Below are 243,793 nucleotides of genomic sequence, written 5' to 3' on the forward strand. Positions count from 1 at the left end.
GTTTGAAAAGCAGACCTGGACATATAGCAGAGGATGGAACCCAGGGGAGCAAGTGTCAGAGATGGTTTGAAGGCAAATGATTTGTCAGGAGGTTGGCATCCACAGAGGGCTGCACAAATTTCCCTTAATCTACTGCCTCCCTGCTTTGGTTTGTGGTGATATGTGTTTGCAGACAGGATATTTTGATAAAGAGAATTTGGGGGTGGAAAATTTAAAGACTAAAGTAGAGTGCAGACTGATCTTGGGGAAATGCAAGGTAAAAAGATGTGTTAAGTGCTGCTGAGAGCAGGGTCTGGGCATCTGCAGTGGCCAATACCGCCTTTTTGTGGCACATGCTCAGTGGTCTCTGCTCCTGGTGCATCTGCAGCCCACCCACAAGCCAGGGGGACACGAGACCCAATCGAAACTGAGATCCTGTCCAGTCCCTTGGCAGTCTGGGGAGCTGCCTACCCATCCCACAGCGCTGTCTACCTTTGCTAATTCCCCTCCTGAGTTACCACCGGCACTCCAGGGATATGTGGGAGGCTGGAGAAGCCCACCTTGGCAAGGAGTATTTATCTTAGGGAAAATTGCACCACCTCTGCCTGTGTTTTGACTCACCCTCTGTGACTGCATGGGCCAGAATATCTTCCATGAATGGGGCCAACCAGCTGATCCTCCTGCTTTGGTGCTAAGCTGCTGCACTGTCTTTTCTCAGTATTTTCCATGCTGATTTCCTCAGGTGCGACGAGGCAGGCTGGGCTGGGCTGGGTCAGTCATTGTTTGGTTGGAGCCCTGTAGGGGACAGTTTTGTCAAGACGTGGCCTTTCACTAGATGGTGCTCTTTGCTGAGCCATCGCTGTGTCTGACCCCTCTATCTTGGAGCTGGGAACTTCCAAGTGATCTGCCCCATAAGCCCTCCTTGTAGAGATGGCAAAGGAAGATATTTTTCCAGAGTCCCTGCTCTCATGTGCCTTATTTTATTGGAGCCATATTAAAAAAAAAAAAAAAAAAAAACCCCCAAAAAACCTACTGCTTTATATCTGATTGTTAAGGGTGTATAATGCTGGTACATTCCAGTCTCCAAAACGACCAAAATGCACAAGCATTGGGGCCATTTTTATTGTTTCAGTTGCTTTCAGCTGAATCAACAGTGCATGTTTTGGAAGCCAATGCCAAGTTCACGTGCAGGGTTTTCAGGAGAAAATCTTCTGCACCATACACAGTGTTGGCTTTTCTGTCCTACTTAGAGAGAACATGATGCACAGGAATTATCTGCAGCCTTCGCCCAGTGCTCTGATCAGCAGCAAAATCTCTGGAAAGTGTTTTGAAGTGCTTTTGGGCTGGTTCTCATGAAGTGAGACATGTTAAGCTCAGTGCTGATACTGCCTTTGTGCACATCATCCAGCCACTGCCAGGGCTAGCGGGACACTGTAGAAAAAGCCAAGTGGAAATGCTGGGCCACCACATGTACACATTTCCAAGGAGCTTCCAACAAAAACAGTAACTGAAGGCAAATCACCAGCAGCTCCACTGTGCAGGGCCTCTTCCAGCCCAGCCGCACACGGACCACAGACCACATGAGCTCATTTGCTAAAGGTGGGGTGCCCTTTCCACTGCTTTTCTGGGGAAAGGCGTGGGAACGGTACGGGAGATGTTCCTCCATCAAACCTACACAACCATAGAACCAGGAAAGAGGGTGAGGAGGAGGATGAGGCCGCGGACTGGGCTGGTGGGACTCAAGTGGAGCTGCTGGGTTTGTGACAGGTACAGATGTGCAGTAGATTCTGGTCACAGAACAGGAGAGGCTTTAGCCGCTGGAAGTGGGGATGCCAGAACTCCAACACCCACCAGAACAGGCCCTACAGACAAAGCTCAGCACGTGGAAAGTCAAGATCCTAAAATCCCGTAATGGTTTGGTTGGAAGGAATCTCCAACATCATCCAGCTCCAACCTCCCCGCCATCGGCAGGGACACCTCCCACTAGCGCAGGTTGTTCAAAGCCCGATCCAGCCTGGCCTTGAACTTTTTCAGGCATGAAGCAATCCCCATGTGCCCCTTCGATAAAAACAACCCCGCAGCCTGAGCAGCTCTTCCACACCCGCACCACCACGTTCCACACACGCCGCCGCCTCTCCCCCAGCAGCCGAGCTACCGGCAAGGGGCACAGGCGAGGGAGAAGCCCCCGGGGCAGGGAGCGGGGCTTTCCCCAGCGCTGCTCAGGGCCGGATCTCAGCCCCAGCGAATGCCGCCGACCCCGCACGGCCCGGCCTCGCACTGCCCGGCCCAGGGCGGCCCCGTCCGGCCCCGCTCGGCCCCGCACGGCCCGGCACGGCCCGGCCCCGCTCGGCCCCACCGGGGCGGCGCATGCGGGGTGGCCGGGCCGGGCGCGGCGGCGGCGGCGGCTCAGGTTGCGAGGCGGCAGCCCCCGGCCCTCCTCCTCTCCTTCCTGCCCGCCTCCCCGGGCGGAGAGCACCGGCCCGGCCGCCTCCTCCGCCCCCTCCCCGTCCCCGTCCCTCTCCCTTCCCTCCCGGCCCCGCTGCCAGGGGCGAAGCCGCCCGCCGGGCCCCGCGGTGAGTTTGCCCCGCCGGAGTTGGGCGAAGGGGTGGGGGAAAGTTTGGGGAGGCCGCCGGCGGGGGCGGAGGGGTGGGCGCTCCCCGGGGCCGGGGGTGTGCGGGAGCCCCCCGCCCCTTCCCGCTCGCTCGCACGCTTCCCCCGCCCTTCCTCGTCCTCGGGGGGGTTTTTCTCCGCGCAACTTCGCGTGGAGCCGCTCCGGGCGGCTCCTCTCCTCCGCATGGCTTTATTCCTTTTCATTTCAGGGCTCTCGGTAGTTTTTCATTTATTTGGAGCGTTTTCTCGCGCGGCTGCTCCCCGCCGCTATTGTCTGCGGGCCGGGGCCGGGGCCGGGCGCGGTTCCCCCGCAGCCGGGCGGGGGTGGCGGCCCCGTTGTGCCCGGGGGTGTGCCGGGGACACGCACCCACCTGGCCCCCAGCCTCCCTCCACGCTGGAATACTGATATCCTGCTCGGAACCCCCCTCCAGGCTCGCAGACACAACTTTGTATCGCAGTTTATTGCGCAGAGAGTCACCGCGGATTCTTATCAAGAGCCCCCCGCAACACGCTGGTGGTGGTGCGTGTCACCTTTGGGTCTCAGTGGCCTTTGGTGTCACTGCCGTGGGGTCTGTTTCATGCGTTCACTCTGTTGCTTGAAAATATAATTGTTTTTGTTCCTTCTCGTGTGCAGACCCTTCTTCTGAAGCAAATGCAGGAGTTTCTGGATGAGGATTGCGAAATAGTTTTTTTCTGAACCTGTAAACTGTTGGGGTTTATTAATCCACCTTCTGTGACTGTGTTGTAACCGCAAGTCATATAGAGGAGTGGGGATTTGCAGAATCTGTTTTTGCTGACCTCTGGAATTGGTTCTGCTCCAGTGTCCTTTACAGGGCTTCATGTTAGCTGGAGATTGGAAGTGAGGGAAAAAAGTGATTTATAAAAAGTTCTTTCTTTTTAAGAGTGTGCTGTACCAATTCTGCTGTGGATGACCAGATAGAGATTCGATAAAGGGATTAGAAATCCTACACTGCTGTAGGACAGTTGGTCACTGTGGCTCTCTGTAATCTCCGTCAGCCGTAAAACTTTAGGTGCTCATGGAGATATGCGATGCAGTAGAAATATGTAAAGCATGTAGCTTCAGAGCTGAGTTTAGACAGTTGGTCTGAGATCTATGGATGTCTCGTGTGCTGGGAGTTTTGGCTAATATAATCTAATCAGTTTTAAAGGGCCCAGCGACATTAGTTCTGTTTGTAGTGACTCTCCTTGAGTCCCTTGTTGGGTGTGTTTCTCATGTTCTGCACGCCCTTGCTGAGCTGTTGTGGAATTGTAAGGGTGAACCAAGTTCCACATGGGTCCTTGAAGGTAAAGATATCATTTATTGTGGTGTTAGAGGAGCTGTATTTTTATACATAGATACCTTAGCAGTGGGAGTAGATTGTTGTTTAACCTCATAACATCCCTGCCTGTGGATAGAAACTGCTGTCTGTAGTAGAGGGGCATTTGCTGTGCTTTGGTGACAGTGACTTGTTTGTACACTTGAAATTGACTTGTTTGGATTTTTTGTTTTGGTTGCTTTTTTTACAAGCCTGGTAGCAGAGTAAGGGTGCAATAGACCAAGGTGAGGATCATCTGGTCGTGTGTTTTCCCTTGGCACGAGTTCAGGTGTGTACCTGTTGTCCATTTCATGGGTTGAGCCTCTCCATTGCCCATCTGTCCTTGCAGTGCTGCCCGGTGCTGGACAGACGGGCTAGCCTGGGGCTGTTGCTAGAAGGGCACGGGTGTTGAGTTCTGCCAGGCAGACAGGTTTTGTAGGTAGCCTGAATGACGAGTCCCCTGCAGGTAGTGTGGATATGAGCTGAGCTGTGTGACAGCGTTCCAGCCTGGATTTCCTGCCCATCTCTGATGACCACGGATGGCCGGCATAGCCCGAGAGGTGAGGACACGACGTGTCCGAAGGGAGAGAGTCCAGCCAGGGACTGCAGCCAGAGAGAAAGGCAGGAGCTCGATGTTCCTGATTTACAGCTTTGCTGCATCAAAGGAGGGAAACACATTTAAGAGCTCAAAGCTTCTCAAAGGAACAGAGCTCTGCCAGGTACTATGCGATGATGGATGTTTTTAAACACAGTCTGCGTAGCGCAGCTTTGAGACTCAGGCATATGCAGAACTCACTAATCTCTCAGCAGGATATACTTGTGAGTAAGCCGTGTTCTGGTCTAGGGTACACTCCTGTGCTAAGAGGAGGATTAAGTACTGTTAAAGGAATCTGGTTATTCTATCCAAAGCATGAATTAAGAACAGCAGTCAATAAATTATCCTTGAGGAAAAAAACGTTGGTAGGTTTATTGGTGGTGTTCACATGCTCCTGTGTTACAAAAGCAGTGGGGTTCTTTCATATAATTTTCTGCTGGAATATTAAGTTTTAATAAATAGCTACTTAACAAAAAAATCGTTAGTAGAAGCTGCAGTGCCTGCTGTACCTATTTCTTTTCCGCTGTTTCCAGGACACCAACGTATCAGTTTTCTCTGCCTGGTATTTGGTGGTGATCCACTCGCCAATAAAACCGACCTTGAAGCAGCTTGGAAGCTTTTCTGCTTATTACTGTAGCTAGTTATCTCTGCAATCTACTTGAGTGCTATTAAATGCTATTTCTATAGGGGTTCCCCACACGGGCAATAAATAGCCTGAAGTCAGCTGAACCACACAGCTGATTGGTAGGGAGGAACTATTTGGTTTTGTCCTGCCTCTTCTGGTGGAAGGCACTGCTAAGAAGTTATAAACTTGAAGAGAAGGCTGGGTAGTCCAGGAGGCCATAAAGGCATGGTACGGCCTCCCTGTGTGATTGTGGCCCCATGTTTCACCAGTCTCCTGCGCAGGCAGTTGGCAGTTGGTGTAGTTTCCAGCTGGAGGGTAACTCCTGTTTGCAGGCACATGAGAGGCTGGATGTGGAAAGCTGGGGAGGAAAACACCTTGCAGCCTGCACCTTGTGATTACTGAGTGCTGTTTGGTGCCAAGTGCTCATGTGCTTGCTTGCATTGATCACCTGTAGGACAGATAAAGGTAATGAGTGACGTTCTGAAGCAGCTGATAGCTCTAATGTAGAGTCCTCTGCCCTGGGGTTTGCCACAGGGGATATAATCCAGCTGGGAGCCTGGTTGGGGCTGGCATGTACCACCTGGTCACCAGGAAGCTCTGCACCTTTTCTAAAACAAAACTGGTTTTTAGGGTGTTGGATATAATGCGATTTTTATGAATAGCTTAGTCATGCTTCATTTTTTTTTTTCCTCTTCTAAAACAGCTGTCAACAATCTCACTGTGAGGAGGGAATGGGCCACTCCTTGTGCTTACTGAATAGTCAGGCACTTCAGCCTGGCATTGCACTTCTTAGTGGCTTTTGGAAACAAAGCCATGGATGTGGCACAATGGCTTCTTTTTATTTATTTATTTATCTAGCCTGCCTTTCCCCCTTTGCAAATGACCTTTATGCAGATCTAGAAGGCAAAGCCCATCACTGGGAGTTAGCTAGTTAGTTACTTCAGTTACTGATAAGAAAATATGATGGCAGTGCTCCAGGAAAAGCAGCTATGCTGGGAACTTGTTGCTGCAGTGAAGCTATACAGATCTTTTTCAGAATGATATACCTCTGTATATTTATAGTGCTTTGTCAGGGAAACAGGGTGACTCCTCTCATAATGTCTGCATGACAAATAAGCTGTGACGCCACAAATCCTGTAAAGAGTTTATTGTCCTTCTCCAGACGGCTGGTGGAGACATGCAGTAGGTAAAAGTTTCAGTATCGTGCTAAACTTGAACCGCAGTTTTGTCATCTCATCTCTTTTGTGTGTTGGCGTAGCATAAGCAGCCTCTTCCAGTTCCCCAGCTGGGCCACACTGGGGTTTTTGGGTCTGTTCAGCAAACCAGACTGGGAAATGGATGACAGATAAGAATATATTATTGTTTTATGTGTATACAATTCATAACTTGTGTCAGTTAAGAGAAAAAGTTCATTCTGTACCTGCATCACTTACCTGACTCATGTTCCTTTGTGTTAACACAAGCAGCTGCTGTGGCAGAGGGTTGGATGCTTCCACCAGGAGAAACCTAAACTGTTGGAAGTGCTTTTCCATTTGCAAAGAAGGCATTTGACTGTGGTGCCCATCCCTTTTTTATAGCATGTGAAGACGACATGGGAGATAGATGTTTCTGAGATAAGCAAGTGTGCTAAAAGTCAAAGTGTTTAATTTTTAAGTTCTCTAAGACAGCAGTTCAAGAGCAAAGAGAAATCTCTGCAAAATAAGTTCTGCCATTTTAATAATTTTTTTTAATTTTCTTTATAACCATTTTAGATAGGTTGCTAGATTGTTGAGGACTAGGGGAAGAAAGTGCAATTGCAAATATTTTTAAGTAGGCAACAGTCCTTAAAAAGTACAAAGTGTGATGCCTTGGAAAAAGTAAGCTTTAGTTCTGTTGTAGCTGTAATGGATCACATGTTGTGACATGGTCAGGCAGTCTAACAAGACTATTTTATATATATTGAGAAGAAACGTAAAAATCTCATCTGCAGATTTTATTGGGTGATTTGTAATATGCATGAGAAAAAGGTGAATTCTTTGTTGGCATAGCAATGAAGTTCTCACAGTCCAAATGCTCGAATATTTAATCTAGGATTGGAGAAAACATAAGGAAAAATTACCCCTGAAGCTAATATCATCACCTTCTACAGCACTTGTGTTGAGGGCTTGAAATACAGTATATTCCAAGCACGTTTTGGGTGTGATGGGTTTGGTGCCTCTGGGCGAGGTCTGCTGGTGGTGTGGGTTCCATGGTTGGTGCAAGACCTTGACTGTGGCCCTGGCTGCAGAATCCAGAGTGGTGCTTCTTCACCAGTGAACTCGTAATTCTGCAGGTTTTCTTGACAAAGTTAATTCTCCTGGACCACCTGGATTTTTCTTGAATCTCTTTCCCCTTATAAAGACTGTGAATTTGCTTTTATATTCAAAACGATCCAATCTCTTCAGGCAAATTTTTCTTTTTTTTTAATTTTTGTGATTCTCATGAAGTTGTTCATAATAAATAATTTTCCTGTTTGGCTGTAAATAATAAATAATTTTCCTGTTTGGCTGCTCTTGTCTTTCCAAAACTGGTCATAGTATTTTGTTCAGTCAATGTGGCAACTGAGCTGTCACACTTTTCTTGCAGGTTTGATCCTTTCATTTGATCACCTTTTGATTTCCTTGAAAATTATGCGATAGAGACTGATTGCTCATTGGATCCTGTGGAGCTGCTCTTCTGAGATAATATTTAAAATGTATGAGCACAGGTAGTAACTGATCATTGTGTCTTTGTTTCAAGCACTTGTGAAATTTTCTAATAGACTATGCAAAATTTGCCACAACTTCTGACTGCTTCTAGTCTCTTTTCGTATTTTTTTGACTACTTTCAGGTGGCTGATCTAACTTTCCCGTTAGTCTTGTTGCTGAACTGTTTTTACTTTAATGTTACATTTGCAAAATACACGGTGAGAGATCTCCCCAAATTGTTTTTTAATGTGAGATGTTATTTACAGTGTGGCAGCACCGCTGAGATTAACCTGATCCACTGTAAAAGGAAGGATTTAAGGATTTTCTTCTGTAGCAGCTCCTTGAGGTTTTATTTCTGAGAGCAAAGGAAAAGGAAATAAGCAACAAATTATTCATTTAAAAATGGGACTGAATTTTGGTGAGCATAATGCTCTGTGAGCATGATTTAAAGTGGTCATCTTAAAGGTCATTTGATGATGATGATCAAAACTTTGTGTGCAGAGAAAGTGCCCCATGTGTCATCTTTGAGTCTTCTGTGCTTTTTATCACCCATGACTAACGCAAACTGGAGCAGCAAGTTACGCTAAAATCTGTGACATATTTGTATCTTCATCTAAACCGTATCTGAGGTTTCTGGCAAAGTTACTTGGGAAAGTCAGTCTTTTTCCCAGTGTGTCCCTGCCCTCAGTGGTGTAACTGTTCTGTAAATCTGAATGCTGCACTTAGTAAAACCATTACAAACAAAGGTTCTGGCACGGAGCAGTTGTTCTAAACCGGACTGTCTTCAGACTCAAACTGGTGACTCACCCATTCTTGTTCCATGGATTAACACACCTGGCATGTGTCACGCATGGATGCTGGCCCAGTCATCCTGTTCTTGCAGGTATCCCTGTTTCCAGTGGAGGGAAGATTAAAGTGGGGGTGGGAGTGTGCACAGCAGTTAAAAACCACCTGGTGGAGGTTGATGCTGAGGATGGGCTTGCCCAAAGGCTCCTTTTGCCATGTGCCTGATGTTGCTCTGCTTCTGCCACTTTTTAGGGATGCACAGAGTGGCTGCTTGTGGGAAGTCTCTTCCTTATCTCTCCCTCTCTCCCTGAAGGGCAACAATACAAAAAGCTGTCCTGGGTCAGGTCATGGGTTGTCTGCCCTTGTTTCCTGCCCCGTGGTGTTGGTTGTGGGTTCTTGGGGAGGTGTGAGAGCAAGGAAAGTCCACACCAGTGACTGTGGGCACAGTGGGGTTCAATACCAGGATGTGTGACACATTCGTCTTCCCAGCATGTATGGATATCGACGCCCTGCCAACTCTTGAAACTTGCTGTCAATAGAAAAAGAGGGAAAATAAGGGATGGTGGGAGTGAGATTGTTGAAGGGAATGAGTCTTGGTCACTTTACACATGCTGTTTTCCCTCCTGAGTTTCCTCTGGGATGCTTAAGCCTTTGGTCCCATAATAGCAGTGGGACAATGAATGCTTGGATGGAGGAAGCAGGTGTTAAAGGAAGGGGGGAAGTGATTTATTTTGGGGGGAAGGGGAGGACAGGATGGCCATATTTGCCTCTTATACAGACTAATTTCTTTTGGCTCATGAGCTTGTGCACAGCTTCCTAATTGCTGAACCTGCAAGTAAGATGGCAGCAAAACTGGGACTTGCTTTTTTTTTTTGAGTTAATATCACTTAGTGAGTCAGCCAAGGAGTGAGGTTTACGTGATGTACCTCTGGTGTTACGTGATGAGTTCTGTTGTTTTGTTCCCTGTTACCATAAATCTTTCACCGCAGCAGCAAGGCTGCAGTGCTGACAACACTGGACATCTTCAGGTCTGCACTTTGTACTTGGGAGTGCTGGCTTTTAATTGTTTAAAACCAAACTGGAGCTGATTGAGTTTATGTGTGGCCTAGATTAAAACAGTTTCTGTAGTGCGATCTGAAGGTCTTTGAGTTGGTGGAGAGGGTGATTCTGAGATAAAGTAAAACAGGCTGCTTCACGTGCTGTGTAGCAGATGTGTTTGCATCCCTAGCCCAAAGATTTCCCATCCTGGCAGTAATGACAGCACTCCATTACATTAGTGGGGTTTTCAGCCTGTGCAGGAACCTCTCTTGAACATGGCAGTCAGTTTTTCCATCACTGAGTGTTTTGCAGCCACTCCACCCATTTTTATGATGAGTGATCATCATCGAAGAGTACACTGGAACACAAGAGGTGGTGAGCAAACCTTTTGTTACATTAAATGTAAATGTTTACAGTTTCTCTTCTCCTAGCAGCTGCAGAGAAAGTAGGTTGTCTCAGCTGGGTATAGAAATAAAGACTAAACCCTTTTTATATGTACTGTCATAAAAGAAGGCCTTGTGTAATAAACATTCATTTCACAAGGTCCAGGTGTCTCTTTACACTTTTGTTTGATTCAAGGCAAAAGGTTGCTGCACATGTTTGTTAACTGCAGGTTTTTCTCTATTGTGGTGCAGATGCCAACAGGAAAATACACATTTGTCCTCAGACCCATTGTGGGAGGATGCTGGGGGTTGTGTTGGTGCCCACTGTGTGCTGGTGGCTCCTGCTGAGTTGGGCACAGGAGTGTGAATCCGTTTGTGCAGTGGGGAGTCTCCAAAACTTGGAGCTGCTTTCCCCCCCTGGCCAGAGCTACTAATGAATTTTGGAGGAGTCTTTTGGTTATGTAGCCTGAAGAAGAGTTTGTATGTAGCATGGAGGCTGAGATCTGAGCACTTAACTAGCATAAAACGCTTTTAACTAGCTTGTAAATGTATTTTCTTGAGTAGGTACCTTTCTTGTCCCGGTGAAAAATGCTGATGGGAATGGGATGATAGGAGCAGGTTTCTTGAGAGCTCTCCCACAGTTAAAACAGGGCTTTGATCCTTGTTTTCATGGGCAGTGTATTAAGCTAGAAAAAGAAGCAGACTGTTGCGTGAAGAGCTTACAAGTTACTACTGTGGATAATAAATATGTTTGCATGGATGTTAAGAGAATTAATTTTTTGTGAAGTGCATTGAAAATGGGAGAATTAAAGAAATACTTAAGTGCTAACTGGCTTTGTGTCTCGTAGGTCTTGTAAATTTCTTTCTCCCTCCTTCCAGTTAGTTTCAAGTTTTTCTTATGGGTAAGTTTCAAGTTGTGTTTGTTATTGATAAGAAATTTACCTGTCAGTCCCATACATTTTTTTTCTGTGTTCTGGGAGTTTTGCAATTTACCTATGGGCAGTAAGGTGGTAAAGTGTTGTATTTTCAGATGGCATTTCAGAAGGAGAGGTGCTCTGCTGAATGTGTTGTCCTTCCTTCTGCAGCTGGAATTGGCTCTGCTTGAACTGTGGGGTTTAGTGCTTAGACCTCCCTGGTTTTCCCTTTATCAGATTAGCTGGGATTTTGGCAGGACTTTGTGCTGCTTTTTCTTAGCCAATCGACTTGCATGTGAGTGTTCAGTAACTTTCTTGCTTTATAATCTCAAAGTTCAGAAGTCATTGGGTTCTTTGAGACTAATAAGAGTTCCTATCCCAGCAACACCTTATGGCAGGCAGAGAAAACACTTGAGTATGTGGAGAGCAAGTTTTGAAATGAAAATTCAAAACTTCTTGAGGAAGATGGAGGACCTGTGGCAAGGAAAGTGCTTGGAAATGTATACATCTTTCTGAAGGTAAAAAACATGAATTTGCTTTTTACCCTTTGTTTCCTGGATGGTCCCATCTTTCCTGGATGGGACCTTTCCTGGAAGGTCCCATCCCCTTTGTCATATCAGTTAGTACTATGAGATGGCAGATAAATGGCAAACAGTTACTGTACAATTGCATTATATAAAAAGGTTAAGCATTGTGATAAAATGTATCAAGTCAGTATAAACTTATCGAGCTTTTTACTACTTTGTTTAGAGGAGTCCTGATTTTCCCACCTCTCTCCCTCCCCAGAACTAATTTGTAAAATCTTTGCCAATTTTTACTAAAAATCTAGTCTGATCAGTGCTACTGGTATTAATTAAGGAAGAATAATAGTGTTTGTTAAATACCTGTGTGTATTAATGCCTTGGGCTTGTCATATCTCTGTGCTAAAGAGAAACCTAGGCCATTTTGAAGGAAATGAGCTCTAAGTCTAAAGTTTTTCTAAGTCTTGTTGAAGTTTTTCTTTGGAAAGGTTCATCACTTGGTGTTTGCAGTGAAGGAAATAAATTGTTTCCTTGCAGGGTTTTTTGATTCTTACATAAGTCTCAGTTGCAGCCACTGGATACCTTGGGGATAGAGACTTGGTTTAACATTTGGTGGAAGTTGACTGAGGAGCAGGAGCTGTTGCAGTGTGGTTGTGTTATTGTGGCTGCGATAGTTGGCAAAGCAGATTTTAAATTCCCACACAAGAGATGTACGACTCAGTCTACTTGAGGCCTTGTTGCTTCTGGCTGGTTGGGGGAAAAAAAATATGCCCACGATGGAGAGGAGAGAAAGAACTGTTGGGATGCTGCTAGATGAAAGCCTAGCAGCAATGAGCAATTTGGGAATACACCCGAGCTGGAATGCAGGGTCAGGCTCAGAGTGTGCCTCCCAGCCAGGGAGAGCTGCAGGGTGGAGATGGCAGGGACCACCCTGCACGTTGGGAACCAGTTGTCACCTCTGCTTCGTGCTCAGCCTCGAGCTGTCCCCTGTTGGAGAGCAGCCTTTTGGGTGTGCGCTGGGCACTCAGCAGCATCCTGTGATGAGACAGGGGGAATCCTGCTTTTTGCCTTCCCTGTGACTTGAGCACATTGAATTCACTGCTTGGTGCAGGATGCTGGACCCCTGGTGCGTGATGTGCCATGTTCTGGGTGTAGCTGCCTTGCTCAGTGTCATTGTCCTGCCATGGAGCAGAGGCAGGATCAGAACACACACTCATTTCTCTTTGCCTCTTTAAATTATCTGTGTTAACTCCCTGATGTCTGTTATTCAGAAAACAAACTTTGTCTCATACATCCAACCCAGGAAAGCGCTTATATTCTATATCCAGCAGCCAGGAAATTGAATGAATCCTGATCTATTCTTAATTTCTTGTGTTTCCTGTGGTTTTATTGTTTGTGTTACCAGCCCTAATATTTACATACTTTTGAATGAGCTTTTCTTTTTTTGGAAGATACTGCTTTGTTTGTATGCCTTGCAAAACAGGTTCTTCCATTTTTTTTTTCGAATAACCAAGCAACTTACTTTCTCAAAGGAGTAGGAGGGGAAAAAAAAGGAAGATTATAGGAATCACCAAAGGGAGATATCTAAGAATAGATTTTTTTTTGGTTGATGATATGCTAAGACTTATTCTAAACTTGCATCTATCCTTCCAAATGTCTTTAGGCTCTTTGAGAACTTTGTAAAACTTGTTGCATATGAAATTAAGTGCTTGTGGGTGTTTTATCTGAATAGCAGATGCATTTACAGTTGACATTTTAAATGCAAAGGTGCTTCCATGAAAAATGCTTGTAAGAACAAAGCTGTAGTTCCCACTGAAACCCCAAAGACATAGGAAGACAAGTCGGTGGAGTCTGCTGTGTTAATGTTTAAAAGTAGTGCTGGTGAGCAGTGTTGTTCATCTGTGTCTCTGGAAACTGATGTAGTGCTTTTTTCTGCAAAGTAAGGAATATTTCACAGTTATATTCCCTGCCTTTCTTCTGGATGTGGAGGGCTGATGGAGCTGATGTTCTTTAGGGAGTCTGTCCCTTGGTACATCAACTGGCTGTCTTTTCCATGTTTGCTTTCCTTTAGTAATCCTTTAGGAGTTAATTTGAAATTGCCAATTTTTTAAAAAACAAAGTGTTCTCCATGGAATCTGTGATCAGCCTTTATTTGCAGGTGTTACTGTTCTGTGTTGAATTTCCAGCTATTCTTCAGATATTTATTTCTTTCAACAAAACAAGACGAAATTTGAGAACTTTTTCTTTCAAATCTCTTCTGCCTGCCATGGATAAAACCTATTTGCACGTTGATGAATAGTGGCTGGGAAGCCTGTCTGGTTCTGCAGCAGGATCCATAAATAGCATTAGTGTCTGGTTTACTTTGGGAAGGAAGGTGTCCCGTTGTGGCAGTGGCAGGGGGGAGCCTTGCACTCACTCCCAGTGAAGTTGCCCTGTCTGGGCAGTGTTCACCAGCACGAAACTCTGAGAAACATGATACAGTGTCTCTGCTGAGATACAGAACCCCTTTGAAAGCTCCAGAAAGTACTGACATTTATAGAAATGGCTAATACTGGCCTTTTTATTTTCTCTGTCCCTCTGCTGTTGGCTCAGGGACTTATAGGAGGATCATAATCCTGTGTGAAAAATACTGATGTTTCCCTCAGCACCCTTCCTATCATTTGCTGCAGGGAGCACCTTGGGCCATGCAGAGCACATTGCTGCATGTGGTCCATGTCTAGCACTCCTGTGTGTTCAGGTGGATGGGCCAGCACTTGGAGGAGCTGTTCTAGTTGCCAGACTGGATCTGGCAGCTCATTATCAAACATGCTGGGTCTCAGGATTGAGGTTTGGATGAAAGCCTTTGAAATGCACCCTTTCCACCAAGGATATTTTCAGGTTTGGTCTTTGGAGCATTTGGTTTGTGGCACAGTTGCTGAAGAAGAAACTGTCCTCTCTGCTAGATCAAAAATCAGCTTTTTTTAAAAAATGGAAAGAAAATGTCCAGGTGATTCAGGAGTAGCACAGTTAACCATCTCTGATACCACGGAAGTAATTGTGTGCAAAAGGGCAATGGCTGGTAATTATCTCAGAGTGGATGAGGCTTGGGATACTTGTGTCCTGTTTCATTGGCAAAATGAATCCAGGTAAAGTTTCAGAAGTGGAATAAAAAAAGTTTAATTTTCACCCTTTTAATGAAGACAGTGATAAAACTCCTTGTCCGCTTGGTTTTTTCCTTTCCTAAACTGCTTGTGGCATGGTTATTGCTGGATGTTGTGAAATGTAAATAACACCAAGGTAGTGAACTCAGCATTCCCTGCTCCTTGGCAGCGTGGGTGAATGGAAACATCTGTCCAGGGCCTCTCTGGTTCCCTTCCCTCACACAGCTCCTGCTTCCAGCACAGTGCTGCAGAACGTGCTGCAAAGTCCTGCAAACCCTCTCCTTAACTCTGCACCACACAAAATGGAGGAAAATCTAGAGGGTAAAGGGAGTGAGGATTTTTTTCCCCCCATAGTGGGTATTTTAATGCAAGTCATTCAGATTTCTGCTGTTCTGATGCCAGCCTGTGACATGGGACAGACCTGAGCTCGTGCTCTTGGCACAGTCCAGCTCCTCTGATGTGTTCATCTCTTGCATTTCACTCTCAAATCACTCACTTGGCAAATGCTTAACTATTCCCTGTCTCTCCTATTCTGATTATACAAGTAGGCTGTGGCAGGGTATAAGCTTCACTAAAAAGGATTTATTGGTTTGCAGGCATGGGGATGGGTGATAGGGATTGAACTACTTTTTAACCTCTTAAAGAGGAGTGGGAGGCAAGGGGACAGCACAAAACTGCAGCAGCAAATGCAGAAGGAGGATGGGAAACCACCCTGGTAATTCACTCGGGGTTTCCTCTGAGCTTGGGTAGGAGATCTTACTAGGTTTTTACTTTGTGGCCATAAAAGAAATGCAAACAAAACCCCAAAACCTAAGCAACCATGCAAATAATGCAGGAAATACGTAGTGAATGTTTTGTGATTGGGAGAGATAGTAACTGGGGCTTCTGAGCTTTGGGTTGGCTACAGGATGTAAATACTGCTTGTGTTGGTATGGGTGGATGATGTGGATCAGGTTCATTGACACTTTGGACTCTAAAACTTACTTAGTAAATTTCAGACACTGCTTTGAATTTGTTTTCATTTCAGCTAGAGAAGTTGTTACTGATTTTGTCCTGTTGGTGAAACGTGAAATTGAGATGTTGTCCTTACAAGGTGTTTTCATGGTGATTTTGAATTTTTTTTTTTTAATTTTGTAATCATAAATTGGGAAGGATGGATAGGAGAAGAAAAGGGATGCTCTTATTCCTTTTAAAATCCACGAATCCCAATTTTTTTTCTCCCCTCTCTCACCCCTTGTGTGAGTGGTGAAAAAGAAGTGTCAGTTTTTAAATAGATCAAACATCTTTCTAGCACATAACATTGGTTTGAGGTGAGGCTGCATGGCCAGGTTTTGATGGTTTAGGGATATATTAGGTGAATTAATACAGCCATCTGTGATGCATGTATGAAAACTGTTTTTTTTGTTTAAAGCTTTCAGTGTTTTTTTCCTTTGCTGTCAATAGGTAAAAAATTATTTCTTTAAGGGAAACCTGAACTGTGCTAGCCCGGGACTAATTCTGCATGCAGTGTATCCCGTTCTGAAAAAAAGTGGGTTATTCTTAACATAAATTACATAGTCAGAATTAAGTAAGATTAAAATTACAGTGAAGACAGGCTAATAAGAGTTTTACTCTGCTGAGGAATTTGACTTAAAGCTTGCGTTGGAGCCTGAAGTTGAATTTCAGCTGCCAATCCAGCTGAAGTGTAAAATGCCTCCCAGTCTCAACTGGAGTAAGCTAATGCAGAGTTTTAACTGAATTAAGTTTTTTTCCTCTCCTTTTCATGGGATAGATTTATAAAGAATTATTTTGATGATTTTATTTTCCCCTCTGAGCACTTCCAAAAGCTAACACAAAGCATCATTGCATAATGGAGGGGTGGGCAGCAGAATGCTTCTGTGATCTCTAGCGTTGCTTCAGGATTTCCAGCTCTGTAAATAATTGCTCAAGGCAAAGGTACACTAATATTATTTGGTGAACAGGAAGTCTGCAAATAGCATGGTATTTTGCCATAATTACATTTGCAGTGGTGCAGGTGTTGAGCCTTACCCATAGCCAGGAAAATCAGTGCCTCAGATAGATGGATTTGTAACAACATGTGGGTGAGGAGATGGGATGAAGGTTTGAAGGAAAGTACATCAGCAGATTTGCATTTAAAGGTTTGAAAAACAAAAAAGTTTCAGGAGACGTGTTGCTGATGGCACTGCTACAATGGCTTGGCTTTGAAACAGCAAAACAAAGTCATCCAAATCCCCCTTTCTTCAGAAACTGCAAGATACTCTTAGATTTTTATTTGTTTTTAATGGATTATGGTTTTCTTAGATTGATGTGCTGCTTTTTCTGCTCAGGGCTCAGAGGTATTTGTTGCTGTGGTGGTTTTGCCTCATGCTTCTCACACCCAAATCATTCCTTAGCTCATTTGATGCCAAAATCCTTTTTTTGGCTCTGTTGGTGACCAGAGCGGCTAAGTGTGAATCTTGAGCAGCTGGTTAGGTGACACCCCATGTCTCCTCCAGACAGTGAGAGCGTTCAAACACTTCATTAATACTTTACTTGAGCTGTCTCAATGAGATGGCTGAAGGAAATTAAATAGACATTAAAATAATGCTGCCAGAAATGCCTGAAACCAACTATATTGGGAGACTGACTCATCTGCCCTTGCTCTGGATGCAGTGGGAGGGTATCCTGCTTTTTTTTCCACGACTTCATGACCTTGTATCACCAGCCCATGCATTCATCTGGGAACAAACTGATGAAGGAGAGAAGATGATATGCTAAAGGGAATGTTTCTGAGGGTGATGCTCATAGTTGAAATGGTCTTGGAGTAGTTATTTTGAGAGGAAATCTTGGCTCATGTTCATGGAGCTGAACTACTAAGAGCAGCCTGCGAGGTGGGAAAAAAGGGATGGGGAGAAAGGAAGCAGGTGGTGAGAGGATGTGTGTACCAGAGAAGTGAAGCAGCACTCCTGTTATCTCTTCCAAGCTCTCTGTTTTTCCTCCCTCTAGAGATGGCCATTATTTCAAGTGGGCCCTGAGGTTTGGAAAAAAAAGGTTTGGTGTGTGTGTGAGCAGCAAATACTGAGAAAATTGCTGTGCTGTGTGTGAACTTAGCATGGAAGTTTGTAACTGAGATGCATGGTGATGTCTTCACTTGATTTTGGCTCTGAAACTTTGAGTGGCATAGCAAATTACTTGGTGCCAGCCCAAATGGACTGGTATAAAAGTAAATAAATACTTGTAAAAGATTGTCTCTGTCTTCCTTAGTACTGTTCCTGAGTGTTTCAGCTTTGGATGTTCTTGAAGAAATTGCTCTTTCTTAGCCTAAAAGGCAGCACTTAAGATATTTAGACAGAAGTGGTGCTGCCTCTCCAGACAGGAATATTTGTATAAATGTTTAAAGTGTCCGGTTAATCTGGCAGGATTGTGACCAGGATAGTGTGCCTGTGTGCATTTACAGTGTAATTGTGAATGGTTTGTGCTGTGAGACAGTGTGATGGCTGCAGTGCTGCCTCTTTGTTATAAATACAGCATCTTCTGGGCTGTTGTTTAAAGACTCCTTTGGAAGCCTGATTTAATAGTTGAGCTGAGTGAATAATTCAAAACCTTTTTATCAAGTTCTTGTTTAAATTCTTAAATGAGCTCACCATAACCTTTTTATGTACCCCTCCTGCATGTGTCATACAAATATTAGAATAATTGAGTTTTACTAGTGCAAATGTTTCTGTGAAGCAAATTTTTAGAGCTTGATGTATGACTGTTTATGGAAAGGGGAATGTTAAAATCTCACACACCAGTGCCTATGCCAGAAACTTGTGCTGGCTTACTTAGGAAGAGGGTGGGAGGCGAGACCCTTGGCTTTGTTGGAGCAATCCTAACTGAGCTGGTTTGTCAGATTGACTTGTCTGCAGTTCAAAAACTGAACACATGTATTTAAAGGAATTTCAGCTATATCTCTTCTTACAGGCCATTCTACAAACAGTAGCAGTACTTAGTTTAAAATATTTGCTTTTTTTCCAGATAAGTACTATTTTGACTCTTTTTTCCTTTTCTCACCCCTTTACATGAGATGAAGCAGCACATTCAAAATGCATCTGCTTAGCATCACTGAGTAGCTTAACAAAGGGATGCAGATGAGAGAAAATCCATAGTTACCTTCCAGGTTTCATCATTCCTTGGCTTGAAGTCCAGTCCAGGCTGGAGGAGAGCCTTGCAGATAAGTAATTTGAGTGGATTTAGCATGCCTACTCACATGTATTAATGTTTGCAGACTTGCTGGTGAAAGCTCATTAGTGTTAAGTCACTTCTGAGTACTGACGGTCTTTAAAAGGCAAATGAAAGCCTTGCAACCAGAATGTCTGCAGAACTGGCATCCGTTTGTCTTCTGCTTCTGATGAAAAATGGAAGACTTAAAACATCTAAAGCCAGCTCAAGAAGCAGGAGTTGAGGATTCGGCAGCGAGCTGGGAGATGCTGTTTTCTCAGTGGAGAATTGTTGCTTAATTGGTTACAAGAATTTAGTCAAGGCTGTTTATTCTGTTTGCAGACAAGCCTCCTCCTGTGCATGCTCTGGCAGTGCTCTAGCCTCCCTGGCACTGCAGTGTGTGCTTGGAGATGAGATGGAAAATCCTTCCTCTTGCAGTGCGTCAGGAGTTTGCAAAGCCTGATTTGCATGTGCAGGGTTTGCTCTCTGAATTTTGGATTTCTTTGCTGATTTTTCTCTCTGAACTCTACTGCAGACACCCTTAACATCCACTGGTAATAGCACATGCCCCTGGAATTGCAGGTTTGTGTGACAGTGAAACTATTATTGAAATTTTCCATTGCCTTCAGTCACAGCTAGTCCAAGTGTAACTACTGACAGTACAGATGCTGGAAACTGGGCATCTATATATTCATACCCAGGCTATGAGAAACACAAGGTGGTCTTTAGAAGTAGGAACTTTTAGGTTTTGGGGTTGTTAAAAAACCCAAACTGACCTCCAAACCCTGGCATCATCACAACAACGAGTTTTGACTTTGCAGAAGGAGCCAAGTAAACCTTTTCTTTTTTTGGCTTTCCTGAAATTGTGTGTGTGTAGAGTCATATTTTCACTCAACAAAATGAATTGTGTCCAGCACTGTACCAGTGGGGCTGGGCCTCTGGTTATGGTGTTCTGTAGTCTGTCAGCTTGAGTGGGAAGAGTGTTCAGACTCAATCTTACTTCTTTGCATCAGCTGTAATATTGCTGCAGTTGGAGCTTTACTAAGCTGAAAAGACCAAGGAAAATCTCCTTCCTGCCTCTTAATTTCCTCGTGATGATGCAGTATCAGCTCCTGTGGGCTCCTTGGACCTGAAAACAAGTGGGGAATTTTGGGTGGACTTCTGCTTGTTTGTAATTAAATATTGGTGTGACAAGAGGTTTTTTTGTGATGAGAAAGGCCCAACAATCTTACCAAACATGCAGAACAAGCAGGCTGTCTTGTCATCCCATTACATTCCCACTGTAGGAAACACCCTTTGTGCTTTGATAAATTTGTCCTTATTCATAGTGTGAAACTGCAAATTAACATGTAAAATTGCTTTTGTGTGTTGGAGATTTATAACAATGTATTGTCCCTTCAGATTTGTGTTGCAAAGTTTCTGTGAAGGTAGGGGAGCAATATTACCTTATTTATTATGGGGGGAATCTGAGACTTGGCAGCTTTTTCTGAGGTACCCATCTGTACAGTTTGTGCTCAAGTTTTGTCTAGTATATATAAAATAACCTAAAGGAGGAGGTGGATCAAAGTAAGCTCTGGATTTTGTTGTAGCTTGATGCTGTTTGATTGCATATGAGTATTCTGCTAGGCAAGAGTTAATTTGTCAGCTTTGTCCCCATTTACATAAGTGCCATTGATACTTCACCCTCCCTGTGGTTACCTGTGAGCCATCTCTGTTGGGTCTTCATGCCATTCTAGATTTGGTTTTTCCTCTTTCTGCCCAACAGAGATTTACACTCCATCCTGGTCTAATTCAAGGTGGTGTCTTTAAGTTTTCCCACTCACATAATAGTGTATTTAAAAAAATATAATTTCTGCTTGTTTTTATCTCATTTAGCATTGTCAGAGGGGAAAACAGTTAAAGACTTGATGTGTATTTGGATTGGATGGAATAATGATGAGGTATAGCTGAGTTATTTTCTTTCTTTTAAAGCTGCTTGTGATTTTCTGTTGTGGATATTTTGATTCTTGTTTATTTTGCTCCTTCATTTGGAGAAGAATAGTCTGGGAGAGGGGAAGGAAGAGGGAGGGTTTACCCCTGTAACCATCATTGTTAGCCCTAACTTCTGGTAGAGCTTTGCTGCTTTGGCTCGACCCCTTTAAACTTGAGAAATGTGTTTTTGTTTGCATTTCCATCTTGTTGCATTTAAAAACTATTCTAACTATACCAGATTGTTTGAACATTAATGGGGGAATGTTTTTCAGAGACTTGATAGAGTTTCCAGGCAGCTTTTCATCCGCCAAGTTCTGTACTGGGCTCTCACTGCTGAGGTTTTGCTTGGTTTGCTCTAAGAATCTGAAAGCAACTGTTCAAAATTGCTGACACATGTTAAGTAATGTGGAAATCACCATCCTGCCCCATTGAAGTCTGAGAGTGCTCATGTCGACAATGAGAACAAGATCTGAACCTGAAAATGATATGTGAACAGTCTCAATCTGGAGACCATTTCTAGTGTCTTCCCTCTGACTCTGGCTAGTTTATCCTTTGCTCTTAGGTATTCTATTTTTTAAGAAATAATTTACTCAGTCTCCTAAAAAATACCACATTCTGCCTCGTCCGTGTATTTTTGAATTTAAATAATTTAATTATTATTTGATGATGCCAAGTTCAGAGTAAAATCTCAATTCTGTAGTGAAGTATCAGGAGAGTAAATGCTACTTCTAACAATAATGGTAGTGGTATAATGCTTATTTAATAAAAAATCCATCATCTTGTACCTCCCTTCTCCAAACCTCTAGTTTTCAGCTTTGGAGCAGCTGTAATCAGCCTGTACAACTTCCCTTCCTCCTCTCATGAATAAGTCCAGCTACCTTATCTTCTCTATCAGAAAGTCTTCCCTGGCTTCAGCAGCCTCTGGAGGAGGGTATGAAAGGGGCTTTCACTGCCTAACAGGAAGCGAAATGAATGGAGGAACTTTTGATAATGCCCCGTCTGTCTGAGCAGGGGATCAGCCTGACTAAATTGCAGCAGATTAGTGAATGATAGTGCTTCAGCTGGGGCCAGAATTATAAGTTTTTAATCTTGGAACAAGCAATGATTTCTTCCTCCTAAACAGTGGTCAACTCCCTCTTTGATTTGGAGGCTTGCAGTCATCCATATTCAGTTAGTTTGGGTGTGTGGTTTCTTTTTTTTTTTCCCCCCAGTCTGCATTCATGAGTCTTAACAAGCTTTTGGGTTTTTTGGTAGCAGTGATTGTGGTTAAACCTGCCATGGCCACATGCCATTTTTGCCAGTAACTTGTACTTTCCTTTGGATTTTTATGCCTATAATGAGGTCTTGTATTTCCCAGCTTTCTTAATATTGGTATGTGTTGTTCTGCCTCAGTTTTTTGCAGTTAGCTTTGGGGTGGCTTGGGTATTTTCTTTATATGCAGCATTTTTCTTTCTGGCCACTTTCAGTCTTACTCTGTGTGTGAACATGGGTGACTCCTTGATTCTCACCCCACAACTTGCTCCAGACTTTCTGATAATCCAGCTCAGTGGGAGGGAGAGATGACTGAAAATCTAAATGGGGCAGTTTAGCTAATTGCCTTAGGCCTGACTGTCTGCTGGATAACGCTGGTTTTATTGCAGCCCAACGTGATTGACATTTGGGGAATTGCACTGGTATAATGCTGGCAGCAGCAGTGAAAAATCTGCCCTATTGTTTCTCATACATTCACTGTCTGAGGAAGAGCTTTTTGTTACAAATAACTATCAGAAAGGCAACTAATGGAGGGAAGTTACTTTTTCTTTAAATCACTGGCTTTTCCAATTCCTAAGGAAAAAAAGATGAGTGAGAGTAATATCCTATGTACTAAAACTTTGCCTTGTCTATGTTTTTTTCAGACTTTTTCTTTCTTGGATTTTATTACTGGAAAACTCTCTAATGACAACTTTGCTTAGGTAAGTGAAGCAAGATTTTTTCCTGTGGATTTTTTTTAGAATCACTTCCCCTATCTTAACTTCTTTTGCATGTTGGGCTGAAATGTTGAGCTGCCAGCCAGCTGTGCTGCGTGTGCTGTGGTTAAAGGCTAGAAAGATGTTGTAAACAAAAGTGGGATAATGCCTCCAGTGTGACATAAGGACTTCATTTATTCATTTCATCAGATGAAGTGGACGTCGTGCAGAATAATGAAATACAGGTTATATCTGCATATTACTGCATAACCTCATCAATTTATAATTTTTTTAAGAAATGCTCTGCTTTTTTTTCCACTGGAAGGTAAACTTGTTGCTATCACGGAATGTCATTTTGTTATGAAATGCAACCTTCCTGCTTACAGGTTTTTAGATACAGTTGCTCTTCCTCCATCCCTTTCTCTTCCCTTTTACTCTTAGGCAGGAACTTCTGATACGGAAAAATCATAAAAAGCTTGAAGAGTTTTATTTTTTTGTTGGCCCAAAATACAGGGAGAACATGAACAAAATTAACACCCCACTTTGATCTTCTGAACCCCATCTATACATCTAAAATGCAGATTCCACATAATTGGTCATTGACAGGATCTGAGTGTTGATTGAAAGCACCTGGTCTTGTCTATTTCCAAATTTTGTCTGTCTGTGGGGCATTCTGAGCACAAATCCAGTGCTGTGATGCCATGGATGATGGGTGGAAGAGCTAAATGTGCTGCTGTACCAAAATGTGCTGTTTTCCTTTGTGGTGGAGAGAAGACTTAATTAACCTCTGATGCAAGACAGGAAGTTAATCCCTAGACATATAGGTAATTTGATGTGTTAGTTGGAGCTGCTTGTTGATCCTGCCTGAGGCCAAAAGCAACTGCAGTGTTCAGGTGGGAATATGGTATCCTAACATCTATCCTGACAAAAGTGCTGCTGCTCTTTGCAAAGTGTCTGTGAAAGGCTTTTCTTTTTTCCGCTGTCTCTGCTTTCTGCAGTATCCACCCTCTCTTCCTTTTGATCTCCTTCCAGTGAATGGTCAGCACAGCAGCTTCTCTCCTTGAGATGAGGGACCTTGGTGAAATAAAATTGTCTTAAACCAGAAGTCTTCTCCAATCAATCTGCTTTTCCCTGGTATTTGTCCTTTTTCAATAGGAGAGTGAAGACAGACCACTGCAGAGAGGCTTTTGAGTTCCCTTTAGTTTTCCTTTTAGGTGGCTCGTTGGGGTTTATCCATGGGCCATTCCTTTGCCAGGGTGCTGAACTCAGGGTATTTTGTGTGGTGTAGCTGTTGTCTTTTCCAGAAACACACAGGGATGGGCTGGTGGACTCCAAACTGTGAGTGAGCCAAAAGATGGAAAAGTCCTTAGCAGAACCCTCTGAGATAGATTGGGATCCAGCACTGCATTGCTCTTGAGACCTGCCATTGCAGTGTGCTTGAGGTTCCCCCATGACTCCCTCGACTGCTTGAGCAGTGACTAATTTGCAGCCTGAGGCTGTATTTGTTGGTGCCACTGCCTGTCCAGAGGATGGAGAAGACTCTGCAAATGGGGGAAGTATTTAGGCATCAGTTTTAAGTCCTTTCAACACTGTATATTAGACACATCTATGAATATATGCAGGCTGAGCTAATAAATAACCAGGGAATGGTAGTTAAGAGGAAAGGGCATAATTAATTCTGTCATGTACTCTGTTTTAAAGTTGGGTCCAGAGCAGTAATGTGTTAGGCTGGGAAGGTAAACAGTGTCATTATTCAGCAACAAAACATGTACAAGGCTGACATTGTTTTCCACCTTTTGATATAATAATTTTTTTGCAATGCTTGGAGTATCTCTGGTGGTCTTTGTGGTAGGAGCCTGATGAAGCCCAACTCTTTCCAAATGGTCAGTGCTCCTTTATTTGAGTTGAGTTTTGTATTAATGCTGCTTTGCTGACACAGAATGTGTGCCGTTCCAGAAAGCTCTTACTGTTTGCTGTGGTTGGGGTGCTTGGCTGGAATTCCTGCAATATAGTTTGGAGGGAGGTGTTTCTGTTTCATCAGGTGATCCCTTTTCAACCCCCCACACTGCAGTGTTAACCCAGGTCAACTGTACATGGCACACAGAAAAAAAATCCTTTTTGTGCAGATGCTGTTAAAAAGCCAGCATGAGTTTACCTTGTATATACATCTTTTTTTTTTCTCCTTCAGCTACACCAGCATGCAGACAAAGGTTTGACTTCAGCAAATGCAGCTTTGCATGGTCTTTCAAGGTTAATGGGTTTGGATCTTTCTTAGTGGGGAGAGGGATTTGGGGACTCCTCTCTTTGCATCTTAAAGCATCTGAAGTTGCTGTGAGAATTATGATATATTTGCTAAAAGGAAGAGTTGTCATGGTAAAAAATTACCTAAAGCAAAGTAGTTAACTTTTCAGCATGTATGATAAATAGTAATAGGAGAAAAAGCTAAAGAGCTTGTAGTTTGAAGTTCCCCCTGCTTGCTGTTACTCATAGCACAGCCTCTCTCCTCTCCTTCATACTTCTCATTTTAGCAAATTTTTTGATATATAGTTACACACACAGAAAAACAAGCGAAGATTTAATATACATATTTCTATCTTGACTGTGCCCCACATTACCCACCCTGGATATCAGCTCACTTGAGTTTGCATAAGTGAAGATAGATTTGGTGTGTATCCAAAGGGGGTTGGTGTTGTTCAACCCCTCAGTGCCTCTTTCTGTTGAGTTTTCTTACGAGCTTTGCAGCTCTGGCTCTTCCAGCAGAAGTCTTGGACAAAAAACACTCATGGAGACACCAGTGGAATAGCTGATGCAGCTCAGCAGCCACCTCCTAAAATAAGTGGTGGAAGGATGCCTGTTTCTCTTAGCAGTATTTTCTTTGGAAGATGAGCATCTCCTCAGCATGTCCTTGGCTTCTGTGTCTCCCTAGCAAGCTGCAGCACTGAATGCTACTTCTTTCACTGTTCCCAGCTCAGTTTAAAATTTCTTCATTCAAAGTATTTCTGTGGTCCTTCAAGATCTGCTCTGTCTGATTGCAAAACTCCCAGGAATTTGGAGAGGGAGTCCTTCCTTTGAGTGGATTGAAAAGAAGTTGCGTGTTGTCAACTTGCACAAGGTCTTTCTTCAAAGTATGAAGTATTTTTTAGGGGGAGAGATCTCTTAAAAAATTATTAGCCCTTGGTGGGTGGCATGAGCAGCGTTGACTGGAGGGGCAATTGTTCTGTGGTTCATGTGCTGTTTATTTTGCAGGCAGTGATGTTTTTATATTGCTGAGGCCGATGGAGGGATTCCCAGCTCCACAATCATGACCCTGGGGGAGAGGAGCTGGTTTTAGGTTTCACCACTTGGAAGATGAGGTTAGCCTGAGACAGAGATGCATCCCTGTGTATGGAAATGGTCTTGGCCCAGATCTTGTCTGGCGATGTAAAGCCTGAGAAAGGACCAAGAGGTCAGCTTCAGCTTTTTAAGGAATGTGATGTATGGTCATTCTGTGGCATGTGTGGACTGCTGCTTTTTTATTTCAAAAAGGGTAAAAAATGTACTTGCAAGCTTATGTGGTTTTTTAAAAAACACACTAATTAGAGCTACAATTAGCTCTAAAGTAGAACCTACTTTACAGCTACATAAATATTTATATCTCTGATACTGAAACACTAATGATAAAGAATCCCAAGAGGTTTTTTCATAGCTACAAAGCAAGGAAGATTTCTCCCATTCTCTGCCTCTTAGAACCTTTCTTCCACTTCACTTACTTCCCTCCTACTGAGCTAAACAACATTCTCAATCTGCACACACTGGGACTTTTTTTTTTTTTTTTGCATCTATAGCAGTCTTAAGTAATTACTCTGCAGTTCCAATACTCGTTACAGAAGTGAGCTCCTCTGCTTGTGTCACTCAATGGTATCTAGAAAACTGAAGCTCTGAAACAAGCTAAAATGAATAGAATCTTGTTTCCTCTTTGCTCACATGGGCACTTATTCACTTCCCCATCTGCTTTGACTTTGAAGGCTGCTGAGGTTCTTCCTCTGTCTGACCCACTTGGCATAAGCTAGAGAGGATTGTCTTTCTTCAGTAGCCAAGTTTATAGGGCTTCAGCTTGTTCGTAAATAATCCTTGGAGTTTTGAGTGCTGCCTTTCTCCTTCTTTGCCCTCCAAAACTGACCTGCTGTCATTTGTGTACAAACTGGGGGAATATTTTTTCAGTCTATAGATGGAGGATAAGATTTGTGCAGTCATTGGACATGAGAGGCTGTAAAGTGTGCTGAGATTTCAGGATCCATGATTTTAAGTATTCATCTCATCCACTTTCAATTTGTGATCCCAGCACAAAAGAGCATCAGCTGTAGAGGAGGGCTTTGCTCTGCTAGTCCTTGTACAAGAAGCACAGAGTGCAAAATACAGGAATTGGGATATGCAGAGGCATCTTTATAGGAATGTGTAAATATTTAGTGTACTTCAGGAAAGGACAAGGAGTTGCTCTGCCTTTGCTTTCACAGTGAAGTACCTGCACCAGGAATTGATTAGCATGTGTGAATGGTTGTTTTAAGGTAGCATTAAAACTCGCTTTCAGCTTTACTGAAGTTCTGCAGGCCAGCCTCTCCTGATTGGAGCTTTGAGGCCTTGTGATCTGCATGTGGTCCTTCTGGCTCTTGGTAGCAGGAGATAGCAACCCTCTGTAGAAAGACAGGCTGTAATTTTGTCCTGCTTTGAACGTGTGGGATTTTTAGTATTTCCTATGAGATGCATTACTAGTATAAACAAACTGTTTTGTTTAGTGTAAGCTCTTTATCCTGGTAGGATTTGGGACATCTTATAAAGCAATCACTGTAAATTTAAAACTAATATTTGGCATTATTCAAATAAACATAAATCAAAGTAGTATACAAACAACACAAGTTCCCAGCCCAGGGACCTGTAAGACAGACCTACTTGGATGTAGCCTGTCCCCTTTTTGTCCATTTCCCTGTTAAATTTAAAGCATTATGCACCTAATTAATACCTTTTTAAATTTATGTCAGTGATAAAATGGATAAATATTGCAATGGACACAGATTTTAGTGCTACAATTACAGAATAGATGTAGAAGCATGTAGGGTAAGTAGATATTTGTGCTGTCTTGTGGTGCAGCATCTTTGCTGCTCTGATTGGTTTGATACAGAGGATTCCAAATTGAAGCCTTTAAACTGGAAAGGGTAAATTACTGTTTAGTGTGTTGTAAAAGGCCTGTGGGAGTAGATGAGTTATTTCAAAAACATAATGCTGGAAAGAAATTGCCATGCCAGACTGTTAAATTTCATTGCTGTGTTAATTAGATAGGAAGAAGCTCCTTATTTTATAAAGTTTTCCAACTCAGTTGAAGCTCTGTCACATTAGATGCGACAACTGAATGATCAACTACTTGTCTGGGTGCCAGGAGCCTTGTACTCCCAAATTAATTGTGTTTTTATGAGCCAGTGTTAACTTTTGGAAAAATAAAGCTTAGGCCTTGGAAAAAAAACAGATGCTGATGAATATGGGAGGGAACGAGGAAAAGAATATAATGTTCCTGGTAATGAGGTGACCTTTGGTGCTCTAATTTCACTTACCAAGTAGCTGTTATTTTTTGTATATAAAATGTAAAATTTTGCCTTTGAGGAGTTTCATTTTAGAGGGTGGAGGAGTTCACAATCCTTTCAAGGCCGGGTAATCCAAGAGGGAATTCAATATCTTCATAGATGGAGATGTGTATGAGTTTTTTTGATTCATCGGGCTTTTCAAAAATGTACAGATTTGCAGATGCGTGAGGGACTGGGGGGAAGCCCTTGCCTCTAAGTGGTGGTAAAATTTAAAACTCTTATGGGTATGGCTCTGATCAACATTCATTTCAATGTTCCCATAAAAAGCTTATGACTTGGCAGGGTTTCAAGGACTGAAAAGAAAAAAGCTCTGTATACAACATGTTTTATTAATGTTGAAGGAGTAATATTGCTGTATTTCAGAGTCTGCCACTGCGTAGAATAAGTTCTTTTTGGCTCTTGTACACTTTGGCTTTTCCCTTGAATAAAACAAGGTGTGACTTCACATCTGCTTCTTTCTAGTAGCCTTGTATTAATCAGGAGTATACATATTTCCAGGTTTTGGCTGGGATTCATCTTTTTTCTTTCTAATTCTCCTGTGTTGTAGATTGAATTCATGATTCTTGACCCTCAGCTGATACTGTTAAAGTGTATTTGCATAAGCCTTGATGTTAAGCATCACATCCCACTTACTTGTGATGACTTTTTGCCCCCTTTTAAGCTATATGTAAAGGTGAATTTGAAATTAGGCAGCTGAGAAAGAAGTCATCTGTTGAAACTTGGCAAATGCGGTTGAACTAATAAAAGCAAATCTAAAAAAAAATATACTTTTAAGGGAAACCAGTACTGTAAAACACGAGCTTTAAGATGAAATTGCTGAAGATAATTCGTGCAGCCAAAGTGCAAGAGGAGGCAGATAACACCAGTCAAGCACAAAATCATAATTTACAGGCACACAGTGGTGTTACTTTGGTAAGATTACCTCTGCGTGGGGCTTGGCCGGTGATCAAGGCATGGCTCAGCATCGGGCACGCTCTGAAACAGGAGTCTGGCTTCAAATCCTCATCAAACAGGAGTCTGGGTTCAAATCCTCAACACCAGCCTCTTTCAGAGAGTGCTGTGCTGCCTGGCAGTGGGACACAGCCCGGGCTCTGCGAGGCAGGAGTTGTTGGGGTATGTGACTGCTTAAAAGCAGATTTTATTCCCTAAGTTACTGCACGGCGTTTGGCTGGAGTAGAGGTAATTTTTTGTATAGTAGCTAATATGGGGTTGTGTTTTTGATTTGCTCTAGAAGCTGTTGATAACTCGGGGATGTTTTGGGTACTGCTGAGCAGAGTTTACACACAGCCAAGGCCTTTTCTGCTTCTCACCCATTCCACCTGTGAGCAGGACTAGGGCACAAGGAGTAGGGAGGGGATGCTGGTGGGACAGATGACCTCAGATGGTCCAAGGGATATTCCAGACCATATGGAGACCTGGGCAGTGTATAGAGCTGAGGGAAGATGAGGAGGATGTTCAGAGAGATGATGTTTGTCTTCCCATATCATCATCATGTGATGGAGCCTGCTTTCCTGGAGATGGCTGAACACCTGCCTGCCCATGGGAACTGGGGAATGAATTCCTTGTATTGCTTTGCTTGTGTGGAGCTTGTGTTTTAATTATGAATCTGTTTTTAAACTCACTGCATGCATTTTCTCACTTTTACCCTTCCAATTCTCTCCCCCGTCACACTGGTGCAGAGTGAACGAGTGGCTGTGTGGGTCTGAGCTGCTGCCTGGGGTTAAACCTGATGATAGCTATCATACTGTTCAAAACTGACATCGTTATGTCTCAATCTTATGCTTCTGATTTGTGAGTACTGTTGCTTAATTAACAATTATGAAGCGCTTGGAGCACTTTAAAAGTGCTGTAGGATTGTAAAATATTGCATTTGCGTGTGCACGCTCTTAAACGTGGAGATTTCCACATTTCCAGGCTCCTGCACAAGTGCTTGGCTGAGTCACACAGGCTCCTCCTGACCCAGTTCTCTCCTTGTTTGCTCACTCCTCCCATTTGACCCAAGCCATCAGCCTTTTACTTGCCCACCTACCTGTCACAGATTGTGAATCTCCCTCAAGAAACAAACAGTTCTGCTCCACAAGTGTTCAAAGTCAAGGTAGAGGGGGCTTGGAACAACCAGATCTAGGGATAGATGTTCCTGCTCATGGCTGGGAATGTGAACTAGGTGTTCTTTAAAGGTCTCTTACAACTCAAACCATTCTATGATCTCTTCCACAGAAGCCCCTTTGAAGGTTATTATCCCCCCATGGCCTGTTCCAGGAATGCTTTTCCCCACACCCATGAGGTTGGGCTCTGGCTCCTGGCAGCAAACGAAATCTTCCTTCTGCTGTTTCCTTCCTTGTCTCTCTCCCAGGCCTTCCACAGAGGTTTGGCAGGTGTCCTTTAGGGAAACCATCTGGACTTTGATTTGCTTCCCCAGAGAGGAGTTGGGTGAGCCTCAGCTGCTGTTCTCCCTGTGGTGATCATGGGGATCCCTGGAGCTGAAGAAGGGTTAAAGGGCTGCAGCCAGGCTTGGACTGGGGCTGCAGATGGATGTGTGTGCAGGGACACAGTGAGAAGGTGCTTTTCCAGGGGGAAGGTTCATTTGGAGCTGATGTGGCTCTTGTGGCCAGGGGCAGTGCTCCTTCTGCACAATCATGCTGCTGCCTTTGTGAGGCACTTGCATTGCCTCTGTCTGGCCCATGAACATTTTGAAACTTTTCTTTGATATTCATCAGTACTGGAGAGCTGAAACCCACCCATGAGAACATGATTTGATTTGTTACTTGAAGAAATTCCCACTTCCCAGATCAGAGCAGGCTGGATTTTGCAAGAGTATGTTATTGGCAGATGAAAACAGCACTGGAGTGTCTAACAAGAGGTGCAAAAATCCCAACTGCTTCACCAAGAGATGAAATCTCTTTGGAACCAAACTGGAGCTCCCTGGGACTTGCTGGTTTTACCTGCAGCGCTGGCACCAGCACTAATGGCTGGCATGCTCTGAAAAAGGGAAAGCTCATGTAACCGGGTCTGCTGAGGCAAGGCTTTAATTCAAGCGTGGATAAAGCAAGGAATTTGATCAGGCCCTTACCGTCGGTCACACTTTGAGCTCAGTGAAAAGGAGTAGAGCTGAGTTGTGGGACACAGGGTTTTTCTTGTTAAATCTGAAGTGTTTGGCAGATCCATGAAAAATATGCATGAATAGTCCCCATCAATTGCCACGTACTCAGGTTCAGCTCCTTGCCGTTACCTCTGTGCAGTGAGCTCGTGGCATGGATGGTATGGAAGAATTTAGTTTTTCTTCTTGCCTTGTCCTGTCAGCCACTTCTCTCAGCATTTCTTAACCTTAGATATTTATGGCTTGAAATAAAGTGTTTATTGAGTTGCATTTAATCCTAAATTAGGTCTATACTCAAACTAGCAAAGGATGAAAAATTCTGTTATGCTGGAGCCCTTCTTGGGGAGTGGAGAGGGATTCTGTGGGTTTTCTTAAAATAAAAATGAGGGGAAGGGAAAGAAGAATAGATGGTGAAGTGGTTTCAGTCACTATTAATGTTTGCCTACTGCAGCAATAACTTGTATTTCACATCTTTTCCCAGGGATGGGAGAGGAAGAAAGGGAATGAGGAAGTTGGTTGTACAGTTTTAGTTAGACTTTGTTAGCACTTGTTCAGCTGATGTATGTGTTACAAACGTAAAAGTTGCTTTTATTTGTGCTCAGTTGTGTCCAACATTCCTGGGAGTTCTGAAGTTGCAGTCCATTGGAAGATCTAGATTTGAATTCCTGTTGTCATTGAGGTGTTCACTGTGCAGCAGCACTTGGAAAGTTGGCTTTTTTTTTTCAAATTTAAAGTATTCCTTGGTCCTGGCATTGCTGTGAGCTGTCATGAACGTTGTCAGCAATAAAATTTTCTTCTGGATGCCTTTTGCACTTGTTGATGTGCTCCTTTCCATCTTCTTTCCAGGCAGTCATTACCACCTTCTTTCTTTCTTACTTCATTTTTTCCAGAATTTTGTTTAGCAAGGAATGACATTTTGCAAACAAATTAAACCTGGGGTAATCTAAAACTTCAGAGCCGACCTTGCCATGAGTGGAGTTTTAGGTGGGGGATGATCTCAGCGAGGAGATCATCTCATGGTCTCCTGTGCTGTGCTCAGGTCCGTGAGTTGTGTGTCTGCCACTCGCTCACCTTGGCTGGCTGCAGCTGAACTTGGCTGTTTGTGCCTGTTTAAGAAGTTAATCTTTCTGAAAGGCTGAAAGCTGCTTGGCCTGGCGTGGTTGCCTCAGCTACAGGAACGTAAACCAGTAATGCTGGGGAAAAACAGAGGGATAAACATTTGCTGCTCTTTATTTCCGTGAGGAATTACGAGAACCTGGGATACATTTAGTGACTTGGAACAATTTTTATTTGAGTGCTGGCTCTGTCATGACCTCTGCACATAATGAAATAAAGTACTCAAGCCTTGCAATGCAATAAGGAAAAATCTGTTAAGATTGTAGTTCCTTTACATCAGCTGACCTTGGTCTGACTAACAAACCAATTTGGCTTAATCCTTGTTTTTTAATTAAACATCAGATACTTGAAGGGATAAGTTACTGGCAATTAATCAAAGCGTCTAGGAAGCCTGGCCATTGGTCTCTATACTGCACAGGTTGAGAAGCTTGTGCACAGGTTGGTACCTTAAATTAAATATATAAAGATGAAAGAAAAAGGGATGAATCTAAAAACCATAAAGCTTGCTTATTTTTGTTCCTGGGAATTAATTGCATCTGTAGTTTTTTCTGAATTTACGTTCAGTTTGCACCATGGAATAGTTGATGTGTCACTCACTTGGAGGCTCAGGAGTGACATTTATCAATGTGGCCTCCAAAGACAGAGTTCATTTATGATGTGACCTGTCCCCTCTCCAGTGAAATCACAAGAGTGTGAGCTCTGCATCTGCTGCTGTTTGTTGTCTCTCCTATCTTCTTTCCAAGCCTTGGAGAAAGAAATAAACAAGATGTTCATCATCTCAAGGTTGGATAGTGTGTTGGGAGGTCGCTGATATTATTTGGTGACTTTTCTGTTTTAATGTACAGTCTTGGAGCCATTTGAGCAACTTTAAAGATCAGGTCCTATAAAGTAGATAAGGAAGATGTGTGCAAATGTGACCCTTGTGTGCATTGTCCCCTTTTTTTGTGTGTGTGATAAGTGATGCCACATGAGAAGTCCTCTTGCAGACATAGAGATGGGGTGTAGTTTTTTTAGTCACTAATACTGATGCAGGATGACGTTTGCAGACTTTTATGGGTAATACTGGAAAAGTTGGTGATCTTTCCTGATTACTGTCAGCATTTATGTTTCTGTGCTGCTGTGACTTTCTAAGATGTGTGGTCTGTATGTTACTAAAAACATACAGCAAATAAACTTGTCCAGGCAAGAACATGACCTTGATGCACAATCATTACCTAGAGCCCTAGGCTGGAAAGAATTATTAGTGTTGGAGATTGTGGTAAGGAGTCATCTTCCAGGTCGGTCCCTAAATATAGTCCTTTAAAGGTTTTAGCAATGCTTTTGGACTATAATTTTTTTAATTGCAAAGGACATAAATCTTGTTGTTACAAGGGAATGCAAAAAAACCCACCCAAACTTCTTTAAATTCACAGTACATTTCTCATTTTACAAAAGAAAAAAGAGCCTGACAGATGCTGAAGAGTGTGCACCTTTTGAAGCTGCGTGGAAATGAATATTCAACCTATGAGCCAGGAGCAAGATGCAGCAGGGATTGTGTGAGAGCTTTGTGTGGGAGGAATTAACTTCCCATGGTTTACATAGTGTAAAAAGAGAAGACCCCTCTTTCCTTGATGGGAGTAGCCCCACTAAAGTCAGAGCTCCTGTTCACATGGAGGAAGATTTGCAGATTCAAGTCTTAATTTATATGTATTTATTTGTGTAAGGCTGGCTTGGTAATACAGATAATACAGTTTATTAGGTCTGTTAAACTTTCAGATTTCCATCCAGTTTAAGAAGAATTTATTGGAATTTACTGCTCTGAAAAATGAGCCTGTCATTTCCTGAGGAGTAGTAAAGAACACTGGCAAAGATTATAATGTCTTTCAAGACACAGCAGTGTTTCTCAGTGGTGTTTGTAGGTTGCCTGAGTGGGCAGTTTTAGGTACTGTGGTGTTATAATATCTAACCAACCCCAGCACGGCTGGTTGAGCATTGGTGGGGGTTCCTGACTTTGTCCATGACTTGGAATGCACAGGAGTAGCAAAGCTCTGTAATGCAATACAGGAGGGTAGTGGAGTTGGAATTAATTTGCTCGAGTTGCCTTTTCATGGGGAATGGGGAGTTTCTGCTCCTGAAAGAGACCTCAGACCCAAATATCCAACATTAGACTTCATACCTTTCTCTAGCAGTACTTTTAAGAGAGTGATGAGCTGGAGAGGGGAATCTCTTCATGTGAAGCAAAGAGTTTGAGGATCCAGAGTTGGGTCATCAAACTGAGCAAAAGTTACCGAACAAACTTAACGACACCTGTACTTTTTTGAGGTACATTCCTTAAGCTGCTGTGATTGTGTCTATGTTGGGTTATACCCATATTTCTTTGCTGTTTTTGAGCAAACTCTTTGAATTCTTTACATGAGTTGAATACCTTGCTCAATCCTACTGCATGTGACTCTTATCTCAACACCAACAACCTGGATGCTCATCATTTCCATTTAAGCCATGATGCATTTGGTGACCTTTGAGAAACTTTCCTCTCTTTGCTCATGTTCCACTCCTTGCCCTCCGAAGGGGCAAGGATGATACTTAGTGTTTTTTTCCTCCTGCCAGTCCAGTTCAGAAAGGGCTGGAAAATTCTCTATCAAAAGTCACTTAAGGATTTTTTGTCTGCCTTAGGGAACTTTCCTTCCTCTGCCTTGCATTGTCTTGTAAAAACAATGTTTCCCTAGGAACACAGTGTGCCTGAGAGGCAAGACATGTGCTTATTTTGCTGGTTAATCATCGTGGGTGCTGATGTTTGTGAGGCCAACAGCAATGATCAAAGCTGGTTTTCAACAGGAGTGATGCTAGTGTGAGAGCTAGGGCACTACTGATGGCACCCAGTTTAAATGGGAAGAAACACAAGCTGCTGGCTTTCAACTATTTTTTTTTTTGAAGAATATAAGACATAAAGGATTGTTTTTCTAAAGTGGTTATATATTAATGCAGCAGCTGGACAGAGGAGAACCAGCATTTTTGGTAGGTGCATGAGCAGCATTGTGCAGTTTTGCCTCTGTGCACCTTTAGTGTTAATTCCTGTCATGTCCCATCGACCCAATACAAAAACCTCTTCAGGGGATGGGAACTTCAGTGGACCTGTGCTGTTTATCCTGACTAAAAGGTTATTCTTGGTGCCTTGTTCTCCCCTTCCATTGCTTTCCTCCAGCCTGGTTTTGTTGAGCTGGCTCGGAGCTGGGCTGCTGCTTGCAGGCAGAGGACATGAAGTAGTGTGGGAACAGTTTCTTGCTGACAGAATCCATGAGCTGGTGATAAAGAGAAGTCCTGGAACATTCTTCTGCAGTCCACAGTCCACATTGCTCTCACGCTCCCTTCTGCCTTGTGTTTGTGATACCCATTCCCAGCAGTCTGGGAAAGGGGGTGCTTTTGGATTGCTTTCATTTGAAAAGAGGAAAAAAGTTGAAACATTTGATCAGGCATGAGAGGTGAGAGTAGTGAACATGGTAAAGTGTAGTTTAGGTACTCAGACACATTTCAGACAAAGTGTTGCATTATAAATTTTATTTGAGGTTCAGCTGGTGGATGAGGGATGTTTTACTACGAGGCAGTGATGTGGAAGAGCTCAGCCTTATGCTTTGGGAATGAGGCTGAGCTTCTTGGGAGAAATTCTACAAAAAGAACCCAGATCCTGAAAAGCCCCTCCATTTCTCTAGACTCGTAGAAAAGCATAGCTCAGAGGCACATCCGGGCACCTGCTCTGTTGTGTGGCTCAGACACTCTGTGGTCAGTGACAATCTGTGCATTCTGTTTCTGTGTCAAGTGGCCTCAGGCAGAGTTAGCCCAATTTACCTGACTAAAGGGACTTCAAAATGATTCCTGGTTTTGTCATTTATGTGCATCATCAGGACTATGCAGTAGAGACACATGCTTACAATGAAAAGAAAACTGAATCTGCATTCTTCTCTTTTGCTTTTTTGTGGGCCTTTTGGTTCATGACTCAAAGGCTCTTGCAGAAGCTTCTGAGCCAAAAATGCAGCTGCATTTTTCAGTCACATGCTTTGCCAGATCCAATAATAGCAACTATTGGGCAAGAGAGAAGAGAATAATACAACCTGCCTTACTGCAATTGTTTGTGGAACCATACTCGTGGGAAGTTGAGGATGATTTTCATAGTGAGCAAACCTTTTTATGAACTTCCTCCATCTCCTCATCCCTATGCACGTGTTGCTTGTTAACACCCTGTGTGCTTGTGGAAATAGCACTGCTAACAAGGACATCTCCTTGGATTGTGATGGAAAACCTGTTACCAGTGACTGAACTGTGAGTATTCCTGGAAGAGCAAGCTCCAGTAGTAGGGGAGAGGGTTTGAATTGCAGCTGGAAAGCATTGAGAAATCTTTTTGGCAAATATATTTAACTGAGAAAACAAAGCAAAACAGAGACCTGATGGATCCTTGAAGTGGACTTTATTCCTTGTGTTATACTTCCCAGGGAGTTCACCAGCATGTTTTGCACATCTTCAGTCTCCAAAGTGGTGCTCTTGTCTTTCATCTAAGGTTTTAATTTTACACTATGCCATGAAAAAGATTTGTTCTGTTGAAAGACAATGTAAAGAAGAAAAGGAGTAATATTGTGAATCCCTTTAAAATACAGTGGTGGGTTGGTAGTGTGGCCCTGTGATACTCATTGTTTGCATCTGATCAGAAGACAGTCTGAAGCCTTTCAGCCATGTGCATTTTTTCCCAATTAAGCAGTTGTGTCCTATGTTGGATCCTTCCCATAGAGTATGTAAAATAAAATACGCTTTTAGTCTTTCCCAAATTTGTAACAGCACTTGATATTTAGCCCATGTTTTGCCTTTTATGTAATATATATGCTTTCTTATTGCCCAAATTTTGAAGTGCTTCTCTTTACAAGCTTATGAAACTTCTTTAATCCATTACTGAAGTGCTGCAAACACAGACTATGGCTGTAAACAGTACGTGCTATTGGTGGAGAAAAATTACCATCTTGGAGGCCTTTATTTTAAAGGTTGCATTTTGTTCTACTTTAGAAAGACATTGGCTTGCCAGAATTTCAGCATTGCTTCTTTTTCCCCTCTGCAGATTGTGATCTTTCTTCTTGGGAATATAAATATCATTCACATTTTATTGTTCTTTGTGCATGCTAGTGGAATACGAGGTTTGTGCTGCTGCAACGCCTTGTGTTGGAGACGTTGGCCAGAGAATGTCCCCATCACCACAAGGAGGGGGCACATCTGGACCTCCAGCCAAGCAGTGCTGCAGCAATTATTTCCAGCAAGGCTCCTGAAGTAAGAAACCAGATGTGCTTGTATTGGGATTTTGGGTGACAAACAAGACATGGATAGGAGGGAATGGCACCTATGTTTAGACCATGGTGTTTTCTGTGTCCTGTTGATCTTGGCATTGGGAGGGAGGAAGGGTCTGAGAACAGAGGAGTAGCTGAACAAAACAAGGTGAATCAAGGGCAGAGCAAGAAGCTTAACTTGCAATTTCCTTGTCTTTGTTGGTTTAAATCTGACCCTCCACATTGTTTAGTGTTTTGTATTTCATTTCCTCAGTTGCTTAAGGAATGGTTAAGGCTGGCATAAATGCTTCAAAACCATGGTCAGGTGGGGCATGCAAGATTTGAATAAAGAACTTGGTTTTTACTTCCAGTGGAGACTCATGTTTTATTTTAAAATAGGTCAGAGAAATTATTTGCTTGTTCCAGCGGTGCAGAGAAACTTTCAGTCCTGGTTGGCTCATAATTTCATTCTGTACCCTTGAGGATGAAAAAAGAAAGTCCAACCTCATGAGTTCTTGCACAGCAGGAACCAAATCAGTGTGTTAGTGCTCAGAGTCTTGCTTGCAGCAGATCTGGATTTGATCTTTTGCTGCATCTCCATGTTGAGCTTTTGTTTCCAACCATAGCACTTTGCTGCTTTCTTCTGCTGGTGCTCTGGCAGTTGAGAGAGGGAATTTGTAAAGGAAAACAGCTGTAGATTGAGCTGTGGAAAAGTTACTGAAGGCAAATCCCTTGGGGTTATTTGGCTTGGTTTCCAACTTTGAATTTCTCCTGTAAGCGTTTTAGAAATGGACCTAATCCTGGAGTCATGGGCTTCAGAGGAATGTTAAGGTGAAATTCTTCAGCCTTTAACAGAAGCAATAGGACTTGAATGATCCTAATGCTTGTTTTTGACCCTAATGTCATCTCAAAAAAAGAAAGAAACAACCTCTCACCCTCAAATAAATAAAATTCAGTAGGTAGATGTTTATCTCCTCTGGAAACACTGGAAAAACTTCGTTTTTCTCTGTTGCTGTGATTGTCCCCACCTTTGCCATTCCTCCCTAATCACATGCATACCCCCAGCTCATGGGAGGTTTGCATGGGAAGATCTCTGTTGCTTAGGAATTAATCGGCTTCTGCTGGCTGTCCTTCCTCCACCTGAAGTTCTCAGGTGATCTCTTCCTCTTGCGTCACCCCTGAGAATTCAGATGTCAGAAAGAGCCTCGCCCTGAGGAATTTGGAGCTCAGTGAAGAGCCCTTCCTGTCGGTCCCTGGGGAAAGCCCCAGCTTGCTCAGCTGGCTGCTCTCCAAGCACACAGGGATGCTGGAAGGAGACAGGCACAGGGCTTGCCTTGGGATGTCCCAGTGCTCAGGCTCCTTCTCCCGCACTGGGGAACCTGCTCCAGCAGAAAAATGATGTGTCAAAAGAAATGTGGGTGTCAACCTGGCTGACCCTTGGTCCAGCAAGTAGCAGATGTGTGGCTGGGGGCAACTCGGGTGAGCAAAACCTCCTAGTGGCAACTGTTTGGAGCTGGCATAAAGCAATTGTTGGAACCTTACTAGAGATGAAATCCCTCTCTGGAGGAGGCTTAGCAGCAACCCATAGATGAGCACCTCTAAAATTTAACTGTGTCTTCCCAGCACTGATCAATGTCAGGTTTCCCAGGATAATCTAAGATCAAAAGGCTGTTTGAGATTTTCTGTGAGGCTGTGACTTTCAGTGAAGGAGCGTTTTTGTTTTTTTTTTTTCACCTGTGTTACCATCCACTTGGGATCTGGTGGGTTGTCTGTGATCTCTAGCAACCTCTAGTGCTAAATGCATGTGCTGTAGGCTTGCACCCCTTGTATTTTTGTTTTGGTGGGGGTGAGAATGATTATTTGAAATTGCTAGGAAGAAAATTGAATGGATCAGGGAATGTGTGGTGAATTTCTGAGAATACTTTTCTTCATCTAAACCCCTTTGTTTAGATTTCTGGGCAGACATTAAATTCTGCTGTCTCTATTTTCCGTTGGTAGAAATGCCAGAACCTATTTGTTTATCTAAACCATATTATTTCTTATTATTTATGCATAGAACACACAAAAGTTAAATTGGTGTCAGCATGTCACTGCTTTCCATGGCTTAACTCTTTCTAATCCTAAACATGCTGTGAAAAAAGTGCATGTGCCCTTAGTTGTAATTAATGAACTGGATATTGGAAAACCTGTCAGGGGTTTTGATTACTTTTCATTAAGTTTTTATTTTTGTTTTGTTACCAGCTAACCCTTTTCAGTGCTCTGCTGAATGACAGTCCTGAAGAAGGCAAGCAATGTCTGGCTGGGAGATTAGCCACAATTGCAGGAGTAGGGGAAAGAGGAGATAGCAACAGTGTGAGGCTGGGTTTGCAAGAGGTGACTCACCACTTGCATAGGTGTAGATAGCTAGATAGGCACTTGAAAACCCTACCTGCACGTGGAACTGCGGGTAGGGCCTTTTCTTGATTGCTGTGTTGGTGCCTGGGTAGTGCCCACAGTCCTGTTGACACTCAGGCGCTGTTGCACAAGTGGTCATTTACAGGTGCACCGGGAGAAGGGTGTGTCCTGACAATTAGTTGGCTTTAACTTCTTATTTTTCCTTCCCTGAGCAAAAAGCTGTACCTGCTTGGGGTGGGTGAGGAGGGGGAGGGTGTTCTGCTGGTTGAAAACTGTTGTCTCTGCTGTAAATAAAGATCCTTTGCTTCAGGGGATGGTTGGGGAAGAAGTCCCTGATGTGCTGGCAGGTACGTCAGCACGGTTGCCCAATGGCCTGGTGTACCTGCAGTAGGGTTTGGTAAGTGACGGTAGCTTCATGTAATTTGTTTTTGTTTTTTTGAGGATGCCTAGCAGCTGGCAGTGAAGTCATCCCAGTGCTAGTTGGGTCACTGGCTGTAACTCTTGATTAACGGGGAGGAGTGTGCTTTGCAGAGAAAATAATGAGTAGGTCTTGCTGTGTGTGAAACACATGGGAGGATGCAGGCACCTCCAGGATTTCACTTTGCTGTATGAATGCAGAGCCACTAACAGGCTCAGGTAATCTCAGGTTGTATTTGATGTCAGACTTTGAGACAGAGGTTTTATGAGCATTTTCTGACTTATTTTAGAATTTTTTTTGCTAGTGGCAAAAGCTTGCTTCCTCCCCTGGCATGCACTTGGAGTTACATGCCCTGGGCTCTTTGGGTACTGGGAAAATTTGTGCCATGTGCCAGTTCTATTTGATAATGTCCCTTGTTTTTCTACTTATAATACACTGCCCTGCTGTGATCTGCCTCTTTAAAGAGGAATTTGTTGCAGGTGTCTGCATTTGTAAAGGGGAAGAAATTCAGCAGCTGAATGAAAACAGTCCTTTTGTTTAGAGGGAGGGAAAAGAGAAGTTGAGCTATATGAAAGCAAATCTGGCAACCTGCTGAAGGGTTTGGAGGGTAAAAGATGCTCTGTGGTTGCATGCTGGTTGTTTCTAGCCATCTGCCTTGCTGTAGTAAATGCAGATCTGTTGCAGCTGCAAATGGCTTGTAAGAGTACCCTGTGCTTTCTTCTGCCTTGGCAAAAGTGAGCTGGAATGCTAACACATGGGGATGAACAGTTATCATTGTGGATTTTAATAGAAATAATAGTGTATTTTACAGGTGACAGAGGAGTACAAGTGTGGCATTTTTCTGTTAAGAATAGCAACATACTAGTGACATTTTAGAGGGTTTCTAGATAAGGCACAGTGTCTCTTCTTGAGGCTTTTGTTTGAACAAGCAAGTGCAAATATTGGCAAGCAGCTTCCCAGCTGATGCTATCACTCTTCCTTCCCCATTGCAGTTTTGGTCCTGTCAATTTTCTTACGAGCCCCTTGATATTGAACATATAGATTGACCATGGCATTTAACTGCTTTTTGAAATCTAAATAATACCTCTCAGCCCTGATGCTGCTATAGTGCTTTTCATGTGACCACTTTACCCAAAAAAAAGCTAAAATAAGCCTGCTAAGCTGCAATTTGGTATTGTGTTTATTGACATGAAAGGTCAATAGATTCTAAAATAATATTTCAAACCAAGTGGTTTCTCCCTTAAGCTATATAAGTGCTATGAATAGAAATCAATACTATCTAGACAAATTTGAGCTTATTTAGTAATAAACTCCATTCAGAAATCTTGAGGGAGGAGCACTCTCTTCCATATGAACAGTTCATGCTGAGTGCTCATCAGATACCTAAATTACCTTATTTGCTGTCAGTTCATGGGTGATATCTCTGTTAAAGCTGTGCTCATAATACTTCCTTAAACGAGGCTGCAGCTGGGTGTTAACTTACATGGCACAATGCAAAAGTCACTCCAGCTGTCAACTGAACAGGTTTCACTGGAGTTATGTCATCTCTGTGCAATGGAGTGTTAATGCTGGGAGGAGCAAGCACTACTTGTGAGATACAAGTGGTTGCTAGGACAGGCTTCAGATAAATCTTTTTGAGTTTGAATGTGAGTTTGGGAAAAGGGGTGACTCTGCTTTGGGCATCTCTTCTCCTGGATGTGGATGACTGTGCTCAAAAACTGGGCTTCACCTTCATGCTTGAGCTTCTGGTGCAAGGGAAGCAGGAGGGGTGTGTTAGAGTGGATCTCACGTGCTTGGAGTCAGATGATGGCTCTGGGAAAATGGGATGTGCACTAGGCAAGTCTGCAGCCTGAACGCTGAATTGCTGGAACTGTTGTGTAACCCACCCTTAATCTGAGTGCTGCGTTGCAGGTTTTTGTTGCATCATTAAACCTTCTCTTTCATTACTGGTTTAGGACCATTATACAGATCTCCTAATTCATATAATTAAGTGCTGGGCAGCTCCAGTGACATGTTGATTCGAGCAGTGAAGTGATTTAATGTCATGGTTGCTTGGCAGAGCCAGGCAGCAGCGGGCGGGGATGGAGACAGCTTTTGAAGAAAGGGGGATCCGTCCCTGCTGCTTGAGTGGAGAGGTGATACCATGCAGATTACAGACTGTGCTGGCAGCCATCTCTAAAGCCTTGGACAAGTCATTTTCTGTCCCTTTGTGTCCCCTCCCAGCATTTCTATGTTTAATATTATGACAGAGGGATTCTTGCTGCATCCATGGGCTTGGCACGGAGGAACCTTGGGATCAGCAGGAGCTGCAGTGGGAGACAAGAATATAGATGTGTTCTCTGTATTTTATACCTCCTTAACATGTAGGAGAAAACCTTGTTTTAGTGCATCAGTGTATGTTATATGCTACTGTTTGGTTTCAGCATGTACATGTTCCCATCCTTGTCACAAGGCTTCTAACTACAGTAAAAATTTATTTATCTGAGTATTTTTGCAAACTGTGTGGAAATGAAGAAGAAAATCAGTTTTGTTCATGGAGAAAGTCAGATTAAACAAGTGAATTGTGTAGGCTTCATTGGCTGGAGTGGGAATGCCTTGCACTGATGGTGAGTTTGATTTTCCTCTGTGGTGATGAGGCTCACTTACCTTATGTAGCTCCATTTTACATACAAGAACTGAGAAACAGGCCACGTTGACTAGGACAGTTTTGAACAATGAAAGCAGGGGGATAATTCCATAACCTTGATATCATGGCCTAGCTTTGGGCAGGGTGATGGACCAGACAAGCCTTCAAACTGAAGTTTCCACATGAATCTTGTTTCCAACCACTCTGCCTTCTCTCAGAGTCCATATCCGGTTCTGGAATATGTCATCTTCCCAGGAAATGTCTGGCATGTCCTGTCACAACCTGCACCCAGTATTTCAAAGAAAATAGGCCCATTCTTTTAAGTGGGGAGCTGTGTTTGTGGTTGAGTGGCATTTTCCTGTGCCTTTGAGGCATTGTGTTGGTAGCTCTTGATGTGGGCCATGCTGAAGTAGTCCTTGCCTTCACTGTTTGTGCTTCCTCTGTTTCCTGCTCTTCTGAAGGGGGTTTGTTTTGGGCTTTGCCCCATTCTAGCAAGAGGCACAACTCATTGAGACTGGCACCTGAATATCGTGGTAAAGGAGAAAGGAAGAATAATCTGTTGCAGAATTAATTTTTTTTAAAAAAATATTGTTTTAGAAGTGTCTGAGGGCTTGAGATGTTATTGTAGCTTGCTGCTCTTTGCTTTGTTTTTTAGCTAATCAGTCTGATACTGGTTCCCAGTAGGAAGGAGAGTAATGGTCTTGCCATGGTGGTTCAGTGAAGTGCTGATCCCTTGCACAGATTTTAAACTGTCCACAAGTTAAATTTTAATATCTCCCACAGACAGTCAGCCATGATGGTCTTTTGGAAACAGTTTGAAGTCCTTATCTCAACCCTGATGTGGCTTAACAAAGCTGTCTGGAAAGAAGCAGTTGCTGTTTAGGATGAGCATGGTGACAGGATGCAGTTTAAACAAATTTCAGGACCAAGTCCAGCTTTTATTAGTAAGAACTAATGGGTAACAAAAGCATTCTTTCCAGTTTTTCTTTTATTCAATTTTGAAGGACGAGACCTTGTGTACCTTTGAAGAGCACTTGTTCAGGACCATGCTCTTAGAGGTGAGGGGGTTTTCACTGCTTGCAGAGTCCTTGTGGCACCTCATCTTCCCCTGGGGAAACAGGTTGGTGTGTGTCATTACCCAAGAGGTGTCTGTGAGCCCAGATTGCTGTCCAGAGGCAAGGGAGAGAGCCATAAATCATTACTGGTCTCTTTGTTTTGCTGCTTTGTTGTGATTGCTGGTGGAATTAAAAAACTTCAAACTTCTTCTTCAAAAATTCAAACTTCTTTCAGTTTTAGGGAGAAAATTTGTGTCTGTCCAGGGCTGGAGTGAGCAGGAAAGTGCTCTTTGTTGCTTCCTTGCTTCCCTCTTAGTCCTTTTAGTCCATGGGGCTATTTCTGTTTACAATTTCAAGGCGACACTGTCGAAAGAGTTTGGGTTTCAAAAGTTAACTTAGTGTATATGAAGGAATATTTGTCTCCCATCTCTTGGTAGTCAGGATTGATGGGACTGCAGTTAACATCTTAATATTATTGCTTGCTCTGCAATGTGTAGAGACATATGAAATATGGATATGTTTTACTTTCTATTGTTTTAAAATTCTTGGCTTTCCTTCATCCAGTATGCCAAGTCAGATGCTGCTGTCTAAACAAAACCCATCATTTACTTCCAATGGAATGTTGTGTGTGTGTGTCAAAATATGATGAGCTGCAGTCTGCCCTCCACTCTCTATGGTACAAATGTAACTTGATGCAATGGCTAGAGGATCATGATGTATTTACATTTGTCCAAAGCAATGCAGATTTTAGGCAAATAATGTTTTTTTCTTCCATTTATATAGGATCGTAGAATTGTATAGCTTAGAAAAGATCATAGAATTATCTAGCTTAGAAAAGACCTTTAAGGTCTTCAAGTGCAACAGTTACCCAGTTCTGCCAAGGCCACCACTGAACCATGTCCCTAAGTGCCACTTCTGCTCATCTTTTAAATGCCTCAAGGGATGGTGACTCCACGAATTCCTTGGGCAGATGTTCCAATGCTTGACCAACCTTTGGTGAAGAAATTTTTCCCCATGCACAATCTAAGCCTCTCCTGGCACAATTGAAGCAGTTTCCTCTTTTCCTGTTGGTTGGTACATTGGAGGAGAGGCTGACCCCCACTCAGCCCCTCGATCCAGCCTTTCCAGATCCCTGTGCAGAGCCTTCCTGCCCTCCAGCAGATCAGCACTCCTGCCCAGCTTGGTGTCATCTGCAAACTGACTGAGAGTGCCCTTGATCCCCTCATCCAGTTAAAGGTGTTAAACAGGACTGGCCCCAGTGCTGAGCCCTGGGGAACACCAATTGTGACTGGCTGCCAGCTGGATTTCCCTCCGTTCACCACCCAGCAATCCAGACAGTTTTTAACCCAGTGAGCAGCAGACTCATACACCAGAATCATACACCTGAGCAGCCAGTTTCTCCAGGAGAATGCTGTGAAACAAGGTGTCAAAGGCTTTCCTGAAGTCTAGGCAGACAACATCTGCACCCTTTCCTTCATCTGCTAAACGGGTCACCTTGTCATAGGAGATCAGGTTAGTCAAGCAGGGCCTGCCTTTCCTAAACCCATGCTGGCAGGGTGTGATCCTCTGGTTGTCCAAGGAGTGTGTCCAGATTCCCTTCCCTAAGGAATTAGGAAATACAGTTCTGACTTCTGGAAAGGTCTTGTGAGCCAGTCTCTCCTGGGAGATGCAGTAGGAGCAGGAAAAGGATGTCCTGTAACAAGAATATCATGGTATGCAAGTGTAGGCTGTGTATTAAGAGCAAAAGGCTGTAGCACACTCAGTTGTACACCCAGCAATCTGGGAGATGAGGATAAAAAGCAATGTTTTCCTTGACAGCCTGTTATATGAAATTGTGAGGAGGTTTTATAGCAGGCAACAGCCAAAACTCATAAAAACCCCAGAGGTTTGCTTGGGTGCTGGGGACTGACTGTGTGTGGGTGTCTTGTCTATGAAAAGGTTCCAGCTGTATCAAATAATCCCAAATAATCAGCTGTCCGTCTCCTAGACCATTAGTTTTCTCGTCTTGGTGCTGCTTTTTGAATTTGCTGAAAGGTTTGCAATGTCAATTACAACCAGATGGTGAGATAACTTGTTCGATGTGTCAAAGTGCTCAGATGGCCGAGCAACAAAACATGGAACACTTCTCAGAAAAATAAAATAGGTTTGGGTGCTGGGAAAAAAAGAGCAAATTTGAGGGTGGTTTCCTTTGTGCTGGACACTGGGGAGTGTTTGGGAAGGGTGGGAGTTTGCTGGGGAAGAATCAGCAAAGTAACTAGAAACCCTGAGGTCCACATGTTGGGAAGATACCAAGCATGTTTAAGAGTCCCTACTGATTCCTCTCAAATAGATAATCAACACAGAATGATTTCTTTTTTTGTCTGTGTTATTCACTGTAGTTCACTTAATTTCGAAATATAACAAGACCACCTTTTGATGCTTTTCTCCTCTGCCTCTTGAGGATGTATCAGGTGAAGATCATCTCTAAGCTATTGGGCTTGTTTGGTAAAACTACTCATCTCTTATGGCAATTGCATATGTAATCCAAAGGGTCAGTTAATGTTGTCTTCTTAAAAATATAAGTAGCTGTAATACTGTCCTTAAACTTTCTTTTCCTCTCTCTTCATAAAGAAGAGTTGTTTTCCTCTCTCTTCATAAAGAATTGTTTCAGTAATTAATCAGTGGCCTGGGTAATTTCTGCTGTAGCTGTCTCAGTGGGAGGGAGCAAGATCATAAACAGTCTGCTATCAAATAATTGTGTCCTGACAAAAAAGATGTGTTTTCCCTATTTTTATTAAACTTAAGCAAAATAGAAAGTGTAAAGGCAGGTGTCAAAAGGACTCTCTTTTACATTCTCATTTACTTTAGTGAGCACTGTGGGATATCATGACTGTAGGCCCTTTTAGGGGAGAAATTATCCAGAGTTACAGATTGTTTAGAATATTTGCAGAGCCATGTAGAAACCAAATTGCTTTTTATAAAGCTACTGTATATCATCATTTTCTTGTGATAATACTGAACAGTTTTTCATTTGTAAAGCAGTATGAACTCACCCATGAAACATAAATTTTAAACCCATCTTTTTAAGATTCAGAAAACAGGAGCTATGTCCATGTTCATCAACACTTGGTAATGATTTCCCAGTAAAGGAGGAGGAGGAGAAGAAATCCCCATGGGGAAATCCTTCTGAAATGGGTGTGCTTAGGCATGCAGGAGTTGTCCCAAAACGATTTCATGGGAAGAAGAAATCAGTTCTTTGGGGGAATTAGTACTTTGATGTGGACAGCCTTACTGATTGTGCAGGCTCTTTATACACAGAACTGAAATATATAAGACTTTCTAATGTTACTTCCTTCTTCTTGTAGCAATCTAAAAACTCCCACTGAATAAAACCAGACGAAAAAGTGTGAGGGAGAATTTTATGATCTCTGTTAGTTTTTCATTGCTGGGCCAGTTTATTTTCTCCAGTTGCTAATACTTTCCAGGTCCTGAGCATCCAAGTGAGCTTTCCATACACACACCCTCATTCCTTAGTGGAGATGAGGAAAAACCTGCAGTGATTCACAGCATGCTCCCTGTCTACCCTGGCAACGCTAGCCATACCCACAGTCCTTGTTGGTTCAAAGGGATAGCAGCAAACCCTGCTTTCTCTGCCAAAATATACAAATAGACTCTTGAAAGCCAAGTTATCAGTGTCTCAGCAATGAGTGAAACCACTGTGTTGTTGTTGTATGTGCCTTGGAAAGAGCTGTTCCTTGGAGATCAACACAGGAGGGCGAATAGTTAATCATTGCTTTATCGAACAGTAACCATCTCCTAAATTAAGGTCCTGAAAATAACACTACAAAAATGCCAGAGGAAAGTTCCAGTCTGCTTGTTTGTGACTGTGAGGGTGGTTTTTACTGGTTAATGAATCCAAAGAGTGTTTGTATTCTCTTAACTGGGATTTAAGAGTTCAGGTAATTCCACTTTCAGCTCCAGTAGTTTGGCATAAGAATGTAATTCAGAAATGTGTGACATGGCAATGAAGGAATTCATGCACAATCCTCATACTTTAAGAGGATGATTTTTTCCTAGTTTTCCCTTTGGTTTATATCCAAATAAACATATTTGTAGTAAAGCACAGTACCCTGTAGTGCCTTGCAAAATACTCTCCCCATTTCTCAGCAGAATGGATAAAAGAGACTTTTAGCTGTTAATCTTAAAAAAAAACCATTGTGTAAAGCTGACATTCAGGTGTTACAGGTCTTGTGTAGATGGAGTGAGATTTGTTGTGCAGTGTCTCACCTTCCAGTCCTGTGCTTTCCCCAGCTAATTCACACAGTACAATTGATTTCCCAGCTGGTAACTAGTTTTGCCATTGTTACTTCTGTGCTTGTAATTGCACTTTGAGGTTGGCAGGTTGGCTCAGGCTGTGAGATTCCCAGAGGATGGATGTTTTCCCAACAGGGAGAGTGCAGAGTGTCTCTGTGTCTCTCTGGTAGAACAGGAGGAGGCAGTTGGTGTGTTGTCTTGTGTTAGGTGGTGTTTGTGTTTAGCCACAACCTTTCCTGGTGTGGTAACCAAATGATGGTCTGAGATACCCTGATAACTTTGACTTAGCTAATAAAATCTCCCACACAGCATTTTATAAACTATAGCCCAACCTTGGCTTTTTCACCTTTTGACATTTGACTCACTTTAACTGCTCTTTCTAGGTATGCTTTGGAGACCATCCCTATGGATGAATCTACTGAGTAGATTTTGCCCCAGAGCAGGGAATCAGCCTGTGGAAAATTGCAGGCAACGCAGAAGGATTTGGCAGAGATGTCCTGGTAGATGTGGTCTTCATCTGCTGGTCACCATCTACCATCATCTACCCTTGTTCTTGTTAAAGCACCTTGGTGTAATGGAGTCCACAAAGAGTTTGATGGAGTGTGTCTGGAGAGGCTGTGTTGATGGATGCAAAGGACTTAAGGCCAGCTTAGTTGTTTGGGATATGGTGATGGACAGCAGATCAACAGCTTTGGGGATAAACGAAATAGCAGGACAGCAGCAAATACAACTCAGCAGTGCAGTTATTCTTAGGTGGTGCCAGATGCCTACATCTCTATAATAGCTCTATCCATAATGTGGCCATTGTCCTGTGTGTGCTCACGGAACCACATGGGACTGCTGCAGGAAGCAACAGATGCCTCCCACATGGCTAGCAGGGGAGAGGATGGTTTCCATCCCCCTTGGTGAAGGTGTTGCAGTTCCAGTTTGGGTGTTGGGACTGCTCTCAGCCATGCTGACCCTTGCACCTGGTGACTCTTTCTGCTTCTTCTTCCCCTTTCTAGGAGCTGAGTGTTGTGACCTGCCCTGCTTCTCCCTGCTCGGCGTGGGAACAACCTGAGGAAGATCTTGGAGCCACCTGTACTGCTTCATGCAGTTAAAGTAAGGTTAAATGCTTTGGCAGCTCTTTTAGGTATACACCAGGATTGAGATGAGGGGTTTGGATGAATGGGTTTGCCCATTGTCAAACTTAGCCTTGACAGGAGGAGGAAATGGTGATACCAAAGCAATTACAATGATATAAACAAATTCAACAAGTTATTTTGCCATAAAATACAGTCTCTTTGTGGTGGGGTTAGAAAAGGCATATGCGGTGTTGCCTCCTGTATCAACCAGATGCCACGGTATTAAATGGCACTTAACACTTAAAACATCAGCTGTTTTTCCCTAATATTTTAAGATGGAGCTTTCATGTCCCTGGGGCAGGCAGGCGTATGGTTACAGCCCCAGGATTTCCACGGGAGCTGGCTGGGATCAGAGCTGAGGTGCCTCCTGGTTGGCACAGCGGCTGTCAGTCTGTCTGCCCCGGAGCAGTCGTGGTGTGGAGGCTTCTGGGTTTGTTGTTCAGCTAACACCAGATTCTTGGTGTGGTGAACCAGATCACGGGATGGATCTGACCTAAAAACGAGTATATGGTTACTGCAATGCTGACAGGAGCTGTTTTGACTCATGGAGTTACACCCTTTCTCTCCAAAAAGACTTGAATGTGCAAAATCTGTTAGCCTGAAGCAAAGAAACTGCCAGAGTCTTGCCTGGAAATGGGTGCTTGCCATGTGTGAGCTCTGTCAAGGCAGGGAGGAAAACCACTGCAAGCTGCCTCTTTTCTCCTCCCACTGTCCCTAACCTGTTTACCTTCTGCAGTGCTTCATATTTTCCATGGTCTTGCCTACAAGACCAGTGATTTTGTTAAATTAATCTTGTTAAGATTGAGTCCGAATCATTTGGTGTTACTGAGCTGTGGCAACAGCTGGGTGGATTAATCAGAAACTGTTGTTACTTGTAGAGAGACAAGTATGTATCGTGATAATTTGGGTTTTCCTTTTTTCAGTGGGGTTGAGCAATGGAATTATACCTATTTTCAGACCTTGAGAAAGAAATTAAGTCCTTGGCATGATTATGAATGGAACCTGCTTTATCAGGAACGAATAAGTGGCTTGCTGAGAGCTGTCTTCCAAGTTCATCATGTTTAAAGGAGGAATGCACACCAGCTGCAGAGAAGCAATTTGTGGCTTGATTTGTCATAGTATTTCTTAACTTTCTGCTAATTTGGGGAGCATGGTGAGTTGCAGCAAGCTGTGCTCCCTGCTGAGGAAGATTCCAGACCCTTTTTGGGGATGAATGAAGGGGGATGACTTTTTATACTAAGCTACAGCGGTGAAATCTCTGGTGAGGCCCAGCACAGGCAGCAAGAGCTTCTCACCTGAAGTCCTGCCTGGGAACCAACCTCTGCCTCACGTCTGATTGCTGGGTGTGCCTCCTCTGAAGGATCTGGGAAAAAAAGAAAGGCTAATTTGGAGTTCAGGAGCAGCATTCTCATACCCTTTCCTTTTTCTACCTGCTGGTCTAGTATTTCCATAATTGTGTGTATAATGGCAATCTTTTAATTTCATTCATAAAGTGGTTACTGCTTAATGAACTTCATGTTAATGAGCTCTGTAACATTTAAAATAGCTGCATAACTTGAAAAAAAGAAAAAAAGCCATCAGCAACGAAGGGACGGATTTCCACTCCCCGAGCTTAATCCTGTGTTATAACATAATTGTGGAGAGTTTGCCTGGCTGGGAACAGCTGCACAGCGTGGGCTCTCGTTTCTGCAGAGCTCCTTGTCCCTGAGCTGGGGTAATAAATGATTTACTGGGGAGGCTGGGACCTGTGGGCACTTAACCCATTCATTTCCTGAGGGACCAGCCTGAAAGGTCACTTTGTAAAGGCAGTGGAAAGGAACAGTTTTAAGTGTCTGCAAAATGTGGGTTTTGCATATGAGTGTGCTGCAGGAAGGCTCAGGTGCAGAAGGTGGGGTAATGGAACTGGGTACAAACTGTGCTTACTTGGATTTTCATTATTTGATGCTTTAATTTATTTAAAATGGGGCTTGAATGAGTGTTCTACATTTTCTGGGCTAGGGATGTAATATTTTCTGTCGCTTGGGGTTTTACTTCCTGTGGGATATTCCCAGTGCAATACAGTGCCTTGGAAGCAGAGCTCTCATTTTCCTTGCAGGGAATGCCACACCAAGTGACTCCATCATTGCAGTTGCTGAGTGAATGATGAGCATTTTTTGAACCTCAGAAAGGATGTTTCAGCAAAATGAGCATGTTCTCTCATTACCTAAAGTGTATTATTTAGAGAAGAACATTTTCCCATGGTTTTGTGAGTTGAAAGAAGAGGAGCAATTATGAAGAAATAATTTGTAATTCTGCAGTGTCAGATGTGGTCGTGCTGTGCCACAGGGAGTGAAGTTAGCACAGGTACTCCTGTAGGAAACCTGAAGTTTCTGATGAAATTTTCTTCTTCTGGAGTAAAGTGTTAGCCAGGCTTTTCCTGAGTAAGTCTGTGGTGCCTGGGGCCACAGTGGCAGCATTTTCAAAATGGAGCCTAAAGGGAAAAGTGAGTCTGATGTATTCTTCAGAGGAGAAAAGCACATTAAAATGTTGGGCACTGAAACTTCTTAGACCAAAATGCAAGCAGAAACATGTCTTGCATCTTGGTCTTGATGCCATTTATTCCCGACTCGACCTGTGGCTAGAACTCTCTTCTTTGGAGAGTTAAGGTTGGTGCATGCCTTTATTAAAATATGCACTGGGTAACTACCTGGTTTTTAAATGCTAGGAAATATTTAATATTTGTCAGCTTTAAAGTGTGTGGTGTTTTGGGCTGGATCATGGGTTGTTTTCTACTGCAAGCCTGTGTTTTTGGGAATGCAGTACAAGTGCTGTGGTTTGGGAGCACAGAAAGAAGCAGGGCCTTGCTGCTCAGCCCTAGGGCTTGGGGATGTTTCTTTTACTGAAACCATCATTGCTCAGCATAGTTCCTAAAACAGCACAGCCTGGAGAATCAGAGAATAGTGAAGTGGAGAAGGTTTTAGGACGTGTGCTGTAGTAAGAAGTGTAGGAATCAATAGTTAGAGGCTTTGCTCACTCCCACTGCACATGTAAGGCTGTAGGCATCTCCTTTCTGCTGACAGCGCTCCACTGTGTTTATCCTTGTATGCACTGGGGTGAAATACTCCCCAAAGCCTGTTCTTGCCCCCCTCCATTCTTCACCTTGTCCCATATAGTGCATCTCTGGTTTCAAAGATAACCATGCAGTAACTTGCATGATGCTTCAGCTGCTCACTTTGATACCTGGGGATTTTCATGAAGTTCCTGGTTAAACCCCAAAGTCAAAAATCACCCCTGCAAACATGAGCTGGTTCTCATTGAGAGCTTCCCCACAGTTTACAGCTAAAACATGTATTCAAACAAGAGAATGTATAGGAAGGTATAAACTGGATTTTGCTCATTTGAGGAGGCAGCTAGAATGTCTGCTAAGGATTTCTGGAAGTTAATGTTTGAGCCTGAGATAAAAGTCTCATGCAAACGTGAAACAGCTGCCCCCAGAACCTGTTGGAGGACTTAATTTGAGTATAAACGCATGTGTGCTCTTGCGTACATGCTGCTCTTTAATTCAAGTCAACTGTTAGGTCTTAACTTTATTAGGATGTAGCTACTTGAACTGAAGATGTGGTCTGTGATTTTTATTTTATTATAGAAGCATGATGCCTCCTTTTGAAACGTTGTTTGGGTTTTACAAATCGGTATCTTAAGTACTGTTTGCCTTTAGTAATATATTAGAGGAAAAAATTTACAAGTGAGGGCAGGGTTATATCGGATTACAAGTGAATTGCTTGACAGTATGTGTGTACTGTAAAATGGGGAATTAATCAGCCTGTGTTGATGATCCATGGACATTTACAAAAGGCTGGTCTTTCTGTAGCACAAATAGATTCCGGAAACAGGAAAGAGGCTTATGACAAGAGGATGAGATCAGTTTGTATAATTAGAGCTGGCTTATAATCCTTTTTTACTCTCTGTTTTTCCAACTTTTACAGTATCTTTCTTTATTTGAAATTGGGCATATGAACTGTAAAGAGACAGCTGCTGTGATTTGAGTTTTGTAGGTTTGTTTTTTGTACCTACTAATAGGTGAAGGGATGGAGCAGGGAAATACATTTGAGAGGGATCTCTGCCTTCCCCTACATGGGGAAAGCACTGCTTTTATTAACTCAACATTGCTTTGTGTCTTCCCAGGTTTTGGGCAGGAATTAAGTAATCCAGGTGATTATCTTTTTGACAATTATGAGATTGAAATGGTCCAAAAGAAGAAACTTCATGTTGAGACTAAGGGTGTTTGGCTCTGGAGTAAGACTGGGCTGGCAAAGCTGAATTAGGGACTTGCTATAGTATGGATAAAGGTTTAAGCTTATTTTTTATGTGTGTTTTATGCTTTCCTGTATCTTAGCTTTGTGTTACACTTCATTATTTTGGGAAGGGTAATGGGAAAGGTTTGGCTGAGGCAGGTGGTGGGTGCAGCCCCTGGGCAGCCAAGCTCCCAGCCCAGGAACAGTGTGGTGCCAGTTCCTGCTGCCAGGAAGCTGAGCCACATTAAGCAAAGCAAGTTAATCTATATCCAGGGCATTTTATTAAATCATCAGTCAATTAAATTGGTGACGCTCTGTTAGCTTGTGTTGCAGTGAGGCTCCAGCCCCTCTGCAAGTGGCTCAGCTCTGCAACTCCCGCAATGCTGCTTGATGGGCTCTTGTACAAGCATGCCACACTGTAAAGGAAAAATCCAACAGATTTTAGGCAGATTTTGCACTTAAATATGGTCTTTAAATTACTTTTTTTTTTTCTGGAGGGAGAAGATTGTTGTGAAGTTCTTTTCGTGAAAGGAATCTGTGTGTGTCTGGTTTTCCTGCGGGTGGGTTGCTGGGTTACCTCTGTGCTGTTGGAGGAGAGTGATGGTAGATGCAGAACAACACAAAACATCTCTAAACCTCCTTTTCATCCCTCCCTTGTACCTAAGAAACCCCTGTTTTGTCTGTAATTGAATGGCAGCATATGTTTTTGTTTGCACACAGTACACAGCTGGGAAGCAGCATCACCTGTGGAAATGCTGCATGAGGGATGAATTTTTATTCCTAAGCAATCCATTTAGTGAGAAAACATCATGTTCAGGGAGTTGCATAAATTCAGGTGATTGTACACAAATATCTGGAGGTTTTGTAGTTCTAGGCTCAGCTGTGACACTAAACACAATATGCTGGTAACTTGTTTGGTGCTTTGTGTTTGGGATGGGGTTTCTTGTTTCCTCAGCTCCTCTCCTTTCCAGGGTCAATGACTTTTGCTGGTGGTATCACTTCCCTGTGTGTCTGCTAAATAAATTTGGGATTAGTTACTTCTCCTAATGCCTCCAGCCTCCTGTTTCTGACCAGATACACAAAATCATGCGTTATTACAGCTACAGAGAAAGTTGTTCTGCATTTGGAGTTATGGTGCTTGTCTTGGGGTTTATTTTAGTCACTGAAATTGCAGCTACTCTATTTATACAAATTTCTCCCTGCACATTCTTGAAGAACTGGGCTATGGGTGTATTTTTCCTGTCAAAACTATTTGTAGGTCTTATCCTGGTTATTTTTAGTCTCCTTTCACTTGGGTTTTAAGGACAGGGCAGTAGTACAGTGATTACACTGATTAGAAGGCTCATTCATTTTATGAATGGTGAGTTCTGGTGTTCATTCAGTGTTGAATGAAACTCGTGGAACAGTGTGTGTGAACAAACCCATGTCTTGCCTAATACCACAAGGTGAGAGTAACTTACTACAGGTCTCAACTTTGCAGGAATATACCCAGGAAAAAGATCACACAAGAAAATATAAATAATAAAACCAACATCAAGCCATTGTTTCTTCCCATTTTCAGAGTTTTTGGTAAAAGTGAAAAAGAAAAAAAAAACCAAAAAACTCCACCAAGAAGAGCCTTTTTTCAAATAATTGTGTTATAACAAAAAAAATTAGGAGACTGATGGGTAATACAACACAATAAAGGTCATATACCACTCAGAAGAAAAAGGGAATATTCCAGCTTAGCAATTCCCCTGACACTAGGGGAGAACAATAAACTTGTGAAAGACATTGCTATTTTAGTTCTCTTTGCATGAAATCATGGCTCCAGCAGGAATTCCTCTGTATATGGGCAGTTGGTCTCCTCTCTGCTCCCCTCACTTTCCACTTCCCCATCTTTATTTATCTTGTGTAGTTTAGAGCAGCAGCTCTGTAGGGCCCTGAAACCCAATCCTCTTGATATTTCCAAGTACTTCATAAATTAACATTTTGTACAACCAGGAGTGCCTTTGAGGACACTGCTTTGTTGAATGAAAAGTGGTTTTGGAAGCTTGGTTTTATTTTTATAGTGCAGCCATATAGAAGGAAGTGATGCAGCTCAGCAAGGGAGGTGAATGTGTGCTCCCAGGAAATCCTGGCATTTCTTTAAACTCTTTCACAACTTCTGGGCTATTTGCCTAAAGGGTTGCCTATAAGACAGGTTGCCCCACCATGGGTTATTGATATCTCTGTTCAAAGAAATATATAAAATAAATTCTGTTTGTCTAGCTCTCTTGCAGATAACTAGCATCTCTAGTGCTTTCCTAATTTCTATAGGATATAGATAGTTTGGCCTACCTAGTGAATTTTTATTCCAGAGCCTTAAAATCAAAGTGTAGTTTCTTCAAACCAGTTCTACAGGATAATTTTTACAAACTAAGTTCTGTTGCATCAAAAAAAAGTAAATCCTCCTTTGACTTTCATCCCAGCAATGCTGTGATACTTACAGCTGGAAAGCCATCCTGCTTTCTCTGCATTTCTGTTTATCTACTGGAATGCTTTCCATGCCATCTGTAACCATCAGATTCTTCATTCTTCATTTTTGGCTGTTCTTTCTTGCCTACAACCACAAGCTCTTCGTGGCTAAGATTGGGTTAGGTTTTCTTTGGGCTTTGGTTTTTTTCTTTGATACAGCTCAGAGTGCATGGGTAAAGCTTTGCAAATAAGGATCAATGTTTCTAAAAATCAAATGTTAAAATGATAAATGAAAAGGTCAAGTGCTGAGATTCAGATAAAGTTCAGCTTAAACTTGAAGTATATGCCTAGCTGAAGTTTACTTAAAATACCTAAAAACTGAACTTGAAAAGCTTGAAAAAACTCACTTACAATTGAAGTTTGTTTAGTGCATGAGGGAGAAGGAAAGGGGTAGGTAGGCTTTCCTAGCTGCACCATGTGGATTAAATACTCCTCATCCTCCTGGTTCTTGCAGTTCTGTTCAGTTGTTGGAGGCAAGAGTGGTTGTTTTTGTTTCTGCCATCCTGTAGATTTTCTTTCTCATAAAAAAAAGAAATATAAATTTATTAATGGGCAGCTCTTGAGAGTGGAACTGTTTTCTTTCTTATATGTGCTCCATATGGAGCCAGGCAGCCAGGAGTGGATGCTGGGGAGCTCACAGAAGCTGAGCAGTGAAACCAGCATTTGATTTAACCCACTGCCAAAAAGAGCAATCCTGACCAGGGTGTGATGGGAAAATGGAAAAGGCATTTTGGCATTCATGGTGTTCAGAGTCCCTCAGCACTGCAGACTCTGTGTGGGATGGGTTGGCCTGGAGGAGCACTGACCTCCCTGTCAGATTTGTCCTCATGATACACACTTTGCCTGCAATGCCTAGAAGAAATAAGCCACCTAATTATGGCCAAATTAGTGGTAGCTGGGGGCAGTGGATGAGAGGAGGGTTTATTGCTTTGGCACGAGGGGTTTGTGTCCCTTCCTGCTGCCTGTGCTTATTTGTAAACTCTTCAGGGCAGAAACTTTGTTTGCATTGACATTTTTACAGCATGTAACCAGTGGGGCCCTAATTCTGGATGAGGTTTTGGGAACCACAGTAAAGCAAATAAATGATTTTTTTTTTTTTTCCTTTCTTTCCCTGACATATATTACCATATCCGGAGAAATGAAGAGCAGTCATTTGTCCTCATCCATGAAATTTTATGTGAAATAACACAGAAGTCCTCTAAAAGAGACTTTAATAAAACTCACTGTATTAATTCTTCAGTGCTTAACAGAGCAGAAAGGTGTCTGTCCCATTTTGAGAAGGCTCTAGTAGCTTTCTATTTTACTGACCTCTGCAAATTTTTATAATGTCTAAAACCACTGCTGCTTTGTAGAACTTGAACCATTTCATGTCCTGCTTTCCAATTTGCAAATACAAGGGATTTCACTGTGTTATCCTAAGGTGGAAAGCCTAATATAATTCTAGAAACCTTGCAATGTAATTTTCTGGATGTATATGGAGCTTGTGATAAACCTCCCACTGAAATTCAAAAGGTTTAGCTATTTGTGAGAAATACCATAAATGTTTTTAAGTACAGGCAGCTGCTACTAGAACAGAATGTGTAGGCTGCCATGAGGGTGCTGGGTAATTAAGGTGGGATTTATATTTACCTGTTCTTGTTATTTTGGCATTTAAGACAGTTCATGTGCAGTCTGGATCTTGATGTCACAGTAGGGCCAGTTATTCTCACTGCATTCTTCTGTATCTGGTACAGCAAGTTCTTCCTGCCCAAAAAGATAGAAATGGCTTTTTTGGGCTCAGAGCAGGCATTGGCTTGAAGGATGTGCCCCTCTAATAATAGGGGAAAACAAAGTTTAGCTGTTTAGCTTCCTTTCCCTCCTCATTTTTACACTTGAAGTAGTCCAACTTACTGACTGTGTTAGGTTCCCTGTGTATCTTGGCTAGGTTATGACCAGTATGATCTGCTTTTTGTTTTTCCTCTTCTTACTGGATTAAAGGTTTTTTAAAGTTTTTCAGAGGCTGCTCCCTGCTTGTCTATTGGTAGGAGAAATTCACTTGTCTAGAAACCTAAATTTAGTCCTTTATTGACTCAGAGTAGTCATTCAGGCTTATCTGTCACTTGCTTTTTCTCCTGTGTTTTTGCCAAATAACTAACTAACAAGATAAAATGAAATATCTTCCAAATCTGCCTGGCTCCTTGCAAACTGAGTTTGTATCTTTAGAAAAATTGGAATGACTTGTATATTATGAACCAAGGAACCACTTTAAGTGACTGATGCAAGGATCATGCAGTAAAATAAGGGGGGGGAAAAATCTTCCTGCAGGAAGTATTCCCATGATTTTTTGACAAGACCCAGTGTTCAGCAGTGTCACCTTATTTCACTGCTGCTGCTGTGCACTTCTCTTGCCAAAAAAAAAAAAAAAACCCAGCAAAAACTCCTATGAGTTTGAATTCACAGGGAATTAGTCTGTACCAATGAGAAATGATAAAAATCCATGTGTGAAGTGAGCTTGAAATCTTGGGGGTTTTTTCAAGCATGATTGATTTCTATATGATACAATGAATGTTCTTGTCTAGGGAATGTTTTTATGCTCCTGTTTAGGACACCCAGATTCAGAACAGGAGAGAGAGAGGCTCAGATAGGTCATGAGGGAGCTTGGCAGATTTTGTGCATTTTTTGGTTTTGTTTCTTTTGATTCCTTTTGAGCCCTCAGTAGGACTGGAACTGCCAGGGGCATGTTGTAGGGCACAAGTGAAGATTGTTTTCAGAGCTGTTCTTGGAGCTCACCTGCCCAAATGGCAGCTGGTGCTACTAATCCCCTCTTTTCCTGAGTAAGTTTTGTAAGAGCTGAAAATACAGTGAAAACTATCAGGCATAACTATCAGGGTGTTCTTGCTGTACGAAGGGGAATCTTAAGGTTAAAAGCAGGTATCAATTGGATTGGATTTAAAACTCTTGCAAAATACTTCTCCATCCACTGGCTGCCTCAGAGGACCGTTTGCAGAGGGGCTGTTTTGATGCACAAGCTTGGCAGATCACTGGTATTTTAAAGCAACTGGCACAAAAACATTTTGTAAAATGAAGAGAGCGTGTGAGGGAGCAGGGCTAGCTGGAATCAGCTAAGAGAACTTAGGCTGTGGTTTAATTTCTGTCTCACTAAAGGCAAACTGTGGGATTTGGACAGGAGCAAAGTATGAACAAGATCCTGCATTTTTGGTGTGAAAAGCAGAATGGTATTTCATCTATTTTAAAAAGAGCTTGAAGTATTTGCAGAGCATTACCAGTTCTGCAGACATGAGTAACAGCAGAAATTCCATTTTTAATTGTTTTGCATTCCTTCATCTTAGGATCCTGGATCTCTTAATACACACATTAAATGAAAACTTAGAGCTTTTGTTTAGAGTGAATATTTTCTGCTGGAGTGGAAGAACTAATGCAAGAGAAATTCTGGTTCAGCTGATTCAAAGCTCAATATAAGAAACTTTCACCAGGTTATGGAGAAATTCCAGGGACAGACCGGAAAGAGGAAAGATTCTTGACTCAAATAGCTTTTGCAGGATGAGTAATGGTAGATTTTGATTGTGAAAAATGCAATCAGAATATGAGCATCATATATTCTGGACGTTTTTCCTTCAGAGCGTTTTTGATAGTTTGTTTTCTATGTAGTTTTGAAATGTTTTTTAACAAATAATCCAGTGAAAGAAGTAAAAAATGACACCGAATTATCTTGGACAAGGTGGTAGTTGGATTTCTTGAGCAGCAGAGAGAATTGCAAATACTCATAAATGATTTTTCATGGGGGAATGGGGAAATTGGTGGAAGGATTTCAATTAATGATTAAATAATTGCCATAAAAATCAGATAGGAAGTGAGGATTGCTAGGAGGAAAGATGAACTGAGATGGACCTGAAGGGGAAGAGAAAAAGTGCTTATTGGAAAAAGGAATGTGTGAGTGCTAAAGCAACTTATTGAGAAATACGTGCAGTTTTATGAAAAATAGCTTAAACGTGCTTTTTCTTTTTTGTTTCAGTGTTCTGAGGTCATGAAACTAAATCCACAGCAAGCTCCATTGTATGTGAGTACCAATTAATGCACTTTACTATTCACACAAAACACTTCCCATCAGCTTTTTGGAGACGGTGCTTCTTTTCTCTTTGCTCCCTAAGGAGTTTAATTGTATTAATTCAGTTGCAGGTGCTCAGTGGTAATGCTCTCAGGTAAGTCACAGAGCTCCTCTGGGTTCCAGCAGACTGTTTTAAGTAGGTTTTGAGCCATGTAATGCTGTCCCTGTGCAGGTATCCCCCATTTTGTTTTTCCTCCCCAAAGCGTGCATGGCTGTGCTCGTGTCACTTGATGTGTTGAGAGGTGGCGAGAAGAAACTGCTAGTGTGGAAAACAGGGCATCCCAGTGTGCAGGGCTTGCCCGCTGTGATAATATTTTTCTGTTTGGAGCTTCAAACGTGGCAGGGAGGACCAGGAGGCAGCGCAGGGCTGGGCTGCAGCAGGGGATGGTTTGCGTCAGCCTCTCCGAGCTCGTAACCTCCATGCATAAGGAACAAGCTTCCCCTGGCCCTGAATAGCAGCTTTGTTGGAGAGCATGGGCACTGTCAAATTAGACCTGGATGTGTGGGGGAGTGTGAGCGTGTGTTCAGTCTGTGCCAAAGCTGCCAGCCAGCTCTGTAACTGTTTGCTTTCCACATTGCCATGCTGGGAGCGGGCTGAGCTGCTGCAGCTCGTGGTCCTGCCCACAGACCTCACCAGCCAGGGCAGAGCTGGATGAGAAGATGGAAAATTTGAAGGGAAAATTGCTTGCAAATGTGGTTTTTTAAGGGGAAGGAAGGAGAAACAATCAGGACTGGTGATAGGCCTTTATCTTGGAGAGTGTTGTGTGTTGTCAATAATGGATTGTATTGACCTTTAAGGCCATGACAGCTTTAAATTTTGCCTACCTTTAATTACCAATGAGAAGTTTGCATTGGAATTTATTCTTTACCCACTGTCCTAAGCCTCTGCTTGAAGCAAGATTAAAATACTATGTAGTGTGACCTGATTTTGTAGAGTGGCTTTCCAGGAGTACACCATATCCTGAATTTTGAAACTAAATGTTGCCTGAATTTTGTTAAATCTCAAGTCTACTGAATGTACCATGACTTTGAAGAAACTTTATTTAAACTTAGGGCACATTAAGAGAGAATGGAACTTAAGTGCAAATATATGATGAAATTGCTACAGTATAAACACATGAATGGTGTAATGCAGAACAAAATTATTCTCATATCATTTGAACAGTGTATGACTTTGCTAATCTGGAGGCTTTGTTTTCTCAGCCTTATCTACTGAATTAGTTTATTTTCCCACTGTTTTGTGTGGGGCTTTATTGAATATGTAATACTGAAGTGGTACACTTGGAAGTCATCATCCCCATGTGACAGAGAACTGGGCTGAGGTCAAATGTAGCCTGGTGTAAAATAATGATTGTCTAGCACTTGGTATAGTGTTTCTTTGCAATGCAAATAAGTTACATTATTAATACATCAGTGACTCCCTTTTCTCTCCTCTTCCCCTGGCCAGGTGGATACACAAATCAGCTCCCTTTCAAAAAACCAAATGTGTTGGTAGCTTAAGGAAATTTGAAAGGTCAAAATTTAGTCTTTCTGTTTGCTTTCAGTATAAACGCTTTGTACATTTTAAGATCAGTTTTGTTTTCCATGTGTTGCTAATTGACAGCTCATCTGAGAGTTGTTAGGTGCCAGCAGAACACAAAGAAAAGGGGATCTTCCTGGTATTTCTATTTTTCTAAAGGCAGACACAGCAGTCTTGTGGCCTGGCCTTTGGGAGGCAAATAACAAACCTCACCACATTCCTTCTTCAGAGTGATGGCAACTCCATTTTTCATATACAGCCTCCTTGATCTTGTTTTCAAATTACTGAGAACAGTATTCTGTTAATTCCTCCATAAGGAATTTCATCTCTTTCAATGACTGGAAATAACAGGCAATACTGACATGTCAGAGGATTTCCCTATCTTTGTCTGCTTTCAGGAAAATATGTTACTCCCACACTTGACCTTGTTGTTTTTGACACCTTTGCATCTTCCTCTTTTGAGCTAATATATTAGATAAAGGATTATGCAGTTTTGTTTATTTTTTTACTAAACCTGCCATGAGTTTCATCTTGAAAGATCCATTAGATAGTTGTTTTTATCAGCAGCATTACTGAGCTCCTTTTAGGAGGAGAAAGTAAAAAAAATTATCAGTTCCTGGAAGCCAGTTAGAGAGCTAAAGCATGCTTTGTCCTGTCTGGTAATTACCAGGTTGCCCAGGTTTCATAGTTCATAATTAAGAAAAGGGGTTTGGGAACCTGAGATGTCCAATGTACTTGAGGCCAAAGTTTTTTGGGTGATGGAAAAGATGATATTTCCACATACACACCAATGGAGTGATAGAGATTGTTGTATTACTCAAATCAGTGTGCATAAAAGGAAGAAAGACCACCTGCTGTATCCTTCTTGGTACTTTCTTTTGGCTGCTTGAACTTCTATTTACCTCTTCTGTAAAAATCATCTGTGCTGCCTCTGCAGAGTTTGTGACCACTGAGAGCTCACGGCCTGTAATGATGAGACTACTGGCCCTTGTAAGTGTGAAGATTAAGAAATAAGGTAGAAAACATATCCTGTAACAATGAGTGTTGTGTTTTTGTGATTCAGTGCCTCACTTCAGCCTTGCCTCATTGTTGTCTTGTTGATGAGGTTGCCAGGAACTGGAGCTCAGCAGTGTTGCAGGTCTGGGCTGGGACAGCTGCTCCTCCTTTGCTCTGCCAGCAGCTGGCTCCTGTCCCCCAGGAGCACTGTGTGTGTCACCCAGAGCTGTTGTTATCTCCACTAAGGGGCTGTTTCAGGAGCTCCCCTGGCCCTGGGAGCTGCTCCCAGCAGTGCAGTCATGGGGCTGAGGAGCTGGTGCCAGGAGAGATAGGGCAGGGAAGTGTTCCCCAATTTAGCTCGGGTGCGATAGCGCGATGCTCACATGAGATGGGGGGCAAGCAGCTCCCCCATCCCAACCAATGTCAGCATGGAATTGCATTTAGAAAGGGTGGTGGGACTTAGCAGAGCCTGTGGCTGAATATTGTGGGGTGAATTTGAAATAAAAATGTTCAAACCCACTTCCTTACGATGCATTGATTTCTTCAGCTGCTAAAAAAAAAAAGTGCCTGTAGCCAGGCAGTCCTTTGGTTATCTGCCTCAGACTGCAGTTGGGAACATCTTTATTGATGCACAGGCACTGGATTCAGTCCAAAACTAACTTTACTCACATCCCTCTTGTATTTCAGTGCCATCCTGTTGATATGGGAATTCTTATCAGGCACAGTGTAGTGGATGCAGGACAGTGTTTCAGACCTTACTGGGTCTGCCTGGGCCTTTGTGCTCAGGGAGCCTGGGATCTCAGAGCTGGAGGACCAAGCTGTTCAGTTTGCTGACAGGGCTGGGGTGGAACAGGAGGATGAGAGATAGGAAGTCACAAACTTCAGTTTTGTTTGGTTTTTTACATGCTTGCATGCTTCAGTGTTTGTCGTGTTTTTATAAAAATTGTGTCTCCCTACCACCAAAAGTCAAAACTTCAACTTCAGCATTGTAAGGTACTTCCTGGCTCTTGTCACTGTTGTGTTGGAATATCCAGATCATCTAGGAGTATGAAAAAAAAGGATTAACAATGCTCTGAACAATGGAAGTGTATTATTAGGTGGCCGTTTTATTGTTGTGATTCATTAATTCTCTGTTTATAGATGAGATTGTTTACATTAGTCACGTAGATTAAACTCCACTGTTGCTAACGTCCATGGGAAAGTGCTTTGCAAATGTGAAGTGTTGATCTTTTTAGAAACATTATCATTAATTGGGAGTCCATCAGATTATTCAGCAGGAGATTTAATTACAAAAGGATCAAGGCTCACAAGCCACATCCTTATTTCCACCCAAACTTTAATAAATGTGGAGTACACGTGAAAGAATGATCAAGGTTGTGTCTTCAGCTGCACAGAATGTCCAGAAAATCTCCCTTCAAAAGTGATGTGCACAGCTTCTGGTTTCAGCCTCTGCTGGCTCTGGGGTCTCTGTAGAATTATCGATCATTTTTGTAACCCAGTCGCATCTCCTACATCTCTGAAATCAGTGTTGGTTTGGGGTTATTTTTCTAGAAAAATGACTGGAGAGCAGTATTTGGGTAAGAATGTTTTGGAAAAGCACTGGGGTGACATGCAGGGAAATGTTGGGAAACATTAATCTCATCTACTTTTGATTGCAACCAAGGTTACAACCTTAGATCTGCCTTTAAGACGGGAATATTTTTTCATGGTGATAATGATCAGTGGGTGTGAAATGGAAAAGATTAGCAGCTGGAGAAGCATGATGTATTGCTGTAAACTTTTTTCCTTTTTCCTTTTAGATTAAAAGGAACAAACTTGTTTTAAATCACAGCACTCCTCCTCTGCATGGTTTGTCTAAGGTGTGCCCACGTTATTTGGAGTGACAAACCCAAATGTGTCATAACTGGTGATTGCATGAGAGGGCAAACACTTAATTGATAAAAATGCTGCCATTGGCTTTGGTCTTTAATCAGGTCTGTGGATGGAGTCTCTTGTCTAAACTGCCACTTAGGAGCTGTGTAACCTGCAGAGTTTCTCAAGGAGACTTTTTGATAGAGATGAGAGCTCCCACTTCCAAGGCAAAATGTCATGCAGCCTAATGAAGCATGAACTTCAAAAGCTTCAGAAAGAATGCATTGACCCTCTCTTAATATAACCTGGGGTTTGGGTACAGTAGGTCCTCTTCTGTTAATGAATGAACAACTCCTGTAAATTTCCCAGTTTGTCCTGCTTTAATCTAAAACTGAAAAAAAGGGTAATGCTTGTAATATTTCTCCCCCACTTACATATTCATATAGAATGAGGCCCTGCTGAAGTGCACTGTGTATTCCTGAGAAAAGCAATTGTTATACCCTCTGATGTTCATGTTTTAAAACCCCCCACACCTTCTGAGTTAATATTAAAGAATTGAAGATAAAAGTTCACAATGCAGTGTTTTGAGGCTTTTGTCTGTCCCAAGTGCTGTGGCTCCCTGAGTCCCTGAGTGCAGTGAGGTGTTGTACCTGTGTGTGCCTCGCATCTTACCTCAGGTGTCACTGTTGTGTGACGTATGATTTATGTTCTTCAGACATTTCTACCAAGGGGACAAAAGTACAAAATGAAATGCTTTTATAGTTCTACAGTAAGATGCTGTCATGAGGTTGGCAGCTGTGCTTAAGTTACTTTTCTACTAAAGCAGAATTTGTTTGCTTAGTGGCATGTATGGTGACAAAGGCCACTGAGATGCCTGAATATCTGAGATCAGCCCAGCAGAAAAAGGAGAACATACCACACATGCTTTTGATGTGGGAATTTCTCACGAAACTCACTATACAGAAGCCCTGTTTTTGTTTTCTCAAGGTCCTTAGGCAAGAGGACAGCCAGCCTTGATGTTTATTTCAGCTCTGTGGTGAGAGGATCTGATAAACCTCTTGTCTTTTATTTGTTGGGTACTTGATTTCTTCTTAATGACAAACTAGCTTTCTGCCCTACCTTCAAAATGTCTTTGAGTAATGAATGAGTGGAGGCCTCTGAGCACCTTTTACAAATAAAATATTTGCTTGCATTACTTGTGGAAGAACCTGCTGCTTGGTTGGTTTTAAGAAAGTCAGCTGGGGCGCCTGAATAAACTGATTTTTTTTTGAGAGGAGTATATTGCAGCTTGTCTGGCTCTGCTTTAATTCTCCAGGCAAAATACTTTCCTCACTAAACTGTGCTTGACCTCATCTTTAAAGTTTTTGTCACTCAGATCTTTGATTTAGATTCTTTTCATCCTCCACTTCCCAAACTCTGGTCTGCATCATGCAGGAAGCCATCCCTTCTGTGGAAATGGGTGTCTGGCAGCTGCCACCTGAGCTCAGCACCGTCCCCTGGCAAAGCTCCCTGCTGCTGCTTCTGGCTTCTGTCACACCCCAGTGCAGACTCTGCTCAGTCTGGTTATTATGAGGCTGACTGCTTGGCTTGCTCCTCTTCAGAGAGACATTCTGTAGCTCATGAGATCTGTGTGATGTTAGCATAGGGCTGTTGGTGAAATTGTCATTTTTGTGCATTTACTGAAGGCAGCTTTGCCTGGAGAAGTTGGATGAGGCTGCCAGACCATCAGCAGCATCTTCCTCCAGGAGAAGCTGTTGCTTAAATTGCAGCTCAGAGGCCTTTTCTCAACCTTTCTTCCATATTGTCTGAAACTAAAAGTGTTAGATATGGGTTCAAAGCCCGTCTCCCCTCATTATCTATTTGAACTTTTCTTCTGTGATCCTGTTTTGTGGGTGTGAAAGTGCTGGTAAACAATAAACAGTCTGGCTTGAAGTCTGGAGCACTTCTCTGAAATTCTGCCTAACTCACCACTACTCTGCAGCATTATGTGTGAACTTTAATATGACTTGCAAAAGATGCCAGAGCTGGTACAGCTGGTAGGGGTGGGAAAGCAGAGACAATGGTCTGCTTTTGGGGAGCTGTTAGGTTGCTTCCTCCTGCTTTCTGAAACTGCAGAAGGAATCCTTATATTATCACACTAGGAGTTATATTAAAATTGGGTGAAATTATGTACATGTCTTGGCCTCTGTTTGGGATTCATTATTTCTTGTGGTAGTTGATGAACAGGAGTACCTGGACAGACACAAGAGATGGTGTCCCATCCCAGCATCACTGACAGTGTTGCCTTCTCTCCTGTCAGGAGGAGTAAGCAATGGAGGTCTGCATTTGGGTTTAAGAGAAGAAGAATACTCTTGAACTACTGTTGCGCTGTGGGATGTATTCTTTTGCTACCTTTAGAATGAACAAACACACATCCATGTCACTCCTCAGTGATATGCCCCTGCTGTATTTCCTGTAACAAAGTGCTGACAGTCGTTTTGTTCAGCTAGTGGCAGTTCAGACAGCAAAACTGATGTGAGAGCAGTGCTCATGAAGATGTTGATTTCATGAAGCCAAAATTTCACATAGCCTCCCAAATTTCCTGCACTCTGCCTGCAGTGCTTCCTATTGCTTCCAAAGGCTGTGTTGGATGTGGTGTCCCTGAAAGTGTTTGTCCTCTGCCTGGCTCAGTAAAGCAATTTCACATTGTGCTTAAGTGGAAAATAAAATAATTGTGAATCACTGTAGCTCGATGCTGTGCAGTGCCATCAAGTGGCAGTTCTGTTGCAGGACACATTTTCAAGGCTGCCTGTGTTTGTATTGATGTTTCTTTTAAACATTACAAAAGTTTCACCTGTCTGCAGTTGTGGTTGGGGAGGTTTCCTTAATCAGTGAGGTAATGATTATAATGGTTTCTGTTCTCTAATGGCAAAAATATCACTTTAAAAATTGCCTCAGTCATTGCAGTAGCTCTAAGTACCGTAGCTGTGAAAAATTTAAAGACTGGCGAGGATATTTTGCAGCTGGCAGGAAAATGAGTGCTGTGGAACACACTGAGCTCTGTCTCTCTGAAGGTTTTGCTGTACTGTAGAGGAGGCTGAAGTACCAGGAAAAAGCCATCCTTCAGCTCTCTTCTGCTTTTGGATCTTAGTGTTCAAATGTTCAAATCTGATTTTTTTTTTTTTTTTTTTTGCTGTTGGTTTTCTTTAAGACACCCCAAGGCTATTTGTGAAAATAGTCCAGTGGTAGAAGATTGCTTCTAATAATATGTCATCATATGTACTTTATCTTCCAGGAATTGTGACTCTCTCCATCCTTCTGGTGCCAAGAGAGTAGCTGGATTTCTCTTAGTCACTGCACACATTCAGACTGCCTGCTATTGCTCCTAAGCACTGCAATTTTGTTGTTGTTGCTAGATGGGCGATTAGTAGGAAATACTATCAATCACTCAAGCAGCTAGTTATAAAATTACCTGGTTTGGTTCTCGTAAATGTAATGAAGAACAGAAGAGGCTTCAGGATGAGGCCAGAGCAAGACATTCACATCAATTTGGGTGTGTTTTTCTAGGAACTGATTGAAGTAGTATCCAGATTTTCAGAAAAAAAGCCTTAAAGACCAGTACTTGTAGAAACTGGATGATACTGGAGGGGACATTTTGCCACAACGAAATTTCACCTTCTTTTGTCCTTTGTGCTCATTGTGACATTACATGGAGACATGCATAATTTAAAGGTTAACCCCACTGTGTTACTGCTTTTGTGTACATCTACACCTCCTTCTCTATACCAGAGCTGTACAGGGTTTGTGGTGGAAGGGCCTTGGGGTTACTGTCAATACTTGCTTAGTGCACAGTTCTTTAAGTGGATAGCCTGGCTAACACTAAACTGCCTGAATAAATGAAAATTAAATTGATATTTTCTTTACTATACTGCCAAATCCACCAAAACAATGAAGTCCCCATTTCAGTTTTTCCTTGGGTATTTACATTTAGTACAAAAGAGTGAATGACACTCTTCTTATCCTTTCTGTTTCTGTCCTTAAGTTTGATTTTTCTGCTAATTGTACTGTTAATTTTACAATGTTTTTGTGTGTGCTGTCATTATTAGAAATGACCTTGGCTGTTTGGTTTTGTGAGGGCTGTCTGCGTGCAGCACAGGCTGGCACTGAGCTGATGCACTCTGCATGCTCTGAGTGCTGCAGAGCACGTGGAGCCCTGTGCTGAGGCAGTGGTACAGCTAAATCTGCTATTAACAGCCCAATCTAATAACCTGCCTGGCTCTGGCCAGCAGAGTGGCATGTCAGGAAGATCTCTGCATGAAGATAAATCATGTGTCTCTCTCAGCACTAACGAGATCCTGTTACTTTGATGGATTTCTGCTGGCAGTCTGTAGAGATCTCCTTTGAGCTGCGTGGATTAATATGTGTGTAATGGTTATAATAGCATCTTGACACTCAATAAAGACTCATCTTGGAGATGATTGATTTGGAGGCTGACAGAGACATGCTCTGTCAAAGGATGTGGGCCAGTAATAATGGATTTCTTGAAGCATACCCATTTCCACAGGAGTTTGTGCTGCTCGCACTGGTTCAGAGTAGAAAATCCACACCTTGCCCCCCTCAAACCTTTTATCTCTTTGCCAGCAAATCCTGCTGCAGGATTAGACACCTGGACTGGCTTGGGCTGTGGTTGAGACTGTGAGGTGGTGTTAATAAATCAGCTCTAACAATGTTGGCTTTGCAGACAGGCAGGTCGAGGGTGTCCATGCTCTGTTTTTTAGTACAGTTGCACCCAGTGTGGATCCATGAGAGCCAGCTTGGACCTGGAGGCAACAGCTCAGGGTTGTTTAGCATAAATGTCCTTGTTTTCCTATAAATTCTTTTTTGCCCTAAGAATCTTGAATAAATGGTCTTCTGACTCTGTGCTTGTGTCAACATTTTATCCATCAGTGTGCTAAGCTAATCTTATTTTTGGACCAAATTCTTTTTCACCTTTGAGGAATGAAAGTGGTCTGTTTCAAGTCATGGCTTTGTGGCTAGTATTGGAAGAGGAGATCACTTGGCTCAGTGCAGTGTTAATGAAATATGGAAGGTATCACCTTGATTTGCTCTGTGGGCTGGCAGAAAAATGTCTACCATCATTCTGCTCTTTTGGTGGCCTGTGGGCAAGACAGAATGGTCTGTGATTGTGTTTTCCAGAGAATAAGAGAGTGCTTTGCAAAATCTGGCTTTCTCATCACAGAGCTGCTCAGTATCTGTGCTGTTAACCTGAAACCTTTCACTGGTAGAAATAATAGCACTGCTGTTAATTTAAAAAGGAAATAAGGTTAGATCTGGAGGTCGATTTTTTTCTTTTTAAATATTTATTTTATTTAAACCACTGGAGTTACTCTTGTTGTCTTCTTTTGTGCGGGTGTTTTTTGGTTGTTTTTTTTTTTTAATTAGGAAAACTTCTCTGCTTCATGCTTTAAGATCAAGGAGTTTGAAGTCATTGACTATGTAAAAGAACACAATCTGCCCCAAAACTTGGCAGCTTGCCATTCTATTTATTTTTGGAGTCTTTCCCTGAAGGTTTTATCTGCAGGAGGTTGCAACACTCCACCCCAATGACATCCATCTTTCTCCCTGCTCCTGACCCAGGTCACTGCCTTAATCATGGGCGATATCTCCAGGTGAGGGGGGATTTCTAGAGCTGCTCATGTTCAGACACATTTCACAGCCCTACCTTTGTTCCTGGGGCCTGGAGTTCTGCAGAATGAGCTGTGTTTGATGTGACTTTTTTTTTTTTTTCCCCACTAAGTGCTCCTCTGAGTCAATCCATAGTGGTGAAATTGAGGATGTGTGTAATAATTGCTGTTATCTTGCTGTACCAGATACCTCTGGCCTCCTCCCATGGTCCCTTCCTTTTCTATCCATGTGCTGGGAGCCTGCAGGCTAAATGGCCACATCTGAAAAAGGGGGTGGATGTTCCAGGTTGAGGCATTTGAGATCCACTGACAAACTCAGAGAGGGAAGGGGACTAAGTTGGGTGTTTTGGAGGTAGGACCCATCCCCAGATTGTGCCCCTCAAGTGTGAGCTGTTTTTCTGTTAACCCGGGAATAGCAGCCTGCAAGAGTTTGGTGGATGTAGGTTATTTTATTGCCATGGAAGAAGAGCATTCTGTGGTTTTTGGAGCCAACAGTGATAGTGCTGTGTCACAGCTGACTGGCTGGAACACTTACTCAGACCTGGAAAAACTAGGATCTAAGCCTTTCTCAATCAAAAGGGTTATTCCAGGAGATGAGAGCGCTGTCATGTTTGCTCTAAAAATAGTTGTCTGAGCTCCCATTTCCTTTTGCAGTCAGGAGCCTGTGTGGCTGCACATGGTTTTGTTCTGCATGGGGATGTCCATGTGTCCTTTCCAGATGTCATTCTCCGAGGGTTTAAGCACAAGTTTGCACCAACCCAAAGTAACCTTAGATGGGAGGGACCTTCCAGGGTGCTCAGCTGAGATATGGGAACTGTCTGGGAGCAAAAGTTTAGCTGCTGATCTTGTTGCGTACTGACAGAGCTAGATGGTAATGGATCATCGAGCATCTAAACAATTATACTGTACTTTTTTCCTTATCTGATGATTTCTGCTACATTTTTAAAGGTGCCTTGCAGTTTCCTTTTCCATGCTCCAGCTGCTTTCAGACTCCTCTGCAGTTCTCAGTTTGAGGTGGAATTGTCTCCACTTTCCCTTTGATTTTGTCTAGCTTAATTATTGTCAGTGCTGCACCCTTTCCAAAGAAAATGTCATGTGATTGAAAAGCCAGCTGTTCCTTTAAAAGCCATTTGGATGAAAAGTACGATTCCCATTTCATTGATGGGGAAACTCAAAGCACAGGGATGTGAAAGGACTTGCCTCCTGCTGGAATTCCAGCCTGATCCTGGGTGCTCTGTGTCAAGTACTAGCTGGGGAAATAGCAAGTCCAACTCCATCTAAAAATGAATAAATAAAGGTACCAATGAACCTGAACTGCAGGAGGAGGAGGAGGAAGAAACCACAGCTGTGATTTTGTGCTGTACTGGGTATGGTGAAGCTCTCCTGGGAGCAGTTTAGGGTTTCCCAAAGGGGAAGAAGCAAAAATGCAATAAAGCAGTGACTCAACCAGAGCCTGATTCATGTTATGAGTAGCGGAAACAAAACAGAACTTGTTACAATGGCAGGTTACTTTTACTCATCTAATCCAGCCTCTTTCATAAAGCATCATATCTACAAAACCCCAAAACCTACACCTCTTAGAAGGAACTACCTAGGGAGAAAAGCTTTCTTTCCTTCATGTGAATCTCCAACCCATCTAACCAATGGACTTCCTATTGAATAGGTTTGTGCTGCATGAGGATGCAGCCACAGTTTGCTGTCAATGATCAGCAGTAAGTTTTGCATTTTGCTCTTCTGGGTAGAATAAATTAATGATTACTGATTGTTGGTGTTTTCTCATGAAAAGAAGATTGTTGAAGTAACAATAGAGTGCTGCAGTAGTGCCATCTAATGCACACTTAATTTTCATAGGTATTTTTAGATTCTGTGTGTGGAGATCAGTGGGTGGTTAGTGGCTTAAGTAATGTTCTTTAAAATTCCCAGTATGAACCATGGGGGGGAAAACCCAGATTAGAAATTAAATGCTTCAGCTACAAAAGTACAGCTTGCCTTTTGGGTTTTTTTGGGGGAGTTTTTTGGTATGTGGTGGGGTATTTTTTGGTTTTTTGTTTTGTTTGTTTGGGGTTTTTGTTTGTTTTTTTGTTGTTGTTGTTTTTGTTTTCAGAAATGTTAAAATTTGTTAGCTAGCATGTTAAGAATATTATTTCCCTTTTTCAGTCCAAGTGTACTTGTTGACAAGTGTACCTGTTTCTGGTAGAGCTGATATACCTCAGGGTACCTTCCCTACTGCCAACTAAACTCATGATTTTCATCCTGAAATCTGGAATTCTGCATTTGCCAGGGCTGTTTTCATGGTCCCAAATGATGACCAATTTCCCCAAACCAGACAGCTTTTCAAAGCTTGAAATGGAAAAAGATAGATGTCTTTATATGCTTACAACAATTATTTCTTTTTGGAAGACAGATAATATTTTTAAGGTGGTAACATAATTGATCTTAATTCTTTTGAGCTTAAAGGTTTTGTCCACTTTATTGCCACTTCCAAATATTGCTGAGGTCATCTATTTTAGAAAAAAAAAGCCTTGAAGGTAAATAGTCCATTTTAAGAGGCTTACTTGGAGTTGTTTGTGCTTTGCCTACCCACCATCCACAACTACTGGAAGAACCACTACCCAAAAAGGTGGAATTGTGTTAATGCCAGCAAATCATACTGATAAACAGGTGCCTTGTCTAAATCGTTTTGGAGTTTAGTTCTAATGACAGTACTTTGCCCTTTTTTAGAGATAATTGTATTTCTGCTGCCAAGACTTCAGAGATGGGCCACTCTGAAATCCCTTTCTGTGTTGTTTTCTAGTTTAAAGATCAAACTCATGCTTGGCTTTTCCAGTGCACCTGTCCCATGGTGAGGCAGACCTTCTTTCTCCCTGTGGTTTGGGAAAGAGAATATGTGTAGAGGAAAGAGCCCCATCCACCTTCTTTACATCCCATTACATCTGAGACCAGGGAATTTTCAGATCCACACAAGGGACAGGGTGGCCTCTTTCATGAATGGACCACGATGGAATGTTTTCATTTCCAATGGGCTTTAAGCCAAGTAAATATTAGCCGATCCAAACCAGTTTTGAAATTAAATTATTCTTATTTGTTGGAGCATTCCAGAGAATGGCTTTGATCTGTCTGTACTTTGACCAAAGGGATATTGGCAGGCTGGCCTCCCATTTCTAGCCATTTGGGATGAAAGAAGGGTTATAATAACCACCTTGTGTGGCAGTGATCCTGAACAGATGACATTTTTTGGACAATATTAAATGAATAAAGATAAACATACTTCAATTAAAATGTTTTTGGAGGCTGAATGCAATAGGGCTGTTGAAAAGTCTTCTATGTGGGTTGGAGGAATTTGGCTGCATTTGTAACTGATTTTCTTTAAGTCCAAAAATCTTGGAAAGAGAGGGGTTTGTTCTGTGCATTATTTCCTTTCCAAATAAATACATTGTTTGCATAACTTAAAAATCAAATTAAAATTGGCAGTGAACAATGAAATTGTCAGTAACTGGGAGGTAGAGAGGTGTGTTGAGGAAGGAGAGTTTTTTGCTTCTGGGATCACATCAGCACAGTGACTAAGTTAGCTCAGGTGATACCTGCAGGGAGACAACTTAAAAGTTAAAGTAAAAAATCCAATAAATAAGATGCTCAGTTTTCCACAGTCTTGGCCGAAGGATCCTCCAGAAGAGATGGGAGCAGGGTGGTGGACACCTTCCCACCATGAAGTTCTGCTTAGACACAGCTGAAGAACCTTTTAAATTGATACCAGCTGATGATAATTTGTGGTCCCCCTAGACTTAAACAATGACTGAAATGAACTGAATTATAATTGGAGTGGAACAAGTGGGTTGGAAAGATCTGCTGGAGGTCACTGGTCTGACCACCTTCCACCTTCAAAATTAGGTCAGGTATCTAAGTTTGTTCAGCTATATGTTTAAGTTCCAGCTTAGATTTCAGGTTATGTGGAACCTCTGGTGTTGAGGTTTCTTACATTTATTTACTAGGTTTTCTGTGAATAACTAAATATACAAATTGTCATTTGCAATGTTGATGCAAATTAAATTGCTTTTCCTAGAAATGTGAGTAGTTTGCATGGATAGACAGGTGCCTTCTCACAAAAACTCTGTGTCAATTTGCTTTGATTTCACAAAAATTAGACTAGCTGTACTTCTGAGTTAAATAAAAGAAAAATCTCTTTTAACAGATACTATGTTGAACACTCAGTGCTGTTGGTGCATGTTCTGAAGTGTCACCTGCATTTTAAATCTGTTTAAGTACTTTGTGTGTTCATGCCTTAAGGGAGAAATGGTTTGAACAAAGACACATATAAAAAAACAAAGCACAAAGGGTTTGTGGGTTAAAACTCAAGCTTTTGTTTTTTTTGAACATCAGCTCAAATCTGGATCCATTTGCTTGAAATGGAATATTTAGTTTTCAGCTCAGCATGTGAACTGGTCATGCTTGAATTTAAAGCTTGATTTATTTCTTTTTGCACCTGTTTTTATTTTAACACTGACTCTATACAAGATAGACTTTTGCTACATGGTTCCTTCCTCCCCAGCTGGAAGTCTGGTCTGATATTATCGCGTGAGACCTTCCTAAAATTTACATTTGTAACTCTGCAACCTCTGACAATGCAAAATACAGTCACTGCTCCATTAGGTTGTGGAGGCTTATTTGAATTTATGGTTTTCTTTCCTGTGTCACAGCACTGACCCACATATTTGATTTTGAGACCTGGTCGTGATTTGGCAAAATCTTGTTTGTATAAAACAAGGTGCAGTCCTGCCCGTGGCAAGAGGTGCCAGATGGGCTGGATCAGGGGAGAAATGGACATGAATTTGGAGGAGGAAACGTGAAAGGAGCTGAGGGAAAGGAGAAGGAGACGTGAGGCAGAGCATGGGAAGCGATGGACAGGAGGGCCTGGAAGTCTGGGAATTGTCTACAGCAGTTGTATCTGACAAAGAGAAGGGATGAAACCTCTTAAGGGGGAGGTTTTAAAGGAAATGACCTGTGTATTCTCTTGAATATGCAAATCAGAATTACATAATCTGCAATAACAATAATAATAATAAATCTTTTCCAGATTTGCAGCTGTAACCATATGCTCAGTGGGATGGTGGCAGAGCTGGCAGCCACAGCTGCTCTGTAAAACTGGGGCACCCACCTGGTTCTGATCTCCATAGACAGGGGACAGAAGGTCACATCACAGACTGTTGTTCTCAGTGTCTTGTAGTTTATATAATTTTTTCAGGCTAATAAACAAAGTATGGGGAGACCCCAGAGGCATTTAAAAGATGTGTAGATGTGGCACTTGGGGACGTGGTTTAGTGATGGCTTGACAGTGCTGGGTCAACCTGATGATCTTGGAGGTCTTTTCCTACCTAAATGAGTCGATTACGATTTTTTCATCAAATGAAAACATTTCACTTACTTCTGCAGTAACTGTAAGCCATCCTCTTTCCTTGCTTTTCCTTCCCCATGGAATACTGAAATTGGTTCATATTCCCATGCACACGTAGGAATTTCAGGTGTATTTACTTAATTAACCCTTTGCTGGGTTGTGATAACTGTGTGTGCCCTTTATAAATATAATTTTCCCTGAGAGCAAAGATGGGCTAAATGATAAAATATGCTGAGATACTGAACTAAATCCTCCATAATACTAAGCAGGAGAGTTTAACCAACAGATCATGAGAAGTTTTTTCTCAAGGCTTGAAGAACTGCTGTATTTGCTGACACACAGAACTTTTTACCAAGGCATGGGCTTATAGGATGAGTGAGAAGAGCCACCACTGTCTGTGGCACCACAGTTAGTGTTTCTTTGTAAGGAAGGTGGAAAAAAAAATCTCAGTTGATACGAAACTTTAGTACCTTTGTGTATTTCTGGATTGTGGATGAGAGATGTGTTCAGTGATCAGGTTGGATCTGTGGTTGCAGTGCTAGCTTGGACAGGGGAAATTGAGTGCTCAATCAAGAATTAGGGCATTTTCTCAAATTTCTGAGGGCAGAGGCAATTTTGGCCACTATCTCACTTCTGTTATGTATGTCTATATTCTGATATATATTTTATAAATATATATACATATATATAGTGTTATATATGTCTATATATATGTGTGTATGTGTGTGTACAAAAACCCCTGTGTGGGGTGTGCACATCTTTGTCAGACTTGGTGTGATTTTGTGATTTTACCATATTAGGTTGTTATTTTAAAAATACCCTAGATATTTCTGCTTGTCTCTTCCTAGAGTTGCAGTCAATGTGTTTCCTAGATGGTGACTAGCTTTGATACTGAGGTTGATTTGGATATCTGAAAATTAGAATGGGCACTGAGTCCTATGAAAGGAGAGTATGAATGGAGAGTGTGAACCTTGTAGGAAGAGTAATTTCATTTTAGATTATGCAGTTCTTGGTCATGTAAACTTAATCTTGTTTCTTGTCCTTTTTCCTAGGGTGACTCTGTTATTACAGTGCAGCTGACTGAGGAAGATAAAGTTGAAGATGATGTAGTTTTTTATTTGGTCTTCACTGGATCAACTGTCCAACACTGCACAAGCACGAGAAAGATTAATCCTGGGAGTCTGGAGACAATTTCTCCTGGTAAACAATTGCCTTTCTTTGCATATCAGTGTATCAGTCTGTGAAATTTGGTTACTACAAGTGGACTGGAATGTAATGCTCTTTGCTTGGTTGACTTTATCCTCATTTACACATTCACAAGGAATAGAACGCATGATTTGGATGACTGCTTTTGCCTTTTAAAAACCTCTTACTTGATTTCACTAGAATTATATGACTTTGAGATTGCAATTATTTAATATGTAACTATGAGATGCTGTTGTAGAAAACTCACAGTTACACATACACATAGTAAAAGGCTTTTAAATGCAGCAAAGATGGTAGAAGATATATTTGTAAAGCTTGCTGTTTCCCAAATGGTGGGCAGCCCAGTAAGTCTTAGCTACACTCATCATGTGCTTGACTCACTGAGGCTCATTGCTGCCTTCCTGGTGAAATACAACAGTTTCCCCTAAATCCTGTTCAGCTCAGAGCTCACAGAGCATTTCAGAAGCTCTTGCAGTACAGGGGATGTGCTGCTCAGTGCCATCTCTCCATGGCTGGTGCAGATGAGGTAGGTTTCCACATGAAAGCCCACCTCTGTTTTTATCCTTTGTGCCACCAACAAAACAAAACCAATCAGCATTTCCCTTTGGTGACTTCAGGACCGTGGGAATGAGCGTGTTCCAGGCTGCAGTCCTCACCATTAACCTTTCACTCTGACTTGTTGCTATGCAGCACACTGCTACCAGTGTGAGAAAAACGCCTGACATTTTCACTGCACACAGTGTAACTCAGGCCATCAAGTGTTTTTCTTGGGTTTGTCTTTTCATCTACCTCCTGAGTATTGTTTTGTGAGAGGTGCACGTGGAGTAAAATTTGGAGTTGTTTTCTCTTGGGAATGAGTAGCTAAAAGTTGGCCACTCAGTTTTTTTTCATTTCCTCCTCTTTTTGTGCTGTTCATGTTGTTCAGTTGGCTTGGGAAGAGAAGCCTTTTTATGGCTACTGATGACTGGAGCCCCGTGCAATCAATTAGATTAGTGCTTATTTTCTCCCAGAAGAGCAAGAAGGGGGTGACTCCTTCCCTGCTTTTGTGTGGTGGGCGTGGGGCTCTGCCAGCCCTGCTCAAAATGACTTCACCTCTCCCTCGGGGCTGTGGCTGCTGTGCCAGGAAAGGAACTGAAAAGCTCCAGTGTTCCCTGCAGCCCATGTGGGAGCCAGGCTGCTGGATGGGATTTCCAGGCAGGAACGACTCTTTCCCATCAGTGCTGCCCTTGAGGAGTGCTGGATGTGCCCAGGGAGGTGGCTGCCAGGTGGGACCAGGGTGATGCTCTGGGCACTGCCTGTCCTGCCAGCCCCTGATACAACTGAGTCACTGGGAGGGCTCCCTGCAGCTCCTTTTGGTGCTGGTAGTGGGAAATCTGACACTGTTTATGATTCAAAAGGAAAAGAGGGAATTTCTCTCAATTGTTCCTTTTGCAATAATGGATTGTTTTGTTGGTGGGGTTTTTTTTACTCAGTGTAGTCATGATCTTGTGAGGTGTGAAATTGGACTGGGATGGGTGCTGTCCCAAACTACAGCTTGTTTCAGACAGAGTTTTAGGGAACCTTTCATAGAGGTAATCTCATTCCTGCACTGTCCTGGGCTGGGATGCAAGGAAGGGTGATATCTCAGATGTGGATAGCACCCTCATTTGTGCTTATACCTCATTTTGGTGAGACTGTCTAAGAAAAAAAAAAACTTCAGTGATGAAGAGATTGTTGGGGAAAGGCAAAGCAAGAAATGGGAATAGCCTGATTTTTTTCATCCCCTCTGCTGACCTGATTTTTTTCATCCCCTCTGACCCATGCATTTGTCCAGCGTTGTTTCAGCAGTGATTACACTGATTTCAGTGGAAGTATGACTTACTTCAGTGCAGCTCTTCCTCCTCCTCCTCCTTCCTGGACGCACAGTGAATCTGTAATCATGTGTTTACACTCTGTGTGTTCCCCAGTTGCCTTGGCAATGGCTGTGGTGACTCAGAGCGTTATTTGACCTCGGAGGGATTAGCCATGAACAGCACACAGTGTGTGTGAGACCAGCCCTTGTTCAAACACCCAGCCCTGGGCACTTGGCAAGTGTTCTGCAAGGAAAGTCCTGCAAACAGTTTTTTGCCAAAATCTCACCTTTTACTTCCAGCTCTGAGCATCTTTCGTTTGTTGCTGTGATGCAAGGAGTGTTGCACATCCCTGTGAGCACAGCAGCTCCTGGGGACAGCTCAGGTGCACTGTAAGGAAGGGCTGATTCACTCAGGAGCCTCTCTGCCTTCCTTGAACCTCCTCTGCATCCCTTCTGGACTCCAAGGCTCTTCCCTCATTCTTGCCCCACATCCTCAAAATTTCATCTGGTCCCCAGGAGACTTCAGATGAAATCCATCAGTAGCTGGGGTGAAAGGGGTGATGTAATTCTGTTCAAGCTTGAAAACAAGCCCGCATTTGTAATTTTTGTTTCTTGAGATTTTCAGTGGGTTTCTTGATGTACAGAAGCGTAAAAGACAGAGAAATTATTTCATTACGTTTGCTGCCAAAATTAATCAGAATGTTTTAGAAAAGCTTTCAAATAAAATCACATTTGAAAAGAAATCATAACAACATAAAGTTGTTTTAGGTGAAAAATCAGAGAAAATGGAATGGAAATATAAGCTGTCAAAATACCCCATAAATTTTCATTGTATGTGAAAATTCTCTATATCCTGAAAGACTTTACCTAAATAAAACCTTATCACTGCAGAATTAAATGACTCCTGCATCTTATATAATTACTGGAGCAATCTGCTTCTTTCCTATGCTTTTTTTATCATCAGCCTTAAACACTGAATATATATATAGTCCATAATACTGTTCAAATGTGCGCTTTTATTTCTGTACAGAGTAAAAGAGAGGACTTCTGATTGTAATTTTATGGTAGCAGCTTTATTTTACCTGAAGGTGTGGATAAATACAGATTAATCACTTCTTCAAATTACAGAATACTTACTTGTATTTATGCTCTTGGTCTGAAGAATGAAATGGATTATTTATCCTGCTCTGCTCTTGGCTGTGTTAATTTAAGGAAGGTAATTTCCCCTTGTAAGAAACAGATCCTCATCTGAGCTGATCAGTCATAACTTGAAGTGTCAAAATTAGCTACTGAGATTCAAGAATTAGCCAGGAGATGATGTTTTGTGTGCTTTCAGTACCTCTTCTGCCAGGGTAAGGTTACATCATCCAAGCAAGCTTTTGTTTGTCTCTGTGAAAAGCTACCAAAACCTCATTTAACTGTTGGCTTTACTGTCACTGTTACAGTTCTTCTATTTCTAATTAATCTGGTTGAAATTCTCCCTCTTGGAAGCAGTTTTCCCCAGTACCAGAGGCACTGTGTAGCACAATTTCAAGCATTGTTGTATCAGGCACAGCATTAAGGTGGCAGGTGGAGGTGTACTGCTACAGTGGGGATCTCAGTGCAAAATCTTGGTCTCTGGAGTTTGGGTGTTAAGAAAGCATCAAAAGCCTGAGCAGGAAGGAAGTAGAGACATGATCTCTACTGAGACGTGACCGTCTCTGCTGCTGTGGTTTGCTGTTGTTGGCTGCTGAATTTGTACTCTTGGGGATGGATATGTCCTCTTAGGTCACAGATGCTCAGCCTCCTGGTGTTGGTCATTAACTGAGCATTTCAGCAAGCCCTTATTCCTATAGCAGCTGAGATTGCCATAATCTCAATGCATTTTTTTCTTTCTACCATCTCTGCAGGATAAGGAGGGTAACTGAGGCCAAGCAGATTGCATGTGGTACTGAAGGAAATCTGTGCAAAGCAGGGAAGTGAAACATTCACTGCAAGACAGCAGCCTCATCTCTTGTGTCTCTGCTAGTGCAGCTTTTTTCCCCACTGGGAAAAAACCCAACCCAATAATAAAAATCCTCAAATCATGATCTGGCAAACAAACCAGCAGAAGAAGGAATGACCTCATCACTGTCCACACAAGTCAAAAGTCCCAACCACAGCTCGCCGTGGCCAGCGGAGGCCTCTGAGCATCAGGAAACTCTTGGGGAGATCTGGGGAAATTTTCTTGCAGGAGCTGCTGTGCTGGGAGCTCCAGTATTTGTGTGGTGCATTTATTGCTAAAGTTTGCATGCCATCCCCATAGCAGCTGTATGGTTGGACATGTATTGTGCTTTGCATTTAACCACTGGTGGTCTGGAAAGTGTGGGAGACATGGGGGAAATTGAAATGAAATTTCAAACAGGGAGAGACAGCCCAGAAATCCAGAGCTGCAGCAGCTCCTGATCAAATAAGTGAAGGGTAAGAAACACCCTGTCTGTGAGCCAGGTCACCAAAACAAGAAGTATATTTTGTGAGATGTAATTGCCTTGGTGAGTACTGTTGCAATGTGTTGTATCACTCTGAGCTCTGATAATACAAAAATCACTTTTGTCGTGTTTGTTGAACTCAAAAGGTGAAGGATTCTTGTGGGAGTTTCAAAGGGGAGGAGAATCAAAACTGGAAGTAGAAAAAGGGTCTGAGAGACTGTCTGTCTGCTGGTAGCTGCCTGCCAGCAGTTTCCACAGGGCTGACACATTCCCGTTGACTCACTCTCAGCTTTCTCTCCATCCTTAAGCTAAGGCAGAGAAGCAGCTTCAGTCTTTAACTTGTTCTTAATTCCACAGCTCCCAGAGTTGTTATTTTTTTGGGTTTTTTTTCTCCTTGCTTTCTTTCTGCTAGTTAAAAGGATACATGAAAATTAATTTCACTTAGCTTGGAAATACCTTCATTTCAAACTTTTCTTTTACTGTGAAATCCTTTACATATGGTGATGCTTTATTCATTTCTACCACAGACTGTGTTTTCCCCTAAGAAACAACTCTTCATAGAAAAAGCTGTATTTCATGAATTACAATCTTTGTACTGGTAGACCAGAAGGGTAAACAAGTTGCATAACAAATGGCCACTTGACAATACCAGTTGTGGATTTGAAAATACTCTTAATTATGAAACAAAAAAACCCCTTAAAATAGACTAAAACAGCATAGCCAAGAAGACTTTTTGCAGTTCATCCTCTTTGGTGTATTTAATTGCTTGAGGCAGTTTAATTAAAAGGAAGTGGTGCCAGTGCTAGATGATATCAGTCACAGGAAAAAGTGATTGAATCTGTGTTGAAATTATTTAAGATGTGATGTGTGGGGTCTTACACTTCTCTAGGTTTTTAGGGCATGTGTCATGTGTAAAGGCCTTTAAAAAAATCTTTACCCACTCTTCAGTCTCTGTTTCACCTTTCCAGTGGAAGGTTTGAAAGGAAAAGCAGAGGCTCCTGCCCAGTGCTGGTGCTGTGCCTGTGTATTTCATAAGGCTTCCTGTGTTGCAAGAGTGAATACAGTAACTGTGTGCATTTCACAAATGCACTTCAAAGACGGGCTCTGATTTTCAGAACTAGAACTTAGGGGTTCTGAAGCAGAAAAGAAGCACTTTTTGGATGGTCACAGGAGATCCCTTGGCTTCCTTTTCCATAAGCCTTCAGATGGCAGGATCTCTTGGATGCATCTTGGATGCAAATCTGAGATACTTCATGAGGTTCACAGCATTTGTTGTCTGGTTTTCCTGTCCTTAAATCTCTCTGTAAGACCTCTTTCAACCCAGCTCCACCATGGTGCCTTGGAGGATGCAGTTAAGTCTTTAGTCACCTACCAAGCAAACCCAAACATGTCCTTCCATCAGGGCTTTAAATAGCTGCCCAGCCTGGGGGCCCATTGTTTGATAGCTCCAGTGTGAATTCTGAAAATAGGAGGTTTGGACAGGATTTCCACTTTTGGAGGAGTAGGAAATGAAATCATCTTTTAAGAAAGCTCTGTTTAGGGGTGTTTTGTCTCCATGTAGGCCTTGTAAAACAAGAAGCCAGAAGAGTTGTGCTGCTGCCCTTTTAACTGCACCCCAGATCACAGGCACAGGTAGCAATTGGATGGACAGGTCTGAGCTGTACATTAATTTATCTGCTAATGACTTGCAGCTGAGAAATCCCTCCCTGTTCTCATACTCATTGATCTGCATCAGCACCATGTAGAGGAAGCAGTGCCATCATGCTGATGCATCTCATCTCTTCAGGGATAAGAGCAGACAGACCAGAGCACCATGTCTTCATTTTTCATTCTCATCTTTTCCCCAGAGCAAGCTTCATTAAGTGTCCCCATTCATTCCCAGTAAGGAATTCTTCAGTTCAAGGGTTTCTGTCTCATTTAAAATTATTTTTAAAGGGTGGTTAGATGTATAGAAGCAGAATTAGTCACTGTACCCATCTCTGCATAGATTGAAATAGTTCTTTAATTTCTGTATTTTTCCTGCAATATGTTGGTGTTTCTCCAAGCAGATCCAAGTCAAGTATTGTTTCTAAGCTGGATTTAAAGTAACTGAGGAGGAAGAGGAGAAATGGTATAAAATGCAATGTTGCTGGACTTAAGGGATGGATCATTTGACTTTTATCACAGACAGCATACAAATGGCCACATTTGATACTGTGGCAAAAAAAAAAAAAAAAAAAAAGTGTCAAAAAAGGAAGTGTAGCCAGGCAGTTTGAGATGGCAGCTAGAGAGAAACAGTTAAGTTTGTGAGGAGAGTCAAAACTTGATCAAGGATACTGCTGGATGGTACAAGCATGACAGAAATTGAGTATTTCATCAGTTCTATTGCTGTTTGACCAAAGGCCCTGATTTCTGGAGAAGACTGAAGGCAATCAGAAGGGTTGCTGGGCAGTATTGGGAACCTGATGGCATTGTAAAGCATGGAAATTTCTCATCCCTTCTTTGAGGTGCTCTTATCTATGTGATTTATTCAGTTACATGTGTTTTCAGCCTATGGAAATGCACACCATTGTCAATAGGCTCACTGCTTTTCCTGACTGTTGTGGTTTAACCCCAACCAGCAACTGAGCCCCACACAGCTTCCTCTTGTGCCGTGGGGAAGAGAATTGGGAGAGCAAAAGTGAGAAAACTTCAGAGCTGAGATAAAGCCAGGTTAATGGATAAAGCAAAAGCCACATGCAAACAAAGCAAAACAAGGGATTAGGTCACTGCTTTCCATAGGGATGCAGGTGTTCAGCCATCCTCAGGGCAGCAGGGCTCCATCACATGTAGGGAAGGTTTCCTCCCTCTTTCCCCAGCTCTGTACATTGACATTGGGATATCCCTTGGGTCACTTGGGGTCAGCTGTCCTGGCTGTGTTCCCTCCTAACTCCTTGTGCCCCGATCCTCCTCTCTGGTGGGATGGGTGAGAAGGAGAAAAGGCCTTGGGTCTGTGGAAGCAATGCTCAGCAAGAAGGGAAATATGCCTGGATTATCAAAACTGTTTCCAGCACAAATCCAAAGCAGCCCCACGCTAGCTACTGCAAAGAAAATTAACTATTCCACCACAACACCAAAACCAGCCCACTGACACACACAGAATTTTTTCTTTTTCCCCTTTCAATGCTAGACATTTTTCTGTTCCACATCTAGGCAGGTGTGTGAGGGCGTTCCAGCAGTCCATAGTGGATGGACAGAGGTGATGGAGCCACGCTGATGGCTGATGAGTGCATAACTTGGTGCTTAACCCATAGTAGGAGAGAGCCCTGCTGTCTGCCAGAGAGAGCAGAAAGAAGGGTGAGGCACAGGAGCAGTACTGGCTGTTCTGGCACTGCCTGGAGCTCTGTGTGATTGAGAGCAAGTTACTTAACCTCTTGAAAACAGATTTGGTTTTGCAGTGATAACTATGTGCCTCCTGAGAGTGCCAGAAGGCTCAGCTCCCTTCTGGTCGTGCTCTGGGACAAGGGCTGTAGAAGTTCAGGTATTAGTCCAGGCCATTGGATCTTTGATGTGGTGAGAAGTGTTGCCCCACTGATGGTTCCTTCAGAAGGTTCCTGTACTGGGGACATGTTTGCTCACACCATTCCTGCAGCGATTTCAAAGCAGGGGGCAGAGACCTCTTGAGCAATTTTTCTAGTATTGTCTGCTCTTGTTACATCCTGGCTCCCTTTTCATTTGTACTGCTTGCCAAAAGTCAGAACCTGTCCCATGTTCTTGCCCCCATGTCTGACATCTTCTCAGATGTGAGGAAGCACAACATCAAAGCACTGCAAGCTGTTGCCTTTCAGAAGAACATTCCCTTGGGTTTAGCATGATGTTTGTTTGATCCTGTTAGATAAAAATGGACTGTCAGGTCTGTCACTTTCTCTTCCAGGCTGCATATTCAATATCTGGTGAAGTTTGAGTAGAATCTTTGTTGTCCGCAGGTCAGGACATGGTCTTTTTATCACCTTCCCTTGTGTTGCCTTTTGCAGCTGGTGTTTAACACACACTCCATCCAAGGGAACTTTGTGTACATCCCTGATGTGCTGCTTTAAGGAGACCACACGTCTTGACAGAGGTTCCTGTAGCTGTTGTCTCGATGGAGGAGCCTTTGTTGTCCCACAGCAGAGTTGTTTGGCATTGTGACAAGGAAGTGACTGTCCCAAATGGTTTCTCTGTAGCTGCTCGTGGGCTATTTTGGCTTGCTGCTTCAATCCTGAAAGTCTGCTGGCAGAGTAGTTGTATTCTAGGTTATTCTGCAGATGGGATTCTTATGGGAATAGGCAGAAAATAGTTTTAAAAAATTGAATAAAAGGTTTAGCTGTCCTCATGATATTAAGAAAGCTTTTACTGTGTTTGTTTTTTTTAAACTCTGCATTCTAGCAGCCTTCCACTGCTCTGAGTTAGGGAGAGCCCAGCTTGCAGGATTTGAGTCAGCTCCTGTAGGCTGGCACAGTCCTCTCACAGTGTGCATGGAGATCCCTTTTGTTGAGGCTGGAAACAAAATTAATGTCTTTCCTGCTCCGTGTTTGACGTTCTTAGGAAGCAAGAAGGTGTAGGGGGAGGCATGTACTAAGTTCTAAATGGCCTTAAAGGCAAGTTCCCTCACAGTTGTATCATTCTCCCCACTTTTCCCTTGAGCATTTGGGGCTTTTACTGTGAGGATGAGCAGAATCTGTGAATGGGTTCCATCTGGGCAGCTGAGTACTAATACAATAATGTATTAGAATGCACATGCAGTATTTTCAAAGCAGTAGAAGTTCTTCCTACCCCTATTCTTCAAAACAACAAAACTAGTAAATCTACTCCTTCGGCTTTCATATCATCCTCTTGCTAATAGGTATCTGGTGCTGGAAGGAAAGTCTTCTCACCTTTCAGCTTCAGAGCATCCTGGTTGTATTTGGGCAGTTGCAGCAACATCCCTGTGTGTTTTCCTCCCTTTCTCCACTTGCCTTTGATACCTTTCCAGCTGCATTTGCTCTCCTTAGGAAGCCACAGCCTCATCTCTGACAATTTTGGTGTTACCAGCAGTGTCCTAATAGCAGTTTTGACCTTTCAATTAACTTCAGGATTGCCTCTTTCAGAAGACAAAATCTGTACAGATGCCAGAAGCCTCAGAACAGATTTGTGAGGTTGGCTGAAAGACCATGAAGATTAGGGACATATTTTCCCTTTTGTCAGGGAAATCAACAGCAAAAGGCCCCAACAGAAGAAGGAAACTTTCCCACTGACCACAAATAGGGGCTTAAATTGAGTTTTCAAGGCTTTAAAAATAAATCGTCATTTTGTATTTAATTAATCAGGGTTTCGTGAATGTGGTAGTATGTTGAGGTCATGGGCAAAAAAAAGCTTTTCCAGTAATTAGTGCAGGGTCCATGCTGTTCTGGCAAAAACAGCCATGACGTCAGTCTGAGGCTGGAACAAGAAACTGTACCACACAGTGAACTTGAAACACAAACCTTATTATTGAAGGGGCATGTCTGACAACTACAAGTTCTGGTTGTGTTGGACACATAGTATATTTTTCCTTTTAAAATTCCCAAAAGGTGTTTGGTTTGGTTTGCTGTTTGGGTTTTTTTTCTCCTCAAGTTTCTGAGTCAGTGAAATTGCTGCCATGCCTCCTTTCTCCCGTTTCCCTGTCCTAAATAAATAATGAAATTACCAGACTTCCAACCCTGCTGTTTTGTAAATATGGAAAGTGGCCATTTCCATGTTTTTATTTAGCAGAAGCAGCTTAGTTTTTAGTTTTGTTGTGTGAACCCAAATGCGAGGGGCAGGTGCAGCAGTGAGCACACACAGGGCGTGCCCAGGCAGGTCTTGCTCTGGTAGCCATGTAGACCTTTGTGTTAGGTGAAATTTCAGTGTTTTCAGTGCAAGCCAAGAATTGTGACAGCATTTGGAGTATGTAGTTTTGCAACACTCAGATTCAAGTTTCTGATGAGTTATTAGTGTCCTGTGGAGCTGGAGAAGAAAAAATTTGTCCATATTACCTGGCTTTAGGTATGTTAGCAAAATCTTTTACTTGAATTACTTAAGACTTGTCAGATTGCTTGTGGCTGTATATAAATAGCCTGGGTGGCTTATAGTTCTTAGCTTATACTGGGACAGAGAAGAGTTATACATATTTTCCTTTTCAAATCTATAAGAAATACTAATCTCTGATGATACATATAAATTCCAAAGACAACGTTATTTTAGAGTTGTGACCCTCAGTAACTTGGTCTTATTTGATTTAATGCAAAGAGTGTGTATGTGTCACAGGAGTTGCTCAGTTGTGTTTCCTAAGCCCATGCAATTTTTCTTTTTTTTTTATCATTTGTCTGAATTTTGTTTTGCAGGCCATGACTGCTGTGAGACAGTGAAGGTGGCACTTTGTGCCTCTAGAGAAGGTCACCCCGTTCTGGTTGTGGCAGAGGAGAGTTTCCAGTTTGTCCAGGATGAAGCCTACGATGCCGCCCAGTTTCTGGCCACCTGTGCTGGCAACCAGCAGGCGCTGAATTTCACACGGTTCTTGGACAGGTCACGGCCACCAGCTGCAGACGTGGACTTTCTGGATGAGAAAGTGGCCTTGGCATTTCGACACCTGAAGCTGCCGGCAGAATGGAACGTGCTGGGAGCAGACCAGTCCCTGAGCGGTGAGGATTGTGGGGCACAGTGGGATTTGCAGGTTGGGAGGGAGGTGAAAAGCCTGGGAGAAAGGGTTCCCTGCCTTGGGAACTGCCATGTACCTTCTCTATGCTCAGAGAGGGGATGTGATGTCCATCCACATCCCATATCTTGCCCTTCAGCCTCCTTAAAATATGTGAGGTGTATAAAATATACCTTACATATATAAAAAATCAATTATTTTATATAAAATATACCTTACATATATATATAAACATAATACTTTATATAAAATATATAATTTTTATATAATTAAAATTAGAAAAAATTAATTATAAAATTATAATAATTGTATAAATAATATATAATATATAACACCTTTATAAACAATATAAATTTATTATAAAATTATAATAAGCATATAAGATTTTATATAATTAAATTTATAATAAAGTATATAGAATTCTATTTTATATAGAATATATAAAATATATAAAATCTAATTTATATAAATTATGTTATATAATATTTTTATGTATTATATATGAAATATAGTATATAAGAATATATTATATATATATATATATATATATATATATATATAAAATATATATGATCATAACTCATGATTTCTCCTGCTCTTCTCTTATGAAATAGCATGAGCTGACAGTCAGTATTTTCACATATAGCCTGAAAATGTTTTTTTTGTGTGTGTAACAATGGCATGTGTATCAGCATAGTGCTGTATGCTGATAGAACCCTGTGTGTGGAATATCTGATGCTCCTGGAAATATCCCTGTGCCAGGAATTTGGCACGTGTAGTAAATGTTGGTTGTATAGCACAGGTGCAAAATGACTGTGACATGAAAAATACATGTGGTTGTTCTCGGAGAACTTGAGGCTCTGGCCCTGAGGGTTTATATCACATCCGTGGTTGTACACAGGATGGGTTAACACTGCAGTTATCCAAAATAAGCCTGGACAATTTTGCAAATAAGGGAAGAGTGGGAAAACTTGACCTTTAACCACAGCAGTGAAGGCTACTGAGAGCTTATAAATAAATCCCAAGGCTGGCCCAAAGTCTCTGGGGGCTGCTGAAGCAGAAGCGCTGAGGTGTTCAGAGTGCTGTGGTGTGTCTGTGTCCTTGGAGTTCTGCCTCTTTTGTCACAAGGGGGTAAAAGGAAGCACACGTGGGACTAGGAGACTACTTCCAGTATGTACAAATCCTTGCTGTAAATTTCCAGGGTATTTTGGCAAACAGTTTCACTTCAGGAATGTGACTCTGAGGCCTCTGTTATCTTTTATAAGATGCAGTGGCACAAACACTTGAATAGGGCTGGGATGTGACTTGCTCAGTTCTGCTCACTGCAGCAGGGTTTTCCACAGGAGATTTTCCTGCTTTGTTTTCTCCAGCTTGCTGACTGCTTTTGTAAAGCTCAATGCAAGGACAGACAATTCCTTTGTTAGCAGACATTGAAATATTTGATCATATTTAATGGCTCCTTGATAGAAATTCAGCAGCTGTCATACGTTTACAAGGAGACAACACTTCTTTTCCTCTGTGTAGAAGTGACTGATGTTTCTTTCTGCATTTGAAAAGTGTTGTGATAATGCAGACATTTCTGATTTAAGTGATGTAAATATGGTCACAGAGATCTTAACAAAAACTTTGAAAAACTTTGAAACTGAATTGTTGTTGATTTTGCAGGAAGGCTGAGATCTGTTTTTTTGTGGGTTTTTTTTGTTTTGTTTTTTTGTTGTTTTTTGTTTTTTGGGTTTTTTTTGTTTTTTTTTTTTTAACTTTGATTATTCTTTGGAAAATCAGCACTTAGGGAAACCAGGCCATAAGATTTACATTGGTTTGCTTGTGTGTCTGGAAGTTGTGGTTATGTAGGACTCTGTATGTTAATGGACTTGTGGAGTGAGAAGGGGGAGCTCTGTAGTGCCAATTTCTTTAACTCTTGATTGTTTTGGCATCTTGTGGTGAGGTGTTCATTGGTAGAAGTGTATAAATAAAATGTCACTAAATGCAAATTTAATTCAAGAATATTAGTGCTGTAAAATATGTTCCTTTTTGTTAGAGACAGAGTTATCTGGTAGTTTTTTTGCAGGGAGATATTTACACATGGGGAATTTGGGGAAATTTTTTGTGATTGTGACAGGTAGGATTTGCATGCAGAAGCGTCCTTTTGGTCATGAAACTGTGGGATGGAAGAGATGCCCCTGGTTTATGATGGAGCGCCAGATTAGAAAAACCTCAGTGCTAAAATATAGCACCCTTCTACTGGTGCTTGGGTGTTAATTTGTGTGTGGGAGAGAGAAAAGCACTGCAGAGATTGCACTGTAGGAGTGTTTGAACAATTAGGCACATTCTGGCCAGTGCCTGCAGTGAGGACACCCTGTCCTGCCCTGCTTCACTACCTATGAACAGCTACTGCAATTCATGCTTCACATTTCCCTAAATGTCAGCACCAGATAACTTCAAATAACCTTCTCGAAGGAGAAAATACTACAGAAAAGAGAACAAAAGGAAATGTCAGATCCCTTCTTGAAAGATGTTTAGTGCTGCCTCTGAGCTGGCACGTCTCTATGGGCTCTTGTGGGCTGGAAACAAAACGCTGCTGTTCAGCAAAACCTCTGAAGGCAGGAGCGAGCTGGGAGCCTCCAAGTGCCACAGCCTGATGGGGAAACTGCTGCTCACAGGAGGCTGCTGTTGTCAAACACGCTCAAAGGTCCATTTTCAAAGGCCTGAAGTAGAAATCTAACTTTTGCAAAAGTCAGGAAGTAATGGCTTTCTGCAGGCAGAAGCTGGGTACAAGATCTACCGCTGAGCACAAATCCAGCCTGAATTTTGAGGAGGGGGTGGCTTTGTGTGGAGGCTTTTGCCTGCAGCCAGCCCTGGCCAGGCTTTGAGCAGAGGGCAGGGAGTTCAGTGCTGTCTCCCCAGAGGGCAGAGAGGCTGCTGGAAGTTTCATCACCCGCCTCAGTCTCCCTGAGGCTGTTGAACTCATCTGCTGTGTCACTGAACAGACACAGAACTGGGGATGGGAGCACCCAGGATAGCTGACATACGAGGTGCTTGGGCTCCATTCCCTTGCTGGCACTGGCAGAGTGTACTCAACATTTGGTGAGATGAAATGAGAAGCAGAAAAGAGCCCGGGACAGTGTGTGGCTGGGGAAGAGCACAGTACTTGAGACACAGCTGTGCTCTTCACCAATCATACACTGTCCCTCCACAGCAAGCAGTTCCTGAGCCCTGCTCTTAGTTATCTATCTGTATGAGCTCCAATGGCATCCACAATTTCAGAATATCCATAATTAAGGATTAGTCTTGTTACTGTGGTATTCCAAACACAGCATTTCTTTCAGGTGCCATATAATCATGGCTGTCTTAATAATTACAAGTGCACTGTAACTTTCTAAAGAACATAGTTGTTACTGCTGTCAAAAGTGGGGCTATTTACTGTTCTCAGTGGCATTTAAAGGCAGCTATTTAAATGGAACAGATTGTTACACTTTATGTCTAGAAATCAAAATTTAATATGTATCCTGAGGATGTATGCAATGTAAATATAGGACTGTGATGTTCTATTTTAAATTACTGAAGGGAAAATAAGCTAACTAGAAAACCACAACTGAATATTTTGAGGTATGAGTAATGATTATGGCTTGTTTATGTTGTAGTGGGGTAAAAAAAAGGAGAAAAAAAATAGGGAGGATCTGAGGCTCAGGTATGAAAAACTTGGAGAGCTTGATTGTATCACTAGTAAACAGATCACTTTCAAAATAACTTGGGAGTAATATTCTGACAAAACCTTTGAGGAAACAGTCTTTCCATTTTGCTTATTAAAAGTGAGCGGTGAAACCCAGAGCTGTGGTTGATTTTTGGTTGTGTGAGCCTTCTGAGGTGATGCTTCAGGAGCTGGTTGATGTTGGCAGAAGTCTGCTGTGATCACCATGATATGGAGCAATTCCCCTGGGAGTGTGAGGACTGCTGTGAGATAGTGAGCCAGCTTTTCAAGGAGATAACCAGGAGACAATCAGATTAGATAGAACACTTAACTGATTGCAGTTACTGATGTGTTGAATATGTAGAGCTTCCCAGAAGTGCTCTGGGACAAACGTGGTCCTTCAATAAGAACTGTTTGTGTAATTAAACTCCATGACCTCACCAGGTGGGAGGTGAGTATAGAGGGGGACTCTCTGCCCTGGTTTGAAATAGTCTGAATGATTATGGGTTTAATAGCTTCGGTTTCAAATAGTTTGAATGATTATGGGTTTAATAGCTTCATGTACAAAACCAGTAGGATTTCAATGTACAGGACAACATGAGAGTCTCACCAGGAATAGAGATCATGAATTGTGGTGTTTGTTTTTTTTTTTTTGCATGAAAGGAGAATGTCATAAAAAAAATCCATCTTATTTTAAACAAAAAATCCTAAAAAACCTTTTAAAAACTTTCAGAATTTGATTACTAGTACCTAGTCTTTTTTCCCATGGGAGGATGCTAAAGTTATGCTACTGATGATGTATTTCAGACATGAAGCTTTAATCTGTTCATCTGCTGCACTCTTGTTATAGTTTCTCTTGGAACCCTTTCAATGTAATAGTTACAGGTGTTCTTTTGGTTGGGTTTCATGTCCTTTCCAGTCTGCTGCTCAGCTTCTGTGCTCTCTGATAAAGGATGGCATGGTATAAATCAACAGGATCTGTTCAGTGCCAACAGCACAAAGTGCTCTGTTCAGCAGCAGTCCTTGATAAGATGTAAAAAGCCTTTTCCATACCTAAATTTAGTGCCCTCTGCAGTGGAAAATGGGAAGCAGAAAGCAATTCTTGTTCAGACAGCATCAGAAATGTGCTGCTCAAAACTGAGATGTATCCTTTATTCTGTGGCCGAGAAATTGTTGGCATGAGAATATTCCTGTTCCCTTTGATATTAGCAGGAACAGGGACATGGAGATCTTTTGGTGTACTTTGAAAAATTTCTTGTTTATGGGATTAAGAAAGGAGTTACCCACACATCTTTTTATTAACTGAGCTCATAACTCCAAACACAACATCTTTGCCTTGACCTTTCTGCAGGGCAGTTGTCTGCTGGAGCCTTCCTCGAGGACCTCAGTGTGAGGTGGCAGCTTGGTTCTGGGATTCTTTACCCTTGCTTCTCAAGGATTGATCTGAGCAGTGAGAACATTTCCAGCAGAAAGCAAGATTTTGGGGCCAGATGTGATGGTAGATTTCCAAATTGCTGAGTGTACATGAGTTTGGGTGAGAACCAAGTAAAGGTCATGAGCTCAGGAAGACAAAGCAATGCTACCCCACTCCATGGCTGGCTCATGAGATGTCTCAGGGCATGGAGCATAAACTGAGCATTAGGTATAGGCTACTCTATCTGGAGAGTTATTTTTAAAAAGGAACAGTAATTTTTGTGGGGTTTTTGTTATTTAATCAGGTTTAAAATGAAAGTTTTTACTTAATGTTCTTGGGCATGTCATAGCCAAAGTTTTTTTTTCCCTTTAGTGCTTATTTGTTTTGTGCTAATAGCACCTTAAACCTTAATCCTTTACTATTAGCAAAGTACATATGACAGTCTTCTATGGAAATTTGGTCCTCAGTTGTGCAGATAAACTGTCTGTTCATGTATCACAGCAGAAAACAATTACACAGAAATAATATGTTCAAAGTCTTGTGTTTTGCCAGCTGGACTAGAGTACCCTGCCATTATGGGGCAATAATCATATGTTTCAACTCTTGCCTATTACTAGGAAACGAGAAAGGAACAAAACAGTCTTGGCCTTTTCAGTATCGTGTGTCTTGTATTTCCACAATTTCCTAATTACCAGGAGCTTCTTGTTGACATTCAAACGACAGCCATTTTAAGACAAGGAGCTCTTGCTTGGTATGTGGTAGGAGAAGGGGCTCTGGCTTCTGCATGTTAAATGTGTGGGATGTGTTTCCATCTTTCATGTGTGGGACATTTTGCACCATGACAAGATCATAAAATCATTGCCTGGATTTCCAACATTTTGTGTGACAAGCTTCATCCCTTCAAAGGCAGGAAGACTGAAGGGATCTGTCTCCTTCCCCTCTCCATCCAGCAAAATGTCCATACATGATGCAGACCAGCTCTTGTCTAGTTCTGAGCAACACCAGACACCAACAGATGTATTTTCATTATATATTAGTAGTTAATCCAGCCCACAGATGGCACATGCCTTTTTAACTGTCACCGTGCAAGTTTTGCACACTCCAGAACCTTCCAAAGCCATTGCCTGGGGCCCCTGCAGTTGTTGGATGTACAGCACTTTGTCTCTTTGCTGCCATCATCTGTGCCCATCTGTTAGGGTGGCCTCGTGCCAGGTTCTGTGTCAGGCAGAGCCTTCCAAAAGTGGATGGTGAGGCTGTGTGTTTAATATGCTCTGGTGGCAGCACGCCACCTCTTCTCGTACAGATCCTGTGTGCACACTGTCACTGCCCAAAGGCATCAGGGCAGCGCCACGTTCACCTCAGCTGCATCTGCAGACACCTCCAGCCACGCTCTGGAGCTGCCCTGTGCACTGATTAGAGGAGATAGAGGAGATCGTTTCAACAGAACAGGGGAGATTTCTCAGAAGGTGCAGTCCTATCAGAAGATTGGGACAACTGGGGAGGCATTGTGACAACTGGGAGGGGCCATTTCATCTTTGGACATGTGAGACAGAGAGAAGCACCCATTTGGCTCAGGGACAAGAGGAATATCTGCCTGCATCTTGTAGAACTCGCAGTTGGCAGTGTGTATTTAGTGGTGAACCATGAGCTGGTGAGCAGAAGATGCTTGTCCCTGTTGGTAATGCTCTCAGCTGCAGGAGGAGGAAACATTTTGGTCCAGGGATCTGTGCTTATGCTTTGCAGGTCTGCACTGCTCAGCTCTGTGGCAAGATTGTTCTGGTTAGGAAGATGATTTTCCCTTTCAACAAAGCAGCCATAACAGGAGATCCCATGTGAGAACAGAACATGGTCAGACCGGTGCAACACTTTCTTTATTTGGATGGCAGTTGTTTGCTCTGTTTTTGTGCCTCCTGCATCTCTGTAGGAAGAATTACACCACAATAATTATGTTTGCTCTGCCAGTCAGTGTACAGGTAGTGTGGGAGCTTTGTGCATGTACAAGTTCTTTGAGTAAAACATTGGGTATTTGCTTTGACTCTGAAAAAGTCCTGTCTGTATCCACATTTTGCAGCCTCATCAGTACCGTTTATTCTGTCTCTGTCTGTATGCTGTGTTATTTTACATTTTTCTTTAAATCCAGGGTGGCAACCATTGATTAACCTCCATGTTGTGCTATTTCTAAATCATTACGCTCTGTAACATTTATTACCCAGATCCTTCTCATTACTTAGCCAAAGGCTGAGAATTTGTCTCTGGGAGAGCTCAGCCATTCCCTTTTCTCTGATCAGCTGGAACCTCCATTCAGACACACTCGTGTATTCAGGGCAGCTCGGTTTTGCTTTACGGTAATCAAGAGGAGGTTAGGGGGAAGACTTGGTTTGTAGCCCAGAGACCTAATTTGGAGTCATTCAGAAGAGAAGTGGTGCCAGAAAGCCTTTGGTTCGTGCATACAGATTAGTTCTTCAGAATTGGATCCAGAAAGTTGTGAAAAATTGTGTGTGAGGCAGTGGAGAACTGCCCATTTTTGCTTTGTTTTGTTTTTCACCAAAGGTCTTAATGATGTCCCTAAAGTAAGTAAATAAGCAAGAAGAACAGCAGCACTTTGAAGAAGTGACTTCTCTTCTTCTTAAAGAAAAAATACAAAATTAAATCCTAAAGCTATTATGTGCATGCATTTTAAAACCTGTTGTATAGATTTGGCTGGAACCCAAATTAATAACCCAATAAATCATTCCTGTGATATTAAAGGGTTTATACCAAGCATGCTCATTGGCATGGCATTCTAAGACCCAGTTGGTGCTTTTATATTGTTGTTGCTGTCAGTCAATACTAAAATCCTTTGTTAATTAAAAGAACAAATTTTTATTTCTTGCAGTTTTTTTAACCCAAATGCTTTTGCCTTTCCTACAGAAATAACAAGCTTTGATCTGCAAATGCTGTATTTCAGCAGTGCATCTGGAGCTCATTTCTGGTTAAAGCTTTTCAGAGCATCATTCTAGTGCTGCAGCTTTTGGAGTAGGGGGTTATTTTTCTGAGATGAAAGCTCAGGCTCTAGAGTGAGTTTTACCAAATTAGAAGATCACAGTTATTAAATACAAAAAGCATCAGTGGAGATTGGTAGTTTATAAATGCTGCTACTCAGAATGACTGAACTACTGTATTAAGCTGGGAAAAGCTGGTCTGAGGTAATCAAACCAGGAAAGAAAACCCTTGCAATTTTTTTTTTTTTTTTGTCTATATGAATTTTAAACAGTTCTTTTTTATAACTGCTTTGGATATGTGCATCAAATGTAATTTTTTTTTTCATTATGCCGTGGGATAAATCAGCGTCCCGTTAGGTAACAAAAGTTGTCCGTCCCTAAAACCTGGTCCTGGTTTTGTGAGGAGAAGGTTTGGACATCCAGGAAAAGCCACCTGACCACATTTCTGTTTGGGAGTGCTGGAGCTTGGTGGCGGCTATGGCTGTTCAGGAAATGGTGGGGTTTTCACATTGACTTCTGTGGTCAATCTCAGCATGAGAGGTCCTGAGCACTCCCAGCCCCACCAAACCATGTCCCTCACTTTACGACTGGTGTCTCCTGCACATTGGCAGCCAGGCTGTTTTTCCAGGTGCTGCAGGTTCCTTTGGGCTGTCATCTCCATGCCAGCCGACGTGTGGTGGAGCTGGGATGTGGGCATATAACATTTCCCCTAACCCACAAGCCTACAAATTCCCATTTCTTTCTGTCTTTTCCTGCCTTCCCAGAGAACATCCCTCGGGAGACACTGATGCATTTTGCGGTCAGGCTGGGTCTGCTGCGCCTGACGTGGTTTCTGCTCCAGCAGCCGGGTGGAAGAGGAGCTCTCAGCATCCACAACAACGAGGGGGCAACGCCTGTCAGCTTGGCCTTGGAGAGGGGTTACCAGAAGCTGCACCAGCTCTTGACAGAGTAAGGATGATTTGGTGGTTCCTCCGCTGGTTTTCCGTTCTCTACCATGCTTGGCTTTGCTGTACGTTACCACTCAGTGGTGTCTGAGTGCTATATTCTGTCCTTAAAGGCAATTTTGGTGTAATTTTGCTTTTACCATTCTTGCTAGCAGCAGTCCTGAGGGTTTAGGGGAAATGGAATAATTTTTTGGGGGTGTTTCTTATTGCTCAATATTTGCTTCCAGCTGTCATGTAAAGTCCAAAGTGAGTCACTGTAATATTGACTAATTAATACAAATCTTATGCAAACACAAATGAAAAAGCTTTTCTTCAAGCAAGCACAACTGCCCAAAAGAGGGAAGCTAATAGGCATTATGGTGGTAGTGGACTGTTGTATTTTACTTTTTAGAGAGGGAGTTTTTTAGTTAAATAAAATAGTGATCATTATATTAAAATAAGGCAGCATCTTGAGATGAATAGGCATTTTACTAGTGTAGCTTAAAAAAAAGCTAAGAATTACTGCAAATATTTAAAGGAGAACAGAATATTTAACAGAAACAGATCTGTTGTAAATGGCCTTGAGAAAAAGCCAGGTCTTAGAACACATAGCAAGTAACTAGTGGCATGAGCTTTTATTGCACTGCTTTACAAGGAATCCTTTGGAAGATGGCGAGTTAGTTTTGAGCAGCAAATGTTTGGAGATCTAGCTTTAATAGCTGAAGCTAATAAAGACAAAGAGCTTAAAAAAATCTCAAGGGGGCTGTTTGTATAGGAGAAAAGATTTAGTCTCCGTGTGTGTTATTCTGATGCATGGTTCTCTTAAGCTTTGTTATAAACTTTGTCTTTCTGAATTGATTTCTCAGATACTTGGAGTTTATGTTGAATGACCCAGTGTCATGTTTAGGAGTCTGCTGTGTTGTCCATATTATCACGCAACGTTCCCTGTTAAAGATTGTAAATTACTCTGCTTTCTGTAGTTATTGGGTGTAGTATTTTGGGGCAGAAAATGTGATCTGTATTGCTGAAGTGATTGCATTTAAGTTTTATCCTTAAATTCAGGCAGCCACTTGGAAAGTGAGGGTGAAGGAGAAGGTGCAGGGTGGGATGGAACCTATACCCAAATATTTTCCTGCCACCTTTGCTGGCATCAATACAGAAAGGATGACAGTGTTACATTATTCTCCATCAAGATCAGTCATACTGTGAAAACACAACTATCTTTCAGGCTATATTGTAAAAATGGGATGTGTAAATTCATCCTGTAACTGCAACAAGGTTCTCCAAGGTGAGACTAACCACATTAACAGGCTTTACATACTGGCAGGAAGCTTAAGCTGGCCAAAACTTGATTATAGAGCTCACCGCAAATACTGCAGCGCTAATGGGAGTAGAGCTGGTAATTTAAATAAAAATGGGAAGTAAACAAAACTATTACAATAGCTATTCATGTATTTGGTGAAGTTTTTCACAACTGGCTCCAGTTTTGGAATGGCAGTTCTCATCAGCTGAATGAAGAGAGGACTGGGATTCCATGACATTGTCCTGTGTCATTGGACTTAAGGAATGCTGCTGGCCCAATCCATGGAATTTTTCTGATGACCTTTGCAATTTGTCTTTGAAAGTAAGACACAAGCAACTGCAGACTATCAAGGTCCCAATTCCTGTTCTTCTTGGTATATCCTTAAACTGTTCTTTTTGGTTTGTTTTCCTCTTGGACTGCTGTGTGGAAATACAATGTATAAACATCTGACCATGCCACAGGTCCCCTGACTTTGAGAACTCTTCTATTCCCATGAAGCCCTAAAAACAGAAATCCATGGATACTGGAAATCCTGGTTCCCTTTCTCAGTGCATGGGGTGGTGATGGAGTATTGTGATGTGACATTGGGACTGACTGGAGCAGTGACATGGGGATGGCCACAGCCCTTCCCCGCAGGAGAGAGATGGTGTAAAAACAGCCACACCTTGATTCCCCAGCAGTGACTTTTTTTATTTTTTTATTACGGTGAGTATTTTATGCCATAAGATAGGATCAAGACTTGCAAGTCCCTATTGGGAGGAGAAATACTGAGCTTCAAAACACAGAAAATTCCGTGAAGAGAGCAATTGTCATTTTTGTGCTGTCAAAACACAAAGGACACTGTACAACCTCCTTTCTGCACTCTGCCTGGGCTCACACTGTATAATCCATGCACACAAATTTGGCACACAGCTCGTCCCACTCAGCAAAACACAGAGCAGCAACGCATGTTAGTGAGGGCCCCTACAAAGGAGTCATTATTTTTACAAGTAATTAAACTGCACTGTGCCAAATAAATTAATGCAGTGTGTTTTGTGATGCATTATCCTTGGGGGGAATTTATTGTTCTCTCGCTTGCTAATTTGCAGGACCCTCCATTTTACAATAATTCTTCCAGCCAGCATTGGGAAGGGGTGAAATTCTGCCATAATTAGGATACAATCATTAAAGAGCAGACATAAAACCTTCTCCGTTGTTGTTTTGCCTTGGTTTGTCTGCAAAGCAGCTTGATTCAGCTGCAGTGTAAATATTTTTCTCAAAAACTAATTTCACTGTGACATTTTGAATTTCTCTTTATCTGATGGACTTTCCCTTCTCAGTTTTTGCAGTATTTCATGTAAAAAAAAATAAAAGATGCTTCCTATGTAAGTTTTCCATCCCTGGAAGTATTCTGCTCTGTGGTGGCGCTGTCTTTTCCTCCTCAGACAGGAAAGGTCTATGGGCTGGTTGTTTTGGAACCCAAACAAGGAGCTGTCACAGAGCCCATGTGGGTCACCAGGGATCAAGTGTCAATAGCAGCTTTCATTAATAAATATTCATATAATCAAATATTCATCATCAATAAACATCCATCAGTTGTATATCATTCCTGAGGGGACTTGTTTTATCTCCAAGATGAAAACTGTGCAGTAAACAGTGTCCTGTAGTGCAGATGGAATAGGATAGTGCAGAAGTACAGTAGTTTTATAGGGGTAAAATATATATATAAAGATTTATCTGTAAGGATAACTTTGGAAGTGACACAGTTTGCAAAGCCTCTGAGTTTCAACTAATTCCAGAGCGAACGGTCTGTGGTTGGAGCCTGTTTCTCCCCAGTGATGGAGCTGGGTGATGCTGGCTCTGGAGAGGCAGCACAGTCATTAACCAGGCTGGTGGAGCTCCCTGAGCAGCTGGACAGCTGCAGGGTGCAGGAGTTGGTGTTTCCCAGTGCAGTCAGGGCAGTAACACAATCCCCTGCCAGCTCCATGTTCTGCAGGGCTCTTGCAGCCGTGGGGAAAATGGCTTCAAGGCACGGGAGTGTGTGGGATTGCAGAGAGCTTGGAAGTGCTGCTTTGTAAAACATACAAACACTGACCTGGTTGCTGATTTTATTTCTGTCCAGTAACACTTCTTTCCCCAGCAAAGCCAAATGCTTGTAGTTCCTTCACAGCTGAGAGTGATTTATGTCCTCTGAGAAAGGGAAGCAAGAGAAAAAATAAAGCCCATTTAAAAAAAATTAAAATTGCATTTTTCTAATCCCTGCAAAGGGTTGCAACAGTCTCTGAGTTTTTTACTGTAAACTTTTTTTTACTTTTGTTGGTTTCTCTACTTTTTGCTTTAAGGTGTTTCTGCACAGCTCTGGGATTGCTCTTCCCTTCAGATTTCCTGGTAACAGTGAGGAGTCTCAATCTGTGAAATTGTAAATTAGTATAAGTCTGTATTTCCAAAGTTAAAATTATTTAACTAACACACATGAGGAATAACTCACTGGTAGCAGAAGGGTTTTGTGAATGTTTTTCAATCCATGATTATCACTTGCTATTGTTCTGATTTTACATAAGTAATTGGTGAAGTCTGGGCTGTCATCTCCATGGTGCCTCTCAAATAAGGATGCTTTTTCACTGACTTTACTTTTATAGCTAAATACACTTTTTGGCTTTTCTGAGCCAGAGCTGCAAGAGGGTTTGCCTTGTACGTCTTATTTTTTTTCATCCCAATTTAGCAGGGCCTTAAGCAAGTGTTTAATTTCAGAAATACACAGTTTATGTTCAGCAGAGTGTTTAGCATGATCTTAAAATCAGTCACATGGTATACATATATTATATTTCTGGCCAAGCAGAATCAGAGGCTGTAAGGTTTATTGAATTAGTGCTGATGTTTCTCCATCTGTTCTTCCACTCCAAACCAAGCAACAAATCCATTTGATGGCTGTTTGGGGAGCTGGGTCTGAGATATGGCTTGCTGTGGTGTGGCAGGAGAACAGTTGAACTGTATCTATAAGTGATGGCACAAGATTAATGTGTTAAGAGGGATTTAAAAACGTTAGAAGGGCGCTGGAAGAGGACTCAGAGTGAGATGTGTTGAGGAGATGCTGTTTAGCTGCAGACAGTAATCTGTCTGGAGCAGTGTGGGAGGGCCAGTGGTCTACAGGGTCTAGTTTTGTGCCTGTAGGATTTGCAGTTGAAACACCATCATTTAATAGCTTTTACATCATGATTAGAAAGATGTTGAGATGCTGTGGGTTTCTTCTGGCCACAGCAGAGGAGCAGACTGGGAGTGGGAGGATGGGGCAGCCAGGTGTAAACGCGGTGGAGCAGGAAGGGTTTGTGTTTCTCTCTTCCACCTACTCACCCCACATCAGCCTCCAACTTTTACTGACTTCCTCGTGTGTTCCCACATCCCTGTGAAGACTTTTCATTCTTTGGCTCCCTCCTCTCCTTTGCTTTGTGTGCAACCACCTCTGAATACAGAAGAGAGAGAAGGCTTAGTCTGTGTGATATTAATGTTTCTGTATTCCCACTTGGAAATTGTAGTCTGGGAGATCATGGAAACAGGCCTGTGAGGATGAGAAAGAAGAGATTTAGAAGAGATTTGAGAATATTTGCCAGGATATAAGAAGAAATTATTTTCTTTCCCCCAGCAATCCTGATCTGGAAGTGTTCCCAAAAACTAAAGGGGCCATAAGTGCTGGACAGCCTTGTATGGTTGGTAAGCGATTATGAGAGACCAACTCTGTTTCTGGATAAATTTAGAAAACGCAGATAAGTGGTTTCCCAGAACTGCTGGGATTTTGGCCTCAGGCATGGGCTAGCTGGGTTCCCAGTTAGGATGCTCATATTTAGTCTCTGGAGCAGATTTGCTCCAAGCAGTTACTGGGTTAGAGTTTGAGCAGATGATTGTAGAAGGAGTGTTTGTAATCTGCTGTGTCAGAGGCAGCCCAAGGCATGGCTTCTTCTCAGGGCTGTGTTGCAGAGCCAGTGGTCATGCTTGCTTGCAGCATGTGGAGATGTTTTCCAGACACAACTCTTCTTCCATATCACTTGTCCTGATCTGAGGTGCTGTTTTTAGCTGTAAACACTGCTTGCTGAAGTATTCTCCATGATGGTGCTTTTTTAATTTAAAATGCAACAAATGGCATCTGTTTTCACTCTTGAGTGTGTTTCATAGATTCACCCTAAATTATCTTTGTTTACTGATGAGTCTCCAGGTGGACATTGGGTTCTGTGTTGGACCTACAGCTCCACATCCTTAGCAGGATCCTTAAAGCATGTTAAATAATGCTCTGTTAAATAAAAAAAAAAATGGAAAATGGATTTAATAACAGTTACTCTTATAGAATGCAGATTGTACTTTTTGGCAGCTACAGTTGATAAGAGTTTGTAGCTGTATTCTTATACTTTTTAAATGTATAATTAACATTGGGGTCTAAGAAATATTTGGGTTCAGAGGTACAGACCTGTTGTGTTTGGAAATACTGGACCTGTTCCCTTAGCATATGTGCATCTGCAAACAACTGCTGAAGGACCAAGCCAGCTTTTCTCTCTATGATTTGCTGCTGTATAGTGTGTTGATCAATGAGAAGTTAGCATTATGTGTTTTGAATTGAGTTATTAAATATTTAATCTGATATTGAAGGATAGGTTATGCAATCCTGAATTCAGTTTGGTGTCAGAACCCACAACTGCAGTTCGTGTTTGTGTGAGGCACAGTAAGGGGTTAGTCATCATTTCTAGATCAGATGAATTTTTAACTCTTTCTTTCAGCATCAAAACTGTTCAAATTACTGAGCATTATGTAGGTTTTTCTTATATGAGAAACATACTTTCTTCTGCTTTCCTGGGGCATTTGGAACACTTGGAAACACCTGAAGTATGAATTCTGTGTTTATTAAATATCTTCCAAATTTGAAAATGTTTCATTTATTTAGCCCATTCTAGCATATGCTGGTGCATGTGTTTTCTGGGTCTCATATACAATGCAGATTTCTAAGATTGGTTTAAGTGCTGGTGACTGCATTGACTGTGGGTGCTGGGTTTTTCCAGGATTGTTGGCTTGATTTGAATTGCCTGTGCCATGGGCATGTTGCAAAATCACCACAAATCTTATCCCTGTAGGCACCTTTCCTTGTTTATCCCAGATCACAGTCTGTCTGATCTGGTATTTTCACTGTGATACCATAATAATAGTAATAAAAAGAATGTAAGATTAGAATTCAATTTAATTACATTTTTATTTACCTTACAGATAAGAGCATCTAAATTATGGCCTTTTCCTAGCTTTTCATGCAGCCATAATGGTATGGGCTTAGTTTAAATTTTTTTTTTTTTAATTTCCTTTTTTTTCATTTTTTCTTTGCCATGTGGATCTAGAGGCTGATGCTTTCAGAATAAACCCACAGCTGTTGCCAGGCTTGCAGTAAGATCCTAAAAGCTAGCAATGTTACTGAGCTTGTTTTGTTTCAGGTCAGAAATCTGGACAGGATATTCCCAGGAAATAACACCTTGAGTTCCCACACTGCCTTCCTCACCCCTTTGTAAAACTGTGGGATAGATCTCCCTGACATAAAGTTTTGCTTAACTCACTTAAGGTTTTTTCATTCATCTTCTGATCTCTTCCTCCCTCCTCTTCCTCTTCCTTGCAGCTCAAACCTTGTCTCTTGGTAGTGGCTGCTGCAAGCACCAGCACCTTGAATTTCACTCCCTTGTTATTGAGCAGTTTCTGCAGCTTTTGAGGCCAGGCAGAGCTTTTGATCAGGTGGTGGTTTGTTGTTTTTTTGGGGTTTTTTTGTTCTCCTTTTCTCACTTATCTTCCCTCTTGTTAAAAATCTCTCGCCCGTATCTGCCGGAAGCCAGGAGCCGTGCGGTGAGAGCTTTCCTTCCTTTTTCCGCTGCTCTCCTGCCAGATGAGGAGATTCAGCACACGAGTTCAGTGTAGCTCTGCTTTGAAAAGGGACCAGTCTACTTGGGCAGTGCTGGGAGGTTTAAATAAAAAACACTTCCTACTTACTGTCCATCCCAGCTGGGATGGGGCTTGGACCAACCTGGCCTGGCGGAAGGTGTCCCTGCCCATGTTGGGATGATCTTTAAGGTCCCTTCCCTCCCAAACCATTCTGTGATTCTGTGATTTATCATCTTGTCTTACATGCCAGATGGGCAGGAGGTGATCCTGTAGTTTCAGCCATCTAATCAGATCCCAGATGGAGTAGGAGAGTATTTTGAAGTATTTTTGCTTCTCCTCTCTCTCTGAAGTTGTCATCCTTCTCTAAGCCGCCTTTCTGCAGATGAAGGGTGGGCTGGTAGGTCTGTTCTTCATTTCAACCACAAATTTCCCTTCTGGGTTTCCCTTCATGGCACAGAAGACTAACCAGAGCTGGAGGACTTCTTCCAGGCTCTTTCAGGGCCCATGACATGGTTATGCAGAGGGGAGAGCTAGTGAACATTATCAGCCTTCTCAGGCAGTCCTTGCTTTTTTAACCAAGATACTTTCTTCTGTGAAACTTGAGCTCATAAATGTTTCTTACAAAATGTTCAGTTCACTGGTATCTGTTACGTATTTTGATGGGAAACTGTTGAAAAGGGAAGATGAGAAAGATTTGACCCAGGATGGTTAAATCTCATAAGAAGACAGATTTCCGTTGTTTCTGGCAAAGTGCAACAAAGTGGATTTTTGTGCTGAACAAAAGCAGATTTTCAAACTTCTTGAAGGCTGGAGTTTGTATACCTATTTTTGCTAATAAATCTTCAGTAAGTGTTTGCATATCTGTTTTTATCTCCTAGTAGAGCAGCTTGGATATGCAACCACTACAAAAATTCCAAGTCTGGACAAAATAAGCATCTTTCACAGCCAGGAAATAGAAAATGCGTAACACCAAAGCTTTTTTCCTGGAAGAAAGTGTGTTTTTATCATCTGTCAGTAAAACCCCGGACTTTCAGTGAGACATGCAGGAAAGGCGTGAACAGTGAAGCTCAGTGTGTGAGGGCAAAGGAGCAGGAGTGTCTTCTCAAATGGCCTTGGAAGTGATTGCCTGAACAACAGGAACAGTGGTGGAAAAATGAGTTAATGCTTGTGAATCCTCATTTGTCCTCTCTGCTTCAGAGCATTAGTGCTGGGATGGAGCAGAGTATGAAAGGGCTGGTTTGAAAACCACAGATTGAACCATTCTCTATCTCACTGTTTAATTTTGTGTAACGAAGGTGACTGCTATTAAAAGTGAGAGCTTGGAGTTTGTACTTGGCTGAATGTGAGAAACTTCTTGCTTCCTCAAAAGGTTTAAAGCTTTTCATGAAGTGTAACACAGACTGGCAGCTTGAATATGAAAAGAAACTGCTCTCTTTGTAAGCAAAAGTGACTGTTTGATCCATCTGGGCCGTGTGAAGGTTGCGGATTGCTGGAGGGGCGGACACACGTGCGGTGTTGCAGGGGACTCTGCCTGTCATCTTGCTCCAGATTGAGCCTTTTGAAGTTGCTGAGAGCCCTCTGAGGCTCAACAGGTCATGCAGGCAGCTTTGTGGGTGCTGATTTGGAGATGCCTGTGAGGGTCCTTGAAGCTGATGAGAAAGCGGAGCAGATCCATCGTGCGCTGTTCTTTAATCTGGCTGCTGTCCCCGTGAGTGGGTGGCTGTGGGCTTTGTGCTCACTGCCTCGTTGTACTTTGTACAGTGCTTTCTCATACATGACAGCTGAAGAGAAAAACACTCCAGACAGAAATGTCTGTGTTTTCTTGATAAAGCAAGGTCATTTCTTTATTACGTGTAATGGCTCAGTTGACTTCAGTGCCTCTGTGGGCTTAGACCAATCACCACCAGAAACTGACTGCTTCCTTCTGTTTCTCTGTGGAAATATTGATTCTCCTTAAGTCAAGTGTAATTCTGCTGAAGTCAAGTCATTACTGAGATGAATGGTGGAGAATGGTGAAAGCCATAGTAATCCTTTGTCTGAATTTCCTTGGAGATTTAACCCAAAATGAGTCACAGAAGGTGATGGGTGGCTGTGCTGGGGCAGAGCAGGAGCAGCCATTGCCACCACCATTGCCTGCACAGGTTTCTCTGCCTTTGATGAACCAGTTGACTGTTTCCCCACCCTGCTCTGCCCATTCCTGTTTCTGATCATGGTGTTTGCTCCTTATGACTTTACTTTCTAGATTGCTTGGCTTCCCAGAAAAATAGCCCTGTGGTTTGCTACGGGGCCCTTGCCCTTAAGAAATGTTTGCAGATTTTAAAGCAAGACCTCTCGGCAAGGATTCTGAAAACTACATGCAGTTTTACCTTGTTGATGGCATGCATTTTTGTTTATGTACCCTCTTGAATTCCTAATTATTTAAAAAAAATCACAGCTCTGCCTCTTCCAAGGAAATTTGTAGCTGGACAGGAATGGGAGATCTGAAAATGGTTAGTCTCTGCAATAGGGAGGGGACATAATAGAATCACTGAGTAGTTTGGTTTGGAAGGGATCTTTAAAAGTCATCTTTAGTAGTTCTATCCCCAAACCAGCTCATACATGGGACTGTGTGACAGTAGATGCATTCCTGGTAGAAGGAAGATGGAGAAATTCCCATTTCTTGCACCCTGAGAGGGTCAGTGTCATCTCCTGCTTGTGTAACATTCCTGGGGTGTGGCTCCATGTCCCTCCTGGGGGATGCAGGGCTTGGTGGGGTGGTGCACAAGCTGCTCTGTCTGGGAGGATCAAAACAGGTTTTGGGTTTCCTGAATCAGTTCTGATTCAAAATGAAATCTGTGAACCTGAAGGTAGTGAACACCTCAGTGTTTTCTCACCACCTCGATGGGCCAGTGTAGCTGCTCTGCAGTTTGGTGAGATCTGAGGAATTACTGCTTTGAGTGGTGCAAAATCAGGGTTTGATGTTCAAAAAGAGAGGACTGAATAGAAATTTCTACCTACTATTTTTCATTCTGATCTACAGCATCTTTTTTCCTTTCTTTCCTTTGGATTGGTAAAAAGAAAGTCTATGATAGTGCTGCAGAAAAACAGCTGTCTCACAACACTGAGAGCATCTTGCACAGAGGCAGTTTCACAGGGCAGGTTCAGTTCATTTCAGGAGTGAAAAAATTGCTGAAATATGATGGCTGTTGGGTGTTTGTGTGTTGGCTTTGGTGTAGAAGTCATACCATGACAGTTTTCGTTGTTTCCAACATATCCCTTTGCAGGTTTCTGCTGTTCTGTGACAGCTGCTTTGGTGATCTTCACCTGTGATAAATCTGATTTAAAACACAGTTATCGTGCCCTTAGCTGCTAGTCTGTCACAGTCTGGGGTAAAAACCACAGATCTCTACCTGAGGAGGACTTTGTGAAATAAAGCTTGTGGCTGGCATTAGCGCTAAATCACATTAATTTTCAAGACTGAGGAGTGTGTGTGTGTGTTTCTGTCTGTCTGGAGCCGGTGCCACTCTGCTCACTCCCAAGATTAGATGCTGTCCAGAGTGAAGGAGAGCCTGCAGGAACCCTGCTCACCTGGCCTTGTTTTGCCTTGTTTTGCAGGGAGGGAGCCAGGGAGCCGGACTCGTGGAGCACCCTGTCTCACACTGTGCACTCGGGGGACTACAGCGTGAAGCACCACCGTGGGCTGGACGTGTACCTGCTGACAGCTGAGGCCACGGAGGGGACAGCAGCCAGCTGGGAGAGGGACATCCAGCACCTGCAGATGCACATGCAGAGCCACCAGCACCAGGTGAGCAAAAGGGGATGGAGGAGAAGCAGATCGGGCTGGTTGCAGCCTGGCACCTGGGGAGGATTTTTACATGTCAGCATCCTTCAGGGCATGTTTCCCTAGGTGTTTTGTCTGGATTTGTTATCAAGCATCCAGGTGGACACCTGTCCATTTGCTTCTTATTTGAGCATGGGGAGATCTGATTAAGCTGTATTAGGCAGCAAATGTTCTCATTCAGAGGAGAAGCAGGCTCAGGGCTGTGCGACACCAGCTCTGTTTTGCCTCTCTCTGCTCCCAGCTCCTGCCTGATCTGTTAGTTTTGGACCCCCTTGGATGGGCAGGAACACTTTCCTGGAGAATGCTGACCCTCTGCCTGTCTGGCAGACACTGGGCAGCTTAAGGCAGGCTCTGGAGTGAGGCTGGGGGTGTGGGCTTTAAGCACAGTGGGGACATCTCTGTTCAGATGGAAAGTTCAGGGTCAGAGAGGAGACTGAGAGGAAAGTGATGGAAAAAATGGCTGTTTCAGTAGCAATTCAGTGTAGGACTCAGAGGGCAGGCCTGCCTTGGCCACACAAAGTTTGTGTCCATACTGGTCCCTTCACTGTGCTCCTCTCAATCTCTGTGGTGGTTGGACCACAGGAGCTGTAGGGCTTTGGAAGGGCTTTCTCCTGTTGCTTTAAAATCCATGCCACAGGGTCTGAGTTGGGAAGGTGAAACATCAGAAGACTTTTGTGCCATTTCTCAGAAACACCCACGTGTCTGTCACTGTTGGTATCACTTGTGGGTGTGTTCAGAGATCACATAGCTGGGGTTACAGAGGTGCAGGGTCTAAACAACAGGATATTTTTGTTGCTTTAACTAAGGGAGGAGAGAACTGTTGTGTGCAGCCAGTGGGTTGAGGGAATGAGCAGAGAAACAGGCTATGCTGAGCCATTTTCAGCCTTTCTGAGTACCTGAGATGTTGATTACTCCCAATCTCAACAGGAACCAGTGGCATGAGTGACAGTCCAGGCTAAATCTGAAATCTCTTCCCCTTTCCATCAAAAGACCCCAAGCCATGGCAAGCATATGCAGCTCACTGCTTGTTTGCTCATGCAAATGCCAGATTGGGAACATTTTGCCTGACAATGAAACCAGAAATAGACTTTGCTTTCCACCACTGTTTTACTTCACATCTAATCTGATTTGAATTTGGAAAGCAGCCCTGTAATTATTTCATTTAGGTTTATTTTGGGTCAGTTGAGAGCCTGTTGGCTTCCTTTGGTGATGGCTGTATTTTTCCGGCTATCAGCAGAGTGACTTCACTGTGAGGATGCTGGGGCTGCTGCGGCCCCTCCTTTTGAAAACCCTGCTTGTTCCCAAGCAAGTGTCACTGTTGTGTGTCTGTCCATCCTGGCTGGGATCCAGGAGCACAGTCTCCATGCTCTGCTGTGGGGTTACAGCCACCAAAGGCTTGGCACACTGTTTGCCCTTGCAAAAATACCTGCAACCTGTGGGTACCACTGCACGCAGAGCCCTGTGTCCCATCCCTGAGGCCACACAAGGGATGGAGATGCCATGCTGCTGCCTCCAGGGCTAACCTGGCTTGGGATGCCTCAAAACCAGGGAGGCATAGCTGACAGCATGGATGGCAGCTGGGCAGAGGGTTCTTTTGGATAGCAGGGTGATTGGTGGCCAACACCAGAAGTACATTTAGTGGCCTGTGACTCAGTGAGTCTGTGGCACTGCTCAGTGTTTGCAAACCTCAGAGTGTGGAAAGACAAGTAAATGCAATATCCTTAAGGAAGCAGTGATGATTTTAGCCACTCTTAGTATATGCAATACCCAGAAGTTCCCTGTGATGCTTCAGTTAACATTAGTAAAGCTAATTACATAAGTAATTAGCTTTAATTATCAGGGTGTTTAAGCTGGCAGTTTTGGGTGTGAACTTCTATTTCTCTGAGAGCTAAAAACTTAAACAAAATTTGCAGGGAGCTGTTCAAGTTAGAATTCTAGTATGTGTGTATTTTTTTGAATCCTTTTACAAATAAATGCAAGAAAAGCTCAGATTTAACATAGTTCATTAGAGTTTTATACATGTGGAGAGTCTCAGGCACTCAGTGAGAAACCAGTGTGACCTTGGAAAGCTTGTGGTGGTGCAAAACCCCAAGCAAACCTGTGGGGAGCTCTTGGGTGTACCCTGGGGGACTGGGGTTGCTCAGTAATTTAATAAGCCACTATTTCTAAGATGTGAACATTGATATGTTCTCTTCTACAGAGATGAGAATATGAAAGGAAATATTGAAACAGACAGTTCTTTTTAAGTAAAGGTTTGTTTGTATCAAACTATAAAAGCTTGACAAAGCAGTGCTCTGGAAGGAAAAGGCATATTAGAGAGGAATTGATTATGATCCTGCTGTTCCATGATAATGCATGTATTAATTTTAATAATATGTCATAATTTTGAAATTTTTATTTCCAGCTAGGAAATAAATTCCAGATATTTAATTATGCCTGCAGTTCTCAGGAATAGATTAGATTATTAGTTCAGTCCTGTGAGCAGGAGACAGTTGGTGTGTTTGGACATTGCCAGCCAATGCTGGCATTTCCATCCATAGAGAGAAAATTGAGGAAAGCTGGTAAGAGCTGGGGAGTGCTGGGTGGGGATCTGAAGGTTCTCTTAAGCAGCATTTGCTTTAAGTCCTTTGGGACTAGGCTGGTATATTTTTGCATTATTTAGTAGACTGAATTCTGCTCTTTACTGATCTTGAATTTAAGTGCACTCAAGAACTGAGACTACAGCTTCTCAAAGAGCAATTTCCAAGATTACAGTTCTTTTCAGTGATGGCAGATGGCGTAGCAGAGGGGTAGAGAGACAAATTTCATCTTTGGGTTGTTCAGGCTGGCTTTAGGGAAAATTCTTCATGGGAGGGTGGTGTGGCATGGAAGCAGATTGCCCAGAGAGGCTGTGGGTACTCAATCATTGGAGGTTTGGCAAGATAAAGTCATGGTTGACCTGATGCTGCAGTGGCAGGAGGCCAGTTTCAGGCAGGTGGTTGGGCTAGATGACCTTTAGATGTTCTTTTCAACCACCTTTTCTTTCATTCTAATAATTTCAATATTATCTCTTGTTAATAAAACCAACATTAAAAATATCCACTGCAGTACATTTGTAGCACCAGGAATAGGATTCATGTGGAATAGGATTAGGTAGATACAGGTCTTGAGTAACTGCATGATGGAATAAACCTGTTTTTTTTCTTCTTTTGTGTGTTGTTACAGAGTTTAAGGCAGCAGACAGAGCCTGTACTGGGAGATTCTGGAGACAGATGTACTAAAGGAGCAGAGGGTCCTGTGACCACCACCTCTCAGAGCCTAGAAGAAATGGCAAAAGAAGAAAGGCAGGAAAACCCATCTGATCTGGTTCACCTGGACATCAGGCAGCTCTCAGACCAAACCCAGCAGGAGGAGAAATGCAACAACAGCGATCTGGGGGCTTTTAATGATGCACCAAAAGACATGGTTAGCCCGGGGGGTGCAAACAGCCCAGCCAGCTTCTGTGAAAGCAAAAACACAGAGATATTGTGTAAAAAGGAAGAAGAGGCGGGGCTAAGATCTGCAGAGGGCTCTGGGACCGTATCAGATGAGGACTGCACTGAGAGCCCGTGTGCAAGTGTAAATGGTGCTGTAAATCTTCCATGCTCTGGAAATACAAATGAGGAAGCTGGAATGACATCGGCTGGAGTTGCTCTGGATCAGGCTGGCGTGAGCAGCACAGACAGTGCCCATCAGGAAGTGCAAACTGCTGAGGAGCTTGCTGTCAGTGCTGCTGCTGTGGCTGCAGCTGCAGGTGAAGCCCCAGCTGCCTCGGAGGGCCTGGATGTGGCCATGGGCCAGACTGAGTGCAGGAACTGCGCCGGGGCACCTGAGAGGGCTAAGGGCCAGCGGCGGGCAGAGGATGGGCTGGCAGAGCCTGCTGAGAGGACTGCAAGGCTGGAAGAGAAATACCCAGCTAAGGAAGAGTCATCCAGCCCTGCTCAGCCCTTGCTCAGTGGTTTCAACGGCGCTGAGTGTTCGAATGGGGAGGATGCAGATGTGGGAGTGGTACCAGCCTGTGACGGTGCAAATGCAGGTGGTGACATTGGCAGTGGCTCTGTTGACCTTTGCAAGACCAGCAGTAACAAAGAGACTGATGTGGACTCGTGCACTGCTGAGGTAAATGGTGACTTCACGGAAGGCCAGGGTGATGGCAGTGTCACAGCGAGGCAGGAGGTCACTGCAAGCCCTGCAGAAGCACTGCCAGCAGTGAATGGGGTGCAGGTTCCTGCATGCACATCTGGCTTGGAAGTCCATGGCAGCAGTGAGAGTGGGGAGCAAGAAGGGCTGGTGGAAGCAGGCTGCACAGATGGAAAATCCAGCCTGCCCTCACTGGAAGACGGTGTGGAAACTGATGGCCCTGATGCTGAACCTGCAAACGGAGATGTTGGTGGATCTAATGAAAGTGGTGCAGAAGCCACACATTGCCAGGAGAGTGGTGAGATCGCTGACCATGGGGCTGCAGCCATGGAGAGCAATGAAAAGGAGGCAGTAGGAACTGATACCAGCAGCTGCAGAGATGGAGGAAGCAGAGATTCTGCAGGCGGTGCTCAGGAAGTTGCTGCCTGTGCCCCTTGTGCTGCTCAAGCTGGCGTTAAAGGTGAAATGGGCGACAGCTTCAAACCAGACAGCGCTCAGCAGGGTGAACGTGAGGAACGTGAGCCTGCATCGCTCCCTCCAGAGGATGTGAGCGCAGGCCTGGCAGAGAAAGAGCCTGCCCAGGCTGGAGTAGAGAAAGCAGAAAACACTTCAGAGCAGGAGGGGAGGAGCAAGGTGGAATCTCCCCTACCCAGAGAGGGGCCATCTGTGAGTCAGGAGGGAGATGCTGCAGTGGCACCTCCCGGGCAGGAGGCAGCTCTGCAAGGTAATGACCCTGGATCGGCTCCATGTGCCAAGGGCTCAGACTGTGCCGAGGATAATTTAATGGGCACACCCTCGGCAACTCATAATGAGGAATCTAAACAAAACCAGGAAGCGGTGGCGGCTAGGGCAGGCTCAGCAGAGCTCGCCTGGCAGCGCGGTGGGGAGCATGGCGGGGTAGCTGCCACCTGGCCTGGGGACCATGCTGGGGACGAGGGCTCCCTGGGGCAGGGCCACTCACAGCAAGCTGAAGGAGGCAAAGCTGAGCCTGAGCAGGAGGCTCATGAGCAGGTTTTGTCAGAGGAACTTCTTGCTGCTGTTGAGAAACCCTCCTCCTGCAGTTTGGAGGGGCCTGTGGTGGGCAGCAGCAGTGTGGATGCTGGGCTGAAAGCAACACAACAACCCAAAGAAGATTGCAAGGCTGCAGTTGCAGCAGAAGGCACCATGCATGGACCTGCATCAGCAGATGAGTCACTGGGGGCAGAGGGTGACCCTTGTGCGAATGCTGGGCTCAACCAAGAGCAAGACCCTGCTCAAACCCTACAACAAATCTGCCCCCACAGCAGCACCCCCGAGTTAAAGGACGCCTCAGAGGCGGGAGCCCTGAGTGACACCTGTGAGGGTAAGGAGATGCCAAGGACAGTGACAATAGCCCCTGTTGCAGCGTTTGCAGAGCAGCAGGAGGACACGGAGAGCGTGCTGCCCCGCGCAGCGCTCCAGCCCATCGCAGAGGAGCCCACGTGTGACAGTGACTCCAGCACCGACACGGTCTGCCCGGCTGGGGACAGTGACACTGCCCTGGCAGCGGCTCAGGGGGAGGACTTGGCTGAGCCCCATGGAAAGCAAAGCCAGGCTGTACCTGCAGCGCCCTTCTCGCCGTGCTCCTGCCACCTGCAGCCTGTGGAGCCACTGGAAAATGTGGGAGTGAAGAGTTTGGTATCGGCTAACGGTGCGTCGTCTCTGGATAAAGTTCCTAAAATGGTGAAAAGTTTTGATGCAGTGGTTTTTGCAGCAGACACAACTTGTTCCCCCGAAGTACCTGCTGCAGAAAAAGCGGGGCTTGAGCCCCAGACTGCAATGGATGCCAGAGCCAGCCTTAATGGACAAATGGATTGCAGTTCCTCAATAAAGAAGAAGAATGTCAGCCTGGCAGTGCAAGGAGCTGAGCCTGTTACAGGTAGGAAAAATCAATTGGTTTTTTACTTTTTAGGTTTTTCTTTGTAGGCATGTCTCTGTCACGTCATCGGCAAAGAAAGGAAGTAAGAGCTGGATGCTTGTGTTGGAGAGGAAGTGTTTGAGGTTTTTCTTCTGGGAAACAAGAAATTTGTAGTTAGTTACATATAAAAACTTCCAATTCAGATACATGCTGCTTGTCTGGCACTGGAGGTAAGAACAGACCATCATCTCCTATGAATTTGTATAGAAGAATTTCTAGCACATAAATCCTCTCTGGAGAAGAAATGAATGGGCTTGAGCTATTTGGATTACTTTATCTTAAAGTTATAAGCTTTCATGTGTCATGAGGGTTTCTTTCCTTGGTGTTACCCCTTCGCTTTTCCCCTTTATTTTTGCTGGTGTGGAGCCAGTGGGTACAATGGGACTCTCCTGATTTTCTTTGCTTGTCGAAGTGAGCCAGCTGCCAGTGTCCCTCTGAACTGCCCAAAGCTGCTTCCTAATTGGCAGCATTAGGTCATTTAAAACAGCCACTGAGCCCTTCCCCCGCCGCCTTTTCCGGGCTTCAGAGCTTTTTTGTCAGGCAGAGCAGCTGGTGGTGTTTGCCAGAGCATTTCAGCAGTGCTGGAACTTGGGTGATGAGTTTTACTGGCTGCTGTGGGCTGGGAAGTGGGACTGGCCTTCCCCGTGGATGAATAGTGATGGGAGAGAGCAGTGGGACCTGGGGGACAGCATAGAAGCCTCCATGCAGCAGGAGCTAATGGAAAACATCTCCAGGTAACTCCAGGAAGGGAGATAAAGGGGTACATGGAATGAAAAAGAGATGGGTTTGTTGCTCCAGCCTGGGATTTAATGGTAGGTGAATTTGGTGCTGAAGCATGGAGCTAATCTGATCTGTGTACCCCACCTGTTCAGGCAGCTGTTAAATGGAAGCAGCTGAACTTTTTCAGTTGCCATTTTTTCTTTGCTCTGAGAAAATGATACAGTGCCTCTCGCTTTCCCAGCACCTAACAAACAATCAAAGCATTTAAATGATTTAAAGAAAATTTACCATGATATAAATTGTGAAGTTGTGAAGTTATAAAGCTGTTTCACTGCTCTAATGCTGAGAGCTGTTTCTTCAGTCTAAGTGTAGCATGGGGTGATGGTAGAGAGTTTATTCTGATATGTGACAGCAGAATAATTGAGGGCAGGAGGGGAGGAGGGTGTCAGTGGAGGGTCCAGCAAATAAATTTTTTGTTAAGTTCAGGACTTTTTGCATGTTTGTATGTCAAGAGCTAACCAGTAAACATGAGTCAAGAGATCACTAGTAAATAAGTAAGATCTAAAAGTGGATTAGAAAGCTGTTTTCAGAAAGAACCTGTTTTAATGCTGTGTTGGTTTGACAGTTCAGTAGATGGGAGTGGCTGTAAGTCAGATTTCTTTTCCTAGGGGCCTCTGGCTCTGCCAGCTCTGTCTGTACAGTGCAGGTCTTTAGCTCTGCTTGGATTCTTGGAGCCATGACACTGTCTAGGTGAGGTTTGAACAGGAAAAGGGACCAGACAGTCCAATAAGATAGTAGCTAAAGTAGGAAAGTATTGTTAAGTCATCATTCTGTATTAGGATATGGAAAGGGGAGGAAAAAAAGGAGGTGATCCTGTTACTGATTTAAAATATACAAGGATTTAGGGCTGAAAGGTCTTGGAATAAAGTGGTCTGACCTGTCCTTAAGCAGAAATTGTTTATGTGCATTGAGATGACACATAACAAAAATTAAACTGTAGTATTTTCTCTTGAAGTACTTTAAGATTATTTTAAATCAAAATGTTGGGAAAGCCCAAATAAAAAATTGGCTTTAAGCAGAGGCAGGTGGCTGCTATGAATCCAAGCTTGCTATTTGGAATATTTATGACACTGATCTCCTGTAGAGCACCATCTAGAACTCTGATGTGGCAGTAATTCAATAGAAGTGATTTGTTGTTTATAATTATTGCTGTGTACATTCTTCATGTTGGTGTCTAGCCTTGGGTAGCACGTTTTTTATATGAGTTCAGTGGCAGCCTTCAATTTTTTTTCTGCTGTGCCCATTCTGGGGTGTTTTCCCTGATGTCTGGATTTATATAGAGGATTTTGTATCTGTGCTGGACTCGGACTCGTCAGTTCTCAGGATGAGTCACATCTTTTTTTGGTGGAATACAATAAAACCTTCCCAAAGGAAGTGTAGGTTACAAGGCCATTTCTCAGAAACTCGTGTAGTCAGAGGGGTTTATTGTCATGGTGATTTATCAGCGATGTAATCAGCTGATAATTGCTGTTGCTATTACTCCAGATCATTGAGGTCTTTAATTTTTTTTATTTATATTGTGAAGCTGCTCCCAGATAGACACCTGTTTATCTCATTGCCTCTGCCTAGTTTCCGCCTACCCCCAAAACAAAGACTTCAAAAGGCCAATTTCCTTATCCAGACAGTATCTAGTGACTGGTCACAACCCTGAGGAAGCTGATGAAGGTAGATCCTGCTTTCCTGAGGCATCTCCTCCTACTGTTGGCTTTAGACTCAGAACTGCATTACAGCTGAGTAATGGGTTCTGCAAGCGCATTATCTGCAAGTCAGGCAGGTAGATGCTGCTCATTAAAAAAGAAAGGAGTTAGGTTATGAAATCATACCACTAGCCGGGCTGGGTGAGAACGGATGCCATGGGTTTGTGCTGACAAAACACCTTGGAGTAGTTGCAGTTTCTTGGCAGAAACCAAACCAAGCAAGGTTAGATTGTGTGGTTGGGGTCTGCCATCTTAAATAACAAGTACTGCAATTACTGCTACTTAGCTGTTCTCCTGGGAAAAATATCTCCTGTAGATCTCAGCATTTCAAGAAAATATTCCTTCACAGAAGAATATCATCTTATGAGTCTTCACCTCATTCTTATTGGTGGCATTTTCCTATGGAAAAGCTCTTGGAATGATTAGAATGGCAGCATGAGCAGGTAACAAATGTCACTAATGGTGCCACACTTGTAATAAGAGGCACTACACCCAGAGACCTCTGAGGCAGCTTTATAGTGCTTTTCCTTTGGGATAGTTCTTAACAGAAATTTAGGAAGAAGTGACAGAGTGAAAAAAATTGTCTTGAATTTCATCCTGAGGACTAAATGTCTTCATCCTCCATTTCTTACTCAGCAGAGTGAGCTTGCTTCTCCCATCCTCAGTGTACCTAATGTTTCGTACTTGCATGTTCTGTCTTTGGATCGGGATCTCAACCATGGTGGCATTGCCATGACCCTGAGCAGATTTCCCAGCAACTGGATCTCACAGAAATTTGTGGCCTTATCTCTGATTTTTGAGTCTGCCCACAAATTCATGCAATCGAGGCAAAAACATTGCAAAACCAGATGGTCCCAAAAAGCAAGGGTAGACATTAAAGGCAGTGGAAAACCATTACTTACAATTGTTAGGATGATTTCCCCATGAAAATGGGAGGCTCCTCTTGCTAAATCCCTGTAGGGCTAAACTCACTGCAAGCACACGTCGCCCTTAAGAAGGCATTGTCATCCATCCAGGGTTTGTTTTTAGTAGAAATGAGAGAGGGAGTGGGATTAGAGGGGAGTTTAGCCCTGACACAGCCACTCTTCATCGGGGTGCCTTTGGTCAGATCACTTCACTGCCCTGAAAGTGTCCTGTGTGTCATGAGAGTCCTCAGCTTAGGGATCAAAGAGAATGACGATGTTGACTTCCTGCCAGGGAAAGGTAAGCAGGGGGAACCCCTGGGAAATGGTGACTAATGAAAACTTGGCTGGGCAGAGGAAGCAGCTGGGACCTGAAATTTGTACAACTGTGGTGGTGACACCATCACGGGAGCGTGGAGAAGGGGAAAGTCAGCTGGGACTTTGTAAACTCCAACAGCAAAGGTTTTGCTTTCCTAGTCCAGCAGGGTAATTCTCTCATCCATAAGGCAGTGCTGGGGGGTTGAGTTTTTTTTTTTTTTTTTTTTTTTGCAATGCTTAAAATAGATATTGAGGGCAGACAAGGTTGGTGTCTCGTGTTATCTTTGGGTTATGGTAAGGAGAAAAAAAGCAAAAGGTTTGATTGTTTATGTAGATGAATGGGAGCCAAGAAAATACACGAACAAGTACCTTCAGATGTGCTTGACCTCATCTACAGGTTGTCAGGAATTTCACCCTATGCTTGATGCTATTTCATCGTTTCCTTCAGTTCCAGATAGGATAATAGTTAAAATGAATAGCAAGGAAGCAGTGAAGTCAGCAATGAAACCAGAATTTGGAAATCAAATGGTCTTGTAGGGGTTCAAATGGACTTGTTGGAAGGCCTTGGGGTTGGGTTTTCTTTTCTTTTTTTTTTTGAGGGGGGGACTGGTTTGAGTAAACAAAAAAATGTTAGTAGCAATAAAAGAAGTTTGTTTTTAAATTGCCTTTGTGGATCTTCTGTTTGCACAGGGATGTTGGAAATGAAAACTGAGGACGAGGTGGATTTTCAGAAGCACGGCACAGAGGAAGTGGTGAGTGCAGGTGTTGTCACCTTGTCCATTGCTGTGCTCTATAAAGAAATGTCACTGCTGCTGTGACCTGCTGGTTTCCTTTCTGTACGCTCTGCAAAGCTGAACAATGTCCAGTGACATTGCTTTAGCCTTTTAAAGACAGCCTGGGCTTTTTTAGCCCTTGCCTTTTCAGCTGATGAATTCAGGCATATTTGTGTTTTCTCAGCCAGTCACAGATTGAGCCAAGAGGTTCCTCAAGGGGCAAGGTTGTACCTTGCACAAGATTTGTGTGTGATTTGACAAAAGCCATGTCCTGGAATGCATTTTGAGGTTGGTGATGCTGTGGGGGGCCAGCAGCACCTTCAAGGTCCCTGTACTGCTGGTGCCAGGGTGGTCCTGGACAGTCTGTCCATCCCTTCTGGTGCTTTGTGTTTCCAGGGAGGTTTTGGCAGAAGGAGCCGTGGCTGTGGTTTATGTTGGTGTGTGCACAGACTCCAGAGTCTAAAGGCATCATGGGCTGGGAGTGTTTGTGCCTTAGCTGGAAGAAAAATGAATAATGGGAGGATATATAGGGCTCAAATGTGGGGTGAAATGTCATATTCCTCATGTCAGTGAAACAATATAAAAAGGCCATGTCAGGAATCCATTGATATTGTATTTTATTACTTGTGCTTTGCCATATTTAAGGATTATCTGTGATTAAAAAAAACAAAAGGTTGATATTTAGCTTTACATGAACATAATCTTCATTTAAAGCACCACCAATACAAATTCTGCTTTATCAATAGCTGAGACTTTTTTGGTCTTACCTTTCCTAGATGGATTTGTATTTGCTCCTGTATTTTATGTGTGGTTTCGTGTTCCTGAAAAAGTGTTTTGTAAATGGCAAATTGATGGCAGCCTTATGTTGGAGCACCTTGCCTTTGAGCAGCTGTGTTTGTGTCTTCCCTACCATTATGAAGCTGTTAAAAGAGAAAATACTGTTGGGATGAGTTTACAGTGCAGGGTGGAGCTCCAAAAATCTTTGCTCATCATGCAGTAAAGCTCTTTGAGCAGCAGAACAGTCTTGCCAAAGCTTGTAATAAAATCAGGTTTATTATGTTTTTAACAAGTTAAGGCTTAATTTCTGTAGCTGTTTGCTTGGTGAGTTAGCGAGGGACTAGAGAAAATAACTTTCCAAGCCAAAATTTGTGCTGATAGGGAAGTCTTTCATTACTGGAATATGTGAGCATAAAGATGCTACTGAATTATTTTTTTTTACTGACCCTTTATTAAAGATAAGTTTTCTGACCAATACTTCCAAATCTGGTAGTGAAGTAAGGAATCTTTAGAAAATGCAATTTAGGACACAGCCTTTTAGTTTTGAGCAAGGAGAAAAGAAAAAAAAAAGTGTTGAATTTAGCTTCCATTCTTCATGTTTTACAGGGATTTTGGGTTTTGTGTGTGTGCTTTCTCCTCTTCTTCCTCTCCCTCCCACCCTGTCAAACACCTCTTCAGAAATCTGGCTTTTCCGAGGCAGGAATGGGAGTGCCAGGGGAATGGAAAGTTTGCTGCAGGACTGACAGGGTTCCTGTTGCTACGTTCAACAGAAACAAAATAACAACTGCACTATATTAAGGTCATTTAAAAAAAAAAAAGAAAAAAACCCCAACCAAAAAGGAGTGTAAGGCTTATAAATAGAGTTTAATTCACACATGTGGGCTGGGTCGGAGGCGGCCGGTGCAAAGCCACCATCGCGCTTTGTGCCTCTCCTGCCACGTCCTGACTCTGCTTTATTTAGAGCTGCTGCTTTCTGTAGCCAGGAGTCCTTCAGGTGCTCATTGGCCTCTCATTACAGACCATTTTGTGGTTAGTAAAGGTGGTTTTCTTAACTTGCTGCGAATAGAGGTGTTGCTGCTTGCCCCTGGTCAGGAGCTGCAGGTATTTTGCAGCCTCACTGGTGCTGTCAGCAGTTTTGGATCGTGGGAATTATTGCTAACTCCTGTTTTATGGGTGAGAAATTTGCACACTGCTTTTCATAAGCGCAGGGTACTAAGAAAAAAACAGTCTTGGAATTTAAACAGTGCAATTTCTTGTATAGTTCAGTCATGCTGAAGGACAGGAGCTTGAGTAATCTGGAGAGAGAAGGGGGAAAACCCTTTTCTTCTAATCTGGGTTCTGAAGAATGAAAAACTGTGAAGCATTTTTAGAATTAGCGGGATCTGTGATGCCAGTGTTACAGATGTGAGATCTCACACTTTCTCCCATAGTCGTTTCAGAAGACTCTTGCACGTGTCATGGAAAAGCTGCTATTAAAAAATGTTTAGGAAAATAATGGTCTATAGGGTTATAAGCACTTAAGAGAAAATAATGGAAACATGTTTTTTCCAATTAAAATGAGTTTTTAAATTATCTATTTCTTAAATTCCCAGAATCTTTTCTCAGAATTTGTATCTGTTCAGCTGTAAAACTCAGTAACCAGAATTTCCCAGGCTCCTTGCATGTTGCTTATCCTGATGGAGACCCTCCTGCTCCTTATCTTCCTGCTTAGTTTGGGAATCTTGAGTAGAGCTGGTACAATCACTTGATGTGATCTATTAAAATGAGACTTCAGTGTCTTTAAAATGGAATAATTTTTAACTCTGATGAGAAATTTGGTTTGGCTTCTGCATGCTGCAATATTAAAATAATTTAAAATGGAGCCTGTGGCTCCAGCATCATAAAAGTAAAGCAGCAGTTTAAAATCAACTGTACCCTGATATGCTTCTCTTGTGTTGATCCCAGAAATTGGTTGTGATTCATTATTTGCTGAATCTTTGTCTTCATGTGGCAGGATGGATAAGGTTGTGCTGCTGGGTTGTCTGAGCCTGTGACTGAGAAGTTGTAGCTGTCTGACCTCACGACAGAGTTCACTGGGAAATAGCCTTGCTATTGCATTTATTAAGTATGTTAGTTAGTTCCCATTGAATTGAATGCATCCTACCTTTACCAGAGGAACCAGTATTTAATTAATGTCTGTGTTTTCAGAAATTGCTGAGAATGAAGCTTAGAAAACTCTTGCACTTGCATCCCTCCACTGATCCAAGTAGTGCAGTAACAATTGATATATCAGCAAGGCCACTTTCTGGGGAAGACACTTGGAATATTTCAGTCATGATTTGGAAGATGGAGGTATGTTTATAACACTCAGATGATATCAGGTCAGGAGGGATCGTAGGCACTTGAGAGAACAGGGTCAGGCTTCAGCCTGACCTTAAGAAATTGGAGAGCACATCCAGATAAGAGATAAAAGCACACAGTGAGTGCTGCATTTGCAAAGGAGAAGGCAAAATGCACTTTTTACCAAGTCAGGTTTTAAACTGGAGAGGGATAGGTTAAAATAAGGCTGAGGATTTGTAGTGGATTACAAATGAACCAACTGCAAGAGCTATTGCAAGAGAGACAAGTCTTGTTTGGAGTTCTATTTGAAGGAGTGTCCTCTGTAAGGTGCGGGAGGTGACTTACTCATGTGTGGCACTGTGGAGCCATCATCAGTGCCATCAAATCCAGCTTGGGGTGCCCTGCACAGAGGAAGACGCAGGAGTTTGGAAAGTATCCAGAAGGGAACAATGAGAAGAGATTAAGAAACGTGAGAAGAGATTGAAAGAACTAAATTTATTCGATGCAGCAAAAAGAAAGCCATTGTGCAATCCAGCAGGCTGCCAACATGTAATAGTGGTTATTAAAGTCCCAGATTTCCATGGCAGTTTAATTTACTGATTTGCTTATTTGCCAGGATGATTTAGGCTGGATGTTGTGAAAACATCCTGTTACCATCATAAAACTGTTGCAAGACCACCTAGGGAGGCCAGGAAACCTCCTTCCCTGGGAGTTGTAAGAGATAAGAGAGATGATGCTGCCAGGACCAAGCCTCAGGTCTGTTGTTGCCCGTTGGTTTTGGTTTGTAGCCCCCATGTTTGTGCTTTGCTGAACAGGGAGGAGAGCAAGGAGCTGCTTGGCCAGAGTCTGGCAGGGTGAGCACAGGAAGGGGACTGGGGCAGCAGGACTGCAGGAGATGAGGATGGGAAGAAGGGGATGGAAAAGAGCCTATGGGAGAGAGTAGAGACGCACATGGCACTGAGATGAGTGTTGGGATGGACAGTAGGTGTGAAGAATGCAGAGATTTTTCCTTCCCCCATTTGTAATGTCTCATATTTCTCTTCCTTGGAGTCATCGGATAAATGGATAAAATTCTGGTCAAGGTGTACAGTGGCACCCACCTCCTGTTGCTGGTGCTGAGGAGCAGAGTCTGGTGCAGTTCCAAACTACTGAACCTTGCTGGTGACCCAAGACAAGGGATTGCTATAGTTCTTCAGGTTCCAATTAATTTTCTTAGGAATCAACTATTTTAGCAAACTGCTCACCCTGAGGACCTGACAAATTCAGGTTGTCTGTATGCACTGAAGTTCATTTTCTCCATCTGCATGGGTGTACACATGTACATACATGGTACAAGGGATGGGGGTTGCAAATCCCTTTTTTCCAAAGGGCCTGCAGAATAGCATGGGAATTTCGTCAACAGCTTGGACAATTTCAGAGCAAGTGGCTGAAGTGTTGGAAACAAATCAGAGCTGGGTCTGGTGGTGAAAAGTGCTGCCTTAACAATAGGCTGTGTTCTCACCCTGCCTCTTTAAAATCACTTGTGTAACCCTCTCTTTGTAAATGTTGTCCTGTAACTACAGTAAACACGGAAAATCAGAGCCAAAAGGGAGCCTGCCCTAAGCCTGGCATTAATGCTGGAGGCTGACACACACTTACCCATCGGGTCAGGGCTTTGGGCTAGTCATCTGCCAAGCCCTTTCTCACACCCACCAGCATCCTGTGTCTGCCCCGGATGCTCAGAGCAGAGCCTTTGAGCTGTGTGAGGAAATTGTGTCAGCTGGCCAGCCCTGAGTGAATTCATGGCTGTGTAGGACACATCACCCCGGCTTTCGCCGCCTGCTCTGGCCATCGCCACACAAGCTGCAGGGAGCGAGAATAAAAGCTGGGGGAAGGAAAAGAAAAAGAAATTCAAACCAGGCTGAGCTTTTTGTTCGGCCTTTACCATTACTAATGCCTTGAAGGCATTTATACAACTATTGTGGCAGGTTTTTTTTTGTCCTGCGCTGAATTTCTCTGGGTGCTGCATTTCCGATGCCTTTTTATCCAGAGTGCTGGTAATCCCCGGCTCAAGACAGTAGTTTCCAAGCTCAGTCACAGGATTCACGGATGTTAAGGGGCGAGGCAGGAACGTGGACACGGAGCCAAATCCCCAGCTCAGTGCAGGGATGCTGCTCCCAGCTCTGGCTCGGGGCCGATGAAGGTGCCCACGCCGTCCCCACCGTGGCCACAGGGGTTGTGCCAGCCCTGCTGATCTCTGGAGATGGTGAGTTAATTCTCCTCCCCTTCGCCTTCAGCCACCGTGCTTCAGAGGCAAAGATTGCTGCCTGATACTCTGGTTTTTCATCATCTGCTCATTTTCTCTAATGAAACATCTGGCTCTGCCATCCTCCCAGTTGCAGTGAAGTTTATCCCTCTGTTTTTTCACACTCATTGTTGAAGGCATCAATATCTACCTGCAGTTTCATCTGTAGATGCTGTTGCCTCAAAGGCAGAGTTGTTTGTTTATTCTGGCTGTAGTTTTGAGATGGTTTAGATTGAAGACAACTGTTTAATAACTACAGTTCTGCAATGCTCACTTACGGCTTGCTTCAGACAAAGGGGTTCACTCATAAATTATTTTGCATCAGTGTATTAAAGTAGCTTTCAGATCCTTTTTAGGATCAGGACTCTGTTATTTTGCAAGTTTGTAAAATACAGACCTAACAGATTTTATGTCCTGGTTCAGAACTTAAAATAGTCCAGGATAGAAAATCCTGGGTTTGGAACTCTCTTCCAGTGGTTTGATACATTCATTTTCTATGCAGTCATAAAACTGTGGATCCATACTATCCATAAAATAATGGATGTTTAGGATTGTAAGTCTAGCAAAGGAATGCTGATATTGAATATTGTACCTTATGAAGGAAAATATTGTGCTGTTTCTGAAAGCTCCAATCTCCTTTATTCTCCTGGTTCTTTTATTTGTGTTTGAAATATCTTAAAAGCTTTGTGGTGTAACTGTTGTACCGTAGATATGATGACTGCACATTGAATTCCTGGTCTAAATATAGAGAAAACTAAGATGATAACATGGGAGACCAAATGTAGACTTTTGATGGAGGCTGCATTATTATGACAAAGGGGTACTTTGCTCTATCAGATCACTGGGTTTTTATCCTTCTGAAGGAACTTGTCTAGTTCCATTCTGATATTTTGGAAGCCAGAGTTGGCCCCTTACAGTGTAGACAGGCCACTGTTCATACTTTTCTGTAGATTACTTTTTTTGCCGTTTATTGGAATTTACACCATTTTACAGGAAAACCTTATAAATGCAGTAAATAGATTTTTAATTATATTCCCATACATTTCTTCTGGGTTTTTGTGAGTAGTCATGGGACAGACAGGAGAGATGAACAGGAGCTCTTGGGCACTGATGAAGCAGGCTCTAGCAATATCCAGTTATAGCATTTCTGACTTTAACTTCCAGCAAAGGATGAAAAGAATGATGAGTGTAAGAAGATAAGAAGTACTGTCAAACTTTTTCCATAGAAACATGGAAAGTGCCTGTAACCTCATGGTCCTTTCACAGATTTCCCTTTTTGTTACTGTTCTCAGCCTTTTCCCACCTATTTTAGGTTGTTTGCCTTACTATATTATTTTCATGCAAAGGTGGAAACCTGTTGTTTTTCCTGCGGCACCTCAGCTGTTTCTGCTCAGTGTCTGTTTCTGCCTGGTGTCACACACACATCCTGGTGTGGCCCAGGGTGACTCAGCTGTGTTGCAGAATGCTTCTGGGCTCAAACTGCTGTTAAAACATCAGATGAGACAAAAGCTTGGGTGATAACTAAATGTTTGCCTCTTCATGCAGGTTCCTTTCACTGAGCAGACTGGTGGCTCTCTGGCTTGGCAGGGACATCTTTGCAGTTGTACAGGACAGACTGGTGGTGGGGAGGTTTTTAAGCTTGGGGCTGTGAGACAAGAATAGATGGTTAATGTTGCAGTGGATGATTCAAATATCATAGTCCACCCAGAAGGACTGTGTGATTTGGTGTCCAAGAATGTGATATCCAAAATAAAAGTTTGGGAGGGAATGGGTTTGGCTGAGCTGGGGCAGCTGCAGGTCAGAATTAAAATCCCCAGGGTCAGAGCAGTGCCTTGGTGTGTTGTGTTTGGCTATGGGCAGTCATAGCTGTCCTTGCTGTCATAATTAATGGAAACTTTCAAGAATAGGAAACTTCTGAATTTTGGTAGAAGACTTTAGTCATAAGTTGTGCCAAAGAAGAGGTGATATCTGCAAATGACATGTACAAAGCATGGACAAGAGTGACATTTTTATTGGGACCCCAGAGCAGGTAGACACAAAACATAGAAGTTTCTTCTCAGTGCTGCTCCTCCTTTCCACTGCTGCTTTGGTTTTTCACTGCTGTGGTCTGTGTTTTGGACTTCTGCTTTGGAATAACCCCAGCAAGGAGGCTGTAACAAGAACATAAAATGTTTTGCAATGGTTTAATAAAGTATACTTCATCAGCTGTATAGGAACTAGCAGATGGGAGCAAATTCTAAACTAGGCTTTCTTTTGCACTTGGTGTCTTGCAGATAATAAAGTTCTTCTTCCACTTCTCTTTCTGCTTCACTTATACATTAAATTTATGCCTAAATAAACATGTACTTGATGTAGTAAACTTTCTGATTTTCTCTTGAGCAGTGGTGAACTTAACTGCTCCCTCCCATCTTACTTGCTGTGTTTATTATCTTAGTGCCACTGATGTACTTGGTGAAAATGAAGGCGGTAGCTGTGCCCAGGAGACTAATCCAAAAAACAGAGCAAATATTTCTGGATTATCTTGTTTGCTTTCTCTTCTGTTTCTGTAATTTGAAACAGAGGAATTGTTGCTATTCTGTGTTTAACCTGAGTTATGCTGCTCTCCTTTCAGATCTGCAGAAGGTCTGATGGGTGGCTTTTGGTTTCCTCAGCCTGGTTAGGTATTACTTCTCCCTAAAGACTTTGCCCTGATCCCATTACAGCCACTTAATAGTAGTTTCTCCTTATTTTTGCAGTTAGTTATTTGGGGGCATATTCTTACTGCATCTCTTCCAATACCACGTGCCTCCCTTTCCTGGAGCATTCCCATCTTCCCCACTGGAGCACCAGTACTGTGTTTGCAGGTACCTGGGGGCTGGCTCTGCCTGTCTCTGGCTGTGCTCTCCCTCCTCATGTGTGTCCTTCCAGCTGCTGAGATAAGAGGCAGGAACATGAAGCCTCACCACTGCTTGCTCATTAGTCTGAGCTCTGGTACTGAGTCTGCTTAGCATCAAGTGACTTGTTTGTCTTGTGTCTGAGACTATGCTTACCTCCATTAATCAAAAAAAAAAAAAAAAAAAAGATCATAATCCTGAACTACTTGACACTGAACTTTTGCTTGGTTTCTTAACACAGCTGGATATACTAAATGCCTGAAAGCTGTTAGGAGGAATATTTCCAAAATACACGTTTTCAAAGACTGGAGGTGCAGTTCTCTGAAGTGTTGGTTTCAATCTGAGATCATCTTGTGTTTAGGAGTATGAAATCTCTTCTGCCTTTCCAAAATACTGTACTGATTCTTACCAAAAGCATGGAGAGGGATGGGCTGTTAAAATCTACTGAGATTACAGAAGGATTCCTTGGTAATTTGTTCCACTATTATTTCTTTTTTTAACTCACTGGCCATAACAAGGTGAGGAAACACTTACTGACCTGCTTGCCCAGATGAGTTATAGCTTCAAATGCCTGCACTCCAGGGTTAAAACAGAGCAGTAATGTGCCTTTTTGAGCCTTTTAAAGAGAATGAAGGGTGCTTACATCATGACCAGATATTCCTACCTGTAGATAAACCAAGAGAGGCATGACTGTAAAGATTGAGGTCTTACAAAGGGAAGGGGTGAGAGAAATTCCTCCCTGCAGCACAGGCAGAAATGGGTTTTAGGGCATTTTGCAAATTCTGTGTTTTAATGTGCTTTGAGGAGACATCGAGAGGCAGCTGAAAAAGCTTTTTTAGTTCCTAGCTGTATATTTGGGGGACAGTGTTTGATTTTTCTTGTCAAACCTTGTTTATTTCTTCTTTTCTGTCTTTGAGGAAGCTGAGTTTTACTTCGTATGCTATAAACGATGCAAAAAGCAGCCAGAAGACTGTAGATGGATCCTCTGCCTTTGTTATAAATCTGTGTATATAGACTAAATAAATAGCTTCTTTCTGGGCTTAAAATCCTTGCAGTGCAGCAGACAACAGAAATTTGTGTCTTGGAGTAGCTCCGAGAATTCTTTAATGCTGAAATATCTCCTCTGCTTGCGAACCTGGGGCTCTCCCTCCTCTAGATAAGCAGGTTTCTGTTTAAACTGGGGTTTTTTATGATTGTCCTTTTGGGCAGGCATTGGCACAGCTGACAGAGACTCTAGAAGTGCATGGCAGGGAAGTAAGAAGTTTGAAGGTAAGATTTAAACAAGTCTTTGTTAAAAAGAGCAAAGGGAAAGAAAAAATCTGTGCATGGGGTATTGGCTTTTTTTGGCTCTTGACAGTTTGAATGTACACGGAAAAAGACTGGAGCTCTTTAAAAGCTTTGTAAGTTGTTTTCTTCTCCTTCAAGAAAACAGAATTTAGATAGAAACATCTTGTTTCAACTAGCAGCTGAATTAAATGTTGAAAATAGGATATTTTGGTTGAATTTGTTGTTTTGGTTTTTTTTGTTAGGCAGTCATTAGATTCACAGAAAAGTACATTCTGTTTTTTATGCAAGCCTTCCTGTGAGCAGTGCGTGCTCTCTGTCTGGGAAGGAGCACTGTCTGAAGCACCAAATATCTTGTGGCAGCTTGACTCTTAAAATATATTGTGTGTTATCTTTTACAGAGGATGTTGGCAGATGTCTGGATCCCAGCAGTGAAAGAGCAGGAGGGGAGGCAAGACAAACCTGGGGTTTATTGTGGATTGCTGTTGGAGGAGCAAATGGGAGCCAGGAAGATGGGCAGTGGAGGATGTTTAGTCCCTTGTAGGGGCAGAAAGCAGCAACAGAAGGGGTATTTTAAGGCAGTATTTAGTGAGAAATTAAGAAATTAATTTCCTTTATTTCTTGTCTGAGTCTGGTGGGCAAGACCACACTTTGGGGGCATTCATCCTTTTTCCCCCAAACTCCCAGTGCAGGGGAGGGAATGAGGTGCTGATTGCAGCCACTAAAGAGAGACCAAAGTCAGGAATGGAGCCCAACTTTTATTTTCTTCCAGTCTTACCAACTGGCTTAACCAAAATAGAGCATAAAATGACAACAGCTGTTGAAAAATGTCAAAATTGTTTGCCTGCATCAACAGATGTTTCCATAATCCATTGATTTTTAGGTTGGCCCAGCTTAAATACAGTATGAGGGTGAAAGTCAAAAAGGTAAAATCTTATCTAGGAGATGTTTCTCTGGTTAGGAGAACTTTATAAGCTGTCAGAAAAGCCATAAACAAAGTTGCACCAAAATATATAGTGGCTTTTAGTTTAAATTGTGAAAATATTTTGCTTTCAATAGCTTTCAGATCTTTTGCTGGGTATTTTTGCTTATGTGTCTGCATTAAGTAAGCCCATTTAACAAAACCTGATCCTCTTATAAACATGGAATAATGACAGTATCCCAACATATGGGTTTCATTAATTTTTGCATGTTTTGAAGTTGCCTTTTTTTTTTCTACTAAAGGCAAGCTTTAGAAACAGAAGAGACCGGTGCTGCATGATAGCCAAAAAAGACTAGCTGAGGAATAATAACTTGGAGTAGTTAAATTATTTAACTGTTGTATAACAGATTTTTTTCTTTTCCAGTAGAGAGGGATGCTGCATAATCTGCATTCCTCCCAGTTGCTGTTAGTTGTTTGCTTTGATGGAACTGGCATCAGTTCTGCTGGTTATCTGCAAGCTTTTGTGCTCTTGAGTCTTGTAAATGTTTTGGATTTTAGCCTGAAGAGAAAGCTTCAGAACATTTTCCTCTTTCTTCCTAAGAAAACAAAACCAACCCTTTCCTTGTAGTCACTGGCAAGAAATCTCAGATGCTCCATTTTCCTTATCTGCAGCACAGCAATCTGCAGCTCCTGGGACAGTCCAAATCAGAAGGATAACTCAGGGAAATTGCAGGATATATTAAATGCTGCTTTGACATTTTTGGTGCCATTTATCATCAGCCATTATCTTATATGTATTTATCTACTGAAAAAAGCTGTTAAAAATATGGAAATGCATCATCTCTGGCAGGTGGGGAATGAGAGAGGGGAGCACAAAAACTCAGCAACTCAAACTTTCCTAAAGCACCTGTATTGACCTGACATTCCCCATGTTTGCAGGACATTCCCTAGCTTTAACTGAGTGGAGAGGCACAGGAGCCGGGCTTGGGAACCATTATTCCAGTTAGGATTTAACCTTGCAACAACAAATGTTACTGTAGAGGGATCTTTGAAAAGCTGGTAGAGGTGTAGGATATGTTAGTTTATAACCTTAGAATAAATGTTTTATTCTTTTTCTGGAGCAGCATCAACTGCTGAGGAAATTCCTTACTAAGGGTGATGCTTCCACGTATCTGGCTGTTATTATACATGCTTTATGCCCTGAAATTCCTTTAAAAATACTTTCTAAAATCAGGCTATAGGGGGGAACATACTCAGCATGGATTGATGTAGCTGTCCTTAATGATGGCTTTGTGGACCCAATGAATCCTTACCCTTGTATATACATCCTTAGTCCAGAGGGATGAAAGTGGGGTAAAAATGGATAAAACCAGGGTTTTTTCCACAAGGTCAACATTCTCTCCTGGGCTCTTGAGCTGTAAAGACATGTTTGTTTAATATTCTTTACAGAGGACTACCAGGGAAACGGATAAAACAGTGAGCAAGGGAATACTCATGTGGTCCTAAAGCAGACCTCCCAGGCAGGAGCTGGATTCCAAATGCCTCCTCTCAAAGTTTGCATTGGATTTCATTTCAGGTTTCCAAATGCATGGAGAGAGGGCACGAAAATATTGGTTGAATGCGGGTGTAGGTGGGAGAGTGATCTGGAGTGGCTGTTATTGCTGGGAGAGGGGCTTGGCTGCACTCAGAGCATCTCAGCTACCCTTGGGGGCTGAGATCCTCCTTCCCACAAAGCAAACAGGAAAATTGGAAGGGCAGAACAAATGCCACAGTGTCCTCAATCCACTGCCTTCATTAGCAGCCAAGCAAAAAGCTGACCTGGGAATAGGATGGGTGCCTTTGTACAGTGCTCTGCTTTCCCAGTGCTTCCCCTCCCAGATTTTCAATTACAAGATGAAAGAAAAGATAACTTTTTCCCTTTTGACAGAGTGCCTGGCCAGGACAATACACTGGGTCGTGTGGGCTTCCGAAGGGCTGAGTCTTAGGGACTTCAGTTAAAAAGGAAAAAAATAAAAGAAGGGAAACTGAATCATTTTCTGGCATGATTTATTCATTTGAATGACCCGTCTCTGTTTTTCAGTTAGATTACAGTGCCTTAAACTGTAGGCATGAAAGAATGGTAAAAGTTGAATAATTTCCTCAGTTCAAGATGTGTCATTTTTATATTGTCCATTAACTTCACTCACTCATGCCATACGTCATTTTTGTTGGGCTTTATCCACCAATTCATCTACATAATCTGCTACCCTGTCTCTGTTTTTAGCTAAAGACATAATTCGTCAGCTAGAGCCATCCAGCAGGCATTTCATGGCACTGATCTCGTGTGATGCTGAGGCATCCTGGGGTGGCTCAGGCCATGTCTGCCTGCTCCTGTGCCCTGCCCACAGCAGTGGGGATCATTTCAGAGCACAGGGATGTTTCCTGCACTCTGGAAATGTCAGGTGCTTTGTTTTCCTGCACAAAAACTTGAACTGGTTTTTAACCTCATATCTTGAACTGTAGAGATTCAGTCTTTCTAGAATGGGTTGTTATGAGGGAACAGAACATATGTTTTTAGTTGTATAAATGAGTACTTTCTTATATCCTGTAGCTATCCTAATCATGTCAGAATATGCTTTTGTATTATGGATTATATAAAAATGAAAAAGTCCTTTGATTTTTGAATTTTTAAGCTTTATAGATAATGAAACATCCTCTTTTCTTGCATTTGAAACAAATGCAATGATCTTTTCCTTAACTCCTCTGTAGGACAAATTATTAGACATTGCTTTTATTGGGCTTGAGCAGGCCTTCAGGTTATTTGAGGGATGGTCTGTGCAAACCAATTTCAAGTGATTTGTATAATGTTTACAGTGTTTTGAAAACTCCTATAAATGCAATGCACAATTTTAAATAGTTTTATTTATGTCATTATCTTTCCAGATCCCCAAAATTTTAATCCTTCCTTTATTGGAGAATCACAATAATTAGCAAAGATTGCCACACATTGTGTGCATGTGAAATTTACATGTTTATTGACAGCAACTGAAAACCATAAAGGAAAACATAAACAAATCTATTGTGACCAACTTTAGTGTTGGATGAGATCAGAGAAGTGAGCATCATTTTTTCAGCAGCAGCTCCAGGCTGGGTTGTGCCAGCTGTGAAATCAAAACATTATCCTACATCCACTTGTTTTGGTTTCAAATTGTGTTATTATTTACAAAAGTCCCCATTTTTTTGGTGTCTGACCCAATCTGTAAGTGATTAGACTCTGTGCCATGGTGGGAAGTGCCAGAGCACAGGACCAGCTGACAGGAGGACACAGGGGATGTGCAGCTGATTTGTTCATAGCTCAGGTGCTCCTTGACAGCCTCTTTTGGGATTGTTCCTGCTTTTTCCACTCATGTTTTCCCTTCCCTATTTTCAGGATGTTGAAACTCACAGAGCAAAGCAACATGTCCAGTCCTTGACAGCAGGAGTATTTCTCTCAACTCCCATAACACGCTAAATAAATATCTGTGGGCTGCTCCAAGATCCCACAGCACTCCAGCCAGCTAGACATCCCAACTACAGTTATTTTTGGTAGAGGAAGAAGCAGATCTTACAAAGTGATGTAGAGTCAGCTGAGGGGTTGCTAATCTCTTGAGTGGGTTGTGTTTCTCCTGTAGCCATTTGGGAGCTGTGAGATGGGCAGTTGACTTCCTCTGGAAGGATGTTCAGGCATGCTCTGTGGCTGACCAAAGCTTCAGCATTTTTCTGAAGGTTATTTGGACAATAGAAATTCCTGAAAAATGCACACTGAGTCTCTGAGAAATATTGGAAAAAGGGAAGGTCAGGAAGTGGCTGAAGGTCTCTCAAGGTGTTTTTGTATTTTCTCAAAACACGTGCTCCATGTATCCGTGTCAGACAGCTTTCCAAGCCCTCCTCATTCCCTCATGGCTCTTTAGCTGTTTCTGTCTGGTTCTGTCTGAGCTCAAACACAGGCTGCAGCTGGACAGTGGATTGTTTGATGTTAAATTCAGCCCAGTCGTGTTGTCCCAAAGCATTGCTCCATGAGGAAATGCCTCTCTCCAGACCTTGGTGTGAATATATGATTTAAATAGAGAAGTTTTAGGAGAGTCCCAGGCTGGAGAATAAAACTTGTGTTGGTACTGTGGGTGATTTTCCCCAAGGAATAAATCAAACTGATGAATATGGAGGTGTTTTAGGACTAGGATTGTTGAGGTTTGTTGCTGCATCACTGACCTTCCCCCTTGGAGTAGCATGGATTTGCCTCAGGTGGTGGGGGACTGTCCGTGTCCCCCTCTGTGACTCCTTTTCTTTCCAGGAGGGGGTATTCAAAATCACAGCCAGCCTTTTAGAGCCACTTATAGCTTGGTGGGACGCTGCTGGATCGTGCCATGGCCAGAGGGATGCAGCTCAGGACAGGAGTGCCACCACCCCACAGGGATGCAGACGGACAGGCACAGTGGGACTGGCTCAGCTACAAAACTCCTCTCAGTGCTGCAGGCTCCTGCAAACATGAGAAATGCCATGAGAAATCCAGGGCTCTTGACCAAGGTTTGTGGTGTGAGTGCTTGCTGGGGTCAGCAGCAGCCTGGTCTGCTTCAGAATCCACATTTGAGTGTCCATCGTGGTCTGGTCTCACGTGGGCGCTGCCTCCCTCCCAGCAGACAGGATGGATGTGCTCTCCTTTCCAGACTGGACGTGCTCCTCTTACAGGCTCTGCAGCATTAGAGTACAGATTTCCTTTGCCTTATTTAGTTGTAGGAAAAAAGCGATATGTTTTGTCTATCCTTGCAAGAGCCAGAAACGTAAAATTTTAAAAAGCCTTCCCAGAAAGCTGCTTTCTCTTAAGAAAAGGGCAATTGAAATTGTAATTCTTCTCTCTTACTGCCTGATGAATTTATTGTCACCTCATTTTAGTGCCCAAAAGCGGGGTTTGCCTTGCTTTAAAAAGGGAGAATTTTTCCTTTCATCTGCTGCTCCATTAGTTCCTATCAGAGTCACGGTTTAAAAAGTTAATGCGCCTGAGTATTTCTGCAGATTGCATCATTGCAGTGTTTCATAACGATATGGCAAAAGTAATTTGAAACAGATAACAATGGTTCAGTCTGTTTCAGGATAACCATGATTTCCTTGTCATTAAGAGGTCTGTTAGCGGGCGGAGGAGGAGGAGGAGTTTTATCTGGATGAGTTACAGATCATATGGCGTGATCAAGTGCGGTTGTTCTTTTTTTTTCTTCCCCCTCTTTTCCTTCCCTTGAAATCCGCAGCGCTGGACTTGGGTTTGGATATGAAATGATTGGATAGTTTCAAACTCCTGGCTGCACAAAGTGGCTCAGAGCTTCCAGATGTTTTCAATAAGGATCCCAGAACTGTCGCATCAGCAGCCAGTGGCCGGGGCTGCTGCTCGCGTCTCCTCTCCATTTTGAGCAACTTGCCAAAAAAAAGCGAATTATTTTCTTGTTAGGTTTTTTTTTTTTAATTTAATCTTTATTTTCTGATCTTCTGTTTCATTGTGTTTCAGAGCATAAATGCTATATACTGTCTAAACACTTGTATGGCATTCAAGGACTGCCTAAATAGCTGGACAAAAGAGACTGAAAGCTTTTGTTCTGTTCTGTCCCGGCTGAGTCGTGTTCTGTGTCTGCCTGACAGTGCCTGTGTGGATTGCAGGCTGTGTGCAAGGCAAGATTTCTAGCCTGAAACAATGCAGCAAAAGCCCCACCTAATGTGGGAAGAGGGTGATGGTCTCCCAAGGGAGAGCGTGTCTGGCACATTATCTTCTGTTTGTTTATATTATATTCCTCCTCCCCCCCTCCTTCCTTCAACAGCAAAGTCTGGAGATGAAGATGAGATGCACTTTGGGTGTCTGTAGTCATCACTGGTCCCCTGATCTTTGCTGTGAGTCAGGAACCTAACTACAGAAAAAACTCTTGGAACAAATTAGGGATTTTGAAGCTTAAATTAAAAAATGAGAAGGGAGAGAAGGGGTTATTTTTTTTACTTGGTGTGTGTTGATTCTTTCCCTCTGTTGCTGAAGGTGTAGGGGAGTCAAGGTCAATCAACTGACCACCTTTACTAAACCTAGACACATAATTAAGGAGTAAGGCAGGTCATCATCTTGATTCACAGGACATGCACCAAGTCCTGGGACACATCCTGTGCCCAGAGTCACCCAGCCTGGCGTGGGTCTGGTAGTTTCCCTGGCTGCTTCTCTCCACCTTTCTGCACCTTCCACATGAGATTTCTGTTCCTTGCTGCCCCATGAAAACCCCCACTCGTTTAATTGTGGCATTTGGCCATCCCAAAATCCTTGTGCATAGCTCAGGAAAATTGGCCTCCTGCCATGAAAGCTGCACATTTCCCAGCACGTCTCCCATCTGCTTTGACTGGAGATGTTTCTCATTTCCCCTTACCTGCAAGAAGGGTGAGGTAATGTGAGCCACAAAAGACTGGGTGTTGTTGCAACTGCAAGTTGGGCCCATCTTGCATCTCTGTGGAAGATGCACTGTCAGTTAGTGATGCTCAGCTCCTCTGCATAGTGGGCATTCCTTGACCCTGCAGCTGGACATCTCTTTCTGGTTGCTAGAGGAACTCTGTGGATCAAAGGTGAAATGATTTAAATAGAGTGTCTGAGCAGAGCTGTGCTGTTGTTGTTAGGATAGATCTTGGCTGGGTATACCAGCAGCTGTAATTAAATTGATTAAATCTCTCTGCTATATCAGTTTAAATAAAAAGGTACTCCATAATGAAACATTAGAACATCATTAAGACATTCTGACTTTGCAAATTCCTACACCTGAACTAAATTCACATACTTTGTTTATGGGTTCCTGTCTTGTAAATTTAGGTTTGAGGAAATCCCTGCCTTTTATGGTAGTGTTTGAAAGGCTGGAATGCTGTCACAGCCATTTCTGATTCCATGTCTCGATGGGCACATGACTGCTGGGACTCATTACTTGTGGAGAAAACTGGTGGCTCCAGAAAGTCCCCAAAGTACAACCACATTGTGTGTGTCCTAATACTGAAAGCAGAAGCTCTGCTCATTGTTGGAGAGAACGGAGTCATTGGCTGAGATCTTGAGCCAGGGACTGTAGCTGTAAGACATGGAAGAATCCTCCTCAGTTCAGCTCGTGGTGTGGTGGAGATGGAGCTTTGGGATGTGAGGGAGAGACTGGAGCACGAGGGAAGTGTGGGGAGAGCCTGGCACTGACCAGGTAAGAGTGTACCTGTGTCCCTCACTGGGAGATCTGACCTGCTATGAGTCCCAGCTTGCTCCAGTGCCTGAGGATATGCTCAGGTGCAAGGCCCAAGGCCAGCCTTCGTGTCAGGGCTGGCCACTGTGTCATCCAGTCTCAGGAGAGGAAGCCCTTTGCTTGGTTACTGAGTCTGCTGTATCTGTAGGGTAGCTCTGCTCTTGTCTAGTCTGACTGCACAGATCAGGGTGGCACACCCAAGAGCTCTCAGTAGTGTAGTGGTTCTGTAAACTCCTGGGTTGTGGCGTTTTACCAAACAGGCACGGAAGGGAGTCAGTTCCTGTGTTACTCACGGGCAGGCTGTGGTGCAGTGGGTTTGGGCAGTCAGAAGACTGGGTAGCACTGGCAAGAGAGAAGCTGGAGGCCTTGCTTGCAGCAGATGGGTTTAAATCTCCTTTGGAAGACTCATCTTGCGTTCAGATGCCGAGAACTTGTGTTTTATCCATTCCAGTAGGCTGTAGGGTTTGAGTCACCTTTGCAGGAGTTTGAGCTGGTGGCCACAAATCTCTTTATACAGCCAGGGAGCCGGGACCACCCTACAGGACTGGATGAAAAGACCTACAACCCCCTAACTAAGCTCCAGGAGTGGAGCAGATCCCAGCAGCAGGAGGTGGGCCAGTCTGCCGGCGCTGCTGTTGCAGATCAGCAGTCAAACCTTGGGTTGATAAATGCTGTTTCCAATTCTATTTTCTGCTTTGTAGCTTGGGATTAAAAATTCTGCATTTTCAGCTTTTCCATCTAGCAAAGCAGCAAGTTCTGGTCGCTACAAACTCCCAGTCTCTGAAAACTCTGCTTCCCCTTTTCTTCTCTCTTTTTTTTTCCCTTGCGTTTTGAACCGCCCCCATTCCCTTTTGAATCGGTGAATGAGAGAATGTCTAAAGCCAGGGAAGTATGGAAAGATTTCATCCCTGGAGAGGTCAGGGTGGGGTGGAAAGCGGAGGGGGCTGCAAGGGGGCAGTTTGAAAACAGGAAACCATGTGGCAGTGAGCATGCAGGGCCCAGCTGATGTGAATGAGCTATTGAGAGCAGAGAGACTCGCGCTGGCCCCAGCATTAGAAAGACAAAAAACTTTGGGTTGGTTTTTCTTTTTTCCTGCCCCCAAGAAAAAAAAGCTCTGTCTTTCAGGCTAGAATAGATGAAGGAATATTATATTTTCTGGACAACTGGTTGCTGAGGTCTTTGCTCTGTGTTGCAAACAAACTAAGAGAAAGTAAATGGCTGATTTCCTTTTTTTTTTTTTCCATGCGCGCTGATTAAATCATAAGTTTCCGTTCCTGGTTTAGGAAAGCATTAACCTTGAAACTGTCTTTCATTCACCTGGCCTGGGGGAGTGGGAAGAGTCTTTTTACCTCCTGAAAAACACGTCCCTTTGCTCTCAGTCTCGTTTTGGACCGAGCAAGCACACCAAGTGCCTGCAGCCAGAGGTGGAAGAGGCTGGCAAAGAAAAGCTGCTGCTTTTTCTTTTTCTTCCCCCGCTCCCTCCTCTTTTTTTTTTTTTTTTTTCCTCTCAGTGAATCATGCTCCCACAACTGCAAAGTAAATTTGAAAGCCGGGAGAACACTGGTGCAGGACTAAAAAGGCAAGCAGTGACGTCCTAGCCCAAATCAGGAGGGAGTGGCTTTATTTCATTATTTTCTTTCCTTTTGCCCAGTGCTGTCATTAGAAATTTAAACTTAGCTCAAACCCAAGCCGTCTCGCCCGATGAACAGTGAACTGACTCGGAAGGAGGAAAGTACTTTTTTGTTGTTTCTTTCAGTGCATGAGGGCGTGAAAAACAAAACACTTTGGTGACAGTATTTGCGTTGGATACGGAGATTGGTTTTTTTGGTTTGTTTTTGTTTTCTTCCTGAATTAGACCCATCGTGGCTGAGCCTACCTTCTGCATTTCCACTTGGAGTGTCAGTATTCCTGCTGCACACATCTGGCTTTTGTTCTCTTTTCGGGCAGGATTTTCATTCTGGTGCTTTTTTGGATATCATAGTTGTCTGGAAAACATTTTTTTTGTTATTATTACTGTAACAGGAAGGCTGATACCATTCTTAGCAGTCGCAAAAAAAATAATCCTATATGTATAAAGCTGTCTTCAAATATCTTTTGTTTGCTATAAGTTCCTGCATTGCCTGTATAAGCAAATCTGTTCCGAGAAGACTTTATCAGGCGGGCGCAGCGCTGGGATTTTCGTTTTCCTGTTAAGAAGCTCGGGCAAGCTGGTGTGCTGAGACACAGGGACTCCTCTGAGCACGAATGTGAGAGGTCTGGGGCTGTGGTGAGCCCAGGGTTCATGGTGGGCTCTGCTCCTCTGCTCCCAGCTCTTTGGACAAAATGTACGAACGCCACAAGAGGCGATACAGCCTGTGTGACATCTCCAAGGTGGACAGGACTGTAGATGTTGTGTTGTTGAAGGTATGATGTTTGTATATATTTATTTATGGGTTCCCCTCCCTCTCTCCAGGGGATCAGTCTGTTCCTTGCTGTGCTCATGTCTCTCAGGATGATGCAGTGGGGAGGGACAGGTGGAAGAGCTCTTGCCCTTCAGCATGGTGGTGGTTTTGAGTTTTATCAAACCATATAATATTATTATCATATCATTATCTCTGCAACTAAATAATCTCTTGTGGCATGCACTCTTTGGGAGACCTCCCTGGCCATCTTCCCTGCCCTCTGCCCTTAAACAGTCCCTGGTTTGAAATCCCAGCTGGGCTTTTTGTGTGAGGGGGAAAAGGCTTTCCATTTCCAGTGCTTGCTTTTTGAGATTGAAAGGCACATGTTCTCCAAAAGATGCATTCTGCCAAAAAAAGGCATGGCGGATCCTCCTTTGCCTCTGTTTTTTGTTTGTGTTAGAAGGGTTGCTGTCAGTCTTGTTGTTTGGGTGTGATTTTGTCTGAGGATGGGTTGGAGCAAGAATCAGGAGTGGCTCTTGGCTAATTGTCCCAGTGTGTTCCTCCTCTAATCTAAAATTAGCAAGTGCTCCACCAAATGGCACAATGGCAGTCTGGGAATGTCCTGTCTCTGTAACAGCTTTGTGGAGCTTCAGCAGCTTCCTGGCAGAGTGGATGGAAATAGGAGAGAAGCCAGAGGGACTGCAAAACACAGCCCAATTCAGAGATCTTAACTGCTGGAAGATCATTTCCTTTCCCTCTCCCTTTTTCTCGTTTCTTTTCTTAGCTGAAGCAATGGGATTCTACATGATCATATGGCTTCCTTTTTTATGATTTTTGGTTCATGCTCTTATTGCCAAGTCAATACAAGAATATATAACAAATTTATTTTCAATTAATTCTTGTTCTACTTTATCTGCACTAAAAGAGACCTAGCTCTTGTTACCTTGCTTTGTTATGAATGAAAGTGTTTTCCTTTAATTCAATGTACCCAGTGGTTTTAGTGGCACAGATAGCTGTAAGTTGTTTTCTCTCCCAGCTCAATTTTTTAGAGTATTTTAGACCTCTGAAGTTGCTAATGCTGGTTGAGGATTGAATCCCATGATACTTAGCCTATAGACACAGTATGAGTCATTAAAAATATTGTTGCATTGTTCACACACTATTTCTTCCACAGAAAGAGTGTGTTTACAATTCTTAATAATTCTTGGGAGGAGACCTCTGATAATTTTGGTTGCCAATAAAAAGCACAATCTTTTTCTTTATGAAGAGTATCTGAATGCCTGGGTTAAAATACAATTCACTAGAATTATCCAGCTTCAGTGTTTCTGATGTCATCAGTTCCTTAAATTAGTTTTTGTTCAGCAAAGCTTAGATTTTATAACAAAATGTGGCTCTTATTGGTTCCAACTGGTATTTTCCTAATTGAGTTTCAGAACTGTGGGTTATACTGTCTGTTCCTGCAAATGACTCAGTGTCCATATATGTGTGCGTGTGTGCACGCATTGCTGCTCCCAACATGGGCTGTACAGCCTGCAGATGTTTAAAATAGGAGGGTGCTGGTGACAGCTACAGCTACAATCAACTCTAGCTCGATTTTCAGTCGTCCTTCATGTTTTCTCTGGTTTCTATAACATAACTGGTAGATGAAATTGAATTTTGATGACCTAGGGATCCAAGCCAGCGCTTGAGTGCGTCAGTGGCAGATCATCTCTTGACGTTAATGGGAGCTGGATCAGGCCCTTAATGAGGGAGCTGGGGGTGGGGTTTCTGTTGGGTTTGGTTTTCATTAAAATACTGAAATAAAACTGTACCTTATCTAGCCATTGTATTTTGGGGAGTTCAGAGGACAGGGTTTCTTAAATATTGAAAAGCAAGTACATGTCGATAGAAAAAAGCAAACCCAAATTGGATCCATCAAGAGTGTTTGAGCTGATGAAATATTAACAAGATACCTGCAAAGCACCAAAAAGCTTTCAATTTGGCTGCTGGTTGACTCAGACAAACTTTCATTTCTTGAGTAATAGATGAATATGTTCGCTCTTTGCTTCATTTTAAGGTAGGGAACTCAGTAATCTTAGAATTGTTTAGGTTTTAAGGACCTTTAAGATCATCAAGGCCAGCCATTAACCCAGCACTGTCAAGTCCACCTTTAAACCATGTCCCTCAGTGCCACGTCTGTGCATCTTTTAAATACCTCCAGGGATGGTGACTCAGTCATGACACAGGAAAGAAAACCAGCTGCTGAAAAAGGACAATGGGAACAAGTGGTGAAGAAAGAATTTTGGATGCTAAATGTTTATAGATGAGATTATATTTGCATTGATTGCATCCATTCTTAGAAAGAATTGCAAAAGAACTTTTGGTTCCTACCCATAATTTTGTCATCTGAAAGGCCACTGTCTTGAGACTCAATTTTTCCATGTTTAGATTGAGCCTGAAACAGCGGCTTGTGAAGTTATGAAAAAAATGAACCTCAGCAATTTTGAGGCTTGATGCACACAATTATTTTTGACTTAAGCATAGTTTCCTCCTCCTCTCCACATACGAAAAAACAAGAGGCAGCAGGTTACCAACAGTGTCCCAGTCCCTGCTGGAGGTAGGACTTCATCCTGGGAAGAAATTCCTTGCTGTGAGAGACGTGAGGCTCTCGAACAGCTCGTCCAGAGAAGCTGTGGGATCCATCCCTGGAGGGGTTCAAGACCAGGCTGGATGGTGATTTGAGCAACCAGGAAAAGATGTTGGATTTGCATCACCTTCAAGGTGCCTTCCAACCCAAACCATTCTGTGATTCCATGATTTTATGTCCTTTCCTGGCTGCTGCAGCAATGCAAACTCGATGACCTTGGATCCTGAACTTACTGAATGCACAAAAGCCTGGATGATGCAGAACTGACATAAAAATTTGCTGTCATTGTTCCTGCTGGGTTTGCATGGTAGCAGATGAGGGAGAAGTTGTGGGGTGTGTGGGATGTCTGCTAGTCTGAACATTTTGCTGAGCTCTGAGCAGCTACGTGCAGGGTAAAGCAGTCTGTGCTATGTTACTGCAAGCCCAAAATGGGAAGTCTCAGTGTGCCCATGTGTGCCTTGGCAGCCCTGTCTCATTTCTATGTTGTGCCTGCTACCACAAATAAAACTACAGGGACAGGATACAAAAACCACACTGGCTGGCACCTTGCAGATAGAGCCATGTGAAGTCAGACAGGCATTCAATGGGGATGAACAGGCAGTGCTTTGCAAAGTTACAAAGTAAGAACTGGGCTTGCTTTGGGAATGGGAGACTGAATAATCACAGCTGGGAATGTTTTCTAACGGTTTTTGCCTATATCTGCATTTCACCTTTGTATGTGAATGCTGAAGTTGTTAAGGGTAGGCATCAGGAGTAAATTTTTTCACAGATGGGGCAGTGAGGTTTGATTTTTCTGCTTTATTTTTCTGCTTTTCAGATGAACCAATCCCATTTAGCTTCCAGCTGAAGATCAGAACATTATTAATGGAATTAAAACCAGCATTAATAATTAATCAAGGTATTTTGAAGTTAAAAGGACAGCATTATTAATTGGTTTTTCTGCTTCCTGGCTGCTCTTGTAGCTTTACCTCAGCACCAGGGAAGATGCTCTGATTGATCCCTGCCTACCTAAGGCAAAGTGCCATTTACAACATCCTAAGCTAAAAATAGTCTGTGGAGAAGTCCCTGAATTAGCTGGAACTAGGCTTCCTTACATTTTATGTTGAAGTTTTTCTTCTTTATTATCACATAAGCAAGTTCATTTCTTCTTTGGAGTTGTTCTGGGGAAGGATATGCCCAGTTGATGGGTATGTGGTGTTCCTCAAACTTTGTGGCCCTAAAATGACTAAACTTTAATCCAATATCTATCCATGCTGTTCTGGTCGTTGGAGGATGGAAGGACAGAAGTGTCTTTAGAATGCTGTAGAGAATTTTTGAGTTTTTCTGTTGGTGTCTCATGTAGAATTGCAACTGAAAGGGCAGCTTAAATGAAATTATATGTTTTCACATTAGACACATACATGTTTGTGGGAATTTTGCTCCCATATTAGCTAAGAGATGGGAATTTTTTGGGCAAAGAAAATGCTGTTATTTTTGAAGCTTAATTGAAGTCTGTTGACTTTAGTTTTGCTGGTGGAAGACATTGCAATGCCAAGGGCTGGAAAATGTACTTGGGGCACACGTTCCTTTTCCCTGCTGGGACATTGCTGGGGGATAAATGCACTTTAGGAATTTAGTGTTGCTCTTGCACCATAAAGAGCCAATTTATTCAGTCATGTAACATGTCCTGTGCTTGTAGGAGCCTTTTTTGGTGAAATCCTTTAATATAGTTTTCTGTAGCACTGCTGGCTTGTTACTATGCAAAAGGTCAGTTTGGACCTCCTTGAAAAAATGTCCTGATAGGGTGTCATGGCTCTGTAAAGATAAAAGACTCGGTATAGCATATTCACAGTGCTACAAGAAAAAACCTCCATAGAAATAACTGCAGAAATGCAAGTGTTGTCCCTTTTGGCATACATTTGAGAATGTCTTTGGGTTCTGCATCTACCTGTTAATATCATCGCACAAAGCTAAGAAGATACACAGGGAGATTGCCATAATAATTTAAATTAAAAAATAGATGTGGAACTTGGAAGCAAATTGATATGTCTGCTCTTAATATTGTCTGGCAAGATGATTGCCAAAGCAGTGATTGTTGCTCTTGATGTGAGTTTTGAGTCGGCAGCAACAGATGTTGAAGGAAAACAGTGGAAATTCCTTCCCCAGATGCCCCATCCTTCATGCTCCTTTTCAAACGGTTTTGGAGGATCTTGAAAGGTGGTTCTTGTGAAGGGGATAAATCAACTCTTCCTTTAGTTTCTAGTGCAGGAATTGCAGGCAACTGGATAATTTCATTGTAAATGGAACTGTAAAGTAAAAGGTGTTCAGCATAAACATTGAACTCCAGTTATGAGTACAAATTTCTTTAATCCTATATGAAATTTTCAGGAACAGGAAATTCCTAGAAAATAATTACGATATGCATAGAACTTTAAAAAAATCATTGTATAATTTCTGCTTATGAAACAAATTAATTATAATTGAATTTGAATTACTGCTTTTTTCTACTACTTTTATTCTACAATGGATATTTAAAATGGATATTACTCAGTGTGGTGCACAATTACTTAATGATACGCTAAGAAAGCTACAATTACTCTCCTAAATATTTTCCTATGTGCAGTAGTATCTGGTTTTAGCTACGAGGTAGATCATCGTCTGGAAGCTGGGGAAAATAAAAGGAGAAAAATGGAAACTTGCACATTTAGGACAAAGTTAAAATAATATGGAGGGAAGATGAATCTCCAGGGATCTGCTAGGAAATGAAAGTTAAAGTCATCTGGTTCCTTGTGCTCTGGAGATGTTGATTTATATCACGACCAGCGAGGTTGACAAGTGCAAACTTTTGCAATAGCAAAAGATTTCCTGGAAGGTCAGTGTGTTCTCTTTATTGTGAAATGGAAGGCAAGAAGAGTTAAAATAAAACCAGGGGAAGAGAGAAAGGACTTTTCCATGCTGGAGATAGGAGCCAGGTAGTCCCTGGCCGTTGTGATGCCTGAGCCTCCAGCACCCACCTCTGCCCTGGATATTGTTGGAGTGTCTTTGAGAAGGAGGTCCTGAGCCTGGTTTTATGGGCAGGCACCACACTGCATGGATTAGAAAATTCCTTGTCCAAGGGGAGAGGAAGGAAGAGCCTGGGAGTGGAGTCTGGTGTCACTCACAGTTCCTGTGGGACAGAGGAGGCCTCAGCCCAGGGTGTCTCACAGTGCCCAGTGCTGTCCTTTTCTTACGCATTAAATCACATCAAGTTTCAAGTTCAGGATCTGCAGGAAGAGTCGGGAAATACCTGAGTGTGCCCAGAAAGAGCAATGGAACCATCTGCTGCTCACAGCTCCAGCTGGTGTCCTAAAGGCATCTTTGAACATTTAGCCTGCTGGAGTTTCACCGGCAAACAGAAAATCCTGCAGGATTCAGTTTTTGGTGCCTGGGGATGGGCTTCCATGATTCATTCTGTGTCTGAGCTGCAGATAAACACATTCAGGCTTCTGCATGGAAAAATAGCTGGTTTTCTCCTGGCATTTCTTCAAGGGCTGTGTATTGAAACTCTGTTCCCAGAGGCTGTTTCATATTCCCTCTGCCACTGACACAGCACTGCACCCTCTGCTCCTGCTGCAAAGACTTGGGATGCCTGGAATCAGTGAGCTATAATCAGTGTGGGGCTTTTATCATCTTCTGTGGCCACCAGCCTGTGGTCCTGTCCTTGGGCTTCTCTCAGCAAAACAAGAAACTGGGAGGAAAAGGGAGGAATTTTCTCACATGCAATGCACACGTGTCTGCAAAATCCCAAGACAGCCTCATTTCAAATTTCTCCATACTGGTACATTCCCCAGCTCCTGATGTTCAGGTGCTTTTATAAAGACAATTTCCTCTCCAGCTCTCACTGTCTGTACCTGTGGTCACTAGTCCTGAGTAAATACAAGCAGAATTCAGGTGTTGAGGAGGGAACCCAGTACTCAGTGTTGGGCTGTGGATAGTGGGATTTGTGTTTTGAGGATCTATGGACCACCCAGTTCCTTGAGAGCGAGCAGTAAAACTCCCTCAAAGCCTGTCTGGGCTCGTTTTGGCCTAGAGAATACTTGTATATAGTAGTGGTTTCCTTTGTTTTTGTTTTGATGGTGATTATTATTTTTCCTGAATTAGGGCTACTGAGATAAATATTTAATTTCTAATGCTTTATTTTGTACATAATCAAGGATATCTGAAGCAGCACCTTAAACCTCAGTGTTACTCTCTCATTACTTTTTTTAATAGAGAAAAGCAGACGTTTTCAATACTTGGCAAAGCCACAGGGCTGAGGAGAGAACTGGCTGGGAAATTGGAAAAATGCTCAAATCTTTTTTGAAAAAATGCCAATGTCTATAATGCATTTTCAGTGAATGACTCAATTGGTTCTATTAAAGGAAAATATATAATGTTAATTCAGCCTAATATGGCTTATTCAACAGACAACTTGAACCTCTTCCTATTTTGCTTTCTTGCTGCTAATTATTGAATGGGATGTTTAATTATTTCTTTCCAGTAGTGGATACCAGTATAAATCAGGAGCAGTTCCTTTGATTTTGATGGTGATTTGTTTAAAATTAAGAAGGGTCAGACTCTTCTTAAGGAGGAAGGAAGGCGGTTCAAGTCAGTCAGAAGGAGACAGAATTTGATTTTGTATCTGAAATGGGTCATTCCTTCATTTGTGTGGACTTGAGCACATTTGCATTTGTCCTTCTATGTGTGTTCAGCCTCAACTTCTAGATATAATAAAGTATAGGAAAGTGTGGTGCAAATTTATTCTGCTTTGTCTGGAGAGAAAAGAATAACAGCATGGTATTTATTGACTTTACAGTCATCAAGTGGTATTTATTGACTTTGCAGCTCTTTTGAGACTAAAAAATAATAAATTATGTGGTTAAGTTTAGATGCTAAGATTAGATGCCACACATCCTCTCTGAGAACAGGGAGTGTCTTCTGTTGAAAGATTCAGAACATGACCCACTGTCCATGCAACAGTTAAAATGCAACATCCTTGTGTTACTTTGGAAAGCAAAAAACACATTGTTCTGAAGTTTTGCTTGCAAATCCTTTTCCAGATTGAAGATTGCTTCTCTTTTCCTCACTGCCTCTCATTTAATATGGATGCATTGTATGTAAAAGGGAGAAAATGTATACACAGTGGAGCAGAGGTGCAGGGAACACTGGGATCTTAGATGTGTGAACATAAAGGGGTGTGATGGGGTCTTGGGTGAATATCTGTATAATGCAGTCAGGGAGTAAGAGCTGCAAAGTGTACATCATCCCTGGGAAAAATAGCCTGCAAAATTCCACGGAGATGGCAGGTACATCCAGGTGGGACATGCACTGAGGTCACCCCGAGACCTGACTCCAGTAGGGCTCAACATCTCCTTCACCTCTCCTGGGAAACTCCTGCTCATTTTTCCCCTCTCAGACCTTCTGTTTCTTCCCTGTCTCTGTCAGCAGGAGCTGCTGACTGGGGAAGGTCATGGCATCCTCTCCACTGGAGGATTTTAAGGGCACAGAGTTGGATTAGGACCTCTGAGATGGTAATTGAGCCTAACTTGGCGCAGCAGCAGGCAGGGACTAGCTGACCTGTCACAGGCCCTCCCAACCCCATTTTGTCATCGCACAAGTATGGAGGAGGACAAAGCCCGAGGAAGAAAAATGTGCTGTAGCAAGTGGCTGCCAGGTCTGGGGGAGTGCAGGGTTGCCTGTGTGGTGTGGGGAGCAGGAGGTGCTGGCAGGAGCCCCTCGGGTGGCGGGCAGGGGATGCAGCCAGGGCGGGGAGGAGCCAGCCAAGGGCTGCAGCAACACATTCCATGATCTCAGTGAGAGAGGAAACAAGGACGTGGGTCATTAGTCAAAGCAGCACGTCAGGTCAAGGGTAGGAGAGGCTTGGTTTTAATTTATTTTAGAAAATAAATAATAAGAAGGCAAAAGCAGTGCATTTCATAGCATAGGAGGAAGGAGAACGTTGAGGGGATGGGAGTACAGCAAGGGGCTGCAAAAATAGGACAGGATCATGGAGGAGATTTGAACATAGGTCAGAGGCTAAAAGTAAATATTGAAACTTTGTTATTTGAAAGGTAGGAAAGGAAATTATTTCAGGAGATAAAAGGAAAGCCAGAGAGAGGATAGGAGAAATACTTGTCATATAAAATCAGGCTGAGTCATCCATTTCAGTACCTTTCTCTTAGCTGCAACTTAACATGTGAGATCCTGTGTGTTGAGACAGGTCAGGAGGGGAAGTAAGTTCTGGGTTTTTGTGGTGTGGGACAGGTGAGATTTGCATGCAGTTGACAGTAAGGAAAGGCATTTGGCTCAAAGAAATGGCAGAGACAGTAAAGGGACTTCAGAATCTGCCAGCTCTAGACAAAAGTGATGGGAAGTGAATGTTGGATGAACCAAGGATTGTGGATAGTCCAGCAGACTTCTGAGTCAAAATGTTGGACAGCACAACCCGAGTGAGGAAGATGAAAGCACAGGCAGAGGGAGGAGGAGGCTGACAACAGATCAGTCATCCTTGCTGAAAGACTGGGAGTCATGGAAAGGGTGAAGGACGGGGTGAGGTGATAAGGGCTGATGTTGAAATAAACCATGTGATGTGTCTTAGTGTTAAAATGGGTGTTTCTGTCATTGTCATTTCAGTTAATGCTGGCCCAAAGTGCTTCTGGTTCTCACCATGACTTGGGCACTTCCCAAGCCCTCTATTCCACATCACCAGAGCACTTTGCTGTCTCTGAGCTAATTATCTGTACAGCAGTATGGGTGGCAAGGAATTTCTATTCTGTAGGTAGTGAACTGAGGCATAAAGCAGAAGAGTATTTTCCTGCAGTCCCGCTACAAGTGGAGGTGAGACTTGAAGCCAAGGTTATCCAGTCCTCTATTAGCAGTTTAAACACTGACTCATCCTCCCTCTGATCCCCTTCCTTGAGCAGGAGCCACCTTCCAATCAAACTTTCCATGGAGAAATAAAGGGTTTTGGCCTATTCTAATGGTTTGTTTAGCGATGCAGAAATAAAATCGTATGTTACTTTTGACATTTTTATTATTGGGAAAAAATTAAGCCATAACTCCGTATCTGCTGGTTGATGCAGAGGGATATTGGAGAAGAGACTAACAGGGGTGCTGGTGAGAGTGGCCTTTCTCTGATGTGCTGTGATGTGTTTTGCAGATAAACCGTGGGAGCTGGTGTCCGCTGGAGCCATGTCCTGACCCCTCCCTGCTGGAGCGCAAGCGCACACGGGAGTCTCCAGGTGAGCCACACCAGCAGCGCTCCTCCCCACCTTTTCTGTCCTCCTGTCCTCCTCCCCACCTTTTCTATCCCTCCTTTCCTCCCTGTCCTGCCCAGCTTTTCTATTCCTCCTTTTCTCCCCGTCCTCCTCACCTTTTCTATCCTCCTTTCCTCCCTGTCCTCCTCATTTCTTCTATCCCTCCTTTCCTTCCTGTCCTCCCCACTTTTTCTATCCTCTGTTCCTCCCTGCTTTTGACATCCTGGCCATGATAGCCCTCCTCCTCACCTTTTCTATATCTCCTTTCCTCCCTGTCTTCCTCACCTTTTCTGTCCCTCCTTTCCTCCCTCTCCTCCTCCTCACCTTTTCTATCCCTCATTTTCTCCCTGTTCTCCTCACCTTTTCTATCCCCCTTTTCTCCCCATCCTCCTCACCTTTTCCATCCTCCTTTCCTCCCTGTCCTCCTCTCCACCTTTTCTATCCTCCTTTCCTCCCTGTCTTCCTCACCTTTTCTATCTCTCCTTTTCTCCCTATCATACTCACTTTTTCTATCCCTCCTTTCCTCCCTGTCCTCCTCACCTTTTCTATCCCTCCTTTTCTCCCTGTTTTTGACATCCTGGCCTGGATGGGGAAAACACATAAATTAAATAAACTGTGTAATGACTGTGCTGTGAGTCATTGTTAGCACATGGCTGCAGCACTTGACTAGCAGGGAGCTGTGTAGTGTGTCACCATCTCAAATAACTCTGCATTTCAAGTGCTTCAGTATTTTGATTTTTCCTCCCCTTTTCTTTTTCTAAATAAACTTGAAAGATGCTGCAAGCAGCGCACAGACATGGTTTCTAGCTGAAAGGATAATTTCGTAAAAGAAAAAAGCCAGAAATTTGAACTCCTAAAACCATAGTTAAACCCAAATGAGTGGCTTGAGATTTTTACTTTTTTTTCCCCCCTCCTGCTCTGAAAGTTGCCATGATTCCAGGCTCAGGAAGCAGGAAGGCTGTTCAGAGCCGTGGTTCCCACACCCTGCCCACCAGCTGTGCCAAGCTCCCATCCCAGCCCTGCGTGCTGGCTGGTGCTTTCTGGCTCTTCCACTGGGACACAAAATCTAGTCTGGGCAAGCTTCAAAGAAGGGTTGGTGTCCAAGATAAGAAAAAGAGCATTTCCTTTCACTGGATTATGCGTGTTAGAAACAAATAGAGTAATTGATCAGGGCCCTGAATAGGGACTTTGCTTAGGCTGCTCAGGGAGAGGAGGCTTCTTGCCCTGCTGTCCTTATGAGCAGTGGTCTCACCCAAATCTCCTTCAATTTATCTGAGACTTGAAAGAAAATGACTGAATGTCAGTCTGAAATTTAAACTCAGTCTGTCAGACTGTAGGCTAAGAAGGGATAGTTGTGGGTTAGTGACCTGAGGGGTTTATCCTAAATAGAAGTTCTAGCTCACTCAAAGTTAAATAAGTACATTTTTATTAAAAGCAAAAATACAGAAATAGCGATCTTTTTTAGAAAAATCATTAACAGCAATAGCTGTTTCGGGCGTGTTTTTACAAGAGAACCTGTGGTAGTGCTATGTCTCTTTACCAATTATATCTGTGAATCCTTTGCCTCTTGGTACAGTATTTTTATGCTTCAGGCAATAGTTACTGCAAACCGTTTGTCTGCTAAAGTACATGGACTCATTTGACTTGCCAAATATATAATCATGTATTCCTATGGATCACTATCAGTTGCACACCTATTAATTATCTAATGCACTATTACACTATAGAAACATAATATTAACTATGTAATTAGATAGCTGTATATACAAATTTATATTAATAGTTATAGTAATACATGCCTGTAACACAGACATGAAGAGATAGTTTTTTAAGTAAATGTGCTCTCCAGATGGACTGAGCAGCAGAAGGATCTCAGGTTATGCAGGTTCTGCCCTTTCTAGAAATAACATTGTTACTGCACAGGCATCCTCCTGCTGCTCTGTGGTGCTGGGCAGTGTAGAGAGGGCAAGAAAAATCTGGCAATGCTTAACAGCAATAAAACCATAAACTGTCAGTATGGCTAACTTAAAAATACAATACTTGATAAGGAATTAGACCTTTTTAATCTGCTGAAATGACTTGAAAGGACAGAGACCTCAGATCTTAGAAGGTAACTCCAGAAATTGGAGCTTTTCATTTTCTGTCTATGTTTTTGAAATTAGGCGTGCAGAGGAGTGTAGCAAATGCATAATTATCAGCATGGAATTGAAGGGCTCAGCCCTGGCTTGGAAGACAGAAGAGTTTGGAAAATGTACAGAAGATATTGCTTGGAAATGTTCTTCCTAGAGCTTTTTTCTCTGTATTTTTTTTTTTTTTTGCCTTTATATTATGCACAGAAGTGTTGCCAGGGGTGTGAGACACAGAGCCTGGCTTTGTGCAGCATCTGTGCAATTGAAAACAAACCCAGCAAACTGAGAAAAGGGGAGGGAGAAAACGGAGAAAATATGCACACCTCCAACCAAAAGTAAAGGAAAGAGAGGGCTTGGGAATGAGTTTCTCAGCACAAATGAGCTGAGGAGTGTGGAGGGGTCCCCATCACCCTGCTCCTCATCCTTCTTCCTCTCTGCTTCATCTCCTCCTCCTAAGGAGCTTTGCTGCCTCTCATGCTTTATCCTCAGGCTGAGGTATCCATGCACATCTGAGCTGTCCCCACTGATTTTCCAGTGGAACGTGGCTGGAGCCCCTTTGTTTTTCAGTCTGGGCTGTGGACATGCAGTGCTGGCTGCCAGCTGGATGAACAGCACCTGGCCCACGTCCCCACAGCCGCTCCGTCTCTTCTTTCCCTTCATTCCCCCCTTCTTCCCTCCCCTCCCTTCTCCCCCTCGGTGATGGAAAAGCAGTTCAGATTTTCCAGGTTTACTGAAAGGGGAACAGGAGCAGCTGCAGCATCCAATAAGTGCTTTTCCAACTCTCCACAGTGTGGAAATTCCTCTGTGGGGTAATGGGGTTTATGACTGGCTTCAACTCCCCCTGTCCTAAATGGGGTCAGCCCCACCACTATCAAAATAATTCTGTTTTCTCCAGAAGTGGAGTCACTGCCATCACTTGGGATGTGGCCAGGGTGTTCCATAGCTGCTGTCAGGCACAGATTAAGGATGGGGAAGGCAAAGAAGTGACCTTAAGCTACCAAACCTGTCGTGCTTTCAGTGATGTTTAAGCTTGATGTCACCAAGGATGGAGTTAGTGAGGTATAATTTAAGACTGAACTAATATTTTATTGCCCTGGCTCCTCTCCAGACAGCTGAGCACGGTTTTGGATCTGTTTAGTTAGAGGAGGTGCAAAATAGCACCTTTCTTTAAAAAAAAAAAAATGAACAAACTAAAAATTAGAAAATATTTTGAGCTGGGAAATTTGAGTGTTTAATTTTTGGCAAAATTGTGATTTATGCTTTTGCCTGAAGGATGAACAAGTAAAATATATACAGGCGTTTCTTAGGCAAATACTTGTCTGTTAAAGGTTTTGGAAAGAGGGCTTTTGCAGGGGCTGCAGTCTAGTTCTGTACTTCTGATTAACCCAGTGCAAACAGCTGGAAGCACTTGAGAAGAACAGAGATGCAACATGCTTATATTTCAATGTCAGGAGTTACAAAAGCTGAGAGGTTTTTTAAAAAATCACTTAATTTTTGAATCTTGAAAAAGTAAAGCTTGTCATGGAATTGACACTAGTGCTTTTGACGTAAGGAGTGTAGAAGAAGAAATGAAATAATTGTCCAAATATGCACTAAAAGCACTTTGGCATTTAGAGGGTATTGATTCTTTGAGAAAGAAAGTAAATATTGACAAGTTATATTTTTATATTTATTCAATATGAATCTAATGTTGCATTTGTTGAAATCTCTAGGAAACATCCCACATGCACTGTTATGGGATACCTCATACGTAACATATTTATCAGCACCTCAAGCTACAAGTGTTTTCAGCTGTTTCATGCAGAATTTCAGTTTGCACCATGTACTTCAATGATGCACTTAAAAAGGAGTTTTAAACTCTGGAATAAATCATTTGAGAATTCACAGGCAGTTTTGAGAGGTGAGCAGATGTATAAAGCTTTATTTGTAAAGCTGTGTGTTTTAAATCCTGGAATTCCCTGAGAGAATGTAGTCTGATGGTTTTACCAGTACTGAATCCAGGGGTAGAAATGCTAGTTATAGATACTTTTAATGACCACCAAAATAAATGTGTGGATGCTGCAGAAAGCCTCAGGTTGTGACTCTTTGTGCTTTGCTCCTGCAGAATGTGAGAACTTCTTGGAGGATGGGCTGAGCAGCGTCTGTGCCTCGTCACAGGGTGCTCTTAAAAGAGAGTCTGGGAGTGAGTCTGACCTCTTCCCCTTGCCTGGTGATGGGATGGAAGACCTTGTCTTTGGGAAGGTAAGAAAGCCTGGTTGGGATATGGTTAAAAAAGCCCCTGATAAACCCATGCAGCACACACAGATCATTTTGGTTTCTCTGGTGAGTTGGAAAGCTGGAAGCGATTATCCTGGAACTGAATAGATGGGAAGGATCCGGTCTCCTCCTTGGGTGCAGCAGCATGAGGGATGTATTTACCTGCAGCAGAATTCCAAAAGCTCTGCAGCCCCCAGTGGTTAAAAAAATGGAAGTAATTTTGTCTGTCCAAAAGTAAATCAGGCACCAGAGAAAGAGTTGAAAAGGTGGATTTTCTTGCAAGGTCATTAGGGATTGCACAGACGATATGAAATCCATCTTTAACTCATGTAACAAAATGCTTTTCTCCAGTAAACTGTGACCTCTGTGCTGATACCTTCAGATTTATATGCTGTAATTCTCAGAGGAACCAGTGTTTTTCTGTAAATTCAGTGTCATAGGAAGGAAACACTCATTCTAAATACTTCAGGCCAATTCCAGGGAATAGTTTTGTTGCCTAGGCAACGTACCTCTAATGCCTGTTTACGTGCAAGTGGAATGAAAGTGTTTTCAAGTTTGCTTAAAATCAACAACAGAAGTCATTGCTAACCTTAGTCATCCCTGTACCCTTTGTGTTGCTGAGGGAGGAGTGGGAGAGACCTGAGAGGCAGAGCTGAGCAGAGGATGTGCCTCCCTTTGGCATCATTTTTTTACATCTACGTCAGAGCAGCCTGAATTTGTTCAGGGGGTCGTTAGGTTTTTGCTCTTGCTGGTAATTTGTACTCTTCTTGGCATAAGCAGATGATGAAAAAGCAACCAGAAAGAATAAAGTGATGTAGAATCAAAAGGGATGTGACCCTTCTTTAGAGCAGCCATCACTGTGGTCTCCATGAAGTCCCATTCTTTGCTCCAGCTGCAGCTCACAGGTTTGGGCAGGCACAGCTCCTGCTCTGAAAAACATAACTCTCAGAGCAGCTTTCACACTGGCTTTCTGAGAAATGTATTGATTGAAACAGAGTTCTGTTTGCTGAAATCAAGTCAGATGCTGGTGAATATTTTCCAGCAGGATGGGAAACACCACAGCCCAGGCTGAGTGATCTCATGAGCTATAAATGAACAGTAAAGTCATCCTCCATGCACGTGGTAGGGCACAGAGCTCACCAGCCTCGCCCTTTCCCATCCGGCTGTCAGAAGGATCCGGGGCCCTGGGCTGTCAGGGGACAAGGCTGTTTGGCAGAGCAGGCTGTCTTCAGTTCCCCTGTGTAGAGTGTCACAGGCTGTGACAGGCAGCTGCCATTTGAGCCTGGGAGAGTGTGAGTATGGGAAAGTGAGGGAGAAGAGTGCAGTGGGAACACAGCAAAGTTTGTATTGTACAGAATTCTAGCTTTCCCCCTTTCTTATGTGGAAAGTTTCCTTCTTCAAATACGGGAAAGAAAGACTAAAATATAACCAGAGTAGGTAGTGCAGTGTAGCAGGGATGCCATAGGGAAGGGAGAAGGTGGTGGGGAAAGCAGGTCTTCAATTGCCAGTGGAGAGAGGGCAAAGGCAGGAGTTCTTTTCTTTGTAGAAAGGGAATTCCTTAATTTGGCAGCCTTTGCATTGTTCTCATCATGCAGTAGGTTGCAGACTTTGTCTTCAAATGGCTTCAGAAGGTCCCTGAGTTGAGTTTAGGAAGTTATTCAAAGCTAATCTCAACCTCAGTTGCTTTGTCTTCATTTTCCTGACCAATTTGATTCCTTGTCTTCTTTTCTCAGGATTTATCTGAGTATTTTTTCTACAGTTAAACTTACTTCTAAAAGACCAGAAGAACTAATTTAGTATGGCAAGCTTGTTCCTTAATTAAATCTTTTCTGGTTTTACAGTACTGAATACACATGGCAGAAATGCAAATTATAGATATTTTTAATACCCACCAAAATAAATGGCAGCTATAATCTCTTGTCTGAAAAAATAGTGTAACATGCTTGTCATGGCTGTATTTGATTATTTATAAACCTATGAAATAGTTTCTGTATCAAATTGGGAAGAGACAGAGTATGTTTATGAACATAAAGAGGATCTCAAACCTTTCAGTGTCATGGTGATTATTGTTATTACTAGTTCTGTTCTTGTTTCCCCTTTCTGTGGAGCAAGAGTTGAACTTTTGTCTACTAGAGTTGGTTTTTGTTTGTTTTTTTTTAATTGTAGAAATAACTCCTTCTTTGCTAACTGCTTAATGCATTAAAATAAATGTAGGGAGAACAAGTTGCTGTCTGTGCAAGGTCTTTGGGCTGCTTCCACTTGAAATGCATTGACTGAAAGCCCTGGTTCTGTCCCAAAACCATGAAGAATTGGGGTCTGTGGGGTCACAAAATCTGCAAGTGCCTTACCCTGTCCCTGGTGTTTGGTGTGTGCTCCTCTCCCATCTCCTTCCCTTCTCCTGTGCTTGTTGCATTTCTTTTTCTCTTGAGGACATGTGCTGAGCTGTGGAATAGGAGCTGTCAGCTTCAGGGAGCTTTAACACTAGAACCTGCCCTTTTTTCAGAATATACAGGCTATCACTGAGATTCAGAAGTTGCTTCCAAGTCTATGGCTTCAGCAAAATGTTTATTTTATTTTTTTTGCGTCAGCACTTCATTCCCATGTCCTCATCATCCTGCTTTTCCCTCTCTGTCCCAGACAGCCATCTGGGCAGGCTTTGCAGCATCCTCCTTCTGGTATGATTAATGCTGCATAAGGTCATTTCTCACAATCATCTGGCAACATCCTGGGGTGGAGCCCATGTGCTTTGCTCATCTTTAACTTTCAACCAGCCACCAAAGTTCCAGCTTTACTGGGAAGCTTTTTAATGTGCCTCTTGGGAAATGATTCAGATGAAGGGAGTCAGGGACCCACAGATCGTTGTCAAAGGAAGGGGTTGCAGCTCAGAGTCTTGAATGTTGTTTAATTTCTGCCTTTGTTTTGGTTTGCTCTGAGAAAATACTCAAATACATAAAAGTTTTGCATTTATTTTTGCAGAGTTGTTGTATCTCTTAAAAAAAAAAAAAGGCAAACAAAAAAAAATCCCCAACAACTGTGCAAAAAAAGAAACAAACCCAAAGGAATAAAACTTTTAAGGGAGAGGCTTTCACGTCTACTCCAAATCATAAAAGTTATGATAAATACTTTGTAGAAGGCCACTGTTGAGGTGAATTTTAGGGAACCTAAAACCATAGGCAAATCCAAATTAAAAAATTACTCTGCTCAATTATATATCAAGCCAACTAAAGGTGTTGATTCCTTTAGTGGAATGGTATTCCAAATAAACTTCAGGATTACATGGTTCAATTTTTTCATCTTATTTTTTAAAATACCCTAACACCTTTAATGTCTTTGAAGCTCAGGGGACAGAGAAAGTTTGTGTCTCAGCACTTTGCATGTTGTGATCATGGAAATTATAGAAAGAACATTTGAATTCCCCTTATCAAGACCTCCTACAGTGGAGGAATTTAGTTGAAAAAGTTATCTTTTACCCCCACCATCCCAGTGATTTCTGTTATGCATGGAGAAGTACATGTGTCTTTTCTAGAATACTCACTTTTACACCTTATCTTATTTTTTCTTAGAAGCTTCTCAGCAAATACTGAGGGCAAAGAAAATGCCTATTAGCAAATGTCTGTAAAGGCTCTTTTTGGCCACAGTTAAGTCCTAAATTCATTGAGGTGCAATCCAGCATGCCTAACTTGAAGAAAGTTAGTATTTCTGTAATGTTTCTTTTTTTCTGTAAGAAAAGAACACGTTCTGTTCTGCAAACATGGTATTTTCTTACTCAAATAGGATTAAAGAACAATGCATATTTACTGGCCAGATAGCCAATTTTTTTGCAGTGGTGACTACAATATAGATGTTTTAGATGTGTCAGCCACACTTGGCATTTTTCAGACAGAGTCGTCTTTCACATTAACTGTTTTCCTTTGTTTAAAAAAAAAAAATCATTGAAATGACGGCAGAATATTTTTAGAAGAATAAGCATGGGCCATGAGTTCAAGGGAATTGTGCATTGTGTTCTGTCGTCAGTCGAATGCTCAAGGTAAAAGTTAAAATGGAAAGTTAAAATTGATCAAATGTATTTCCCCTTTTCCAGACATCTCCTTGAGCTGCATTTTCCGATAAAAGCCCTAAATCTTCCTTGTTAGGGAAGTGGGTTTTGTTGTGCGGCAGTATTCTCATCTGGGAAATAAAAATTCCTCTTTTTACTCTAATTCCTCTCTAGTTAATTTGGTGTTCTGCACTATTGTTTTTAGATTCGCATCCAGATTGAAAGTTTCCAAACTCTCCCATGCTTCACACAGCTGCTGGGGTGAAGTCAGTCCTGTCCTCTCCTGCTCTGCTGCCCCAATCCCAGAATCACAGAAGGGACCTTAAAGCTCCTCTTGTTCCAAACCCCACAACACCTTCCACCAGACCAGGTTGCTCCAAAGCACCATCCAGTCTGATCTAATGTCTGACAGTATTTTTCTATCTTAGAAAAGTGGCAGACTGTTTCCTCCACTGTAGGAGTGTTATCCACATAATGACTGCTTGATTTGTCTGTGTTTAAGCAATTCAGTAAGCTCTCATCGTGACTCACACAAATATCAGATTGTCTTGAATACTGCTGAACATCATCAGAAACTTCTCAGGGCTTCCATTTCAGCTCTCTTTTCTTTAAGCCTCAGCTTCCTATTCAAATGTATCAAATCCATAGTTCACTAGTTTACAGAACACAGTCTTCTGAAATTCACTGTTAGTATTTGACATAGCTTAAGGTGAAGTGAATGTTTTTGGAGGAATGTATTTTTAGTGTGTTTTTTAATGTTTTGTGTTTAAAAGGTTCTTGTATTTTGGTGTTGTGCTGTGGATGCTGTTTTGTTTTCCTTTTTTCCTCTGTTTCCCTTTGATGGATGTGGGAGGGGAAGCAGTGTGACAGCATTTAGTTAAACCATCTCACGAACATTCTTGTGTACCTGTTAAACTGAACCAAGAATAAAAAATAGCTAAGCTTGAAACAGGGCTTCTCTCTGAATAGTGAAATATTCAATTAGAAGATATTTTGAATATCTCAGTTTCTTTTTGTTCAGTCAAATAAAAAGCTGATAGCTTTTAGTGTGTGCCCCCAAATAAAGCACAGAAAAACAAAAGTCTCTGGACTGTTTAACACCACTCCTGCTCATCCTTCCCTCCATGTGGTCTGATGCCCATCTTTCCCTTCCAAGAACAGATTTTGCATCCAGTTTTCTTCTGCCAAATGCTTGCTGACAGCCTGCAGCCCCTGGGGCACTCAGCTCCTGCCCAGCCCCCTGAGCCCACTGTGTGAGCACAATTAACCACCAGGGCTTTGCTGACTGCCCTGTGGTGTATGGCCTGACAGAGCACTCTGCCTGTTATTGTTTTAAATGATACAGGGCTCTGCAGCAGGATAAATTGAAACTTCCCATGTCAGTCCCTCAGGGCAAACACCATTTCAGACTGGAGGTGATGTCAGAGAGATGCTTGTGTTTTTTACAGTGGCCACAGGGAACGAGATACCTTCTGGGGCTGATTGGTCAGCATGTGGCCTCTGGCCAGAGAGAGCCAGTTTGGCTTCTGCATACTGCTCTTGGAGCAAACTAAACCCCAAAATTACAGCATGACTCAAAATCTCTAATACAGGGCAGCAGTTCCTGTAGAACAATATTTTTCAGTGACAGTTGGATTTGAAAAATGCTGCAAACCCTGGTATTAACTTTCTGCTTAATGGAAAGTAATTGGGGATGGGGAATTATGCTTATATTTTTTTCTGTTTGTTTTCTTCTGCTGAGTAATTCTCCTTTTTGTGTTGCATGGTGCAGTGGAACAGTGTGCTGCCCTTGAGCTCTACAAGCCCATCCCAGTCCCACAGGAGAGGCTGGAATTTGTCATCAGGAGTTGTGATAACCCCCTTCCCCATTACTTGCTCTCAGTAAACCTTTGGCAGTTTTATGGCACCTTGATTGATAGCAGGTTTAGCCAGAAATGGGGAGAGGAACAGGATTTGCTGTGCAGGATGAAATATCGAATTGGGGAGAGGAAGGCAGGCAGAGGATCTGAGCTGGGTAATGGCAGCCAGGGTGGAAGAGATCACTCTGCAGAGCATTTCAACCTCTTTTGAAACCAGAGCAAAAAGTCTCAGTTCTATGATGGTTAATTTGCCATCAACTGAGCAATCTCTCAGCTCGTGTGAAATACAAAATATTTGCATTCACTTAAAATGTTAAATGTATTCACTTCATTGGAAGTGTTCAGGACCAGGCTGGATGTGTCTCTGAACTACCTGATCTGGTGAACCATGTCCCTGCCCACAGCAGGGGTGTTGGACTAGCTGATCTTTAGAGGTCATCTTTATAGATCTTCCAGCCCAAACCAGTCCATGATTCTACTTTAAATTACTTTGAATTTTTCTCACCCCAGCAGCCTGAAGAGGAGCAGTCTGCCTGCGATGTCACCAGCTCCAGCTCCTCTGCAGACGACACCGTGTCCCTGGAGAGGAACTCATCCCTGGGCAGCGACACGTCCCTCCCCTTCCCACCCGTGGGGAGCTTCGCCCAGCCCAAGGACAGGCACAGCCTGGATGGCAGCTGCACCAACATGGTGTGCTCAGAGGGAGGAGAGAAGGAAGAGGAGCTGGACAGCATCACGGACGTGCCCACGCCCTCGTCCGTCCTGCGCGGCTCCATGCGGCCGCTGTCCCCTTTCCGCCGGCACAGCTGGGGGCCCGGCAAGAATGCCACCAACGAGGCAGAAATCAATCAGAGGAGGTGAGTGAGGAGCTGCTTTGATTTGCTCTGCACCCACTCATGCATATTTATCTGAGCTGTAAAGCTGGAGTGATAAAACTGAAGAGTTTATCGCGTCACTTTTGATTATTTCTTTTTCGGTTTGAAGAGGTTAAGACAATCTCCTAATGTATGTTTGTTTGGTTTTTCTTAAATTAACTTTCAGGATTAAAGTACTTAATACCTACAGTATGCTTGAGCTTTCCAGAGTAAATGGAATTACCTCAGGACAGGTCTTCCATTAGAACTGTCACCACCCCTTTCTGTACAAAGGAATTATTGGAGTGTTAAATGTCACTGACCACAGAATAAACATGAACATTGTTGCTCTGATTGTATTAAGGGATAACACAGGCACCAGGGTTTTAAAAAATTCTGTAAAAGCTCTTCATAATGGTGAGATGGGTCCTCTCTGTTTCACAGAATTGGTTCCCCCTCAGTCCCTCATGTACAGTAAGTTCCACCTAACTCATCACTGCTGTCCCTGGGGTTGTTCAGGAAGATTTGAAGGAGAAGTTTTCCCTTCTGTTCTTTCAGAAGGTACAAGGGGCAGAGGTGTACAAGCCATGTGAGTGTGTCCATGCTGGTGCCAAATGACTGTGGGAAGAAAAGTTGCTCAGTCTCCCATTTCAGTGGGGAAGGAGATGAAATAAAGGAAGATACACACCAAAAAGTAGTAATTGGTGTGAGGTTCCCTGCCATGCCGTGCACTGTTCAGCATTTGGGCTGCAGGATGCTTGGGGCCAAACCCTGTGTATTCTGAGCCCAGTGGAGGTTTGGCCAGTGTTTTTAATATGCTTTAATGCTCTCAGAGCAGCCAGTTGCTTTAGCAGGGTCAGGGTGCCATATCCTCCCTACAGCTCACAGAGGCTGCTGCCCCAGGTGTGCAGGGCAGTGCCACTCTCTGGCTGCCTGTTGTGTCATGGCAAACATTCTGCTGTGAACAGAAACAGAGCCATTGCATGTGGGGCTGGATGGCATTAAATTAAATCTCACCACTCACAACGGGTTCCTGAAAATTCTGACCCCTTTGGATAGTCCAGGGAGAGGCGGCAGCCTCCCATCAGGAATGTATGCATCCTTTACACACAGCAGCTGTGGGTATCACTAAAGGATAGTAATTAATTATTATCACCTTCAGGTTTTAAAGTAAATGTTGAAAACCATTCAGGATTTTCTAAGTAACATACAGTGAAAGCGTTGTTTTTGTTGTTTAACACTGTCACCTTTTTTGGGCTTCATTCCTGGTCCCCAGGTAGTATTTAAATAAGTTAAGAAATCCTCATCAATTTTTAAAAGCAACAAAAGACTTAGCATACCTGCATGTTTATGACATAATGAGTCCATAAGCTCATAAACTCATTTGGGGAGATTTATTTTTAAGTGTAGGGCCTGATGCATAAAGATTTCTGGGGGTAATAAACTGCAAAGCTGGCAATCACTGCTAACACTGAACAGATGAGGTTAAATTCTCCTGCATCCCATTTTGGAGGCTGTTTCTGATATGGGAAAATACATTCACTGTAAGTGTAAGAAAATCTGAGTTAAAGGAGCAGTAATTCTTCTCATATGTTCTTACATTCAGCTGCAGCTACATAAGGATAGCTGTCATGTAGGGTAATTAAAAAAGAAAAGCTGGGTGGGTCTGTGGTGCTGATTAGATTCATGTTTGTTTTTATGCTTCTTTTAGAAAGGAATTTGGATTATTTGCTGTGTTGTTTTGTTCTTTTCTTTGTTCTTTTCATATGTGGCTGTTGTGATGTTGAGACTCTCTCGTTGCTTAGTGAGAAACAACAAATACTGAGGAAGGGAAGGGCTAACAAGTGACTTTCACTCAAATCAGTTGAATTCTGAGTGTTTGCTTATTCATTTATTTCACATGCAGTAGATGCTTTTCCAGTAGAAGGGGAAAAGTCCTTATTGCAACTTGACTTTTGCAAACCTTTGAAGTGGTGTAGCACTGAGCGCAAGCCTTGGCTGAGGTTTGTCCTGCTGATGGGCAAGGTCTGTGCTGCTCCCACCACCCTCTGTGCTCCCTCCCCTCCTCTGGGCACCCATGGCACTTCTCTGCTCTGTAGGCGAGCAGCTTGCCCTCACTAAATGAGGAGAAAAAGAACCAAATAAAGTGTAATTGCCACCAGAACCAGCCCAGGGATCAGAGCTGGGCTGTGCAGCCAGGAGGAGGAATGGGGTGACAGTGCACCATCAGCTGAGCTCTGAGAGATGCTTCCTGCCGCAGCAATGATTTGCTGCCCCTGCCCACAGCAAAAATAGTCCAGACTTGGATTACGAAGATAGCTAAGTCAAGTTTAGATAGAGGACCCAAAAAGCCTACAGAAAAAAAAATCAACTTTTTGTAAAATGTGATATTTTCCCACTGTTATGTGTTTTCTGTTTGTGAAAGGGATGAGTGTAAAAGTTTGTTCACAGAAAAGATAATGAAAAAAAACCAAAAATATGAAAAGATGCTCAGTTCCCCTTTGTTTCCCATCTCTCCTAAAATGCACTTCGCAGATAATCCTCCTGTCTGCATTTTGCTATTAAAAATACAAAGAAAACCAACAAGGCAGCACAAAAGGATGTTCATCCTTCAGTTAATTCCTGACATTCATAGCAGATTTGAAATGCCTGTCTTTCAACAAAGCTTCAGTATGTGTTAAATGTCCAGGCTGGGCAAAGGAACACCCTCATGTTTCACTGATGGATTAAGCACTGCAGAACTGGAGCTGCTGTTAATCACTATTGCTAACAGCTTCTGTCAAAGTGTTTGGCCTCATCTAAACTTTAAACTGACCTGGCTTTGGCAGCAGCAAAGTTGCAACATGGTCAATACCTGTGCAGCCTTCTTTCTGTACAAAATAAAACCAACCAAAGCCCAGATTTATTTGTAGAAGAGAGGAGAAAGACAGAGGCTCATTACTTCCTTTCATATTCCATTTTGTGTTTTCCCTGTATGTCCATTCCCTCTGTCTGTGTGTTGAGGATATTATTCCTTTAGCTGCCATTTGTTAAGTTTTGTTTTTCATTCAAGCTGCTGACCATTCTCCATGATTCATTTTCAGTTCAATGCGAATTCTGGGGGATGGTATAAAGAAGCCTCCCATTCATAGGAGAAGGTACAAAGCCAACTAATGTGACTAACTGTTTTGTGTTTGAATGTCTACTAACTCCATCTTCTGATGTTAGTAAACCTGTAGTACCTCTGGAAGTGTTGGCATTGGAGCTGTGCATCCCACCTGGCTGCTTTCTCTCTCCAGTCTGACCCATGGGCCCCACAGAGCCCATGCTTGAGCTGTTTTCTCCAGGACATTGTGTTAATAATGAAGAGAAATCTCAGATATTATTTTGTTGGCCTTTGCCATGTGTAAGATTTGGAGTTGGCTAGGGCAGTGGTTTACCTGGGAGCATGTGTGTGATTTGGATTTAAAGCACATCAGAGACTCCTGGCAAGACTTGCAGGAGGGGCAGCTGGGAGAAGGGATGGGTCAGACACGATCTCAGAGTTGGAGAACATTCTGCAGATCTGCAGCTGGTTCAATTAAATGGCTTTAATTTTGCTCTTTTGATGGTTTTTATAACCATCTTCCTAAAAAATAGAAAATACGGTGTGTTTTTCTCTTTGCTTCCATGTGTTTTTCCTCTCTAAGAAACTTTCAGTTTCTCATCCATCCCACAGATACACAGTTCCACTCATGTTACCTTTGCATCGACTATTAGCAAATAAAAAAGGATACTTAATTTTTGACACAGCAGGTGTGGACTGTCCACACATAGAGATTTTAGGCTAAAGAAAAAAGAGAAGTTGAACTTCTGTCCTTCAGTGGTTCAAGCTTGTCTCACCTCCCATAGCCTGTTACTTCCCCTCCTGTGCCAGGTTAGCTTGGGATTTCACTTCAGCTGAAATATGGATGGGGTGTTGTGTGTGTAAACAAGCTACCACATTCCCACATGTGAAAAGAATGCTACCATGATGTTATGACCAAAAAAATCAGCATCAATGAAACCCAGCAGCACTGTACAGTTCAAAAGAACATTCTTAGAAAAGAATTTTTTTAAAAAAAGGCACAAGGAAGAACATGCTATTTTACTTCTAAGAAGCCTCTTCATTTGCACCACTGCAGGAAGCAGTGCAGTGCTTGACTTCTCAGCTCATGCAAATGTTCCTATTTTTATCAGTGTTCTATTAAGGCTTCTCTGTAGGAGCTGTGTTATTATTTAGAGTCAAAATATCTGAAACACTGAGCTTACATGTAGAATAAAGAAAACATCTAGAATACCTAGTCATATCTGAAATGTGTGATAATCCTTTCATAAAGACTTTCTCACTTTTTATGGTCTCTAAACCATGTTGGAATCATCCTCTCTAACCCCACTTGTGGAGCAGGAGCCTGAAACTGATTCCAGCTGTTCATGCTCTCCCACAAGGCTGGTGTAGATAAAAGCTCCTTCTCCTCCTCCCCAAGCTATCTTCTGTAAAGGGTTTTTTTGCATGCTCTGCATTGATCTTTTTAGGATTTTAGGGTGTTGCCAACAGGCTGTGGGTGGCTCCCCCACAGGACTGTGTTTCTGCAAGAGTGCTTTCCACAGCCTTTGCCAACAGATCCCCTTCCTTCCTTCTCTGAGATCTCAGCACTTCCAGGCTTCCTCCTACATATGCAGGGCTCCTCTTCTTCCCTCCCCTGCAGTTTTAGCGTTGGGATCATCTCCATAACACAGCAGTGGTCAGGAATAGAAGCATCTTTTAAAGTGTAGTGTAAACATTACATGATTAATGAAGAGAATCTTCTTTCCTTCGATTGAAAAGGGACCACACAAAAATGAGTGGCTTTGAAAAGCAAGGTGACATCAGGATATCTCAAAGGGTCCACCAAGCTCAGTGCTCTTGTGGCCACAAGCAGATGGCCTGGGGAATCATGTGTGACACCTTCCTTGGGATGCTTCCTCTGCTGCCCCTGAGCACATCTGAGTGACCCTCTGGGAGGCTGAACCCAGGCCTGAGAGTGCAGGTTGTGTGTGATGCAGGTGGATTTCCTGTGGCCTGAACTTGGTTCCTCTAGATTTTACACAAGTATTTTAGTCCCTGCCATCCCCCACCAATAGTTAAACATCTGCCATTGTGGTTGGAGTGGGTGAGGATGATGAAGTACTTGGAAATATTGGCATGTTATGGGAAGGAATGTTTTCATGAAGAATGTTTGTAGTACTGTGCTGAGAGCTCCAGGTGAAGCACACCTTTTGGGTGTGTCCTCACCCAGTTAACATCCTTTATAAAACAGGCAGCAGTTACCTGAACTCTGCCATTAAACACCCATCCAGAATGTTTCCAATTGTCAAACCCTTCCAGAATGTTTCCAGTGTTGCAGTGAGTGTGGAAACAACATGAGATGGCATGACATGATGCATTCAGTGGGTTTAAATCTTTGTCTGTGCCCTCAGAGGCTTCTGGCACTCACAGTTCCTTGTCCAGGAAGGCTTAAATTTGTTCTGCCCTTTTCACAGGCTCCTGTCATGGAGCAAAGCATGTTCTGGCCATGTCCCCTCCTTGCATGGATCTCAGACCAGGACCTGGGAGCAGGGCTTGTGCTTAGGCAAAATTCCCTTCAGACAATGCATGCTTCCTGAACAGCATTTTCAGGATTTAGAGATCATATAAATGTCATAGCTGACAAGAAGATGGATTTCTCTGTTTCTGCAAAACCTGCAATTGGGCCATGAGCTAACAGAGAAAAAATAACAAAAACAGTCTAAAATAACCAAAATATTTGCATTCTGTATTTGCATTTCTTATGTCTTTCGTGATGCAACTTTGGGACTCTTTTGGGGAATGGGAGCTGAAAGGTTTTTTAGTTAGTAGCACTCTTGATTTAATCCCAAGTTAATAGTAAGATTAGCCTGTTTTTTTCTTCCAGCCTCTTTCACTGACTGTGAAAGACTGTGCAGCATTTAAGAATGTCTCTTTCTCCTTATTTATCCAAGCCTAGCCTGAGGTTATTAATATTTCTATGGAGGGGGCTTACACTGTGAAATATCTGTAAGGGATTCTTTTTCTGATTTGAGAATGAGAGCTCCCAGGAAAATACTAATAATTACTAACACAATGGTTGTGTGTGATTACTTGCAAATTGGCTTTGGTATATTTTAGCCTTGTTTTTCCCAAAAACCTTCTTCTCCACAAGGAGTACTTTTCCCACTACATTGTATACTCACTGATGGGGTCAGTTTGGGGGAAGTGTGAACTGTCCTGCTGCCTGTTCAGTGGTAACCTCGGGCATTTGGGGCACTGTGGTGTGTTTGTTCAACCAGACATGTGCCACTGCATTATTTCTGAGTTTGTTGGTTTTTTTTTTTAAGGTATGTGAGAGTGAGAGTCTTTTAACATCCCCCATGTTCCATATCAATCCGATAATCACTGCCCTTTTCCTTTCTTTGCCTCTTTTGCTGTTCCTAGTTTGAGCTGGTGTCCCTCAGGCGTACAGTACCTTGCCATGGGTCCTGACTTTACTTGTAGAAGGTATGGTATGAATAAATGTGCAGCAGCACAGGAGCTCTGCAAACACCCCTGTCGTCAGCTTCTCGTGCGTCCTGCACTGCTGCTCTGGCTGAAGCGCGCACGTGTTTGTTTGCTTGGTCTGCTTTTTCAGCAATTACTCGTGGGAGTGGAGCCTCAGGGCTGGGCTGCAGGTGGAGGTGGTGGCTGCTTTTCCCTGGCCTCTGGCAGTGAAGAGGCTGCACTGTTGGGTTGAGCTGCTCTGCTCCGTGATGGCTTCGAGCCGCGGTTTTTTTCTGCAACAGTGATCAGAATGATAATTGTGACAGCAGCAAAGAATCAAAGCAAGATTTAATATGATTCAGCACTTCTCTGTACCAGATCAATCTCATAAAGGGTTTAAATTCACACAGACTTGCTCTCTGTAGATTGAAAGATATCGGCTTTTCTTCAAGGAGACTAAATCATGTAAAACCTTCCCTGAAAAAAACAATCTGAACGCCACAGATGAAAATTTCCCAGATTCTTAAAGTTTGCATCTTCTGTAGAAAGTCCCAGCACTGATATTGGTGCTTGCAGGTCACTTCTTTACCCAATATTGTTTGGAAGCCAGCCCCCCAGATTTTATGGCTTTATAGCTTTTCTCTAGCAGTTTTTGCTGGGTGGGTAGAGCTATTAAAACTCTTTTTCTGAAGAGTAGATATTGAGAAGGAAATCTGCCCTTCATGGACAGTTAATTATGTTTGGTGTATGTGTGCCAATCAGCAAATTACAGACTAGTATCACTGATAACTATTTTATGGGCTAACATTTGCAGGTTTTAGCTAGTTTTTTCACAAGTACATGATTTTTTTTTTCTCTACTGTGTAGCATCATTATTGCCACCTTGGAATGTAGAAAGGAGATATTCTTCCATCCTAAATAATTAGTAGAAATTGGACTGATTTCTACCTACAGGTGTTTTAGAATAAACTTTTAAATGCCTGCTGTTGATACACATTGATGAGCCACAATTTTCCTAAAGCAGATTAAATTATAAATGCTTCAACCAGTCTTTTTTCTCATTAATTACCATGAAAAAAAGGTTTTTTAAATTACTAAATCTTCTTATTCATGGTTTATTGCAGTTTTTGCTTTCAAGGTGCATATTTATGAGCCTTGTAATGCTTCTAAGGGACTGCAGAACATTAATCACGGCTATACAAGTCTACCTGAATTTAAAGTTCCTTTGGTTGTTTAAATCATCTGTACAGCCTGTAGTACGTTTTCTTTTTCATGTGTTTCATGTCAGCTTGTTCACCACAGACATCATGATTAGCCTCAGGTTGGGATATAAATCCAGGGTAGGGCTGGCACTTAGTGAGTATCAAATCCAACATTGGCCATGGATCTGTGCTGCTGTCCTGGGAGGAGAATCTGCAAAGCTTCACCCAGTGAACCCACACTGGCATTTCAGTGGGTTTGTTGATGCTTGGGTATGAGGAGCAGGAGGGTCAGAAGCAGAATATTAGAGCGAGATTTATCAGATTAAATAGTCCCATGTGAGACAGGATGTGTTTTGTATAGGTAAGAGGAGAGTGTCACTTTTCTTATCAGCACCTGTCTCTACAGAGTTTGGCCAGATGTTTTATTTCTAACAGTTCTTCAAGCAGAAGTTTAGTAATTTATTTAGCTTTGAGTTATTGCCCAGCTCTGCTGAGCAAGACCTAGCTCCCTCAATAGATGATGAAATAAAATTGATTGGGTGATGGAAACAACATTTATTGAACTTAAAAACAAAACCACAGCATGGGTAAAAGAGAAGCCACCTTTGGCAGAATAAATGACGTTATCAGTGGCAAAACTGTGCAGTGTCAGGATTTAAAATAGATTCAGAGGATGTGGCTGCAGAGATGAGTGTTACAGCAGCTGATGTGGCTGCTGGGAGGGGTATTGGTCCAGGACAGGCAGCACCTGGTAGTTTGATTTGGGTGGCTTTATTCCAAGGGAGAGCCTGATAAAAACCTATCAAAGAGAATATGTGGAAATGCCAAAAATCTTTAGAAGCGGTGTTTCTGGGTTTTCCTGTGCACCACTCAAAAAGAGTAAAAAAAAAAACAGTAGGAAAGGCAATTGACCAGGAGTTTCAATGGTTGTTCAAGCAATGAACAAACCTTTCTGTCTCATTAGCAGCACAAAGATGTTGCTATTTGCTCTGAAGAAAAAAGAACATGCTGAGGAGTAACACCTGCCTTTGCCTGCACACTTCAGTGCCTGCTCTGTGTTTTATGTTTGCAGGTGCTCTGTGCTGACAGGCCTGGTCCCTGAGAGTTTGGCAGCACCTGACCTCTGTGCTTTCTCTTTAGTTACAGCCTAGAAGGCCTTACTGGGGACTCTGGTGAGAACAAGAAGCCCTCTGCAAACCTGGAGGCTTCTTCCCTGAGCTCCAAAGACCTCAGGAGGAGTCCCCTTGCCAGCAATCAGTCCCTGGTGCTGCTCTCTGAGGAGCTCGAGCAAGGAGAAATCAGAGACTACAACCACCAGGTAAAGCTACTGTTAGGAAATAGTACATCAACATTTTGGAAGTCATTTTCCCAAGTGACAGTCTCACAAAGGCTTCCACCTTATATGTACATATACGTAATATTAAAAATCTTTCATCTTTAACATGGAGAAATCTCCAACTATTTTAAATTTTCTACTTCATTCATTGCAGCAACACAACACTTGTGTCTTCTCTTGCTTAGAGGAATGGCATTTTGGGGGAACAAACTGCTAAGCATCAGATTTTTTTTTTGTCATATTGAGCCACAGCCTAGTTTTGCTGAAGAATTGGAGTCACAACAACAATTTCCATGGCCATCAGAGAGTTTTAACAATATTTGATTTTTAATGCCTTGCAAGAAAATCAAGCACACATAGTCTCTGTGTTGCATAATTAGTTGTCTGACACTTAAGAGGCAAAACAAAATGTTGCATTTCACCTGAGTACTGTTTCGCTGTTTCAAAGTGAGAGTTGCCGTAAGCATGAGCCCTGAGCTGGGGTCTGAAGCTGGGATGGTTCTGTCATTCCTGACATATTCAGCATGGTTCTGTCCTGTTCTGCAGGTGCATCAGACATCACAGCCACAAGGATTTAACTTCTGCACTTCTGTTGCTTCATCTCCGCTGACCAAATCCATGTCTCTAATGTCAATTAGCAAACCAGTGCTCGACAGTGAGTAATCCAGTTTTCCCTTATCCACTCTGTCATCTCTATAATTTGGTATATCTTGCTTTCTTCCCAAGGCAAAATGTGCTCCTGCCCGCCCCTGCTTCCTTTATTACATGAAGTACATGTTTCACTGCTGCATGGAATTGTGGGTGGATAGGCAGAATTCATTCAGTTTAGTTTTGTTCTTCCCAGTGTATCCCTGCTATTTTCTTTCTGTTAGGCTTCCTTTGTGTGGGTTATTTTTTTCTTTCTAAATTAGACTATTGCTATGGAAACTATGATTTATTGAGTTTGTTAAGTAAAAAACAAGGATCTCATTTTGCATCCTTTCACCTTTCAGAGTTTCTTCCTTTGATGTCAGGTAAATTCTACTTGAGATCTGTCTTCCCTGCATCTAGATTTTTTTTAAAGCTGGTACATGGAAATTTGAGAATCCATGTCTTGATCTCATTGGAGGAGTTTGTTGCTATTCATTCTGAGTTAAATATTTTGGAGCAGTTGGGTGTAATTTAGTGAATCTCATTCCTGGAGAAAATAATAAAAGATTATTCTATAAAATTTTCCAGTTTAGCTTCATTGAAGCAATAACAAGCACTTAATTTTGCAACTTAGCTGAATTGATTCTTTCAGCTGAAAAAGTCATTCAGAAGGCTGCAGCTGGATGTGCTTTGGATGTATTACACATGTTTTCATTTTATTAATTGCCAGCCAGAACCCCTATTGACATTTTAGCTCGTGTCAATTAGTGATGGTGTCTGATCCTTCCTCTTGAGTAACGTGATTGTCCCTTGCAAAGGACAACAAGGTGCTTTAAGAAAAGTGTTTTATTCATGGAGGAGGCTTGCTGGAAGAAGCTCAAAGGGATTGTGCTTTGTAGGAAATGGTTTTAAATTCTTCAGCATGATAATTCCAAGATTAATAAGGATGTGGCCTGACAGATGTGTCCCGCAGCAGCAGTAACCAAACCAGGGCAGCTCTGTCCTGTGGAGAGACCAAATCCTCTGTGGTGGCACTGCCTCTTCCCTCCTTGGGCTGAAGGTCTTCATTGTTGTTTTTTGAGGCAACCAATTTCTTGGCATTGCACCCAGCCTCTGACCAAACACCAAAAACCTTGGCTGGCTCCCCAGAAATGAGCTTTGGTGGCTGAGGGAGCCTGGATGGCCAAGGCTGTTAAAATGACCTGGCATTAAAAATGCCACGGAGCCTTGATTATCACATCTCCTTCTAGAGCCAGCCTGGCCACCCTGGTCCCTGGAGAGAGAAGGAAAAGAGAACATGTAGTAACCTCTCCAGAGGGGCTGTGGGCAAAGCAGCAGGGTTAGTCTGGTGCTTTGAGGCAGATGTCTGTGGGTTTGGGACACTGAATGAAAACATGACTAACATTCTTCTAAGCTTTATTTGCTCAGTCATTAATTTGTGACATTTTTATAGGACGGTGGTTTTTGGAAGTCAGAGCATTTGAGGGGTTGATGCAAGCATCCAAAAGGAATAACTTGGAAAATTTAGCTCATGGATTTTTTTCCCAATCCTGACTACCTTCCTGACTACAGAAACTTCAGTAAATCATCCAGAAAAGTTGTGACTGCCCCATCCCTGAAGTGTTCAAGGCCAGGTTGGATAAGGCTTGATACCTGCTCTAGTGGAAGGTGTTCCTGCCCATGGCAGAGGGCTGGAACTGGATGAGTTTTAAGGTCCCTTCCAACCCAAACCATTCTATTCTGCTTTTATTTTACAGCTTTGAAAGAGGAACAGTGATGTTTGAATTGTGACCATAGGACAGTTTGGTGCCTCTTACAAGGAGGTCTTGGTGTATAAACTCCCTTGTGTCACCTGCGTTTGATGTTCATGTTTTTCCAGCAGGGCACTTGAGAGTTTTGCAAGAATTGTATGGAAGTGAATTCTAGGACAAATTCAGTTCTTTATTCTTTTTGCATAATTTTGTGGTAGGTGTTTAAAAAAAAAAAAAAAAGACCCTGTGATCCCTCCAAATGTGTCTGAATGGGAAGAAAGCAAGATGCTGTGCTCAAGAACTTCAAAAACTAAATCCAAATTAATAAAAATATGGAGGGTTTTCTATTATTTTACTGTTTATTGTCAAATGTGCTGAGGCAGGAGCAATTTCCCAGACCAAGTTCCTAGCCCACACTGCATCTGATGTGTCAGATGTTCCAAGAGCTGATGTGGCCATTCACAATGTTAATCCTTCAGCATTTTATAGAGGGAGGTCACAAGAGCTGTTGGCTGGAGTGCTCGGAAGAATGCTTTTAGGGTTGGAATAGCAAATTTCCAGTGTGGAGCACTGTTATAAAGCCAGGAATTGCTATAAATAAAACCACTGAAATGGAAGTTGAATTGTGCTGGCAAAGGTGGTTCAATTTACAGTAAAGTATTATTGTTCATCTTGACTTTTAGTCTAAATAGACAGTAGACTACAGAAGAAAAAGTAATATTGCCTAATTGTGTTCTTCAGGTCTGGAACACTAGAACAGCTCCTTCAAAAGGCAGTCTAAACAAAACTAATGCATGGGTCTTCCTAAGAATTCTTCCATTTAAATGTCGTTACTGTGCCCATTTTAGTCAAATTGCCTGTAGGCAATTGGCATTTGTGACTAATGGCTGGAGGAAGTGTTATGGGGCATTTGTTCCGCATTGCTTTCTTAGCATTGGTTATTCCTTTTTTGTATTCTGAATTCAGTTTTGATGTATGATACCAGCCATGCAAAAACCCCTCCTTGTACTGGCTGAAAGGCCATGTTTTATTCAAAGAGAGAAATAATTGCTTTGTCTTTCTCTTGGAAGGTTAGTACTGATAAAGTCTTTAGCCTGTTTTCCCCGTTCTGCAAGTGAATTGACGTGTCCATGGAATAGATAATTAAAAGTACCTGAATACCTGTGTTGAATAATATGAAGATGTTTAATGTAGGTGCTTTAGTAGAACCCTTGAGTCAGATCTGTCCCAGGGCAGGGGTTCCTCAGCCCTGTCCCTGTCACCTTTCCTGAGGACACTCAGATGTACCATGTGAGCAGTGGGTGTCCAGCTACCAGCTCACAGCTCAGAGGTTCCCATCTGTGCTTGTATGAAGAGAAGGTTTGGGAAGTAGGGCTTTTGGGAACCCAGTTTTAATGAAGAAGTGCTAGCTGAACGCCAATTCTCTTTTCAGAGACCATGTACTTACAAAGAATTGTTGGGAAGCTGCTGCTATGCAAGGGCTGCTCTTAAAAATGAATGGTGGGATATTTGATATCCCATATTAGCAGACTAATTGCTGAGTTGGGCACTATGTTTGGTAGGCATTATCCAGGCAAGGGCGGAAGAGGATGTAGTGGGGCTTTTCTCATGTTTAGGCAGTTTCTTTAAAAGAAAGACTCCTAAATTTTAAAATAAGGCAGAAGAGATGCTTGTTTTTTTCTGTTTTATTGTGGAAGAAGAGAAAGGAAGTTTAAGTGTCTTCTTTTTAATGCTGGAAATTTTGAAGGGCATAACATTATCAACATTGTTGATTTTTATTTTTCAGACATAGAAGTGGCAAGAACATCCCCAGGTAGATAAAGTCAACACTTCAGATAAATTGTCCTTGCTAATATTTGGTAGCTTTGTTGTATCATTTAACTGCAGAAAGCACCTTCAAACAGATATCTTGAGTTGTTCTGGTTTGACTCCATGGCAGTTCTTTCACTGAAGTTGATGCCCTTTGTCCAGAGGTTCATTTTGTTGTTGGTTTTCTGTTTGGAAAGATAACTATGTATAGTTCTTCACTAAGAGATCCTATAAAAAAAGTCAGCAAAAATAGGGAGAGACTGGAGCCTGGAGCTGTGCATGCAGTGAGACCTGTGCCCTCTGAAACCTGCACCCTCTGGAATTCTCAGTTCTTTGTTTCTTGTGCCTTTCTGGAGCCAGCTGCTTTGCAGACTTTTCCTTTGCTTTGCTTTTAGTTTGCTTTGGCTGCTTTCCTCTCCTTTTTATTATTCAATGCATTTTCAAGCATGCTCTAATGTCTGCTGTTAACCCACTTCTCAGCCCAGGGCCGGACTCGACCATCGAGACGAATCTCCTTCTCCTTCAGCATCTCTCCACTCATTCCTAAGTCTAAAACTCTCTTTTCTATTGGCTCTTCTTCCAGTGATGAGGAGGAGGAGTTGGATAGTAAGTAATCCTTTTCTGTGCAATGCAGCCATAATGGGTGGAAACACAGGGAAATCTGGTTTTCTGCTTCAGACACTGGAATTTCACCTTGCAAACATTGAACTCCCCTTTCCATTGCATGATGTCTAACAGCATTATCTTAGTCCTGGATCTGAATACTAACTAATGGCAGAATTTAAAGGGCTATTAGCCAAAGATTCTTCTACATCAGCACCATCACATCTTAACTGGTTAGTTTTAGTCTGTATCCGTGTGGCAGATATCATCACCGGCCACTCTGAGCAGCAAAATGATCTTTACCTTTTTACTAAAACCAAAATATTTGCCTTGAGCTTGTTGCAGGGCATGGAGTTAGCAGAAGAGGTGCATCCTTGCCTTCCTTAGGTGACAGTGAGTGCATTGCTCAGTGAAAGAGGAGGACAGAAGCCCTGATTATTAAATTCTGAAAATCTTCACAGCAACTTTACAGTTCCCCCACTATGCAAAAAACACAAATTGCAGCCAAAGACCTTCAATCCTCAGATGTTCATATCTAGGTCCTGATATTGTTATCAAAACAGTTCAGTGGGAAACAGGTGAGGGTTCTCTGGCAGCTTTTTTTTCCTCCTGCAAACTCCATTGCTAAAAGCTGCCCAACTAAGGCAGAAGATTGAATTAAAGTAATTTAGACTTGTCTTGTTTTTTAAAATAGGCTTACCAAAGATTATTCGAAATGCTTCCTATTTCTTAAGCATGTTTTATTAGACTGTTGAAATAAACCAGACACATTCCTTGTGTCCTTACAGGAATGGGGGAAATTGCTTTCCAGTCCAATAGATTATGATTGCTTCCTAAATTTAAAACATTCTCCACACCATCCACGTTGTATATATCTGAATTCTCCTTCTTTCCATTCCTGATCTTTACTGTGGGTTTGTCCTTTCCTTCAGCAAAGTCCTGTGCCCAGGTGTGATATTACCACTTCCATATTTAAGCTCCTTCATTGTTTCTCTGTCCTTTTCTTCTGCTTTTAACAAAACTCACAATTCATGGTCCTCACAAAGTGAACTGCAAAGACACAGCTCTGCATTCATGTGATGCCCCACAGTAAAAAATATCCTTAGGTAAACTTTCTGGTGGAGTTTTTTTGTTTGTTTGGTGAGTTTTGGTTTTTTAAGCATTTGGGTTATTTTATTTTTTTTTTTTCTTTTAAGCATCCAATACTTGATGTTCATGTTAGAGTTATGACGGTTTTAGAGGATATTTGTAGCGGCCAGTATTTTTCTTCTCTCCCTCAACAGTGCTCCTGTTAACAATGATCATTTAAGATAATGTCAGATATTGTCTCAAACAATGATATTGTTTTCTTTACATATTTGAGGATAATGTGGTGATTTTATAAAGGTTGATTTAGCCATAGCTCTTTCTGAGACTGCTTTGGTAATGGGCATTTTTCATGACGAAATCTCAGAACAGTTTGTTTTTTCACATCTTTAGGGTTCATTTCTTATACCACTCCTCAACCTTTCCATTCCTGTTTTTCCTTTAGAAAATGGAGAATTAGTTGAAGTTTGTCTGGTGAAATATTTAAGGCATGGATTTCAGATGGCTGGACAATTATTATGAAGCCTTTGGATTTCTTGAGCCACAAAAGTTTAATTATTGACAGCATTAAGGCATTGTAAGCTGGTTTCAACATCCTAGTCCAGTCACTGCTTTCTGCAAAATGGATCTTGATTAATTATTTCAAGTCCAGCTACAATGTAAATTAATTTTTGTGGGTGGTCCTTAAAAGGCGTTCAGATAAATACAGCAAATTTTGGCTGCTAGCCCAGGTTCATTGGGCACAGATAGGAGTTCTGGCTTTTGAAACAAAAACCTAATTTTTTTGTGAGTTCTGAAGTAAGATTTCAGTTTTGTTCCTGGTCATGACAGGGAACAAAAAGGTTATGAAAATAAGCTTTCCTTCCTCTGTCCAGAAGGTGAGAAGATGTGTCTTTTTCTATGCTTATCTTTCTGGGGTTTACAGCTTGCAGCAGTGTTGATCATGGGATGTTATATTATAATCTAAAATATGAAATCATAAACAGACCTTCATTCTTCACTGGATCCATTTTGCCTGCCAGCACCAAGAATCCCCCATTTTTAAGCTGAAACAACTATTGAAGTAAAATATAAATGATACATAACTGTAGTTCTCATGCAGTGTATTTTCTCAAGGTAGTGAAAAGTAGTCACAAATATCAAGTTATTGCGGCTCTTGGTTCAGTGTTTGTTCACATTTCTGATGTTAACTGCAAAGAAACAAAAAGGTTTGGGGAATACTTAAATCCAGTCAAACTGATGAATCTTCTAAAAAAAAAAGGAAAGAGTAAGGAGGTCTAACCCAGTTTAAAAGCAAGCTAGAAGTGAAATGGGAACCACAGTTACTGAAACTTTAACCAAGGATTATGGAGTCTGTAAATTACTTATGTGATCCTAGTAGGCACTTAGATTTTATATTATAGTTTTATATTATAAAAATATAATATCACTGTTGGAAGTGGAATAGTAGACTTCATTTCATACATATTACAGTTTTACTAACTTTGGTGTATTTGGGATAAATCATTAATGAGGTGAAAGATTTTGCAAGGGAAATATTAACACAGCTCTCCAAGCAGGGCTTAGGTAACAGGGTATGCCTGTATTTTAGTTTCTCAATATGAAGAAATTATATTTCTGTTTCAGACTCTGTTGGCACTTGAATCAGTGGTTAGAAAATCTGTATTTAAAGCCTAGTATGGCATGCACAGTTTTTCCTAATGCTTTTACTGCTTTTTGGATAAAGGGCCATCTTGGCCTCTAATGGCAAGTAGCTCCTTTGCATTCATCCTTAGCATTAAGAGAATTCGAGCCAAAATACTGTTTTTCTTGCAGCATATATGCAGAAGCCTAGTAAAGTGGCAGTCATGCTTTTTCTTGAACTTCAGATAGGGCTGCAAACAGTGCTTGTATGAAGGTTTTTTTTGAGTCCTGGCAAGGCCAGTAATTTCAGAGAGAGCCCTGTGTCCTGGATCATTTCATCCTGATTTTTCAGTGTTCTTCAATAGTTCTGGTAAATGTTGTCAGCTCCCAGATCTGCTCCAAATGCGTTGTGCAAGCAGGTTTCTTGGGCAGAGAGAGTTGGTGCCTCTGGCAGGGCTTCAGCTTCGTGTTGAAATTGAGCCTTTCCTCAATCAGTGTTTCGTGACGAAGCCCCAGGCTGGTAACGTTTCGTGGAAAACAGAATAAGGCTTCCCTTGTTTCCCTTACTCTTTATGAAGTGCCTCAGGATTTTGATGGGAAAATGAACTGCAGTTTTATCAAGGAGAAAAGTTTCATACATGAAACCCGGATGTGCTGTACAAAAGATCCTTTCTAGTGGAGTATAAATAAAAGCATTGTGTCAGAATGATTCTCATTTATACCTATTGTCATTGAATTGGCAGTTCTGTTTCAGCCACCCTGATTTACCAGCAAGTTTAACAGTTGCATGGTCTTTACTTAATAGCTGAAGAGTGATAAAAATACTAATCAGGCTTTCACCACCACATCTAATTTGAGAGCAGCTAAAGATACAGGGAACAAGCTTTATCCTGAGCACATGAATTCTGTTCTAAACACCCATTTCTGGAAAACATTTCCCTTTCCTCTTGAACCATCCCAATATGCAAACCATGTTTTTTGGAGTCAGTGAGCTAAGGTAGCAGTCTAACCTGTCCCCCCCTCCCCTCCCATCTTTTGCAGGTACGCAGTCGTTGGGCGGCTCCATGGGCTCCTCTGTGCAGAGGTACAGTATTGCAATATATACAGTGCAGTATTGCAGAATATACAGTACAATATTGCAGTATATACAGTGCAGTATTGCAGTATATACAGTACAGTATTGCATTATATACAGTACAGCATTGCAGTATATACAGTGCAGTATATACAGTGCAGTACTGCAGTATATACAGTGCAGTACATACAGTACAGTATTGCAGTATATACAATACAGTATTGCAGTATATACAGTGCAGTATATGCAGTGCAGTCTTGCAGTATATACAGTACAGTGTTGCAGTGTATGCAGTACAATATTGCAGTATATACAGTACAATACTGCAGTATATACAGTACAGTATTGCAGTATATACAATGCAGTATTGCAGTGTATACAGTACAGAATTGCAGTATATACAGTGCAGTATTGCAGTGTGTACAGTACAATATTGCAGTATATACAGTACAGAATTGCAGTATATACAGTGCAGTATTGCAGTGTATACAGTACATTATTGCAATATATACAGTGCAGTATTGCAGAATATAAAGTGCAGTATTTCAGTATATACAGTACAGTATTGCAGTATATACAGGGCAGTATATACAGTAGAGTGTTGCAATATATACAGTGCAGTGTTGTAGTATATACAGTACAATATTGCAGTATATGCAGTACAGTATTGCAGTATTTACAGTATTGCAGTATATACAGTACAGTATTGCAGTATATACAGTGCAGTATATACAGTGCAGTGTTGCAGTATATGCAGTACAATATTGCAGTATATACAGTACAATACTGCAGTATATGCAGTGCAGAATTGCAGTATATACAGTGCAGTATTGCAGTATATACAGTACAGTGTTGCAGTATATACAGTACAGTATTGCAGTATTTACAGTATTGCATTATATACAGTACAGTATTGCATTACACAATATTGCAGTACATACAATATTTACATACAGTATTTACAATATTGCAGTATATAAGTACAGTACTGCAGTATATACAGTACAGTACTGCAGGATTTATGATACAGTATTGCAATATATACAGTACTGCAGTATATACAGTACAGTATTGCAGTATGTACAGTACAGTATCACAGTATATACAGTACAGTACTGCAGTTTCTACAGTCCAGTATTGCAGTATCCTGGGGACACCCTGCCTCTGCTGGGGCCACTCCTGCACTGGGCTCTACCCTGGGCCCCCCATAGCCTTCCTGGCACCAGGGCACTTCAGCTGAAAGCAGAACTTGTGAAAATCAGTCCTGTGTCTCTGCAGGCTGAAGAATGTTTTAGATCACAGAATATGAAAGTCTAAGTCTCATCTCTGAGCAAGGTTCTGCGTATTCATAACATCAGATTTTGCATTAAAAATTTGTTTGTTGCATAATAATGCATAATTGCAGGGTATTGGTTTGCCCTGAGTTTTATGTTACACTAAAAGTAGTTCTTTCTGCCTGTGGCTAATTCTCTCTGTCTCTCAGTAACAAAGGCCAGAATGATCTTGTTTTTGTGTGTTACTTTTCATCCTTGCCAGTTGCACAGAGGAGATAATCTTGGTGGTGGCTTTCAAGGTGCTTTCCTGGAGGAAGGATGTTTGTGGCACTGGGTATCTGGTTTCTGTGCCACTGACAGCTTTGGCTTTATTTTGTGACTAGGAGGCTCTTCACTTCTGCTCTCTGCTGTCTTCTCCTCCTTGATTTAATTAGTATTTGTGTTCTGCTTTTGGTTTGTGTTGTACTTAATATTGACAGACTGTGTCCTTTAATGCAATAACAGTTTCTCCTTCTATCAGAGATGAAGAAGTCATAAGCTTGTGCATGCAAAGGCTGGCAAAAGTTATCTGTGATCCTAAAAATTCCTAAATTAATATACATAACCATTGTGGTTTATTACTTAATATTGGTATTCTCATTTCTCAGGGGAGGCTTTGCAGACAGTGTGGTTTCTGTTAAAGACATTCACTGCCTTTTCAGAGTTCATTAGATGCCTTTCTCTGGAAGGAATTGGTTCTTTACTGCATTAATGACTCCTGGTTATTTGACAGGGGAGCAGCAGAGGGTGCTATGGCATGGCCTGCTTCAAAATAGATGTGAGGATTCCTTGACATTTATCTCAAAATGAGTGGATTGGCATTTTGTCTTTACTTTTCCTTCTCTGGTAAAACACCATAAAGCACCTAGACTGCATTGGCTAATAAATGCATTTGTCCTTTAAAAATAATCTCTCCATTTAATCGATGCTTTGAGAAGGAGAAAAAAAAAACCAAAACAACTTTTGTCTTTTTTTTTTTTTTATTTTAGCATATCTGAAGAGAGCAGCAGTGTCTCTGCTGGTAAAGGTGTAACAAAAGTCAGCCGCACCTTCAGCTACCTCAGGAATAAAATGTCCAGCAGCAAGAAGAGCAAAGTAAGTGCTTCTTGTGATTTGTGGAATGCCCACAGGTGGCAGAGATGGGTTCTGTGTTTAAGTCTTTGCCTGAATTTCTTTTTTTTTACTTACTTCCTCCCTTCCTTTTAGTTTTCTTTAAAGGGCAGGAGTGTCTGTGGGGTGATAGGAACTGGCTCCATGGGAAATCTTAGCACCCCAAAACTGAGCCCAAGGACAACTTAGTGAGGCTCAATAAGGCCAAGTGCTGGGTCCTAGATCTGGGTTACAGTGACAATGCTGGGTCAACAGTTGGACTGGATGATCTTAAAGGTCTCTTCCAGCCTTTATGATTGTATGTTTTCACTTATTTCCCCAGAGAGAATAAATTTTGCCCTGGCATGAGTTAGACTTTGTAGAGATTAATGAGTCTAATTTTTACAGAACCTGAGAACCTTTAATAAAACAAGGACAGGAGCTGTAAGAAGGGACTGGTTGCTGAAGGCTGTTTTGCCTTCTCATAATTTTCTTACTTTTGCCACAAAGTTCCTGTGCACTACAGGAGAAGTTGCTCAAACAATGATTTTAGTGATGGCCAATATTTATATTTTACCCTTTTTTCCATCCTTGAAACCTTGAAATTTAATTTGCTGGAAGTTGAGCCCTGAATTTCCTGGGAACAGTATTGATTACAGCTGAATTTCCTGGGAACACTATTGATTACAGAAATAATTACATTAATGCTAAATCATTCACACAAAGGGGCTGTTGTTGCTTTAGATTGTCCCTTGAAGATTAATATATATTTGGAGATTTTTTTGGTTTGGTTGGATTTTTTTGCTTGAATCTCACCTCAATTATCTGTCTGAGAGAAGCTCAGAGCAGTTTGCTGTCTCGTTAGGTGATGTGTGGTTAATGTGTTGGTAAATACTGTTGTAAGGCCCTTGAGAGGTGTGATGACACACACAAATTCTTGTTAGGGATCTGTCTTTCAAGATAGCCACAAGTGGCTCAGAGCTGCTTCTGAGCAGCTTTAGGACAATGCTCTTCCCTGCTGCAAAGTGCAGTGTTGAAAAAGTAAATCTGTTTACATAGAAACCTCTGTGCAAACACCAGTGAGAAGTCCAGGAGGATTTTGCACAGACTGTGAGTGGGAATGGATGTTCATTAACTGGTTCTTGCACCTAATGTGAGTAATCTCTAAAGCAAAACTGGAGAGAGAAGTAAGAGATGTGCTTGGGACAGAAAATATAACAGCAATGCTTTTAGACACTTGCTCAGTGCAGTTTGTTTTCACTAATTTCATGATTGTGTCTGAAAATGTTGATAAAGCATTGCTCCAAAATCCCAGCCATAACACACACTGCAAAAATTGCAGCTCATAGCAACTCTCATACTCTTACTAAATAAAAGCCAAAATATCATTCAAGTTGTAATTTCTTGTCTGCTCATGGTGGAATGTTTGCATTATGTACATTTTTAAGGCTCCACCAGTAACTTTAAATAATTTGACCAAAAAATTCGTTGGAACACTGATTTCTCAGAAACATTATAAGTGAGAAAAACCTGTAAGAGTTAAAAAGAGAAGCAACAAAAGAAACCTTGAAAGGAGAAGTTTGACACAGGAAGTTGGTTTCTGGGCTGTCAGTAGGGAGGGAGGCTTCAGTGTCTTTCCAGCTTGGTTTAACTTATCTCCTGACCTTCAGAAATGCAGTTTTCTCAGATGAAATTGAGTAAAATAAAGCACATCTGAGCCTTTTGGAAAATGTAGAGAGTTATGTAAAAAAAAAGTTAAAAATAAAGGGGTGTTTAGAGCACTGACTGGAGGGGATACTGATAGAAGTTGACATGAATTTACCCTTGCCTGGCATGTTATTTTGGGTTATCAGTGAATCTCTTGCCTTTAGCAGAGTGCCCTGATTCACATTTGCAAAGTCTTAAACATGCTCTATCTTTGTCAGTTCAGGAAAAAAACCCTCTTTTTTTTTTTCTCATTTTGGTCAAGGCTTTCTGAGAAATTACAACAATTAGCATGAGTAATTTCTGGTTTTCATTGCCTTGCACAGTAATAAGGCAGTGCTGTGCCAGCAGCAGCATTTCAGGGTGTATGGTAGGAGTTGCAAGTGTTTGAAAGGATTAGAAGACAGGGAATATATGTGACCTGCAGAGCAGGAGGAGCTCAAACACACAAAACCTCTCTGTCTGGGCAACTTCTGCAGCGCTTTGTTTGCTAAAGTACTACATAGCAACACTGAGGTATGTGAAAATTCACTTTTTCTGTAGCCCAAACATCACAGAGTGTTTGATTTACTCTCCTCTACCTTTAAAAAGGTGGTCTTATATTGACTCGTAAAACATTAATCACATCCTTTTCTACCTGTATGGGTGTGGTTTTTAGTTTTATATGTTTTTAGCAGTGGAAGCTAAGGTAGGGCAAGATGAAAGCAACAGCAAAATAGCTAAAATCATCTTTAAGGAAGTCAGCAATGGTCCTGCCCCTCCTCCTTTTTGCACAACTGCTCCTGTCCCCGGCCCTGCCGCAGCCTCCAGCATGGCCATGGGCTAGCGGGGAGCAGCTCCTGCTGGGGAGCAGCTCCTGCCCAGGGCAAGGATGTCCATTAAGTGGAATAGATTCTCAGAAGTACCTCAGATAACAGTGAAGCTGGTGGGCCTGAAGCACTGGGAGGTAAGAGCTGCGTGGTTCCTGGGGAGTGGGATCCTCTGCCGCGGTGGCTGCTCTGGCACATCGCTTCAGCCACGAAGCTGGTGGCTCCAAATCTCACTGGCAGCTCCAACAGCACGAATATAGTCTTGTTCCTACAGTCCTTCTTTAAATAAAGTTCCAGTAACTGCCGCAGGAAAAAAGAAAAAGCTGAAAAAAATCTCATTGTGAGACTTTGTCCTTAAGAGGAGTGGCTGGCAGCCCTTGTGTGGAGTTTGCTGTTTCCTTTTTGAAAGTGGTGCACCAATTTCCTGTTTTTCCTGAGACTTTATGTGAAATTAAAATTAGACTTCAGAATTGCTGGGTTTTGCAGTGAACTTCAGGTAGATTTAAAGTATAGGATGGAAAAGCTCCTTTCAGCATGAGAGTCAAAAGATTTGGCTTGAGCTTAGAGTGATCTTTTCTCCTGGAGCTTCACAAGGCTTGGAAGTAGAGCAAAACTCCAGGCATCAACTTGATACCATCAGCCCAGACCAAAACTGCAGAGTTTAAGTTCCTGAACCCTCTCAGGCTGGATATGGTTAAAGATGGTCAGGTCAGCGGGTGGAAAGTGGGGCTGTGGAGGTTCCTGTGGGGTGGTGTGAGCCAAGCTGATGGCTCAGAGGAGGCGGAGATGTGACGCAATGCAGACTTCTTTTCTGGCAGCTTTTCTGCTTCAGACAGGAATATTCCATATGGAAATACTCCTAGTTTTGCTTATTTGCAGAACAAAACAGTGTTTGGGGCCAGTAAATAGACTTTCTGTTTGACACTTTGCAGGGAGAGACTCAGGCAGTGGCATTTTGCCTGGGATGTGTTGGGAGAAGAGTCCTTAGGCTGTTCCTCATGGTGTGAGTGTGTCATCCAGGGCTCAGCAGTTTCCCTGCAGTGGCTGCAGAGCTCCATCCCTCTTTAAGCCACTTCATGGCAGTTGCTTACGTGGGCAGCTCTGCAGCTCCCTGATATTCAGGCTGGGACAGTAACAAATAACAAAGTGCAAAGATAACGAAATGAATAACAAAATGCAATGATAAGCTGACAGAAGCCTTTACCAGTTTCTGGTAAAGATTCTCCTTCAGATGCCAGGAAATCTGCAGCAACAGTCAAAAGTACAGACCTGGAGTTGACTTGTATCATAAACATTTTGTAAGTTGGTACATGGAAAGACAAGGAGTTGTTGTAATTCAAATTCAGCATTTTTCTGTGGAGTTTCCTTTAAAATTTGTTTGGAAGAATTCCAAATCCATGAAAGGCTGCAGGGGAAAATGTTTCAGATTTTTAATATTTAGTATTTTCTTTCTAAAGTAGAGACAGAAAAGAAGCAAAAACTCTGCTAAAAGTTGGAGAAGCTGTCTGTGCTTGTCGTCTTTCCAAAGCTGAGTAGCCTAGAGGTTGAGTCGTGGCCTGTGGAAGATGAGAGGCTCTTTTATGGTGTTGCTGTTGTTCCCCAGCCTTTGTCTGGTGCCATAGGTCGAGAGTTTGTAGAAGATCCATTTGCCAAAAAGCTTCACAGAGTTACTTGGGGTTGCATGTAACTGTTGAAAAAGTTGCTAGATGGAAGGAAAACAGAGGTGGAAATATTTTGGCAGTAAGGCTGTGGAGGCACTGAGGAAGAGCTTGTGTTCTCCATTAGAAATGCAGTTGAAAATCACGAGCCTTATGGCTTGGCCTTAAAAATGAGCTGTGTTGAAAGTCTGATACACACTGCACGTGGTATTTGTATTTAACACAATTTATTTAAAGTGCTGAAGAGGGGTAAAGTCATTAAGCCAAGCAAGTATAAAACAAAGGTAGAAGGAACTAAGTGCCTTCAGAACAGACTCGGTGTTGTGCGCAGTGGTGAGACACCTGTGTGAGTCAGTGGCGTGTAAATCCACTTCCCCAGGGGCTTTTTTCAGGGAGAGCTGTGCAGACACATGGCCATTGTTCAGGTGCCCCTCGATCGATACCCTCGCCGTGCCAAAGGCAAACACTGAGCAATCTGTAACTGGGGGACAGACCTCTGCCAGTGACGAGGCTCTGGGTCACTCTGTCTCGGCAGGAAAAAGAGAAAGATAAAGAGAAGACTAAAGAGAAGGACAAAGATTCCAAGGAGAAGGAAAAAGATAAGAAGCTGTTGAATGGACATCTCTTCACTGCAACCTCCGTTGTAGCCCAAGCAACCTGTTACCACTGTATGAAGCCTTTCAATAAGGATTCGTACTACTGTGCAAGTAAGTCAGGGGGGTTCCCCCCCTTCCTTTTATTCTTCATTGAATCTGGCATGGAAAATGCGAACCTTACACTTTATTTTCCTTTTGCTTGAGGATGTGAGGTGGGAGGGAGGCTTTGGAGATAGTGATTCATGGAGTGATGTGTTGCCTTGTGGAAACTGGACTGAAATGAGTTGTGGCTGCATGGAGGTGTCCTGAAAACTCTTTCCTAAGCCTGAGCTCAGCCATCACAATGGCCATGGGGTTTTCTACCCCTTGTTGGGCTCTATCAGTCAGGAGAACTTTGGTTATTTCAGCTGCATGTAGTAGCTTGGAGCTGAGGTCCTTTGATAAGATGGACAAAGGACAGGGACAGCAGGCTTTGATCATGGCTTCTATGTGCAATGGGGGGAAAAAAAGTCCCTCCTGTGTGTGGTGTATTGCTTTAGCTCTCTGAAATACTGCTTCGGTGAGCCCACAGTGGGAACCACATGGTACAGAAAGGAAATGACCCTCTGCTCCCTTTGAACAAGAAATTGCATCACAGGTCAAATGACAGGTACCTGTGTGCATGTGAAGGACGTGCAGCACAGGACAGGCAGGGTAGGAACCTCACTGAGGGTTTCTCATAGATTAGGGATTTTGTTCTCATTTCTTATCAGACGGTTTCCCCTGCCTGCAGCTCGATAAGGTCAGTGGTGTTTGTGTGGTCAAGACCACAATGCTGCTTCATGCAGCAACCCAAAGCTACAGAACATGCAGACAAAACCCATTTTTTTCCCCACTATAGCTCAGTGAAAAAGGCTTTCCTCTCCTCAGTATTAGCAGTTTTTCACTCCACTAGTTTAGAAATGAGTCAAAGCGAGTGCGGGAGCTGCTCCCAGGCTGGGGCCTTCCGTTGCTGCTGGTGGATGTGAGCAGGAGGAGGAGCAGCCAGCTGAATCCCAAATGGCACTTCTGAGTTTCCTGGAAGAGATTTCAGCAGAGTTGTTTGTCTGAGACACGCTCTGTGTCAGCCTGATAGGAAATGTAAAACATCAACAATTACAAACTCTCAAATGCATCCTCTCCCTTTCCCCTCCTGACTTCGTTAACAGCTTCTGAAGCTATGTAGAACACCAAATATATCCCAGTTTAATGCTCCAAATGCTAATGAGATAAAATAACCCACCAGTGTTGCATGTTTTAGCACAGATGTTCTTTCCTTGTTTTCAAGACACGATGCAAAATTTTTTCATGTTTTCTGCATTGGCCAGGAAATTAATGTCATAAAAAAATGGTGAAGGCCTATGTTGAGAGCTCACATCAGTGAGTGGTTCCTTCTCTCATTGCATCTAAAAATCAGCCTCAGATGCTTTGGAAATGATGGATGAGCAGCAGCAGAGGCTCTGATCCTCCTGTGCTGATGTAGGCTGGTGCTACCACCACTGCTCTGTCTCACCTATGGATGACTTTTAATGCCTTTTAAAGCACGGGGTATTTTAAATCAATGTCTCAGCTTTTCAGTTATGCCCCCTCATCTTCCTGAAACATCTACGCAATGCTGAAAGATCTTGCATGCTCTGAAACAAATGGGCAAGCAAAAGACCCTGATTTTTAATAGCATTCTGCCTTGTCTTTTTTACTTTTTTTTTTGATCAGTGATGCAGAAAATAAGGTTTTGGGGGTTGTAGTTATTAATACTAGTGACACACAGGAGTTAGAGGAACTTCTTTCTTGCTGAAGAGTTGAATTGGAGGAATAAAGTCCCTACAACCAGATTTTTTAACATGAAATAACATGAAAAATCCTTTTTTTTTGCCAAATGGTGCACACTAAAGAGCTGTCTTCAGGCTTTCAAGGCTTGAGTGTGAATTTCATGATTCTGAATTGTCTCACTGCCTCTGTTCATGCACCAGAGGAGCAGGTTCTGTTCCTCTTTCTTGTTTGGTCGTCAAGTTTACATCACTTGTGGGTTTTTGCAAGAGTTTTCAGGTTGCTTTGTTCTGTCTTCTTGTGCACAGGAAATTGTGAGACATTGTCAGAATAGCAGCACCCAATGACCTTACACTCATATCTGTCAAAATGTCAGAATTACTGGCTTTTGTTGAGTCATCCCAAATGTAAGAGATGCTAGAAGTGTGAGCATATTTTGTCATTCTGGACATAGAATTTTTTCATTTTTTCTACTTCAAGAAATAATTCAGAACTTCACACTTATTTGTAAAATACAGCTCATTATCTGTGTTAGTGTTGTCATTAATAAGTGGAAATGTTTTTTCTAAGCTACTGAATCTCCTCTTGAGCTGTGATCTTTCATCTGCCAGAAGAGTTAAAGCCTGAAACCCATTTCTCAATTCTTATTGGGAAAAAAAAAAAAAAAGGGAGTTTTAATCATCTTTAAAAATTTGATTCCCAGAAATCTGCTGGCAGAAGTCATGAGCAGATTCAGGGTATTCAAAAAAACAAAAAAACAAATTAAAAATCCAAGCCACTCAACTTTTGCTGTGGCATACATACAGCAAATTTCAAGCATCATGGTCTTTGCATTGGTGAATGTGATGCTTTTGGACCAAAACTTCAGTTTCCAGCAGGAAGTCCCAGCCTCAAGGATTCCTGACAGATGCTGCTCCTGTTACCTTTCCTGGTAACCCTGCAGTACAGCAGCACTTGGGCTCTGTGCCATAGATCTTATCCATGGTCTCTGAGTTTATGTAAATTAATTTCTCCATCCTCCTCCTGTCTTTTTGATCTCATAGCCCTTGTCTTGATGAGAACAGTATTTATCTTTTCAGAGAAATACTGGCCCTACAATTGGTTTCTGTTTCTGTCTCCTGCTTGTGCTTTCCACTTTACTTTCAGAGGGATAATGCCATCAGGGTTTATTAACAAAAGGCTAATTTTCCTGGAAAGCAGCCTCTCTCTCAGCTAGTCATGCAAACCACAATGATGCCTAAAAGTTACAATTCTCATTTGTGTAAGTTAGCAGTTCAGATTACAAACAGCAAAAACTGACCTGTTTTCTGTGGGGCTTTGTTTAATTAATTGGTTTGGTTTTTGTTTGTTTTTTTTTTGACAGACTGTAATGCAATTGTTCACAAAGGCTGTAAGGAGAATTTTGCTTCTTGTGCAAAGGTCAAAATGAAGGTAAGGGATTTCACCTACTCTAGTGAATATATATATACATATATATATATATATAACACTTCCTGCCACATGTCACAAAGTTTCCAGTTTGTTGTAAAGAACTTCAGCCCCAGTGCTGAAGCTTTCACATAATGAAACTGTTAAACATACTGTTAATATGAGGAACACACAGATTTCGTTGCTTGCCCCAAATGCAAGGAATCTGTTTCTCCAAGCTAAGTAATGTTTGTGCGATTATGATTTCAGTTCACTTCAGTATTGTCATCACTTTCACATTTTCATATTTGCTGCACATTTGTCCATCTGTTATTTTGCCCACTTCATTCAGAGAAAATAAAAATATATTTAAAAATACACGTACACTGAGAGGCTTCAGGAAAAAAATTAGCTTTTTTTGTTTTAGTTATATGTCACAATCTTCTGGGAGAAGGGATGAAGAAATTAAAGTGAATTTCATTTTTCTTTCAGCCACAGAGAGGGATGCTGCAGGCACATGATACCTCTTCATTACCCACAGTAACCATGAGAAACAAAAGTAAGATAATTTCTTTCCCTCTGCTCTGGGAGTGGTCTGTGTCTGCTGTTCTTAACTTTTCTGACAACTGATACTTGACATTATGAAAAATAAGGTTTTAACAGAGCAGGGATGAGAGCATCCTCTGTGCATGCTAAGCAATATTTGAGATTTCAGAAGTTGTACAGAAGTTGTACAGAATTCATCCCCTTCTGCAGTGTCTGTGTAGCTCTAAGGAAATGTAAAATCATCTTAGATTTAGAAAAGTCACGTGTCGTAGCTTGCAGAAGGCCTGTACCTGTTAAGGCCACAAAATTTGGAAGATGCAGCCTGTGTCCATGGGTGTCTGACATTGGAAAGAATCCAACTATGAGTATTAAGTGGAGAGGATTTAAAACACAATTATCTTTTGTTTAAATAGTCTTGGGCTTTGAGATAGGCAAAAGAGAAAGTTTAATTTTGAGTAGGAGGAATACTGACAAGCTGTTCCTGACTTTGCTGAGATAAACACTGCACTGCAGAGTGACCCACTGTCACCAAGGCTGAATAGGTGTGAAATGGCCCAGACTGGTTTTGTAGGGCCATGATTTGATAAGCTTTGATAAGATAATTGATAGCTTGTATGGAACCACACTATGTTATACAGTTGTAATCACTGTGATATTTATAATGAAGTTCAGAGGTATTGCTCCAGATAGCAGAAATGCATCTGAAGAAGGAAAAATCTGGAATTAATATAAACAAATTCTTTAAGGTATGATATGGTATAATGGAATCAGGATTATCATTTCTCTGTGGTAGCTATTGGTAAGAGAAACCCATCTCAAAGAGTTTGACATCAAGATCAAAGGTTATATGACTATGTGCCCAGGGAAATAAAAAGGCAACAGGGTGGATTGTGACATAGGGTTAATTATCAAAACAGTTAAATTCAGTTTCTGGAGTTGCAGATCCCACCTGGGTAATGAAGCACGGTGCAGTGAGTTCTGCTCAGGGGTCAGTGGTCTTCCCTTCCTATGGCTGTTCCTAACTGCTGACACCCCCTGGGGGTGATTCTAGAAAGAAAAGGCAGTGAATTTCAGAGTGTGGATCCTTTGAAGTCGTCCCCATGCCAGTGAGCAGTGGTTAAGGTGTTTGCACGGCCTGATTGTTCTCCCTCCCTTCCGTTGCAGGCTCTCAGCCCAAGGAGCGCCCGCGCTCCGCGATCCTCGCGCCCGACGAGAGCTCCGTCACCTCCAGCTTCAGCAACAGGAGATCACAGCAGCCCTCTGCGCTCTCCAAAAGTGTCTCCATACAGAACATTGCAGGGTAAGGCTCCTCCCTGCACACCTGACTCTGTGTGTGTTATCTGATGCTGCTGACATGAAGAAGTGCAGATCTCACTAAAAATAAGTTCACGTGCTGTGACTTGCATTAAAGGTACAAACAGGATCACAAACGGAGAAAAAGCCATGTTCTATATGATACCATCAGTTGTCTTCTGCACAGTCTTATGTGAGTTAGTTTAGTCATGGCAGGAGTTCAGAGGCACAGCTGAGTTGGCCTGGTACATTCAAGGCCACTTCCCAGGGATGCTCTGGGCTCCTAGGAAGGAATTCCCTTGTCTTGGGAATTGGGCAGGATGCTGTGCAAGCACACATTTGCAGCTCAGGTATAAAATATTAACTTTTGTGTCCATAACAAGAGGGTGAAGGCACAGAGCTTCAGTCTTCCTGTTTTTAGACTGCATTATACATGATTCATTACAAAAAACATAGAAGAAAATCCAATTTATGGTTCCTACCGTACTTGCATATTGAACAGTTCTACATGTGAGGCAGGGACTGGCTTATTCTGGGCAATTTGGATGTCCTGGCTATTCATGGGGAATTTAACTTCAGTCCATTTTCTGATCTTTCCCAGGGCTAGTGATAAGGATTCTTGTAGAGCCTTTGGTGTGGTGTTTTTTTGCACTGTTTGCTCCAAGGGCAGTGAGGATGGGACGTGACTGGAATGGAGTTGTCCCAACTATAAAAGCTCAGGAGTGGTTCTTTATGGAAAGCACCGTCACTCACAACTGTAGCACTTACAGCTTCTCAAGCTCCAGTGGGTAGTTAGTAAACAACACATAAAAGCACATTTCTGTACATAACCGTGCAGTGCTGGCTTTGTTTTTCAATTCATATTTTAAATGCATTTATTCTGCTTATCTGAAAGTACATTTGGCTGGGTTTTTGTCATAAACAATATTGTGTGTTCTGTTTTTCTGCAGAGTTGGGAACGATGACAGCTTAATACACACTTGGAAATTCCTGTCGCAGTCAACAGACTCTTTACATAAAATCAGCCGGGTTAATGAATCCATGGAGTCACTGGTTGATGAAGGTAAGAGATCTCCATGGCGTTTATAGGAGAAGGAAGGTCTCAGTGCTGCTTTCCAGAAATAGAAAATACATTTTCAGCAATTGTCTTCTTTTATAATGGACAATTAAAGTGCATTTATTTTAATCTCAGAATATTAGTATGATAAACTAAAACAAAGCCCCACATAGTAATTTCTTTAGCTCATTGAATTATGGAAAAACATTTAGAAGGTTTCAGTTACAGTTGAGTTACTTGGAATTTAGCTCAGGGACAAACATTTCCTCTTCTGTTGTGGTTTTTTATTTAACTGCAATGTCGTTTCATGGCAGATTAGGAATACATTATCTGAGCTAGAATTTGTTCCATGTGAAAATGGTGAACAGGAAACTAGGAAATAACCTTTAAAAGTCTTTTTCATAACTAGTCTTTATGTGGTATGTGATCATTTGTGTCAGTAAAGGAGAATGTATGTGATGTCTGTGGTGTGACTGACAAAGCGTAAGCCTAAATAATTAGACAGGAATCTCAAATGAGACAAATTACCCACATCTTAATGGCACTTCTATTGCTTTGTGAAGGTGCAGACATGAATGAAGGACAGCTCATGGGAGACCTGGAATTAGATTCCAAGCAGTTGGAGGCAGAGTCCTGGAGCCAAGCAGTGGACAGCAAGTTCCTACAGCAGCAACACAAGGATGTTGTGAAACGGCAAGATGTGATTTATGGTGAGACATCTTCCCTTTTTACTCACTGTAAACAGCTCCTTGATAGGAACACTGCTTTGGTTTCCTCAAAAGCCAAACTTTAATTCTTGAAGCTCCTAGGAATGTAATGTATTCTGTGAAAGGTGTCTTTCTGCATTTCACATATCCAGAAGCCATCAAAAACCCCAGGAATTGCCTCTCCTCATTTGTCTGGTGTTGACTTTCAAACTGGGTTCCACCACAACCAGCTAGCTACAAAGTCTTTTCCTGAGGGATTCAGGAGCCATCCTGTATGGCAAAAGGGGGATGTGTGGAGGCTGGCAGTGAGGTGTTAGGAAGGAGAAGATACCAGGGCTGAAGGTTGAGACCCCAGCAGCAGCATCCAAAGCTCTCTGTTGTGGGACACCTCTTCTCTCCTGTTTCTCTCACACGTGGAACTCTTGACTGATGTTACAATTCCTGACATGAATTTTTTTTGACACAACTTAGAGAAGCCCACTTATGGAAAAGCTTTCTAATGGCAGCTTTTCCTTGTGCTCTAACCCATGAACTCTTGTCCTCATCCCATGCAGAGCTAATGCAGACAGAAATGCACCACGTCCGCACCCTGAAGATCATGAACGATGTGTACAGTGCAGCTATGGTGAAGGAACTGCAGTTTGAACAGCAAGCAGTGGACAAGCTCTTTCCCTGCCTGGAAAACTTGCTGCACATCCACAGTCAGTTTTTCCAGCGGATTCTGGAAAGGAAGAAGGAGTCACTGGCAGACAAAAGTGAAAAGAACTTTGTTATCAGGAGGATAGGTGACATCCTAGTGAATCAAGTAAGTGCTGGAAAATGTTTGCAGTTCTGAGAGCACAGCTGGAAGCCAGATGCTTTTCCTTCCCTCCTGTTTGTTACTGTCAGATAAGCACAGCTGATGGCACCTTTACTCTTAACACATACAAATTCCGCCTCTGCTTTTTGAAGCACTTTTTGCTCTTTCAGAGGAAGGTCCACTGTTGAAAATTAATTTAGTTCATTTTGTGGGAAAGAGAAGCATTCACTTGCAGGCACAAAACAGTTTGACCACAGACTGGAGTGTAGGCAGGAGCATACAGCTAAATATGCCCAGTGTGTTTCTTGGCTGCATTACTGACCTGGTGTTTAACTCGGGATGGGTGATCTTAGTTTTCTTTATCCACAGTTTCTGTCTTCTTTTTGTCTGTCTTGACTCTTTTTGTGGTTGGTTTTAAGCTGTGGGAGTAGAGTTGCAAATTTTGCTGTAGTGATTCAGTGAAGTCCCCAAATCAGCTCTTTACTCTCCAGAGATCTGCTTGCATGGTCGAGCATGCTTTGGACTAATTTGATTTCCTCAAATTCTTCTGAGAGCCTGGCAGGCACTGCTGGGGTGTCACCCCAGGAGTTCAGTGCAGGCTGGAGCTGTGTGTCACTTTCTTTGCAGTTCTCTGGGGAGAACGCTGAGCGGATGAAGAAAACGTACGGCAAATTCTGCGGGCACCACAACGAGGCTGTCAATTACTTCAAAGATCTTTACAAGGAAAAGCGCTTTCAGGCGTTTGTCAAGGTAGGACCTGGAAGGACAGATGTACCCAATGGAAAAGACGTGTCCTTGCTGCACTCTGGGGGAGTGTTTTGCTGCAGAACTGAAATTTTCTTCTTTGTTCCTTAGAAAAAAATGAGCAGCTCCCTGGTGAGGCGCCTTGGGATTCCTGAATGTATCTTGTTGGTAACACAGAGAATCACAAAGTACCCAGTCCTTTTGCAAAGGATACTGCAGTACACCAAAGGTAGGGACCAGCTCCTCTATTCTAAGTGCATATTTGTTTGTCCAGTGTGAAGTTTTAATCCTTTATGGCTGAAGCAGATTTTTTTACCAGCTAATCCAGTCCTTTTTGTCTCACATCACTGCAAAGAGATAACTGAATTCAATACTTCCAGTTAGGATTAGTTGTTTAGTACCTTGATTTAGTTGTTAAAAGTCTGTCTGTAGCTAATTATGGAGCAACATGCCTAGACTCCAAAGTCTCCTAGCTTGCTTTTTTAGGTATTAGCTAAAATATGTAGTTAATTTGTGCATTTCATCTCTACTGTCTTATATGCAAAGTGTATTGGAATATTCTCCAGTCTCAACCATGTATATGTAAAGGGTTTTGTGAAGCTCTCTTTAAGGGGGAAAAATGTCTCATTTAAGTATTAAAAGTTATAATGTGGGAACTTGGGAGAAGAGGAAGGAAGGAAGCAAAAGTGGGAAGTTAGACTACACAAAGTCAAATCGAGATGTTTCTGTTTCTTTTTTAAAGAAAATGAAGTGGAACATGAAGACTTGACTCAGTCGTTAAATCTTGTTAAAGATGTGATTGCTGCAGTCAACAGCAAAGTCAGCAAGTATGAAAAGAAAATGCGCCTTGGGGAGATTTACAACCGGACGGACAGCAAGTCCATCATGAGGATGAAGAGTGGCCAGATGTTTGCAAGAGAGGACTTGACGCATCGGAAACTCATCCGAGATGGGCCTGTTTCACTAAAGAACTCAGCTGGCCGGTTAAAAGGTAGGACTCTCCTGCCTTCTGCTGAGGAAGGATGCAGCTCACCCTCTCTGGATGTAAGATTAATCCTCAAATTGGTGCCTCCACCCTTGATTTATTCTTCTGCCTTGATAGATTGTGACACCAGCTTTCCCCTGCTGTACCCCCTCTCCCCATTGCATTTCCAATTCCTCGTGTGTGTTCTGGGGTGACAGAGAGCTGCTTTTCCTCCTGGTGACTGCGTGCCTGCTGAGGGCTCGGGTGGCAGTGACACCTCCGTGTGTCCCTAACTTGCTGAGGGATACTCTGGGCCAGGAGGACACGATGGGGCTGCAGTTGCCCAGAGCATGGAGTCAGATCTCCATGCCTGTGCCACAGTTCCAGGAGTTGTGCTGGCTAAATCTGGAACCCAGCCTCAACTTTCTGGGCCTTTCCTTCCCTCTGAGGGCTGTGGCATGTCTGCAGCAGTACCATCCCAGTTGCACTGGGATCCAGGGAGATGTCCCAGGGATTTGTTGCTCTTGAACCTCTTAAGCTGTTGACACAAACTGTTCAGGAGAGGCTATGGTGTCCCTGCAGCTGGCTCGTGTTGGGTCAGTGTTTTCCTGAGTTGCTTTTTGTTTGTTATCAGGTGGAAGTAGTATTTTTAAGGTGCTGTGCACTGAAGTCCTCCAGTGAGTTAAAAGCTAAATCTTCCAAGGAAACTTTCAGCTAGGACCACGGTAGCAGTAAGAGCAGACAGAGCTGTGCCTCAGGCCTGGCAGGAAGGCTGGGCTTCCCTTCCTCCCTGCAGCATAAGCTGATTAAATATGGTCTGTGGGCATGAATGGAGCCTGTGCAAGGAGGTGATGATAACGTGGAATTCCGTATGGGGTATGATTTATTTTGAGGTTTTGGAAGCAGGAAGTTTACAGATTATTTCTAGGCACCCGAGACTGCTACTGCCTTCAGATGGTGGATGAAGCAAGTTCTGCTGCTGTTGTGAAATCGTGATAAGCACAGGCTCCATTTGCATTTCTTAATCATAGAAATGCACAAACATGTCCGTAATGCAGACTCCCAGGGAAGGTAGGTCCTGCAGGAAGGCTGCAGACCCAGAGAGAGAGTAGATCGTTCTTATATTCAGGTTATTTTGTGGTATTTGAAATGGAGCACTGAAAATTATAGGAGGGACTTTTGTATAAGGGTTTTAGCATTTCCACTCTTGCAAAGTGCATGGAACAGAGAGAAAGGCAGTCAAATGCCACCTTCTGCAAACCTCCCAGAGCCTGGATTTCATTTTGCAACTTTGCTTAAAATTTAGTGGTTCTTTTATCTGGAATGGATTCTGTCTTCCCAAAACAGACTGGAAGGATTTACTCATGGGATGATTTAAGTTTCTGATTTGCTTCCTCTCTGTCACCAGATTTCCCAAGTACATTACACAAAACCTCTTTGTACTGAGGGGTCTGGGTGGGGCATTACACTGGGTAGTTGCTGTGCAGCTTTATGATATGTTATTAGGAGACTTGGAAGGCTCTACGTGTACTCTGGGAAAAGACTGATTTAAAAACCTCTGTTGGCTTGAGGTTGTGTTTCCTTCTCCCGTGAAAGAAAGCCAGGTCCTGTGTCTCATGCAGGCTCCCCTCAGAGCTGTGTTTGTCTGAGAGCAGAATTACTGGTGGCTCCTGAAGTCAGTATTTCCTGGGAAAGAAACTGCAGCTGACAAATGTTGTTATTGCACGATAATTTACACCCTGCAAACCACTCATCAAGAGAACCATAAAATCCAAAACTTCCCGTGCAGATATTTTGCTTGAGGGCTGAAATATTGATTGTTTGAGAAAACAGAGCTTCTATTGAATAAATGTTTCTGGCTTTCACTGTTGTGCCCATGTCTTAACCGGTAGTGAGCATGTGGCTGAGAGGAGCACCCCTGCTCCCATGGGTGAGAGCAAATCCTGCAGGATGCCCTCTCATCCTCTTGTGTCCTGCTCCATGCAAAGCTGGTTCAGAGCTAACCTGATCTGGCACCTCCAGGAACTGCCCTTGCTCCTCCTGCCAGCTGGGAGGTTGATCTTGCTTTCAGGATTTGCAGAACCAGCCCTGCTCCTGTCCAGCACTGGTGTTATTGCAAGAAATCTTTTCTGGCGTGAGTTGTGTGGTTATACTGCAGCAGTGTGCTTTTTCTTTTGCAGAAGTCCAGGCTGTTCTCCTCTCTGACATGCTAGTGTTCCTCCAGGAGAAGGACCAGAAGTATGTCTTTGCCTCACTGGTAAGGCTTCAGCCCTTTTTTCCTCCTTACTTTTCTATGTGAGAGACCCGTGATGTGGTGTTGTGCAGCAAAGCCAGCAATTTCCTGCTAAACAACTTAATTTTCTTGCTCAGAACATTTTTGTTTGCTGAGCAGACTCCATTCTTTTTGATGGGAAAACATGTCCTCATGCCCCACCTCCCCTTCCTGCTGTGCCTTGGCACAGCTGATAATTGGCCTTGAAAACCTGCCTGTCACTAGAAACACTTGTGCTTTGCAGTTTGTGCACATTGGAGCAGTGACTGGGCTGGGAGAGAGTGAGGGGATAATGCAAACTTTGTAAAAATGAACCTCAGCTGAAGGAAATGTCCAAATGCACTGTGAGCTGCTGCAGGAGGCAGTGAGGTGAAATGCTAGGGCAGTAAATTCAACAGAACAGCTTGAAAATAAACAAGAAATATATTTGTAATGTGCAGGAGCAAAAACATTAGGTTTGAGGGCAGGCCCTCAAAAAGGGCTGGGCACATTGACTTGCTAAAGAAAACCTGGTGCCTGATGGAGTCTGCTGGGCTGTACCTTCCAGGCATGGTCTAGACTGGCTAAACCCTGTGACCTTTCCACTCTTTGAGCATTTTGAAAGCTGATAATTTGTTATTCCAGTTCCACCAACCCTCTGCACAGGCTCAGTGCCCTACACATGAGAAGCTGATTTGCATCAAGTCCGCTGGTGAACCAGATCACCCCAGCTGCAGCGTGTGGTACAGAGCACAAAGGGGCTGGCTCCTGTGCAGATGACACAGCAGCCTGGGGACACTGTAACCCAGCAGGCTGATGACACAGGGACCTAGCACACGGTGAACACTACCTCACACACAGGTTCTGACACAGCAGTCAGCTGTAAGCATCTGAGAACAGCAGAGGTTTTGTGGGATTTGGAAACAAGACTTTATCCTGGAGAGAGATGGTGAAGACACTGTGTGTGAAGCAGGCTAGCAAGCTGCACCAAGTGTAAGGAGCTGTGATATTGATGACAGGAAGAGTGTGGTCAGTAGAAAATGAGATCAGAGCAAAATATGGTACAGTGTACAAAACCACAAAGTCAATTTAAAATTAATTCTTTCTTGAAATGGAATGAAGTAAAATTGCTTTTCCTGCATAACTCCTGGAGGAAAGCAAGCTCATCCCTTTTGTTTGACCCCGTTGAAATGATTTTGGCTTTTTATTAGCCAGTATGTTCAGAAAATGTTTGCAAACCTGAGAGATGTAGCACTATGGTTTATTGAGACCTTTTCAATGCTAGTTTGAATCTGGGAGCTAGCTCTGGTCCCCTTCCTCACCCATTTCTTTCCATCTGAAGGACCAGAGATCCACTGTGATCTCTCTGAAGAAGCTGATTGTACGAGAAGTGGCTCATGAAGAGAAGGGTTTGTTCCTGATCAGCATGGTTGGGAAGGATCCTGAGATGGTGGAAGTCCATGCCAGCTCCAAGGAAGAGCGCAACGGCTGGATACAGATCATTCAGGACACAATGCACACCATGTAAGACACTCAGCTGTTCTTGTGGGGCAGGGGGTGCACTGGGGATGTTCCTGTAGTAATTGAGCCATGTCTCCTGTCCAGGGATAGAGATGAAGATGAAGGAGTCCCTTGTGAGTCTGAGGTTGAGAAGAAATTGTCCGATGCGAAAGTGAGAGGACTGAAAGGTAAAATCTGCCTGGAACAGAGCTGGGAGGCCACTGTGGAAAAATGTATGGGAGTTTCTTGGATTGGGTTTTGTGGTCGAAGTGTGACTTTTTTCAGTCCTGCATCCAGCAAATAACTGCAGTCCTGGTTTGCAGATTGCCTTCCTTGCATTATTTATTTTCCGAGCCTGCTGTGCCAGATTGCCCAGGGCACTGCCGGGCTGCCAAGCCCAGCACATATTGTCATGCTCCACTAGATGGGGCCAATATCTCAGGAATAGCTCAGGTTTCCTTGCCAAAGCTTTTATTTTGTCTTCATCCCTGTTTTCTGTTCACCCCCACAGAACAGCTTCAGCAGAAGGATAAACAGATCCTGCTCTTGCTGGAGGAGAAGACGAAGATCTTCCAGGACATGGCAGACTGTTCTGTGCAGGAGGAGACACAAGGCTCCAGGCAGCTCTTCAGAGCCAGCACAGAAGAGGCTCCAAAAGGAGAGGAAATAATGAAATCAGCAATAAATGAAGGTGAGCCAGTCACGTGGCATGTAAATTATAGTAACCAACTATAATTGGTTACTACCAGTGAAGGCATCATTTCTCAAGCACCAGTTTTGCAGGGAACATCTTCTCTTTGTCAGAATAACAAGATAAGGAGAAACTCCTCCTCATGGTATTGTCTCAGGGACAGATCATGAGGATCAGGAAAGGAAGCAGGTATTGCAGGGGTGTTGAAAGAGGGCAGGGAAGTCAGCACAAATAAAACCATGCATTGAACCTGCTTTGGGGTCAGGAGCAGCATGGGATTTATCCTTGACTGAAATTTGGACCATCCAGGCTTTGCTGTTCTTCAGTCTCAGCAAGATGTGAGGGTGGGGTTGGGTTCCAGCAGGAGCTTGTGATGCCTGCAAGGGACAAGCAGTTCTGTTGACAAGGCAAGGGTAGGTGGAAACTCAGGCTACTTTCCAGTATGATCTTTGGAGAGGCTAAAATTATTAAATGCAGTTGTCAGAGAACACTGAGGTTGCCTGAAGAAAGAGAGGGAGGTGTAAGGTTTTTGCAGAGCTCCAAGAGTTGGAGTTAGTGGTCAGACTGAGTTTTTGCAGGGGCAATGTGTACTGTTCACATCATTGTCACAGAAACCGAGATTCTTTGTACACCAAATAATTTCTGACCTGAGCTCAGGCAGGGATGAAAATAGCTCAGAAACCTGAGGTGGGCTTTAACAAAGACATTGCTGCTTTTTATCAGTTGAAGTGCTGCAACACCTGGTGAGCAGGAGTCTGGGCACTGCCCTTGGACAGCAGGTCAGCAGCACTGCCATGGACCAGGAGGGAGGAGTTGGCCCCATCTCACTCCCTAGAAGGGCAGAAACTTTTGGAGGATTTGACAGTCATCAGATGAACGCCTCTAAGGGTGAGTAGTTCTGTGTGTGCTCATCAGAATTTGTTAATAACACACGTCATCATATCCTCTTGCTTCAGAAGGACTTCTGCTGGTGGTTTGGGTTTCACAACTCCTCTCCAACAATAGGTGACAGATTAAATCACAGATTAGGAAAGAAAGCTTATGTACAGGTGGATTGATGGTGGCTGAGAACCTGTGGCTATACAAGAGTTAAACATTTGAACTCTTCACTCCTCTCTGTGCTCTCTCCAAGTAATACTTGCTCTTTTACTCATGTGCCACATGAAAGCATTTGGCTTCTCAATAAATTAGTTTCTTCATGTTATTATTGTAATATCTACAGGTCTGCTCTTTGTTCTTCACTTTTCTTCCCAGCAGGAGCCTGATTCTGTTGCATTTACAAATGGATGTGGATATTGCTGAATCAAACACCTTCTCCCCTGTCTCTGCTCTCTCTGCATTTATGTTCCACCTACATCTGCATGTATTATTCCTCCAATTAGGTCTCTCCCAAAGAAATGCGTGACTACTTATTTCAGCTGCATACTTGGCTGCTTCCCAATGCCCTCTTTCTTTGCTCTAGTCATCAGAAACTTCCCTGTCCTCAAATTCCTTTCTCTGTGGTCTTACTCACACTCCCAATACAACCAGTTTTGCTGTGCTAGTGTCTGTCTCAGCACTGGCATCGTTGGACCTCGTCTGACCTCCTGCATTAAAGGAGCAGTGTTAGCTCCAGACAGTCAGACATGAGAACTATGTAGAGGCTTTCCCAGCTCTCCTGGAGAACCCCAAAGGCCTTGTCATCATGGTGACAAATATACTCACACTGGAGGGGTTTGTTGAGGGCTCTGCCTCTCTCTGTTGCAACAATGAATGGAACAACTTTAGGTTGTTGCCCAAATCTAAGTTTTCTGTAGAAATACCCTCTGATTCTAATTCAGTAGTTGTAGGGTCTTGGGAGATTTTGGGAAAAGAATGCAGGGCCTATTTGTTCTGCCCAGGAGGTATGAAACCTGGCATTCTCTCCAGTTCTTGTGTTCACAACCTGTGAAACCTCGGGCAAGGCTTATAACCTGACTCCCCTTCGTTCTCCCCTCCAGCAAAGCAGAAGGGAGGAGTTTCCTCCTGCAGAGAGGTGGAAGGTCCCAGGACGTGGCGCAGGAGAGCAGGTCTGTTAGGAGGGCTGGAGGGTCAGCCTCTAACAGCAGAGCCAGCCTCGGGGGTGGGGGGAGGAGAGGGCCTTTACACAGCTGTGGTGTCCTTCACACTGCTGCAGATTCAGGTTCATGTAAAGTCTTTAAGAGTGGCAGAAGGAAAGTTGCCACTGCAGGTGTGGGTTTTCCCCATGGGTGCATCTCAGCTGGCAGCGGGAGTACAATAGTCTTGGCAAGAGCTAGAGGATGGAAGGTCTGTGTGACTCCTTTTGAGAAGAAGGGCAGCACAGGGGGAGGGTCAGAGCCCTCCTGACCCCACAGGTCAGCTCAGTCTTGCTCAGGAGCACTGATATGAGCAGTCCAGGGGGAAGTTAGAAAGAGAAGCCCACTGTCCCTTTGAAGATCCAGGTATCTGATAGCTAAGGTTAATGATAAATTGTTAGCATAGAATTACACAGGGTGTTGCACAGCACTATCTGACCCAGATGTAAATTAACTTGCACAAGAGAGGCATTGAAACTATACCTGCAATAATATACCCTGATATGATTCTGTTATCATCCTCCATCTGCTCTTATGCTGCCTCATGTCTTCTCAGCAAGTATTCTGTGGTAGTAGACAGCAGTGCAGGGGCTAGACAGAGCACCAGCTAATAGCTGAATTTATCAGCACGTTCTCTGAAACCAAAGTCAACCCTAATCTAAATTCACATCCACTTTTGCTGGTAGTGCTGACGTGTTCCGTATATTTAGGGCTCAAATTCATTTAGTTAAAATGTCAAGAGCTCTGTGTCCGCTTTTGTGGAACATGTGAGTTTCCTGTATTAAATTCCTCAGACTTTAGCAAGTTCATCTCTGCCTTAAAATGTTGAATAACTGATGTCAGTGCTGGCTTCTTCCTTTAGGTGGAGCGAAAGATGAAGGCGATGATGCTCAGGACCTCCGGAGAACAGAGTCAGACAGCATTTTAAAGAAGGTATGCCTTGATTTGTGTGTCTGCCACCACTGAGTTCAGATTTCAGGAGTGACAGCTCTAGCCTTAAAAAAATGCCTGAAAATTTCTTGACAATTAGATACATCCTAATAAGTTAAAAATAAAAGGTGAAATATGTACGCAAAACCACTGACTTGAAAACCACTGCAAATCAGTTGTACTCCTTAATGGCACAGGTTAGCTACCATCTGTCTGCATTAAATTTGTTTAATTCTGCATTGTTATTGAAATTCTAAGGTCAGCTACAACCTTGCACCCTTTCTTTCTGGGGATCGATCCATCACATAACTGCAAAATAATGCCTAATTAACATTTTATTCTAAATTATTCCAAATGGCCTAAAAACATGCATGAATTCTCCCAAAATGGAAGGTGGAGGGGAGTGTTTAATGGATGTGTCATTAGTTCAGCTTCAGAAGACATTTGCTATGATTTTTCATTGTCCTCATATTAAATTTGTGATCTTGTCATAGGGTGGAAATGCTAATTTGATGTTCATGCTGAAAAGGGATAACGAGGTAAGAATTGATTCCATTGCTCAGCTGTTCCCTTCATTTAAGTGGCTAGAGAATTTGTCTCAATAGGTGATAATGTAGAAGAAAACACATTTAATTTGCTGAAGCACAACTAGACTTTTAAATACATTAAGCTGAACCCACTGTGTCATTTATTTGTTTAACCTTGGATGTTTAGACAGAGAATTCACTGATTGTCATCTGCTTGCCAGCAAGATGATATGTGCTGATTATAAGCAGCAAGGGTTAATTACCACCAGGATGCACAGGGCTGTATTTATTGTGCATCTGCAGACAGATAGAGTTTAATTTTATGTTGCAGGTGCAGTGAATTGGGGCAATTAGGTTTCTATTCTCCCTTTGATACACATTCATAACTCCCAATTAGCATTAATGACAAAACGAGAAGCAGTTCTTAATACTGGCTATCACTCCACTACTGCAAATACTGAAGTGCTCTTTTTTCTTCTTGAAATTAATTGTAGGTTATGAGAGATTCAGAGAAATTTTTAGCTAGGCTAAATTTAGGGATAGAGCATAACTCCAGAGTTGCTTGCTCTGTATTGATGCATGAGGTGTTTGCATTTCTGTATTTTCAGAAAGCCTCCAAGAACACACCTTCTGCACTTGTGTTGCCTGCTGTAGTGCAGCTTTTCTGCCTGGTGGCAGTGGGTCTTGTATGGGTCACCTGGGGGAGAAGGGTGCAAATAGTCCATATCTATTTAAAGACTGATTTATTTTTTTCCTGAAATTTTTAAGTGAATTTTTGGGCTTCATCTCAATTAGTTAGCTTGTTCTTGAGCAAGCTGATGTTGTAGGAAATGGTTTGCAGAGGCAAACCAGGACTTCCCATGAGCTCAATGTTCCTTCTCCTGCTGCAGTGACAGCTAGGGAAGGGAGGAAGGCACTTCTGGGAGATGTTCAAGGGATCTGTTGGTGTACTGGGGACTGATGCAGTCATTGCAAGGGAAGAGTGAGGAAAAGCAGAGTGCAGAGGGATGGCTGTGCAGCTTGTCAGACCCACTGGTGGGACACAGAGCAAGAGAAGGTGCTGTCCACATACCCAGCACCCATTGAGATCTAACAGCAACGCTTCTGTTTTCTTGCAGCAGGTCCTCCAAACCATCACCAGCCTCCATAAGCTGCTCACTGCTTTGCAGGTAGGCTTAGCCTTTCATCCTGCTCCCACACACTGCTTTGCCTGAGCTGCTTGTTGTGCTTTGCCCCTTGTGTCATTGTGTCACAGCCCTGCACGGCTGGACACCCCACAAACAGCTTGCAGGCTCAGGGAATGAGCTGCTGCCCAAGGGAACCAGTGCTGGCCTGAATTTGGGAAGCTGCTGAGGGAGCTGCTTTGCCAGTGTTTTGCAGAGATAATCAAAACTCTCCACAACTCTTGTGAAAGTTGTACAGCCAATATGTTTATTACAGCGCTGGACACATGTAGGAATCATTCCCCTAAAATGACATGCATCCTTCTGGGGACTTCAGGTCCCATTTTATCCCCCTGTCAAATACATATGCATACAATTTCACAATAGGTTCACACATATTCATTTTTATGAATTTCGTGTGACATTTGCCGCTAGTTCTTCTTTATCAGAAAGAATTCCCAGATCAGGTTGACCTGCTCTCACAGCAGTCTCTGTCTCTATCACCCTCTGTCTCCCTCACCTTATCTCTGTTCTTCACTGAAGCAGTTTCTCTGAGCCTAGGTTCTGCAGTCAGGCTAAATAGCTATGTTTTCCAACCACAGACTCAACTCAAAAATGTACATTTCACCTAAATCAAAATGGATTTCTACTCTGGAAAATTTCTACTCTGCTTCATTAGCATGCTCTGGTAACCAGGCAGCAGCGCTGGGCTGGGATCAGAAGGGCTTCACTGCAGCACCCTGGGGTTTTCAGGGATGGGAGAGGATGCTGCAGTGATCTCTGTCCCCTCTGCCAGGGCGTGGTGCTGCAGCAGGACACCTACATCGAGGACCAGAAGCTGGCTCTGAGCGAGAGGGCTCCGAGCCGAGGCTCCTCCCGGCCCACCTCGCTGCTGGAGCAGGAGAAGCAGCGCAGCCTGGAGAAGCAGCGCCAGGAGCTGGCCAACCTCAAGAAGCAGCAGACGCAGCACCAGGAGGAGAGGAGGAGGAGGGAGAAGGAGTGGGAAGTGCGTGAGAAGGAGCTGGCGGAGCGCGAGGCCGAGCTGGCGCAGCGCGAGGAGCAGCTGCAGAGGCAGAGGCAGGAGCTGGAGCGCGAGCGGGAGGAGCTGCAGGTGAAGAAGGCGGCCTACCAGCTCGACCTGGAGAGGCTGCGCGCCGCCCAGAAGCAGCTGGAGAGGGAGAAGGTGCAGCTGAAGCAGGACGTGGAGAGATTCGCTCAGATGCGGCAGGAGCCTGACCACAACCAGGTAAATGATGCCAACAACCAGGCTCCTTGGGAAGCTAGGAACAGGGAGCTTCAGCCAGCTCCTAGGTGAGCTGCATGCCCCTCACAGCTGCCAGGTCTTTTGAGTAGAATCCTGCTAGAAATGGTGTTCCTATTAGAGGGAGGTTGCCAATGGTGAGGCATGCAGTGGTTGTGGGTAGTATTTTTTGGAGTCCTCCTATTTTTTGGATATCTTATTCGCCATTTAGGCTGTGGATGATGGAGCCTTAGCATAGGAAGAGCATGGCTTTGAGGAATGCATGGGTTGAGATGTGAAGGAAGGCTAGTTTGGGGAGGTTTAGTCCAGCAGTGTTTAAAATTGGTGTTTAAAACTGGCTCTTCCTTCGCATAGGATATGCAGTGCTGCTGGTTTTGCACCTCTGGAGCTGCTGAGGCATTGCCAGTTTTGGTGCTTCATGGTGTATTGGGGGTGCCTGGCCAGTGAGCTCTGCCCACTTCCCTGTCTGTGTTGGGGGATGGCAGACAGGAGGTGGCAGGCAGTCCCAGGGCATTGACACTGCCTGATGTTGGCCTTCACCCAGGAGCTGAGCTCTGGGGAACAGTCAGTCCTTCACAGAAACACCCTGAGTGTTGTGGGTCACCTGCAGCCTCAAAAATCACTTGTGAAGCTGATAACTCCAGGGCAAGTTCACATGCTGACATCCACCCCCAAAAGTGTTCTCAATATCCAGGAAAGAGATGGCATTGCCCCTGTCCTGAACGACCAAGCACCTGCAGTCCAGTTGTGGCTCAGTGAGCAAAGGTCCCCAGCTCTGCTGGAAGAGGCTTCTGGTGTCTGACTGCTCACAAGCACAAAGGAAAACTCACACACAGATCCTGGTTTGGGCATTTTCAGCAAGCTAAGGTTTATTCCTTTACAACTGTGCAGAGGAGAGCCAGCACCACTGGCAAAACATGGACTGAATTTAATCCTTAAGCCTGTTGATAATTTGTTTGTTTGTAAGTCACTAATTCTGACTTTAATTTGCTTAGAGCTGTAGCAGAGTTAGTTTATAAATGTTGGATTGCAGAATGGGAATGATTTTCGATGCCTGAACAGCCTAATGGTGGAGCTGAGCAGTGAGCTCTGAAAAACTCATCACCAAAGCAGGTCCTGCTCCCTCCCACCTGGCTCTTGATCAAGCCAGAAGTTTTCCAAGCAGCCAGTGAAGCTGTTCCAGCTCCAAGCACTTGCAGACAAGGGCCATGGGTGCTGTGGGAGAAGCTGAGAGGTAAAATGCCTGCAAGGCCTAAGGGATTTAGGAGAAGGAAGCACCTTCTCAAAGCAGGTATCTGACTGACATTGCAGAGCTATTAATAGAGTGTTCAGTCAAGCTTTGTTGGGCTTGTTTTGATCTTCCCTTTGAATGTGCAAGCTCAATTACATCCTGAGACAGCCGTTAAGGGAAAAAAAATCAGGAAAAATGCTTTTGCTTTCATCTTTTGCTTGGGAAGGCTTCCTTTGACACATGGGGCTGCTGTGCCGTGTGCTGGCGTTCCCTTCCCAGAGAGGCACGCTGCTCCTTGGCCTCCTGCCACCATCTGTGTGTGCAAACCATGCAGGGTGAGTCTTGCTATTGAGATCTTAGAGAATATTTGCCCTTGGCTTGTTGATACATAGCAGAGTGCATGTAGGAGCAAAAGATAGTGGAGTGTTACTCTTTTTGTGCCTCGTATTTTCATCTTGAACAGAGAGAGCTTTTCTCTCTTTACTTTGCCTGGATGGGGATGTTATTTTACCTGGCGAATGGGCTGGATGTTCACCCCTGTGAGTGGTCTTGACCCCCCCTTTTCTATCCTCTTTCATGAAACACTTTTTCTTCCTAGGTTTCAAATCTACATGAGAAACTTGCCAGAGTCTCCTCCCAGTCCAGCATTGACGAGTCCTCCATGCAGAAGAACCCTTCCCTTCCTAAACAAGGGCACTTTGATGCAGAACTGTCTGTCTCCCCCAAAAGGAACAGTCTTTCAAGGACACACAAAGAGAAAAGCACTTTCCATTTGCTTAGCACAACAAACCAGACTAACAAGGCAGCTGAGGAGCAGACCCAGATGCCTACTCGCCTCTTCAGTTTAGCCAAACCAAAGGAGAAGAAGGAAAAGAAGAAGAAGGGCAGGGGACATCGCTCCCAGCAGTCTGGTGAGTGTCAGGGGAGCTCACAGGTGTTTGTTCAGGGTTGGTAAGCTGGCTGTTTTCCTGCAGCCAGTGAACTTTTGTGGAAGCCACAAAATCTGGCTTGAAATGAGGATGGTGACACAGGGATGGGGAAGAGCAGCTGTGCTGAGTGGATTTCTCAGCCTGAAGTGATCTTCTGTGGGTGTTTCTGCCTGTTCTGCAGCCCCTGGGGTTGTCAGAGGGACACACATTCTTCTCATTGTTTCTTCCCTTCCCATCCCATCCTGAGCAGCCTCCATGGGCTGGATTATCTGTTTCAAGGAGGAAATGTTCTGCTTCAGTGTCAGTGCTTTCAGAAGGAGCTGCTGCTGGGATGCTCCTGGCTGTTGCAGCTCCTGAGGCATTGATGTCTGCTTTAGCTCTGTGGCAGTTTGGAAATGATACCCACAAGCCTTCTGCTGGCCTCTCCCCTCAAGCTGGTCTGTTTTGTCTCTTGATCTGAAACAAAAACATACAGGGTTTGTTTTTTTTTTTTTGCCTGATAGTTTTGCATCCCCTTAGGACTCAGAGCTGCACCTCAAACCTCTGACCCACATGAAATTTGATCACTTGCCCTTGGATGACCGCTTTCATTCATGCTAGCTCACTGATGTTTTCCAGCTTGTGTACAGGAAATCTCACCCATTACAAGGTGTAATTTCATGGTAGCTCATCAGGGACCTGAACATCTTTTCAGGGGCCTGGTGGATTTGGCAGATAGTGGGATGTCTGTGCACACAGAGCCCCACTCTGCCTGCTGTGTCCCTCTGTTCCCATAGTGATTCCCACATGCTGTTTTTACAGATTCTCACTCATCAGAAGCACCTGCAGAGGGTGAGGAGATCTTCTGCTGAGCATGGACTGTTCCAGTGGTGGCACTGGCACCGTGGACATCTCCCTGCCTGTGACACAGCCTGCGGCTGGTGCCTGCGCTGGACGAGCATCTGGAGGTTTTAAACAAAAAAAAAAGTTCTGAAGTCTGCTAAGTGGTGGATAAGGGCCTCTCTCCTGTGGTTCTAGGTGAATTCTCCCTGCAGAGGCTGTGCATCTCCCTGTGCAAACCTGGGGTCAAACGGATTGGGATAGATGTCTGTCTCTACTTACTGCTAAAGAACGTAGCCTTAAGGGGTCTGTGCCTTCAAATTCCCCTTTTCTGGGGAAAAGAACCAAAACCAATCATTTAGCAAAAGATTAGGACTCTACAAATGGTGCATACACACTGGCATATATAGATATCCTGTATATGTACATCTGTGTATCTATGTATCCACTGGGATATGCTTACAGTCCCTACAGCCAAGGTCCACCCGTGGGGATGGATGATACCTGAGGACTTTCAGGGAGTGTGTAGATATTAAATATCTTGCCCTTACTGCTCTTGCTGTAACACAGTGACCTGCACACCCCTTTTGTGCTGATGGGACAGGGGATGTTTGCTTTCAGAAGGGTGCATTACACCAGGAAGCAGTAACAGCATTCAGAAGCAACAACTCAGAGGATAAAAATTAAAATTTAAAATCATTCTGAATGACTTCTGTGGGACAGAGGAATCAAATGTCAAACTGTTTCTAGAGTCGAGCAGAACATTATTGGGTAGATTTAAAATGGCACAGAAAAGAGAATTTTGGTAGGCTGGTAAGGCAATCCCAGGGAGCCAGAACAGGCTGTTCAAATGGAAACAACAGTAAGCAACATTTTTTTTACACAATCTCTTTGAGCTCCAGCTCACTTCCTCCCATCCCCAAAGTAAAAATTATGTTTTTGCCAGAATAGAGCTCTCCAGTTGCATTTGACATCCCCATAGAAGGCTAATGACTGAGGGGGGGAGTGGCTAAAAATCTGCTTTTATGGATCTTTGTTCAGTTCTTCGTGTTTTTCTTAGCCTGCTTTTTGTGCTGCTGTTGGGCTTCTGTTTGTCTGGATTTTCCCACTTGCCCTGCTGGTTTCTGAGGCAGAGTGAGAGCAGCAGTGTCTGGGCAGGTCAGGGAGACAGGGCAGGCTCCAGGGAGGTGGCTCCTGTCCCCGTGGCTGTGCAATACCGGGCACTTGGGAACCATTTCTGGGGAGAAGAAGGTTCTGATGGACAAACCCCCTGTGGGACAGGTCTGGAGGCCAGCGTGGTGTGTCCCCATGGCCTCTGGGGTGGTGTCTGTGCAGAACAGGAAGGTCCAAGGGCAGCTCTTGCTGTGCCAGCTGTGAGGTGTCTGCAGAGTTGTGGAATATAGGCATGTGTTCAGTGGGGGAGGAGAAATGCAACAAGATATTCTTTTCTCAAAAATTACCTTTCTTCCAAACCCTGTCAGGAGAATTACCCAAGTGGATTTGTAAATGGTTACCAGCTTCAGAATAGGTCAAGGATTTGCTCAAGAGTTTGAAGCTGTCATGTACATTTCCTTTCCTACTAGTTTGTTTTGTTTTCTTTGAAATGACAAATAATTTCTCTTCTTGTACTATTGTTTGATTTCAGTTTACTCTCAGGCTTGTCATGAGCTGGTGACCCACAGCAATTTTCAGAGTTAGTGCTGATGAGTATCAGCAGCATTGATGGTGAGGTGGATGCTTGGGCTGGGCTGTCTTGGTGCAGGAACCCTGCTTGTTTGGAAGCTCTCTACACTATTAAAACTCAAAAGAAAAAGAGAAAAAAAATAGGAAAAAGGGTTGAGATTTATTTTTATTTTTTTTTTAACTATTATTTGGTGCTTGTTCTTAATTGCAAGCAGGGCTTGCAAAAATATTTATCTTTCATTTTATCTGAAAGAGTTTTTTTAAAAAGTTTACTTGGTTTTATTTTTTTATTTCTTTTTGCTTTTGTTTGGGGAATAGTTTGAGGGGTTTTTTTCTCTTCCCCCCCCTTTATTTTTTTTGTTTGTTTATCTGTTCTGTTTTCTTACCAAAAGATTGGTAAACCAAACGTTCTCATCTCCCTGTTTCCTACAAACCATGGGGCTGGGCAGTGCTGCATTGCAGCTCATTCCATGCCCAAAGTCACACAATTTTCAGCTGAGAGCTTTCTTCAAGGCAGAGCATCTTCAGGCCAAAAAAAGTCTGGAAAAAGACAACAATGACTTCAGACGAGGCTCCTCCTGTCAGTCAGTTTCCATGTTTAAATGTTTTGGTTAGATTTTGTCATTCCCTTTGGAGGCAAAGGAAAAAGCAAAGCATAGAGTGCCTTGCAGTGTAGTTGCTCTCCAGGACCCCAGGGGTGCTGAAGGAGGCACATGCTGGTGGTGTGGAGTTACCTTTTTCATAAGAAAACCACCAACTTCAGAAAGTAACTTCTGCCCTGCTGTTCATACCTCTGCAAACACGAAAGGGCTGAGATGAAATATCTGGAAACCAAAGCTCATGTGCTGCTGTGTGAGCAGAGATCAGGGCACTGGTACCTCCAAGTTCCCTCAGTGTGGAACAGCCTTTGCCACTATGAACTTCTCAGTTTACCCCCCTGTCTTTTCCCCAGTCCCAGCACATGCTGTATTCACAGCACAGCCGTGTCCCATGGCTCTGAGAAGGGCACCAAAAGGCACATGAGTGACCCAGGGCAGCAGGGTTGACTCTGCCTGGCTTCACCATCTCTCCTGACCTGTGCAAATCAAAAAGAGCATTCAGTGTCTGAAATGCCAATACAATTGGCTAAGGGATCTCCCAAGGTCCCTGTGGTTCCTTGACAGAAACCACAGGTGTGAGTCAGAAACACACTGACCAGAAATCCTGTGTACAAAGCTGTTTGTGTCTTAAATTCTGGTGGACAGACCTTTGTCCCTGGAGGATGGTTGTTACTCTATGATTCACTTTTTTGGAATGAAACCTCTCCTCCCACACTGCTTCCTCCTTCTTTCACCTTTAGGAAGGTAAGGGCTTGTTTTTATCTCTTTAGCTTTTATTTTTCCCATCTCAGGTTTTCTTTGGAAAGCCTTGGCATAGATTCCCAGAGTCAGATTGCTGCTCTGATCCCTGAAGGTTGTCTAGCATTGTCTGCTAGAGTATTGCCCCAGCTTGACAGCACCAAAACCTTTCTTCTTCCTGGCCTTAAAATTGCATTTGCTCCAGTTCCATGCCTGGCATCCATCCTGCAGTTGTTGAAAGCATGTTATTTCTTCAGCCCAGCCTGCTGCCAGTCCCTAGATCCCATTTGGAGCACCCAAACCATTCTGTTTTGCATGGGGTTCCTGGGACTCAGAATAGGTTCAAAACCATGTTTGAAGCCTGTGTTGTTGGAAGAGAAGAGGATCCTGTGAAGGCTCTTGGAGCTGTTTGTGCTGGTGTTTCCTGGAGGGCAGAAATCAGAATCAGTTTTCTTGAGCTCTTCTTGGCCTGGTCTTTGCCACTGCCCAACAGGAGGGGTTTCAGTGTGCAGGGAAAGTGAGAGTGTGGGCTCAGACAGGTACAGGAGTGGCCAGCATTAGCTGGGGGTGCCAGAACACCCAGCAGCAGAGAGTAGCTATAGCAAAGGGTGGGAGACTCCATGGGACTGTGTGGGCTTGGCCTTAGATTCCTTTAAATGAAGTGATCATCTCAAAACATAACTTGATGTCAGTTTGATGCCATAAAGCACTTTAAATGGAACTGGTCTTGCCCCCTTTAATTATGGTTATTTGGAGACAATCAGTTTTGCCATTGCTTCCCCCTCTGTATCCCCAGCAAAATCAGAGCTTCAAATAGGCGTGTTCCTGGTTTGGTTTGGCTTTTCCCCCAGAGGGGAGGAAGGGCCAAGCTTTTTGTATTATTTTTAGACCAAAGTGGGTGTGAATCTGTCTAATCTACAGTCTCACTGCAGATAGGTTAAGTGGCAGGACAAGAGAACTGGCTTCTGTTGGCTCAGGTACATCCCCCAGGAGAGCTTCACCATCACCTTCCTCAGGGCAGGTAGGGAAGCAGCCCCCACAGTGGTTTTCCCTCCATCTCCTTTTCCTTGGAGAAACTCAGAGTGAAGGAGATGTGAGGGGATGCATCCAAATAAGTGAGGCCCTTTCCATGCACCAAGGTGTTTACTGGCCACTGTTCACCTCCCTGGGACAGGATCTGTCATCCCCACTGAGGGTGGACTCTTCCTTCCCTCTGGAGGTGTGGCAGCACAGTGATGCCATCAGCTTGTGTGGGTTTGCATCCAGAGAGTCCAATCACCTTTGCACCTTCCCTTGAGTCACTAGGAGACATCACAGCTGTTGCTGAAACACCCAATTCCAGTCCTTCCACATGCCACCTAGTCACAACAGGTTCTTCAGGTGCCAAATCCCAAGGAAGCTGTCTAGGATATCTATGGCATGGAGCAAGGGAGGACTGGGCAGGGGGCACAGGAGAGTATCTGCTAAAATCCCACAAAACATTCCTTGTTAACCAGAACTCTGGAAATTATTGTGCCTGCTGGCCAGGTTTGGGAATTTATCATGATTTAGGGCACCCCTTTAAATAAAAAACCTCCCCTGCTGCTCATAACTCTTGCCTCATTTGTCAGAAGGGGCAGCGATCCACAATTCTTCATTGGTGATACAGCTAATTTTTAATTGTAGGCGAGCTGAACTGGCCAAATCTCCTACACCTTGTGCTCTTCGGTCATGAGAAGTGTAACACCACCTCCCTTCACACCTGCATTTCCAGGGCTCTGTGCCCTTTCCTTCCACATGCATTTCACTGACACTGATGCTTTGCCCAAATATAGTTCAGCTTCCATTGCTAGGGGGGAGGGGGGAACAGGATAACACTCACTGCTTTGCATACAGCTATGAGCTTTGTATGTATTTAAGCTGTCTGTAGGTATCCATCCTTTCCATGCTGTAAAGTAATGCTACTATTTTCTTTATCAATATTAAACACTGCCTCAAGAAAAAAATGAAATAAAAATCTCTGTCCAGTTCAGTTCGCCTATGGTTAAAGTTTAGCCTGGTGTTTATTTTGTACTAATATGGAATGCACTTGAGTAATTCCCAGAACATTGAGGTGTATTGTAATAACCTGATATACCTCTGTTTTTGGTTTGTTTCTTATTAAAAAAAAAAAGGAAAAAAAAAAAGCTTTGCGTTTTCATGTTGAACCCGTAAAGAAAAAAAGTTGGGAAAAAAGGATTTTTAAACAAGAGGGTGAAACCTAATTGCTGTATGTTAATTTGTAATTATGTAAAAAGTGAGCAGATTGTTGACTGTAAAATTCTTCAGTTTTTCTGTAACTTGCCAGAACCAACAAAGTTTTGTAACAAGCTTTTATTTATCTTCCTTTTTAGTTATCAGTATCAACCTCTTGTAAAGTCATTCTTCCTCTAAATAAATTTGATTTTAAGTCTTGAGTTTTCTGCCTGATTTATTCCCACACCTCTGGTATTTTTGCTGATGACTTTTTTGCACCAAGGCTGAATGAAGAGCCTTAACCTTCACCTGTAATCAAATGTTTGTATTGCCTTTATCCTCCCCATTCCAGTTGGAACCCACTGGACTCTTTATTTTCCTTCCCTTACAAGATTTGGATTTTACTGAAGGCCTGATGGCTCTGTGATATTCCTTGGGTTTTCCTCCTCCCCACACACAGGGCTTTTCATCCTTGTACAAGAAGGGGAAGTGGCACAGAGTTCCTGTAAGCCCCTAACACAGCTCAGTGTCTTTAATAAATCCTAGACAGAGAAGGTTTTGGTTCTTTCAGCTTAGAGAACCAGAGATGCTGCATCTAATCACAGAAAAAGGTCCACAATGCTGTGTGGTTTAGGTGTTCCCTTGTCTCCTGTAAGAAGAGATTCATCAGAAATGCTGTACCCAGCATCCAGGTCTCCCCTGGGGAGGTGTTGTAAGGAAGAAAAGTCTTCCCTGTGAGGGTGTGAGGCACTGGAACAGGTGCCCAGAGAAGCTGTGGATGCCCCATCCCTGGAAGTGTTCAAGGCCAGGTCAGACATGGCTTGGAGCAACCTGGTCTAGTGGAAAATACCTTGCCTGTGGCAGGGGTGGTGGAAAAATGATCTTTAAGTTCCCTTCCAACCCAAACTATTCTGTGATTCCACGATAAGGTACATGGTGTTCCCAGTGCCTGCAGGCATGGGCCCAGGCAGGAGAGGGTGCCAGAAGTACAGAACCATGACAATGAGGAGTCATGGAGGACCTCAATGCTGGGGTTTCCCCACCACCATTTTCTGCTGGATTATAGAAGTGATCACTGCTGGCCCTGTCCTGCCAGTCCTGCACAGGAGGAACTCCAGCATCCTCTCCCCAGGCAGGAGAAGCAAGAGACCTGCACCCTTCACCCCCCTGTATTGATTTTGAGGCAGAGGAATTGCTTCATTTCCATTTGTTACTCCACTTCAAGGGTATGATTGGGAAGGAGAAAATACCACTTGAGAAGAATCAGAAATATATTCATAGAATCAGGATAACCTGAGTTGGAAGGAACTCACAAAAAGCACCAAGTTTGACTGGGAAGGAGAAAGGACTGCTTGAGGAGAATCAGAAATGTATTCATAGAATCAGAATAACCTGACTTGGAAGAGACCCACAAAAAGCTGCTGAGCAGGCACAAGACAGCCCCAAGTATCAAGTATTGATCAAAGCTCTGGGGTGCCAGCTGCTTGGGGTGTTGTGCTGTTCCTCAGCAGGTGTCAGGGCACGCCAGCCCCGTTAGGCAGCAGTGCACTCCCTGCCTGGTATTTCCCCCTCCTCTCAGCTGTGTTGCACATGCTGTTCTGAAAGCCTGAGTCAGGTCAGTGTACCTGAACCTACACCCTGTCACGCAGCACTTGCTCCGAGACAGGCAACCCCTGGGTGTGAGACAGGAGATGAAAGAGTTCGTTTATCTCCAGTCCTGCTTTTATTTGCATTCCCAGGCGTCCCAGCTCACCTATTTACCGAAGTTGAATAAAAGCCTTCGCCCGAACTGTCGGCTCCTGGGTATGGCTTTTAAAAAGCACGTTTTCCTGTGGCCCCTCTTGGCTCTGCAGCCTGGATGCCTGACAAAAGCACCCCTTGGGGCACCCCTTTGCATTGCTGCAGTAAAACAACAGCTGCTGCAGCTGCTGGGAAGGGGAGACGCTGCTCTGATAGAACAGGCATTGGTCACGGGAGATGGGACAGCACGTTTACTCATCACAAACCACATGGAGAAAATCAAATCCTTTCTGAATCAATCTCCTGACAGGAAAAGGCTGGGTTGCAGAGCTAACCAGGCACCCTGGTCCTGCACAGTGCACTCCAAACCCCCCCGTTTCCACTGGCCAGGGGAAGTCTGGGCAGGCAATACACATTGCCTTTGGCAGAGGAGGAAGCAAAGGGCCCTGCTGCTCCAGGACACCTCCATATATTAATCTGACTGTCCTTAACCAGCTTTCCACAGTTTCATATGCTCAAAATTTCCATGCTCTGAGCCATTACAGCTAAGACAATGAAATGGATATTCTCTCCAGACCACAGGGATTAATCAATTTACATGGTCCCAAGAAAGAGTGATGGGTTTCTGAGCATCCCAGCTTTCTTGCCCAGCCTTTCCTTGGCACCCAAAGTTAGAGCAAAATATATCTGCGGCTTTGTTGGATGTGGTTGGATTTTCACTACCTCATTGACTAAAAGGGATCATACAGGATCCTTAGAATGGAATGAGCGTCTAAAAGGAGCATTGACAGGCACAGGAAACTCTCTTTGGAAATATGGTTTAGTGATACCTTAAACATTTGCATTATCTGCATTTCCCCTTCCCTGCCCTTGCTGGGTTCCGTCCTGGCACTGCCTTGAGGGAGAGAAACTGGAGGTCTGGGAGGACACAGGTGCAAGCTGGGCTGGGGCTTGCAGACAAGCCACTCATTCATGGAGAGTTTATTACGAGAAGGAAAGGCAAAACCCTAATTAGTGCAGTGAGTGAGTGAGATGCCTTGTGATCAGATACAAGGTGAATGGTAAAGTAATGACTTACCTTTGCCATTGAAGGCACCTGGGGCTTGTTAATTTGCTACAGGAATGTTAAATATGGCAAATTTCTTGATTTTTAGGAGGTTGAACCATGTAAAAATTAAGTAGAAAATAATTTGACACTAGCAACTGATATGAGCACCCCCAGCTCTCTCAGGGATGGGCAGACAGTGGGTGTTCTTGTGTCTCCCCTAAAGCTGCCTTCACACCTCTTGAATCTCCCCCAAACCAGGCTTTGCTCTCCTGCCTCTGTTCCAAGGATGCCCAAGGGTTCCCAAGGGATGCTTAAGGGTTCCCAAGGGTTCCCAAGGGTGCAGGTTCAGGATGGGCTCCCCCAGCCCCCCTCTCCCTGCACTCTGGAGCTCCTCTGTGTGCCAGCACAGAGGACATTTGTTTCCAGTCCCTTTATGGCCCATCTCTGCACAGATGCAGCTCAGCTGACAATTCCCAATCCCCCCTGCCCTCTCCCCACAGCCTGACGTCTCTCCCTCCGGCGTCTCTCCCTCCGGCGTCTCCAGATGCTCTTTCTTTCCCCTCTCCTTTCACCAAAGGGCTGCTTCTCACCAGCCACATCTTCCCAGCGAGCCTAATTAGACAGGAGCCTAATTAGAGCCGAGCAGGAGGGGTGAGTCATTAGCGGAGCCCTGTGGGAAGGCCGGGAGCAGCCGCGATCCCGGCGGGGCGGCGGCGTGGGCTGAGGGGCCGCGGGCAGCGGGAGCTCTGCTGGGTGCTGGGAAGCAGCCACGGGGAAGCAGCTCCTGTTTGTGTGTGCGTGTGTAATTCCTCCAGACATGACCCAGAAATGGAGGGAAGGCTGTTTACCCTCCTCCCTGCACCTGCCGGGGAGCGGAGCAGGCCCCAGTGCTGCTGGGCTGGCCTCAGGGCAAGGGGGTGGCCGTCCATCCCAGCCAGCCAGGGAAGGCAGAAAGCAAAAGGGCTTTTCCTGGTGGCCCTTAGGCTTTTTTCTCCTTGTTTGGTTTCTACTCATCCCTTTTAACAACCAGCTATGCCCATGATGGAGTGCAGCCAGCATCCTGGGGACTGGCTGCCTGCTGGGGCTGGAGAGAGAAGGAGCCTTGCTACGATAGAAAACAAGAGCGATGGCAGCAGAAAAAGGCAGAATTAAAATGTTTGTTTGGGATAAACCCACAGGACTGGGGATAGGTATGATGCCAGGAATGAGAGACAGGTCTTTCTATCAGTCATTAAATCACATTCTGGCTGTGAGTGCTTCTTCACAAGCACAAGTTGTGCCATCCTGGCCTGGTCATGACTGTGCTCCCCAGCCTCTGCTGAGAAAGGAGAGCTTCCCAGGAGAGACAGAACTGAAAACCCACAAATTATTTGATTCCGGAGCTCTGTAGTCCTCAGAGACTGTCAGGAAGAATGAAAGGACAAGTTGAGTAGCCAGGATCACTCTTCTTGAACCCTTCCCCCAAATTCATTTGGTGGGGGACACACAAACACAGAGGGGGCCCTGCCTGTGAGCTGCAGCCCTCAGGGGTGCAGCCTGTGCTGGGGAGAGGGAAGTGAGATGTCCAGGCACTGACAGCATGAAAGCCAGGCTTTTTCCACCTAATTGGATCTGTTATTCAGCTGAGAAACACTGAATGGATTGGGTGGGATCCGAGCTCGCAGTTCCAGTGAGGAAGTCGGGACGTTGTGGCAAAGTAGGTCACAGTGCTGCAAACCAGGGTGATGGCTCTGCACAACAGCCCAGGATGTTAAATAAGGAGGTGGTGAAATGCAAAGAAAAGGGAGACTGTGAGGAAGGAAGAATAAATGAGCTCAGCCTTGGCTATTCATTCCCACGGGGAGTGCCTGCTGCTGGCTCCCACCTTGGGGCCTCCAGAACTGCTGCCTGTGCCTGCAGGGCACAGGGATCCTGCTCTGCACTGCAGCAAGAAGGATTGGGTCCCCTTTAAACTCCCTGTTGGTTGTGGGGAGCTGCAGGCAAGGGTTTCTCCTGCTCTTGCAAGCTTAACTCCAACTCTGCTTACAGAGCAGCGTTTCCATGCATGGCATTTTGTGAACCTGGACCATCTTCAGAGATTAAAACCTTGTTTGGTTTACCCTAAGGGAAAGGGTGCAGGGGAAACAGAAAAACAATTCCAGGTGGGATATATTGCAAGGACGATGTGCAATGCTGGGGCATTGATTAACGTGCAGAAGATGACAAGCCATGGACACGAGGAGCTAGTGCTCTGTATGGACATGGAGGAATTTGAAAACATGTTGGATAGCTGGAAAAAAAGTGCTCCTCTTCTCCAATTATGTGTTTAAATACCAGAGTCAGCCTCTGGATGGGGCTCCCTCGGACACCAGAGCTATTAAATCACCAGCTACTCTGCTTTTAATTGACTCTCATGACAAAGGGAGTGGGCTCAGATGATAATTCCCTGCAGGGCCTCATTGCAAAGCAGTATTATTTCAAGGGCAGCTGGGGTCAGGCTGGGAAAATCCATATTTAGAACCCAGTAAGGCACTATGAGTTTCATTTAAAGAAGACACAGAAGTATCAGCCTTTTGCATCCAGGCACATCCAGCATCCTTAGGCCCTGGGGAAGGAGTTCTGATCATGCCAGCTGCCTGCCTGGTTCCACCTCCAAGCATCTCCCTGCCCTCTCCTCCCAGGTGTTTTTTGGAATGAGAAGCACCCTGTTACTGAGCTGGGAACTCAGAGAGGGCTCATGGGCAGGCTCCAGCCAGGGCCAGAGGGTGGGAGGAAAGGAGCTCTGTCCTGCCCCAGGTCTGCTGTAGGATTGGATTGGGCCTTGCAAAACAAAGGATGTGTGGGATGGGCCCCCCTGCTCCTGCAGGGATCTCCTGGCACTCCATGGGGAAGATGTCTGAGCTCCTGACACCCCACAGCGAGAGCTGGCTATAAAGTGAGGGATTGTTTCCCGGGAGCCTGGGAACACACAACTCCAGCACCACCACCAGACAGGACTCTTTCCTAAGAGCTCACTCCCAGACAATGCTGAGCCTGACCTGCTGAGATGGCAAAAAAGCTCTTTTAAAAAGGAAAACAAATCACATTTACATTTCTACCCCTGCACCTCCCATTTAAATGCCAGCCCAGCTCTGGCTGTAGCTTTTTTCTGTTACATCCACTTCTATCTCCTGCTCCCCTCTTATTCTGTTGCTGCTAACCAAGAAACCTTTGTATTTCTCATTACTTCTAATTCCATAGCAACAGGTTGCTGCTGTCACAGCAGCTGCTGATTGCTTTTGAATTGTCTCCCAGGCAAGCTCCAGAATAAATACAAAAGAGCAGGTCCCTGCATGGCTCATATCAAAGCAAGCCTATTGCAAAGCCTCCCCAGCTGCTATTTAAAGTCCCAGAGTCGCATATGAAACCTGAATCAACAAAACTATAGGGGATTTCATTCACCTCCCCCCCGCTCCTCTTTTCCCCTTCTCCTGCTCATCAAACAGTAATTTCTACCCTGAATTGGTTTCCCAAAGGGGTCTTTAATGAGCTTTTTCTATGGAGCTTTACACTCATATCTACCCAGCTCACGTCAGCTAATGCTGCTGCCCACCCAGCTCCTGCAGGCAAGGGGACAGGATCCCTGTCTCCTTTGCAGCTCAGAAATTCAGGCTCCAAATCCCTTTGAGACTCTGTATAACACCCATAGGAAGTTTTGCTTCCCAAGCCCAACAACCCCTGCTACAAGAGGAGGCAAATACAAATTTGCCTGATGCCAATTCGCTGCTCTGAGCAATCCCAGCCTTGAGCACAGCTGGAGCTGCTGGTCTTGTAGGGAGGGAAAACCCTCTCAGAGTGTTCCCAGAGCAGGGCTGGATCTCCCTGTGCCTCTGTGTGCTCCTCTGGGATGGGGAGAGATGCACATGGAAGAGGAGCGTGGAAAGCAGCTCCAGCTGGAAAGTGCATCTCTCCTGTCACAAGGCCCCTTTCTTGGGAGCTGCAGCAGCCAAGTGAAGGCAAATAAGGAAAACAGAAGCATGAATTCTTCTTGTCTTCCTTAGAAATTACTGGCTTTCCCTGCAGGAGTACGGCTGTGTCTGCACTGGGCCCCTCAACCTATTTGGCAGGTGTTCTTAGCACTGCAGACTTGCAAGTTCTCCTGAAACCGTGGCACGGACGAGCTGAGTGAGAGCAGCTGTAGAACAGAGAGCCACATGATGTCCTCAGGACATGAGGAGCCCTGGATTTAATTCCCAGATCTACCATTAACCTTGGACAAGACACTTGACATTGTGCCTCAGTTTCCCAAGCACTGAAGCAATAATAATTACAGCTGGGCTGGTTGCTTTGGAGGCTGTTTGTGAACCACCCCACGGAGTGCCAACCCTGTTATTAGTCCTCGGCCCTGTTATTAGACCTAAATCCAACTTCTGAATGAAGACTCCTGTGAAAAACACACAAACAGTTTCCCAGATCATCATTTTTATTAAAGTTCACAAGCAGCTGAAGGGAAAAAAAAAAAAAAAGCTTAAAAGATGTAAATAAACGTCATCCAGCTCATGGCAGACTGGCAGTGCGGAACGTGTGTTCTTCCCGGCAGCGACGGCACCCGCTGCTCCGAAAAGACCTCTGCTGTTTGAAGCTGTGTCAAGGCTTTTCATGGCATTGCATCATTCAGCTGGCCAGGCTGCAGCCCAGCCTCATCCAGGGGCGAGAGGAGAGCCTGGAGAAGCTGGAGATGTGCTGAGCAGGGAAGCAGGATGCTGGGGCACTGCAGGACCAGTCCTCAGCAGCGGCCGGTCAGGAGCTGCATCCCTGTACTGACAGCCTGAGATCCACGTGCCTTCCTCCACAGAAAACGAGGAATGGCTCGGGCTGACAGCTCTTGGATGCATAATCCCAAACACAGTTGGCAGCCAGCGTGCATGGATAACCTGGGGCAGCCTCAGCCCAAGCGCTGGCAGGCAGCACGCCGTCAGAAACGCTCACATCTCTCCAAGGGGAAGCCAGGCTGTGGGGTGCAGCAGGAAGGAGGGGGATCCCTCCCCAGCCCATCCTGCAATGCTACCCTAATCCTCTTGCTCTCCCTCCTTGCTGGAGCCAAGGTGCCCCTTCCCAAGCACTCCCCACTGCTCCCCTTTTTCTGCTCCTTTGCCAGTGAGAGCCTCACCCACGCACAGGGAAGCTCAGCAGACCGGCTCTGAGCACGCAGTGGGCTTTATCTGGGGAATATCTCAGCAGTGGAGCTGCTGCCTTGGCACACTAACAGAGCCCTGTGCTCTTCCCAGCAGCTGTGTGTGGGGAGCTACCCAGCCTCTGACCAAACAACAGCAGCGAGGAAAGGGGGGAAAAATTTAAAAGGCCCAAAGTACAAACCGAAAGGCATCTGTCCTGTTTTGTCACAGTACATGGTGATGCTGGCAGCCATCGCAAGCTCCTATGTTTTAATATTTCAATAGCCATTGCCTCCATGAAATGGCCAGAGGATGGGGAGAGCCAGGTGCTCTCACCTTGTTCCCTTTAACAAACACTTCCAAGTCACCCAAGCAGCAAGCACTGCCAATGGCAAGTTCACTGCCTTAGAGAAAAACATATTAACATCTCTTAAACCCCCAAACTGAGTAACAAGAAGGGCTATCCAGCCATGTTTGCTGAGGGATGCAGCCTCCATCTCCCCAGCCCTATTTGTCCATGGGAGCCCACAAGCCATCCCTGTGCCCAGCCTGGCAAGGCAGTACTCTGGACTCCATCCCTGCACAGTGGCCAGTGAGCAGTGGTGGGGCTGGGTAGCCCTTGGTGGGGCTGGGTAGCCCTTGGTGACCCCTGGTGTGATGCAGGCAGGAGCTGTGCCTCCCATCCTGGTGCCAGGAAGGGATGTGGAAGCTGCCTCGGAGTCCTGTGCGGGAGGACAGGAGGCTCTCGGTCACTGTGCTGGCTCCAGCCACAGGAGAGGGGACATGGATGTGACTCTGGCATCTGGGGAAGGAAAGAGAAAGCTCATTAACTGGTGTGGTGCTCAGCTCAGCCCACACAGGGCACTCACCCCAACTCCCTGAGGTGGAAAGCAGCTGGTTTCTTCAGGAGTTGGGGTGTCCTTTGTTTGTGCAGGACAGGAGAGGGGGCTTCAGCTGGGGAGGGCTCAGAGCCACATAGCAAACTTCAGTGGACATGATAAGGGAATGAAAAATTGAGGGAAAAGTTTTCACTCTCTTTTGTTTTTTTTTAGGGCAAGGAGGAAGGCCCAAAAACTGGAACAGACAAAACAAAAAGACCCTTTTTCTCTTTTTCCACGGGTTCCTCCAAAAACTTCCGTATCACTGACATTTCCAAGGGGTTGATTAATACAGTCTGGGGCCAAGCTCAGACTGCACATGTTTCCATCTGCCCAGGGTTAGGAAAAGCCTGATTTTCATCGACTTTCCTCCCCAGGCCAGCCACTCCCTTCCAACACTGCCTGATAAACTGGCTTCAGAGACAACCAGCCCCTTGGAAAGAGCAGCAGCGGCAGAAAAACTGCAATCCCTGTTTATCCGGCCTCCCTATTATACACATGCAAATGGGTTTCCCTAGGAGCCACCGGGAGAGAAACCAGCTGTGACTCTGTTCCAGGAATTCCAGCAGGTTGCAAGCAACCACCCACCCCAGCAGCATGCAGGTGAGCAGCAGCCTCTAGGAGCCAGGAGATATCCTGAGTTTTTTGGGGGCTTGGCATGGGAAGGTGCCTTGCTGTGAGCACGGCTCTGTTGCTGGAGCTGGGAATGATGCATGCTGCAAGGAAGGGAGCCACACCAGGCAGCTGTAGAAGTATCTTTGCAAAAAAAGGCTTGTTATCTAAGCTGTAATATAATAACCAGGAAAAGCCATGGAACTGACCCAATTCCTGGTGAGTGTAGTATTGGAATACAGCTCAGGGCCTGGCACACAGCCTAAATCTTTGCAGGAGCTCTGGGGCCAAAGTTCAGATTTCAGGTGCCAGAACAGCCTCAAAACCTTTCAGCCTCAGGCACTCAGCGCCCACCCAAAGGCAGGCACCAGCTGCTGGTGCCACCCTCAGCTCTCACAGGAGCTTAGCACACACCAAAGGGCTCCAGTGGAAGCCACAAAATCAACTCTGAACTTCTGATGTGCCCCAGGAATCGGTGCCTGAGCAGTGACAGCCACCAGCCTCTGCTCCCTACAGTGAGGACTGTGAGGAGGGTACTGTAAGAACTAAAAAGCACCTGATTAGGAACCTCTGGGCAGGGAACTCCTGGGTTGGGGGTTGTCCTCTTTGTTTGGAGATGGGAATTCCAACATCTCCACCCCAGGAGAGCATTTGAGGCTCAGGAGGCAGCACAGAGGGATGCAGTGACTCCTCTTTCCAATTCACCTTCCCTGGCTGGACCATGAAATCTGAAGTGACCATCCCACCAGCTATCTGTGACTGCCCTGTGAAAATCAGTGTCACACAGGACAGACAGTGTGGAGAAGGCACTTTAATGTGGAGACAGGCAGCTTGGAGAGCCTGTTCCTGGTGCTGCCTGAAGTCACCTCTGAGGAGAGGTTGAGTTGTCCCCATCAACTGTCTCTGCACAGCACTGTGACAAACCACCCACCCCCCTCCCCTGGGCTGGGCTGTGCTCGTCCTTATCAACACAGAGTCCTGATTAGCCCCGTGCTCATTTGTCATGTTCTGCCTCCCCTATGGCTCCACCACCTCGGGTGGGAGGGGATGAGGCTTTCACATTTCATACTGCTAATCACACTTGATCCCTGGAATTAACTGTGGGTAATAAGCACTAAATTAATGTCACACAGCCTCCCTGGCAGCAGTGCTGGGACCTCTGCTGAAATGTGTCCCCGGTCTGTCTGGGAAGGGCAAAGGCCATGCCCTGGAGGAAGCATTTCCAGCTGATCAGTTTTATGCTTCACAAGAAAGGCAGGCTGGGTGCTTTATGACCAACATTTGTCAAGGACAGACTATTTGGTTTTCAGGGACCAGTTTATGGGCAGGAGGTTGTTTTTTCCATGAGGACAAAGTTCTGTCTCCTGCCATGTGACTGCCCATGCCTTTTTCCACCAGCCCACCTTGCTCTGCTCTGAGGGGTGGCTGCTCCTTAGTTTTTCCAGGTGAGAGCAAGCAATTCCATAGGAAACTGGACAGGTGCTGGCCAACCTGCCTTCTGGGCATCCCTACTTGAATAAGGAGCAAATCAGGTGTTTGAGCAGAGACCTTCCATGGTGGGAGCTGCAAACCAGAAAATCCCTTGGCCAGACCTGCAATAGGATAATGGGGTGAACTAGATCATAGCCATAGGATCCTACAACCAGTTACCCCAGCTCCCAAGTCCAGTTTTTGCACAGCCAGGACAACCAACGCAGGCACATGGGATGTGCACATCAGGGACATTCACTCACTAAATGAAATAAAACTTACTAAAAGAAAAAAACCCCACTCTAGAAAAATCACGTGGACAGACATTCTTTTTGGCAAGAGCTCGCATGTATTTTAAATAGTTCTTTTAACCGAAGACTGGAGGCAGAGCCAAAAAAGCACATAAAACCCTCACACAGTGACTTTTCACCAGTTTTATTTGCAGTTTCTAGTTTTCTGTGCTTGTGTCAGGCTCCCAATTACAGGGGGGAAAGAAGTGTCAATGCAACCCCCACAAAACTATTTATTAGGTCTGAACAACCCAAATACAGTAGGGAGGAAAAAAGGTAGGGGAGGAAAACAACATCACTGTGACTTTGAAGACTGTTTTTTATTTAGTAGCTGAGGAATTGACTCCCATCTCAAACTACCCCCTATTCCTACTCCCAGCCATGTGGCTAGTGTTGAGCTTTAATATTCAGACGCATCTGCTACCAGAGAAAATTAACTGTCAGCTCTAGGATGGCTCTTAAAGGGAGGCCCCATTGACCTGAGCTGAAAATGATGGAGTCCTCACAGTCTTTGCTGCAATATTTAATAGCCAAGTGACAGTTAATTAGATTACTGAGCCACTGTGACAGATGCTAGGCAACGCCTGAGGAGGAGAATTTGGAAAGGCCATTATCTTACAGTGTTGGGAACACTTTAATGTCTCATTTTAACCCTTTCCACTCCTGCCCTCAGGGATGTCCAACCCATGTTAAAACCAGGTGTTTCACAAAGGCCAGCATAATGCCCTGGCTGATTTTTTTCCCATCTGAGAAAAGCAGGTGGTCATGTTGCGCTAATCCCTGGCTGAGGTGCCAGGAACTCCTCCTTGGTTCCCACCTGGCATCAAAAAAGATCATCACTGGGAGGTGCCAGCAATTTCACCCGCTGGGCGGTTCCCAGGCACACCAACCACACCAAGTGGAAAGCAGGGAAGTGAGAGGGTGTTAGAGGGTTTGGGCAGCATTCCTTTCTCCCTGTTTTAAGTGAAGTGGATTTTGATGAGTCTGTGGAAGAATTTCCCTCCCCACAGTCCCCACTTTCCAAATAAAACTGTAAGTGAAGCTTGTCAATCCCACACCCATAGTGAGGGATTCCCAGCTCCTTCAGCTGGCTGGGATGCAGGCTGCAACCACCAGAGCAGGGCTGTGTGTGCTGCTGGCACTCAGAAACCTGCACACTGAGCTAGCAGATGAGTTACTGACTTCCTGGGAAGGTGATGCTATCTGAGTGCTGCCTGTATCACTATCTGCTTTCACAATGCAAGATGAGAAAAGTTTTTGGGCTTTGCCAGGCCAGCTGTGTCTCAGCACAGGTTGGTGAGGACATGCAAAGCCCTGTGGAGCCACACTGACAACCAGAACAGCAACCAAACACCCCACTGGGGAGGAGAGGGGAGGAAGCAGAAACCCTGTCCCAGGGGCACTGCAGGAGCACCTTCTCTGAGCAAGAGAAAATCAGAGCACCAGAATGAGACACAACATCATGGGTTTCCACCAACTTTCTTATTCTCACACAACCCAAAACACTGATAAACACATTCTTCTTCTGGTTACAAAACCCTTTCCCTCCCACTCAGGTCTGACACAGAAGTCTCAGAAGTTCTGATTTAACAAGCAACTGTTTGGATGATAAATAAACGCCAAGACCATCAAATGCACCATGGCTTCTGCACTTCTGCTTCTGCTGCCCACTGAAATGCAAACAGAGAGCATAAAAAGAGAACCAGGATTTGCTGGCATTCCAAGGGTCACCTGCCAACATATTCAACAGTTCTAAATACATCACCCAGAAAAATCAGCAAAAATATCAAACTATTGAGACATTCCAAAGCACTTTTGCCCTGGTATCTCCCAGGAGTCACATACAGTGTTTTTAGGAACCTTAACTCCCTCAGCTGCATGGAAACAGGATGTATTCCATGGTGAAAGCAGGTGTGGACTCACCACCACAGAAGGGTGAGGCTGGTACATCCAGCTACCTTGGAGCAGAAGGAGATGCCCCAACCGTCTATGTATATGTATATCTTAAGATACTGGGAGGATCATCTGGAAATAAAAGAATCCTTAGAACTATCTAGACTTACACTAGAGCACTGCAGAGCTGGTTAATCTTTCCTGGCTCTGCATCCCACTTTTAAATCGGGATGAATATTTTCCCATAAAATTACTTCATGAGCACCTGTGGCTTCAGCATGGTGTGTGGACATACAACTGAGGCAAGACAGTAATTTTTAATGCAAGAGGAGGAGACCCTTACCTTCATTGACCTCCTGGAAACAAGCCCCCAGCCCTGCCCCTCATCACGAGGGCAAGTGCTTCCAGGTGCTGACGAAAGCCGTGGGGATGAGCGAGTAAGGCACCGTGGTGATACAGTTCCACGTGTCTGACATGGGGTCGTAGCAGTCCAGAGTTTTGCACCTCTGGGTGCCAAAGTAGCCTCCAACCACATAGAGTTTGTTGCCCGAGGCCAGGGCGTGGCAGGACATGCGCTTGGCCGTCATGTCCCCGATGCGCGTCCACTGGTCGGTCTCGCAGTCGAAGCGGTAGGCGGAGGCTGCCGTGAACTCCGTGTCCCCTCCCATGATGAAAATCTGGCTGCCCAGGACGGCGGCCGCCGTGTAGCGCCAGGGCTGCGGGCACTCGGCCTTGATGGTCCATCGGTTCTCGGCTGGGTCGTAGCACTGCACTTTGGACACCATGTCGCGGTGGATGCTGGTGCCACCAAAGACAAAGAGCTTCAGCCTGGCGCTCACCACCGCGGCGTTGCTCACTCCGTCCCTCAGAGGAGCCACCATCATCCACTTGTTGGATATGGGGTCGTACTTCTCTACTTGCTTCAAGGAAACTGAAGGAGATGCAGGGAAGACTCCAGCTACTGCAGTGTGCCCACCAACCACATAGAGGCAGTTTTCCAATTCGGCTGAGCCATGCCCAAACCGAGCGATCAACATTGGGGCAGCTTTGGACCATTCCTCATGCACGGTGTCATAAACCCAAACATCTTTGGAGACCCCGTTCTCTGAGCCCCTGCCTCCAGTGATGTACACTTTGCAGCCGATGGCACAGGCACTAAATTCCTTCCGTGGACTCGGCAGGTCTGCTTTGGGAATAATTTCCTTGGCTTTGTGATCCACTTGGTAGATCTTATCACACATGAAGGTTTGTCCTCCCAAGATCAGTAAGGTGTGCCCAGCTTTGCGAGGCCTGGCACAGAGGCTGGTGACCACCCCATCATTCTGGAGGATCTTCTTCTTGCACTGAATAGCTTCATCCAGGACAAGCTTGTTCCTTTCATCCACCATGATCAAGTCCTCGCAAGCCAAGGCTTCTTTGAGGCATTCTGAAGGAAGCAAAGCCAGACGAACATTCCTCAGAAGTTCTGGGAGATAAGCCTTCCGCTCATCCAGGTCGTATTTCACCCACTGCATGACAGCTTTAAAGACCTTTTCTTCATCCTCAATTTCCAGCTCATCACTGGAGATGAGGTCCAGCAAAGTGTCCTTGGAAAGGTTGTTGAAGTCCTCACTCTTGTGAACGGTCTCAAAGTTGACCAGGCACATCCTCCAGGAGAGCTCATAGAGCCGCCGGCACTGATGAGCATCCGAGAGCAGCATCATGCCCAGGCAGTTGGAAGGGTAGAGGTTCTTCTCCAGGAACTCAGCCGCAGCATCTCGGACATCGTGGAACTGCAGCATGTCCCCAGCCTCCAGGAGGGACTCGGCATTCTCCTCGTTGATAATGATCCGAGAGGAGTAAGCAAAGTCCAGCAGCAGCTCCAGCACCTCCGGGTGGAGGCTGTCATGGAAGTTCACCTCGTCATCCAGGCTCTCCCGGAGGCCGTTGCTGAACATGGCCTCGAAGTACCTGCTGGAGGCAGCCAGCACTGCGCGGTGGCAGGGGAAGGACCTGTTCCCTGCCCAGAGGGTGACATCGGTGAACATGCAGTGCTTGCGCAGCGTGTTCAGGTGGGACAGGACGCAGTCCGGGTGGGAGGCCTTGTGGTAAAGCAGGATGTTCATGGAGCCGGTGCTGGTGCGGGATTTACGGTTCTCGTGCACGCTGACCGACATGGTGGCACAGCTCTTGCCTGCAGGGAGACAAACAGGGAAAGCATCATTCCCTCATCCTGACTGATACAAGGCATGGAGAACACCTGCATCAGTTATCCAACCCTGGTACACTGCCAGTGGATCTCAGTGCTCCAGGTGACATCCCTGTAGCTCGGGCTCCATGGCTGCTCCTCCACTCTCGCATCCTCCAAAAAATCTAACTCAGGCTCAGCAGGGCAAGAAAGCAGAGCGGGGTGAAGGGGGAAATTCTGCTTTGGTTTCAACAAAGGAGCAACAAAGTGAGGCAATCAAACCCCAAACTTGGTGTAGATTGTTTCAACAGCCCCCAGAGGGTATTGGCAAACCACAGAAGAATTATTTTTCCTTAGAAAACAGCATAGAGAGAGCAGACTATCCAGGATAAAGGGCATTGGTCTGTTCTTGGCTCAGCAGAAATTAAGTCTGGCTTCTGATTTTCATGTAGATTACTGCAGGTTTAGGAAAAGCAACTGGTACAGGTTTTATTTACAAAATATTTAATTACCAGCAGAAGCCAAAAGTTTGAACTGATTTTACCAAATCCATTTGTTGTACTTTTTGATTATAAAACTCATCAGACACCTCATGTGACTTAAACATTTTTCAGGACAGATTCTATTCAGAATAAGACAAAAGAAAGACATAAATTATGTTTTTTTACCAGACAGGCAGAATCAAACACAAGGCTTTTATTAGCTACTATTTCACATTAGTGCTACCTGATACCAATCCTTGCCTGTAGAAGAAAACCCTTTTGGACTAATTAAATTAATACTACCTAGATGACAAAATCCAAGTCATTTACTCCAAAATCCTTTAGCCAGCTGTATTTTGCTTCCCATGTAACTAAAGCAGACAGACAGATACACATGCACAGCCCTCTCCTACAGGAGAAAGTTAATACAGAACTTGTCCTGAGGTTTGAAAAATGAACCTGAAAAAATCAAAATGGGGTCAACCTTCACTCCAGTCACTGAATTGTTTAGACAAGACAGTCAGGGAAGGCTTTTTAGATGGGTTCTTTTTGTTAATGTTGGTTGGATGGGTTTTTTTAAACTTGCTCTTCACAGGCTGGGATTTCTCAAGGGTCTCTCCAGCCTGCAAACACAAGGTCTGCAGATGAGCCCAGCTCTCCCCAGTCAGCACTGGGGTCTTGGAGGAAACCACAAAATGCTGAGAGAATGGCTGCTACGCTCCCAGGCTGCCAGGAGGTCACAGCCTTGACCTGGCACTGACCTGGAGCTGCTCAACCCTCCCACACTCCACGGGTGGATGACCTCAGGAGGAGGCAGATGGCCAGATAAGTCGCCTGACTCAGGCTCTGCTAAAGAACTTCCTGCCCCTGCTTCTCCAGCACCTCCAAAAGAGTCTGAATGAGACAAACAGTTGTGGGCATGTTGCTCCTTCCCCACACGCTGTCAAGAGTTATTGAGGTTGGTCTTCTCAAGGCCTCGCTCATTCCTCAGGGCTGTGTCACAGTCCAGGGAAAAGTCTCTGCACTTCCCCATGCAGGAACAACAGCTTGCCCAAGCAGCCACAAGTCCTGCTCAGTCTGAGTGAGGGCAGAACATTCATGTGGGTTGTTGGGTGGGAAATGTCCATTTCCATGGCCCAAACTCTGCCAGCCTGGGATAGAGGCTGACAAGCTCATTTCACTCGTGACTGGAGGCTGTGCAGAAGCAAGGCTCCAAAACAGGAAGGAAAATGCCATTATGGAACAGCAATTTGAAGTGCATCTGAAGGAAATGTTTCCAACATCTACACCCAGCGTAGGAACAACACCAATTTAAGGGGTTATTTGGATTCCCATGTCAGCGCCGAAGCGAGGAATACAAATGAAACATTTATGAGTCTGCTAAAAGGTATTGATTTAGGTTCCTATTCCTACAACCTCAGAAACCACCCTGACACTGCTATGGCTTTCTTTTCTCACAGCTCAGGTCAACTATTCACTGTTAACCTTTGATTTGCTTATGCACAAAAAAAGAAGCATTTTATATAGGATAGCTATGGAAACAAACACAGGGATTGCAGGAAGGCAGCAATGATTTTTCTGACACTAAGATTAAAAGCACCTACTCAGAGTGGAAGGAGCAGGTCATTTAAAAAATTGAAATGTCTATATAAAAGCTGCAGCAAAGCCATTTTTTATATATACATACACATAAGGACATGTACATATATCACACATGTGCATACACACACATATATTTCAAATCTCAGGCTTCCAGCATCAAATATCTATCCCAGGGAACTTGGAGGCAAATAATATTTCTATCTTATATGTATTGAAAAATATCCAGGAAATAAATTGGCAGTCCAGTTCTCACTGCTCTTTCTATCATGTTCACTACAGGCACCAACTGACCCCCAGCACAGCTGGAATTCTGAAAGCTGAAGAGGCCACAGTCACAGCCCCTTTACTTGGCCTCTCCTGGAGTGGAGTTATGACACTGGATGTCACTGGTCACAGACAAGCAGGGCTAGACAGACCATTAAACTAAAACTAAAGCAACCCCTGAACTCTGGGGTGCAGCCATCTCACCAGAAAGCCTTGCTTGTGGTTTTCAGTAACACCCAAACAGCTTTTTCTGAGGGCTTCTTGGATCCTGCCATAGCTGGACACAAGCAGAAAAGTGGCAGACACTGATCCTCCCCCTAATAACTCCCCTCACTGCATGCCTCAGTCTGCCAGAGACCTTGGCATCATCTCACCCATATCAGACAAACAGAAACTGCAGGCAGCAGCTACTTCATCTGGCAAATTTCTTCCAAAATGTAGCGGCTGACAAACCTCAAAAGCCTGCAGGCAAAGTGTCTTCTACAATTTCACCATGTGCACAGAAGTGCTTCAATTTAAGCCATGTTTAACTGCAGCCATGAGCAGGCTGGACCTGTGACACATGCACTTCTCTGAAGCACAGGCATGCAGAGAACAACTGGGCCCCTACCACACTCCTTGCTCCCTTACCCAACTACTGAGCTAAAGAGAAAAAGCAGAACCGCTCTGAATGAGGAGTACTTTACACAAAGCAACCTGTCAGTGGCCTTTGCCAAGCTCCCACCTGCTCTGTGAGAGCCTGGGGGTTATCAGAGCTCCCAGCTGCATCTTCCATCATGCACAAAGCTGTTGTGGAACAGCCATGTCAATGGGAACAGCAGAAGGCACGACCTGAACAAACTGGGGCTTGAATTTCTCCACGCTGCATTCATTTCTTTTCCCTCAAAAGGCAGTTATTGAAAAAATAACTATCTACTGCATAACCTTTAAAGGGATCTTACTGCACACAGAGGCAGATAATAATCCTTCTTCCATATGGATGAGGGCAGAGGGGCATCAGCTTTTTGACAGCTATCCAATGCTGTCTGCTGGCTGAAGCATTCCCCTGGCTGTCTGCAGCCTTTGTGCAGCCAGGATGGGAAAGACAGGTTTTTTCCAGCAGAGCAAGATAAGGTTGCTTTGAAAATCCTTCCACTCATCCAGACAGGGCAGACAGCAATCCTGAAAGAGGGAAGGAGTTGGCTCAAGAAGAAAAGACCCCTCAAATCTCAGCTCATGAAGAAAACGCCCCAGCAGTCTCTCTGGACAGGACAAAGCTTGCAAAGAGAACAAGGGGAAAAACAAAAGGAGAGAGCTGGCCAAACTCCCCACATGAAGAACCACAGCTCTCCTGTCCGACTGCCTTTTGCTTCCTACAAACCAGGAGAAGACTTTCCATCCCAGGCCCTGCTGGAATGGTCCTCTAGGAGAACCTCAGGAGACACTCTACCACCTCTTGAAAAACCCAAGTGCCTCTTACATGGATACTTTGAAGCTGCATCAGGTCCTGTCCCCAATCACAAAAGAACTGCATATGAGAGAACAGCTCAGAAAGGCTATTGATACATGAACTATAATTAGCAGGCTTGGGGTTCCCCCTCCATCTCAAACCAACCAGCTCTCCACAAATCTCCAATTTCATTCACTACCTGCAGGGAATCACAGCTGAGATCCTGCTTGCTTTCAAGAGGACAAGATCTGAGAGTGATTATATGCTCCCCAGTGGGATTTCAGGCAATCAAGAATCATTTCTACTTAGAAGAGCAAAACCACAGGGTTTATGAATGTTCTCCCAAGATCCTAAAGGGTGGCTAAACACCAATAAAGACCCCAAGTCCCATGATCCAAAACTGGCATTTTCTGTTTCACCCATGAGAGAAGCAGCAAGCAGAACACATTTCTTTTTGCACCACTCAACCATGAACTATTTAAAGCTGTAAATAAGTAAATCAATAAGCAGTAAGGTTCCTTGATGGCTCAGCTTACAAGACCTGGATGAAGCTGCTCAAACTACAGCAGAGTTTCATTCCCAAGAAGCCATATGGGCCCTCTATGCACAGGCTGTACTACAACATACAACACTCCTTCCAAATCAGAGCACACCCACCTGGAATGGCCAGTGACAGCAGGCATAAGGTTAATCTTTATTTTCTCTCCATCTCACAGTATCAACCCTGGTGACTGACACACTGTCTTGAATTTAGCCAAAGTTTAACTTCTCCCTGAAAGCGGTGGGATTAATTCTCTTTTAATTAGTAATGTGCCTGCTCCCTCATCCCAAATATCTCATCCCAATAGCTCAACACTAATAATGCTCTTCTGTACCTTTCCAATGCTCTCATAGACTCCACCACCTGGTGCTTAAGCCAGCAGCATTATCCCAGGCCAAAATTACTGCTACAGAACCAATTTCTCCCTTTTTATTGTACAGGCTAGCAAAGTAGAAATATAAAAGTCACCTACTGTGTTGTCTTCACAGGGAGGAACTCCTTGCAAAACTGCTTAGGAGAAAGAGCAGTGAGGCAACACGCTGTCAAACACAGAGCCAGATACAGCTGTGTTTCAGATGCAATTTCCCAGCACTGGTGACCATCAAAAGGTTTGAGAAAGGGGATCTGTTACATGCAGGCATTCACGTACTCAGAGGCATCTTGAGCTTCAAAAGCAGAAAAAACCAACAGAAAACAGGAAAGCATGGTGGGGGAGAGACATAAAAAACAAGAAAGGGGAAGGAACAAATGTGAAGATGTTTTCTGATGATTTTCCTGTCCTTGCATAACACAGCAGACCGTCAGGTACACAGCTTGGAGCTGCTCGAAATGCTCAACACTAATAATGCTCTTCTGTCAAGAGTGCTTGAGATGAAAGGAATTGAAATTGCACCTGGCATTTAGTGCAGCAGCACACTTGTTGAGCGTGGAGCCTGGGCTGCTGCCAGGTGGGCAGCACAGGACCTTCACTACATCATCTCCCAGGCATGCCCTCTGCCCTGTCCACACTGTGGGCCTGCATGCAGACTTTGCTCCCTTACAGGTTGGGTTCATCTCCAGCCATGCCAGTGAATTCAGCGGTTTGCCTGTGTCAGCCAAATTTGTTCCTGTTCTCTTCAGGATGACTAACACAGCAAAGATGCAACTGGGATTTTGCAGGCTGGAATTCAGACAACGTAACTGCTGTGAATCAGAGGGTATCGCTCTGGATTTGCCCTTCCTGACAAACTCTTGATGTTTCACCAGATTTGCAAATAGGCAAACAAAGGAAAGGCAGCTGACTCCATCCCCCCCAGTGCAGAATTTCTGATCCTGCCCCAACCTTTGAGAATGGGAGGCATCCTTATCGTTTCTTCTCATTTTCTCACTTCCTAGTCTAGCCTGTACATCCTAGACAGAAAACAGAGAGACCATGTGAAAGGCTCCTTCTGTTGGCTCAGACAGAAACTGGGAGGTTTTCCAAGCCCAATTCTGTAGGCTCCAGGAATCAGATTGTCTGGAGAAGATCCGGGTACATATCTCAACATTTTGAAACTCAGTCTGAGTTTCATATCCCACTCACATTCTCATATCCCATCCCCAGCAGTACTCACCATTCCTCCCCTTAAACCCATGCCCCACTCTGAGCCTACAGACACCACAAGAATCTACTAAATGCCACTTACTTGATAGAAAAATCAGAACATTATTGCCAAGCTGAACCAATTAGTGAGATTCTTGTTTTGTCTCACAAAAGCACTTGTAAAAGGGATGTAGTGCCTCAAATCTATGGCATGCACTCATCTGAGTCAAAAGCAACCATGCACCGACCACACTAAAAATACCTGTAGGAAATCCTCTTTGCATGCAATCCATGCAGTTCTATTTGCAAATCAGGTATTGCACTTGCTACTCTGCAGCTGAGATACTCCAAAAAGCTTCCTGAGCTACCTGTGACACAATCAAATAAAGTTCATGTTCACCACTAAGCACACTGGCTTTGCTGTTCCTGGGAATACCACGCCCTCCTACAACCACTACCCAAATTGGGATAAATAATGCTTTTAGCCACAGTCCAGGCTCCAGACAATAGCTTTTCACTGCTATGCCTTAACCCCAGCAGATCTTTTCAGAGCCTGTGATTCATTTCAGAGGCTGTGGTGGGGTTTTGTCCTTCCTGCTGCCCTCCAGCTCTGCTTGTGAATACATCCCATTCTGCCAGATCAATCACAGGCGCTTTGCAAAATGAATGGGGGGCTGCAGAGGAGGCAAGCGAGTTCACAATCCCCTCTTCCAAATTATACCCAAAAAGGCTCCAGTAGGAACAGCCTACTTGATTGCAGTACCTACCCCAGCCCCATCTGGGCAGGATAAAGTCCTTTCCAAGCAAGCCAAACTTGCTAATGTGCTTCAAACACAGAGGAACCACATGCCACTTCCCAGGGAGAGTTTAGGAGATGAGATGTGGTGTACATCAAATTAATGCCAGAACAACCACAGCAGCTGCTGACTCCAGAGATCTTATTCAGATCCTCCCACTCTCCCAGCTCTGAGGCTGGCAGAGCTGAGTGCTCTGGTGGCCAGGCTGACCAAAAGCCCTGTCATGGATGCTCACACCAAACAGGTCTGTCTACCTGCCTGCTGTCAGGGCAGGATTTCAATTTTGGGCCTGGCCAGTTAAGCTGGGGTTTTGTTTTGCCTTCCCCACTCCCCTGCCAGGCAGGAGATCATGGTACAACTGCCAGGTTTGCTTTGCTCATTTGCAATTCTGGCTGGAGTTCAGAGCTGTGGAGATGGGAGGCCCTCACGCCTCCTGAATGGATTAGCCCCTCATGCTGCTGGGCATGGGGGACATCCATTCCCAAGTGACAGATATTGAAGGGGCTGGGACTGCAAGACAGGCCATTGCTTATTGCCCTCTGGCTCTGGACAGAAGGAACAAAAAACCTCTGATTTTTCCATTTTGGTGCTCACACAGCATCAAACCACAGACTCAGCTTGCAAGTTCTGTGCCACTGTGGCATCCCTGCAGCACCCAGGCTGCCCTGGGCATCCTGCATACCCTGCAAGCAGAGCAGAGTGATTGCCAGTGTGGTACAGTAATAAATTTACCTCACCACAATGTGACAGGCCATCATATAAAACTGGTAGTCCCTGCAAAGCCTAATGGTCAGCAAGCAGACAGTGGTTATGGGACATGCAGCATTCCCAGGCTGAAGCAATGGGGGAAAGACAGAGCTGTCTGCTCTGGCTGGAGTGATACTAATAGTCACTGAGGGGATATAAAGCTGATAAGCAAAGACAGAGAGATGTGATGGTGGTTAAAGGTCAGGCCAGGGGGCTTGGGGTAGCTTGTTACAGCTAAATGCTTCCCAGCCAGCATCCCTGCAGCCACTGCTTTCAGCAATGCCAGCTATGCTCACTGCAATTCAACTCCAGCCTGTGAAAGAGGGGAGCAAATCTGGCCCAAGTGCTGACAGGGCTCCAAAGCTGCCCCTTGCACAGCGTGGCTGCCACCAACACCCTGGGCCAGCTCTGCCTGTCCTGCCCCACCTACTCGGGGCCAAGCCAAGGCGCTGCTCAACGCTCTTTTGTAACGCTGCCACTTCCATCCGCACCTCCAACTCTGCCCTCCTCTCCCACCTCCACAGATGGCCACATCCTGCCCTTCCTGTTTCACTCATCCACCTCCTAAACACTGCCTGAAACTTCCCCTCACTGCTAAGAAGGACCTGAACTCCTGCAGGCTTTGGGAATGGTTGGTCACCGCCACAGGGACAGAAATGCTATCATAATTCACATGTGCATATGTACACACAGATATGCAGGCACACACTCCTTATCTCCATACCAGAACATGTCCAGCACTCCCTCCAGAGCCAGAAGAACCATCTTATGGATCAGACTCATGCTCATTTTCACACACTTGGAATACATGTTATGCAATACCTTGTCATCTGTCCCCAAGCTGTTGCCTTCACAAATATATTTTGCCTTGTTCCTTCAGTCAAACCATTTTCAACTGGCCTGAACTCCTCTGCAAAAGCACATCTGAGACACCAATCTCCCTGCTTGAGTTACTTGAGCCTGCCCCAAACACAGCACGAGAGGATACCACACTCTGCACACATGCGGAGGCAGGACGACTTCAGATAACAATCCTCAAATACTTGAGAAAATGAACAAGAAAGGAATGGGAAATTTAAGTTCTTCAGTGCTGAAGCTGCTGAGTCTCACATCTCTACATTATGGTGCAATTCTGCAGCAATTTTCACTCTGCTTTTAATTCTGAGAATCTTGTGCCACCCCACACCTTCCTGTTGCAGAGCAGACTTCCACCTATGCCTCCTCCCCAAGTGCTTTACTTGGGCTTATCACAAAGATAAGCCAGAGCAGATGGTTGGGGTTAAAGACACAAAAGAGACAAAATATGCTTTCAGATAGAATTTGATTTGCAGCAGAAAACAGCACCAGGAAAACAGAGAGGCCCCAGAAAGGATCCTATAGCATCAAGGAGTCACTCTTTGAGAGATGGAGAGCTCAGGAGCAGAGAGAAGAAAGCAGAAAGAGGAGAGCTCAGAACTCTGGACTGAGCCTGTCACCAGGGCAGCTGAGCCAACAGCAGCAGCTGGCCACCAGCAGAACACATGGGCTGTGTTACACATCTCGGGTTGCTCCTAAGGTAACTTCAATAAAAACAACTGTCACAAGATGCAGGAAGGAAGAAGGAAAAACAAGGGAAGCTGTCAAAGTTTAAAGGTTGCAGAGCTGCTTGTTTTTCTCTTGTGGCTCTGGATCTGTCCTGGAGAGGAAGAGGTACGTTTGGAGGAAGGCTACAAAATCGCACAGTACCCTGGCTGAGGAAATCTCTCCAGCAGATCACAAGAGAACCCAGGCAGAGATTGCCAGGAAAGGAAAACAGAGCAGTCGTGACACTTGGACTCTCCACTGGAATAGTATGAAACATTCAGCTGTCTGCTTATGCAAAGCTGAGGGCAGATTTTCCAAGCACAGATCTGGCTGGTCTAAGCCCCCTACCCCAATAATCACAAGAGAAGAGATAAAGAAAATAAAGACAAAACAAAATTAGACAACACAACTACCAAATATGCTCTTAACTTTTTTAAATGTGAAGGGGCCTGTGAGGACAGGAGGAGGAGGAAGAACTATTTTTCTCCCCTGTCAGCTCAGCTCTGTCACTCACGCAAACCTGCTCACTTCTCTAGACAGGCTTGTTCAAACTGATTTAATACTGATTTCATCAGAGCCCATGGAAGTTGGGTCCCTTGGAGCACAGTTTTGAGATATATGTATACATAGGGACAAAAGAGGCAGAAAAAAAAGCAAAGCAAAAAGCAATGCCACCTGACTTTCTCATTAATGAAATTAATAGCTGGGGTTTAATATTCATTAATTTTTTTTTTCTGCTTTGGAAGTTAGAAGACCTTCCCCTCCCTAAACCTTTTCCTGTCGCTTCCTGCCTATGCAACACGATGCTCCGAAGCCCCAACGAGCCTCGGGCCGGCACCGGGGGCAGCACTCATGGTCCCTCCTGCCGGGGGCCGGCCCATCCCCATCCCCGCGGCTCCGAACCCCCGCAAGCCCCGTGCTCAAAGGGGTCTGCCAGCGGCGCGCGAACCCGGGGGGAGAACACTCACCGTGGCTTGGCCGAGCAGAAATCTCCGTGAGGCGGGAAGCCCCAGCGCGGGGTGCCAGGGACGCGGAGATCGGGAATGTGGGGCTGGAGCACGGAGGAAGCACGGAGGAAGCGCGGAGCGGGCCCGGCGCGGCCCCGCGCACAATGTACCCGCCGGGCGGGCCCGGCCGCGCGTGGGACCGCGAGGGCGGGGCTGCCCGCCGCCGCCGATACCAATCAGGGAGCGCTATTCCCGTGACGTCTCACTTCGCCACGCCCCCCGCGAGGGAAGCGACCAATAGAAGAGCGGGAGGACGGTTTGTGGGCGAGGGGGCGGTTTGTGGGCGGGGCGAGCCCCGTCGCTAAGGGCCGCCTTCCGCCGGGCCGGCCCTGCCGAGGTGCGGGCGCTCGGTGCGGGCCCCGCGCCGGTTGCTGCGGGGCTCTCCGGGAACGGCCCGCGCTGCGCTTCGGCCTCCTGTGGAGGCAGCTGTGGCACGAACCTGTCCCGCTGTGCCCCAGCTTTTGTCCCCGCAGTCCTACTCGGCCCCCGCATGTCCCGCAGGATGGGCACCCCGCGGAGCGATGTCCCTGTCCGTCATTCACTCGCTCACTCAAACACCGCACGCCCGCGCCTGTGGCGGCACAGGGACAGTCAGCAAAACCCGGCTGAAATTCAGGCAGATGTGTGAAATGGCCTGGCTCAGCAGAATTTCGGTGCGTGGGGGCTGTGAAGGTCAGCAGGCCCACCCGCGGGGCCCGCAGGGAGCCTGGGATCGGCCGGGGCCGTGCCCCTGCGTGGGGACCGCCCGCGGGACGGGGCCGTCATCTGGAAGGAGCAGGGGGGGACGTGGCAGCGCTGCCTTCAGCAACAGTGTGGGCTGAAGCTGGAAAAATACCCCGCTCATTTAGAAACAATAACATTTTTCAAAGCAATAACATTTTCGCATAACACGAGAGCAGCTGGAAGCAGCGGTGCCTCTGGTCCCACCCGTGTTTTCCAAGCCCTGCTCTGGAGTGAGGCACAGCAGGTAACTGCAGACCTGCCCTGTGGAATAATTTCACTGTGAGTGGCTCTGCCTTCCCTGGGGTTTGTGGAATGCTTCATCTACTGGAAAAAAAAAGAAGCTGGAAGCTTCCTTTGGTTTCACAAATTTTAAATACACAGAGGAGGCAGGGAAGAGCTGTTCACTATCTTCTCCCACGACCCCATTTCTCCAGGGCCCTACTCCCTATACACAGTCACAAATGTGCAGTAATAAGAGACAAGTGAAAAACTGACTGCTCTGCTAAGTGTATCTCCCCAGATAATGACTGATGGGAATATCCAAAGTGCACTGAAATTCCCATATACTCAGGGATGCACTGTTTGGGGGCTGCTCCTTCCAACCCAGTAAAGGAAATCTTCCCAGTTTGCCCACTGAAGTTACTACCACTGCTTGTCCTGGTGATGAGACATGGTGACTCTATTGAAGTGCTGCCTGCATCACCAATTTTACACGGTGTGGGCATGGAGGAGGTTGGAAGGTTGCTGCTATGGGGATATATTGAAAGAGAAGTTCCCATAAGTACAAAATACAGGCCTTTCTTCACAGCTTGAGACAGAAGGTCAGCTACAGCTGGCACGGGCTGTGCATGGTAAATAACAAAGTACACTGAAGATGTTGAACTGTATCGAATTCCTGGTTTTTTTGATCTGTGTTGTTCCAGGTCATTGCAGTTTAACTCTTAGGGTGCTGCTGCCTTCCCAGCGACAAGCCCAGCTACTCTTGAGGAGGCTGAAAATTGTCTGGGAGCCTGCTAATGACTTTAATGAGCTGTTCATGAACACGACAGGGATTTGTGCAATAGGTGGGTGTGGTGGCATCCTGAATACATCTGTAAAACAACAAAAACATAAAAGACAAAATTGATTTTCCCTATTCCCGCTGTGTTTCCACCCAGCTGTTCCTGAGTATGAAGGAGCTGGGGAGAAAAGCAAGGTCACATTTCTTAATTCCAAAGCACTTTCAGAGTGTTACTACAAAAGGCAAATGCTGTCCCAGCAAGCAGTGTGTGAACCCAGATTGTTGTCTGCAACCTGGCAGGCAGAATTCTGGCAGCTGCCTCTCCTGGGTGCACACAAAGCTCAGGAGAGCTCCCTGCAAAACTCTGCCTGAAAAGACACTTCAAAACCCTGATGTCTATCACTAATCTCCACCCACCAGCCTCTGAGCTGGAGCTCTCACTACTCTGTCTGGGGCAGAGCTAAACAGAGGGAAGCCCCAGGAAACTCTGCAGGAAACATCCTGTGCTGCAGCAGTGCACACATCTGGTGTTAAGATGCTCAGGCTGATGGGATTAGGATATTTGCTTTTGTTCCAAGGCAGCAGCAGAAGGTCAGATATGGGTGGCAGTGATGGGCACACCAAACACAGACTGGCAACCTGCTCCTCGTGTGGAGGAGATGCAGAGCCAGACATCTGAGAAGGCAGGGGCAGCACAATAGGAATGCCTAACCGAAAAGGAAAAAAAAACCTGACAGACATTTAAAAATATTTTAAAATCTCTTAAAGAGGATTTAAGAATGAGGCGTATGTAGGGGAAAGAAGCTTAATTTATGATGAATGTTAATACCAGCTCCTTACATATGGTGCTGGCCTTAAGCATCCCTGAGGGTTTTTGAGGAACTAGTGCTGTGGTTATGATTTTAGTGTATAGGGGAAACTCTCTTGCATTATTAAACAAATCATGCCCTGCACTGGGCTATGGTTTGATGTAAGTGATGCATAGTTGATGTCAGCCAGCTGGGCAGACAGGATTCTGCAACTTGTTGGCATTTTGAGAATAAATTGGAAAACTGCTGACTGAGATCCCTTCCTTCATCATGAACCATCAGAGTCATACTTTTTTAAATTTAGGGGAAAAAACCCCAAACCCAAAGTTTTAAATAATAGCATTTACCCTTTGGCTGTATTTGTTTAGCATAACATTCATTATGATGGAAAATGTAAACATTTGCAAAGTTAAACATTTGATTTGACTACAGAAAACTGTTCTATTTGTTATAGAAATCAGCACTAATTGCCTGGTTCCCATTAAATCCTCACTTTCCCAAAAATGGAGAGTCAAAAGATTTAGCCTAGCCAGAATTCACTAGCTGGCCTTATCCATTTATATCATGAAGCTGGATCTCCTGATGTAGCTGACTAAGTAGGTGATGTTCACTGGAGTAGGAAGGATAAAATCTGGCCCACAAACCACGTTGACTTCCTTGCATCTATTTCTGTTTTCCCCTGAACATTCCCATCCTACAACACCCTGCTTTCCACTGGGTTAAATAATAAAATGGGCGTTTTTTCCTCTAGGTCACTGTTTCCACTCCATCACAGGTCATGCCACAAGCAGCTAATGGCTGCTAAGTGGTCTGTGTGAAATTAGTTTAGTGGGTCTCCAGCCAGAAGCCAGTTGACAGGTGCCCAAAAATCAGTTCTCCAGTTGGCTTCCCCATTGGCAGTCATGGCAGGTTGGTCAAGGCCGTGCAAATTCAGCATTTCCCTGGGGCCAGGAACAGACACAAGGTTGGTTGCAAACACTTTCCTCTCTTGTGAGTGCCAAAAGTCTCTAGAGAAGGTCACAGCACAATGCTGAGTGCCAGTGCCTGAGGGCCTTGCTGTCACCCCAAATTCATCTCTCCAGGGAACTGGCAGCAGCAAAGGCAGGAGAAGGTGCTGAAGACTCCATGCAGAGGCAGCCCTGACATTAAGGAGAGAGTGCAGAATGTCTGTGGGAGTCTTGATGGAAGGTTTCACCCTTTGGCTTGTCCTGCACAGCAGGGCAAGCTGCAGAGCTGCCAGTCAGAATAAACCAATTTAGCATTCCCTGCAGTAACAATATAAATCCAATCTCCCTCCCTCTCCGCCTTTTCCTCCTGATGCCAAATTTAAACAACCTCACTTTTTTTTGGCAGCAGGAAACTTCACAATTAAATATAGAAGCAGAGCACACTTTGGGATGGAACTTCCAGCCAGGGAACAACAGATGGCATTGTTTGCTGGGCTGGAAAAGCTGCATCTGCTCCTGGAAGAAATGCTAATCGGGGCTTAATTAGGCATTCAGAGGGAGCCGTGTCCCATCCCCAGGACAATGGCCATGTGTACATGATCCTGAAAAATACAGGGAAGCAGTTACAAAATCATCAAAAATCCTCACTGGACCAAGTCCAAATGTGGCACATAATGTGATAGGGTATCCCAGAGACTTTCCCTGTGCTGAAATCCATCCAAGCCACTCAAAATAAAAATGTAGCTGTCAAAGACTTATTTTATTTTGTCTGCAAATGGTCAGTGATTTTGTTTTCAGTTTCAAAGCAAATCATTCCAGCCTAACACTGGAATCAGATCTGGCAGCTCTCTGACTCGCTGAGGTGTAGCAAGATTAAAGGGTAGCTGAGATCTTATAGCAAGTACTGCAAATGGGGATAGAAGAGTTAGAAAGATCAAAAACAGGATAACTGATCCCTCTATAGAAACACGAAGTAAAGAGGAGGATGGTGGAAAATGTCCCCCAGTTCATTCCAGCTGAGTGTTCAAGCACAAAAGGAATCCCATGATGTGCAGTGCCTGTGCATGTAAGGACATTGTCCCTCCTCCCCTGCCTCAGCCCTGCCAGCTTCCTCCAGAGGTGCAGGCAGCCAGGCAGGGCTCTGTGTCCTTGTTTCAGCCTCTTCTCTTTGGAGCATCAAAGCACCCCCTCAATCTGGAGCCAGCAGAGCTGTTTGTGAAATGAGTCTGCCAAGAGTTTCACCAAGAGACTGGGCCCAGCTGCCAATTGTGCCAGCACTGCAGAGATCCCCTTTGTGCTGAGGCTTTGCTTTCAAGCCCCCATCTTGTTTTAATGTCCTCTTTCTCCCCTGCCTGGTTCAAAGCAGCTCATCTGACCAGCCTGGTCTAGTGGAAGATGTCCCTGCTCATGGCAGGGTGTGCTAGACTGGGTGATTTTTAAAGATCTCTTCCAACCCAAGCTATTCTGTGATTCTTTGTCCTAGCTTAGCTCCTGGGGCTGCTTTGGGCACTCCATGTCCCCCCCAGGTGCCTGGGACAATGTGCACCTCATGGGCAGTGCCAACAGGGACCCCATTTTGCTGGTTGCATGCCCTACTTCCAATAGCTCTGGAAAGATTCCACATGGGTTAAACAACACCCATATCCCTTACACCTAAAAAATGTTAATTAACAAGGATCCTTGCTGATTCCAAACAATGCTCTCCAAACATTGCCAAAAAAATCCCTGGAGATTAAAGGAATTTTGGAACTTAGAGATGCAGTAAAGAGAAGAGTTTCCTTGGCACAGAGGCAACCTTCAGCAACTCCAGAGTGGTGAAGAGAAACATAAGAGTATCCTAAACAACTTCTGCCTTCAGCTCCATTGTGCTTCAAAGGGATGTCAGTCCTGGTCTGGCACAAACTTTTGGGCAACTAGAGATGAAAATGGTTCTCCTGACCAAGGATGTAGCTGCAGATGATGGAGCTATAGACCCTGCTCACTCATTCCAGGGACTGCTGTGCCTCACCCACCCCCCACCACAGTTTTGATCACCAGGCTTGGCTTTCTGGCTCTGAATTTGCTCCCATTTGCTGTGAGTGTGCCCTGTATCCCATTAAACATCATGACCCCCATGATGTCTCTTTGAGAGAAACCTTGGAGATTTGCTGACTCTCTGTATCTCCCTGACAGCAGATTTATTTCCACTTCTCCAGTGCTGCAAGTGGTGGCTGTGCCCTTGTACATGCTGACCTGCAGCTGGCCTGCTCCCAAGCACTGCATCTCCATGGTGTGTGGTGGGGAAGGCACTGGCAGCAGATTTTGGAGAAAGGCACCCATTGCAGATGTCCACAGCCACAGAAATCAGGGTAGGCCAAGTGCAGAGGTGCTGCTCTCTCCTGGAGATGGCACAAACCAAGCTCTAAGCAGTGAGCTGCATGAGCCAGCTCTATCTGTGCAATGCAGGTGGATGGATGGGTGTGTGTCCCTGTTTCCCTTATAGGGGGTCCAAGGAACCATTCTCCAGCATTACCTTTCTGTGGTGAGGGATGAAATGTCTAAGGTGCCAGAGCTACCATTCTCCTGCTG

The 243,793-nt window shown here is 43.7% G+C and overlaps 2 protein-coding genes across 2 annotated transcripts; one reads left to right on the plus strand and one right to left on the minus strand.

Annotated features, from left to right (window-relative positions):
* Window positions 1-49,629: 49,629 nt before the first annotated feature.
* AKAP13 (A-kinase anchoring protein 13) lies at window positions 49,630-209,084 on the plus strand. Its single transcript, XM_054272927.1, has 36 exons — window positions 49,630-49,699; window positions 60,505-60,549; window positions 77,068-77,215; window positions 87,838-88,134; window positions 96,996-97,179; window positions 107,929-108,118; window positions 111,359-114,209; window positions 118,636-118,697; window positions 148,585-148,666; window positions 152,915-153,051; window positions 159,472-159,818; window positions 168,669-168,846; window positions 169,411-169,519; window positions 177,408-177,450; window positions 179,744-179,849; window positions 184,550-184,721; window positions 187,759-187,826; window positions 188,295-188,361; window positions 189,513-189,648; window positions 190,592-190,704; window positions 191,262-191,408; window positions 191,960-192,210; window positions 192,832-192,954; window positions 193,060-193,177; window positions 193,691-193,939; window positions 196,093-196,169; window positions 197,506-197,687; window positions 197,769-197,851; window positions 198,175-198,354; window positions 199,078-199,242; window positions 201,292-201,362; window positions 201,854-201,898; window positions 203,005-203,055; window positions 203,846-204,295; window positions 206,140-206,452; window positions 207,272-209,084. Exons 2-36 carry the CDS (start codon window positions 60,517-60,519, stop codon window positions 207,319-207,321), a joined length of 7,878 nt encoding a protein of 2,625 aa, XP_054128902.1. The 5' UTR covers window positions 49,630-49,699; window positions 60,505-60,516; the 3' UTR covers window positions 207,322-209,084.
* A 10,718-nt stretch (window positions 209,085-219,802) lies between these two features.
* Window positions 219,803-237,802, minus strand: KLHL25 (kelch like family member 25). The gene is made up of 3 exons (XM_054272623.1): window positions 237,708-237,802; window positions 225,930-227,759; window positions 219,803-221,245 (listed from the first exon to the last, which is right to left on the minus strand). Exon 2 carries the CDS (start codon window positions 227,740-227,742, stop codon window positions 225,973-225,975), a length of 1,770 nt encoding a protein of 589 aa, XP_054128598.1. The 5' UTR covers window positions 227,743-227,759; window positions 237,708-237,802; the 3' UTR covers window positions 219,803-221,245; window positions 225,930-225,972.
* Window positions 237,803-243,793: the final 5,991 nt, after the last annotated feature.

The sequence above is a fragment of the Melozone crissalis genome, unplaced genomic scaffold (genome assembly GCF_028551555.1).
Source record: "Melozone crissalis strain CALT ecotype California unplaced genomic scaffold, PUWL_Pcris_2 ptg000014l_1, whole genome shotgun sequence".
Lineage (NCBI taxonomy): Eukaryota > Metazoa > Chordata > Aves > Passeriformes > Passerellidae > Melozone > Melozone crissalis.

What these genes read in the sequence shown, in the direction of transcription:
- KLHL25 (XM_054272623.1), bottom strand. Translation starts at nt 227,742, where the DNA reads ATGTCGGTCAGCGTGCACGAGAACCGTAAATCCCGCACCAGCACCGGC.
- AKAP13 (XM_054272927.1), top strand. Translation starts at nt 60,517, where the DNA reads ATGAAACTAAATCCACAGCAAGCTCCATTGTAT. An exon ending in TCCATACAGAACATTGCAGG is followed by an intron (nt 189,649 to 190,591) that starts GTAAGGCTCCTC and finishes GTTTTTCTGCAG; the next exon opens with AGTTGGGAACGATGACAGCT. An exon ending in ACGGCAAGATGTGATTTATG is followed by an intron (nt 191,409 to 191,959) that starts GTGAGACATCTT and finishes CATCCCATGCAG; the next exon opens with AGCTAATGCAGACAGAAATG.